Source organism: Peromyscus californicus, unplaced genomic scaffold (genome assembly GCF_007827085.1).
Source record: "Peromyscus californicus insignis strain IS unplaced genomic scaffold, ASM782708v3 Scaffold_9__1_contigs__length_137607984, whole genome shotgun sequence".
Taxonomy (NCBI): domain Eukaryota; kingdom Metazoa; phylum Chordata; class Mammalia; order Rodentia; family Cricetidae; genus Peromyscus; species Peromyscus californicus.
This window is the reverse complement of record NW_026294617.1, coordinates 115,937,772-116,180,521: the sequence shown is the minus strand read 5'-3', so window position 1 is coordinate 116,180,521 and position 242,750 is coordinate 115,937,772. Positions and strand designations below refer to the sequence as shown.

The 242,750-nt window shown below is 40.0% G+C and overlaps 1 protein-coding gene across 6 annotated transcripts; it reads left to right on the top strand.

Moving 5' to 3' along the window:
• Nucleotides 1-96,190: 96,190 nt before the first annotated feature.
• Rap1gds1 (Rap1 GTPase-GDP dissociation stimulator 1) lies at nt 96,191-238,861 on the top strand. 6 transcript variants are annotated; one of them, XM_052730562.1, is made up of 15 exons: nt 96,191-96,405; nt 120,835-120,942; nt 151,476-151,598; nt 158,423-158,548; nt 184,113-184,259; nt 206,506-206,634; nt 210,947-211,072; nt 215,619-215,762; nt 216,205-216,336; nt 217,409-217,543; nt 218,711-218,836; nt 219,430-219,566; nt 228,362-228,488; nt 232,137-232,265; nt 237,086-238,861. In XM_052730562.1, exons 1-15 carry the CDS (start codon nt 96,402-96,404, stop codon nt 237,211-237,213), a joined length of 1,821 nt encoding a protein of 606 aa, XP_052586522.1. In that variant the 5' UTR covers nt 96,191-96,401; the 3' UTR covers nt 237,214-238,861. The 6 variants fall into 6 exon arrangements, with proteins under 6 accessions (XP_052586522.1, XP_052586521.1, XP_052586524.1 ...); XM_052730561.1 differs by having other exon boundaries at nt 219,427-219,566; XM_052730565.1 differs by lacking the exon at nt 96,191-96,405 and adding an exon at nt 120,050-120,152 and having other exon boundaries at nt 219,427-219,566.
• Nucleotides 238,862-242,750: the final 3,889 nt, after the last annotated feature.

Sequence of the window (242,750 nt, the reverse complement as noted above, 5' to 3'; positions counted from 1 at the left end):
GTGTTCACTATCACTTCAGTTTTTGGAATTATTTGTAGTTCAGAAGGTTTAACCACCATTTTGGGACATGAAGCAATCCATCAACCAAATAAGGAGACCGTATACCTCACCTGAACCAACCCTGCCACTCCTCTAGCTCCTGACATGGTCCTTCCTAACGGTTATTTGTGAACACTGTCAGATGGGGCAGTCAACAGTGCTAGGTCCTTGCTTGTAAGGCTCTGCGAGGGAAAGTCCCCACTTAGATATTCTTGCCTCTTGATAAGCCCTCCTTGTTCTGAGGAAAGTCATCATCTTGCACAAAGAACACAGATTCTGAAAGGTCACCTATGAAGATGGGAATGGGAACAATTACAGTGCCTTATGAGCTAGATTTTTGAAGCCACACTAGATATCAATAAAAGGACAGACTGCCCTTAATCCCTGCCCACTAAACCGAGCATGATGGCAGACAGAGGGGGAGAGAAGGTGGGAGACTTCAGAGGAATCCTACAGTCGTGCTAGAGGCCATTGAAAGTTGATGAGTCTATGGTGACTGCTCAATAGCCATGCTAAGTAGACAGATTCCTTGTAGAAAGCTGTTCCCAAACACCTAAGATAACACCTACAACAGCTGCACCAAAATTCTCTCTGAAGCTGCCAGAATTCTCTAAGTTTTACACAAAGACCTGTGATGTAGTAGCCATTGTACTGCTGCTCCATCCATCAACTCAACACGATAACTACTTTTTTCTTTAAGATCATTTACCCCAATAGCGCGGGGAAATGGAACTTTGCTCTCAAAGGCAAGTTTAACATTAAAGTCTCTTTTTTATCCCTGTTGAAATAATGTTTATTTCAATATCCTAGACAATATGTACAATGTATTATGGAAACTGAGAAAGAACATAGAGTGCTCTTCAGAAGACAACCTTCTTTAAAGAAGTGTTGTGATGTGGGTACATAATGAACAGTGTGTCTTATTCCCCAGTGTTTCCATTTCGTCCCTGAAGATTATCTGAGAAAATTACAATAATCCATCCCCGTTGCCAGTGGTGACTTGTTCAGCAAAAGCTGACTGCAGCTGTGTTAGGCCTGCCTAAAATATCCACCACCCCAAGGATGCTCATTCTAATCCCTAAAAGCTATGAATATGATAATTGGGATCAGTTGTAGGAGACAGTTAGCCCCAAAGTAGAAGAAGAGCTGGCTGAGACTAATCCAATCACACAAGTATAAAATCCAATGTGAAACTCCACAGCTTCCATTCCAAATGGCTATCCTAACTGTACAGACATTCATTGAGTTATATAGACTTTGTGTCTGGTTAATTTTGGTATGTGGTAATTTGTTTTGGGTAAGAATAGAAGTTGCCAGGCGGGGGTGGCGCACGCCTTTAATCCCAGCACTCGGGAGGCAGAGCCAGGCGAATCTCTGTGAGTTCGAGGCCAGCCTGGGTTACCAAGTGAGTTCCAGGAAAGGCACAAAGCTACACAAAGAAACCCTGTCTCGAAAAACAAAACAAAACAAAAAAAGAATAGAAGCATGATATAGTGATCAAACAGCTGTAATATTCTGCTAGGATTTCTGGGGAAAATATAATTCTAAGGACAATGAAATTATATTATAATATCAAAAAATAAGAGAAGTAATAAAAAAGAGTATATATCTTAGGATAAAATTGTGTCTCCTTGTTCTTTGGATGTTGCTGTGTCTGCACTAAATGACTAGACCTGACTTGTGATGAAAAAGATTGTATTGATATAATCCCTGAACACTGAAGCACTCTCAAAGCCAAGAAAAAACTGCTTTTGGTCATAACACCTAGGGCAGAGATAAATTAGAAACGGAAGCAAACCTATAATCTACCTGCCACTGAAGAGATTAACCCTGAAGTTCACCATATAACCAGGATTATGATACAGAAGAAATTTACTGTTTAAGTCAGTTTTGAGTCAGGGTTGCTGTAACTTACAGATAAATGTTAATGCTGGACATAATGACTCACACCTGTAATCCCAGTTCTTGGAAATTTTAAGCAAGCAGCTTACCGGTAGGTAACACCCAGATTCAGAAAAAGCCATGAGCTGACCCTACTGCATCTAAGGGGAAATACATGACATTCCAAACATTCCCTATAACCCTAGACAAATGTCAGCCAATCAGGGTCCTGAACCCTGGAAATCCATCACCCCAACCTCTGCTATGATAATAAAAACCCCACCCTGCCTGGGCTCAGGGCTCTCTGCTCTCACTGCTGTGGGGGACTGAGAGTCTAGGCTCTGAGCTTGAAAATAAAGGCTCTTTGCTTTTATATATGGTATTTGGTCTCCGTGGTGGTCTTTTGGGGGTCTCCAAAATCTGGGCATAACATTGGGGATTATTGAGGATAGCTAACCCCAAGGATGCAGAGAGCCATCACATAAAAAAAAAAAACAAAACAAAAACAAAAAAACAAAAACAAAACTAACATTTAGGTTGCTGACAGAGCTGCCCATTGTAAAACAAAGAAAAGCTTAGTTAAAAATTAAACCCTATTTGCTGGCAGAACTGATGGCTGTCAGGTTCCATCTCTTAAGCTTATAACTTTTGATTCTTATATTCCTGTCTTACTCCTATATTCCTATACTCCTGGACCCTTCTTGAAGAAAACCAAGAGGATACAAGTTGGAAAGGAAGAAGTCAAAGTGTCTTTATTTGCAGATGACATGATAGCATACCTAAGTCCTATTCCAAAGTATTAGTTTTTGTTTCATCATTATATTATATTATATTATATTATATTATATTATATTATATTATATTATATTATATTATATTATATTATATTACATTATATTATATTTATTATATTAGATTCCCTTAGAAGCCTGTTCATTTTCTAATGATAATCAGAAAGGGGGTATATATGATGGGAGGGGAGGAAGGGAGAAGCTGGGAGGAGTAGAAAAAGAGGAAACTGTAATCAGGATATATTGTATGAGAAAAACTATTTTCAATAAAAGGAAGAAGAGGAAAGTAAATAATTTTCCTCCTTTTCAAATATTCATACCTAGTTGAACTGAACGAATTCAAAGATTATATAAATGATACCTCTGTGATAATATAAAGAATTTCTATTTAATATTAGTGCACATAGTTGTAAATTTGAAGTTCATTCAATAAAAGCAATGTTTTGTTTTTATAGGTAAAACCTTAAAACATTGCCAAATGTTTTGGAATTTGGGAATTTTCTAGACAGCTCTATCAATCAGAATACAAGTCATAATCTGTGTTTTAGTAGAACTCATGGCAGTTTGGAAGTGAGCATCAAGACTTATTAAAATCATGTTACTGAGCTGGGCGGTGGTGGCGCACTCCTTTAATCCCAGCACTCGGGAGGCAGAGCCAGGCAGATCTCTGTGAGTTCGAGGCCAGCCTGGGCTACCAAGTGAGTCCCAGGAAAGGCGCAAAGCTACACAGAGAAACCCTGTCTCGAAAAAAAAAAAAAAAAAAAAAAAAAAAAAATCATGTTACTGGTAACTCAAAATGAGTGAGTAGATGTGCTTACAGACAAAAACAAGATTAAAGATTTGCAGGCAAAACTTAAGGAGCTGATACTCACACCCATTGCAGCCCCAGTTGCAGGCCAGCAGGCAAGACTTCTGCAGGCAGACCTGACGACCACACACACACACACATTGGACCTTGTAACCTACAAACCTCACTCCATCACTACCACCCCCAAATCCACCCACTCACCAAGACCACAGCTGCTCCCTGAAACACAGACTCCACAGGCTCTGATTGGACCAAGAGATGAGTCATTGTTCTCCTAGCCGATCACCCCAGCCTCTAGGCTTTAAGCCCAGGGGCACAACCCTTGCCCCCATACCCCCACCTGTTGCAGCCCCAGTTGTAGGACAGCATCTTACACCTGTCAGAAGGGCAAAGATCAAAAACATTGATGACAGCTTATGTTGGAGAGGATGTAGAGCAAGGGGAACACTCTTCCACTGTTGGTGGGAGTGCAAATTTCCACAGCCACTTTGGAAATCAATATGGTGACTTCTCAGAAAAAGCGGGATTCAATCTACCTCAGGACCCAAGGATACCTGCTATGGGATGTCTTTCTGTACACTGTGAATATGTGTTGCTCTGATTGGTTGATAAATAAAGTTGCATTGGCCTATGGCAGATTGGTTGATAAACAAAGCTGCATTTGCCTATGGCAGGGCCAGATAAGGTTAGGTGGTACATCCAAACTGAAGACAAGATGAAGAAGGGTGGAGTCAAGAGAGATTCCAACCCACCACCCAAGGAGCAGCAAGATGCCCACAGACTGGTAACGCTACAGCCATGTGGCAACATATAGATTAATAGAAATGGGTAGAGTTAAGTTATAAGAGCTAGCTAGTAAGAAGGCTGATCCATAGCCCATGCAGTTTGTAAGTAATATGAGCCTCTGTGTGTTTACTTGGGACCAAGTGGCTGCAGGACACAGGTGGGATAAATTCATCCCAACTGCGAGCCAGGCAATACTGGAGAAATGTCTGGCTACAGATACCACTCTTGGTCATATGCCCAAGGGATGCTCAATCATACCACAAGGACACTTGCTAAACTATGTTCATAGCAGCATTATTCATAATAGCCAGAACCTGGAAACAACCTAGATGCCCCTCAACCAAAGAATAAAGAAAATGTGGTACATGTACACAATAGAGTATTACTCAGCTGTGAAAAACAATGACATCATGAAATTTGCAGGCAAATGGATGGAACTAGAAAATATCACCCTGAGTGAGGTAATGCAGACTCAGAAAGACAAACACTCATAAGTGGATACTAGATGTAAAGCAAAGGATACTCAGACTACAACCCACAGCTCCAGAGAAGCTAGCTAACAAGGAGGACCCTAAGAGGGATGCATGGAACACCTTGGGAAGGAGAAGCAGAACAGATCTCCATGAATAAACTGGGGATGAAGAGGGCAATAGAGGGAAGGGGATGGGGGGTGAGAACATGAGGGAAGGGAACGGGATGGTCAAGCTGGGGGAGGGACAGAGTGAGAGAGAGATGAAAGGGATATCTTGATAGAGAAAGACATTATGGGGTAAGTAAGAAACCTGGTACTAGGGAAATTCCCAGGAATCCACAAGGATGACCCCAGATTAGACTACTAGCAATAATAGCTTGAGCTGGCCTACCCTGGTAATCAGATTGGTGAATACCCTGTCATCATAGAGCCTTCATCCAGTAACTGATGGAAGCAGATGCAGAGATCCACAACCAAACACCAGGTTGAGCCCCAGGAGCCCAGTATAAGAGAGGGAAAAGGGACTATATGAGCAAGGGGAGTCAAGATCATGATGGGGAAATGTACAGAGACAACTGAACCAAGTTCATAGGAATTCACAATCTTTAGACCAACATCTGTGGAACATATATGGGACAGGTAGACCCTCTGCATAAGTGAGACAGTTGTGTAGCTGGGTCTGTTTGAGGGGCTCCTGGAAGTGAGATCAGGATCCATCCCAGGTGCATGAGCTGGCTTTCTGGAGCCCATTACCTATGGTAGTATACTTTGCTCAACCTTGATGTAGGGGGGAAAGGCTTGATCCTACCTCAACTGAATGTACCAGGCTTTGCTGTCCACCCCCTAGTGGGAGGACTTACCCTTTTGGAGAAGGGGATGCAGGGTGGGCCAGAAGGGAAGATGAGGAGCAGGGAGTGGGGAGTGAGAGGAGGGATGAGAGGGAGAGTCTGTGGTTGGTATGTAAAATGAATCAAAAAAATTTTTAAATAAAAAAAAAACTGGAGGAGCCTGTGAAACACAATAATAAATTTGGTTAGGTCTGTGGGCATATGTGATTAGAGTTAAAATAACTAAGCTAAGAACTGTAAGAAGAGAATTTTGAGACGTGCTTCTGTAGTGAGAGGAAGTACAGGAGAGATGAGTAGAAAGAGTATTTTAGAAGGCCCCAGTGCATTTGGAGAATTTAATGCATTGTTTTATCTCAGGAACAATCATTTCAGTCTGTAGGTGAAGAGGGTGGGACTGGCAGAAGCCAAACTGTGGAGGCTTGAACAGTAGGAGGGATACTTCATCTTCTGAGACAGGAAGGAGGAAGTAAGGATAAGTGCAGATGTTTATCACAAAGGAGATTTGCAAATGTAGGCACAGGGGAATAATAGAACAGCAGGGTGCCTAAACTCAAAAGAAGTAATTACAGAGCAGAACAATACTGAAGAGGTTTCCTAAAACGTGGTATTACAGAATCAAAATAGCTGTTGTGTCCAAGAAATGGCAGATCCACAGAACTCAAATGCAGCTGTAAGTAAAACAGCAATTTATCCAGTTGTCAGTGCAGAGTGCTAAAGTTTGTGATCTTGTTAATCCCACACATGTGAGGAGAAAGAACACCAACCCAAATCATCATGGCCAAATTAACGCAAGCTTTTTTATTCATATACATGGGCTGTCTCTTTCTAAGGTAGTGTTCAAGATATCAGCACTGGACAAGGGGAAGATAAGGGTTTTTTTATAGTTCAGGAGTAGAGCTTTCCAAATGGGAGACTTGGCAGGCAAGTAGGCAGGGTTACAGAAGCAGGATGTAAGCATAACAAAGTGGTCATAACAACTTGCCAAAACAAAGACATGGTTGTGTTAATCCCACTAGTCAGTTAAGAATAAGACCACTATGATAGTTTAAAGCCAAATTTGAATCAAGCTTTATTAAATACTGGCCAGGTAGATGGGCTCTGGCCAAGTCTACACCTGGGTTCCCAGGAAATGGCCTCAATCAAGTTTTTCAAGGGCTTAAGAAGGAAAATCCATAATTCTCTGCATTTCCCACCAGGTCCAATCAGGAGCAAAATGTATTTCCTGCCTATGTACCTTCCACCCACATGTGATCAAGCCTATTCAGTGCAGATGGGTCAATCAAACTTGTTTAGCAGAGTGAAAACATGTGGCTTGTTATTTCACATAAACAATAGCCTCCAACAATCCAAGAATTACCTGTCCTTGGGCAAGGTGCTTGCAGATCAGAGGAATTTTTGTTTCATGGATCTCTAAGGCATAGTAATTAAAACTTAAACTGCAACTTAGGCTCTCACCATTGCAAGGTGGTCATAACAACAAGGTAGTCACAACAAGGTACTCATAACAAGGTAATCACAACAAGGTGGTCATAGCAGCATGGCCATAGCAAATTGGTCATAAAAAGTTGGTCATAACAAAATAGTCATAATAACCATTTGAAATAACAGTATGGTTGCCATTTCCTGGAACAGGCAGTGTAGAACCATTTGTAGTTAAGGTTACAGGTGTAACATAGCTCAAGAAACAGATTAATCATAAATAGCAATGAATCTAGTTTGTTTTTACTATAAAATGGCTTTTGAATCTAAAATAGAGGTAGGCTGGATTATCAATCTCACAAAAGTTTAAATGTTGAGTAAATAAGATTGTACCCAAAGAGTTAAATTGTGTTTTTTCACAGAATCTATTTGTAGATGGACACATAAATAACAGAATTTCTGTTCAGTCAAGAGGTTTTCATTACACTCCATTGAATAGATTAACATAGCTAATGATAAAAAGAAGAAGAAGAAGGTGTTGATTGGTCAGCCAACCATTTGAGAGAATGGTACAGATAGACATCATTCCCCTGGATCAAACCCAAGACCTCAAACATGCTGCCTCCTTCATTCCCTCATCCATCAGTCCCTTTATGTACCTTCCATTGTTTTTTATTTATTTTAGTGTTGTTGTGGTTGTTGTTTTGCTTTGTTTTGGGAGTCTTATTGGGGTGACTGGTGGTAGTGATGGTTTTGTGGTTTTGGTTTTGGTTAATTTGTTTTGAGACAGGATCTTATGTAGCCCACACTGGCCCTGAATTCATAGTGCACTCAAGGCTGTCCTTGAATACCTGACCACCACCACCAACACCCCTGCCTCTATCTCCTTAATTTAATATGTTTGTTTGTTTGTTTTTGGTTTTTCGAGACAGGGTTTCTCTGTGTAGCTTTGGAGCCTGTCCTGGAACTCACTCTGTAGCCCAGGCTGGCCTCAGACTCGCTGAGATCTGCCTGACTCTGCCTCCCGAGTGCTGGAATTAAAGTCGTTCACCGCCTGGCAAAAATTTCTTTCTTTCTTTCTTTTTTTTTTTTTTTTTGGTTTTTTGAGACAGGGTTTCTCTGTGTAGCTTTGCGCCTTTCCTGGATCTCGCTCTATAGACCCGGCTGGCCTTGAACTCACAAAGATCTGCCTTTCTCTGCCTCCTAAGTGCTGGCATTAAAGGCGTGTGACACCACCGCCTGTAATATGTTTCTTAGCAAGGGAATTCACTTATGTAACCAAACTAAAATGACAAAAATGAGGAAGCTTAACTCTGGACATTATCACTTAATATTCTCTTTTATCAATTGTTCCAATTTTTTGTTTGTTTGTTTGTTTTATGACAAAAACAAACCATGGTCTGACTGTTAGGTCCTAAAGAAACCAGGAACAAATGGCTCCTCTCAGTACTTCACTCACACACTCGCACACATGCTCACACACACACACACACACACACACACACACACACACACACACACTCCAGTCCCTAAACCTTTCCATCCCCTGAGCTTTACTTCCTTTCCCCCAACTTCTGGTTCTTATATAATCCAGCCATTTTGGCCAGACGCTCTCTTCGTCCTCGTTCTGGGGGTTCTTTCCTCTCTCCTGGTCTCCTCTCTTGTCCCTCTCTCTTCTCTTCCTCTCTCACTCTCCCTTCTCTCTCTCCTTTCACGGCCCAGTTCAGTCTGCTGGCCATGTTCAGTCTGCTTCATTCTCTTTCTACTCTGGACTTTTCCAAATGCCTCTGGCTGTTCTCTCCCTCATATCTACAATAAAAACCTTCTCCTTAACCACACCTAGGAGTGGTCATGTCCTTATTTTCATTCACTGAGGATCAATCACTCTCTCTAGAGTGCTGGAGTTTGAACCAAGAGCCTTCCATGTGCTAGGAAATGTCTTAGCACTGAGCTACAGTGCTAAGGGTCACTCTATGATTTTTCATGTCTATTTTTTCTCCTTTGACCTGGAACAATACATTAGTCCTTCATAACACTGATATTTCTTAAACTATGCCCATAGCATTTTATATTAAGGTTCTCATTTTAGAGTCATCCTGTGTTTCTTTATGATACTAATACAGATTGTGCATTTGAGGGGAAAATGATGTGTAAAGTGCTCTTGTATTATTCATGTCTCTAGTTGGAAGTGCCTGGCATCTATTTGCCCCATTCTGGTGATAAGTTTGAACATTCAATGCAAGTAGTATCTGTCAGGTTTCCACATGGTAAAATTGCCCTGTTCTTTATCCGTAGAATAGTTTGTCTCCTAGCTGATTGCTGTGGGATGGTCTGTATGTCAAATGTGTTGCTGATTGGTCAATGAATAAATCGCTGATTGGCAGTGGCCAGGCAGGAAGTATAGGCGGGACTAACAGAGAGGAGAATGGAGAGAACAGGAAGCTGGGTGGGGGAGACACTGCCAGCAGCCATCAGGATAAGGAAGATGTAAAGTACCGGTAAGCCACAAGCCACGTGGCAAGGTATAGATTTATAGAAATGGATTAATTTAAGCTGTAAGAACAGTTAGCAAGAAGCCTGCCACGGCCATACAGTTTGTAACCAATATAAGTCTCTGTGTTTACTTGATCGGGTTTGAGCGGCTTGGGACTGGCGGGTGAGAGAGATTTGTCCTGACTGTGGGCCAGGCAGGAAAACTCTAGCACCAGCTGATTACATCAATGTCTGCTAATAGATTTTTCACATTTTCATTGCAGAAGGATGTCTCAATTTCTCAATAGTCAGAGACTTCCTTGGACTCCTGTCTCAGTGGCTTCTGATAGACAGCTGAGTCGAGTTCTTCAGGAACCCTGCAGACTAAAACTGAGAATTACGGTGGAGACCAAAGGAAGCAAACATTTCAACCCTGAAAGAACTAGCTGTAGGATATTAATGACATTAGTGAGAAGAAGCTGTTGAAATCAAGCTGTGTTGTGCTCTAAGCAGACACTTTGTTTCAGGCCGTGCCTTGTCCTATAGACTCCACCTTACAAGAAACATTTGACTCCATTTTGAGCGAAAATGCAAAAGCAAGATGACTTTGCATCCTAAGTATGAACGCAACTAACACCATCTGTACCACCCATGAGACCCAGAACAATAAATAACTTATTCCTAAAAGAAAAAAGGATGCCACCATACAGATTTGTCAAAGTAAATTAGGACCATATAAGCTTATTAAAAATCATACAAGGAAAACCAAAACTTGTCATCTACCTGGCATGCAAGCCAAGGGACAGACAGACAGAGAACTGTCAGCTGCCCAAGGGGCTTCAGCTGAGCTTGATGCCTACTGTTGATACAACCTATTTAAATGACTGTTCTGTCAACCCATTCATCCATATGAGTCTTGCCCTGCCTTTGCCTTTATAATCAGCACAGCCCTGCACCTTGCTTCTCATCTCTGCTTGGCCCTAGTCTTGATTCAACTCTAATGCTGTGGCTTGACTGCAACAGTGCCTTCAGCTGACCTCTTCCCAGATTCATTGTGCTACTTTCTCAAAGGTTTTCTTCGCGTCGCTCTCAGATTTCTGTTTGCCTCTAGTTGGGCCTCTTTAAAACTCCTTGAACTCTGTGTGGCCTCTCTAGTCCTCCATTTTGTAACCTACATATATTTAATATGTAATGTATGTTATATGTGATCTAAGAGTTAGTATTAGCAGTTAAGATAGTTTCCCTTGGCCATCTACTATGGGAAATCAGGAGTACTTGGCAAACTGTCAAGAAGACTAATGCACCTTTTGAATTTGTTATCCAATCAATTCTGACATTGGGGAAAGACACAAATATTGTGGAATAACCTTTTTGTACACTGTGAAGATGTGTCTTTGCCAAGGCAACTTCTGATTGGTTTAATAAAGAGCTGAATGGCCAATACCTAGGCAAGAAGAGGTTAGGTGGGACTTCCAGGCAGAGAGAGAGAGGAAGAGGAGATGAATTTAGATGCAGGAGAGACACCAAAAGGGGACATGGACACAGAGAGCAAACAGGAGGTCCAAGGTGGAAGACAGGTAAAAAGCCACGAGGCAAAGTATAGATTAATATAAATGGGTTAATTTAAGTTATATAAGCTAGCGGGACAAGCCTAGGTTATAGGCTGTGCTTTCATAGTTAATAATAAGTCTTTGTGTATGTTTTTTTTCTCTGTGTGTTTTTTTGTGAGCCGGCACCCCAAAGAAAAATCAGTTACACACAAACATGTCAGTCTGTGTTTCTAACATGGTGCACTCATGACAGTGGGTCAAGGTCTGGTCTGGTTGGCCACTGTGATCCTTCTGTTCTACAAGGTGGTCGACTCTGCTAAAGCTTTTTGTCACTGTCATCAATTGAGTGAATCAATCTAATTCCTACAAAGTGATCTCTTCTCCTCAGGGCACAGCCTTACCTCCAAAAATAATGATCCTTGTCCAGGATATGCTGTTCTCCATGGCTTGTTTTGTTGGGAATCCAAGCATAAGAGAGTTAGCAAATCAGATATTAGCTGGTTTAAAGTCATTATGAGTGAACTCCTTCATAGTCACCAGTTTGTAAACTGAAGAACTGAAACTATGGGACTTTATTCCTGGTCATGTGTTTGGCTTCACAATGGTCTCCCTGGCTATTGCCCACTCTGATCCCTTAACTGTCCCACTTTATAATAACCCCTTAGAGAGTGTCCCACCCTATAATCTACCGTACATTTTATGTGTCTCCTCTGACTTCTTCTTGACAGAGTTCACAAGGATTGGATAGCTGAGAGGAGGCCAGAGGGAGATGTCAGTAACACAAGGTGACTGCAGTTAGGACGATGACTGATCCCCGCGCCTTCAACCAAAGTAGAGGAGACTGAAAAGTGAAAGTGGAGATGCCAGGTTTTCATTCTGCTTTTTGTTCCTGTGCTGGCTTAGTTTTATGCCAACTTGACATATGCTAAAATCATCCGAGAGGAAGGAAACTCAATTAAGAAAGTGCCTCTATAAAATCTGGTTGTAGGGAATTTTCTTAATTACTGACTGATGTGGGAAAGCCCAGCACATTGGGGATGGCGCCATCCCTGGGTTGGTGGTCCTGGGTTCTATAAGAAAGCAGGCCAACCAAGGCAGGAGGAGCAAGCCAGTGATCAGCACCCCTCCACGGCCTCTGCATCAGCTCCTGCCTCCAGGTCCCTGCCATGTTTAAGTTTCTGTCCTGACTTCCTTGATGATGAACAGTGAAGAAGAAGCATAAGCGTAACAAACCTGTTCTTCCTCAGGTTGCTTTGGTTATGGTGTTTCATAACAGCGATAGTAACCCTAACTAAGACAGTTCCCTTATGGAGCCAAGAGTCAACACTTTTCAGCAAAGGCACCTGCTTCACTAGCAGCAATAAGAACCAAATCCACAGACTGCTGTAACCTTGTTTGCAAACAATATTGGATGTTCTTTCTCATCCCTCCAGGAATGAAAATTCCTGAAAAGAGGCTGTTGTCTGGCTGTGAACAACAACAACAAAACAACCCCTGGAAGGAGTTTCTGTGACTCCAGAGATGGATGGACCGATCAGAATTTCAGTACTGTGGGGAGATTGGACTTTTGTAGGTTTACAGGTTAATTACTTATCTTGGGCTAGTTTGAGCCTTTTGGAAGAGCCATTCCTTGCCCCACTCTGCATCTGAACTAACACTTCATGATAGTAAATATAAAGCCTCTTAGAAGCTGTTAACTTGTTGGGCAGTGGTGGCTCATGCCTTTAATCCCAGCACTCGGGAAGCAGAGCCAGGCGCATCTCTATGAGTTCGAGGCCAGCCTGGTCTACAGAGCAAGAACCAGGACAGGCACCAAACAACACAGAGAAACCCTATCTCGAAAACACAAGAAGAAGGAGAAGGAGAAGAAGAAGGAGAAGAAGAAGAAGCTGTTAACAAAACACTAGTTTTCGCCAACCAAGAGCTAACAATGTCAAATAACATTTGAGGCCTAAATAAAAGTTGCCCCTATCTTGATGTTTCTGCCTCTCTAAAGTACCCACCAATGTATTTTAAACTTGCTTTGATTTATGATTTTGTTGGTGTTGTTCTATAAAACTATAAAAACTTCATGAAACTGCTTCCACATTGGGACATGGAATTTAGGGTAACGTAAACCTCTGTTCCCAGGCCATGCTAACTCAAAACGGTTCCAGAACAAACTATCTCCTATTCCCTAGAAGGTGAGAGCTGTGGTTTTTATGAGATGGGCAATAATAAATATAGCTCCAGACTTCTTCGAGCTATATCCAATGTGGAGACATCACAGAGCTAGAAAGCAGCAACGCACACAAATGAGAAGACTAAGAAAGCTTAGAGATGATTAGTAATGCACTGATAGTTCTGAAGAATTTTTATAATTTTAAAAACTACTCTTTGCTTATTACAAAGCCTTTACACTCTCTCACTCTCTCTCTCTCTCTCTCTCTCTCTCTCTCTCTCTCTCTCTCTCTCTCTCTCTCTCTCACTTGTTTTTTCTTCTTTTATCTTCTGGTCTTTGCAGTTGGTCATGCAATCCCAGGAGATGGAGGCAGTACTAGAAAAATAAGAAGGTAAAAACATTTTGGATATTGATGATAGTCATTTCATAAGTGCTCAGGAAAGCTAAACTGTGTATGAATTTTTCTATATTAATCTTTTGGCATCCAAGGTCAATTCACAGGTCAATATCAAGAAACAATGGCCGGGCGGTGGTGGCGCACGCCTTTAATCCCAGCACTCGGGAGGCAGAGCCAGGCGGATCTCTGTGAGTTCGAGGCCAGCCTGGGCTACCAAGTGAGTTCCAGGAGAGGCGCAAAGCTACACAGAGAAACCCTGTCTCGAAAAACCAAAAAAAAAAAAAGAAACAATGTATTAAAAAACAACTCACAGATTAAAAAACTTAACATTTAGCCGGGCGGTGGTGGCGCACGCCTTTAATCGCAGCACTCGGGAGGCAGAGGCAGGCGGATCTCTGTGAGTTCGAGGCCAGCCTGGGCTACAGCGCGAGATCCAGGAAAGGTGCAAAGCTACACAGAGAAACCCTGTCTCGAAAAACCAAAAAAAAAAAAAAAAACAAAACAACATTTGCTGAACTCATAAAATGTGATTTGTCACTGTCTAATCCATAGAAAAAAACATATAACTTTTCTATTTGTAGAAGACAAAACTAGCCAGGTGATAGTGAAAGGACCGAGCAGACACCATAACAGACTGCTCAGTCTTCTCTGAGATCAGGCCTCAATTTCAGTTTCCTGAGACTTGAACAAGCAGTTTCTGGGAGGGCCATGAACAAAAGACATAGCCCTTGCAGTAGCTCCCTTTCTGCACGTACTCTGACTGCTCAAAGTTCAGCCAGTTGTTTACTGTCTAGGACCCCTCACCAATTTAGAGCTACATGCATGGGTCAATGTGACTGTGGTAGGCCAGCCAGCCTCCATAGCAGCTCAAAGACAGAGCCTGGGTCACTGAGTCAGCCTCCACAGTCAGTACATGTTAGGCCAGCCAGCCTCCATGGCAGCTCAAGGACAAAGCCTGGGACTTGTCCAGGTCAGCCCCAAAGTGGATAACTGTAACCCCAACTAACCTTAGTCAACTAAAAGTTACTAACATGATTGCCACTCACATAATCTAATCCTGAGTCTGTTCCTATGCAGTCTGTAGACCCCCAAGCCTCTTTGCTTTAAAAACCCTCCCCCATTGCTGAATCTGGGTCTCTCCTGCTCTGCTGCTGCATCAGATGGACGGAGAGTCCTGAGTTAACTCATAATAGAAAAAAGACTCTGCTTTTGCATCGGATTCCGTCTCTTGGTGGTCTTTGGAGGACTCTGGGTACAACAGTGGTGGCTCATGCCTTTAATCTCAGTACTTGGGAGGCAGAGGCAGGTGGATCTATGAGTTCAAGGCCAGCCTGGTCTACAGAGCAAGTTCCAAGACAGCTAGGGCTACATAGAGAAACCCTGTGTCAGATAAATCAATCAATTAATCAACCAACCAACCAATCAATCAATCAAAAAGAAGGCAAAACTAAAGTTCACCAGGATTGCTGTGAATGTGGGACTTAAAAGTTATGGGACTGAGATAAAAGCCCAGACCTGATTCTAGGCTCTTCCAAAATGTTACACTGGATACATCATTACTTTCATACTAATAAGTGTTTGAAAGCAATGGGAAAAAAGAAATTGCTAAGGGCAAAGTGATTTGTAATGTGATTAGAAGAGGTTATGTGTACATCTTTCAAATTTAAATTCGGGTGATAAAAATCTTTGGTCCGTGGAAAGAAACTGTTCATCATACCACTTTAGTGTTAATGGAATAGCAGCGATTACTGCTTCAGAAAATCCCACAGCTTCGAAGAAGTAGACACTTGAGAGAGAAGATATCCATTAAGTGGATTTCCAGATGTTATGCAGGTTATCAGGTATATGAACTACACAAGCACAAAGACCCAAGATTTTAAAAATTAAAATAAGGTGGATGGAATTATGGGCATTTTAATTTTCTTTTATTTTTTTTTAAGAAAAAGTCATTTATTGCTATTATCTTTGCTTATTATGCAATAAATAAACACAAGGAAGAAAAATATTGCAGTGGATTGATTATAGATGGTTTTCCTACTTTCATTTAATAGTTGTAAAAACATACAAACAAAAATCTTAAAACTGATTCAATTTGAGAGAATTTCAACTCCTTAGATTTTTAGTTTTTTTTTTTTTTTTTTTTACTCTGAGCGCACAAGTCCTTTGGTCTATGTTGAGTCAGTAAATTCTGTCTCCCAGGCAGCTTTCTGTAAATCAGAGCTGAAGGTCAAAGCAATGTTAATGCATTCCGTTAAAGTGAAATACGATTGCTTTGCATTTCAGTGGGTTCCCTTCAGCTTTGCAATGTTTAAATGCTCTCATCGCCACTACTGGTTATTCTCAATAGTTTGAATTTCTTTAAATTTAAGGGCCAAAAACATCTATGAAAAAAATAATTCAATTCAAAAAAATCAAACAAGGGACTAAGCTGCAGCTCATTGTGAAATACATTCTTTCCATGGGCAACATTATGTTAAACCCCCAGCACCACATAAAAATAAGTAGAAGAAGAAGATCAAATAAAATGTCAATCAATGATTAAACATAAGGACTAGCCAAACAATTCCCCAACTTCATCAGTAATAAGATGTGTTAAATCCTAAATAAAGAAATAATATTGCTCAGCTATAAAATTAGCAGGTTTCAAAAACAATACTTATTACTAACAAGAGTGCAGAGAAATATTCCTCTTCAAGTCCACGTTCTCATAGCTCTACACACTCCTAATTTAGGTCCTCCAGACTAGAAAATCTAATCTTATTTATCTTATTTGCCTGAGCACTGTCATGTGTTTATTTCTTAACTCCCATCTCCTCCCTAAAATCTGAGATATATTCCTGAAATATAATTTTGCCAAGTTACTGCTTTATTTTTCAGTCTCTGAGTTTCCAAGGTAGAATAGTTAATATCTGAAAAGAAATAGCTAACTGCATGGGTGCAGCTCAATTTTGTCATGGTTAGTACAGACAATACATTCTGGAGACATCCCAGATTTGTTTCCCTGACAGCCACAGGAAGCCAAATTAGAATTACAGTATTGCTTAATAAGCACTGAATTAGAATAGGAACATTAGTTATACAATTCACACGGTTAATGGCCTCGGGCTGAGGCTGGGAGCTCTCACCTTCCCAGGCCATTTTTATCAGTCTGCATTCTCTGCCTGACAATGCCTCAATGAATATTAGCAACTTTTCATTTAGCCTTTCCATTTTCTCTACTCCAAATAGAACTGATTTTTTTTCATTTATATAATCTCTCTAAGTGAAGAATAATAGTGCTGCTTAGAGTTTTACTTATTGAACAGCACACTCCAGACCAGCTTCATGAGATTGCACACAGGGCAGTCCAGCTGGAGTTTAGGGTGCTCACAAACTCTGCAGTTCTGCATCGCCCACACATTTATTCTCACAAAGTCAGCAAGTTAAGGAAATAGCCAGTTTTCTATTTAATGCTTTGAGAATAACCTCTAGCCTAAGTGGACACTGTTCCTTTGATATCTACTTGTTTGGGTGGTTGGTTTAGATTTAGAGTTCTTGTCTTGTTTTGCTTTAAGCCACTTAGAGTAGATTTCTCAGAAGGCAATCTTAGTTTTCTTATTGTTTTGATCTTGGTGGTGTGTCATTGTTAACACCAAAAATGTGTCATTGGATGGCCTCTTAAGAACTTTTAAGTTGGGTCTAGGGAGATGACTCAGTGGTTGAGAGCATTTGTTGCTTTATCTTCTTTCTTTTTACCTATAAACCTATAAATTCTTGTCTAAACTCATCTTACCACTGTCCATGAATTTCCTTCTTTGAGTCTGTGAGACAACGGAATCAGAAGACACTGGCCTCAGGGGGAGCCCCAGTAAACACTGATTCTTGTCCACCTTGGTTGTCACAGCTTGCATACCTGAAGCAGTGTATTTGTTCCTTTTCTACTGTTTGAGAAAACACCAACTTATAGAAGACAGAGTTTATTTGGGCTTACGGTTCCTGAGGGCTAAGAGTCTGTCATGGGAGGGAAGCGTAGCAGCTAGTAGCAGGAACAGGAAGCTTAGGCTCACACGTCTTTTACCTTAAAATCATGAAGCAGAGAGAGCAACTGGGAATGGCTTGAGGCAAAGCCCACCTCCAGGGACAAACTCCACCAGGGCCATACATCTGAAACCTCGCCAAACAGCACTTCCACCTGACCGAGATTTCAAACACATGAGCATGTGGGGGACATTCTCATTCAGATCACCACTGATGAGAATGCCACCATTGATATCATGAACCCACTTTTCCCACATCATGAGATGTCTCTATCCTTCTTCCTCCTCCTTTATTTATCTGCCATCATAAAACTGTAAGCTCCTTCCTGTTCTTCGAGGTGTCCTTGTTAACAAATGTTTTCCTTATTACTATTTGCTCAAATAAGATTTATCTCAATTGTCCAGTACATTTGGTCTTTCACACACCAAATCACACACACAGATTTGACAGTGTTTTGATGAGGATTATAGTTAATACACAGTTAACACATGTATAGACTTTGAATGGTGCTCAACATCTATTATGTACTCAATGGTGAAATTATCTGTAATATCTATGTTAATCTAGAGCAAGGCAACCAAGTACAGACCAAAGAAAGATGTGTCTTGGTTAGATTTTTTCCCCCAACTTGACACAAGACAGGGTTATCTGGGAAGAGGGAACTTCAATTGAGAAAATGCTTCTATTATACTATCCCATAGGTGAGTCCATGGGGTATTTTCTTGTTTAATATTAATGTGGGAGGGCCCAGTTCACTGAGGGTAATGCCGCCCCTGGGCAGGTGGTCCTGGGTTGTGTAAGAAGGCCGGCTAAGCAAGTCATAAGGAGTCAGACAGTAACAGCACTTCTCCATGGTCCCTGCTTCAGTCCCTGCCTCCAGGTTCCCACCCTGAGTTCCTGTCTTGGCTTCCCCGGATGAGGGACTCTAACCTGAAAGCCGAACAAGCCTTCCCCTCCTCAAGCTGCTTTCGTCCACATGTCTTATCCCAGCAGTAGAAAGCAAACTAATATAATTTGGGACTCATTAGATTGAAATCTAGGAAAACACAGATCCAGAAGTCTTGGTCCTTTCAGACTTCATAAAACTGTTACTGCAGCTATGATTTCCTGCACTGGACCAGTAAGTACCACACTGGGGTGTCAGTGTCCCAGCAGGGACTAGGGAAGAGCTTATGAGGCCCACTCCTCCCTAAGGAGCTAAAGGCAGGGAATGGTTGCTGGGGGCAGGAGGAGGAGAGTTATACTCATCAGTAGCTTGGCCCACTGGTAAATTGCCTTTGCTTAAGTACAAATAAACAGCCCCCCTACCCATGTCCATGAAGACTACTGTAATTAAACACAGTGACTTACAAAAAACAAAAACAAATAAACATGAAAGTAGGAGGGGACCCTTACTGGGAAGAAGATGGAGGGCTGGGTGGGAGCAAAAGGCGATAAGAGAATAACGTGATCAACGTTCTTTATATGTGTATATGAAATTTTGGATGAATCAATTAAAAATGGTGACTATAACAGATTAAATTGTAAGAGGGATCAGAAATTACGTTACTTATTAGTCAAGGATTATGATTGGTACTGGCAAAGGTTAAATTGTCTTACAAGAAAGATTGGATATGGTCTCAGTCTTTGGACAGTATGGGACTAGTATTCTATTGTACATCGAGATCAGCGGTGCCCAACCTGTGGCTGCAACCCCCATGGGAAGTCGCATATCAGATATTTACATTACAATTAATAACATTATCAAAATTACAGTTGTGAAGTAGCTATGAAATAATTTTATGGTTGGGGGTCACCATGACACTGTAGTAAAGGGTCGCAGCATCACAAAGGTTGAGAACCACTGTTCAAGATGATCAGCAGAGCCTAGTCTAAAGTTAGCTCCATCTGCAGGGCACATTTATCTGTAGCCCCGTTCAAAGGCTCAGCTGTGCATCTGAGATCTGAACTACAAAGGTCTCCTGACCCCATTTTAAATTGGCCTAACAACTATACTCCATTCTGACTTTTCTATGATACCTATATTACCTATGTATCATTTACCTAAATGTATTTATAACATATCTCTACTAGAATTAAGGTAATAATTATTTTTAATCGATATTAACTAACTCCCAAATAGGAAAGATAATACAGAGAAACACGCTCATCTATTTGTATTATTTGTAGTGCTACTATCTGACCTAAACTGGCCGCGGGAAGAAAAACACGAAAAATTCAAGGGCGAAGATTAGTGGTACATGGGCAAGAGAAGGTAAAAAAAAAAATGCGGCCCACTCCTTGGAACTAGTTTTCTCTAGATACCCAGTGCTACTTCCAGACTGTGTAGCCAGAACCCCCCACCCCCACCCCCTGTTTGCGGCATTTGACGTGTACCTCTTTAGTCTCAATCCCTCCTTCTTCGTCATAGACTCATAATTCTCCCCTAGCCGAAACCTCTTCCTTCTTCAGTGTCTGAGCCCACAGCAGCACATCTTCTGCGCACTCACAGCTCCTCGGCCATCCCGAGGGAGGGACACAGCTCGGGTTTCTGTGGTCCACACCATTTTCCTTCTTGCCTGTGTGTACTCTGCTCCCCATTTTCTTAGCCAGGTACCTGCAGAGCCTGTCCTTTGAAATTCTCTTCCTCCCAAAATCCAACCTTCAGATTATGGAAATCAGAAACCACTGACTTACAGAATTTCTTTCCTACCCCGTTGTTTCCAACAGTTACCGCATAAGGACTAACCTGCTTTTTGTGTTTACAGGACTTTCATACACCAAGCCCACTCCGCTTGCCCAGGTTACCTCCTTGTCTCCTAAGACGATCAAACGGCAATGTGTCCATGAAGGGCTCAGCCTCGGAGAGAAGAAGCTAAGACTGAAAACGGCTCCAACCACAAGACCGTGAATGCTGCAAACTGTGGAAACCCAGCTGAGAAAAGTGATCATTTTGTTGGATGTGGCCAGCTGAGGTCCAGGAGGGTGTCTTCAGTCCTGAGCCGCTTCATCTGTCCACACACAGGCGGTACAGGGTTGTGTGCTGAGGAAGGACCAGAGCATTGCTTTAAGGGAACAGGGGTTTAATGCTTGCCTGAGACAATCCCCAAAGAAAGCAGTTCTGAGCTGGTGTTTACAATACCATCGGCCCATACACACATTCTACAGTTTTGGTCCGCCATTCTCACCATGTTGTCATCTGTTTTCTTACCAGTTGCCTAGGTCACCAAACACCTTTAGGCTTCAAAGCCAGAGGTGACACTCAGGTTGTGGAGATCACCCAACAGCCCTGAAAACAGCCTAGCCTGTGATTTTTTTTTTTTTTGGGGGGGGGGGGGTTTGTCCATGGAACCTCTTTGGACAATGGTGCAACTAGATGTAACTCATTCCTGACACTGGGGGCTTTACTTATTTATGCCTGACTTTTTGTGAGGGTGCTGGAGATCCAAACTCAGGTACTCACAGCAGGCACATTACTGATTGAACCCAACATAATCTTAATTGTGGTATCATGGATCTACCTTTTAAATATCCGTTTATTTTCATCATAGAAAAAAAAAACTACTATTTAGACTGCTGTGAGACATATAGCATGTCACATAGTAATTCAAAGCCCATTTATGCTATTAATATCAAATCAAAAGTAGACACATCAGTAGGGCTGGTTCTGCAGCCAGACCAGACACAAGAGCAATCAAACTAAGTAAAGGGCTGTAATACGGACTGAAGGTGACAGAGGCCGAGAGAGACTGCAGCTGTTATTTGGCAAAGGTGTGAGGAGGTGGGGAAGAGGACAAGGACGAGCACCACCAGGCTTCTGGCATGGTCTCAAGAAAGCCCCAAACTGTCCTGCAAGACACAGTGTTCTGAAACCGCTACATAACAGATTAAGCCAACACTTGCCTCTGCTGGAGTTCCCTACATTTCTGGTTTTTCTTCCTTGGCATTTTACTATGTTTCAGTCTTAAATTTGCAACTTACAACCCCACTGGGTATTTATGATCTTCACAGGCACAGTGCACCATTCGCTGGATAAAACGGAACAGAAAGCCGAATGCTCTCCCATCCCTGCAGGCCCAGTTCCGGTTCATATGGCATAAACCTCAAAGAACTTCTGAAACGGAGCGACGCCAGCTCCCTTGAGCTGGAGCTTGGACTGAATCTTGGCACCCAGATTTTAGGAGAGGAAAAGCTGGGGGTGGGGAGGGCATGGGGGCTGTCATTTCAAACCTGCCAACTAATTTTTTTTTTCCTCTAGGAAGACATGGAAATAGATTTGGGACAAATGACTCCTTTGTTCTTGAAATTTTGTTATGCAAATATACAGCAAAGACTGTATGCACAATTAACAATGAAAGGGTTTGTTTAATTATATACATGATTGCTTACTTGGTAGACAGAAATTCTATACCCAAGGTTTTCCCCACCCCCAAGAGGAGGTGTCTCCCTAGAGATGAACTCCTCCACACCCTGGTGTGGCTACATTTCTCAGGAGCATAAGTTGAGGGCATTGCTGATGGAAGATGAAGACCTGGGGCCAGAGGTTGAGGAACTGTTTACATAAGGTACATTCTGAGCCCTGGGCGGGAGCAGTGCAGCTCTGAGCTCCAGATGGTGAAATGTCACATGGAGTTGAGGAGGCAGCTCCCCTGCCCAGAATCTTTCATCAACTACCACCCCTGAGGACTGTTGCCAGTGTTTAGAACCTCAGAACTAGAAGCAGCACTCACTACCTCTCTCTCTCTCTCTCTCTCTCTCTCTCTCTCTCTCTCTCTCTCTCTCTCTCTCTCTCTCTCTCTCTCTCTCCCTCTGCCCCTCCCTCCCTCTTTTTCTCCTACCCCCACCACATCTGGTGTTATTACTTCCTACTGAAAGAAAGCATGGAAGGCAGGACTATGAGCATCACTTTTCACAGACTTCGAACCCTGTTATTTTTAGTATTCAAAATCAGGTTCTTCCTTGCTAGCTCCTTCTGTGACAATCCTGCTGAGATGGTCTGAGGAGGGTCACAGGGCCTCTATTGCCTAGAAACAAGCATCCTTGGGGATCTGGTTAGAGCCACAGCCCAGGGGTTTGATGCTTGTCAGCAGAAAGCACTCAAGTCAGCCGATGGTCTGACCAAATGTACTTGGCAGCTAAAAACAACAGCGCTTGCATTATGTGAAAAGCTGAGTAAGATTTATATCCAGCTCTTCGAATGTAGCACAGCTTCAGAGCCCCACCTGGGCTGTGGCTCTCAGACAAGCCCTTAAGGAAGGGAAGACTCTAGCATCTGTTAGAACAGGAATATTGAGAAGGGCACAAGAACACTTGTGAGTGAAGAAATAGATGAAAATCTGGTTTTGTCTAGTGAGATATACTCTCACTACATAGTCCTGGCTGTGCTGGAACTTAATATGTAGCCCAGGCTGGCCATGAACTCACAGAGACCCACCTGCCTCTGCCTCCCAAGTGCTTCGTTAAAGGTGTGTGCCGCCACACTCAGTATGATAAACATGAACAGTGCTATGGCAGGAGAATGTCAAGTCTCAGGTTAAGGCCCAGCTTGGGCTACTGTGGAGGTTTGAGTGAGAAACGGCCCCCATTGGCTCATGTATATTAGTACCTTGTCCATGGTTAGTGGTGCTGTCTGGGGAGGTGTAGGTGGTGGTGTTGTCTGGGGAGGTGTAGGTGGTGGTGTTGTCTGGGGAGGTGTAGGTGGTGGTGTTGTCTGGGGAGGTGTAGGTGGTGTTGTCTGGGGAGGTGTAGGTGGTGTTGTCTGGGGAGGTGTAGGTGGTGGTGTTGTCTGGGGAGGTGTAAATGGTGGTGCTGTCTGGGGAGGTGTAGATGGTGTTGTCTGGGGAGGTGTAAATGGTGGTGTTGTCTGGGGAGGTGTAGGTGGTGATGTTGTCTGGGGAGGTGTAGGTGGTGGTGTTGTCTGGGGAGGTGTAGGTGGTGGTGTTGTCTGGGGAGGTGTAGGTGGTGGTGTTGTCTGGGGAGGTGTAGGTGGTGGTGTTGTCTGGGGAGGTGTAGGTGGTGGTGTTGTCTGGGGAGGTGTAGGTGGTGTTGGTGTCTGGGGAGGTGTAGATGGTGTTGGTGTCTGGGGAGGTGTAGGTGGTGGTGTTGTCTGGGGAGGTGTAAATGGTGATGCTGTCTGGGGAGGTGTAGATGGTGGAGACTTGCGGGAAGCAGTAATCACTGAAATGGGGCTTTGGGAGTTTATAGTCTTGACTCACTTCTAGTTCTGTCTACTTTGTGTTTACAGTTGAAATTACGATCACTCAGCAACCAGCTCCTGCCATTATTGCTGCCGTACCTCCTCACCATGATGGACTCTTATCCCTCTGGAACCATAAACACAAATGAAACCTTTCTTCCATAAATCGCTTTTGGTCAGTGTTTTAGTACAGCAGCTTAAAGTAACAAATACAACCTGACAAAGCAACTTTGGGGAGAAAGGGTTTATTTTAGTTTATAATTCCAGGTTAACAGTTTACTGTGTTTATCTAAGTTATTCTGTTATCAATAGAAACTCAGAAACCAGATACCGGGGTGAAAATCTGATAGATCAAAGAAGCGGTAGAGGAGGGACCAACTGACCCTCTCTCCTTACTTCCTAGACCAAAAAGGAAGGACCAAAAGCTGAGACTCTCCAAGTCCCTCTCCACTGCTTCCTGTGCCTCTCTATCCATATCCTGGGTCTTCCACAGTGTCTATGACTAATTCTTGTCAACCAGTCACTGGCTCCACCCCCTGATTCAAGGTTCCCTTTATGAACACAGTCTCGGGGTGTCACAGTACAGCCACATATGTTGAAACATTCCATGCAAGAGAAATCAAGGTTTCAGGCACCTGAATCAGCTAGTTGCATCCACAGTCAAGAAAGAGAAAATGAATTCAAGCTTACAAGCACTCAACCCACTTTCTCTGTTCCTATAGTCTAGGATCCAAATGCATTGAGTGGTGCTACCAACAATGCACAATGGGGAGATGTGGTGGTTCCTCCCACCTCAATTAAAGCATTCAAGACAATTTCCCATAGACATGCCCATAGGCCAACCTAACCTAGAAAATTCCTCACTGAGACCCCTTTCACTGGTGATTCTCCATTGTTGCCTGTTAGTAATGCCAACCATCACAAACACCCTTTTGTATTTGCTGACTCTTGTAGACTGAAGTTCCTCTGTCCTGCAGTTCTGCAGCTGCTTATAAAATAATCACTCAGAGGCTTAATATTAATTACAAACTGTTTGGTGTATGGCTCAGGCTTATTATTAACTAGCTCTTTCATCTTAAATTAACCTATTTTTATTCATCTATGTATCACCACCTGTCTCGTGGCTTTACCTGCGTTCCATTTCATCTTATTCCCCTGGTGGCTCTTGGATTTCCTGCCTGGCTATAACCTGTCTTAGCATAGGTCAAAGCAGCTTCTTTTTTAACCAGTGGTAGCAGCACATATTCACAGCATAGAGAAAGGCCATCCCACAGCAGACTCTAGTTCTTCTTCTATCCAAGTGAACACCTTTCCCAGGGACTTCTTAGTCATTCTCATTAGGAGCAAGCCCACCATGATGTGTTTTCTCTGGGAGGACCATTCCTCTACCAGTGTGTTGGTGTTGGTCTATCCACAGTGTAGAATAACCCACTATTGTGAGCCCTTTGGTACCAGTGGCTTTGTGTGAATGCTTTGTACATTAAGACTTATTGTCAGTTAGTTTGTTTTGTTTTGAGATAAGGTCTTATTCTGTAGCTCAGGCTGGCCTTGAATTCATAGCTGTCCTCCTGCCTCACCCTCCCACGTGCTGGGATTATAGTCATGAGCCACCACACCCAACTGCTGTGGAATATTCTTTACACTATGTGAATATATGTTGCTGTGATTGGTCTAATAGAGAAGGGCGGAGTCTGGGGAGATGCCAGCCAGCTTCCAAGGGAGCAGGACATGCTAGAGGACAGGTAAAGTCACAAGCCATGTGGCAATACATAGATTGATAAAAATGAGTTAATTTAAATGTAAGAGTTAGCTAGTAACAAGCCTGAGCTATTGGAAAAGCATTTACAATTAATATAAGCCACTGTGTGGTAATTTGAAAGTGGCTCCTGGGATGGGAAAACTCTGCCTACACCCAACAAGCTCTTTTTAAACCTGAATCAGAATGTCAGACCTTCAGCTTCCATGAGGTTTTGTTGGAAGTGTTTGTCGATAAAATTGTTTGAAGCTGAAGCCTGCCTGTCCTATAATTATGAATCTCCTTTGAGCATGTCTTGAATGGAATGTAGGAATCAACTGAGAGAGACATTTTTACCTAAGAGCTACATTTGAAAATCCCCCTAGTCTTATACCCCTGGTCTTGGTATCACAGTGTCTTCTACAGTTCTTAACCACCAGATCAACTAATCACGGACTGAATCTACCAAATCTGTGAGCCCAAATAAGCCTGTTTTCTCTATGAGCTGATTGAGATAATAGTTAAACCCACAGAAAGTTTATTAACCTGCCACTTAGTGGTCAAAGTGATATACATTCAGTGCCCTTTTTCATTGTTGGTGCTCTGAATGAGAAAATGATTTCAAGTTGGCTTCTCTTTTACTGGGTACAAGTGAATGTCTGACGTTAGATGTAAGAGATGGACTAAAGACTATTCTCTTCCTATATGAGGTTAAATGTATTTGGATGCGTTTGCTTAAAATCCTTTCTGTATAAACTGGTTTCCTGTTGGATACATGAGACTGCAATTTATTGCTTCTGCCAAGATCTTTCCTGCCTAGATAATTCTCCTCTGGAATACAAGTTTGGCAGGTGTGGGAGGTAGTGAATAGCTTTGCTAGTCAAATTTTCCAAGGGTTACTTCGATCTTTTGTAGACCATTATTGTCTAGAGGAAAAACTATACACATATGTGACATATCTAGAAGAAGAAAAACAGCACAGTAGTTCAGTTTCAATGTGTACACTTGATCTTAAAAAAAGTCACAAATCTGTATTGACTTTTGACTTCTCTGGTTTTATAGGATGGATGACAAACTATGTGATTTCCTGTACCTATGTGTCTCTTTTAAAAATTTTTGTATCATGATTAAAAAAAGAAGCGGGGAGGGAGAGTTTGACTTATCAACAGTAGTATAATTATAGTCATTAAAATTGCTTACCACAGATTCTTAATTATCATTCCAGGATAATAACATTATACATTATTATTAACTAAGTGTCAAATTTACTTTTTGCCAATTCAGTGTGATTATTTCTGAAGTCTTGGTTGTCAAGACTTTTTTTTTTCATGTTGCATAGTCATCTGCCCACAGTTATTTTAAAAAAGAAGGAAAGAATAGAGAGAGTGCTGGCCAGTACCTCACAACAATGAGAAATAGTTCTCTCCACTAGTGGTCATTAATTGTATCAGTTCCAACACCCTTTCTTTTGAAGCACAAGAAATACTTTAAATCAAGGCACTGTCATCTTGCGTTGTAACTCATTGCTGGCATGACCATAAATATATAATTTCACCCCAAAAGGCAACATAAGAGAAATAAAGGAAATTTAGTTCAAAATAAAACTATATATACATATATATTATATATACAATTTACATATATATGATATTACTTTTGTAAATGTATGAGCACAACTAACAAGAAGGCATATCAAGTCATGCTTACATGCTTACTTCCAAAGAATAGGTCACAATTAAAAAAAACACATGGAAATATTCAGCTGAATACTTTTGAAACTTTTCTATTTGCTTGACATTTGAAATCACCATGAAAAGAACAACAAATGCAAACTTATCAGAGTTATAGTAGCAATTTTAATGCCTTGAATAGTGTTGAATGTCAGTGGCATGATTTTCCACAATGAGAAACAACTCTTGGTACAGTTTAAAAGGAAAAATTATACAGTTTTCCCAAAATATGCCCAGTATTTGCATTCCTGAAAAAATTCCACATGTATTAAAAACCTCCTGGAAGTACTTTTGCTTATCCATAAAAGAGTGTCAGGTTCCAGGCTCAGAAAATTACAAACAGTCTTTACATCTCTTGAATATACGAGGAGCTGTCTAAGCACAGTGCAAGACAAAGCAGTTCTTTGTTGCGTTTAAAGTTGGAAACGCTAGGTTGGGCCTGGCCTCTACAAATGGCAAGTGGCACTGTGGTCACCGCTCAGGCCTTCTTCAAGACAGAGGAAAGCAGATCTGTGAGCTGTCTAAGCAGAAGCACCACAGAGCACTCACACTTCAGGGAAGCCTGAGGGTAGACCACCTGTCAGGGGCAGGTTTGACCTGAGGTGTTGCCCTGTGCTGCATCCCTGGCATGAATTTTTCCTAGGACCAGGTCCCGGTGGCGAAGGAAAATAGGGCTTACAGGGTAGATCTCAGAAGGGGTGAAAGAAAAGACTTTTGCTTTTAGAGTCAGGAGAGCTTAGGGGCCTGGGCTTTGGGAGGGCAGGGGATTGTTAAAGAGAAAAGCAAAGGGCCTCTGGAAGACAGGATCAGACAAGGGGGCAGAGAACAAAGGTCTGCCACAGTAAAGCAAGCCAGACCATGAAAAGCTCTGTGGGCAATCCCCATGAAAGGCCCTGAGCCGACTCACCCTTCATGTTTTCTGTGGTGCCACCGAAGTCCAGGGGCAGGTGTCACAGCTTAATCTTGGCAGATATTTTGGGAAGTGGTGGAGGGGCAAACATTTGGAGAGCTGAGGGTGTGTGGCGTGTCAAATGGAAGCCTGACGCTCATCATGAGCAGGCCTCAGAGCCTGGCACGGGTACTTCAGATCAGCTCCCATTTCAAAACTAATGAAGTAACAAACTTTCAGGAGAAATGATGAAGCTTTTTCATTGGCCCCTTTCACTTAGAACTCCTGAAGACCCCTTCCTTTTTCCCCCCAACATATTTTTATTATTTGGTACTTTCCTACAATGCACCTGACCACACTTGCTTTCCATTCCTCTCAGGTCTACCCACCCACCCTTGTGCCCCCCCACCCTTCAGAAAGAAAAGTACTCCAGGTCTAATTTGTGTTACCCATATACTCACTGAAGAATGGCCAGCTCCTTAAAGAAAAATGAGTCTTCCCCACCCACACTGTAAAGATGCTACACTTCAGCAACTTTATCAAAGTTTTCAAGGACTCTCTTCAATAGCTTCCTGTCTCCACTGTTCCTTTTTTTTGGGGGGGGTCAGGGGTGGGGGTGGTTGTCACAGAAGCTTTCAATCTCTCTTATATATTCTCAGTTATGAGTCCGAGGTCATTGATACCAACACCAAGCAAATGAAGCTTCCTTGCTCACAGCCACTGATGGCAGCATGGGTCTTGGACTTCTACATGTTTTCTGGTGGCAGTGTCGACCATGGTCATCCTGGTCAAGATGGTCTCATCCTGATCACAGAGGTCAATATGGCCTCAGGTGGCAGCACAGACCACAGATGTCAACATGGCCCCTGGAAGCAGCTGAAGACCCCTTTCAAGCCTATGTCCAACAGATAGCTTTCTTTTCAACCGAGCGTTAACAATTGGGAGATTTAAAACCCCTGCTCTTCGTGAGCCTCTATCATTTAGCCCTTTGATAATGAGAAGTAGAAGCAAGGAGGGGCAAAGTCACATTTAAGAGCAGCCAATAGCTTCTGACTTTGTTTCTAGACCATAAACAGCTTTGAGGGGGAAAAAGATGAGATTGTGGGATTAAAAACTTAGATGGGGTCTGGGAAGATGGCTCACTAAAATGCTTGCCAAATAAGCAATGAAGATTAGAATTCAATCCCCAAAAACCACAATAAAAAGCCAGACATGATGGCATACATATGTAACCCCAGAACTGGGAGGCAGAGATAGGAGGATCCCAGAGGTTCAGTGGCAAGCCAGACAAAGCAATGAGCGAGGAATTAAGGTGGGGGAAAACTGAGGAGAACACCTGTCATTGGCCTCTGACCTCCCTAAACACATGACACATGTGTACATCATATGCACACAGGTACATCAGTCTATGCACACACATGAATACATACATTCTCTTACACATATGCATACCTACCTGCACATGCACACAACCAAATGAACTTCTGAATAGAGTATAAAAAAGATAAAGTTTATTTCTTTGCTAAGAAATAAATGGTCAAAAATAAAAGAGGTTTTTGAACAGAAATAAAAATTAGAAATTAAAGCAACAAAGATACATCAATTTTTGTCATTATACTGGTGAGCATTTAAAAAGTTAGCAATGGCAATTTTGCTGGTAGTAGATTCATGTTAAAAACAGACAGAAAGAGGCATCATGTGTTGAATATAAACCATATGATTTGTACAAATAGTTTAAGCTCTGTGAGCCTCTGTTATTGACTGGAACCCACCCCAAATCTAAATTCCTAGATACCTTTAAAAACTTGAGGCTTTAAAGGAAGCGTTTTGGAAACTCCTGTGTACCCCAGACTGGCCTCAAACCTATGCTCCTCCCACCCCGGGTTCCTCAGTGTTGGGATTACAGGCACAAACTCCAAGCCTGGCTCATAAGCAGTCCTTTCTGAGAACAATCTGAGACTGTTATAGTAGCCCTTTGTCTTAGTTAGGGTTTTACTGCTGTGAAGAGACACCATGACCACAACAACTCTTGTAAAGAAAACATTTAATTAAAGGTGGTTCACTTACAGTTTCAGAGGTTCAGGCCACTATGATCATGAAGGGGAATATGGTAGTGTGCAGTCAGACCTGGTGCTGGACCTGAGAGAACCTCATCTTGCAGGCAACAGGAAGTCGACTGACTGTCACACTGAGGAAAGCTTGAGTAAATGAGACCTCAAAGCCCGCCCCCATAGTGACACCCTTCCTCCAACAAGGCCACACCTACTAATAGTGCACTCCCTTTGGGGGCCATTTTCTTTCAAACCACCACACCCTTCTTTGGCAGACACACAGAGATAGTGTCCAATAATATTAATTAGAGAACTGTTGATAATGGTTAAAAAAAAGAAAGCAAAGAGGGGACTACACTTTCATCAGTCAGTAAGTACTTATGAAATAAATTAAGTAATAAATAAAGAATGTAGCTCTTTTAAATGAATGGTATAAATATGTATTTCTTGACATAGAATACCTGACTTTCTACTTCTCATTTCCATTTATATACAAAATTGATAAACATTTATTAATTCTAAAAGTCATACCCCACCTCCTCCCTAAGTCAGCTCTGCCAACACCCTACCCTGTGTTAGTTTCAGTCAGTCTTCTTTTAGTTGCTCAGGCCAAAACAGTAGGCAAATTCCTGATTCCCTTTTTCATATACCACATCCAATTTATCAGCAAATCCTGTTATCCATACCTTTTAAGCACATTCAGAATCTAACTCCTGCCCACTATTCTTGTGGCCACTGCTGTCTGAGAACACCAGTGTATAACAGAGCACTACTGTCACGGAGTCCATTGTCCCTCCACTTCTACCCTCGTCCCACAAACTCTAGCCAGCTCTTCCACAGTTTTGTTTCTCTTTCTTTCACGGAATTTAAACTCTTCCCACAGGCCATTGCCAGCCCCACTTCTGACAGCAACTATGTATTTCTAATTTCAGCTGAAGCAAGATGTGGCTGGATGATTACGTTTGATGGAATACGAGCAGAGATGAAGTGTGCAATTTAGGGTTCTGCTCCAGTGCAAAACACTTGCCCTGGAAACTATTGCTCCCTGTTCTTTAAGATGCCGTGATCCTGTGAATACACAATGTCTAAAGGATGGAAGGAAACAGAGTAGATGGAATCCCATCTCTGACGTCATGACCAGAACTACACTACCAGAACTGAGGCAAACTCATACTTCACCACAGCTAATGGGCTTCATTCTCCTCATCTCTCCTCCAAATAGCAGCCTACAAAATTCTTTCTTTCATTTTCTTTTCTTTTTTTCTTTTTGGTCCTGGAGATTGAACAAAGGGCCTCACATGTACCAAGCATGCACTCTGGCACTAAACTCTACTTGCTGGCCTCTAAAAATCCAGCAAGATGTAAGTCATATTGTGTTATATGTATATTGTGGTTTATTCATCTCATTAGAGTCAAGGCCAAAGTCTTAGTAAGGCCAGACCTTGTCTTCTTCCATCACTTGGCATGACTTCTGTTCCCACTCACCCTGCTCTAGCCAAAGAAAGCTGTTTGGCATGCTTTGGACATGCCAAGTACTCCACCACCACAGGGCATCTCCTTTTGCCATTCTTTCTGCATGGAACTCTCTATATCCAGAGAGCCACAAAGCTAATTCCTTGCCAACTCATAGAGACTTTTTCGGCTGTGTCTTACTCAGTGGACTGTCCCCAGTTACCTTGCACTCTCATACTTCCTGGGAACTGTCCTTCTTTCCTCCATTGCCCCTTTTGCTTCTTAATATATAATGCCACTTGATTAATTAAACATATATTTATTTTTCATTTATTTGTTGGTGTTCATGTTGTGTGCTTGCACATGCTCACACATGCTCACACATGCATGTGGAGGTCAGAAAACAACTTTTGGGCATCAGTTCTCTCCTTCTACTGTGAGTTCTGGGGATCAAACAGGCTGTCAGTCTTTATTATTATTATTATTATTATTATTATTAAGAAATTTTCTATTGATTTTACATACCAACCACAGATTCCCCCCTCCTCCCTCTTCTCACCCCTCAGCCTTCCCCTTCCAACCCACCCCCTGTTCTCACCTCCTCCAAGTCAAGGTCTCCCATGAGGAGTCAACAGAGCCTGGTACACTCAGTTGAGGCAGGTCCAAGACTCTCCTCCCTGAACCAAGGCTGCACAAGATGTCACACCTTAGGAACTGGGCTCCAAAGAGCTGGCTCATGCACCAGGGACAGATCCCAATCCCCCTGCCTGGGGGCCCCCCAACAGTTCAAGCTAAACAACTGTCTCGCCTAGTATCCAAAGCAGACTGTCAGTCTTATATAGCAAGTGCTTCCACTCGCTGGGCCGGCTCACCAGCCTATAATGTACTTCTTTAACATAGTTCTCCCTTTGCAAGTAAGTTCTATGAGAGAAAAAAAAATCTGTTTTGTCTGCTGATATATTCCCAATGTATAATACAGTATCTGACATATAGAAGAAGGTCGTGATGTTTTTGCAGTAATGTTCTTTTGTCTCCAGATGAAAAGCAGTCAGGAGAAGCTCAAGAACTTCATCAATGGTTTGTGACAAGAAAAGCTGGTTAGCATCAGAGAGTCTGCATTGTTGCATGTGAATGTCAGGGTTAACGCCCCTTATTTTTGGAAGCGACCGTTTTAGTACCAAACACTGTATCTTCCTAAAGTCTCAAGCTGAAGAAAGGTCAAAGGGAGGAGGAAACGTTCTTGCCTACATGCTTTCAGGGTAGTAAGTCTTCTCCAAATGCCTTCAGTAGACTTCTTAGGTCTCATTGGCCAGAACAGTACCAGAATGTCATTTTCACATAAATTATTGACAAAAGAGAATAGATAAAATATATACTAATTAGGATGCATTCCAAGGGCTGGACAAAATGCCATTTAAACAAAATTGGAAATCTGTTAAAGAACTGGTGACAGGAAGGAGAGCCAACCATACTTACCTAAGTGAAATATAGTTAAATAAATATTTTTTACAAAATTATAATATGTAAATGTACAAATAAAATATATAAGAGTACCTTTGACTAATATGTGTGGAGGTCAGAAGACAAGTTGTAGGAATTCCACCATATGGGTCCCAGGAATTGAACTTGGGTCTTCAGGCTTGGTGGCAGGTATCTTTACTTACTGAGACATCTCACCCACCCCATTGTGGGCATTTTAGTTTGAGCCATATAACATTTTGGTTCTGTTAGCAAGAAATGCAGGAAAAAAATAGGTTTGTAGTAGATAGCTGGCGGTGTCCGGGCTTCGGCCTCCCAAAGGTATTAACGTTCACTACCTTTGATGGTAAAATTATGGGTGATTCTTGTGTGTTCTTGAATTGTTTTAACTTTTTTAACATGTGTTTTCTAACGTGAAAAGAGCATAATAAAGCTGTTTCTATTTTTCAAAAAGAAACAGAAAATTTAAAGATTTGCCTTTATAGGTTTCACCAAAATATCTTTGACATTAAAATGTCAGTTTTAAATGATTCTGTCAAAACATTCTAACTGAATACAGAACTTTGGGTATAAATTCTCTGAGCCTCCATTAACTTAGATGTACATCAAGGATATTTTCCCTAACTTCCAAGTTTATTCATAATGAGATACAATTCAGGCAACATGGTGTAAATAAAACAACACAATACTCACTAAACACTAAGGGTTTTCTTCTTCTTTGTTTTGGGGTATTTACTTTTATTTTGTTCTGCTTTTAATTCATTTCTTTGACAGGGTCTCATGTAGTCCAGGCTGGACTGGAAGTCCTGTATAGTTAAGGATGACCATGAACTTGTGATCCCTTGCCTCCACCTACTAAGTGCTAAGATTAAAGGTATGCACCACCATGCCCAATTTACAGAGTGCTCCTGATTGAACCAGGGCTCTGCTCATGCAAGGCAATCAATCACTCTGCCAATGGAGCTGAATCCCAGCCCTAACTGTTCAGATATATAGGACAAGTGAAATAATCCTTTTAATTAGTTATGTGATTTATTGATTTCACTGAGCTCTCTCTTCCACGATCACTCAACTTCACTGAGCATTTGCTATGTAATAGAAACCAAGGAAGTGTCCTTTAAGCCTCAAAATAACCTATGAGATAGGGAATAGTATTATCTAAATTTTACAGATAAAAAGAACAGACAACAAGAAAGGTAAGTGAATTACTCAAGACTTAGAGTAAGGATGTAGAAAACATAAATTAAGATTCAAGCAGTTTGACATGAAGTTCTCATCCTTAAGCCGGTCCACAACACAAATATGAAATGCTACTACTTAGAAAAACAGCATAAGTCAGGTTAAAAACCAATTCAAATTCAAAATTACTTTAACTATTTTAATTTGTAAGTCTAGCAAAAATAATTGAAGAATCAACCAAATACCTTTTGAAACATATCCAGAAATTCAAACCTCATCTAAACAGATTTTCTAAATGACAGTGCCCTGCATTAAGTAATTTCTGAAAATTCTACTCTAAATTCTCAAAATGTATGTGTTTATACTTTTTATAAGAATTCCCAGAATTGTAAATTTTCAATTGAATTCGTGTACTGACTACAATTTGGCTAAGTCGGCCTAGAAAACTAACAACATTATGAAAACAAAATAAGCAAGTGTGCTACCAAGACAGCTGTGTTGGTAAAGTGCTTGCTGTACATGTATGAGGATCCCAGACAGAGCACACCAGCACCCAAGTCAAAACGCTGTTCACAGGGATGTGTGCCTGTAATCGGGGTATGAGGATCCTGGGTGCTTGCTGATTAACCAGTCTAGACAACCATCAGCTCCAGGTTTGATGAGACCTTGTCTCAAAAATTAAGGGAGAATTATTTAAAGATGACATTTGACATGTATCTCTAGTCTAGACAAACACACACACACACACACACACACACACACACATTCATGCACAGTCACACTCACTCATACATGCTCATACACATTCACTCATACACACACAAATCATAGCAGAAGAGCAATATAAACAGATTCTTTTAGATGTTGTACTGGCATAGTATTAGTATTCACTATTTAACGACTCTATTCTCAGTATAAAATTAATAAAATAAAAAGTCATGAACTATTAGTTTTAAAATCTAACCAAAGTTATATAAACAATATGTGTTTACTGCCAAATTACACTAAGAAAAAAATTAAGCAATTTTATAACAAGTAATTCTGTAAGGATCAGCATTTACCAACATGTATAAATTAATTTCACTAAAATTTGCCCAGTACCTAATATCTTCCTCCTGCCTAGCTGAAAGGCAGAAATTATAACAAATTCAGTAAAGTAAATGGTTCTTTTCAAGTGCTTATGAAGTCAGTTCAGAGGTGTATGCTGAGTGAAGGACTGTGTGAGGGAAATCAGGTGAGTGTGGACAGGAGAGAGCAGGATACATTTTTTAAAATTATTTTTACATAATAGGATGGTGCCCCAACGAGTAAGAGCAGAAAGCACAGAGTATAAAAAGAGTAGATGATTTTGCAGTTGTACATTCTTCATCACCCTTAAAGATAAATTTTAAGGAAAAGAAGTGGTAAGTTATTAGAGGCAACTTGGGTGATGGATGGAGGATCATATCCACCACAATTGTAGCTAAGCTTTATCCAAGGTCAATGCAAAGATATTGGAAGAGATTACATGAGCAAAGTACTATCATCTGGTATTTCACGTCCACCATTCTGATGGAAGACCTTGTTTCAAATACAAAATATCTCCTTTGCTTGTAATAGTAGATCTTGCATTAAAATCTATTTTGATAGTAGAATAGCCATGCCACTTTTGTTGTGGATACAGTTTTGTATGGTCCAGACTGTTCAAGCACTTACCTTTAACTTCTCATCTCCTTGTATTCGAAATGTTTCCTTTGATTGGGTAGCTTGGCATTCTTGTGGGACTCCTAACAGTGCGGGTAGCTGTCTTTGACTCTTTTGCCTGTGCTTGGGACCCTTTTCCTCTTACTGGGTTGACTTTTCCAGCCTTGATAGGAGGGTTTGTGCCTAGTGTTATTGAAACTTGCTATGCTGTGTTTGGTTAATATTCCTAGAAGGCCTGCTCGTTTTTATTTTTAGGAAAATGGAGGAGGAGTGGATCTGGGGGAGAGGGGAAGTGGGGGAGGAACTGAGAGGAGTGGAGGGAGGGGAAACTACAGAAGGGCTGTAATATTCGAGAGAAGATGAAAAAATAAAAAATAATAAAATAAAGTGTTTCCTTTGGAGGCTGAAAAATGCAGCTGAGTGTTAAAGCTCTTGCCTGTAACATATGTGGCCAGGGTTTAGGCCAAGACACCGCAAATAAGTAGTAAATCAACTCCCTTTGTAACATATTGCTGGAGACTTACTCTCTCCCTAACATTGTTAGTCTTGAGTTGGAATACTTGTTCATTTTTATTAATGCAGTTTTCCTATTACTGTTTTTAACCCGCCTGTGCTATATTTTTTCTTTCAATTTTTCCACTCTTTTTGTATTAGTCAAGAAATCTTTACTCATCATTTCCCCCCTTTCCACCATTTGATCATTAGTTATACATTTTTAAATGTTATTTAGCTCATGGGTTATTGTGCAGCAGTTTCATAGCTATGTTGCAATTGACATTTTATTTTGTTAACTTTTCCAGCTCTTGAAATTGAAGTTCAGGTTTTGTACATGCTAGGCAAGTGCTCTACCACTGAGCTATATCCCCAGAATATTGACATTTTAGACCAAACAGCTATTTATTAGGATTAAGGAAGGGTGATATACATATACTGTAGGATTCTTAACAGCATATGTGGCTCCTGCTTATTAGACATCACTAGCATCATACTCAAGTTTCACTTTTTTGACAGTCTTTTGATATAGCCAGATGAATTTTTACTTATAAACACAATTGCAGTTTAGATCTGATGTGCCTCCTAACAGTTTGGGTACCACAGGCTTGGCACCACTGGTGGCACGGTTAGGAGCTGATGGAACATCATAGGAAGGAAATTGAGCCATTATAGACTTGCCCTAGAGGGACTTAGCTTGAAGTCCTGGCACCTCCTCTGTCTCAGCTTCCACAAGTTCCACAGCATGCCCTGCCTTGTTACAGGCCTCAAAGCAGCAGCCAAAGGTGAGTCAAGATGAACCTTTCTTCCTTAAAGGAATTATCTTGGGCATTTTGTTACAGGAGTGGAAAGCAGACTGATATAAATACTCTCATGTAAATGTGGCCCAAAAGGAGTGGAACATATCTGGCACTATGATAACAACAACAACAAAACAAACACCACCAACAATAACTCTCCATTTTGCCACTGCAAATCTGTCCTTATCTCTATTAACCATATATTAATTTTCCCTGCTTTTTCTCCTCATGTAACATAATTCATAAAATATTTTTTCATGTGCCTAGTTTCTCTGGACTTCCAGCAGCCTGCTGCTGTTCTCTGCTCACCAATGTTCCCTTTGTTGGCATTTCTTCCTTGGTTTCTCTCAATTTGGCTTCTCTCCTTTGCCTGCTACCTTGGATCATCTCCCCAATCCACTGTCAGCATCTAAATATTGAGTCTGCTGTTGAGGGAACCCAGTGAAGGCAGATCAGACTGAAGGAAACGTAGTCTTAAGGGAAAAATAAACCTTAATTTTGAACATTTCAGAGGCATTTAAAACTGCAATTCCAGAAGAATGTTGTAGCTGATGTAATGTGTCCACCCAGTTTCTGCAGCCACTCAGACCCAAGTAAGGACACAGAGACTTATATTACTTATAAACTGTATGGCCTAAGCAGGCTTCTTGCTATCTAGTTCTTCTATTTAAATTAAATTAACCCATTTCTATAAATCTATACCTTGCCATGTGGCTTGTGGCTTACCGGTATCTTTACATCTTACTTCTCATGGCGGTAGCGGTGGCGACTGGCCGTGTCTCCTGACTCAACCTTCCACTTCCCAGAATTCTCCTCTCTCTTTATCCCGTCTATGCTATACTTCCTGCCTGGCTACTGGCCAATCATCATTTTATTTATCCATCAATCAGAGCAACGCATTCACAGCATACAGAAAGACATCCCCAGCAGAATGTCTCAACCATTACTTTCTTCATGTCAAAGCACTAAACACCTAATTTTTTTTTAATTGTGGGACAATTCCTATGACTTAGCATTACATTAATGTAGTTATAGTGCATTATTTATTCCTCCAAGAAAGTAGCATATTGTGGTGGTTTTGACGAGGAATGTGCCCCATAGGCTTGTATATTTAAACTCTTGGCCTGCTGGTTCTGCCAGCAGTTTGGGTAGGTTATGGAGGTTTAGGACTTAGAGCCTTGTTGAAGGAAGTATGTTGCAGAATATTATTTTAAGATATGTTATATTTGTTTATGCTGTGGAATATTTGTTTAATGATGCAAAGATGTATTGCGTTCTTTTATGTTGCATTTGTTTAACTCTGTGAAGCTGTATTACTTTGCCTGTCTAAAACACCTGATTGGTCTAATAAATATCTGAATGGCCAATAGTGAGGCAGGAGAGAGATAGGAGGAGCTGGCAGGCAGAGAGAATAAATAGAAGAAGAAATCTGGGAGGAAAAGAGAAAAGAGCAAGAGAACAAGGGGAGGAAGATACTAGGGGCCAGCCACACAACCACACAGCCAGCCACAGAGTAAGAGTGAAAGTAAGATACACAGAAGTAAGAAAAGGAAAAAGCCCAGAGGCAAAGGTAGATGGGATAATTTAAGTTAAGGAAAGCTAACTAGAAACAAGCCAAGCTAAGGCTGGCATTCATAGGAAAGAATAAGTCTCTGTGTGTATATTTGGGAGCTGGGTGGTGGGCCGCCAAAAGAGGAAAGAATAAAAATAACCAACAACAGAAGTATGTCACTGGGGATAGGCTTTGAGGATTTATAGCCCCACCCCACCCCACTTCCTGTTGCTCTCTTTGTTTCCTGTGTATGCATGAAAATGTAACCACCAAGCTTTCTGCTCCTGCAGCCATACCATGCCTTCCTGGCCATTATGGACTCTCTTTCTTGAACAACAGCTAAAATAAACTCTTTGTTTTATAAGTTGTTTTTGGTCATGATATTTTATCATAGCAACAGTAAAGTAACTGATACACATGTCAAGTCATCCTTTTTGCTCATCATAGAGCTCAAAGTTCAATGTATATTGTTAATCCCAATGGTAAGAATGAGACCACTACCACAATTTGATCCAAATTTGAAGCAAGCTTGATTTTTATTAGGGTGCACCCAAAAGCTGGCCAGTGACTGCCTCCTAAGTCCGGTTAAAGAAAGCAGCCCCAGTACTCAGGAGGCAAAGGCAGGCAGATCTTTGTGAGTTCAAGGACAGCCTGCTCTACAGGGTGAGTCCCAGGGCAGGCTCCCAAACTACACAGAGAAACACTATCTGGAAAAACAAACAAACAAACAAACAACAAAAAACAAAAAACAAGAGAGCAGACCTGAAATCTATTTCTTGGGCCCCTTTTAAGGAGTAAAATCACTAGTAGTTTTACAGAAGAGAGACAGATAATGGGACAATAAGGAAATATAGAAAAAATTAAATAAAATAAAAAAACCAAGCACATCATTGTGGTCACCATGTGACTAGGGAGGGTTCAGGGAAAGTCAGGAAGGGCAAGAGTATTCTCAAAAACAAGTCAAAGTCATGGGTTGGGGAAGATCAGGTTCCAGGAAACAGAGAGCAATTCAGCTCTTACAATAAATAGTAACTTATTTTTAACAATACAGAATAATGGCTTCTGCCTTCAAAATGGAGTCAGGCAGTTTCCTCAATGTTACATGAAAATACTAATATTTAACAATGCATCTAAAGGAGTATTATTCAGTAGCATTCTTCTGCACTGAATGCAGTTTACAAGAAAAGCTAATTACTTTTCCACAGTAGGTGAAAACCTCATGCCTGGAATGTATGAATGATTTTCATTTGAGTAAATTAAGAGAATTGACTCATCTTTCTTGCAAAGTTATCCAGTTACATTTAGTCAGGGACTATTCACAACATTTGGGAAACCTAAAAAAAACAAAAACAAAAACAAAAACCAAAACTAGAGTACCTTTTCCCTGTAGACTCTTTACTTGAAAATTCAATTAAGATTTATTGATAAAAGACTGCTTCAGCTAAAATAGATTACTCTAATTTAGGAATCAATAAATATTTCTCTAAGTTTGATGCACTATAAAGTATTTAATTTATGTCTATCTGATGTCCAAGTGTGTTGGTAAATGAGAAGCCTAAAGCAACGTGTGGGATAGAGTGTAATTTGGTTAACGGGACAGAGAGGGCATCTGTATTCTAATCATAACATGGTCAGTTTTAGCAACCTGCATACTACCTTTGGATTTCTACAGTGTTCCTTCAGACTGCAATCTTTAACACCTGGCTGATCACCCACACACCAAGAGAACGTTTAGAAGCTGTAGACAAATGCTTCCGCACATTCCCATCTCTATGAACTCCTTTTGGGTTTTTGTTTGTATACACGTGGTGTCTATATGTCTTCATGTGTACACGTGTACATATGACTGGGAAGGAGGCCTGAGGGTAGCATCATCAGATACCTTTTTCAGTCACTCTCCACCTTTTTTTTGAGATAGGATCTCTCTCTCTCTAACTAAACCCAAAGCTCATCAATTAGCAAGTTTGGCTGACCAGTGTGAACCAGGGATCAGCTTGTCTCTATTTGTCTCTGAACCCCACACCCTCAAGCACTGGGGTCACCTCAGTGCCCAGCTTTTTGTGTGGGGACTGAGGATCTGAACTGGGGTCCTTATACTTGTATGGCAAGCACGTTACTGATTGGGTCATCTCCCCAGACTCCTTTGGTTTGTGTTGGCCTGTTTGTGTGACAGAGTTCCTGGTGAGGCTAAATTTAAACACTAGCAACACAGTGGAGGTACCTCTTGCTTTAGGTGCCGGTCGCCTGGCCTCCTTGGAGATCTTTGTTTTGTTTAGTTGTGTGAGATGCTCAGGGGCCTATTCTCTTGGGGGAAGTCTCATATCCTGATGTTTGCCCCAAGTCTTCTGGAATACAAAGCTTGCCTCTCGGGTACAGTGAGGGAAGTTTTTCATGCTAATGAAGGAGCCACTTGAGGAAAAAAAACAACTGACTCAGGAGCTGAGCAACTTCTTGCTGAGATTTAGCAGTTTACAGATTTCTAAGTCTGAGGTGACTTTGTCCAGGATTTTTAATTGGCAAATGGCGCTGCAGTGCTAGCCTTCCTCATTGCTCTGACTGAAAAAACACCTGGCAACAAGCACTCAAGAGAGGAAGCGTTTGTGCCGATTCGCAAAATAAATTTGAGAAGGTAGAATCTGTTATGCCAAAAACACCCCCAGAGAGACCACCAAAGACCAAGGATGTCCAGAATGCAAAAGCAAGGTTTGTTTTCATTTCAAGTCATGACAGGGAACTCATCTCAAGCACTAACTTGTCTTAGCGCAGCGAGGCAGGGAGGAGTTGCTCTTTCTCTGTGAGGCTGGCTTTTAAAAGGCAAAAACCACAAGTCCCTCCAGGTTGTCGGGGAGTTAGCACGGGTACAATTCTAATTGGCTAAATCTTCCTGGGCCTCCATGTTATCTTATTTTAGTTTGTCCTTTTGTTCTGTTAGAACTTTTACAGCCCATCTCCGGAATTGAGAAGTGCCATCTCCGGCGCTGGGACATCCCATGGTTAATCAGTCACCACCAAATGGCCTGTCTTTTGTCCGGCATTTGGGGCACTCTTTTGTTAATTAGCTGCTACCAGATGACCATACTTTTAAGTTCCTGTGGCTGGCACCATCATTTCTGGGAGCTTGAAACTGGCCTGGGTCTATCTATATTAAGATATCTTTGTCTAAGTCTCCTTCTTCGTCTTAGAGAATAGAGCAAGGGTCTCACAGAGTCCAAAATGGTGGGAATGGCATGGAGCAAGAGCTGAGCCTGTTGGTCACACTGGATCTGCAATCCAGAAACAGAGAGCAGACAGGAAACAGAGCCCAGCTATATAACCTCAAGACCTGCCCATAGCAGTCCACTTCCTCCAATGATGCATCACCTTCTGAAACTTCTATAACTAAATAGCACCACTAGTGGGGAACCAGGTGTTCAAACACGTGAGTCTATGGGGGACATTTACATTTAAACTATAGTTTTGAATACTAAAATTTTGAATACTAAAATTTTGAAACAGAAATTTGCTTTAGGGGTTTGATCTTGTGAACCAGGCAATTTAAAACTTCTGGCTATCCAGAATAAGCAAGTGCTACTTTGGTTTCTACCTACCAAGCATTCTGTCAGCTCAGGGACAAGGACAAAATGTACATAAGTATAAACCTGAAGCCTGACTATGATGTATCTACAGACCCACCACTGCAACAAGAGTAAGTAGACAGCCCTCAGACTGGTCTTCACCCTTATTTTTAAGTGAGATTCATTCTTCTAATCCTTATTGCCTGGTACCTGATAGAAAACAAGTCATTGGACAAAAATATGCTAGGAAATAAGAGAAAGACCCCATTTTCAAAATCAAATTCTGCAATCAACATAGGAGTAAACTTGAGGTTAAAAAAATATAGAACTGAGAAATCTTGGAAGGTTTATTTTTAAAAATGAAAGAAAATGTTTTGCTCTGCTCTGATCTAAGAAGGTGCAACCAGAACAAAATTTCTCTTAAAGTTTATTAAGTTATAGTCATTGTCATCCCTAATAAAATTCTGAAGTTTCTTCTTCTTTTTTTTTTTTTTGACATTGGAAAATAATGCTACATGTAGTTGGCATTTTCTTTGGGCCACCAGCCAGCTCCCAAATAAAGACACAGAGACTTATTGTATTATAAATGCTTGGCCCTAGCTTAGGCTTGCTCCACTAGCTCTTTTAACTTAATTTAACCTGTTTCCATTTATCTGCATTTTTGCCTTGGGGCTTTTTACCTTTCTTTCATTCTGTATGTCCTACTTTCCTGCTTCCTCGTGTATGACTGACTGACCTGCTGACCTGGTGTCTCCCTGTCTACTCCTTTTCTTTCTCCCCCAGCCTAAATTCTCCCTCCTCCTTACTCTCCCTGCCTGCAAGTTCCACCTCTACCTCCTCCCTCACTATTGGCTGTTCAGCTTTTTATTAGACCAATCAGGTGCCTTAGGCAGGCAAGGTAAAACAGCAACACATCTCTACACAGTTAAACAAATATTCTACAACATAAACAAATGCAGCACATCTTTACATAGTTAAACAAATGCAACAGCTACAGTTGACAAAATAAAAACAAAAACAAATACACACAACCAGCTTAACCTATAAAAACAAATGTATGAGTAGAGTTAGAAAACATCTATAAAACAGAGTTCAAAAATAAATCCACATATAGAAAACCAGCACATGATTAATGTAAGTCTTCATCTTATTTAATAAATGGATTAGCTAGTGAGGAACTTTGGATAATTGGGCTAACATTTTAGAATAATCTCAGAATAAATTCTAGATGTATGAATATTTAGTTGTAAAAAAAGAAATAAGAGAAATAAAGGAAGAACAAGGTAATGTCTCGTCTTTCTTATTTTTTTTCCCTTGGAGTAGGAGACATTTTTGTTCTGCTTAGCTTTTCATTTAATGAGATACTATCTCACTATGTAGCTGAGGCTGCCATAAATTCACAAACCTCCTGCCTCGGGCTCCTAAGTCCTGCAATTACAGACACGTGCTACCATGCCCTGCTGAGCACAAGATTTTTTTCAGAATGACTTGAAACATGGATGTCATTCAGAAACACATATTTCACTGCATTGAGGTCCCAAAAGACAAACAACAACAGTACATATCTATAACTAAAGACAAAATACAGTAATTCACTGAAAGAAAAAGTTTTTTAAAATAATTTCTTTAATATATGAATAACACAAATCAATTGGAAAAGAACAAATGAGACAAAAATGGCACAGACTAGCCTCTCTATTTTAAATATGTTTAATAAAGAATATTATGTTTAATAAAAAAATATGCTACATAGCTGGTGAGCATCTGAATAGCCACATATGATTTTTATGGCTTGTGCCCGATGCTTAGTGACAGATCCCTCCCAGTTATTTTTTTTTTTTTTTTGGTTTTTCGAGACAGGGTTTCTCTGTGTAGCTTTGCGCCTTTCCTGGGACTCACTTGGTAGCCCAGGCTGGCCTCGAACTCACAGAGATCCGCCTGGCTCTGCCTCCCGAGTGCTGGGATTAAAGGCGTGCACCACCACTGCCCGGCCCCTCCCAGTTATTTTAAGTAGAAGCTCTGCTAGTAGGTGAAGACAACAACCCATAAGAAAAAATGTGTATCAGAGTTTATGAACCTCTGCAGTACTGGCATTGTACAGCAGACGATTCTTTGTGTAGTGACTGTCCTGTGCATTGTAGAATACTTAACAGCATCCCTGGCCCCTACCCACTGGATTCTAGTAGAAGCAACTCTCAAACTCCAGTTGTAACATTCAAAAATGTTTCCAGACGCCATCAGCTGCTGCCGTGCAGCTAACAACAACTGATGTATTTATAACATTCCAGGTAGGGTGTTATGAAAAAAATAAATAAATAAGGCTGGATAAGGAAGGGTAGCGTGAAAGGAGGCATGCACTACTTTCCACTGGAATGCTGAGGTGAAAGCTCTCTGCCAGGACAGACTGTGTGAGCCCCCACTGCTGTACAGAAAGAAGGAGCTCCAGGCAGAAGGAACAGCAAGGGCAGAGACCCTGGAATGTGTATGTATGTGCATGTTTAAGGACTAGTGAGGACCCATGGATGTCAGCAAAGAGACAAAGAAAGAAATTTACAAACAGGGTCAGAGAGGAGAGCAGGGCCAGATCTTTTAGTCTTCTAGGGTCACAGGAAAACTCTGAACACTGGCTGGTTCTTTGTCAACTTCACACAATCTACAGTCATCAGAGAGGAAGGAGCCTCAGTTGAGGAAATGCCTCCATGAGATCTAGCTGTAAGACATTTTCCCAATTAGTGATCAATGGGGGAGGGCCCAGCCCATGGTGGGTGGTGCCATCCCTGGGCTGGTGGTCCTGGTTTCTGTAAGAAAGCAGGCTGAGCTAGCCAGTAAGCAGCTCCCCTCCATGGCTTCTGCATCAGCTCCTGCCGCCAGGATCCTGCCCTGTTTGAGTTCCTTTCCTGACTTCCTTCAGTGATGAACAGCAATGTGGAAGGGTAAGAAAATCCCTTTCCTCCTCAGCTTGCTTTCTAGTCATGGCATTTCGTCGCAGCAATAGAAACCCTAACTAAGACAATTGGGTTAAACAAAACTCCATAGGGGATTTGGGAGAAGACTGGGAGGATCTAGCTTATGCTAAGAGGGGGGAAAAGTGAATAAAAATAGCCAAGGATCTTATGAAAAAATAATCGACTTCAGTTTAATTAATTCAAAGGACTTTAAAAAATTGATGTAGCACTTTTCCCACTTGGGACATTAACAAAGATGAGAAAGCTAAAATATCAGTTTTTAGGGAAACAAGCGTCTTTTTCTGCTTTCCATAGAGGTAAGGGGACATTTGTGTGCAGGACAATCTGTCAATACCTATTAAAATTTAAAAATTGATGCAGTAATTGCATTTGCAAAGAACTTAATGCATAATTCTACCTGCACATGTGTGAAAACATATCATAAAACTGACTGTTAACATTACATTATTTAAGTAGCAAAACTGGCATTTTGTCAGTGTTGACTAACATTGGACTGACTGTAAAAATCATAACAAGACAATTAATAGAAACTGTTCTGTAGCTGGAGTTTTCCTGCCTGGCCCACAGTCAGGACAAATCTCTCTCACCCGCCAGTCCCACAGCTGCTCAGACCCAACCAAGTAAACACAGAGACTTATATTGCTTACAAACTGTATGGCCATGCCAGACTTCTTGCTAACTGTTCTTATATCTTAAACTAATCCATTTCTATAAATCTATACCTTGCCATGTGGCTCATGGCTTACCAGCGTCTTCACATGCTGCTTGTCATGGCGGTGGCTGGCAGTGTCTCTCTCTCAGCCTTCCACTTCCCAGAATTCTTCTCCTCCTTGCCCTGCCTATACTTCCTCCTGCCTGACTACTGGCCAATCAGTGTTTTATTTACTAACCAATCAGAGCAACACATTTGCCATACAAACCGTCCCACAGCACTGTTCAGTAATAAATCTATGTAAGTGATCTCCAAAAAAGTATTATAGTTTAAGAAAGATAAAGTTGGCTGGGTGGTGGTGGCACACACCTTTAATCCCAGCACTCAGGAGGCAGGGCCAGGTGGATCTCTGTGAGTTCGAGACCAGCCTGGTCTACAGAACAAGATCCAGGACAGGCACCAAAACTACACAGAGAAAGCTTCTCTCAAAAAAAAAAAAAACAAAAGAAAAAAAAAAGAATGATAAAGCTATGTCCAAAACCGGCTTATGGTATAGTCCCACTGTTATTTTAAATGCATGTGCTTGGTCTCAGTGTATTCATTTCTTCATAACTGATTCCAATTAAGTGGCCTATTTCCTATAATTTTCATTGAGCATAAGGAAAATGTTTACTAATGGATGCTTCCTTCTGTATGGAAGCTTAATTTTTCTGTCTTTGTTCAGTTTTTGTAGATGCACATTTGAGATGCACATTTCTAATTTTTTTTATTATATGTGTATGTGTGCATGCCTGCATGTAGGTATGTGTATCACATACATGCCTGGTGCTGAAGGAGAACGGAAAAGGGTGTCAGAACCCCTGAAACCAGAGTGGCAGGTGGTTCTGAATCCCCATGTGGGTGCTGTATACTCAACCCAGGTCCTTTGCAACAGCATTGAGTGTTGGCAACCACTGAGCCTTCTCTCCAGCTCCAATAACTCACCTTTTGAAAGACATTTTAAAAAACCCTTTGTTTGAGTATAATTTTCTAATTAAATCTGATAATTTTTCAAGTAAAATGTCAGTGTTTCTATATGACTGGGAAATTCCCAGAAGGCCAATGGTTGTCGCTGGACAGTGTATGTAGAAGTGGTGTTTGATGAGCAATTCTTCAATCAGTGGCTTAAGCCTGTCTCATGGGCTTTTCTCCCAGGATGACCTGGATCAAATACAAACACATTTGGCTGTCTTGGTTATTATAATTCTCTAAGGCTCTCTTTGCATTCACTCAGGCATCTACTCCTCCTAAAGCTGTGAGTGACTACTCTTAGGATCCAACCTGTGATCCATCTACCCACCTAGCCTTCTGTCAACATTTCAGAAAATTGTCAATTACGAGCAACAGCAGCCTGTAGGAAATGCTAATTTAATATTTAAAAAGAGGCAGAACCCATTAAGAGAGTTAGAGGACCAAGATACCTGCTGTGTGATAGTGTCTTCTAGACATGACTGGGAGATTGCACCCAAGAAATGTCAGTAACAAGGTTGCCTAAGTAAACCTGTGTAACAACAACACAAATGTCTGAAGAGCTATAGGCTCTTGGCTAATGACTGCTGAAGAAGAGAAAATTCATTTTCTCCAGGAATGAGGCCACTAATAAGTCATCCAATCCCAAGTGATCAGTCCTAAACCCATCTACATATAAGCAACATCAAATGAACTCAGGAGGATATGTGTGAAGAGGGAAGGGTGGAAATGTATGTACATCATGTATGAAATTCTTGATAAAATTTTATAGAAGGTTCTCAATAAAAACCAGGCACATTGGCACTTGCTAATAATTCCAGTGCTGGGCAGACAGAGATGGGCACATCCCTGAGACTTGTGAGACAGACAGCCTGACCTATCAGCAAGTTCCAGGCTCCTTGGAGAACATCAGAAACCAAGGTGGACAGTATCTGTGAAACGACACCTGTTCTCTGGTCTCTACCCTTACACAACACATACACACACATGCACGTGCACACAGGAACATACCCACAGATGCATACTTCAAGAAAAAATGTTTAATAATTGCATTGCATCCTATTTATAAATAAAATAAAAATTGGTAGCAGTTGTTATGCTCTTATTATGCAATTGTAAGGTAATTACAGATTTTCTGTGGCTTCAGGCTTTGTGAGCAGACCTGTGCATAAAGCTGGTTAGGCTTTGTTCCTGGCTTTCCGGGGCCCACTTTTATACAACCTAGGTCAGAGGAAGTGAAAATACTGTTTTAGATCAAGATGAGATAAACCATCTGTAGTTTGGGGTTTAGGGAGGTTGGTGCTTTTGTTTTTGAGGGAGCTTTGTGGGGTTTTGTTTGGCTGGTTTTATTTTGGTTTTGTTATTGTTGTTGTTGAGAAAGAGTCTCACTGTGTAGCCCTAGCTGGCTTGGAACTCACTATCTAGATGATCCTGCCCTAAAATCAGAGATCCACCTGCCTCTGTCCGCTGGGTGCTGGAATTAAAGGCAGCTGCTGCAATACCAGCTGTAGTTTATAGAGACTGCTGTCTGTGACCTTGTAACTGGTTTCTCCTCTCTGTTACTAAGCATCTCTTTCTTGACCAAGACTCCTACCTCAGTCTGTGTATTTCTTGTCTCTACAGTGAGAGGCTAAGTTGAGTTGTTAGCATTAGGGCATTTTCAAAAGGAATAATACAAGGCCTAGTGGTGTACCTGTAAGGTTTTTTGATGTCTAAATTCATTTCATGCTTTTTCTAACTTTTTTTCTGATTTTTATTTTTAACATCTATTTCTGAGCAATTTTCTAGCTAAAATATTTTCTGATTTGTTGACATCTTCCAGCTGAATAACTGTCAGATTCCTGTTTGGCCTTTCTACTTCCTTGAGTTGCAAGTGGATAAACACTTCAGAGGAAAAAACAGATGTTCACAACCAGCCTAAATAGCATATGGCTTTGGTGTGTGTGTGTGTGTGTGTGTGTGTGTGTGTGTGTGTGTGTGTTCTGACTCTGATGGTGTCAGTCATGGAACTGAAGTGCCAATTAATACATGTGACTATCTGCTGCCAAACACAACTATTCTTCCAGTAATTGTATCAAAATAGTATCAGAATTATCCAGGAAACCTGCTCTTTAAAGGCTGGTGGGATCCTATTGAAGGTTCTTAAAAGCTATTTGGTAAAATCCAATTAGCATAGAAAACAAATTCTTCAGTTGGTTAAATCCAAACCTTTCATGGAGGAAAAGGTTGCTGTTGTGAACATGATTGTGTCTTGGGGAACAGTGTCCATGTATTTAAGATCATCACTGTACCTAGCAATCATCAATTTTTTTCCTTTAAGTTTTGAACATTAGAGCAGACTTTAGCAATTCTTGCCCTCATGACCTAACTGTTCGTTATTCCCTTTTATTGCAGTCTTAGAGATCTCTGCTTTGCAGAGCATGTTCAGGCTCTACACAGAATTCTCCTTCAATCTCCTACACTTTTAAAACATGCTAATTGTACTAGCTACATTTCATTGCTACAACAGAGTAACTGACGAAAGCAGCCTAAGAAAAGGTTAGTTCTGGCTCCAAGTCCACCGGGGCAAGGAGGGCATGGCTACAGGGGTGTGATGCAGCCAGTCACTGCATCCAGTCAGGAACAGAGAGCAAGGAGTCAGTCAGGGGCCCCAGCTAATAGTATGGTTCCATTAACATTTAGGGTAGGGGCTCCTTTCTCAAGTGCTCCATTCTAGCACTTGAATGTATCTTGTATCTCCCTTACAGATACATTTGGAGGTTTATCTCCTGAGAGATTATAGACCCTGTCACATTGACAGTCATTATAAACCATCATATTAACAGGAACTGACGAGTGTAAACCTAGGGTACTGTTCAGGGAAACTTCTCAACTTCTTTTACCATGTTAACCCCCTACTTGAGTAAGGCTGTACTATACAAATGACATTTCTTAGTAGTTCACATTTCACATATGATAAACCACATTATGAGATATCTGCAAGAAAACTCCAAAGTAGCATTAAAATAGCCTTAGAAGGACTGCTACTATTGCTTTTTGTGGGAAGATCTATTTTTTTCTCCTAGCAAAAAGAAACACAAAATGCACTTCTTATCATAAAACTATTGGGAAATGGTAATAATGCTGTCATCTTTCTAAAACCTTGAAAGTCCATGATTACATGAGAATTATGCTTTTAGGGTTTAAAAAAAAATAGGTTCTGAAAGTTAAGACATGTACTTCCAAAATACATAGGAAGTTTCATGAAATCTAATTTTAATTCATTACTTTGTGATCAATTCTAATAACTGGTGGTTACTGATAAATATATAATTCACATTATCTGCTCCAACAAAACACAGTTCTGCACATTTGTATGTTTCTTCTCAAATAAGGCAGGCTCTCCAAAGTCTAAATGAATAAGCCATTTGGAGCCAGATCTTCATCTCTGTACTGTGTGCCTGTTCTCCTTCTAGAATTTCCTTTGAAGTGAACAGGATGAAAACTTGAAAAGGGAAGTGGCAGAGGGAAATCAGAGACTTGCTGTTGCTAGTTAACATGGTTGGGAAGTCAGATTGCCAGCTTCAAAGAATGGAGAGGGAGAGTGGAGGGAATGGAGAGGGAGAGTGGAGGGAATGGAGAGGGAGAGTGGAGGGAATGGAGAGGGAGAGTGGAGGGAATGGAGAGGGAGAGTGGAGGGAATGGAGAGGGAGAGTGGAGGGAATGGAGAGGGAGAGGGTGTAGAGAGCCATACATGGCCGTGCCTCAAAGATGGCGCCAGAGTCCGGCTTCTGCCTTCCCGATGGCAGGTGCTCCTTATTTGGCTAAGGCTAGGATCTGGCTTGCTTCCGCACACCTGGACCTAATCTGGCTTGCTTGCGTATGTCTGACCCTAGCGGCATTGTCCACGTGGCACCACGGGGTTGATTGCCCAGTGGCTATAAAGGGCGTGGGCTGGCTTTCCCGAGGGAGATTGGAGGAGATAGGAGATCAGAGTGAGAGTGAGAGTGAGAGTGAGAGTGAGAGTGAGAGTGAGTGAGAGTGAGAGTGAGAGTGAGAGTGAGAGTGAGAGTGAGAGTGAGAGTGAGAGTGAGTGAGAGTGAGAGTGAGAGTGAGAGTGAGAGTGAGAGTGAGAGTGAGAGTGAGAGTGAGAGTGAGAGTGAGAGTGAGTGAGAGTGAGAGTGAGAGTGAGAGTGAGAGTGAGTGAGAGTGAGAGTGAGAGTGAGAGTGAGAGTGAGAGTGAGAGTGAGAGTGAGAGTGAGAGTGAGTGAGAGTGAGAGTGAGAGTGAGAGTGAGAGTGAGAGTGAGAGTGAGAGTGAGAGTGAGAGTGAGAGAGAGAGAGAGAGAGAGAGAGGATGGCTTTCCCCGGGGTCAGAAGATTGTCTCAAGGTTCCTGAATAAACTGCTTGGAGAAGAGCCTGGTGTTGCATCTTCCTTGCTGGTCGAGGCGGACTCGACAAGAGGGGAGGGAACAGAGAGGGAGAGTGGGGGGAACGGAGAGGGAGAGTGGAAAGAAATAGCTCAGAGAGGATAAGTAACTTCTTTGTATGGTGATATTTTATTTGTACTGAATTGTGATTTTATTTGTATGTTAATAAATAAAGTTGCCTGGGGGTCAGAGCTAATAACAAGCCATAGCAGAGCTGGGCGTTCATGGCGCACACCTTTAATCCCAGCACTTGGTAGGCAGAGCTAGGTAGATCTCTGTGTGGTCAAGGATACAGCCAGCATTGGAGACACACACCTTTAATCTCAATACCAACCATAGAAGATCTGGAGGGCTGCACAGACGGGCAGTGACGAGGAGGTCATGTGGTTGCGTTTACATCCAATGAGAAGGCAGAACAGAAAGTCTATGTAAAGACAAACACTCAGGAAGTAGCTCTCTCTCTTGGCTGAAGAGGCTAGCTGCAGCAGACAGGTAAGGCTCTTAGCTCTGACCTCTTGGCTTTCTTCTTTGCATTGGTTCTGTGTTTCTTATTTAATAAGATGGTTGGTTACATCTACAGCTTTGAGTGGAAGATCAAGCAACTTAAGCACAAGTAAGAAGAAGCCAGTGGAAGGTCCTGAGCTGGGGACTGACATCACAATCTTTAGTGCTGTGAAGATGATTCTGCAAAGTCGGCCACAAATAAACAGTGGTCAAGAAAGAAGAAACTAGATGGCACAGGGATCTGGTCAGAGTCGCCATGCCAAACACCCGGAGACAGGGAGCCCTTACACAGAGGGCGAGTAGCACTCAAGAAACACTGCGAAGAAGACATAGGCAGCTTAGGGGCTGCTTTGCATGGGTGACAAAATGAAGAGCAAAGAAAATCCCAAACTCTGGGGTTATTAATGTGATGAAAATAGCTATTTTTGTGTAAGTACATTTTTTAAAAGAAAATCATAGCCAAGATAAAGTTGAAGGAAAGAATTATGTACTCTATCATAAAAGTTTTCTTGGGCCACTTATCACAAAATCTGGTGGCTTAAAACACTGGGAATTTATTTTCCCACAGTTCGGAGGGCTACAGTCTGAAATCAAGCTGTCAGCAGGGCCTGCCCTCTCTGGTGGCTCCAGAGAAAATTCACTGCCAACTTTTCTCAGCTTCTGATGACTTGCAGCGATCTAGTGTTCCCCCGCTGGTGGCTGTATCACCCCGTCCTCACACAACCTTTGTGTGTCTTTGCACATCTGCAATTCTCATTAAAAAAAAAAAATGTGTCATTGGATTTAGGGCTCACCTAATCCATGCTTATCTCCTTTCAAGATCATTACTGAATACTCTAGGCGAGGTTACATTTGGAAATCTGGGTGCACAAGAATATCAGGCAAACACCATTGAACCCACTTCCTATATCTATGCGAATAACTCTAGTATTTCACAGCTATGCTTCTATGTCTCTTAACGAGAATGCCACAGTTTTACAGTTTCTGGGGTTTGCAAAGATGCAGAAGGAGTCTATCTTGGTTCTGAGGCTCAAACAGGAAAATAACTGCCACAGTGCTGCAGTAGGGATGTAAAATCACAAAAAGAGTGCTTGGCTTGAACAAAGTGGCACAAAGCAAGGAGAAAGGTCAAGATCTCCAGTTTCTTCTGTCCTAACCTCTTCAGCATACGCCTTTCCTTGAGTAATGCTGTTTGCCACGCAGTCTTCTGGCATACTTTTCCTTACTTGTAATAGCCAAGTCCTGCTTTTCTTAGTAAAAAAAATTATTAATATGTAATTATATCATTCCCCCTGACCTCAAACCCCTCCCCATGTACTCACTCACTCCTTTTAAAATTAATATCACAATTTAAAGTTATTGTTGTTATACATAAATGCATAAATTATAGACACAACCTGCTGAGTCTGTTTAGTGTTGCTTATGTGTATATGATTTCAGGACTGACCACTTTGTATTGGACAATCAAGTAGAGGCCTCATCCCTGAGAGAGGCTAATTCTCTCTTAGTAGTCATAGTTTACCAAGGGGTGAGATGTAGCATGAATCTTAAAAGTTCTTATTAATAAAAACAAGCCTAGGGCAGGGTATTGGGGTAAATGCTGGAAGATCAGAGAAGCAGAACAAGCCACAGCTTCCTCACCTCACCAGTTCCTCAGCTGATCCTGTTTCCTCACACTGGAAGCCTCTAAGTCCTCACCCAAATGGATCTCAGCTGAACTGCTGCTAGAAGCCTAAAAGCTTAACCAACAATAGTTCCTGGTCCTCATGCCTTATATACCTTTCTGCTTCCTGCCATCACTTCCTGGGATTAAAGGCATGAGTCACCATGCCTGGCTTTTTCCAGTGTGGCTTTGAACTCACAGAGATCCAGATGATCTCTGCTTCTGGAATGCTAGGATTAAAGGCATGTGCTACCACTGCCTAACCTCTATGTTTAATATTATGGCTGTTTTGTTCTCTGACCCCCAGATAAGTTTATTAGGGTACACAATATATCAACCACAGTGAGACCTTATAAGATTTCCCCCTTCCCATTAGCATGTCTACTCATACAATCATTGTTCAGGATTTGTTTAGACAGCCATACTGTGGAGGTATCAGGAGTAAAGCTTCCCTGTCATTTCTAGAAGACACAGTCTCACAGTCGATTTCCTGGCCCTCTGGCTCATACAATCTTTCTGCCCTTCTTCCATGATGTTTCCTGAGCCTTAGGTTGTGTTGTTGACATATTGGCTGGGGCTGAGTCCACATGATCTGTTCATCTCTGCATGATGAACTGTTATGGTTTTCTGTAGGGCTCTCCATTTGCTGGAAAAAGAAGCTTCTTTGATGAGGGCTGAGAGCTATACTTCTCTGTAGGTATAAAGATAAGTTTTAGAATGTAGGTAGGAGTTATGGTAGTCCAGGAAAGTGATGCTGGCAGGTCCCCTTTTTAGATCCATGACCTCACTAACCCTGGGTAATTGGCTAAGTTTCTACTACCAGGCATGATTTCCCTCTTATTGAATGAGTCTTATGTCCAATCAGACAGCTGTTGGTTATTGTCAAGATATGAGTACCACTACTGCACCTTTAGGGTCATCTTGCCATGCTAGTCGTTAACAGTGCATTGACATCAGAGCTGGGTAAGACTGTTGACTGCTTCCCTCCCTTGGCTATTTACACAGTACTTCCTGGTACTATGATGGCTAGATGGCAGGAGGAGCTTTCAGATTAGATCCAGCTCAAGTCTTTCTGTGTCCTCAACAGTAGGGATTTACATTTAGTCTCTGAAAGGCAAGGAAGGACAAAAGCAATAGCCTAGACTGTGTTGGTAGTCACTTGGTCTACCATGACCAACCACTCAATTGGAGGTTTCTCATGCCTGATACTAGAGTTTTTGCTAGATAGTCTATGGCTTTTGTGCAGAGCATTGTCAACTCAAGTGGCATGATCTCATTTACATATGCACATTTATTGTGTATAATTTATGTAAATATAAAACAATATGATTCCTTGAGGCATTATGAAACATTCTTGGTGTCATTCATCATGAAAGAAAAAATATGACAGAAGATAGGTTATAATTCCACCGATATGTTATCTTTTAATAAAATAAAAGCCTTTTTTCTTAATTGGTGTTTAAAATGTACAAATAGTTATTATCTCTAGTTTTCCTTTATTTTTCTAGTTTGCATATCCATGCATATCTAGAATATTTTATCTAAGGCATTCTAATTGTTTATTAATGTACAATAGAATCTGGAGGACTTTTAAGATTTTAGTTTATAATTCTTTTAGAAGTTTGCATAAAATGGTGGGTTTTTAAAAATTCATCACAATTTTTGCGTGACATGTATTCTTTATTCTTGCATAAAAGGGGGAGTTATGAGAAGGGATTTTAGACTACCTTCCTAGTCTTTATTGCTTCCACATTGCCATGTAGCAAACTCAGAAAAACAATTACATCACTGTAAAAACCAAGTAACCTTTTTAAATGTAAGGTCGAATTTGTTCTGCTGTCTTAGTTAAACAAGAAGAGAGGACACAGAATACCTGGGGCTGACGGTGCCGAGATGAGCTCAACCCTGGCCCTGCTGCCGAGGTGCTGAAGATGCTAGCAGTAAACAAGGTGCACAGTGCGACGCTCGCCAGTGTGGGCATTTACATATCGCTGTTACGATAGCTGCGTATTGCTCTTACAGGTAAGGTGGCTGAGGAAGGCATCACTGGAATGTGACATTTCAGCTAAATCTGAAAGGGTAAGAAAAACTATGCCAATCAGAGGGTAAGTTGGCAGAGCATAGTCTAGACAAAATAGTCTTCTGTGTTAACTCATTATCTAGGCTGTGTTCAGAGAAATGGCAAGAATTGTATTGTTCCCAAAGAGCAGGCTTGTGCAGACAGAATCTAAGAAGAAAGGGGGATAAGATGGCAAAGCAGATTTCTCTACACCCCACCCCCCACTTCCAAAAAGTCAAGCCATAGGCCTATTAAACCAGGATTTCAGAAATACAACCAAAAATGTCTTTGGTTATCTTTGAGTCTCAAAGCAGACTTTTTTAAAACAACTTTTGGAAGATAATATTTGAGAGAGCCCTGTTTTGTAAGAGATATAAAAGGGGTGTGCTAAATTCTTTGATCTCTCCCCTTAACTTCAAAAGATTACTGTGTATAGTTTGTGTGTGAAAGATCTCATTTAAGCACGAAGCTTCAAATAAAAGAGTCTCTGCCTTTTTCATCTCTGTGGGCTACAGCAGAGAGAACAGAGACAGGAAGCGTGAGGAGGGCAGTGCGCACAGCACATCTCCTCTCCCCACCTACACAAGCTCTGATACAATAGAAGGACTGGAGGGGAGTGTGGGGGTAAAAACACTTGGAAAAGGGGGACAAGGACGTTGAAGGCAGGGATGCCTGAGGAACAGTGGGGAGGAAGTCGTGAGGCCTGGAAGAAACTCACTCATGTCTTCAACGCAATGACAACATGGCATGAGATCAATGGAAACTCCACTGAGAACTAGTGATGACAGTTTCCACTTCATAAGAAAGGATCAATAACAGAGAGGTAGTCCACATCTCAGTGCTTTGGAAGATCCTACCAATTGCATCAAATATATCAAAATGGGTAGGATGTAGGGAATCTCAGATGAGCATTGTCTAAGGTCACCACAGAGAGAACACTTTGTGGGGGGACTCTAAGGTCTTGGGCAAATGCCAAAACTTGAGCCAATGTCACCCCAGTGCCACCCAAACCTCCTGTTTGATGGTCACCAGTAATGAAGGAATCTCTACAACAGATTAGCCAGTCAGCCGAGGTACTGGTGTGAGGGTACAGAGATGAACAAGATGAAGCAGATTTGGCATGGGGCCCCAGATGATAAAAAGTCAGCAGTGCATGAAGATATGAAAAGGGATCTGAAGTGGAGTAGATGGCTGCCTATGGGGAGCATGGTGGCAGGAGCTGAAGCCAAAGTGGACAGAAGCCAGAAGACATAGCAGCCTGTAGGCCATGGTAACAGGTCATGTTTTATTCTTATTACAATTGGGAGTCAATGAAGAGGCGGCGCACACAGGGGTGCATTTTACCCAAGAGGATAGTTTAGGATATGATGTGAAGGATGGCCCATAAGAAGCACAATGGAAAACAGGGAGACCATATACAAGAAAATGAAGAAAAAAGTCATCTGTAATAAAATAATAGGCATTTCAATATATCAATACTTGAATTCCAATTATGCTTGGAAGACATATTTGTGAATCTGTACACATCACCAGCCAGGCATGTATTTCTCTAAATTTTTATTATATATGACACAGTTAATTCTTTGTAACTCACAGTTGGAAAACTCGACATTCACATGAACTTCTGAACTTTTTCCCCAAATCCAAACCATAGCTAACAGCCACATGCCTTTCCTTCATTGAACAGAACGAATATAATTCAGGCTAAAGTAGAAATGAAAAGTGTAACATTTAATTATAGTTTAAAAACACCTCAGAGCTAAAAGTTCACAGAGTTCCCGGGCATCTTTCAAATACATGCAGCTCTGTGAAGAAAAGCTAAACATTGACCACTCAGTATTGGATAGCCAGCTGGGGGCTTGTGCCAGGCTTTTCCTCTTAGGCTACCAACCGGCTCCCAAATCATGACATGGAGACTCATTAGTTTTGAATGCTCAGCCCAGCTTAGGCTCGTTTCTGGCTAGCTCTTTTCATATAAATTAACCTGTTTCTCTTTACCTTCTGCCTTGGGCTGTTGACCTTTCTTTCCATCTTACTCTCACTGATTCTCCTGTCTGGCTACCTGGTGGCTGCCTGGCTTCTGGCCCCAGGCGTCTCCTTCATTCTCTCCTCCTCCTCCTCCTCCTCCTCCTCCTCCTCCTCCTCCTCCTCCCCCTCCTCCTCCTCCTCCTCCTCCTCTCATTTCTCTCTCAAGCCTAGATTTATTCTCTCTGCCTGCCAGCCCCATCTATCTTTCTCTGCCAACCTATTGTCACTCAGCTTTTTATTAGACCAATCAGATGCCTTAGGCAGGCAAGGTGAAACAAATGCAACACATCTTTACATAATTAAACAAATGCTGCATAAACAAAAGCAACACATCTTTACATTGTTAAAGTAATATTCCGGAGCACGACAAAATGTAACACATTTTTGCCCAGTTAAAATAATATTTCATAACTGGGGCTCTTCTCTGGGGAAGACTCTTAGCATTCCTTAGTTGCCTGACGTTCAATGGTCAGCTCTAAAATCATATGCATGCAATAACATTATACCAACTGAGCAGGTTGTATTTATATATTTAGGAATACATACATATATATATGTGGGGGGGTATATATATGTATACATATATATATCAACAATTAAAGAAAATGAGATTTGAGAGAGAGCAAGGGGGTACCTGGAAGGGGCTTGAGGGAGGAAAGGGGAAAATGATATAACTATATTTTAATTTCAAAGTATAAAAAAAATCTTTAATTTAAAAAATAAGAAAAAGAAAATCTAAGTGATTGAAATACTTTGGGGGTTTTAATAAATAGAGGTGCTACTATAGGGCAAGAGGACAGCCTGCATCTGTTCCACTGTGTCCCATCTGCACGGCAGTTGGATACCTGCATGTTTGGGTAGAATCGAGAGTCTGTTGGACCTCTCAAGAATAATTTATTTATTCTGATTGATGTCTAACTAGAAAATTATTTAAAGTTAAGGCCTAATATACTTCAAGTGTTTTAGTTGAATCGATAAACATAAGTCATCTTTCTCTACTTTAATTACAACAGAGTTATATTTAGGTACCTTTTTGATAAGATAGATGTGTTTTTTAATTTTTATACTATCTTTCTCTTACCAAAAATGATGACTAGATAAGATTGAGTTACTTTAATAATTGGGATCAGAAAAGGAATGACAATAATGGATTCAAATCTACTGTGTATATTCAAACGCAAAATATTTAGGTAATGAGATCTCATTGGGAGATTTTATTCCATTTCTCAGATACAGGCACCTAGGAAACAAAGCTGATGCAATATTCAGAAAACCCACCAGGGAAAACAACATCTACAAAACAAAGGAACAAATGAATTGGGCCCGATAACTGAAACCCCAGTCTCAACTCTAAAAGCAATGCTGGGTCGCAAAGGTGAAATAACCTCATGTTATCCATGTTAGGTCAGTCTGTGTGGACTCTGCTGTGGTTACAAGAACATATCCTTTATCTGAAAACTGAGAGCAGTAGTCATTTGTCTCTCCTGGCTCAACACAATAGTATCGCTTTTCTGATAGCATGTGGGTCACAGAGTGATAAAAAGGAAAGAGTTTGCAAAGGGTATGTAGAGAACGCTCCTACCTTGGCTGTTTCCACCTAAACATTTTAATTCAAGAGTAATGTTCACAATAGATCCCACAGGATTTGAGAAGGTGTTTATGAGTTTGAATAGTAATATTCTTCTAAGAAACAGTCACATTTTTCTCCTGCCTTTTAAAAGAGCAAAAAAAAAAAAAATGTGAACAAGGTAGAGAAAATTTAATTAAAAACCTTTCACTAAATTGTATTCTTGAACATCTACCAAACCATTATGATGAAGTGATCATTGACTAGATATCACAGAAAAAAAAATGTTTTAATTTGAAGTAACTTTCTAGAAGCATAAAGAGTTCTCAATCTAATTTTGACTTACAGTTTAAAATGTTAATATATGATAATGAGTCCACTTTCTGAATCACTAACAGAAAATAACCACTCTGGTATTTGTCTCTGTGAATTTGGCAAGATCTAACAATCTTGTGAGACTTTCTGTATGTACAATTTGTATGCATAATTTAGTGCGTATATACTGGCACCTCACATGGGTAGGGATAGCAACTGCACACAGTACTAACAAACGTGGAAGCCTTACTAGAACATGGAGAATTCTGTCATTTACTAGGAAACCTACATAAAACTGGCTTCTGAAGTGTAAAATAAGCTGTGCTAAAAATAAGAGAAAAATTATAGATGGTATCTGTTCATCTCTCACTAGCCAGGAGCTGTAGAGACCCAATGAGACCAGTTCCCCAGGGATCCCTAGGAGAGTCCTAGCTCTGGCATGTGATACCATACCATGTTTTTTAGATGGGTGCTAAGGAATCTGAACGCAGATAGTTGTGCTTGTGTCCACTGTACCAACCGAGCTATCTCCTCAGCCCCGACAACCTACGTTTACCTGCATTCTGGTACCTGTTGTTCAGTCGTTCTTTCCCTTGCTCCTCTCTTCTTTCATAGCTGCTATAAAATTACTATTTATTGAGATCAACTCTTCTTCAGCATTCACAAATAAAAGGGAACACACACTGTCTCCTATGTCTGACTTATTCCAATAAATACGAGCCTCCAGCTTCATTCAATTTACTATAAAACATAAGATATTTTCTATAGGTGAATATTGTTACACTGGGTATATACCCCACATTTTCTTTTTCCATTCATTTATTACAGAGCATTTAAGTTTATTCTGTATCTTAGCATTTGTGAATTTTGCCATAAGAAACGTGTGTATGAAAGTTTCTTTTTTATATGCTTGTCTTATTTACTTTGGATGTGTGTGTGTGTGTGTATGTGTGTGTGTGTATGCAATATATGTGTGCTATAATCTAATATTATATATTATAATATATACACTGCTACTGCAGTACTTGATGAATTTGTATACAGACTCACTAAAAATATGGCAGCCATAAATGTAGGCATATATTTCTTTTCATTTTCATTTATATATGACTAAGTTATTCCTTTCTAACTATTTATAATGGCATTTCCCTCACTGGCTTAAACCACTAAGACCTATTCTGGTATATAAACATTTCTTTACTCTTTGGTTTTCCCCAGGTCCTAATTCCCAGGAATTGTAAGTCTGTTTAGTCACATGCAAGATGAGAATTAAAGATTGGTCTTAGTTTGGGTTACTATTTCTGTGATAAAACACGATGACCAAAAGTAAGTTGGGAGGAAGGGCTTTATTTGAATTATGCTCCACGTCCATAATTCATCACTGAAGAAGTTAGAACAGAAACTCAAACAGGGCATGGACCTGGAGGCAGAGCTGATGCAGAGGCCATGGAGGAGTTCTGCTTACTGACTTGCTCTCCATGTCTTGCTCAACCTAATCTCTTATAGAACTCAGGACCACTTGCCCAGAGGTGGACCCACCTACAATGTGCTGGGCCCTCCACATCAATCCCTAATTAAGAAAATGCTCTACAGGTTTGCTGATACAGCCGGATCTCATGAAGGCACTTTCTGAATTGGGCTTTTCTCCTGTCTGATGACTCTAGCCTGTGTCAAGTTGACATAAAATTAGTCAGCATAGGATTTAAAAGGAATGAAGATTCTGATCTCATGAACCTGTAGTGCACAGAATATTCTGGATTAACCAGGTGAGTCCAACTTATCTCAGGATGCTTATAATGGAAGAGGGAGTCAAATGAATAAGAGAAGAATTTGAAGATGCTCTGCTGCTGATTTTGATGATGGAGGAGGGAGTTATTAGAAATATAAGCCAGGAACCTTCTAAGGTTGGAAAAGGCAAAAAAAAAAAAAAATTCTCCTATAGATTCTCCAAAAGGAGTGATTGCCCACATCCTGATTTTAGTCCATGATATCTATTTTGGATTTCTGATCCCCAGAAACTTTTCATATAATAAAATAAGCAATAGAAAAATAACCAAGACATTGAGGCAACTACTGTAAAGTCCAACATTGCTACAAGAGTTACAGCAGAAAACCCTAAGACACAGACAGTCCTGTACATATTTTGCAAATAATTACAAGCCAAGCATTCAAGAGTGAAGTGGCCACATCATGCCCAGAAAACAGCATTCCATAGCATGCCACCCCTCCCTCCAGCTTATACATTCTCTCCTTCCCCACTTGCAAGATGTTCCCTGACCACGAAATATCCCCTGAGGAATGAGCTTTTAACAGTCACGTGTTCTCTGCAATCTGACCAGTGCAGGGATCTCCACAGTAATTGCTGCCTACCACAAAAAGAAGCTTCTTCAGCCAAAGCTGACAGAAGTGATAATTCATGGGCGTTAAACATGAATATTTAGAAGTTTTCCAGCACACCATGTCTGTATAGCAAAACAATAGCAGTACCTTTCCTATCAGGACCTATGACCACCCCAGCCATAGGGTTTTTTTGGAGGGTGGGGAGTGGCTTACATTACAAGACATGGATTCCCTCCTATGGAGCAGACCTCAAGTCCAATTAGAAAGTGGTTAGCTGCCCCGTAACAGTCATATCATTATTGCACACTCGGACCCAGCTTGCCTAGCAGGTCAATAGCAGAGCGCACAGAACCCACAGCTGAGAAGACTCTCGATGACAATTCCCCAGCAGTGCGCATGGCATCTTCTAGCACTACACAAGAAAGCTAAGAGGAAGTTTTCATCCCTGCTTGATTTCTCTATGCCTCCAACTATAGTGTGTATATGCCATTATTTTAAACAAGTATATATAATTTCCTTTCCACATGAAGGTTAGACAGACTAACTCTTCATTCCAGTGAAACTGTAGTCTAAGAGGGTTCTCTCTAAATGTGCTAACCTTTCTGGTGCAGGCAAAATGTTAATATTAGGCTTGAACAGAGACTTGAGACATAGTCAAAACGACACTGAAAGTATTGACTTTCATGTCCCAAAGCAGCATCAAAAATGGATCAGCAATAAATGAAGCATGAAGAGAGAAAGCCAAAAAGATCTAGTCAGACTGAAATGTAAGATAAATATCCATGGATTTAGTAGCTGAAGTTCCACAAGTTCCCATGGACTAGAAATAAAAAAAATAAACACTGATGGTTGAAATTTGGCTTCTGAAGGTTGACAAGGATAGTAACTACCCCCTGAAACATGGACTTGGTGTTCAAAGATCAGGTAGAACTCAAAAAAATTTTTTTTTCAAGTTGTGTCTGCTACTCTGCCCATAATACACATGAAGCTTCAAGTTTAGGCAAAGAGAAAATTATTGTAGATGCCTGGCTATAAAGTAAGCAAACCACCAGAGGGCTTGGTGATCACATCAGCAACATTGCCAAGTCAGCATGTAGCAAGGATTCCAAGTGAATGTGATAAAAACTTAATGTGTGTTCTTGAAGCCAAGGAATGTGGGTAGAGATAACCAGAAAGCTGACAGGTGAGCAAGGATGAGCACAGACATGAAAATGTCAGCACAGCCCAAAACCAGACCAGCATGGCTGCCAGAATCCTGGGAGAATCCCCCTCGAGGAACTCCACTCAAATAAAGCCAGACCTCGACCAAGGTGCAAAATTTTAGAAATCAGAGCAAAGTTATGAGTTTATTAAGTAGAGATAAGAAAATAGGACAAATTTGAGATTTAAGCACAGGGGTGGGGTGGGAGAGAGGGAGAGAGACTGAGACACTTGTGCTACGTAAAAGCTGATTTTTTTTTTTAAAGAGAGAATAAAATTGTCAATTCATCTGTTAACTCACCCATAATATGAGTGCTTTGAAATGCTGCCTTCTGGGTATGACATGACTGTTGCCATCATGAACACAGAGCCACTGTGGTGGCCTGCAGGAGACCTGCACCAAAACAGACATGAAAGCAGGAGGAAAAGGAGCTTAGTGGAGGTGGAGAGGTGAGAGAGGGCACTGGGGGTTCCTGCCGGGTTTGAGTTTCTGTCCTGATTTCCTTCAATGACAGATAATGATGTGGAAGTATAAGCCAAATAAAGCCTTTCCTCCCCAACTTGCTTTTGGTCACGGTGTTTCATCACAAAAATAGTAACTATAACTAACACACCTATCATTGTGGGAACATCATAGTGTATTCACACAAATCCAGATGGTACAGTCCACCACACACCCAGGCTAGGTCACTGCTGCTAGGCTACCAACCTGCCCAGCATGTTATTGTGCTAAATAATGTGGTCAGTTATAACATGTAAATATACTATATAAATATATATGCTATATAAATAAATATATAGTGTTGGTATATCTAAACATATCAAGACAAAAAGGAAAATATGGTATGAAGTATTTTTTTTAAAATGTACATCTGTCATGGAGATCTGGAATCTGAGACCTGTTGCTCATCTTGTTACTGAGAGAAAACCACGAGGCAGGGACTGGCAAAGGAAATATGTTCATTTATGGTTTGGTCAGAACCAGGGAGAGAAAAGTTCTTAGTTTTTCTCTGCCTTTCCTGTGGTAATTTATAGAAAAGATGCAACACAAGCCAAAACATATGCGTATGTAGAGTGAGCTGTGAAAGAAGGAAGTCTTCCAGGAGATAACTTCCTTCTCTAGGCTCAGGACATCAGCCTATTCTCTCCCCAGTATAGGTCTCTTGGGGAGATGTTAATTCTATAGAGCCCATGGTTGCAGGGTCCCTGTACTCTGTGACATTCTCTCCCTAGTGTAGATCTCTTGGGGAGATGTTAATTCTATAGAGCCCATGTTTGCAGGGTCCCTGTAATCTGTGACATATCCATTTATGTGAGTGAAGCTTGCAGGACTAGAAGCTGCTCTGGGCAAGTTAGGGTGAGCGAATAAGGAAGGCTGAGGATGTTACTGAATATCACTATAGAATATGTAAGAGCTGTACCTTTATATACTAAATTTATGTTTAAAAAAATTGTCCCCAACAATAGATCTAATTTAACTTACTTTAAAACTTTTAATTATTAAATTTTGTTTTGTTTTATTTGTTTGTTTGTTGTTTTTGTGTTTTGAGACAGAGGTTCTCTGTGCCACTGGCTGTCCTGGAACTCACTCTATAGACCAGGCTGTCTTGAAACTCACGAAGATCCACCTGTCTTTGCCTCAAGTGCTGGGATTAAAGGTTTGTGACATCACAGTCTGGCTAGTTTGTTAAATTTCAAACTTCTTTTTATCTTGTAATAATAGCTTAAAACATAGCACGTTGCATAACTTGACAAAAATATTTCTTTCACTTCATATAATTAAAATATTCATTTTATATTTTATATGTATATTAAGATATACATGTAGTTAAATGTGCATTTTAATTATCCTTTGGTTAGAATTCAGACACATACCTTAGCAGAGTCAGCATCATCAGCATCACTGTCTTCCCCCTCCACATTACGTCCCACAGGAAGTGCTGTGGGCAATCACACACAGCGCTGTCTTCTAGGGCAGCGACATCCTCTTCTGGGCACTTCTTGAAAGACCAGCCTGAGCGCTCCCCAAGCAGAAGTCTGTCCTTAGTGGCTTTCCTGCTTTGTTTTACTTCCCACCATGGATTTGCTTGTGAGAGGATTGCACCCTGTGGATACCCACTCCCTACTAATGGAGACCTTTTGCTTGCTTCAGTCAAAGTTTCCAGACTTTTAAAGGACTTTGTTAGGAGTCAGAAAAAACTTCTGAATTCTTTCTGTAAATTTTCCAAAAATTTGTCTTCTCTTATTTTTCTCTTGGCATTTCATTGGCTACACATCACTAGGCAAGAAGAAACTCTCAGCACTATTATCTTCTTACGGGACTACTGTTGTATACACGATGTGATCCACTGTTGACCAAATACTATTATACAGCTAATGGCTATGCAATATAAATCCATAGAGACCTATCGCTTCAGAGATATATGAACATTCTATAAAGAGACCAAGGATTATTTCTGTGTCCACAGCATTCCAGGGCAGGCAGATTTATTTTTTCCATGAGGTTATCCAAGAATGGTTGTTTGGGTTACATCTCCAGACAGTTGGAACAGGAAGAACTGCAGTGCAAGCATCTTCTGAAAGGTTACATCATGGCAACTTAATGCAATTGTCCCAGCTTTAGTCATGCCCCAGTCATCCCCCTTGCTGCAGGGGAAGCTGAGAAATGTGACTAATTCATGTGGTTACATGCTTAGGAAGAATGAACTGACTGGCACATTAAGGTTCCGGGGCCCCACTGGCTATCTCTGTGTTGCTAAAATGTCTTCCCCTGGGGAGGGACATAGAAAATATCTGCTCCTCCCCCAAGGTCTCAGTGACAAACTGAGGTATGATTCCACCAAAATCCACACCACCGAACTTTACCTGGGGGAACCAATGAGTTTATTAGGCTTACTTAAAGGACAATGGGTGGTGGGCAGGATGGTAAGTGACCTTAAAGTAGCCACTCTGGAAAGTCTCCACTCCACAGAGACAATGGCTTTCCCATGGTGGCATAGATGGAACCCACTTCCTCTCATCCTTCCCTATCTATATACTCCAGCTCCTCCCGGGGACCCTGAGGCCATGTGCAAGGACGTTAAATTGAATGTAACTAGTTGGGAAGTGTGGCTGGATACTTAGGTGAGGGTCTTATGACAATCCCCACCCTGTCCTTCCAAGAGGGAATGTCGGCAGTCAACAAATCCAGCTGAGATGATCTTTGGTGAGCAGGCCCCCATGGACTCCTGAAGATGGTGGCAGTTTGGCTCAGAGGATAGTCCTGTACTGCTCTCTGCCACAAGAGTAAAACTATAAAACCAGAAAAGAAAAGGAAAAGAGACAAGGAAGGATACATGGAAAGCTTCAGTTATGATGTTTAAAAAATGAACACAAATTTATCAAAATGTTAGAATTTCATAAATCTGGGTGATGAGTCTGAGGGTTTTCATTATATCATTCTTTGTATTTTTGTGACTTTGAAGTGTGTCATAAAATAAATGAACAAATGTCCTTTAAACACCTTTAATAAATGAATAATAATATGCAAAAATTTAAGTAAATAGATGAAAATGTTTACAGGATTGGTAACTATAGTCATCTAGATTCACTGATTACCAAATTGTAACAAATCACCAAAGCAGGCATTGCACTTTCCAGATAAAGGTTTATACTTACTTAAACATAATACTAAAACTCATCTAAAGTCTAGATTTTCTTTAAGGCCCTCAATGAACTCCTGAAGCTTGCCTTTTCAGTGAACTGAAAAAGTTGAACCTGCACAAAAGCCACTACCCAGACTGCACTTGGCTTTATGTCTTTTTGAGACCCAGTTGTTTAAAAAGTCTAAATGCAAGGAGGCTTAGATGAGGAGGAGAGTGCTGGGGAGTTTTTCATCAACATGACACAAGTGGTGGTCATTTGGGAAGAGGGAACTTCAACTGAGAAAATGCCTCCATCAGATTATCCTGTAGGCAAGTCTGTCAAGCATTTTCTTGATCAATGAGTAATGTGGTAGGGCCCAGCATAGCGTGGGCAATGCCAGCCCTGAGCAGGTGGTCATGGGTTATATAAGAAGGCAGGCTGAGCAAGCCATGAGGAGCAAGCCAGGAAACAGCTTTGCTCCATGGTCTCCAGGTTCCCTCCTTGAATTCCTGCCTTGGTTCCCGTCAGTGGTGGATTATAACCAATAAGCTAACATAAACCCTGTAGATGTAATTCTGAAAGGTTTTACTAAATAAGAAACCCAGAGCCAAATGCAGAGTTAAAAGCCCAGAGATCAGAGCAGTAGCCAAAAGCTGAGACCACCTTCTTACCACCCACTGCCGCTGCCGTCCTTCCCCTGAGAAAGAGACCTACTTCCTGTGTGTCTGTCTTTTATTGACTTTCTGTTCTGCCTTCTCATTGGTTGTAAACCCAACCACATGACCTCCTCATCACTGCCTGTCTATACAGAACTCCAGGTCTCTATGGTTGGTATTGAGATTAAAGGCATGTGTCTCCATGCTGGCTGTATCCTTGAACACACAGAGATCTGCCTGTCATGTGATTGGGATTAAGGGCGTGTGCTACCACTGCCAGACTTCTGCTGTGGCTTGCTATTAGCTCTGATGCCCAGGCACTTTTATTTATGAACATACAAATAAAATTACATTTCAGCACAAATAAAATATCACCATAAAACCCTTTCTCTCCATGCTGTTTTTGGTCATGTTATCTTATTCAGTAATAGAAACAAAACAGAAACAAGGAGCTAACAGAATATATCTAGTCCTGTGCCTTACTAAGAAAAACTCAGCCAAACCCATGCATCATTTTCTCTGACTGGATCCAAGTCATAAAGTTTGATTAAAAAGCAAGATTTACATAGTTTTATCATCAGTGCTGAGTTTTGAACAAGAAATCAATAAGCTGGGAGGAAGGTACATGTGCTTATTTTACTATATTGTAATCAGAGAAAATGTAAGCTTTTCTAGCATCTACAAATTTTAATCATGAAGGTACTTATTTACATTTAGGAAAATATAAAACTCAGAAGCTGGGATTTTATACCAACAGAAGCTATGTTGAGTGCTTTTGTGCAAGCAATTGTCTCAACTCATTAACACAGTTTACTAAAATCTGTGTAAACAACACATTACTGGATATCATGTGATTATGTGTTTAAAATGGACAATACAGAGGTAGGCTTCTCTAATGTCTATATTTTCCACAGTTCTATTGATTTCCCAGTTCTTCATTTTTTTAATAGGGCTATGTATTCTCTACTTCAATGACAAGTTCTACACAAATCATTACGATTCTATCATCCTGGGGAGTGGGGAAGATATTGTTCTGTGCTACAGCTTTTCCCTAATATGCATAAGGTTCTGGATTCAATCTCCAGAATTGGGGGGAAGAATTCTGGGCTCATATGGGTTTTATTCTTGCCATCACCAAAATAGAAAGCAAAAATGTATGTGAGAAAAAGACAGAGTGAGAGAGAGAGAGAGAAAATATGAACTTGAGGCTCAGTAAGAAAATTATTTTTAAAGAAATAAAAATATCAATTCATCTATAATTCTTTCATTTATTCTGGATAAATAATGTGATAGCTTAAATATAATGGATGAGTTGGTGTCAATATTATGAAACATGTTCTTAACTATGCCATCTTGTAGCTTACAATGGTGCTGCTCACAGTATGTTCTAGGGATGAGGAATAATCTTGTTAGTGGTCTGTGGGTTCAGGAGACATTTTCAGCAACATGACAAAAAAATCTTATTCATGCTAAATCTAAAAAATACCTTTTTGTTATTTTTCTAATACTTCATGTTTATTTGGATTTGTCTAAAATTACTTGAAATTTTAAAAACTTGTTTGTTCCCACAGTTGACTTGAGAAAATAGCAAATAAAATCCAAAAGTCATGAACTAAAACCCTTACAGTGAGAATCATTTGTTTAATGTAACTAGAAAGGTGATGGTGTGTATTTATTCAATACTTAATATTTTGAGATGCTTTTAACTCAAATGGAACAGAGATTATTATCCCCATGCTCTGGATAAGGAAACTTGAGACCCAGATAAGAGAGGAATCTAGCCAAAGCCACACAACTGAATGGGTGAGGTGCAAAATCTTCTAAGGCTACCTGGTGTTCTTTCCACCGCTTCCTGCACCGGACTGAGATGTATGCTGGTTTGAAACAAAAATGAAAACCATGATTGTACCACTCGATTTTGAAATGAGGTTATTCATGCTTTTCAATTCAATTGAAGCTGAACGTTCCTGGGAATACAGAGAAACAAAAGAATCATTCAGACCTGAACTTTGTCTTTTACACTAGCATTTTTAATCTCCACTACTCCCATACTGTCACTTTCACTCCCTCCACAGGCTGGGGGTGGGGGAGTGAAAGGTTAATATTTTGTTGCTACATCATTTAAATGTGAAAGAAGAAATGGAAGGCATAAAGTAAAATACTAATTCAGAAAGTGTGTTCTACCGCCCAATAAGCTACTAGTTCTGCATGACTATTTAAATTTATTTTCATTTACATTTTTAGTTGTGTTTATTGTATCTGTGTGTGTGTGTGTGTGTGTGTGTGTGTGTGTGTGTGTGTGTGTGTGTGTGGAGGGTAATGTGTACCACAGCACAATGCATGTGGAAATCTAAGGTTCTCCACTATGTAGGTGACAGGAGTTGAACTCAGGTCACCAGACTGGACAGCAAGTGCCTGTATCCATTGAGCTACCTCTTGTACCCCTAAGGAGTAGTTCAAGCTGGCCTTGAACTCATGATCCCCCTGCCTCCATCTCTTCAGTATCTCCCACCAGTATGGTCACACACAACCAATTTAATTTAAATGAGAAGTTTGCTTCTTTGATTTCACTGGTCACCATCCAAATTCTCAATCACCACTACAGCTAGTGCTAATGGTATTGGGCAGCACAATTATAAAACATTTCTATTATTGTAGGAAATTCAGTAGATAGTACTGTTACAGTTTGCTTTTGCTTTTCTTTATCTCCTGAAGGGCTTCTAACTTTTTAGAATTAAAAGTGGAAAAAATAAAATTATGAATCTTCTACAATAAGAAAAATCTAGTATATGTATATTGAATAATTATCTTGAAGAACAAATAATTTCACAAATAATAGCTGGTCAAGTAAGGGATCAGAGAGGGACCTATCTTAAATTTAGGGGAGATAGACTGAAGGCACACTGCAAAAAAGGTTAAAGTCTAATTTTGAGACAGAAATTTAGCATGAAGGTAAAAATTTAAAATAGTTACATTCTACCTTTGTATTTAAAGGAAGAAAAGAAAGTGGGGAGTGATGACTAAGGAAAATATTTTTTTTAAAAAGTCAGTCTTTGTTGTTCTGCGGGCGTACAGCAAGGACAGCATAACAGATCAGAAAATCATTCTCAGCAGCACAAGCAGGACACTACTGGAATTGGGGCAAGTTTGCCTTAGCATTTTATAATAGAAATTAGACACTCAGAATAGAAAGTATAAAATTATAGAACAGAATGAGTCTTTTATAGCAAGCAAATCAACCATGACTAAAAGTCCAGGAAATGGAATGTGTTTTTAGCCTGTCTCTGAAGACATATGGCTCGCATCCTAAGCCCTGTTTCCCAGCCAGCTGCCATGCTCAAATCCCATCGAGCATTTCAGGCAAAAGCTCTCTTGATTGTGTGTTGGTTGTTTCTCACTCTGATAAAATACACCTAAGCTCCGTAAAAGCCTCAAGGACTCTTTTGGGCTCTTTATCATGAGGTCACATCAAAGGTGGGCCATCACCTCCTCTAGGTAACCTTCCAAAGCAAGCAGTGCTTGACAACTCATCCAGCCTTCATTTCATTATTTCAGTGACAGGAAGAAAAGCGTGAATGAGGTGCCAAGGGAGTAGAGAGGCAGAAGAGAGTTGGAGAACATGGCTCCAATCCAGTGTGCCATTTATATCCTTGACCGAGATGCAGGCTCCTCTCCAACCAGGGCAGAGGAAAAGAGGAGAAAAGGGTTTGGTTTTATATTTATTTATTTATTTTTGGTCATTAGGAAAGACAGACAAAATATATTTATTTCCAAAACACCTCTGAAGTCAAATGTGATAGCCATAGATGATCCAGATTTTTAGAAGTTTGTGAACGGCTTATCTGAATCTTGCCAGCAGGAAGGAGTCTGCTGCAGATCTAAAGATAGGTGGCAAGCTGGCAGATGTGACTCGAAGTGTTCATAAGACACGGCAGGAAGTGAAGAGGTGGGGGACGGGAGGAAGAGCACAGACTCCGGGAGCAGGCAAGCCTGAAATCCCATGGAGCCTGGGTCTCCCAAAGGCTCTGCAGAGGGACTGATGATTCTAATCAAATGCATCACATTATCTGCAGCTTATCTAGAGATAAAGATATCTATCTTGTTGGAAAACAGAGAAAATAAAGATAAATAAAAAGAATTTTTAGAAAATTCCAAGTTACCACTGTTGGGATCCAAAGGAAAGATTATCGCAACTACTGTGAAGTAATCAACTCTTATTAAAATAATGGTTTTTCCACGGATGGAGTGGGAAAGCAACGAAAGAGACACCATGATAGAGGGAGACTTTATGGGGATGGGAGAAACCGCGTGCTAGGGAAGTTCCCAGGAATCCACAAGAATGACCCCAGCTTAGACTATTAGCAATAGTATCTGAACTGGCTTACTCCAGTAATAGGGTATCTGAACTGGCTTACTCCAGTATTCCGATCAGTGAATACCCTAACTGTCATCATAGAGCCTTTCTCCGGTAACTGATGGAAGCAGATACAGAGATTCACAGTCAAACACCAGGCCGAGCTCCAGGAGTCCAGTCGAAGAGAGAGAAGAGGGATTCTATAAGCAAGGGGTATCAAGATCATGATGGGGAAACCTACAGAAACAACCAAACCAAACTAGTGGGAACTCATGAAATTTAGATCAACAGCTGTGGAGCCTCCATGGGACTGGACCAGGCCCTCTGCATAGCAAGACAGTTGTGTAGCTTGATCTGCTTAAGAGGCCTTCTGGAAGTAGGATCAGGATCCATTCCTGGTGCATGAGCAGGGCTTTTGGAGCCCACTACCTATGATGGGACACCTGGCACAGCCTTGAGGCAGGGGGAGGGGCTTGGACGTGCCTCTACCAAATGTACCAGGCTCTGCTGACTTCCCCATGGGAGGCCTTACCTTCTTGTAGGGAGAAATGGGGAGTGGGTTGGAGTGGGGAGGCTCGAGGGTTGGGAAGAGGAAAGAGGGGGATCTTTGATTGGTATGTAAAATGAATAAAAAATTTTTCTTAATTAACAAAGAGAAGCATTAAATAAAAACAATAGTTTTCCATACTCGTTGACAAATTGCTGCAAGGATGAGAAGGATAAGTTAAAGAATCACATTGACTACAGCCTAACATCTACAGACAATTGACTCCAACTGCAATAATGTTCGAAAGTCTGATCATTGATCATGCTCATGGCCATCTAGTCTAACACATGATGTACATGGGGGATGAGGCTGTGGGAAAACAAGAACTACCAACTTGTTTCTGAAATTGGTTGTGCTGGCTACTTTTATGTCAACTTGACACAGCTTCTGAGAGAGGTGAGCCTCAGTTGAGAAAATGTCTCCATTAAATCTGGCTGCAGCCAAGCACATAGGGCATTTTCTTAACTAGTGATTGATGGAGTAAGGCCCAGCCCATTGTGGGTGGGGCTACCCCTGGCCTGGTGGTGCTAGGTTCTATAAGAAAGCAGATTGAGCAAGCCATGGGGAACAAGCCAGTGAGCAGCATGACTCCATGGCCTCTGCATCAGCTCCTGCCTCCAGGTTCCTGCCATGTTTGAGTTGCTGTCCTGATTTTCTTCAAAGATGAACAGTGATGTGGCAGTGTAAGCCAAATAAACCCTTTCCTCCCCAAGTTGTGTTGGTTACGGTATTTCATCACAGTAATAGAAACATTGGTATTACTAAGAATCATGCTCACTATCCATCCCACATCTGCCCCACTTATATTAACCTCAGAGAAAGATAAAGAGACAACATAAGAAATACAAAGACAAAGTTATAGACTAAGAAATGAAGAGCCATCCTTCATAAAATATCCCAACTCCAGGTTTAGCACTAAGGCCTTTAGAAAATGGGACAAATTGATGGAACTTTTTTCGCTTTGGACAGTCTGCTATAACAAACTACCTGAAGCAATCTATTTGAAAGGAGGAATGGCTTTTTTTTTTTTTTTAAAGGATCACAGTTTGAGATGTTTCAGTTCATCATTGCCTCATGCTGTTGCTGTGGGCCAATGGTAGTTCGGTACCTCATGGTAAGCAGCATGTGGTGGGAGAAGCTTGTTTGTGGCACGATAGATAAGAACAAAACTAGAGAGCCTAGAAGGAACCAGGATTCCCAGATCCCCCCATCAAGGTTACAACCCCACTGACCTAACTTCCTTCCATTAAACTCTACCTCCTGAAGGTTTTAGCATCTCCCTATGGTGTCAAAGGCTAGGGCTAAGCCTTCAAAACATGGTAACTTTAAGAGACATTCAAGATCCTGCTATAATATTTCATAGACAAAGACAAACCAAGGCAGCCACAGATTTTTGGTCTTTTTACTTTTGTGGCCTTAGGTTTTATCTTTGGGGCAAAGGAATTTTACAGGGGGTCTTTTGAGGACATTTGGATTTGGGACAGTTTTGAACCTTCTGTTCTGGAGAATGCTATGTTCTTTTATTTCTTGGCATGGGGTGCTGGTGGGAGCTTTCTTCATAGAATTAGGCAAGCACTCTACCAACTAAACTACATCCTCAGCCCAAGAAAGCTATTTTCTTAAAGATGTGAGTGTAGAAAAAGTAGAGCACAAATTGTTCAGGATTGATTCTAGATTTGAGGCAAGGAAGGAAAGGACACCTGTGCACATCTTTCTAAATTCTCATAGCAGGTACTTGTTGAATGTTTTGGCTGCTTGGCCTTTGACCTCTTTTCTGGACTCATGTGTTCTAGCCTCTGAATCTTGATGGGGGACAAAATGTTACTTTCCAATCCAAAGCTATATGCTCTCTTTTTCAGTCTTTCTTGCAGGTAGAATAAAATGTACCCAAGCTCTCTACTTTGACTCAAGAGTTAGTAAAAAAAAAAAGCAGAAACCATGCCATCCAAGCCAAAAGTCACTTAGATTGCAGGACTAGCAACAGTGCCTCTTTCTTTTTTTTTTTTTTTTTTTTTGGTTTTTCGAGACAGGGTTTCTCTGTGTAGCTTTGTGCCTGTCCTGGAACTCACTTGGTAGCCCAGGCTGGCCTCGAACTCACAGAGATCCGCCTGGCTCTGCCTCCCGAGTGCTGGGATTAAAGGCGTGCGCCACCACCGCCCGGCTCAGTGCCTCTTTCTTACTGGTGCTGACCAATATTCAAGGTGCTACTTCTGGACAATGGGCCTTTATGAGATTGGCTTGGCTCTAGATGTTAGATGCTGTTGCTATCTATCTGTCTATCTATCTATCTATCTATCTATCTATCTATCTATCTATCATCTACCCTCTATCACCTGTCTATTCTGTATCTATCATTTATCTATCATCTATCTATCTCTATATATCATCTATCTCTATATTTATATCTATTTACCTATCATTTATTTATCTACCTATATCTGTCTATCATCTACCTATCTATCTATCTATCCTCTATCTCGATCTCTAACTCTGTTTTTTGTTTTTTGTTTTTTAGGACAGGGCTTCTCTGTGTTGCTTTGGCTGTTCTAGAACTCAGTCTGTAAACCAGGCTGACCTCTAACTCACAGATATCTGCCTGCCACTGCCTCCTGAGTGCTAGGATTAAAGGCATGCACCACCACCATCTAGCTATTTATGTATCTCTAAGTTTAATTCTCTTGTCTTTCTAGGGACTCTAAGAGGTATCCCATATTCTTTATTGTATTAGTTTGGTGCTATGCTTAGCAAAGCCGATTTCTATTGGTTGTAACTGAGAATCCCAATCTACCAGGAAAGTAAATTATCCAGCATGCCTGCCCTATTGAAAATCAAATGCTAGTGCTGAGTCATTGGTGACCACATCATAGTAGTGTAGAGTGTGAAAAATAAAGAACTGTGCCCACTTGTACTAAAACCCCTCCCTCTCTGACATCACCTGCTAAAATTAACTATTTCTCTGAATTAATCTTTCTGCCATATTTGAGACTTTGGACTACTTTCCTAGTGGTGGTTGGCTTAACTTTTGTTTCAAGCGAATTGAGAAATTCCTGGAGATAAGTAAAACATACCTAGGCAGGTCTCTGTGATTAGACTATTAGACTATGAGAACTGTGTCCTGCCAAGTGGATTATTAGTTTGAGGGTTTCATAAGATGATGGCATTACTGAGAAATAGTGAATATAGGAAGTGGGTCCTAGTTGGAGGAAGTAGGTCATTGGGGAGGAGTGTCCTTCCTTAGGGTCTTATCTGGCCCCTTCCTGTGTTCCCTTTCTCTATTTTCTGTCTTTTCTGATGTCAACTGCTCTACTTCCTGGCCACCATGATGGACTAAACCCAGAAGCAAAAATCCAACCTTTCTTCCTTGCATTCTTCTCTCGGGTATTTTGATCACAGTAAGGCAAAGACTTCCATCCATGGAGAACCTCTACTCTCCTTTGACATCTAGGAGGTTAAAGACTGAACAGAATTGTTGTTGTATTCTCAGGGCATTTCATTCTGCCTGACACGTGTTACTCAATTAGATTTCAATGAATAAATGAATGAGTACATATTACCAGCTGAGGATTAAAGCACATAGGAAATATTAGTTAAAATAATAAAGAGTTGTAGTAATCCATTTTATGAAGCCTGATTTAATGATAATGATTAATAGTGTATAAGCAAATTATATCAGTTAAGGCAAATATTATAGCATAACTTCAACATATCATCAGTGAGCTTGGTCTGTTTCTTACCATGTTGATTAATCCAGTAAAATCAAGACTACAAAAGAATATAAAGGAGCTGCAATTCATGTGGCTGCCAGATCCCAAGGAACTTCAAGAGTCCTGTGGCTACACAGTTATCTACACTGACCTTTACATCAAAAACTCAAAAGTTTAACAATACCATCATTCTTTCTTTGGTCTTCAAAGGTCACCAGATTGATTTTTATCACATAGAAAGCAAAATCTGAAATTACAAATGTGAGTTTTACCTAGACAAATATACCCAAGCTCTGTTAATTTATAATTTGTAAATTTAAAAAAATACAACTCTGTTAATTTATAATTAAATAATATTTATTTCAGGACTGGAGAGATGGCTCAGAAGTTCAAAGCATTGGCTGCTGTTCCAGAGAACCAGGGTTCAATTCACAGTACCCACATGGCCACTCACAACTGTCTGTGACTCTAGTTCCAGGGGCCCAACAGCCCCTCTGGCCCCCTTCTGGCCCCCTTGAAGCACTGCATGCACATAGTGAACAGACATTCATGCAAACTCGCATACACACATTAAAAAAAAATTAAAACCTCAATTCTAGCACAACAACTAATTGTCGTGCTAGAAACCCCATCCAATGACTGAGGGAACCGGATGCAGAGATCCACGGTCAGGCCCCAGGTGGAGCTCCAGGAGTCCAATTGGCGAAAAAGAGGAGGGTTTGTATGAGCGAGAATTGTTGAGACCAAGGACAAATAGCCAAACGAATGGAAACACATGAACTATGAACCAATGGCTGAGGGGCCCCCAACTGGATCAGGCCCTCTGGATAAGTGAGACAGTTGATTAGCTTGATCTGTTTGGGAGGCATCCAGGCAGTGGCCTGTCCTCAGTGCATGAGCTGGCTGTTTGGAACCTGGGGCATATACAGGGACACTTGGCTCGGCCTGCAAGGAGGGGACTGGACCTGCCTGGACTGAATCTACCAGGTTGAACTCAATCCTCAGGGGAGTCTTTGCCCTGAAGGAGATGGGAATGGGGGGTGAGTTGGGGGGAAGGGGGACGGGAGGGGGGGAGAACAAGGGAATCCGTGGCTGATATGTAAAATAAAATTAAATTATAAAATAAAAAAATTTAAAACCTCAAAAAAAAAAAAAGCTCATATCAAGATCAAACTTATCCCAATATAACCAGATAGGAATCTCATGGGCATCAGTTTGTCAGAAATGGATGCTGAAGAACTTTAGCCAATGAACCAAAAACAGCTCATCATCTGTTTTTACAACTCTAATTTTATTGAATAAAACTGTCCATCTGTTTAGGTACTGTCCGTGTGTGACTGCTTTTGCAGCGTAGCTGTGAGTTAAGTAGTTGGGGAGTATAGCTCACAATGAAACTAAAAGAGGCACCATTTGTTCTTCTGCAGACGGTTGCAGATGCTTGCACTGGAGACGAAAAGAGAAGGCAGAGCGGTCTGACTTCTGGCACTGGACAGGGAGGCCCTGAGAGCTGGGGTCCTCTTGCCCCTTATCTACCTCAGAGCAAAAGCTTCCTGGCCCTTCTGCTTTCCCAGCGACATCACTGCAAGGACTTACGACCATGAACTTTTGCATGAATTCTACGCATGGGATGCCACGGTTCCCTGTCTCCTTGTCATTCAACCCAATTCTTCTGTCCCTGAAGTTTCGTTGTTCTCACTGTCTCACAACATAGTCTTCTTTTTATTGACAGTCCTCCTTCTCCCAACTCATTATCAACCCATTTCTCCATTCCTCTTCCCCCACCATCTTCTAAAGTACAGTACCACACACCAAAGCTCTTCCAGTACATTTTCTTCCAGCTCCCCCGCTTGCTCAGGCCTCATTTATCTGCTTCCACGGCTTTCAGTATAACTAATTTCCTCTCACTGAACCTTCCCTTAAAACCTCACAGCGGCATTTCCAAAGACTGCACGTCTTCACGTGGGTGTATGGGGTTTCTGCTCACACTCGTCTGGTTTGACATCTAAAACATAATCTCTGCCCACAAAAACAAATCACAAAAAAACACACGAAACTAGACAACTATTCATTGTTCATGGTCCTGACTTAATTGTATCATTCTCCCACAGGTTGCTAAAACCAGAAATGGGAACTTCTCACCATCTACCTCCCATCAAACTTGAAATTATAAATGTTCTCCAGTTTGAAATATATTTAGAAATTGTCTCCTCCATGTCATTTACAATCTTCTTTTATGCCCTCACCATTGAATACCTTTAAAAGAGTTTTGCCTTGTGTTCCTGTCCTAGGTTGTTATTTCTCAACTTTATTTCTCCCAGTGTTTCCAGAGTAATCTTTCTGTAATATAAATTTGATCCTTAAACCTATCTCTTTGGAAATCAAGATTTCCCAGTGACCTACAAAACAAAAACTGTTTGAAGTGGCATTAGAGAATAATTTTGTCCTCAACTACCTTTTCAGATTTATTTCCAACTAAACCCCACTGTGAAACTTAAGCCCAAGAAGAATCTGATCCTTTCCTCCCCCCCGCCCCCCACCATGTAGGATGGTCATCAGACATGCATTCGAAAGACAATAACTAGTCATAGTTTGGTTGACACATTTTGTGGTGTGTGTGTGTGTGTGTGTGTGTGTGTGTGTGTGTGTGTGTGTATGTGTGTGTTGTTTGGAAAGTTTTATGGAGAAACTCATGAAAGCTAGTTGCACTTTGAAAAAGCAGCCTGAGCAATGTTGTTAGAAAGGCTTTTGATGGTATTCTGAGCCCTAACCAGAAGGAATAAAACCATTTCAAGAGATGAATTTCACAGGAAGAACTGCATTTTACCCTGTTTTTCTGATTATATATTTAGTAAGTCTATATTTCTAAGCACTACTCTCATAGCTGAAACTATTTAAGGACTAAAAATGAACAATAGCTTGACTAGAAGGTGTGAGTAAAATGAATTCAAGAACTTGGATTCCTTTTAACTAAGAATATGATTGCTCCATCTTCACACTGTAAATTCCCAGGAAGGCATTAATCATATTGTGCAGGAACTGATCTCTAGTTGTTCAATTGGTTTGTATTCTACCTTGCTTTATCCTGTATTTCTCTTATAATAGCTACATTAATGCTACCTGTCTGCTCTATCCTCCCAATCCTTCATCACACAATCAGCAGAAAAGATGAGTTAGCCCCTTCCACAGTCTTATCTCTACACAAGCCTATCACAGTCAGCAGCATAGCACTTGCTCACAAGCACTCCCAAGCCTATTCATTCAGTCCCTGATCACAAGTCTAAAGCTATTAAGATTCTTTCAAAAACAGTTGTTCCATTAGACATTGTTCCTGTTACCAAACAGCTGATGCTGGATATGACCCTTTCTCCCATTAAATAGAAATAGATATGAGAGACTTTTAATGAGGGTTCTAATAGTCTGTCTTTAAGGCTCCCTCTTCCACTGCAGTCAATTAGGCATGCAATTGGTGTTTGAAAGGAAATCATTGTCCTGACATTGCTAGTCAACAGGAAGCACAAAATCTTCATTCTCAGTGTTGCTATATTCTAGGGCAGGGAGAGAGCAAACAAATAAACAAAATAAAACATCAAACAACTAGGCAATGAAGAAATTGCCTAGTTGAACAATGAAACAGAGTGATACAGTCGCTATTTTAGATTTATTTGTCTGTGCATATTATCTTTGATAAAAGTGAAACAACTAAATTATTCTCTGAGATGCTTGATCTGTGACCTGAATAATGAGACAGTTATGGAAAAATAGGAGTACCCCATAAGGGGGTAAACAAGGCAGAACATCCAGAAAGCTCTTGAGGTCTAAGGATGAGAAGATAGTGGCTTGTACAAGATAGCATCGTGGCAGACATAGATGTTGTGAAAATATTTTGGAAGGTGGTAGATAGGAGGGGGCCAAAGACAACAAAGAACAGCAGCTTCCAGGTCATTGTCTGAACAAAATGAGATCATAAAAACGAAGACAAGAGCCGACTGGGAGCTGGGAAACAATCAGACTTCCTGTTTGAATCATACACATTTTGAATTTTTGACATCTATAAGACATAGTACTATGGCAGCTGATAGGCACACTTGGAACTATGTTTGGATGGAAGATGCCTGTGGCCTTGAAACAAAGTAGATATATTCAAAGGAGATTTACAGAGAAAAGAAGAGGGAAGGGGCCCACCAATATCAGAGGTCAACAGAGAAGGCACCTCAGGGTTCTGAGGAAGAAAGAGTGCTTCTCTAATCAGCTCAGACATCTATATCCATTGCCAGTTTCCTATCTTCTTGCTGGTAGAAATTTTAGGATTTGACCGGGAGCCACTGGTCCAATGTGCTTATTTCTTCCAAGACAAATGTTGCTGACAACTTCCTTCATTTAAATGATACAGTGTGTGCTGCAAACCACCCACCCATCCTTTCTGAACTCAGCATACTGCTATCTGACTTTGGCATCTAGATGTTCAGGCTTTCCCCTCATGGCATAAATCTTGTTGTGCCTTGTTTGAGGAGGATATATGTGCTTTCTTTTTGTTTCTAGCATTTCATGCCTGGTTAAATTCCATCGCAGGGATTTGAAGTGCTTTTTAAGATGGGTGTTGGGATAGAAAACTGGTGTGCTTTTCTTAGTGGCACCACAGACGCAGTAAAACTTGATAAGTGCTTGATGCTCCTTTGTCTCACTTCCAAAATGGATAGATGCAAAGTCCGGGGGGTGGGAGGGGAACTAGGTGAATAAGTGGTTTGGGTATGTGTTTTTTCACATAGAGTCTTGTCAGCAAGACATGAACATTGTGCGTGCGTGTGTGTGTGTGTGTGTGTGTGTGTGTGTGTGTGTGTTTGAAGGTTACCTTTTTTATTAATTGGGAATTTCATACATGTATATAATGAGTTCTGATCAAATGAGTTCTGATCAAAATCACTCTCCATTCCCTCCTCTCCAGTTCTTTCCCCCACTCCCATTTTTGCCTCCCTCCCAAGTTCATGTGCTCTTTTTAAAAATTTTTCTTGATCCTTCTGAGTTCCCTTTGTGTCCCTGTATGTACATGGGTGTAAGACCATCCACTGGAGCATGGGTAGCCTCTCAGGAGCCACACCCCTAAAGAAAACTGATTCTCCCCTGACCCCAACAGTCATCAGTTGCCAACAGCTCCTCAGCTAAGGGTGGAAGTTCAGGAGATTCTCCCCTACAAATGCCCAGACTTTGGCTGGCTCGATCTTGTGCATGCCTTATGCATGCAGTAACAGCCGCTGTGAACACTGTCATTTTTGGAAAACACTGTTTCACTGCAGATGTAAGAGTTAATTTAGCTCCTACAATCTTTTTGCCCCCTCTTCCCCAAGGATCCCTGATCATTGAGGAGAGGAGGTATAGTATAGATGTCCCATTTAGATCTGATCACTCCACATCCTTTTATTTTCTGCATGTTGACCATTGGGAGCCTCTGGATTAACTGCTATCTACTGTGCATAGAAGCTTCTTTGAGGACGGTTGAGATATACACTCATCTATGGGCATAAGAATGAGAACTTAGGGGCCAGTTTATTAGTGTCCACAAAGCCAAATCATAGTTTTAGATTTTCACTTGGGGACTATGATCTAGCCACCCATGAGTTCTTGGCTCTATCTTGTAAAGTAGGCTTTAAATTTAATTGGAAAGTACTTGGTTACTCCCATGACATCCATGCCACCACTATACAAATGGGCCGATCTTGCCAGGTCGGTCACCATTGTAGCTTGCAGGGCTCACAGCTGGGTGAGACTACTGGTTTTTACCCCCTGCATGTGTAGCACCTTCTAGCACTATGAAAGCTGGTCAGTAGGGATGAAACTTTTAGGACTGTACCAGCATGATTTCTCCATGTCCTATGACTCGAGTATATGGTGTCTTCAGCAATAGGGTCTTAACATTAAGTTTGCACAGATAACCAAAAGCAGTAGCAATATCCTGTAATGCTTGCAGAGGTCTATGGAACCCTGCTGATCAATAACTTGAGAAAAGACAATCCCTACCTGTCATTGGGCCTTTTATTTGATAGTCTATGGTGTTTGGGGAGGCATTGTCCTCCTGTTATAGGACATTGTCCTTTAAACTCCTTTTATATATGTTCATGTATATATTTTAGGAAGCTTCTAGAAGAAAAGGTTTCCACATGGCGTTTTCAAAGGTCTTTAATGTTAGTTATCCCTCTCCAGATTCAATGTTCTGGCCTCCTCTCCTAGCCTCTCACCCCATGTAACACTCCCTGTTCCATTATTCCTCTTTCTCCATTCACACTACCTGCATCCCATCCCTTTCTCTTGAGATGCCCTCCCCATGCTCCCTTCCTAGTATCCTGTCTTCTGTGGGTAGTCTAATTTAAACACACATATCTAAACATTCAAAGCTAGCACCCACACATGAGAGAGAACATGCAGCATTTTTCTTTTTATGTCTTGGTTACCTCACTCAGAATAATTATTTCCACCTCCATCTATTTACCTAAAAATTTCATAATTTCCTTTTTCTTTTCATAATTTACATGTTTCTTTATAGCCCATTGTTTAAATATACCACATTTTTATTATCTGTTCACTGGTTGACAGACATCTAGGTTGTTTGCATTTTCTGTGTGTTGTGAATAGATCAGCAGGGAACATGGATGAGCAAGTGTCTCTATAGAGGACGTAGAGTCCTTTGGGAAGATGCCCAAGAATGGTATAGCTGGATCAGATGGCAGATCTATGCCTAGCTTTTGAAGATGTCCCACATTGATTTCCAGAGTACCTGTGCCAGTTTGAAGTCCCACAAAAAGTGTTTCTCTTTTCCTACATCCACATCAGCACTTTCTTTCTCTCTTTTAATCTTAGCCATTTTTGACTAGAGTAAGTTGAAATACCAAAGTAGTTTTAATTTGTATGTCTCCCATGGCTAGGGATGTTTTCAAAAAATATTTCTCAGCTATTCATACTTCTTCCTTTGAGAATTTTCTGTTCAGTTCCTTGCCTCATTTTTTTTTTTTTTTTTTTTTTCGAGACAGGGTTTCTCTGTGTAGCTTTGCGCCTTTCCTGGATCTCGCGCTGTAGACCAGGCTGGCCTCGAACTCACAGAGATCCGCCTGCCTCTGCCTCCCGGGTGCTGGGATTAAAGGCGTGCGCCACCACCGCCCGGCAACCTTGCCTCATTTTTAATTAGGTTATTTTCTTGGTATTTAGTTTTTTGGAGTCTTTGTATATTGCAGACACCAGCCCTCTGTCACATGTATAGCTGGCAAAGATATTTCCCTATTCTGTAGGCTGCCTCTTCCTTCAAATGATGGCATCCTTTGCTGTACAGACACTTTTTAGTTTCATGGGATTCTAATTGTCAATTGTTCATCTTAGTGCCTACTCTACCAAAGTCCTGTTGAGGAAGTCCTTTCCTGTGCCTGAGTTGAAGCATATTCTGTACTTTCTCCTATACCAGATTCAGAGAATCTGTCTTATTATTATTTTTTGTTTGTTTGTTTTAGGCAAGATCTGTCTTCGAACCCAAAGCTCTTAGGTTCAGCTAGAATGACTGGCCAGTGAACTCCCAGGATCTGCTTATCTCTGCCCTGAAGTTCCCAATGCTGGGGTGATAGACACAGCCACTACATTTGTGGGCGCTGCTGACTCAAACAGGCCATCTTGCTTTCACAGCAGTCACTGAGATGTCTTCCCATAACTTAATATTAATAATTTCCATTCTCTCTCATTTGGTAGTTAAGGATTTTGTGTGAGAAAAATACACCACTGATATCAATCTCTTCATCCTCCTCCCCAATTTCTGTCACTCAGTGTAAAAGTCTTAGTTAAAACCATTGTTTGCATGTAGTTGGTACCAAATTATTGTGCTGCACTGAAGCTCTTTGGTATGAAGCCCTCACCACTCTAGATGTCTCTAGAAGAATAGTCACCTTGAAGCCATTGTTCAGCCATTGTACACAGAGCCACATCCATCACTAGTGCAGTGGATCCACGCTCTTTGCTCATCCTCCTCAAAGAATGTAGTTTACAAAACACAGTATCTAAAATTAGCAATGGGGGCAAAAGGAAAAATTATGCTTTACAGTGATATTTGCTTGCGTCTGTAAGAATGGACTTACACTTTACTAATGCCACTAACTATATTAAAAGCACTGCTCTTCTCGCTTGCTCAGAGTGAGTATGTAAAATAGCCCCAGGAAAGCTTGGCAGCGCCCTCTTCGTGAGTCTATCATCCTCTCATAGATTATATGTGCCGTATGTGCTGCAGGATGTTGCCAGTGAAGCAAATGTTTAAAATAAGAGACTTTGTAAAATGATATGCGCTGACCATGAAAGTCACATGGAAGCTCACTGACATCCTATAGAAAGGATTCCCAAGCTAAAGGCTAAGAAATGCTTATATTTCCCAAGAGCTGACATATTCCCAATATCCTGACGTTTGCTATGAACACAAGTGACTGCCATATTTTTAAAACAATAATATTCTTAATCAGTTCCTTCAGGCAAGGGTAACACTTCTGACAAAGATGGAGGAAACAATTGCTCTTCAGGACACTTATGCTACAAAAACAATATTTTAAAAATAGGAACTTTCCAGCCGGGCGGTGGTGGTACATGCCTTTAATCTCAGCACTCGGGAGGCAGAGGCAGGCGGATCTTTGTGAATTCGAGGCCAGCCTGGTCTACAGAGCGAGATCCAGGAAAGGCACAAAGCTACACAGAGAAACCCTGTCTCGAAAAACCAAAAAAAAAAAAAAAAAGGAACTTTCCATCATTATGTAATTTTGTTGTTGAAGACAACTTAAATATAAAAAACTTTTAATACCTGCATAATTAAAGTCTTAGAATGGCATTTTTTAAAACTTAAAAAAAATCTTCTAAATGAATACTTTCAGTAGGTTTGGAACCCACTTCTTCAAAATTTTTCTTAAAACATAGCAATTTCTGATGAGCTGCAAGAACTGGCATTAAGATTATTATAGACTTACTAGTTGAATTTCAACATTTGCATTGTTGGTAGATGAATTTCTCCCACGGGATGGTACTAAAAAGTGATAGAATTCAGCAATGGTGCCTTCCTTATTCTAACCATCCTTGTTTTGTGAAATTACTCTTTCAACTAAAGTGCTCATCAAAAATGACATGGCCAAAATACCGAGCTTTAAACCAAGACCCTCTGATCCACTAGAACTCGAGGTACTTAATTGATGAAGCCTTTTTAACCAAATTGCTCTTTTCTAGACAGGTCAAAAATGATTTGTCATGCCATTGACACGAATGATTTCTATTTCCCCACTCGTTTTACAAAGTGCATTTTACAGTAGAACGTTATTGAACACACAATTAAGATTATAATTATTAAACTGGAGGAGTGTTCAAAATGCTTTCCTTAGGAGTACATGATTGAAATGGGATTTGGAGGTTGCTGCTTTAGTGGAATTAGTCTCATCTTGCTTCAGGTCCCTGTGGTCCCTTTTCCATCTGCTCTCCCACTGTTAGACTCCTTTATAGTCTCCTAAACCCCTGAATCTCTTCTGCCACCTCAATCTTTCCACTCTACTCTCAGACATTCTGTCAGAACGAATAACCAACTTCCATCTGTAGCTAATACCCTTAGCTATGTCCCATGGTCCCTCTCCTATTGTCTTTGTGAGTCCCTCTCCTTGACGCTGTCCAGACCCTTGACTCACTTTAGAAAGAGAGTGGCACAGCTGCCCTGTCCCAACTCTAGATCAAAATTTCAGGAAGGCCTAGTGGCTTCTGCTTCTGTACTTACAGAAATATATATATATATGCGTATGTATGTATGTATGTATGCATGTATGTATGTATGTAAAATCTGGGGAGGGAGAGACCTCCAGGAGGAAGAGAGCAGAAAACTGAGTCATCTCCACAGTCACCGGATACACAAATGACTCTTGCCCTAGCCCATTCAAAGAGCCATAAGATCTCAGCCACATCTGAGAACTGCAAATCAGAACTCTTTCAGTTGGACTCAGTCAGCCACAGTATTTTGAGAAATAATAGTTGTTTGTTTTGGTATCTTAAACCTCAACAATAGATAACAAACTCCTCGTGTATATACAATCTTCCGGGAATCTCCTCTCCTCTCGTGAGTATAAAGTAACTTTTCACTGAAGAGCATTTTATCCCATACCCCATGGGGTGACATGTGCTTAGTTCCTCACCGCCCACAAGACCAATGGAGAGAGCAGCTGGTCTCCTCACTCCCCATTGTCATCTGTACAGACCTCTGATCTCTTGAAGTTCATGCCATCTGGCTACCTGGACTTCTAAATCTTGTGGCTGCCCTCTGCTAATCTCAGTGCCATTCTTCTTTACTCACAGAGATCCTCACTCCTGCCACACGCTCGACTCCTACTTTCTCCATCACACCCAGAGCTCTCAGCAATCACATGGATGACCCCAGTGCTCTCGGCAATCACATGGATGACCCCAGCGTTCCCGGCAATCACATGGATGACCCCAGTGCTCTCGGCAATCACATGGATGACCCCAGCGTTCCCGGCAATCACATGGATGACCCCAGTGCTCTCGGCAATCACATGGATGACCCCAGCGCTCTAGGCAATCACATGGATGACCCCCGTGCTCTAGACAATCACATGGATGACCCCAGCATTCCCGGCAATCACATGGATGACCCCCGTGCTCTAGACAATCACATGGATGACCCCAGTGCTCTCGGCAATCACATGGATGACAGCCTACATTCTTTCTCTCCGTTTCCCTATTTCCTAGCCATCCTTCCTCTCATCTTCAGCCACCTCTCCCATTTTCATACATTAGGATCTATAAACTAAACCACTTCTGCCATACAAGGTTAAATTTTGATGCTTCCTGCTTACATGAGTTATTACCTGCTCTGTAACTATTCTTGGGCACATTGTGCTCTAGGATAAGCAATGAATGTCACTGAAGAAAATGACATGGCCAGGCAAGCTTTATTTGTTAGAGCACAAACAAAATATCACCACACAGACCCGTCTGCCTATGGGTGGCACCACCCACAGTAGGCTGGACCCTCCTACTTTAATTAGCAATTAAGAGACTGCCTCATAGACGTGGCCATGGGACACTCTGACCAGAACAATTCTCTGATTTCCTCTTCCCAGGTTACTCTAGGTTTGGGTCAAGTTGACAAAAGAAGTTCGCCATGACATCATCCATCTGCCTCCTCATCTGTCTGTTTGTCTAGAACTGGTCCTACATTTTGCCTCTGTGGCCTCCACAGTCCTACACTTTGCTTCTGATGCTCAACTAAACCGTACAGCTCTGCGGACTTAAACTTCTGACCCCCCTCTCCAGCAGGATTAGTTATCTAACACCTGCAGAGATTTTTTTCTTTCCATCTCTATCTGCTCTTTGGCAGTGCCTACAATAAGATGTCATTGAACTCTCTAAATTCTGCAGCGGACTCTTTAACCTTTTCGCAACCATTCTGTAACACACACACACACACACAGAGAGAGAGAGAGAGAGAGAGAGAGAGAGAGAGAGAGAGAGAGAGAGAGAGAGAGAGAAGAGAGAGAGAGAGAGAAAGAGAGAGAGAGATTTGTAGTGGATAATTTGGATCTGAGTTGATATTATTAATTAAAATTGGAATTAAATAACTTATATTAGCAACAGCCAGCAATCAAGGGATATTCAGGGCTACTTGACAAATGGCAGCTAATAAAACTAATGTAGCTTGCAAATTTATTGTTATTCAATAAATTCTCATGTTTTGGAGAGAAACCAAGATGTTCATCTATATTTTGGACATAGCATGCTTACAGCATCCCCCTAAGATGCCCATATCCTAGTCCTTGGAACCTGGGACTATGATGCCTTACAAAACAAAGGAATTCTTGCAGATCCTTCAAATGAAGGGTCATAAAATGGGAAGATTACCCTGGGTTGGGCAGAGCAGGTCCAGTGTGGCTACTAGAGTCTGTATGAGGAAAAGAGGGAAAGAGAAGAAAGAGAGAGGTTTGGTAACAGAAGCAAGGCTTGAGTGAGCTGGCTGGAAAACATGGAGGAACGCCAGGAGCCTCCAGAAACTGCAAGAGATAAGGACACAGTCTCTCTCTCTCTCTCTCTCTCTCTCTCTCTCTCTCTCTCTCTCTCTCTCTCTCTCTCTCTCAGCTTGGCCTCTAATGGCTGAGCCATCTCTCCAGCCCCAGATATCTCCTTAAACCTCCCAAATGAATGAAGTACTTTCCAACGTTTGAGATTACCCCAGTAAGATCCATTTTGGACATCTTCCTTCCAGAGCTGTAAGACAATAAATCTATGTCATTTGAAGCCATTACATTTGGGGTCATTTGTTACAGCAGTCATAGGAAACTACTACAGAGGCATTAAGCAAATTTTATATAGTCTTTAGTACTTCAGATGTGTGTAGCCCCTCAGGGTCATCATTATGGGAATCAATTATCAGTGAACTGTAAGTAAATAGACATGCTGGTTAATGAGGCTTTTCGGTTCAGAAGGCTGAATGAGCCAGTGTTTATTACAGAATCTTCATAGGTAGTATGGATTATTTCAGAAGGACTGGATGAGATTAAATTAGGAACTATCTGTAAATTGCCCAATTTATATAATTAGTTTTTAATTACTTCCCAGTTTTGCTTTAGGTCAATCCAGGGTCAAAGGAATGGAACCGTTTAAGACTGGAAGAAATGCTTGGGGTGAGTCTGTATGCACATTTGTGATGGAGGGGCAGAGTGGCGATCATTTTAAGTGGGAGCGCTAAATGCCTCAACCAGATCAAGCTCCATGGGACGGACATTCCTTACATTAAGTGACAGTTCATGTTTTTCCCCCTGGCCATAAATCACAGTTCTTTCTTTCTTCCCCCTTTCTCCGTCTCGTCCCTCCTGTCCCCCTTCCTCTTCTCTGCCTGACAGCCTTCCCTATGTAGTCCAAGGTGGCCTGCTACTTGCGGTACAACCTGATTAGTTTCAAATTCAAGATCTTCCTGTTTCTGCTTCCTAAGTGTTGAAGTTACATCAGCATCCTTGGCCCCTTCACAGTTTTTGTAGGGAAGGTATCAGAAATTCAGAGGTGAAGTCATTGGCTCAGGAAGAGAACATAAGCTCCGGGAAGGAAGCAGTGGAATGGTACTTGATACTATCTCCTGAATTCCTCCCTCCTTCTCTCCCTCCCTCCTTCTCTCCCTTCCTCCCTCCCTCCCTCCCTCCCTCCCTCCCTCCCTCCCTCCCTCCCTCCCTCCCTCCCTGTGGTAATGTTCTGAACAATCAAATCTCTTGGTGTTCTCAAGCCACATGCTTACTCTGGCACAACTTTATCATCACTACAAAATGCAATATATAAAATGAAGTAAGAAATTTTGTACATTTTTCTTGGTTATTTCAAGAATAAATGACCTACATCCTAAGGAAAAGGTGCTTTGTAAATAGCTATATATAAAATATTATAGTAATGCAGATTCTTTCATACTTGTAAATTTCAGAGAAACAGGACACAGATATATTTTAAAGACTCGAAACTCTTCCTTCAAATAAGGCTACTTTATAATGGTAGTCTTTATTTAGTTAAGGCCACAGGAAGTGTAAGGCAGTTTTCTCACGGTGTCTATCTACATTTTATCACAATGCTAATTTGAGATAGAATCATGTTTTACTTCTGCCGCTTCCATTTCCTATTGTAGACACTAAGTTAAATGGTGGAGCTTCTGAGCATGTTCTGTTATGTGTAAAACGGAAGTACTGCCTTATATATGGTATTTTATTATTTAAGATGATTATTACATACCGCTGGAAAGATGGTTCAAAGGCAAAGACACTAGCTGCCAAGGTTCGTGGCTTGAATTCCACCCCAAGAACCCACATGGTGGAGAGACTCCAAGTTGTCCTCAGACCTCCAGACACACACTGGAGCATTCGTGTGCACACATGTACATGCACACAGACATGTACATACACAGCAAATAAATGCATGCATGTAAAAAAGACATTTTATTTAAAAAGACTGTTATTCAATCTTTAATAAACCACCACATCCTTCTTAATATTTTCCAAGGTGGTCCGTTATTCTTCAACCTTACTGCTTTTTAACTCTGCTCACACCTGGACTATATTTTTCTAACATATACACATATATTGTATTTTTCGTTAAGCCTCACTATGTAATGTGTAGTTCTACCCTTGTGAGCTTGTTCTATTCTGAACCATTTGATGAGCTATAGTGGCTTTTAAGTGGTGGCTGCAAAGAATGCTGCATAACTTCTAAACTAGCCTGGCAATTACATTGCTTTTCTTCTTTTTTATGCTTAATTTCCTTGTTATTTCCTAGCAAGTGGAGTGGTACATGTTTTACAGCCATCTTCTTGAGACTTCTTTTTAAATATATTTTGAATTCTTTGAGAACTTAATACAATGTATTTTGTGGATATTCATTCCCTACCGCCCAACTCCTTCTAGGTCCGCTCACTAACTTTGTGTTCTTTTTTAAAAGCCCATCAGTCTCAGTTTGTATTGGCCAATACTCTTGAGTATGGGGCCTCCCCTCAAGTGTGGTCCACACGGCAAAGGTTGCATTAGAGAAAACAGACTCTGCCTTTCCCAGCAGCTTTCGTGTGCCAATAACTCTTCAGATAGCAGTGGACTACTTGCCCATCTCCCTACCTCTGCGGGGACTTGGTCTGGCTTGAGATTGTACACACGGTAACAGTCACAGTGAGTTCATATAAGCATCTATCGGTGGTGTCCAGAAAACACTGCTCCTTGAAGCCATTTATCACCTCCGGCTTTTACAATCCTTCTGCCCCCTCTCCCTCGAAGATTCTTGAGTCTTGAGGGGAGGAGTCTCACCTAGAACATTTTAGAGTTTCTCAACAGTCTCCCAGCTTCCTGTATGGATTTCCTTCTTAGTTATTTTCTTCTGGCAATGACTTAACTATATATTTAACATTTTCAAACTTAAAAACTCTCTAGTATGTTGGTAGTGGTGGCACATGCCTTTAATCCCAGCACTCAGGAGGCAGAGGCAGGCAGATTTTTGTGAGTTTGGGCCAGCCTGGTCTACAGGGTGAGTTCCAGAACTGCCAGGGCTACAGAGAGAAACCCTGCCTCAAAGGACCAAAACAAACAAACAAACTCTGCTGAGCATGGCTCGCTGCTGCATTCGAATCATGTCCACGACCTTAGCCACTACCGAGGCCCTACAAGACTGGTGTCCTCTTGTCCACTTCTGTCGCACAAACTCCACTCTCTTCCAGCTCTGCTTGCTTCCCTGAAGCCACAGGAACTTCTTGCAGATTTCTCAGATCCTTCTGTCTAGGCCTGTGCACTACAGACCTTGTATAGTTAATAGTATCCCCTTCCAGATTTTCCCTGATAAGTTCAATATTCCACCTATTGGTAATTCTTCCATGTTACCCTGATGTAGTAGTCATCTATTTGCCTTTATTTTCCTGTACATTCAAGGACCAAGACTTGGTTGTGTGCATCCTGTGCACTAATTCCTAACTAGGACCTGTATTCTCAGTATAACATAAATGACACGACTCATCCTTTTCCTCACTACTTTTAACCACGTCATTGCATTTCCGTGAAACGTTCAGAGGTTCCTTATTTCCACCTTTATCAAATTTCAATTCTTATGTCTGGTTTTCTTCAGTCCTTCGCCTTTTGTCTATCACAATGAATTTCAAATCTTACTTCTCAACAGATGGTCTTTTAATGGTCTAATTCACATGATAGATGTGTTGGGGGTCACCATGTAGCCTTCTCGTAGGATGGAATTATTCCCCCCCCAACCCCGCTTAATTTCCCCAAGAACAATTCTACCCCTCCTCTCGGTACCTTCCTATGAAGTCACCTCTGGCGGCTTCTCTGTCTGTTTTGCATTCACAGACTTAGGAGGTTTTTTCGAACAGGAATAGACTGTTAAAACAGACTGGTTTCACCCTCACCTTGCATAATATATACGGACAGTTAGATCTAGCCTGTGATGCTGCATCTCCATTGTTAACTTGATGGGTTTTCGACTCACCGTGGAAACAAACCTCTGGACCTGTCTGTGAGAGCTTCTAGATTAGGTTAAGTGAGTCGGGGAGAGCCACCCTAATTCTGGGCAGCACTATTCCACAGCCCAGGGGCCTGGACTGAAGAAAAAGAAGTCCTTCAGCACCAGCATCCATCACCCTCTTCCTAATTGTGGAGGCATATTACTAGCTGCCTCAGCTCCTGCCAACATGCCTTCCATGCTGTGATGGACTGTATCTTCTTAAGCCAAAAAAACCTCCCTTCAGTTTCTCTTGTCGGCTAGCTGATCACAGCAATGAGAAAAGTAATGGACACATTAGCATAGCACAGCGCTCAGAGGAGATGCTCATTAACCAGGCTAACGGATGTTTAACTCTTACGTCCTGTCTCAAAATGTCCAGAAATGTAGGTCTATACTTCTTTGAAATCTATAGACATTAGTTTGAGTTGACAAAATATGAAAAAGTAAATTTAGGTTTCAATGGATTTAGGGAATTGTCGATACTTAATTAAATGGTATAGGGGATAACAATCAGGGATGAAAATAAGGTTAAAACAGTTCAGTAGTTCAATCCAGATGAGCATGATTTCACTAATGAGGTCTTTTAAAAAGAGAGGGTTCAGGTAGAAAAATTCACTGTGAAATCATTCATCTCGTTGTTGTAAAGTTCAGCTAACTATTCCAGTGAGATCCCTTCAAATGATATTCAGAGGATCATGGCAAAGAAGAGGCAATCAACTCCCTATTATTCTTGGAACGACAGCCTCTCTCTTCTATTTTTTCTTTTTCTTTTTCTTTCTTTCTTTTTTTTTGCACAGCCCTTCCCAGCATGCTTTCTTTAAAGGATTTTGATCACCCTCTAACAGGCTTTAATTAGTTAAGTGCTCTTTCTCAGAGACATTTTCCTTGATGCTTTCCCCCTCAAATAAAAACCATTTATTGAATCATGTCAACTTTCAAAAGAACTTGTTATCCAAATGAACAGGATGTTTATGAACATATTTCATGGAGGGGATTTGTAAACCTCTACATTTCACTTTGTAACAGGCCTGCTCTTGACCACTTCCTAACTTGCAGCACCGGGAGAGTGAATTGATTTCTGGGAGGACTTCTTATATAAGGAGTATTTTCTTGGTTGTTTGTGACTAGAAAGAAAAAAAAAAAAGAATAGGAAGACTTGTATTCATGCAGTAACTTTCACTTAACATTTGTTGTGTTATCTGTGTTCTGAGCACTGGGGATGGAATGGCAAGTAAGGAAAGGCAATTTTTCTAGTCTATCACCTTGTTTGAAAAAAGCAACCTTTATGATCTCAAAGAGTGAACACAGTATAACACTCAACTCAGTAAAGGATTCATTGTTTAAAACCGAATAATACAGTGTGGTTGTTATATCAAAGTTATTGAATAATTATTTTTACTGTGAGATGCCAAGTTTATTTTCTTTATTTTAAAATTTCTTTTATTCTTGTAAGAAAAATCTCAACACCATTCTTTTTTAATGCATATGAGTGTTTTGCTGGAATATATGCTTGTGTGTACATGAGTGCACAGTGCCCTCGGAGTCCAGAAGAGGGCATTAGATTCTCTGGAACCGGAGTTACAGCTGGTTGTGAGACACGATGAGGGTGCTGGGAATGGGACCCAAGTCCTGGTGAGAGCAGCCCGTGCCCTTAGCACCATTCTTGTTCTCTTTTGGGATAAAATCACTGGGGTGGGGGTGCGGAGGTGGGAGGGGTGCGGAGGTGGGAGGGGCGGGGATAGAAAGACTTTTATTCATACAGCAACTTTCACTAAACATTTGCTGTGTTAGCTCTGTTCTCAGTAATGGCAAATAAGGAAGGCAACAATTACTAACTTATATTTAAATGTGATAGCCAAAAAGCAAAATACATACCAGTCTAGTGACATCATTAAAGAGAAAATAAAGTATGGAACTGAGGATATAAAGTGGTACACAGAAAGTCTAGATGAGACAGCTATGGGAAGTCTCATAAAGGTAACTTTTAAATAAAAAAAGTAAGAAAAATTATATTCCTATAAAAGGAGAAGAAAGAGTTGTGTGGGAAAAAATATGAGTCTGTGTGGGGGCACATCCTTTAATCCCATCACTTGAAAGGCCACAGAAGAACTGATGTTTGTGAGGTCACTTGGAGTACACAGTCATTAGGCAAGCCAGGACTATATAGCAAGATCATCTCTCAAAATAAAACAGAGTACAATAGGTGTTATTTATGAAACTAGTCACTTGTAGGTGTAGTGCACAGAGTCTCACTGCAGTTACATGCCAGGGTGGTATTGGAGTTGAACATAAACATTATGCTTGAGCTGCCTGGGATTTTAATTGGTAAGAAAGTTAAAGGGAAGGCTTGAGGATGCAAGGGGAGCAAAAATCAAAAATCATGCTTCAACTAATGCCAGGTGGGAAGACAAAAAGAAAAAAAAAAAACCAGCTGCTTTTCTAATTTCAACTCATCTATGCAAATGAAGCTAGAAGATACCCTGAAATGACTATGATATATAATTAGCAATGGAAGTAACAGAAAAATTAAAACGAGTTGAAACGGAGAATCTAGAAGACATTTGTGAGTATTAAGGAAGTAGGGACACACGTCAAGCGACACAAAGGTCTAGGGTGGTCTTTTGGAAATATTTGAAAAAGAAAAAAGGAAGTGGCAAATGGCATGTTACGTTTGTAAGACGGATTCCTGGCTGAACCGTGCCCTAGACGTCGTGCGGAAATCCCTAACACATCAGAACAGGACCTTGTTTAGAAATGAGGTCACTGCCGACACCAGAGTCATAGAGCCATCTTCCCAGTCCACATGACCAGTGTCCTTATAAATAAGGTAAAATTGGACTCATAAGCACACAGGGAGAATAAGTGAAAGCTGGAGTCACGCTGTCACAAGCCAAAAGAATTACCGGAAGTTAAGAGGAGCCCTCAGAAGATGCATGGCCCTGCCCTGATTTGTCTTCTGTTCTCCATAATTTCAGTAATTTCCTTGTTCGAATCCCGCTTGAAGTGATTATTACGACAGCCCTAGGGAACTTTTGCAAGATGATTTTTGAGGCAAACAGGAAGAGTATTTTTCTTCAAGAACGGGGTGCTTAACTTCTACATCAGTCTATCGATCACACCTGTCTTTAATTATGTTGCATTTTTATTTCAGAAAATTACATAAAAACCCAGTGCCTAACACATCCAGAGGTTCTTCTGAGCTGTGCATGTGATATTAGAGACCGGTCTGTGAGAGTCACAGACCCCGCTGAGGAAAGAGACCTGGGGTTCAGCTATCTCCTTCCTACAGATGGCCAGAATCCAGGTCCTAATCAACCACACAGGGGTCAGGACAAAAAAGCCTCCTCTCGGCGCAGAGAGCGCAGCGAGGGGCCAAGCCCCACGCGCATGCCCGGTGGCGAGGGTGCCAGCGATGGGGGCACCTCAGTCCCGGGGGTTGCTCATCCTCCACCGGGTCACCCCGGCTCGCAGGTGGACTTGTAATTTTTCTGACTTGAGCACGGCTTTCTCCCTCCCCGGCTCAGCGCGAGAGCGGCGGGCACACCCCGGAGGGCCCGGCCCGACGGCTGCCCGGTTAAAGGTCTTTAGGCGAGCGCTCGCCCAGGGAAGGCCGTGACCTTGCGGCCGCGGTCCAGCTCGACCCGCTCTCCCCGCCAGCCTTGCAGGACAGCCTGCCGCGGCCCGGCGACACGCCCGCGGGCATCCGCATCCTCCGGCTCCTCCGCCCCGCACGTGCTCGACAGGGGCGTCCGCTGCACTGCCCTCTGCACGCTCCTTCCTGGGGGTAGGAGGGTGGGGAGGAGCTCTGTCCCCACAGCCTGGCGACTTCGGTCCGGCCGCCGCCCTTTAGGCGACAGCCGTCAGGCTCCTCGGCGCCGGCCCGCAGACCCACGCCCCCAGCCCAGCGAGCTCAGGCTCGCACGGCCGTGGGCCGGAGGCGAAGCTGGCCTCACTGAGCATGCTCGGCGGGGAGGGCGGGGCGCTCGGCCGCGCGTCGGGAGGGCGCTTCTCGAGAAGGCTCGGCGCCTCGGCGCCCGCCCGCTTGCCCGCTCGCTCGCCCGCCCGACCGCACGCTCGCTCGCTCGCTGCCGCGCCCGCCGCAGGCTGCGCCCGGCCGCCCCGCCCCGCCCCGCCCCGCCCCCCGCCGCTCGTCCCCGCCGCCGCCGCCGCCGCCGGCCCGCAGCCGCAGCCGCTGCTCCTCCCCGGCGGCCGCCCCCCGCGGGTCCCTCCCTGGCTGCGGGAGACGCGGAGGTAGAGGGAGGACGCCGCTGCGCCGCGCCGCCCGCCCGCCCGCCCGCCCGCCGGTTCGTCCGTCCGCCTGCACCCGAACCCTTCGCCTCGCCCTGCCGGTCCTCACTCTGTAGGAGGAACATGGGTAAGTCCTCCCCGCCGTCATCGCCTGACATTTTTTTTTTTTTTCCCCTCCTCAGCGTGCTGCAAGGGTGGCAAAGCATTTTCTCGTGCAAAGTTGCCGGGTTCCCCCTCTCCCCCGTCCTCGGGGTGCCGGGCGGCGGCCCTCCCCGGGGACCGCGGGCGCACGCGGGGAGCCGGGCCGGCGGGGTCGCGCGCGGGGTGGGGTCGGCGGGCGGCCGGCCTCCCTTCCTCCATGCCTGCCGCCGGCGCCGGGCCGCGCGGGGCGTCCCCGGGGCTGGGAGGCCGCCGTGCTGCCGCTGCTCTGCTGCTGCTGCTGCTGCTGCGGCGGCGGCGGCGGCTGCAGGCTCGGTCCCCACCGCGAGCCCGGGCACTTGGCGGAACTTCCTGCCCGTGGGCGCGACCTCTCCCCAGCTAGCCTGCCTGCAGCCGGCGCCGGCGCGGGGAGAGCCGGCAAGTTGTTCGGGGCAGAGGGCGACTCGCAGCCGAACGCGAGAGGGGGACAGCCTCCGAGCCGGAGGGGGACGACCGTGGGCCACGCGAGGCTGGCGGGAGCCGCTAGCTGTTGAATTAGTGCGGGGTGGACAGCGGTGTGTGCACGGCTCCCGTGCTCAAGCGGTTTTCTGGATTTCCTCCTTCTGGCTACAGTAGCAGGAAACTGTAACACGTTGTTACCCATTGTAGCACGTTACGGAATTGACACGCTGGTTATTCTCTCCCAGCTCCCCCTGCCTAAATCTGCATAATCTGATTCTAGTTCCATTCTATTTACTTAATCCCAAGCGATGGCAAATTCATATTTCAAAGCAAATGCTTGGTAAAACGGTATATATTTGAACCTGAAATCTTCATCAGATACTTTTGTTTACCTGTGTAGCATTCCAAAACACCTGATCCTTCTGTCCTGTAATTAAGAGCGAAAAGTTTCCTTGGATAGTAACAACTCAGATCATCTTCCCAGCACACGTTCCCGTTTGCTTCCACTCTAAGTGATTTCCTCTTCTTTAAATGGGCTTTCTTGGCGTCCCTCCACTTGGACTTTCCCCACTCCGCTGTGCAAGTTATGTGTGAGTGTGGTCGTTTCATCTGTCAGGACCGTGCTCAACGCATGTTCAGGGTTAGGCCGTGGCAATTCTGAATCCGCAAGGAAGTATCTGATTTAGAAGTGATGTGGTAGGAGTTTCCCGGAAGAGCAAATGCCAGGAGCTTCGAGGCAGACCTTTGACGGTTCAGTAGGATAAAGACAGTTGGAGGAGGAGGAGGTGGTTTGAAGAAAAAAAAAAAACAAAACAACCATGACCCTGAATTTTACGTTCACTTGTTTTTCTTCTAATTGAATACTACTGACACTTGAAACAATTTTTTTTTTATAAAAAACAGCGTAATCCCATTTATATGTCCCTTTCTCTAGGAATAGAATTTTTAAGAATACTAATCCAGATTACAGGTTAAAATCTGCATTTCAAAGGATTTTTAATTACAGGTTTTGTGTAGAAAAAAGTCTTTTTTTTTTCAAGCTGAGATTTAGTTAAAATTCAATTTTAACTAAGCACTCAAAATATTGAATCAGTATTTTTTCAGTGGGGGAAATATCCGAAGTCAGTCCTAAACTGGGGAATAAAAATACCCAAGACAGATAAAGTTATTTAATAATCCTGCAAATCTTGAATGCTTGATTAAAATTAAAGACACGAGAAGAAGCCAAGTAGAACCCCATCATCTTTTGGAGCTTCTCAGAAACGTATGCCCCCTCCTTCTAGCATTTGGGGTGCCTTGTTAGAAAATTTTTTTAGCATTTACATAATCTCTAATGGGGTTATTTTTATGTTTTATACACTTAATCTTGAGTTTAAGAAGATGAATTTTATGTCTTAATTTTTTGTATCTCTTTTAGTGCTTTTCACATAGTAGGTGTTTAGTAAAATTTGGTCAAATTATTCTTAATTCTATTATTTTCTTCCAGTTCTTGAATTGAAAATGTAAGTCCTGAACAAATACATCGATTGGTAGACACGGAGGTATAGATGAACCAGGAGCAGAACAGTCTAGTTGTAAGGCCTCTGATTTAAAAAAAGAAAGAAAAGTTGCATTGTCTCAGGGGTATGAGTTTTGAAGTCAACCCTACTTCTCTAATGCTATTTCCAGTGGTTAAGATGTTTGTGTATGATCAGGAGGTATATAAAATAATACATTGAAACCTTGGAAGATAATTTTATATCTGAGCCAGTGAAGTTATTAACAGCTCTTAAGATATACTAATTAATGGTAGGGGAATTACTTTTTACTCTCTTTTAAAGAAATAAATAAGGTGTATTTAACTTATTTTAAAGATAGTCTGTTTTGGTTTTGTGGTACTAGGGATTGAACCAGGGCCTTGTGCATGTTTGAGCCCCAGGTGGAACCCTTAAAGGATACTTTTATGGCACTGACTTTTCTCCCTAAGAAACAAAGGTAGTTTTCTATGTAGCCTTTCAGACAGCTATTACTTTATGTGTATATGTTATTAAAATCCAATATTGGTTGAAAATCGATCCAATGGAGTATACTATGGGAAGGAGAAAAATGAGTAAGACAGCCATACTTCATATTTCTTACACTCTTAGGAACTTTATGACCCACAAATAACTGTAATAGGAGTAAATGTATAAGTAGCGGGTATAATGACACACATATATAATCCCACTACATTGGAGGAAAGGCTGAGGCAGGAGGGTCAAGAGGACTGATGAGTTCGAGGCCAGCCTGGACTGCCTGGCAGGACTAAAAGGAAAAGTTACCCTGTCTCAAACAGCAACATAAAATCTTCTTTTAAGGTGAAGAAAGCTGCAAATGATACAAAATGTCTTTGCATGTGTTACAAAGGTGCTGGGATGTAGAGGTTTTAGAGGAGTGTTAGGTGAGCCAAAGGTTAGTCAGTTACTCTTCTAAAAGGTAGAGCTCAGACTGAGGACTAGGAAGGGGGGGGGGGGGGCGTGACAGAAGTGAAAATAGGGAATTTTGAAGAAGTTTCTAGGGTGTGATTAAAAAGCCCCATTTAGCTAGAGAAACATTTCAGAAACGGTGGGTGACAGAAGTGAAAAAAATATTAGCAATTGCCAAATAGATGTGAAATGCTGAGCTGGCGAGTTTGGACTTGTTGAGGGAACCTTTAAATGTCTTTATGCAGTGGACTGCTGCTGTTCTCTTACTTGGCCATAATGGTCATTTCACGGGAGTGTCTCACACTTCTTTGACATTCTCTTTTATGTCTCTCTGTCTTAGAGACATACATTTTGGTTTAATGTGAGCTTTGGAGAGAGCAAAATCATTCAAGCCAGAGCAGTAAAGTCTGTTTTGATTACAAAATTTTATGATACTTGAAATTTAAGTTTGAAATGTACCCACTATCTCAGATGTCTTACATTCATTCCTATCTATGTCCGATGGTTTTTCTTAGTTTTAAAATGTCAATTTCTCCTTAACAAAGTAACTCAAGTGTCTGAACCAGTTTGTTAGCTCTGTCTAAATAAATGGCCTACAGAGTTTTTCTAATGTGGCCTGTGTTCAAACCGCAGCGGGATAGAATTCTTTCAGTGCATGTGTTTGTACAGTATTGGTACTCAAAGAATTCCTGGAATCCAGTCAGGGATGGGGACAGCGATGGTGGGAATGGTTAAGTTGGGCTACTAGCTGTGACTAGCAGTATTTGCAAATTCCAGAGTTCCAAAATTCCAGATGTTTTTCCCGTCTGTTTTCCCAGAATGACTTTAGGTACACCTCTTGGTATACTCTCTTCTCTCTCCAACTTTGTATCTACTAGATTATTTAACATCAGTATATGAAAAATTAATTGAAACTCATTTGAGTTCAATATATAATTGGATTTATTTTTAGTGATTATTGATTTCCTTACATGATTATATCGTATACTCACCCTATAGAAGTAATAATTTCATGGACACAAATAATATAATAAAAAGTAATGATGATTTGTATAATATAAATACCTATTTTAATATGTCTCACCTACATGCCTATTGATTAATTTTCAATAGTGATTTTAGTAACTCAGAATTTCTAAAAATTAATAAACCTGTCTCATGGGCCAGTACAGGAGTCTTCAGAAGACCATTGAGATGGTAATTACCAACGGTTGATATCAGTTACCATGCTACACTTTATATAATTTAAAAATCTTTTCAACAGTTCAACAATTGGGTGACAGGCCATATTTTACTGAGTCAAAGAAATAATTTATCCAAGAGGATAGAACATTCTAAAAATTTTGATTTTTAAAGTAGTAGTTTTCAAATTTTAGCTTGCATAAGAATCATCTGGAGAGCTTGTTAAAAAAAATGACTGGGGCAACTCACGATTCTGATTCAGTGGGTGTGCATTAAGACAGTCTCAGGTGATGCTGTATTGGGAATAACAGCACCACATAGCAGAGGCTGGCAGCTCACGATTCTGATTCGGTGGGTTTGCGTTAAGACAGTCTCAGGTGGTGCTGTATTGGGAATATCACCACCACATAGCAGAGGCTGGCAGACTTTTTTCTGTAAAGGGCCATATGGTAAGTATTTTAGACTTTTCCGGCCAGGAGGCAAAGTAAAGAGTACTTAACAGATAAAAGAAATACACAGTGAAAGGAAATAAACAACTGCAATCTTTTGCTTGAGTTAAAAACACAGCTTGTGTAGTACTAAGTGAAAAGATTGAATTGTTTTGAAGGATTACATTTCACTTAATTATGGTTCTAACTTATACTATCAGAATTGATTGTACATCTTCACCTGTTAATGAAGGTCTTGAAAGTAATTTTATGACTTTTGTCTTTGAAGTTTTTTTACATAGATATTTCCAGATACATACAGTTTTCTTTCTTTCTCGTTTTGGATGTGTTGAGGGTTAAACACAGGGTTCTGTGCTCTAATACGTTCTTTTTTTTTTTTTTTTTTTTTTTTTTTTTTTTGGTTTTTCGAGACAGGGTTTCTCTGTGTAGCTTTGCGCCTTTCCTGGTACTCGCTTTGGAGACCAGGCTGGCCTCGAACTCACAGAGATCCACCTGGCTCTGCCTCCCGAGTGCTGGGATTAAAGGCGTGCGCCACCACCGCCCGGCTCTAATACGTTCTTAATGAACATATTGCATTTTGAGAATTCTTCCCTGTTCTCTTGATATTTCCCAGTTTGCATTCAGATTAACTACTTCCAATTGAAAACTCAGTGGGAGCTCCTGGTGAGTTTGTGAAAAGCTGCAACTGTAGTTTGAGCTTGAAAAATATACCTGTTAAGTTTTGTATATACGTGGAGGTCTTGTTTAACGGTTGACAACCCAGGAACTGCCCAGAACAGATCAGTTGTTACTTCTGATTTGAGCATGTTGTCCAGATGGCTTTACTGTAATATAAATTTCTCATATAAGTTTCACATTGACTTTGAGATGAGATGCATTAGGAAACATCAAATTGGCAGGCAAATCTAATTTTCAAAGACACAGGTTTGGGTTAGTTCTCTGTCTTTCTGTCTGTCTTGTCTTCCTTTGCTATTTGTAGCAAGCATTTCTTTTTGTTTAGAGCATCTCATGTGTCCTGATTTTGTTTGTAATTATCTACAACGCTACAAATGCTGATTCACGAGGCTTTCTTATGGTAAGGCAAGTTGAGAGTTTTCAGTGTCCTCCCTGATAGAGGTAGACAGAACCAGTAGTGCGGTGGTTAAGTCTGTGAGTGCAAACGACATTCCCTACTTGTGGTACAGTCACATGATACACGATGGATTAAATGTTTTTCTCCCTAAAAACCGGTTAGTGCAGAACAGTAAGCTTCAAAGATGGTATGTTTTTTAAAACATAGTTTGTAAGTTGACTAACTGGCCTCTTTGTAATCCTCGTATATTTTTGCCACCTGGTTGTAACACATCTTAGTGGATTCCACTTCAGGTTATACAGGATTAGCTTTTTCTTAGCTTTGAAAATACTCTCTCATATCATTGTTCTATGTAAAAGCTTTATTGAACTAAATTCTTCATTAGTTTGGGATTGACTTCTTGGAAAACAAAACAAAAACAACAAACAAACAAAAAAAGACAACTGCTAACAGGTAGCTTACCGGAGCCAGGGGAAGTTCCTCAAAGCTCTTTTGGTTCAGTTTTCAGTTAGGCTCTGCTGTTACTCCCAGTTGCCTGTAGGTAGTGTTGCAAGCACTCGCCCGCCCGACAACCTGCTGTTTAGTGGACGCTGGTGGTCAAAGTCAGGCCTCCAGTTTTGCAAAGCAAGCACTTTGCCTGCTGAGCTGGTTCCTGTTGCATTGACTTTCCTCGGGAAGGCACAAAGGAACATCCAATCACCCAGAGGTATCCAAGGTAGACCAGAGTCTGACCTGGTCAGACCAATGAGTTTGTAGGGCTTGCAGGTTGAGGGCTTGCTTACAGGTGCATGCATGATTCCTCCCCCCTCCCCCAACAGCTGCATCACTGCCAAGTCCACCCCATCATAATGGCTACAACATGGAAGTGTCATCATAGAGTCCTGCTTTCATTGAAACCTCTAATTCCTTACACTCTTGGCATCTCCCAAGATCACTTGCAGTTGGGGGTGGGGTGGTGAATCTCAGGTGAGGTTCTGACTCTTGCTTCCACTCCCTAGGGAGTCCCAATAACTCTAGTACCATTACTAGTACCATAGACCTGGCTAGCACTGTATTCTTCTGCTCTAGTTACCATAGCTACCAGGGCAAAGCCCAGGGTGGAATCCTGTTATGCCTAGGGAAAAAGCTGCCGTAAAGCACCTCCCCAGACCCTAAAAGGCTATTTATTCTTCAGTAAGCATGTTGAGATTTGGTTGTTGCAGTCAAATATCATTAACTCACCATGGGTAAGTAATTTTTTTTCTTGCCTGAGTAAGAAATGTGCCACTTGGAAATTAACTTGGTTTGCACCATAATTTTCATGAAGAAATAATGCTGTGACAAGATATTTTGTTATCATCTCTTTGATGATTGCTATCCTGTGAGTTGGGAATGTGATGAATGTTTAGTCTGGTGATATTTATGTATTCTGTATTTTTCTAGTATAGCTACAGTGTTAGTATATAATACCATGATTTGCTATCCACTTGATGACAAAATAATCTACGTAACACTTTAAATTTCTTGAAAGCATAGTATTTGAAGGTAAGGTGGTCCTCAATTTACAGTGTGATTATATTGGTTTGCTGAAAGAGAACTCTGTTGTAAGTAGAAAATACAGTAAGTTAATACTTGTAGTATAACTTACCTACAGAATACTATGGTAACCCAGTAAACTATAAACTATCTCCTGTTTAGCTTTAGATCCATGGTACTGAGAATAAGGATTGTACTAATGTTCACTGGCGTGGGAACAGTTCAAAGTGTGATTTATCCCCAATATGTATTTCTTTTGCACCATCCTAATGCTAAAAAATATAAATTGAGGCCTATCTATAAACTTCTTGACTTGACATGCTGGTGGAAATGAAATGTTGACTTCTTAAATAGTCCAAAAATGTGGCTTCATTAGACCTGCATTCCTACATGACACAACTGATTAGTACTGAGTGGAGAATCCTTCATTAAGGCTGGACACACATGAGTGCCATGAAAGTCTGATACCATGGATTCATTTAAGGAATTGAATTAATGTAAAACTCTATGGACTTTCTAACATATTTTATATCCTGCAAAGTTGATATCTGGTTGATAAAGCTGCATTGGCCTGTGGCAAGGCAGCTTAGAGGCAGGTGGGCAATCCAGGCAGATACACGGAGAGAAGAAGGGAGAGGAGAGGGAGACGCCCCTTTAAGAGTCGAACAGCACTCGAGTACCTAATGAGAACGTCATTATTTCAGACCAGGTGCCGCTGTAGTCTTCCTTTACTTTCGGCCTTTGAACATTGACTTTATTTTCTAGGGAAAATCATGGGATCATCAGCATATAACAGGGCTATTAGATTGTTTCTAAAGAGTATTGTTTTATTTTGTCTAATAAAGACTTCACTAACACAGAAGACTTGACATAAAATTGTTACCTGTAAGAGAACGACAAAACAATAATATGGCTAAGTTACTTACTCTGTTATTTTTAAGTTATTGAAAAAGACTATACAAGTTATTTGCAATAATCTAAAACAATAAGTTCTCTTCATTCGTGCTGGGATTTTTTTTAATAGAACAGACAAGGCAGAATTCATTGTACTTCTCCACACTGCTGCTTTGAAGGCTGGAGACATGCACACTGTCTTAGATAGTGTGAAAATAAGAGCTGTGTCAGGTTGAAGAAAACTATTTTCTGTAAGTCTTGGAAAATATTCTTGTTTCAAAGTTCATTAAGTAGTTGGTGCTGATTGTTATAAACAAAGCAGAAAATTGATGAATGTATGCCTCATAGACATGTGAATGCCAACTGACTTTCATAAAATTGGAAAATAGGTTTGGTTTAAAATATAATCAAAACAAATATAAAGTTTCATGTGAACTGATTAATTTCCTTTTATCTGCAAAAATCCAGTTTTGGAAAGGTTATGATGTTAAGCTGCAGGAGGGAATTAACACCTGTCCATTAAGACATGCTTCTGGCTTTGACACTGTTTGTACAAGCACTGTCCGTGAAATCAGAAACAGGACAACATTACCATAGTCGGTGTTAATAGAAAGTGACAAAACAAGTTGTGTAAATGGTCCTTTTCCACTCTTGGAAAAGCTCAAACTCTTAACTGTAGACAAAGAATAATGTAAAGAAATGAATAATAGAAACGGATAAGGCCGTAGCCTTGAATCCTCGGAGGAAACACAGACTCCAAAACTTGAAAGAATGATAGAGCCCAGATTTCTCTGGCACGTATATGTGTTTATTACTTGTAAAGATCTAGACTGTTTTCTTAGAATTTATTTCCTTTATGAGTTAAACACCTATAGAAAGCTGAATATCTATTAGACATCCCCTTTGGTACTATGGCAGAGACTGTCCCCTGCCATATTTCAGTTTTTGTTTTTAATTACAAATTAGACATATAGACAGTTGTTACCTAGGACAACTGGTTAATTTGGCTGGAAATTTTCATTCTTGGAGAACTTCCGTCTACATAGAGCAGCCTTCAGAAAGTCCTTATTTTTGCACAGTTCTGGTCTGCACAGAGTGAGTTTCACTTACCTGTACAAAGTGCTAACTGCCGGGACAGAAGAAGGGCCAGAACTTTGATTCATCCCAGTGTTGGGGTGAATTCTGGCCAAGTTATTCAGCTTCTGTATTCAACTTGGTTGACAATACTTCACAAGAAAGTTGCAGGTATTTTATAAGATATGTGAATGTGAACATCTGTTTCCAAAGCTGAAAATATAATAATGTTTGGAAAACTTGATCTTACATTCAGAAGTTAAACCAACAAAGAGAGTCATGTTTATTGTACTTAAATAGCCATGCAGTGAACATTATTATTACAGCAGATTACATTTTTCAAAGATGATCATAACAAGCTCTTGCCCCGCATAATTGTCTATAACTTGCTATCCCCTTTGAGAGTTAGGATCTACTTCTGTAGAATCTGAGTATACCTATGACTTGGTTTTGATCAGTTGAATGCAGAATTCAGCAGGAATGATTCTGAGTGACTTTCTTGTCCCAGTCATAGAAGTTAATGATGCTTCTTTGCAGCAACACTGGTTTGTCTACAGCCCTGAGAAGTCTGTGTACCTCAAAGCTGCTGTGGGAAGTAAATGAAGCCTTGTGGAGAAGTGTTAGCGTCAAGCCTTAGGAAAGCAGTCCTGTGCTCAAGCCCTTCTGGGCCAGTCATCAGACCTGTGAGTGAATGAACCCATTGCGTGGTTGAGATGATGTTCGAGATCCAGCCATTGGGGCACTTCAGAGTCACCCCAAGTCTCTAAGACTCAGCATAGAAAGTATGAACTTTGTGGGAAGATAAGCAATCCACAGCGTGAATGAGCGTATTCCTAGCTTATGGAATCTGTGCACATAATATAATATAGCTCTTAGTTCATACCAGTAAGTTTGGTATGATTTGTTGAATGATGATAATTGGAACATTTCCTTAGTAAGAAATAGATTGATACTAAAATTCATCATAGAATGCTTCCTGTGTTTTTCTGGGGTTTTGCATATGAAGATTTTTGCCTATAAACGCTGGTTACTGTATGGCAGAGTATTATTTCATTCAGTAGTAATCACCATCTTCCAAAAAAGTGAGTCAACAAGTCATTTTTAGCGTTTGGGTTGCTTATGTTTTGAAGGGGTGTATGTGTACTGTGTACATGGGCACAGAGTGTTTCTGGAAGGACACATGAGAAGTGCTAAAACAAGTTGCCTCTGGGAATTAACTGGAATATGCAAAGGCAATGCTCACAGAAATAAAAAGTATTTTCTATATTGTGAAAACTGGGGAGAGTTATGTTGTGTTCATCTTTGTGTCTTTAGCCTTGAGTGTGATGTTTAGTGATTGGTGTGCATCTAGATCATATTGGAATAAATAGAAAATTGATGTTATCATCTTAATTTTTGATCACTTTATACATAACATGTTTAGTCCTTCCTCACATAGCTCCTCAGTTCTCAAGAAGGCTATTTATGGATCTGTATCTGTCCATGTCCAGTCAGGAGACAAACCACAGAATTCGTTAGAGATAGATACTACTACAGGCAACATGAAATATATATGTTTGAAGACCTAGCTTATTGTTCAGAGCATTTTAAAAATACTTTATTTGGGTGTTTGCATGTATGTCTGTGTACCACTTGTGTGCCTGGTGCCCAAGTAGGTCAAGGGTGTCAGATCCTCTGGAACTGGAGTTACAGATGGTTGTTAGCCACTATGTGGATACTGGAAATTGAACCAGAGTCCACTGGAAGAGCAGCCAGTGCTCTTAACTGCTGAGCTATCTCTCCAGGCCCCACTCAGAGCATATTAATGCTTGCTCTTTAAGCCCAAATCTCAGTTGGGTGATGTGATTAAGAACCTGGTGCTATCTACACATAGAAGAGTGTACTGCAGAAGAAGAACGCTAACCCTAAGACACCAAAGGCTTATGTAGGGTGCCAGCCAATAAATACACACACATACCTTATCTGTTACATAAATCTTCCCTTGCGAAGAGGAAAGCATCGCTCTGTGTATTGCATTAAAAATGAGTTAAAAACAAATCTCCAGAAAGAAGAGGGTATTATGCAGTTGTGGAGTATCTCCAGAGAGGGAGCCTTATTTTTATTGTACCTTACATTGTTTCCCCTTCAGATAATTATGATGGCACAGAAATGCCAAGAAGTCTAGGGGAAAGGAGCTCTTCCATACAGTAAATATTTTAGGTAGAGTGTGTGTGTGTGTGTGTGTGTGTGTGTGTGTGTGTGTGTGTGTGCGCGCGCGCGTGCGCGTGCTGCATATATGTCTATATGCTTCTGTCTTCCTCCTTTGAGACAGGGTCTCCCATTGGTCCAGAGTTCACTAAATAGGCCAGACTGTCTAGCCAGCAACCCTGAGATCCTACAGGCTCTGCCTCACAGCTCTAGGATTAGAAGCACAAACAGCCCAACATTTTTCTGTCAACTCTGAGGACTGAACTCATGTTCTCACATGCTGAGCTATTTTCCCAGCTCAGCACACAGTAAATTAAACAGAATATTTACTGTTAAATTATTGAGCAGTGATAGACTTGGGAACTCTGAAGGGTAGGATACACCCAGGAAAGGGTATCCAAGGGAGGAGAAAGTAGATTTTCATTGAAATATGCAGTTTCGTTATTCTAACCTTTCTTTCTGGTCAAACCCAGAGCCCTGCATATACTAAACCTGTACATGCTTCCACTAAGCTACAGTCCCAGTTGCCAGCCTCCTCCTGAGTAACAGTTCACTTGAGTTTACACAGGCCAAAACTCATCCATGGTCACCTGACCTGGAAGAACAGCTCTGAAGAAAAAAGGCTCACCGTGCTGCGGTGAGAATTACACAGAGAATTGTAAAAGAAAGTGAGAACTGTACAAGGTAGGCTAGAACCCGGAGCTGGAGAAGCATTCTGCAGGAACCGGAAGCGCTTCTGTGTATGACCCAGGCCCCAGAGTACCTACTTAAAGGAGCGCAGAGGCAGTGCCGTAAACTCTCCGGGACGGAGGTGGAGCTGAGCTGGTGTGGACTCCACTGTGCAGCACTGCACGAGTTACAGGAGAAGAAGGCAGGGTGAGAGAGAGTCTCATGGAATTTGTGATTCACCTGTTCAGCTAACCTGCCTAGCCAGAGCGCTCCAGGGATCAGCTCCTGTGTGTGCCCCCATCCCCAACACTGGAGTTCCAGAAGCACAGCCAGGTTCCTATGCTCCTGTCTGCATAGCTTGAGCCCTCTCCTCAGACCTACCTCTCTCTAGCTCGGTGTTTACAGGCCAGGCCTTAAGGTGAACTTGCATATGAAGTGCCAATAAGTTAGTTGATGCCTGATGTAATCTTTTGTTCAGATTTTATTCTTTTAAGTATGTGATGTATTAGTGTTTTAATAGTCATGCCTTCTGCTTCCATTATAAGCTTAAGAGTTTGTCTGAATCCGTTCTGTGGTTTTCCTCTGCTGTCAGACATAGCCTCGGATCTGGGACAGAACTTGAACCTTAAGTGCCAGGAATCAACAATGCATCATAAGCAGGTACTTGAGTTGGTGCTGAAGGAGTTGATGCTTGCAGCCTCAGTATTAAGTCTAAACCTGTGTACTAACTGGAGGAGCTAAGTGGAATGTGAGAGTTAAGAAAAAAATAAAATGGAGCCATAGGTGGGAAGCACAGGATAATAAACTACTGAGACACTATTCTGGAAGAATCTTTGTGAAAGAGTGCTGGTATTATGAGGTCTTCGGTGGTCTTGCAGGCACCGTAGGTGTAAGGAACTGTAACAGGGTGGATCTGTTTTAAGTGGTTATTTTATTTTTGTGTTTACACAGCTCCTTGTTGTGAACGCTAGCTCACCAGTGTGTTGAAGTGAGGTTCCAAAGTCTACTCCTCCCATTTGGTTCCTTCCAGAGCTTTCCCTCTGTAGTCATTTCAGCAGTCCACAGCAGCTAGGTAGTGGCAGGTTACATTTCACCAGCATTGTGCCAGTATGGTTCTTGGCTTTCTTTTAAAAATGTGAACATGCTATCAAGCTTTGTTAATTTATCTGTGTTGATTTTTCTTCATTGTCTTATAACATCTTGGTTATTGACCACTATTTGGTATGGAACTATAGTAAATCTTTCCATTTAGGAACATGTGGAGAATACATTACCCCCAATATTTTTCTTGCTCAATTCTTAAAGAATTAAGCCTGGATCTTACTGTGACTTGCTCTGTGACTAAATACAAAAGAGATAATGTATTGATTTGTAATTTCTATCATGTTGTATGCTAAAGCTGTATTGACAGTGTAAAACAGGAAATAGAACTCTTTGGTGTATGTGAAATAAAATTTAAGTGTGCTCTGCTCTTAAGCATTAAAGTTTAGTATTGAAATCATGAAGATTGGCTGACTCTCTTGGCTCTCTACTTAAACGCGACTATAGTAAGGCAGTGGTATCTCTCTTAACTGAAATAATCTTCATTCCATTTCAGAATGCATGAGGCCTGGGTTGTAGCTCATTGTTGGAACATTTACTTAGGGTAGATTGAACTCAAAGCCCTCAGCTACAGGGTTTCACTGTGTAGCTCTGACTGTTCTAGAACTCACAGAGATTCGCCTGCCTCTGCCTCCCAAGTGCTGAGATTAAAGGCATATGTCACCACCGCCTGGCCTACTTACTCACAATGTTTTTTATAAGAAAGAAGGTTGCTCAAAAAGTTTTGTACCAGCTTTCTGAAATAACAAGAGAAGCAACCCCAGAGTCATATGAAGTCATTACTTTTGTCATAATAAAAATATTTCTTAGTCAAGGCAATTTATATCATAATTTGTAACAAGATGTAAGTACAGGAAATGGAAAATGAATGTTCAGTTGTCAGGATCTATTTCATTTTCACTCAGGAGAATAATGTGAAAATGTTCGAATTTCCCATCTAATAAAAATATACTAATTGGGGGGCGGCTGGAGAGATGGCTCAGAGGTTAAGAGCACTGGCTGCTCTTCCAGAGGTCCTGAGTTCAATTCCCAGCAACCACATGGTGGCTCACAACCGTACGTAATGAGATCTGATACCCTCTCTGGCATGCAGGCATACATGCAGATAGAGTACTCATACATAAATTATTTAAATAAATAAATCTTTTAAAAAATATACTAATAGAGTTTTATATACACAAAAATATAAAACTAAAGAAATGAAAAAAGCCGGGCGGTGGTGGCGCATGCCTTTAATCCCAGCACTCGGGAGGCAGAGCCAGGCGGATCTCTGTGAGTTCGAGGCCAGCCTGGACTACCAATTGAGTTCCAGAAAGGCGCAAAGCTACACAGAGAAACGGTGTCTTGAAAAACCAAAAAAAAAAAAAAAAAAAGAAAAGAAAGAAATTAAACCCCACAAAATTGGAACTGTATGAATTTCTACAAAAATAATTTTCTGAATCAATTTGCATTCAGTCTGAATCAGTCAATTTACAAAGTTACTTAAGTTGCGGAATTGAGTCACTTTTTAGAAGTTGACTAAATTCATCTGGTCTTATTTTGTGTGAAGGCTTAGCTTTGTCTGCAGTGGAAGAGGTAAGTGATGGGCCATGTGCAGTTACAGTTAGTTTGTAGGCTGAAGAAAGAGCTCCACCCCATAGGTACATAACAGATGCATTAGTCCCCTTTCTCATCACTGCCATCGAACACCTGACAGAGCAACGGAAGGAAAGAGGGCTTCTTTTTGCCACAGTTTGAGAGCACAGCCAGTCACTGCAGGGAAGTCACGGTGGCAGGGACTGGAGGCAGCTGATCAGTCACACCTGCAGTTAGAAAGCAGAGTGGGATGCAAATGCTCAGCGCGCGCGCGCGCACACACACACACACACACACACACACACACACACACACACACACACACCCCGCCACCTTTTTTTTTTTTTTTTGAGACAGGTCTCTCTACATAACCTGGCTGGCCTGGAACTCACAGCCTTATGTCTGACTGCCTTTTCTTGATTTCCTCTGGTCCTAGCCCCCAGCCCATGAGATCATGCTGCTCACGTTCATATTGAGTCTTCTCTCCTCAGTTCAACATTACTAGAAATACACTCTAGACATATCTTTGCATTCAGATGATTTTAAATCCTGTCCAGTTGACAATCAAGGTTAACATTAGAGTTGATACATGCTGAGTAGATGCAGGGTCTCAGTGTTATTGCCACTTGTAGCCCGTATTGGGAACAAACTCATGCATATGAATAGTTATAGTATATGCTACAGCTATACATAAACCAAAACTAAGGAGTGTATAATTTATGAAGTTTAGCGTTTTCATTAAATGGAAATGCTTATTAATTTTGTTTTTCTTCAAACATTATTAATATTCCTACTTCTTAAATGCTAACTAAATTGTCCTCTAAGTACTGCACATATGCACTTGGCATAGTAATTTTTGTTAAGATAAACCTTTACCACATCATGTGTATGTATATGTACTTATAAAGCATATTTAATATTTGTATTGCTGCTAGACCATGCTTCTGTAGGACAGTGTCATGAGAACTTATTTTAAGAAATTGGTTCACTCATATTACCTTCTTTACTATTCAAGGTTTTTCCCTGCCATCCCTGGGCAGATGTTCCTGGGTTCTATAAGAAAGCAGGCTGAGCAAACCATTTAGGAGCAACCCAATAAACAGCCCTCCTCCATGGCCTCTGCATCGGCTCCTGCCTCCAGGTTCCTGCCCTGTTTGAGTTCCTCTCCTGACTTCCTTGATGATGAACAGTGCTGTGGAAGTGAAAGCACTTTCCTCCCCAACTTGCTTTTGGTCATGGTGTTTCATCACAGCAATAGAAACCCTAAGACAGAGCACAAGGGGAAATTTTCCGTATTAAACTTACCTAACAACAGTTTACTTAGTAGATCATTGAAATGATTGTTGGGACTATTTTCTCACTTGTTATAAACATCAGATAAAAAGGGAAACCATGATTTGCTGATGTAATTGTATGCATAGACAACTTAGGAAACTTAAAGACAAACCACTTACTAATAATAGAATGTGCTTGATGGCTGAATATTTGATCTTTTTTTATGGAATCATTTTGCACAGTAACTTGTTTTTACTCCAGACATGTTTACCCATAGAAATGAGAACATTGCATAATTGTCATTGATGATAGTTTTAAAATTTGTCAGGAGGACTAGAGATGTCACTCTGTTGTAGAGCACCCACCTAGCATGCATGAGGCTCAGGGTTTGATCCACCTCTGCAGAGGAGGAAACAATATGGCTAGAATATGTCACAGGATCTGAATTAAAGAAGTCAGTTTCACTGAGAGACTCAAAATAAGATCTGGATAAAATCAGGTAAGTTCATGCTGTAGAAAGGCAGACTTAATAACTAACGCATGAGAGTTCCTAAAATAAAAGTATAGAGTTCATGTGTTCTAATCATAGACCCTAAGGGATTTTAATTCATGTTTGTTTGCTCATTCAGTCCTTCAGGCCTTCACTGTGGAAAGATGCTTATAATGATAAGTGGATTTAAAAATCTGACTCAGAAAGCTGAAAAGTGAGCAGTGACTTAGGAGATACTGCAGGATGGGACCATCATTGTCATTGTGTCAAGATTGTTAAAAACAAGGGACTTAGAAATAGTTGTATGTGTGACAAGGTGCTTATTTAATTCATTAAGGAAAGGATAAAATAGTAAAACTGTCAACATATAGGGAAAATAAGAATAAACATCAATCTTAGAGCATATGAAAATGAATACCATTGAATTAAAGACCTAAGTAAAGGGGCTAATGAAATGGCTTAGCAGTTAAGAGTACTGGCTGCTCTTCTTGAGGATCTGAGTTTGATTCCCGGCACCTCCGTGGTGGCTCACAGACTTCTATAACTCCAGTCCCAAGGAATCCAATGAACCTCTTCTGGCCTCCATGAGCACTGCATACACATGGTGCACAGACACATAAAATAAAAGTAAATAAAATCTCAAAAAAAAATGAAAAAAGAGACCTACGTTAAAACTGAAAGGTCGTATATGAAAAGATAATCAAAACATTTGCTCAGAGTCCAGGGCTCTGATCCAGGGCGTGCATTCTCTTTAATTTTTTTTAAATAAAATTTTAAGTAAGATCACAAATAAAAGCATTATAGGGTTATGCATGAAAACCCAGTTCTTCAATCTCAGTACTCAGGAGTTTGAGGCCAGCCTGGTCTACATAGGAAATCCAAGCCAGCCAGTGTTTTGTAGTCAGATCCTGTTGTTTTTAAACATGACATGGCGTTTTAAAGGAAGCTGCTCAGAATCTTGCCCAGTTCCACAGTCTGTGCATCTCCATGAATGTCTGTGCCAGCAGAGTGGACGTTCTGATGCAGTGAACTTTTACTTAGGGTTATCTGCTTTGATTATCAGGTATGTGTTTTCTTTTTATAACAAACTAAGTCATGCATTATCTTAGATGAAAGAGGTATTTTGGAGGAAGTATTTTGCTGTTAATATTATTTGTGTTGAAATGTGATGATATTTTATTTGTATGTTAATAAGTAAAGTTTGCCTGGAGATCAGAGGAAATAGCAAAATAGTGATAGCACACACCCTTAATCTAATCACTTAGCAGGCAGGGTCTCTGTGTATTCAAGGTCACACTAGGGAACAGAGACAAGCGTGATGAGACATGCCTTTAATCCCAGTGCCAGCCATAGAGACCTGGAGGTCTGTACAGACAGGCAGTGACAAGGAAGTGAGGTAGCTGGGCTAAGAGCCAATGAGAGGGCAGAAAAGCACGACAGTAAAGGCACAGGTTAGACAGGAAGTAGCTCACATTTTGGAAGCTATAGAGCTAGTGAGGTAAGATGGTTGGTAGCTCTCACTATTTCCCTGATCTCTAAGACTTTTCACTCTTATATTTGGCTCCGTGTTCTTTATTTAATAAGACTACTTAGAAATTCATCTACAAATACTTTTTCAGGCTGGAGTATAACTCAGTGTTTGAACATTTACCTAGTATGTACAAGGCCTTTGGTTTGAGTCCCTAGCACTCCAGAAACAAAAAATTTGAGATAATACTTCTTTTTATTGAAGGGGATTATCCACTTCTTTCTTAGTATAATACTTAACAGCAGTGGGAAGTTGAGAGATTTTCACTGCACAATTTCATTGTGTTAAATTATCAGTAAATACAAAGTACAGAAATGGAATTTACATGAATGGTAATTTGTATGGTAAGGATTCACACTGAGATTTCTTATCATAGTGTATATGAAAGAGTCTAAAAATACTGCCCTGTGTTTCCTACTCAGATTTAGAACCTCTGGAGACATATGCCATGGAATCATACAGATTTTAAAATTGATAGAGGTTATTGACTCCTACTGTCACATGAAATTGCTGGTAACTGCACTGCTGAATTTCCTATTTCCTAAATTTGTCACTGGTGCAGGTGGCTAACCAAAGCTTTAGAGAAGTAAAATTGTTACCTTTTCCAAAAGATTAACACAAAAGGGTAAGACCACAAAAGGGATAAGCCAGGTGGTAGTGGCGCATGCTTTTTAGTCCCAGCACTTCAGAGGGCAGAGGCAAGTGGATCTCTATGAGTTTGAGGTCAGCCTGGTCTACAGAGTTCGAGGACAGCCAGAGCTGTTACATAGAGAAACCCTGTCTTGAAAAACAAAACAAACAAGACCACAAAAGAGGCTGAAGTGTCCATATCCACTCCTCTAGCTAGCTAACCAGCTTTAGAACTGGACTCTCACTGTGTCATTGAGGCTGACTTTGAGGCTGACGTCTTGAACTCCTGGGCTCACAGGACCCTTTTGTCTTCACCTCCCAGTTAGCTGGGCCTACAGACACACTGCACTGCCCTGGCTCTTCTCGGGCGGGTGTGTAAATCTCATCAGTTATTCCCGCCGAGGGAATGAAGCCGATGAAGGTAGCTGCCAAGGGAGGCAGAGAGGGCCAGAGGTGTCACTGTGATAGATAATGTTCCATTACAAAGCTTGAGGCCAGTAGGAAAAAAGTTGTTAGCCTAATCATTTTATTTTCCAATATATGCCTTCAAAATTGAGAGATAATTCACATGTACAGATTTTAAATGACTGTTAGGTGAGTTTTGATAAATGTGTTCATGTAATCACTACTTAAATCATGATGTGAAACATTTTACACTGTTTTATAAGTAGATTCACAGTAAGATTTCTTTAAGTATTGATCTTAATTTATTTAAGATGCTGGCATCTAGCATAGCTTCAGCTGCCTCTGGATCGGTGGTTCTCAGTCTTCCTAATGCTTCGACCTTTTAATATAGTTCCTCATGTTGTGGTGACCCCCAACCATAAAATTATTTTCATTGCTACTTCATAACTGTAATTTTGCCACTGTACTAATCATAATGTAAATGTCTGATTTACATCTGCTGTGCAAATCCCATGGGGGTCACAACACACAGGTTGAGAACTGCTCTGGATGAAGCATTTAATGAGCTTTTCCTAAAATGTTTTCACATTACTATAGGGCAATAATTATTTCTATAGAAAGAATAAGTTTTTTTATTTTGAACCAATTAAGGTTTTTATTTTTTGTTTTTGAGATGGAGTCTCTCTGTAGACTATGCTGGCCTAGAACTCACAGAGCTCCAACTGCCTAAATCTCCCAAGTGCTGGGATTAGAGGTGTGCACCACCACACCTGGCCTTAATTAAGAGTTCTTAAGCAAATGGATTGTTCTGTGTTGGGTTTAGTTAAATACTTTATATCTTCAAATGTATAAATTGGGCTGGAAGTGGTGATGCATACCTCTAACCAGCATTTGGGTGGCTGAGGCAGGAGGATTGAGTTCCATACCAACCTGTAATACATAGTGAGACCCCTCTCCAAAAAGCAAAATAAGAAGCTGGAGAAAACCTGAGTTCAGTGACCAGCACCCATGTCTAGTGGCTCACACCACCTGTAATTCCAGCTCCAAGAGCTCTGACACCCTTTTCTGGCCTCTAGGGGCACCCCAGCCCAGGCATGCATGCATGTATGCACATATAATCAAAAATAAAATAAATCTTAAAACAAAAAGCTCAAAACCCGAGATTCTTAAATTGGCCTTGTTGCTCTCATTTTAAAATGTAAAAGGCCATATTAATATTTCTGAGACTATGGAGTACATAGCAAGTACTTCCAGGCATCATTTGCCTTTCCTTTTCTGTTGGCACGCCATAACTTGTAAGTATGTGAGACAAAAGTCAGTAATAGATAGCTTTCTGGAAATAAAGAATGAGTGTTGAGTATGCACCTCCTTTATGCTAATCACAAGTATAGTGCGTTAGCTACAACCGTCAAGGTGCCCATACAGTGTACTGGAGAGTGTATACCAACAGTATAGAAAATGAGCCGTCAGACCCGGGGTGTTTATAAAGAATGACCCTGGAGGATTAAGGAAGAGGAGGCTTTGGTAGGATGGGCAGGGATGACCCCTGAGGTGATGATGACATGACATGGGAAAGGAGCTTGATCAGAGGGGTGTCAAGCGTGGTACTGAAGATGTGATGATGGGAAGCCCTCAGAAGGACATCAGTGTCAGTGGTAGGTGTGTGTGGAGATACAGTGAGAGACCTTTACAAAGCAGGTTGGGAGAATACATTTAGAGGGAAGGCTGTGTAGTTAGTTTTGGACTACTTAATTTGTTATGTTTGCAAAATATATAGGAGATTGGATTGGAGGCATGGATATTAATATTTGTAGTCATGATCAGTTAGGTCAGCAAATTAGTGTTTATTGAGTTACTCTTACAGTGTACTGCATTGCTTTGTTTTGTAATTTTGAACTATTTCTTTAAAACTGTTTTTACTGGGTAAGCACCCTGGTGCATACCTTTAATCCTAGCACTTGGGAGACTGAGGCGAGGGCATCTTTGATCTCAAGGCCAGCCTGGTCTTTATAGCATGGTCAAGGCTAGCTAGGGCTACACAGTGAGACTCCAAACAAAAGAAAAAAAAAAAAGCCCTGTTTCACTTAGTTTAGAAATGTTATATTTAGAGACTTATTTTTAAATTATTCTCCAGTACAATCTAATAGAACAATCTTTAGCTAAGTACTTGCTAAGTATTAGGTGAACAGTAGGACTTACAGGTTAAAAGAAAATTTGGGAGTTAAGAAGAGCAGCAGTTCTCGGCCTGTGGGTCACGACCCCTTTGGGGGTCGCATAAAAGATACTCTACATGTCAGATATTTATATTACCATTTGTAACAGTAGCAAAATTACAGTTATGGAAGTAGCAATGAAATAATTTTGTGGTTGGGAGTTAACAACATGAAGAACTGTATTAAAGGGTTGCTACTTCACAAGGTTGAAAAACCACTGAACTAGAGCATGTTCTTTATTTTTAAACTTCTTGATACAAGTTTTTAAATTTAATCTTTCCCAAAAAGTACATCATTCTTCTCTTTAAAGTGGGGATACCATATTTCTAGAATTACCAAAAACTTGCCATGTACAAAACTTGATTAAAATATATGCTGTTGGGATGGAGATTTAGCTGAGTGATGGAAGACTTGTATAGGCCTTGTGTTGGATCACTAGTGCGCGTGAGCACACACACACACACACACACACACAGAGAGAGAGAGAGGGAGAGGGAGAGGGAGAGAGAGTGTGTGTGTGTTATTTGGAAGTAAGATCTTATTATTGGTCCCACTATTTTCAGTTTTTACTGTGTTGATTTTCTTCACTGAAAATGGTACAGTTGTGTAGTATTTATGAGTTAAAAAAGACTGCTGATGTTTTAGTGTACATCTGTCAGATTGTATTAGTATTAAGTCTATACTAACCTGTTTTATAAGCCTTAAAAAAGCTTTAAGAATGTTCACGATAGACTTTTATTATTTTATGTGTATGGATGTTTTGTCTACCTGTATGTCTGTGCCCCGCATGCATTCCTGGAGCCCTTGGAGGCCAGAAGAGGGATTTAGATCCCTTGGGTCTGGAGTTACAGACAGTTGTGAAGAGCTGTGTGGGTGCTAGGAACCAAGCCTGGGTCCTCTGAAAAAGCAGCCAGTAGTCTTAACTGCTGTGCCATCTCTCCTACCCCAGGAAAAATATTTTTGAAAACACCATTAAGGCTACATTTAAAAAGTTCTACAATAGGAAACTGGAAGTGTGTGTAAGACACATTTGTTGGCTGTGAAGAAGACTTGTGCAGCTGCAGATTGTTGGAAGTACTTGTCATTCTGTGGAGAACCTGTCTAAATTAGAAAGAACGAACTGTGTCTTTAATGTGTTTACTTTCTCACTGATAGTTTGTCGATTAAAGGAGAAAAAAAAAACTAGCTATATTTATTGTTGGTGATAAAACTAGATTTTCAAAATAAAATTAAAAATTTGGGAAACTTAAATCACATTTGTTACATTGATAGCTTTCCAATATTTAATATGCTGCTTTAAAAATAAGATTGGTGATGATATAATCAATTTAGTAATTTGAAAAAGCTTATTGAGGTATGTCAGCACTTGGAGATAAACATAATTCAGTGGCTAAAGTTTTTTAAGTGACGAATGCAAAAATATAAACAGCATGTGTACATGAAAGATTTAATGTGCTAGAGACCCGCAGATTTTAATGTAATAGTTGATCAAGTGTTGGTTCTGATTTCACATGGCAGCTAACTGTTGAAGAAATACAACTTTGCTGTACTATCACAGCATATCCACAGTTACCTGAGAGGGGCATAAAATACTACCTTTCCAGCTGTCTGTAGAAGACATAGTTGTCTTTTTCTACATCTATTCAATTATAAATTACAACACATTATAAAAGACTGAATATAGGAGAAAAGATGACTCTGCCATCTTCTGCTGAGCCACACATTGAGCCTATAATGACAAGCCACTTTTGTTGTTTTGTTTTTATACTACTACTTTTCATGTTTAACACGTGTTTAGATGACTTACAAAATAAAACTTTAAAAGTCTTAGTTTTTACTTTTGCATTTTAAATAGAAATAATGTAAACAAAAGTTCTCTGGTAAATCCCAATAAGATTTAAAATTCTGAGATTCCATGGTCTAGGATAGTCAACTTAGAATTCAGGAGCAGAGCATGAACATCATAACCCAGAATGTGTTGCTTTTTAAAGTGATACTCTGTGAAGTGCTTTTCAAATGGTAGTATAAAAATAGGCTTTGTATCACATTTAATATTAATTGAAATCATTGCAACTTTTTTTTCATTCATTTTACACACCAATCAAAGATCCCCCCTCTTCCCCCCCCCCCCCCCCCCGACAAGAAGGCAAGGCCTCCCATGGGGAGGCACATCCAGTAGAGGCAAGTCCAAGCCCTTCCCCCTGCCTCAAGGCTTCACAGGGTATCCCATCATAGGTAGTGAGTGGGCTCCAAAAAGCCTGCTCATGCACCAGGGATGAATTCTGATCCTACCACCAGGGGGCCCCCCAAGAAGATCAGGCTATACAACTGTCTCCCATGCAGAGGGCCTAGTCCAGTCCCATGCGGACTCCACAGCCATTGATCCAGCTTTCATGAGTTCCTGCTAGTTTGCTAAACCTTCATTTTTATTTTCTATCTTTACAAAGGTACAGAGCTGATGAGTTGGTTCAGCAGTGAAATGGTGCTTGTCACCCAACCTGACATCTTGAGTTCAGTTCCTGGGAGACCCATAGCGTAGAAGGAGAAAACTTGCCCTTCAAGTCCACAAAGGTGCCTTGAACATACTTGTGTATACACACACACACACACACACACACACACACACACACACACACACACACAATTAATAAATAAATGTAAAATAAGAGAATAGAAGCAAACTATGAAACTAAATATAATTTACAAAACTATGCTTTCATTACTAATTTTTCTCAAGTGTACCTGGTTTCTTCTATAAGGCATTAGCAATTGGAAAACAGTCATTGATAATCTGTGATATTCATGATGTCTTAATTACATATGGAGTTACTAGCTCATAATTGAGTTAAATGGACAGTTTTTTTTTAAATTTACAGTAGATTATTACATGCAGAGTTCAGGGCCATTTGGAATATACATGGAGGCTGATTCTATCTTGTGCAATGGTTTTCAATCTGTGGTTAATGACCTTCTTGGGAGGTGTTGAGCAACCCTTTCATAGGCGGCGCATATCAGATATTTGCATTATGATTCTTAACAGTAGAAAAATTATAGTTATGAGGTAGCAATAAAATAATTTTATGGTTGGGGGGAGTCACCACGCATGAGGAACTGTATTAAAGGGTCCCAGCGTTAGGAAGGTTGAGAACCACTGGTATAGTGGGAACTTTTGTATACCAGTAGCTACTGGTTTTCCTTTCACCGTGTGATGGTTAGGATATTGAAGTTTCTGGTTTTTTCTTTCTGTAAACAGATAATCTCAGTGACACCTTAAAGAAACTGAAGATAACAGCTGTTGACAGGACAGAGGACTGTTTAGAAGGATGCTTGGATTGTCTGCTTCAAGCCTTGGCTCAAAATAGTAAGTTTCATTGTTTATTCAAATTCCAGACTGAAAAAGGATCAAATCAGCATTGTCTAGAAATTGGTATATAGTTAGGCACATAACTCGTATTCACATATTTTGAATTCTTTTGAATCTTATTCTTGAATGCTGAAATTGTTTCCAATGTTCTGTCCGCCTACCCACCCTTCACCAAAAACTACTCAAAACTCAACTGATAGGCAAAGAAAAGAGAAATTGATTGGGGGTGATGACATTTATACCAGCTCCAGAGAGGAGCCATTATGGCTTTTTCCCAACACCTACATTTGTGCTTTTATAACAAAACAAAAAACAAAAGACTAAACAGTTATGTGTAAGGAAGAGACAGCAGAAACCAAAGGGGGTTTAAAATACTTAGCATTGTTTTTCTGAGTGCTTCCCTTTGCTTTTAAGAGAATTTTATTTTAAGATCATATATTTATACATAAAATAAATTGGAAAGACCTATCAGCAGTCACACAAATTTCTGAAAATCTAGGACCAAGTTTGGTGTTCAGTGTCTGATAAATAATTCCAAAGAGAGAAATCACATAATTCTTCATTGACTATCACAATGTATTATTGCATTTGGTAGAACATGTTTCTATTCACTAATTTTTGTGTTAACATAGTGAGTGGGTATGTATAAAATGATCTTCATTTGTTTCCATAATCCTTCTTAGTTGTACCATATTTGTATTTGATGATGCTATTCTCCTCATGGACTAATTATGTAGCCCTGTCCAAGAATTTAGGGGAGAGTATATTGTTATGGTTTTAATTTCAAGTACTCAGAGGTGAGTGTATTTCTTTAGTTTTTCTTAAACTGCCTAGAAAATACAAAATAATCGATTACGGTTCTCTTCGTGGAAAGGAAGCTAACCTGGATTTGCTTTTCTTGTCATTGTGACAAGAACAACTTGAAGTAAGATTTCTTTTGGCTCACGATTTCAGTACATAATGGCAGGTCATGGTAGGATAGAGTTATTCAGCTACCAACAACCAGGAAGTAGAGAAAGGAGGGCATTGGGACTTTTAAAGGAAAACTCTTCCTCATTGATCTCCTTTAGCTAGTGCTAACTCCAGAAGTTTCCACCATCTCCCCGAATAGCATTGCCAGCTGGTGACCAGACTTCAACACGTACATGAGGCTGACGCTCGTGGCATTTCAGATTCATAACGTACATAACATAGCCTTTAAATCTGAGTCTTGGTAACCTTTCCTTTTGAGATTGTAACTCTATCTAGCCATTTAATGCAGAGATGACAGATGAGTTGAGACAAGAAGTTCAATGAGAACATTTGCATAGTGTTCAAGATGGTAGAGAAAAGAGAAATGTCTAATCCTGTGCTGCCCATCGCAGTAGGAGCTTGACTGGTCATGCTTCATGACATCCACTAAAACTTGGGATGAACTTTGTTTTTCAGTGGCTGCCAGGCGATGACTTATGCAGATCACAGATGTAAAACATTCCCACAACCATAGGAAGTTTTTTGAGTAGCGTTGGTCTGGAAACCAGACGGAACCTGGTGATCTGATTTTACACGTGCTTATGTCGGTGGTTTTGCACAACAACACACTTCCTTAAGTGCACCGAGGGTCGGCGTCGTTTTTTTAAGAGTTGTGATGTTATAACCTTCCTCTGTTTTCCACTGTCAGCTCACTTTTTTACTCTATGTTTATTTGAGGGGAAAAAAGACTTTTTAAAGGAAACCATCAGCTTTAGAAACCGGACGACATAAGGATGGTTTCCTTAGTAACATGTGGAAAGGCCAGAGTTGAGGGAGGAAAGTGACGAAGGGAAGCAAAGGTTCGAGCCCTTTAAATGACAGGTTCAAGAAATGTTGCCTGGTGTGAGTGTGGGATTAATTCAAAACCTGCATGTAGGCTTGTTGAACTTACCTATTGAAAATGGTCCTAGAATTGTGTAAAAGAGAATCTTAAACCCATAAGGTGTTTAACAGAACCAACAGAATATGAACTAAAGATAATGAAAAAGTGTTTCCTTAGCAGTCTCATAAAGTTTATAAATGTTCTCATTTCTAAGACTACTAAAAGAATTTGACACAGGAAGAAGTTCTTGCAGTTGTTCAGTATTTGACTTAAAAAGTCATTGAAAAGCATATTACTGAACAAAATATAATTCTGAAGTATCTACAACTGTGACTTTGGAATATTTGAACTGTATATTATGAATGATTACAATCTGAAGTTAGAATTGTAAGATATTTTTAGATTTTTTTAGTTTTTGAAATTAAAATATAATTACGTCATTTACCCTCTTTCCCTTTCCTCCCTCCAGCCCCTCCCATCCCCCTCTTACTCTGTCAAGTTCATTCCTAAATATATAGATAAAGCCTGCTCAGTCTGCATAGCGTTGCTTGTCTGTGTATGATCGTAGGGCTGATCACCTGGTGTTGGTTTATCAATATGGGGGCCTACCCTGGGGAAGACTGTTTCTCTTGCTCTCAGAATTCCTTGGTTGCCTGTAGTTCTTTGCCTGTGTTTAGGGCCCTGTAAGATTTCCCTTTTCCATGTCAGCATGTCTCTTGGCGTTGTCCTTGTTCAGGTCTTTTTTAGGCAGCCGTGTTGTTGAGACATCATGGGTGCGGTTTCTCTGACATTTCTAGGACACAGTCTTCCTGTGTTTCGGGAGCCCCACTCGTAAGGGGGTTTCTCGTTCCTGGTGTTGTGAGTTTTGTTCAATAGTCTATAGCTTTTGGAGCAGGGACTGAGTATTGCCAGCCCAGGTGGGAAATTTTCATTTAAATTATATATGTACACACATAGATGTATATGTACTATCTGTAATTTTAGGTAAGTAAATAATAGTATGATTCCTTATGGCCTTTTCAGACACCTTTGCTGTTAGTTTTGCTTTCCTTTGGCTTCTTGTGTGTTGAGCCAGGGTCACACTAGGTAGTAGTAGCTGGCCTGGAACTCACAGAGATCTGTCTGCCTCTGCCTCCCAAGTGCCAGGATTAAAGGCATACACCACCTTGCCAGGCTCCCTTTTACTAATTCTTTGAGAATTTTGTACATGCATACAGTGTATTTTGATCATTTTCACTCCTGCCCCTCTAACTGCTCTAGGATCTAGCCTTACCCAATTTCATGTCTTTTTTTTTTTTAGTTAATGATTGGATCTAATTTGTAGTATCTATATACGTATGGGGGTGGGGCCATCCACTGGAATGTGATCTACCTATCAGGAAATACACCCGTAAAGAAAACTGACTCTCCTCCCCCTAGTAACCGTGAATTTCCAATGGCTTCTCCACTAGGGGTTGGAGCTTGTGAGCCCTTCCTCTTCCATTCTAGAATGGTGACTGGCGTGGTCTTGTGCAGGTGACCAGAGCACTGAGTTGTGACTACATCCGTCACGTCATGTCCTTACCCTCCCCAACTTGTGCCACTTAAAAATTTCTGCCCCTTCTTCCTCAGAGTTCCCTAAGGTGTGGTTGTGTGTGTGTGTGTGTGTGTGTGTGTGTGTGTGTGTGTGTGTGTGAGTGAGAGAGAGAGAGGAGGGAAGGGTGATGCACATATCCCATTCGTCTCTGAGTGTTCCACAGTCACTACGGTTAGTTTCTCCATTAACACTACTCACTGCACAGAGAAACTGCTTTGATGAGGACTGAAAGCTTCATCAATCTGTGGTAGTTTGATTCTATGTCAATTTAGCAAAATAAAGGTAGGTTCACCCGTGGAGCCTATGAGCTCCCCAATCTTGGGTTCTAGGTCAGCTTACAGTACCCGGCGTATGTTTTCTCCTGTGTAGCAGGCCTTAAGTCGAAGCAAAAGGCAGTTGTTTACCCTGATAACTGTTGTGCCATTCTGCCCGCCTTGGACATCTCTGGCCAGACCAGTCTTCATTGTAGCTCACAGGGTCACTAGCTGGGGAAGACTCCTGGCTGGAACGCTTCCTCCATACTGCCTATTTCATGGCACTGAAATCAGAATTTTATTTTCTTTTTTTAACCTTGATATATGGCTTTAATGTGGATTTCTTGTTCCTTTATTCCCTTTCTTCCTGAGTTTAATGACTATGTCAAATTTTAAAGAAAAATTAGAAGATTTGACTAACTCACTGTATTTTATAGAATACATTTTGCAAGTATTCTGTATAAATCTCTGATCTAAATTAATAACATTCACTCATATAAACACTTTGATCTCACTTTTTAAATATTTTTAGTAAATATATGAAGGCCACCAGCCAAGAAATCAGCCTGTTTGTTCTGGTTTCATTTGATTCTGCTTATAGCTACATGACTTTTAGTAAATGCTTGTCGGATTCTAGTATGATTATTTCATTTTCATTTGAGAATTTAAAACAATGAGCTACCTGTGGTTGCCTAAACATTTTGGAGTTTCAGTCACCTTACAAGCTACTAGTTTCAAGGTCGAAAGGCAAAAAAAAAATTAGTCTTTTGTTCATATTAAAAATCTTGTTAATTTTATTCCATTTTAAAGCATGAGAACTGTACTTCTCAGCTGGGGGTTGGGGGTGCAGAGTCATCTGTGAAGCAATCCCAGTGTGGCCATTACCTTAAACTCTTATTCCTGAAGAGTTAGGTCTTCTTCATCTGCTTCAGTGTGTGTGTGTGTGTGTGTGTGTGACTTCCCAGCCACTTGCTTGATGATAAATAACTCATAAAAATCACAAAGTTGTTTGTTTAATATATGACTTTGCTAGACAACTCAGATTTGTCTTTGTGAGTAAACAGTGTTAATTCCTTCCCTCTTGCTAATCTTGTTGACTTGGTAAGTTCTTAGTTTATTTCTTAGCCCTATTCTTTAGCTCATCCTATTGTGTCATTGTTGTTGTTTGTTTGTTTGTTTTTGTTTTTTTGGCTTCCACCCAGGCTATATTTCTAAGCACACTATTAATTTGTGTGAGTTGTTCATGTAACTTCTCTAAAAGGAAGTCTTTTGTGTCTCATTTGGTTTTAGTCTATGATATGTACACCTTTAGTAGTAGCAAAACTAGCTTCTGTGTAAGGGACTGAAACACCAGATGTCTATCAAAAACCCCACTAAATTTACTCTTAATGAATGTAGATTTGCTGCTGTTTGGAGAAATGAAAAAAAAAAGTATTGTTTTACTTTTTCATAGTATTTTCTAGAATAGATTTTATTTTTTCATCACATTAACAAATGCAAGGGAAAACGCTGTGCAAGCTAAATTCAGTGGTGTACTTTTATTTATATTGCATTTCTTAGTTGTTGTTTCCATGGCTCATGAATGTTTACAACTGATACTGATGATATACTATAGTTTTTACCAAAGAAACAGACCATTTAAGAATATGTGGAAGAGGGTTGGAGAGATGACCCCACAAGCAAGAGCACTTGTTGCTCCTGCTGAGGAACCAGATTCAGTTTCCAGCATCCACATGGGCTTCACAGCTGCTCAAAATGAGTTCCAGGGGATCCAATACCTTTTTCTGACCTCCGTGGGCACCAGGCATGCACATGGTACACATACATAAATGCAGGCAAAAAAGAAAAGAAAAAAAGAAAGATGATACAGAACATCTCAACTAAACTAATAGTCAAGTGAGACGACATTGGTATTCCTGATGAATTAGACTTCAACAGAGTAATAGTCATTAAAACTCCATATCGCTAGCTCAGTTAGGAAATAAGGTAAACCAACTAGTCCTGTCTGTGCCTTCATCACAACTAGGAGATAGATTTCAGATTATTAAGAAAAGATGTAAACCTCTAAATGTAGTTCCTCAGACACTCCGCTAGGGAGATTTCTGCCAAGACTGCACACACTACACAAGAGGAGAAAAGGGCAGGGAAGCAGATGCCCAAGGGCGAAAGCACACTGTTACATTTTTCTTTAGAAAGGAAAAGTCCTAACTTGGTAGGGAAATTTTACGCTTTGACTAAGGCTAGATTGGAGTATTGGCTATTTGAAAGTACGTAGGAAACTAAGCATAGTGGCTCTTGTTTGGGGTTCCAGTTAAAGGCTTGAGGTGGAAGAATCGCTTGACCCAGGAGCCCAGAAGCTCAAGACTAGCCCAGAAAGCATAGCAAGTCCCCATGACACCCCTCCAGCACAAAAAGAAAAGAAGTGCATAGGATCCCATGTGCCAATCAAGAGGACTCTTTTGGGGAATGAAGGAGTTACTCCTCTTGGATACCTGGTGAAAACTGAGAAGTTAAGTGTCTGTAGAAATAAGAATAGCACGAAATTAGAAGACGTGCTGTATTAATTAATTTTGTGTTGCCATGACCATAATACCTAACCAGAAACAAGAGAGGAAAAAATGATTTTTGACTCGGGTTTCCAAAGGTTCAGTCTGTCGTGATGAGGAGGAGTACAGTGAAGTAAAGCAGCTTACATCATGAGAAGCAGGGAAGGGAGTATGTGGCTAGCATTTCCCTTTCCTCTGCTGTTCTGACTCCTGTTTAGTCCAGGGGGAATGCTGCCCAGTGTCTTCTCACACCGGCTTACTGTCCCTTGAAACAACACCCTCTCAGACACTGAGGAGTGTCCCCCCAGCCTCCTTCCTACTGTCCCTTGAAACAACACCCTCTCAGACACCGAGGGGTGTCCCCCCAGCCTCCTTCCTACTGTCCCTTGAAACAACACCCTCTCAGACACCGAGGGGTGTCCCCCAGTCTCCTTGATCATTGCAAATTCAGTCTAGTTGTCAATGAAGATTAACTACCACGTACACTAAATACTGCTTTGGGTTTTGGTTAGACATGAGAGCTTTTGAAATAAAAATCTAGCTATTCATCTCAAGTAAGTCTTTACCCTTACTGTATAAACTTGTATTAAAATAATCATTGAATAGAGATTTCAGGTGAAGTGTATAAGGAAGAAAGCAGAAAAAATAAATAAACCAAATGTTTTAGCTACTGGAAACATTCTTTTTCCCAATGAAGAAGTTTTATGAAGCAGTTGTCAAAAACAACCCACTGTAACTCGTACTAGTATCCTTAAGTAAGCTTTTGGAATGTGGAAAGGAGAAACCGAGTTAGAAACTTGAGAACAACAGGAAGATGGAAAGTTCAGATTACCAGAAGACATGAAAGGACATGACAAGCACTTTGGAAATTCACAAATTAAAAGGGACTGAAAATATGGGAAAGAAAAGGTTGAAAATATAGTGAAGGGTGAAAAGAATGAATTGAGAAGAGATGATTAATATCAAAGCTAGATCTGTATTGTGTCTGTAAAGATACATGTGATTAGAGTCCTAAAGACACAACAGTGAAAGGAAACAATACACACAATGATAACCTTCCTTCAGGTAAAGGAAGACTGGACTCTGTTGTAAAAGGACCCAGCAGGTACTTGTGAAAATTGACCTATGGTGTCATAGTGACCCATGGTGAAATTCTTAGTATTTTTAGATTTTATTTTATTTTTAATATTGATTGTTCCAGCCTGAGTTGCTGTTGATAAAGACTACATGTAGCTTTAGTATTCTATGGTTGAAGTTAACTGACATCATTAATGACATGCAAGAGTCTTTATTATTAGAAGATCTAGTTACTCTTGGTTATGGTACACAAATATGAATTCTTTACTTCTAGAACTTTCATAACTTGTAGAATGCTAACAATTTATTTAGCATTATGAAGTTCCGCACCGTTCCTCCTGGCACATGAGTCATTCATGTGGTATGTGTGCTACTTGCCTGTTTGTCTCTTCGGAGCCGTCTCAGTTCTCAGTACTGTGTATTAGATCAGCTTGTCTGTCTGTAAGGTTGACACTGGAAGTATCTTATTATTTGTGCTCAGATGACCCTTACATTACTTAATAATAGCCCCCAATTCAGAAGTGATAATGCTTGCTACCTGATTATGCTAAAGAAAACCCACAAAGTACCTCATTTAGGTGAAAAGGAAGGTTCTCGCTAAAAAAGGAAAGAAAACATTGTATGTTGTTGTTGCAAAGGTCTGTGGTAAGAACAAACCTTTTTCATCCATAAAATTGTGGAGAAAGAAAAACTCATACTAATTCTGCTGTTGTACCTCAAACTAAGCTAGAGAACAATATATGATAGAAAATAGAAATGACATTAAATTTGTGGGTGGAAACATGAACAGAAACTGTGTTCTAATGGATGGGTGGCAGTGTATTATGCCAGAAAGTGTTAAGCCTCACTTTATCTTGCCATGTAGGCAGTGTATCATCTCACGTCATCACAAGAAAAAAATGAGTATAGAACAGCAAGATACTGTGAAAGAACAAGAACACATTTACATAGCTTTTGGTTTAATTATTGTGTTATTTTTATTGCTAATCTTTCATTTATAAGCTAAACTTCACCGTAGATATATGTATTTAGGGGAAATATATATTACATATTAATTACATGCATTTTTTTATAAGTGTGTATACTGTATCAGATTATCTGTTGTGGTATTTTGGGGTATACCACGGGGAAGACACAAACGTGTGTGTGTGTGTGTGTGTGTGTGTGTGTGTGTGTGTGTGTGTGTGTGTCTGTGTGTAATTCGGTACTGTCTACAATTTCAGACGTCTTAGAGGTCTTAGGACTTACACTTTGCACATAAGGAGAAACTCCTGTAGGCACTAACTCAATGTGTCAGTTTGTTCTGCTCTAAGAGAATATGATAGATTGGGTAATCAGAGGGCTCTAATTCTCGATAAGGGCATTTGTTTAGGAGTTGGTCACTGTTAAGCAATTTTAAGAATTAAATTCCAGGTCTGGAGAGATGGCCAAGGGTTAAATGACCTGCTGTTCTTGGGGTTCCTGGTTAGGTTTTCAGCACCCATATCAGACGACTTAACAACCATCTGTAATTTCCAAGTCCAGAGGAACTGATACCCTTTTCTGGACTCTGTAGACACCTACACATATATATATATGTTCAGGCACACATAAAATAAAATGAATAAATTTAAAATGTTAATACCATTGTGGTGATTTGAATGAGAATGGCCCCCATAGGCTCATATATTTGAATGCTTGCTCCCTAGTTGATGGAACTGTTTGGAAAGAATGAGGAAGTGTGGCCTTGTCGGAAGAGGTCTGTTGCTAAGGGGTGAGCTTTGAGTTTTCAGAAACTCACACCCAGGTTCAGTCTTTATCTCTGCCTGCTGCTTGTGGATAAGATACAAGCTCTCAGGTACTACTCCAGTGCCATGACTGCCTGTCTTCTGTCATGATCCCCACCATGATGGTATAGACTCACCCTGTGAATCCGTAAGCTCTAAATAAACCTTTCTGTAAGTTGACTTGGTCATTGTGTCTTCATAGCAATAGAAAAGTGACTAAGACAATCATGATATATCTTTATTATAAACACTGAAGAATTTTGAAGAATATATTTCATCTCATAAACTAAGATGCTAGAGATTACCACTTTGATTCTTTGATGGGTAGCTACTCAACCTTTTCCTTGTATCCCTTGAATTGAGGGGAAAGAAATCTCAACCAAGCAGCCTCCTGTTTAACAAATAGAATGCTTTGAGTACTTACTCCCAGGAAACTTTACTGTAGCTGTCAAAATCAATGCTCAGTGGCTATAAATGAAGCTGTGACTTGTGCTTTAAGAGGTGTTGGTCCAGTCACAACTGCTCCAGACAGCTGCAGCACAGGCCACAATAACAAGGTTTCTACCAAATGGTCTTTTATTGCCTACTTGTAATCCTTAATGTAAGTCAAGCAGGCTGAGCTGTTAAAGCTGGTATCCCTAAAAGCTGATGGAATCCTGTGACTCCAGACACAGGTACCCAGCAGCAGTAGCCACAAAGCAATGACTTCTGGGGCTGAAACCCTTGCTCACTCAGTAGCTAGGAGCCGACTGAAGAGTTCTTGAAAGGGACTGGAAGTATAGACTGATGGACTGTTGAAGTACTAATATGGGAAGAGGCCACAGAACTGAAACTGTATGTGGATACAAAGAGTCAAGACTTACCACCAACAACCTGTCTTCAAGATACTCTGGGGCACTAGTGGCACACATGTTCTGGGAGTAAGTAGTCACTTTTTAGTTGGAATTAAGGCCCACTCCATGAGATGGAACCCAGAAATGACACTCTAAAGTGGCCAAGAATCATAGATGAGGTAGGTCATGGGCTTAGGGGAAAGCTTACAACTGTTATTCTGCTAAAGGAACGTAGTGATGAAATGTCTTACTGCTGTATCCATAGACCATTGTATGGCCCAACCCTCGTCAGAGAAGCTGCTTCTTGAAGTAGATGGGAATTAACACAAGCCCACAATTGGACAATAAGCAGAGAATGACAGACTTTGGAGCACTCATTCCTAAGTGAGATTTCTTCGTCACATTCCTCTCAAGGCTCAAAGATCTTTTCCAGAGAGGAAGCAAAAAGATTATAAGAGGTATAGATGGTGTATGACTCCAAAGAACAGTATCTTTCAGATATGACAGGGCCAGTGCACATATAAACTCACAGAGTGTGGCAGCATGCACAGGACGTGCATAGGGTCAAGCCAGATGGGGTTCCAGCACTGCGAGGGGAAAGTTGACAGAGTATCCCACCCGTAACCAAGGAACTATTTGTAATTGATACTCACTGGCAAAGGGAAATCAGTTTACTCCAATGGATTGTCAGTAGGTTTTGTTTGGTTTTGGCATTTCTTTTGTCTTACTGGTTTGTTTGATTTTTGATTTTTCCTTTTTGGTTTTAGCAAGTGAGAAAGAACATGAAGTTAGGTGGGTAGCGAGGTGGGGAGGACCTAGGAGGAGTTGGGGGAGAGGGAAAACATGATCAAAATATATTGCATGAGGAAAACTTTTTTTTTTTTCTCCTGGAGCTGAGGACCGAACCCAGGGCCTTGCACTTGCTAGGCAAGTGCTCTACCACTGAGCTAAATCCCCAACCCCGGAAAACTTTTATGTAGTTTTTTTTTAACTCTTTGTTTTTTTGACTCTTTGGTGGTCTGCCACCCAGCTCCCACATAAATCACACACAGAGACATATTCTTTCTTATGAATACCCAGACTTAGCTTGGCTTGTTTCTAGCAGCTTTGCTTAAATTATTCTGTCTATCTTTTGTCTCTGGACTTTTATATCTCTATTTCTGTATACCTTTCTTTGCTTCTTTCTCCATGGCTTGCTGTGTAGCTGGGTGGCTGGCCCCTGGAGTCTTCCTCTCCTCTCTCTTGCTCCTCTGTCTTCTCTTCCCAGATTTTCCCTCCTATTTATTCTCTTTGCCTGCCAGCCCTGCCTATCCTTTCTTTTGTCTTGCTATTGACCATTCAGTTCTTTATTAGACTGATCAAGTGTTTTAGACAGGCAAAGTAACACAGCTTCACAGAGTTAAACAAATGGAACATAAAAGAATGTAACGCATCTTTGCATCATTAAAACAAATATCCACAGCATAAACAAATGTAACAGATCTTAATACAATATTCCACAACACTTTTAATAGAGTCAGGACTTCGTTTTAGTCTCTGGAAGAGTTCTAGAGAACTGCTTAGAATTAAGAGCTTAGGGTACCAACACCTGAGGCTTGGAAGTTGCAGTACCAACTGCCTGGTGCAAGTTAAGTGCTTTGAAAGCCTAGAACTTGTTCTGACTTGAACAGCTAGAGCAGTAAGCTTATGGCTTTGAAAGCTTGGAGCCATAAATCTCTAGCTTTCACAGCTTGGGGTTACAAGATGCTGAAGTATGAAAGCCTGGCCTTCAAGCCTTTGGTGCCAAGGAGTTCAGGAAGCCAACACTGAGGAATCTCCAACCCTTGCCTGTTAATGATTTCCATCCAGGTAGAACAGATGTCTCTCCTCCCAGCTGTAGTGGTGACTTGGTTGTGGAGGCAGGGTCAAGTAAACCCAGAACCAAGGTACCAGCAGGTGTGAAGACTGCTGAACTACCATGTATTCTTGTTAGTACCCTGGCACTCACGTGATGGCAGACAAGGGGCAGAGAGTAAGAGGGTATGCAGCTCCCTGAAGATGGCATCAATCCCCTCAAGAGACCTACGCCTTGTGGCTTTGTCCTTTTCTCAAGTTTTCTTTTCTTCTGAGTTTGAGACAGGGTGTTACATTGTATCCTAGACTTTTCTTCTGAGTTTGAGACAGGGTGTTACATTGTATCCTAGACTTTCCTTCTGAGTTTGAGACAGGGTGTTACATTGTATCCTAGACGGGCCTAGGACCCACTGTGTGACTCATGCTGGCCTCAACTGCAAGAGGTGCCTTCTTGCCTCAGCCTCCTGTGTCCTGAGATTGCAGGGAGATTACAGTTATGAGCCAGTAGTCTCCTTGATCTTTGTCGTTTAATAGCTTCTCCCAAAGCAGTACTATTATGTAACAGATTAAATTTCAAAATATGAAAATTTGAGCAAAATACAATGCTTTATTTTTTTTAATTACCACAGTGGGATACCTGAGACAGGCTGCTTTATAGCAAAGGCATTTATTTTGGCTCATAGCTTAGGGGTCAAAAGTCAAGGTGCTTCATCTGGTGGTGACTTCTGCTGTCAAAGGCCTGAGGTGGGGCAAAGTATCACACGGCTACAGACAGGGAACATGAGCATATTTGTGTGTCTCGATTGGTTTATTGCTGTGCTGGTTAGTTTGGTGTCAACGTGACACAAGATGGAGTCGTTTTTGAACTTCAGTTGAGGAAATGCTCCACTGGATTAGCCTGTGGGCAAGCTTGTGGTACATTTTCTCGATTGTTGATTAGAATAAGAGGGCCCAACTCTCAGTGGCAGTGCACACAGAACTGGGCTAGTAGTCCTGGGTGCTGTAACAAAGGCTGCTGAGCGGGCCATGGGAGCAGTCCTGTGAACAGCACTCCTCATGGCCTCTGTTTTCTACTCCGGCCTCGAGTTTCTACTCTGACTTCCTTTGATGCTGAACTGATGGTGGAACTGTTTTCCTCCGCAGAGAGTTGGGCCCTCTTATTCTGATCAACAATCAAGAAAATGTACCACAAGCTTGCCCACAGGCTAATCCAGTGGGGCATTTGCCTTTGCTCATTCATGGTCTTTTAATCAGTAGAGCAATAGAAATGGTAACTAAGATGATCTCTGTCAAAGTACCAGGAGTTTTTCTTCTACTCTCTGAACTTATATTTTCTTTGGAATTTTCAGCCAGGATACAACAAAGCAATATTCCTGCTTCTTTCCCATTAAACTAAAGTTGGCTTGAACTTTCAACTTGGTAATAAACAGGGAGATGCCTAGTTCTGTATTTTGGTTTCTAATATTAATAGCAGTCTTTACTACATTAAATGTAACACCTTAATTTTATATGAAACTCCATTTTCTTTAAAAATAAAAAAATCATTGTGAATAGAGTGGCTAAAAAAACAAAAACAAAAACAACAAAAAAAAAAGCCCCAAACTTTTAAACAGTAAGCCCTTACCAAATCAGTTACTATTAAAAATAGTAAACTCTGCTGTGTCTACTATTTTAAGCCAATAAAATTATTTTTGGCTAACACTAACAATAGGGGTACTTTTTCTTAAGGGAAAAAAATAGAACATTTATACTAAATGTATAGTGAGGTTCAGATAATTTGCATGTCCTTTATTCAAAATAAATGCTGACCTAAATTAGTAAAGAATAATTAAGATTTATATCATGAGTTTAATGTAATAAAAGAAATGTTTACTAAGTGGCCTGGCAAGCATCGGAAATTTCTCCAAATAGTAATATGTACCTACCAAAGTCTTCATAATTACATTCCATAAAGGATTAATTTTACTTCCAGAAAATTCTGTATAAGGCTGGTGAGGTGACCCAGCTGGTAAGGGCACTTGCTGCCGAACCCTGTGTCTAGAATTTCATCTCCAGGGCTGCCTGGTGGAAGGAGACGATCACCTCCAGCAAGTTGTTCTCTGACTTTACATTCATGTTCGACTATGCACACACGCAAATAATGTCATCAGATATTTCAAATTCTCCAGCATTTCAATGGCCAAGGTAAAAATATTTTCATAACTGTAGTCATGCAGCCTTTAAACCTCTGACTATGAATTAAGTATATGTTTGTTTATATTATTCCACCCTGAAAATGTAAACTTGATTGCTTATAATTTTTTCTTTTAAAAATGTCATTTTACCTAGATTTTCATAATATATTTGTAATGTCATGTGAGTTTTTGTATTTTAAGATTTAATAAGCCGGGCGGTGGTGGTGCACGCCTTTAATCCCAGCACTCGGGAGGCAGAGGCAGGCGGATCTCTGTGAGTTCGAGGCCAGCCTGGGCTACCAAGTGAGTCCCAGGAAAGGTGCAAAGCTACACAGAGAAACCCTGTCTCGAAAAAACCAAAAAAAAAAAAAAAAAAAAAAGATTTAATAAATATGAGTAGAAATTATAGATTAATACAAAATTAAAGTTTCTAATGTTTGTCTTTAAAAAGACTTTACTCAGGGCTGGAGAGATGGCTCAGAGGTTAAGAGCACTGACTGCTCTTCCAAAGGTCCTGAGTTCAATTCCCAGCAACCACATGGTGGCTCACAACCATCTGTAATTGGATCTGGCGCCCTCTTCTGTATACATAATAAATAAATAAATCTTTGCCGGGCGGTGGTGGTGCACGCCTTTAATCCCAGCACTCAGGAGGCAGAGGCAGGCGGATCTCTGTGAGTTCGAGGCCAGCCTGGGCTACCAAGTGAGTCCCAGGAAAGGCACAAAGCTACACAGAGAAACCCTGTCTCGAAACCCCCCCCCCCCAAAAAAAAAGACTTTACTCTAGCTAGAAAAATAAGTAATTAAAATAAATTATTTTCCTTTGGAAAAAATTTGGTATGGGCCTCAACATAAAACTCTAGATTTTTCATTAAATAAAACATAAGGAAATGTCTCATGATAATTGTATGTTTCATGTGAAGTCAGTAAAAGCAAAGCTACTCCCTTTTCCTTGTTTCTTATTTGATTTTAATTTTCTTGAGTTATGAATGTCTGTGAGTATTATCACCAATTATAAAGTGGTTGAAATGGGAAAAATAGTGGAAACATTGACGATGGGGTAGAGTAAGAAATGAGCTTTTGGAGCTGGGAATGGTAGCACATAACTAATCCTAGCGATCAGGAATCAGGCAGGGAAACTGAGTTGGAAGCGAGACTGGACTATCTGCCCAGACCCTTTCTCAGAAGAAAAAGAAAGGAAGTAGTCAAAGTAAAGGATTGAAAACCAAGAATGGGAAAGATCCAGAATGGAGATCGCAGGAACACACTTTGGGTGATTTTTATCTCATAGGTACACAGGTCAGGTACACAGTTTCTAACTGAATGTAAGATATAATTATTTTGCTGGCTATAAAATAAGATCTCAATGAAAACTGACAAGTCCAAAGCATTATTATGCCCTACTCTTTTCCCCTCCTTTGTTTTGAGATGAGATTCATGTATTCAGGATTGGCCTTGAACTTGCCATGTAGCCAAGGATAACCCTTTGACTTCTGTCTCCCCCATGCCAGATCACAGGCCTGGCTGTCTTGCTTAGCTTACAAAGTGGAGGGATTGAATCCAGGCTGTTGTGCATGCTAAGCAAGCGCAGTACTAACTAAACTACATCCTTATGTGGATATGGTCATTTTACTCCGTCATAAATCAACCAAAACTGAAGAAAGATAAATATCTCATATTTTTCCTTTTATTGAAAGTAGATTTTTTTTTTCTCACATAACGTATCCTCATTAAGGTTTCCCCTTCCTGTCCTTCTCCCAGCTCTTCCCATCTCCCCCCGCCCCACCTGGATCTGCTCCTTCTCTCATTAGAAAATGAACAGGCTTCTATGGGATAATAAAATCAACACTAACACATCAGAATTGGACAGAACAAACAGGAGGAAAAGAGCCTGAGAGAAGGCACAGGAAACACAGACTCACTCGTTTGCACACTCAGGAATCCCATAAAAATACTAAACTGGAAGCCATAATATGTATACACAAAGGACCTGTAGGGTAAAAGAGAGAAAAAAAATGAAAATAAAAAAATAAAATAAAATAAAATAAAATAAAAAGCCCTGACATGACATTATGAAAAAAGGAGCCTCCAAAGATCCCATTGAATATCTCATATTTTTAGTAATCTAAGGGTCGAGTGCAAATCTCTAAGCTAATATTTCTGTGTTGGGCCATTTAATATGGAAGATCTTTAGTTAGATTTATTTTTTGAAATAGAATAGTATTTAATCTTATTCATTGCCACTTGAAAAACAGTGTGTAATTCTCTTAAGATTTAAGAAGGCTAACTTATTCAGATAGAGTGAAAGTCTATTTCCTTTTTCTTATTCCATTTATTATAGGCTGTTAGGGCAGCGAGAGACGTCCTGCACATCAATTATTCATGTCGAGAATAAAAAGCAGTCCACTCACTGAATGTAGGTGAACCCATGATAATATCTGGAAACAGTTCAAATGCAGATGAGTTCATTTTGTGTTGCAGTGCTATGGTCAGACGTTAAATACATGAAGTTATTGTGCTTTTATGAAGCACATACATAGCCCCCCATTTTCAAGTCACTTAGCACAGTGTTTGAGGCAGCCTAAATAAATACTCTTTCCATAAGAGGATCGGAGCTGATTATTTGGTAATGGAAACTGATAGGTAAATGTAAAATTATAATTTGTCATCAGAAATGCTACAGTTGAAATATGTTTAATATCTGATGAGGGTATGCTGATTTGCTACTGTTAAAGGAAAATCAACTGTCAGGTCAGAAGGACCTTTCATTCATGAAAGAATGGAAGGCAAATCGGAAATAAACCGACTTTTGTAATTAGTTCGATTTATTAAAAATGTCAACTCTTCAGCCTTTGAGTAGTTTTAATCATGTTATACAACACTAGATGTAGTTGCTTTGTGTAACACAGAATGAACTAATTTTTACTGTCTTCTTATATTCTAAATAACTCTTAAAATATACATACTAACCATAGATTCTTTCCTCATACAATATAATCTGAATTCAGTTTCCTCTTCCTCTACTCCTCCCAGATCCTCCTCACCGACTCTCACATCTGGATCCACTCCCTTTCTGTCTTCTAAGAGATAACAAAAAAAATAACAAAATAAAATATAAGAAGATAAAAAAAATCATATCAAAGTTGGTCAAGTCAGGCCAACAGAAAAAGAAAAGCCCCAAGAGAAGGCACAAGAATCAGAGATCCACTTGTTCACACATTCAGGAGTCCCATAAAGGTACTAACTGGAAGCTACAGTATATGTGCAGAGGACCTGGTGCACACCTGTGTAGGCCCTGTGCCTGCTGCTTTAGTCTCTGTGAGCTCATATGCACTTTGCTCAGTTGTTTTAGGGGCCCTTTTTCTCTCCTGATGGACTGCCTTTTTAATAATGTGGTTCAACATCTTTGCTTTATAATCTAATAGATATTAAGCCACATGTGGTCATTGGACATTTAAAAGGGCAGCTAACTAAGAAGTTATAAGCTCTTATTTCAAGTACTTAGTTATAAAACAAATTCAGTTACTTAATCTTGTTTTGACTTCATAATGAAGCAGTTTACATAAATATTAAACGTACTTGCCTGCTTGAAAATTTAAGTTACACACGTGACTTACATTATATTTTCATTGGAAAGTGTGGTGGTTTACATGAGCGTGTCACTCATAGGCACAGACTTTGATCAGTTGGTCCCCAGTTGGTGGTAGAGGAGGTGGTAGGATCTTGCTGGAGGCAATACATCCCTAGGGTAGGCTTTGAGAGTTCATCACTTTGCCCCTGTTCCAGGTCCCACACTATGCTTATGCTTGTGATTGAAGATGTGATCTCTTAGTTTCTTGCCCCTGCCACCATGCTTGCCCCTTGCTGTCATGCCTCATTGTCACATCCCTCTGGAACCATAAGCCCAGATAAACTTTATTCCGTAAGTACCTTTGGCCTTGGTATTTATCACAGCAACAGAGGAGTAAACAATACAGAAATTGGCGTCCTAGACAGATAGGTGCTGCTTGAAGTTTTTCAAGCATGTAATTATTCGGAGATCTTGTTAATACACAACCCCAGGACCTCTGGATAAAAAGATTCTGATTTAGTAATTCTCAGGTTAGAGCCTAGAATTTGCATTTTTAGTAAGTGTTAGGAGAATGCTGATGTGCTAATCTGTGGATCACACTTACAGTCACAAGATTCAAATGTAGTTATCTTTTCAGTAGATAGAAAAGAAGGTCGCCTCAGATGAGTCAAAGGAGATACTAAATGTTCTCACAATCTGTTATCTATGAATAAGATGCTGACATACTGTCTAAAGGAATAGGGAAGTATGGAAATGGGCTTTTGAAGAAAAAATTGTGAAATTTCATCGTAGACCATAAAAATCTTAATATATATTTGTTACTGTTTCATATACAAATGAAAATAAAAATATTTCCATATGGGGGAAGACATAACTCATTATTTTTAATTATGGGAATTTAGTGATATAATCTAAAGAAGAAAATCATAGGAAAACATACCCGTGAAGGTCCAATTACATAGAGACCTTTTATGTAAAACACTTTTTTTCTAGACTATTTCCCTCATTTGAGTATTGACAAACAAAATGTCAGAGGTAGCATGTGCCTGTAATCCTGGCGCTGAGAGGTGGAGACTGGCCAGTTCCTCCTGGGCCTGCTGGCTGACCAGTGTAGACTATTTGGCTAGCTCCAGGCCTGTACGAGACCCTTTTACAAACAAATGTAAAGCTGTGGATAGCCCCCAGTGAATGACCCCAGAGATTGTTCTGTGGTGTCTGTATGTGTAACTGCACATACGAATGCACACAAAGCCAGGAATCTTGGAAATTGGAATGGAGAGAAAAATAAATCAGTTAGAAATCAGAGTGACAGAGGGAAGGGTATGTAATGGTAAATAACAAAAAGAAAAAAACACTTAGGAGAAACACGATTTACTAAAGTTTGGGGAATAGGGTCATGGATTCCACTGTGGTAGAATGCTTGCCTACGTGTGTAAAGCCCTGGGATTAGTCCCCAGCACGGCAAGTATGGAAACAAAGCCTTTAGTGTCCCCTAAAATACTTTCTTCTTTATTTGGGCACTGTCCTCAATGAGTGAAGGTATTTTCACCACCTTATTATCTAATTTTACTGTTTTAAAATAGCTTCCTAACCTAGTCTCTTGTTAATAATCCCCCTCAGAAGTCTTGTCATTAGCAAATAGCCTTCATGAAAAACCTCATTTAAAATGTTTGATTACATTTAATTTATTATTCACACAAGTGCCACAACACACGTGTGGAGGGGAGGGAACAGCTCATAGGAGTCACTTTGCTCCTTCCACTACCTGAGTCCCAGCTGTTAAACTCAGGCTGCCAGGGTTAGTAGCTGTACTGGCTGGTTTTGTACATCAGCTTGACACAAGCCAGAGTCATCAGAGAGGAAGGACCCTCCTTTGAAGGACTTTCTCCATGAGATCCAGCTGTAAGGCATTTTCTCATTTAGTGATCAATGGGGAGGGCCCAGCCCATGGTGGTTGGTGCCATCTCTGGGCTGATGGTCCTGGCTTCTATAAGAAGGTGGGCTGAGTGGCCAAGGGAAACAAGCCAGTAAGCAGCAGCCCTCCATGGACAGGTATCAGCTCCTGCTTCTAGGATCCTGCCCTGTTTGAGTTCCTGTCCAGACTTCTTCCTTCATTGATGGACAGCAATGCTGAAGTGTAAGCCTAATAAACCCCTTCCTCCCCAGCTTGCTTTCTGGTCATGGTGTTCCATCACAGCAATAGGAACCCTAACCTTCACCTGAGCCGTCTTGCTAGCTCCCTTACCACCACCAAGCTTCGTTTTTATGAGGGGTTCTATTTGTTTTCAGCAACCCTGATCCTAAAAACCGCTTTTTTGTTGTTGTTGTTGTTGTTGTTTGTTTTTGAAACATGGTCTCTTGTTTGTACTGAGGCTGGCCTCGAATCCCTGATCATCCAGCTTTCACCATTTTGTGCCACTGTGCTTGGTTTTTAAAACATTTTTATTGACCCCCTAATCTTTTTCCGTGCAGTTTCTAATTATTTGTCCCATTTCTAGCTCTTGGTTAAATGTATAAATATTCTTTTTTTTTCTAGCCAAACTTCTGTGTTGGGGAATCACTGCTCATCCCTTGTTTCCTCTGTTGGAACCCTAGGGTATTATAAAAAGAAAGGTGGTGCCATGTTTTCCTAGTGTATCTGTGGACATTTGCATTCTTACTTGAAGATACGTGTTGGAAGGACAAAGGTGTTCTCTTCTCCAGGAGCCTTAGCTTCACAAGGGAAAAGGAATTGACGTGTACAGTTACGAAGGCTGGCAAATCTCAGTTGGCAGAGTGGGCCAGGGTTAGAGACTCAAGGAGCTCATGTTACAGTCCAGGTTTGAAAGCAACTAACAGACATCCCTCTTGCTAGGGCAGTTGTCTTTTTCTCTCTTTACGTCTTCAGTTGATAATATGGAAGCATACCTACATTGTAGAGGCAAATGTGTTTTACTCAAGACCCATTGATTTCAGTTATCTAAGAGCACCATCGTGGAAACATCCAGAATAATGTTTGACTAAATACCTGGAAACTGCCATTAAACCAAATTGACAAAAAAAAATTAACTATGACAAGTAGAATATGCATTTCTATTGAAATACAAAAATGGATTATATGGTACAATAGATGTGTTTGGAACAATTGCGAGGGAAGAATGCCATTAGAGTGACAGCTTTATATAAAAAAAAATGTATAATTGATTTTTTACTGAGAATTATCCTGACCTACTTTTCAATACCTACTGTTAAATCCCAAAATGAGGTTCCAAAAGGCAGGGTAATTTTTTAAAGTAGGGACATATGGACTCAGAGTCTAGATTTTAGCACACAGTGTTCTTTGAGGTGAATTTATTTTAGATGCTTGTAATTTTCTCTTCCCATAGTTGAATGTTCCATATCTTTTCATTATACTAAAGGAGCAAACAGAATGTTTTCCTTTGACTCATAATAACTTAGTCATGGAGTGATTATCTTTTCTTTGTGATGTGTGTATGTGGGAAGGATAGTATAAAAGCAAGGCAGTTTTCTAAAGTGATTTCTGAAGGTTTTAAGAATATTTTTGCATATGTTTGCATTTGAAAAATATGATCTAAGACCTGATTACTCTAATGCAAACTAAAAAAATTAGTCCCTGTATGAGCTAATGACTAGTAATTCTATGAAACTTCTGTTTTTGACTTCAGAATCCTTAATAAGCTTGCTAGTATATACAAGGCCTTAGGCACTGGGAGAACAAATGTTGAGAGAATTTTTAAAATATAAGATAATTTCTTTATGAGCTCAGGGAGAAGTAATTACATAATTATAATGACATCAATAAGGTAGCTCATTTATTGATCTTTATTACTCCCTCCGGTAACAATTCATCCATCACTTTATTCAAGTTTATATCAGGGTATAGTCATTATTTTGTATGCCTTTTCACTTCTTTGATTGTAAGTACTTAAGGGCATGAATACAGTTCTTATTTACCATTAATTATAAACCATAATACAGTAGTTGGTAATTACCTTAGAGAAGTTGGTAGTCTAAATGAATAAGTAACATGATTATTTATTGAAACAATTCTCACTATATAGCCTAGCCTTTGCTGACCTGGAATTCTGCTGTGTAGCCCAGGCTGGACTTAGATTCTCTGTCTTCCTGTCTCAACCTCTAGTTTGCTGAGATCACAGTTGTGTGTCACTATGCTCTGCTCTAGATAATTTGTTTCGTTTTGTTTTTTAGATAAGGTCTCCTGTATCCCAGGCTGGCCTCGAACTTGTTATGTAGCCAAAGATGACCTTGAACTTCCAGTTCCTGTGCCTCCACTTCCAGAGGGATGAGATTACAGGCATGGTGCTACCATGCCCAGTTTCTGCAGTGCTGAGAATCAGACCCAGGCCCTCCCGCATGTTAGGCAAGCTCTCTGCCGGCTGGGATACATTCCCAGCCCCTAGTTGGGGGTTTTTGTTGTTTGCTTGGTTTTGAGATAGGGTGTTTACTATGTAACTCTGGCTGACCTGCAACTCACTACATAGACCATGCTCGCCCTGAACTCACAGAAATCTGCCTTCCTCTGCCTCCCCCGTGTGTTGAGATTAAATACGTGAGCTGCCTGTATTGCTAATAGCACTGATTACAAAACGCTGTACAAAGAGTTGGATTCAACTCAACAGTTTTAAGAATTTTAAAATTCACAAATTTAAGAGTCACTATCATAGAAGGAATGACATGTTACCTGTGTCAGTAATAGGTATTGTGTGGGTAAATGCTTGTCCTTTTCATTCTGCTTAATTTTTCTTCATAGCTTGGACAATGCCAGCCATTGCCCTTTGAACACTTTGATGCAGTCATAGCACTGGCCAGCTGCTGGGGAAGAAATCACCCAGTACGGAATACTGCCATTCCTAATTGAAGTTCTCTAGCTGTGTCTCAGTCTGTCTTTGTGTCCCTTGGACAACATTCGTGGCCTAAACAGCTGAAGGGAGGAAGGGAACATTTTGGCTTCCAGTGTGTCTGTACATAGGTTTTGGTTCTTAGTTCTGGATCCATAGTAAGAGTAAGCTCACGGTGGCAGGAATGTGTGGGGAAAGCAGCTCACCTTATGGAAGCCAAGAAGCAGGGACTTTGCCTGTGCTGGCAGCCCCCACCCCTTTTCTCTTTAGCCTCCAACTTGTCAGGTGGTACCTGAATGGTCAGTTCCGGTCTTCTCTGGAAATGCCCCCCAGATACACAGAGAGTTGCCCTTTTCTAGTCTCATTGACAGTTCTTCATCCAGTCAAATGATGAATTGCCCATTTCAGCTTTTCACGTATTCCCTGTAAAATATATCTTTCTTGTCTGCTTAGAATGTGTGCTATCATCCTCACAAACTCACCTGACGGCTGGTCAGATGGCCAAGAGGGTAAAGGACTTGCTGGGTAAACTGAGGACCTGAGGTCAGCCTGCCAACAACCATGGGAAAAACTAGGAATTGTGGTGCATGGCTGCTAGTTCCAGGGTCAGGGAGAGACCCTGTCTCAAAAATTAATGTGCAGGTATGACAGGGTAGCTCAGTGGATGAGGGACTTACAGCTAAAGCCTAATGACAGTGGTTTTTAGGTTTCTTATCAAGGTCTTTGATCCTGTTAGAGTTGGGTTTTGTGGAGGGTGAGAGTTGCCAAAGTCTCAATGGGGGTTGGAACTTCCAGATCAAAGCTGGAATGGCTACCCACTACACACACATCTATACACACACCCCTCAGCTCAGAAATTAACTCATTTGGGAATTTTCCATGTTTATGAAGTTCTGATAGCCTCCCTCTGTCCTTTATACATAAACCTCCAAGGTAGTATGAATCACATTGAATAATTTTAAAAATTATATCTCTTTCCAGCTCAATACTTAGCTTTCTGATGGTAGTTTATAGCCTCTTTATCTTACATTTTCACTGTAAGAGGGACTTTGTAAAAGTATATTTTCCCACTCCTGTATCTGACAGCTGGAAAACAATTACAGGGGTCTGTGTATTAGTGCTGGGAATAAGCAAGAAGAAGGAATAATGAATTTAAAATGTAGTGCACTTCATCTAGATGGAAAGAACATCTCAAACAACAGAAGGAAGATATAGAAAGCCACAGTGGTGGGAAAACCTCGTCCAGTAAGAAACTTAGGAGATGGGCGTGGCCAGCAAATAGAGTCCATGCAGGGTGGTCGAGAAATGGAAGCTAGGAGTTGTCTAAGAGACCAAGTTCTGAAGGGACTTGGAGGCCATGCTAAGACTGTTGTAAAAATGTCTTAGACAGATGTCAGACATGCAAGGAAAAATAAGTAGACACTGTGGTGACAGTTTGATGGCAGATCGGATGATGGCCACAAAGAAGAGAAAGGTCTCCTCTAAGAGGTCCTGGGCATAATTTTGTGATGGATTGTCAAAATAACAGTCACAATTGGACCATTAAAGTTAGGAAATGTGATGCCATGTTTTAAACCATTCATGTAGATTCAAAGTGGTCCAGGAATAGTAGCAGATTGCTCTTTTTTTCACCATATGGTTCTTGGGGGATGGAACTCAGGTTGTCAGGTATGGCAGCAAGTGTCTTTACCCACTGAGCCATCTCGCCAGCCCATCCCAGGTGCTTTTAAGTTATGAAAATGCAGCTCAATTTCTACCTGGTGAGCCCTGGATTAATTAATAAGGAAGAAAATAGAATTTAGGATGTCTTCATGGGAGTACTTGGAGGGAAGAAAGTCTAGAGCAGAATCAGGCTAAAAGTAAAGAGGAGATGGTTGGCTTTGGGAATATCTAGGTGGTTCTTACAATCTTGAAGACTCCAAGGGGGTACAATTAATAAGTGTTCTTGAAGGCTAACCTAAGCCAGCACATGCACTCCCATGTGTTGCTAGTGTGGTGGTCTGAAGCAGGTTTCTCTATTTAGTTTAATGGAGCAGGTTTGATACTGTAACCACAATCTTAACAGCACATTTAGACTATATGATCTTGTCTCTTCTCAGAGTGGTGAGGCTCACTTGTCCTGTTAGATATATACAAATGTCCGCATTATACCGAGTGATTCTTTGGCCACACTACAATTATTTTTTTCAATATTCAGATGGCTATATTGTACATGATTGCTTCTTTCCCACCCTCTCCTCCCTATTTCATTGGTTCCCTTAGACCATTTTTGCTTTGTATGTATAACATGCATTACTATAAAAATCTAGGAACCACAAATGAGAGAAAACATGGTATTTGTCTTTCTGAGTATGGCTTAATTCACATAATATGATCATCCCCAGTTGCATCCATTTTTCCTGCAAGTACATAATGGTGTATATATGCCACATTTTCTTAACCTGTTCTTTCGGAGTTAGACATCTAGGTTGGTTCTCTAATAGCTGCTGTGAATGGTACCATGGTAAGCATTATTGTGCAAGTATTCCATGACAGGCTGGATTGAAGTCTTTCCAGTAAACACCCAGGGATTACCGATAGCTGGACTGAATGAACATCTGTTTTGAGATTTTTGAGAAACATCCATACTGACTTCCACAGAGGCATTCCTACCAGCTGTGTATGAATGTTCCTTTTTGCTGATGTCCATTCCAGCATTTTGTTGTTGTTGTTATTGTTGTCTTTTTAAATAACGTATGACCTTCTGAATGGGCTGAGACAGAATCTTAGTGTAGTTTTGATTTCTATTTCTCTTCGAACTAGGTAGATTGAATTTTTTTTATATTTATTGCCCATTGTCTCTGCTTTTCTCTTTTTTGTGTATGTGTGTGGGTGCACATGTGTGTTTGGGTGTATGCACACACATGTTGTGTTTGCATGTGGAGGCTGGAGGCTGACATTGGTTGTTTGGCTTGATCACTCATCACTTCATATTAAGGCAGACCTTGCTGATCCTGTAGCTCACCAGTTCTGTCCGCCATCCCTGGCCCTCTTAGACGAGGGTTCTGGAGACCTGAACTCCAGTCTCATGCTCAGCAGCAAGTGTTTAATCTACTGAGCATCTCGCTAGCCCTTTACTGAGTGTTTTTATTTCATCTTTTGAGAACTGTTGTTCATTTCATTAGTTCACTTATTATTGATTTGGTTGTTCCATTTCTTGGTTAGTTTTGTGAGTTCTTTGTATATTTTACATAATAGCAGTCTGGCTTATGTGTAGCTAGCAAAGATTTTCTCTCATTCTTTAGGCTATTGTTTCACTTGATTTTCCCTCTTCTGTACAAAAGCTTTTTAATTTCATAAGGTCCCATCGGTGATTGTTGGAATTATTTTCTGAGGGACCAGAGGCCAATTGAGAAATTCTGACCTGGGCCAGTCCATTGAAGTGTTTCCTTTGCGTTTCCTCCAGTGGTTTTAGGTTTCTTATCAAGGTCTTTGATCCTGTTAGAGTTGGGTTTTGTGGAGGGTGAGAGTTGCTCATTCTTCTACATGTGAATTGTTTGTTTATTGAGAAAAAAATGAGTCCTTAGCTCACATAATTCACAGTTCATAGTTTAGGAACACAGGTCAGTGAAAAGCTTTTATGGAGCTCAATCCAAAGAAATTCTTCAGATTCAAACTACTCTACCAGCTTCCCTCGCATCTTCAGAATCTTTTCGTGGAATCATAAATTCTGTAGAAATCAGCCATGTCAGACTTACAGGAAGCTGCAGCTGCCAGCACCACAGTGAATGCACCAGTAGTATGAAACTGCGGAGTCATTCAAGGTTTCTCCAACGCCCTAGCTGCCATAGCACTTAAGGTCCCTTACCCTTAGACGCTTAGTCTGCGGGACCAGAACCAAGCAGGTCCCTCAAGGACTCAAGCTCCCAGGGATGCCCAAGGCTGTGCACCTTAATGATTAACATGGATGGGCATTGCAGGTACCATGGGGACAGCAGATCAAGGACCCTCCTCCCAGCTCAACCCTCAAACTGGGCCAACCAACATGTTCTTCTCTTAGTCTGTCTCACCGCCTACCCACCCCATCCCCAACCCTGCTTGCCTAAACTACACCATGGCTGAGGAGCCAGGCACCACCACCCCTTACTTAGCATTCTTGTTTACATCTTAAGTGATAAAAAGTGATTTATCTCCTTTTTAACTTTTCCCAAAATGTTAGTGTTATCAGTATTCAGTGATTTACCTTAAAAAACAAAGTTTTCCGCATCCCATATTACTTTTTTCCCCCTTGAAACTGGAGTAAATATCGTCTCATCGTTGACTTAACAGTAGTGTGAAATACTACTCCTTTCAGTGTTTTCCTTGAATTACTCATTTTTAGATCCTTTGTTAAGTGACTTGAGAAGCAGAATATAATCTTTTAAGCTCGCTATAAATATTACTAAATTCAGAACGTTCAAGTCCTGCAGATGGCAGACTTCTGTATCTTTGTTTACTTCCTGTTTCCCTCCAGGGTATCTGACAGTAGAATGCAGATGGAGCTTTATCGGAAAATGCTCCTTTGCTGTTAATATATCCAAATTCTGTGAGCCTGGAATGAGGAAATCCACTTTTTTTTATCGGGACCTTTTCTTCAGTAATTACTTTTACCTTTGAGATAAACAGTGCATTATGTAGTCTGCTTTCCCACGGTTGTTAACACAGTTTCTTGTGGTGTTTACTTATGGATAAATGCCTTTTGTCATTTTATTGTACACCTTTCAATTTTTAGCAATCTCTTTATGACCTAGTTAGTGATCATTTTAAAGAGGCAAAGCTAGCACACACCCCCTGCTTATTCTGGTGATGATTTCCAACCACAGCTTTAACCACAGTTTATGTTATCCTTAGGATGGAAATAATGATAAGATTATCAAAATCATCTGCTGTCATTTTATAAATGAGTCTCACAGCTTAATCACTTAGGAAGACCTGCTTCTAATGGTTTTTTGTTCTAGTATTTCTTTATACTTTTTCCATTAGACTGAGTGTGTGTGTGTGTGTGTGTGTGTGTGTGTGTGTATTCACTCTACATAGTACTTGGTTACATGAAGGGATTTTTTTGTACAAGTATATAATATACTTTGAGTGTTATTCCCTTTCCTTTGATTGTGCATACCCCTTTCTTTCTTGAATCTCTGCTCTTTTATTTAAGACCCATTGGGAAAGGTTCTCATGAAGAGAATGTCATTTTTATTGTTAATGCCCTTTAAAAGCCATTTTTAAGGATGCTCACAGATACCTGAGAACATATAGATAATTGTATGCTTTGGGGAGAGGGGGGAGGAAGAAAAGGAGGGAGGGGGAAGACAGAGAGAGAGAGAGATTGATTCATTGAAACTGTTTAATTGGGTGTGGTAGCACATGGCTCATATCCCAGTACCTGGGAGGCAGAGGCAGACAAAATGTCTGAGTTCAAAGCTAGCCTGGTCTACATAGTGAGTTTCAGGCCAGCTAGGACTACATAGAGAGACCCTGTGTGAAAAAACAACATCAACTTCATGTTTATTAGACACTGGCATTTTAGTGACATAGCACATTTTGTTATAGTTTTATGGCAAAAGAAAATTATAACTCTAAAGTATTTAAATTCTAGACCTGTGTAGAAATCTGTTACATAATAGTATAAATACTGTTCCCAAATTCTTGATTTCTTTTTCATCCAACTATTCTGCCAGTTACTTGGATCATGGCTGTGGGAAGTTGTGTCACAGTGAGAGGCTTGCACTGTTGTGTCTTTCTCTTGCCCTGACACTCAGCTGTGACACTCAAACAATCCTTAAGTTATAGTTAAAATGAACTATGCATGGATAACGTGCAGTTAACATTTGCATCCATGCACATGCGCCTGAGCCTCACATTCAGTCTGGATGCGGCTTGTGCCAGATCCTGCTGTCAGCGGGCTTGAGCAGATGGTGGGCTGGGCCCCGCGGGCTCTCTGACCCAGTGATTTCAGCTATAGCTCCTCTGGGGCAGTTGTCAGAAAACAAAGCATTGTAACATGGGAAATGACTTTACCGATTCCTGGCATGGTGGAGGGTGTGTGTGTCTGTCTGCCTGCCTGTCTGTCTGTCTGTGTGCACATGCACATACATGCACACACACACAATAGATTTTAAGTGTCAGATTTCCTGATGGTACCTTAAAACTTACACTTTTGTTAAAGATGCAAAATGAAAGCATATCCTGGAAGAATTACGATCCTTTAACTGTAGCTAGAGTTTTCCTGCGTGACCCACAGTCAGGACAAATCTCTGTCACCCGCCAATCCCACAGCCGCTCAGACCCAACCAAGTAAACACAGAGACTTATATTGGTTACAAACTGTATGGCCGTGCCAGGCTTCTTGCTAACTGTTCTTATATCTTAAATTAATTCATTTCTATAAATCTATACCTTGCCACGTGGCTCGTGGCTTACCGGCATCTTCACATGCTGCTTGTCATGGTGGCGGCTGGCAGTGTCTCTCTGACTCAGCCTTCCACTTCCCAGAATTCTTCTCCTCCTTGTCCCGCCTATACTTCCTCCTGCCTGACTACTGGCCAATCAGTGTTTTATTTACTAACCAATCAGAGCAACACATTTGCCATACAGAACATCCCACAGCATTTAACTTAGAATCCTGGGTAGATAAGGAGCACATGAAATAGCAGTTTCTAATTTTTTAACCCAAACCTTTTATTAAAAGTATTTTACAGGAACTGGAGGTGTAGCTTAGTAGTAGAGTCATTGCATGTGAGAAGCTCTGGGTTTGGGTCCTAGTATACCAAAACAACACGTGTGTGTGTGTGTGTGTGTGTGTGTGTGTGTGTGTACACGTGTACATACAATCATATTTACATATATAATTTAACCCAAAACATAAAAAATAAAAATTTTAGCTTAACATGTGGATTTTTAATTCTTTTGTTGTTGTAGGTGATACTTCTTATTTCTCTTTCCAGAAAAAAATTTTAGAGCTCACTGGCAGATCGGAACCTACAGTTTGAAAAACACTAGTTAGGGGCTGTTCAGATGGCTCTGTGGGTAAAGGTGCTTGCCAACAAGCCTGATAACCTAGGCCTGATCCCTGGAACTCTCATGGGGGAACAAGAACTGACCTCCCATAAGTTCTCCTCTGACCTCCACAAACACACTGATGTAAAAGCATGCCTATGCACATGCACACACATGTAAGTAAGTAAATATGAAAGTGTCTTCAAGACAAAAAAACACTAACGTTAAGCATTAACTATAGAGACATTTTTGTATACTTTCTTGAATTATTTGAGTAAGAATGAGTTTCCTACTTCATCATTTATGTCACGTGTCTTTTAAGAAACTCTTAGTATTTTCTATTACTTACGTATTCAAAGATCTACAGCAAAAAAGCATATTATACAGTCTAATTTTAATTGAACATTTTAATAGGCCGTATAATCTTCTCATTAAATACATATCATTTCTCATTGCCTATAATCAAATATAATATTCAGGGGATTTTCTTTATTTCTGTCATATAAATAACCGTATTGCCTTTGGTTTAATAGGTCATTTCAGTAATAGATACATGAAGGAGCTGGCTTTTGTTTTAAGACTCTTTAGGGAAAGCAGTAAGGAGCTCTTGAATTTTTGTATCACCAAGCAGAGCTTTGAATATCATGGAGATTATTTCCTATTTCTTTATATTAATAGTGATTCTAATGAGTGATATTAAAAATGTGGTCATCATATGGAAGTGTGTAATCTTAGCTATCATTCAGTACATAAAAAATTATATGAGGTATAGGTTTTACTCATAATCGCTATTTTCAAGTTACTATACCTTTATTGGGAACCATAAAAAATACATAAAATTATATTGGTATAGCTCTAGGAATTTACAAAGGATGTAGAAAAAAGCATCCCTGTTCCAAACTGATACTGTTGAAACTAACACTAACACTAAGTTGTCCTGTAGTTGACAGATTAAGAAAACCCCCTTTGTAGTGTGACGAGAGAGACAAAATGGTACTATAGTGTATTGTGAAAATTAAAACACGGTAAAAGCAGCTTATATAGCAAGGTAATTTATATAAATGGTTCAGTGTATATGAAACTAACTTTTATTCAGGATAGAGAAAGTTCTTGAATAACTTATTGTCATTTAAGTAGTTCATGTCTGCATTACAGAATTTCATAGAAGCCCCCCTCCCTTTTTTTTCTTTCAGACACAGAAACAAGTGAAAAAATACAAGGAAGTGGAATACTTCAGTTGTTTGCAAATCTGTTGATGCCACAGTCCTCCTGCACAGCCAAAGTAGCCAACATCATAGCCGAAGTAGCCAAAAATGGTGAGGTTTTCATCCAGAATTTTCTGCTCGGAACATCTTCAGTTTTACACCTTACTTGTCAGTATGTTTTATTAATTTATGTTTTGATTTAATAGATTAGACTCTTTCTACTTCTTTTCTTTGACTTTGTGTTACTATTTTAGATGACTCTAGTTAACAGTTATTTCCTTCATATATTTCCACTTACTCAGAATAGAATTAAGGAAAACTACTGTTTGTCTCCGTTGTCCTTTTATTGTTCCTTAGTTGAGGGCTAAGAGTTTTTGGTGTTGCTTCCTCGTCCATCTTGTATCACAGGCAGCGTATGTTGGTGTCTATCTGCGGTGTGTTGGTGTCTGCGGTGTGTCGGTGTCTATCTGTGGTGTGTTGGTGTCTATCTGCGGTGTGTTGGTGTCTATCTGCGGTGTGTTGGTGTCTATCTGCGGTGTGTTGGTGTCTATCTGCCGTGTGTTGGTGTCTATCTGCGGTGTGTTGGTGTCTATCTGTGGTGTGTTGGTGTCTATCTGTGGTGTGTTGGTGTCTGTCTGCGGTGTGTTGGTGTCTATCTGCGGTGTGTTGGTGTCTATCTGTGGTGTGTTGGTGTCTGTCTGCGGTGTGTTGGTGTCTGCAGTGTGTTGGTGTCTATCTGCGGTGTGTTGGTGTCTATCTGTGGTGTGTTGGTGTCTGTCTGCGGTGTGTGGGTGTCTATCTGCGGTGTGTTGGTGTCTATCTGTGGTGTGTTGGTGTCTGTCTGCGGTGTGTTGGTGTCTATCTGCGGTGTGTTGGTGTCTATCTGTGGTGTGTTGGTGTCTGTCTGCGGTGTGTTGGTGTCTATCTGCGGTGTGTTGGTGTCTATCTGTGGTGTGTTGGTGTCTGCGGTGTGTCGGTGTCTATCTGTGGTGTGTTGGTGTCTATCTGCCGTGTGTTGGTGTCTATCTGCGGTGTGTTGGTGTCTGTCTGCGGTGTGTTGGTGTCTGTCTGCCGTGTGTTGGTGTCTATCTGCAGTGTGTTGGTGTCTGTCTGTGGTGTGTTGGTGGGTGTTGTGCCGACAGAGCCTGGCTGATTGTCTTCTCCCCCTCAGTTTAGCGTGTTTCGTCTGACAGTTGATAGCAATGCTGCAGTTGGAATGTATGTTCTGTTTCCCACTCTTGCTTTCGTAGAAAACAGCTATGTCTGAAATTCTCTACTGAAAGCACTTTGGGGAACAAAAGTGATAATATAAATTATCTAATACTTAATTCATCCCACTATGTGTTATTTATATCCAGTGACCCTTGGAAGAATTAAGCCAGAACTGCATTTACATAATTTCAATTTAATCGGTTTTAGCAAACACCAAATAAGTAAAGCATCCTTTAAGCATGAGGGAAACTCTAGTAATTATAATACTTAGTATGTTTCAGCTGGACAGAATTTGGTATTGTGCCTTTTACTCTAATATGTTTCATAGACCAATGCTTTTCACAGGAAATTTAAAAATTTCTGATTTCATTTGAGTAATTACCATGCTAATTGATTTTTCAAAGAACTGTTTGGGCTGGTAAGGCACTGTCCATTTATGTAAATTACCAAAAATGAAACTGGCACACGACACTTTGCTTATTTTAAAGCTCATCAGAGCCTTTCACGTGTCAGTGACCTTCTGTATTGGCAGATCATGTTTGTTCACTGAAAACTGGCTCTCTATGATTTATACGCCAGAGCCTCCCGAGGTACTATGTTAACTTAAACCAACCTCTTTTTATACAAAGCAGCTTGGGTTTTTAAGATAAGTGATTTATTTTTAACCTCATCCGAGTCACAGTATAGATTTGGGGAATTCAGAAGACAGGATTCGTTTTTATTATAGTATATTATATATATAGTTTATTATAAATAGTATATTATATTATTATATATATTATATATATTGTTATATATAGTATATTATATATAGTATAGTATGTATATAGTTTTATTATAGTATATTATATTTATGTATTATAGCATTCAATGTACTCACGACAGTTCTACTAGCAGAGGTTTCTTCTAGAGGTGCCCTGGAGAGTGGTGTCTGTGTCCTAAAGACAGAATAGAATGTTTAGCATTAGCACCCTCAATCAGGCTAATAAAAAGCATATTACTCTACTAGTGAAAATAAATGGACATACTTAGATGTTTATTGCTTAATTAACCTCATTGTTTTTTAAAAAAATGAGTGGCTGATAAAATGGAATAAACTCTTACTGAAAGATTTTTTTAAATATTTTTTTTAGAACACAACAACATATTCATTGACCATAAGAAAAGATTATCATTTGAACCATAAGAAAATGAGGCTGGAGGTGATTTTTTTTTTTATCGCTAATGCACATTATGTAACTACAAGGAAGAAATATTAGCATATAACTCCTAGATTCAGATTCAGCATAAAATGTGCTTAAATTTTATTTGCATATAAAAGAATATGAATATTGATATACCCAACTGTGTTCAAAATTCCATGAGACATTCAGGCTCGATGTGGAGTATAGCTATAATTTGAGGAGTAGACATTTAGACCTGTTGTCCTTTTAATTGTTGCTGCCTTTTAAGCCACAGCTGTCCGAATCAGCAACTCAACTCTGCCGCTACCAGCAGTGGTTAGGCGGCAAGGGCGGTAGCCTAGCTGGAGAGAATTCTGTTTCCTCAGGTTCAGACTCTTGCAAAGCTACAAAGGAAGCTTAACTAAACCACTGTCCCTCTAAAGAACTCAAGATTCAGAGGTTACGGTGGAATTAATTCTGCCCCTCAGAGAGGCTGAATAGCAAGAAGCTCACCTCCTGCTTCTCCTTGCCCCTCCTTACAAACCCTTCTCCCCGGCTCCTCCCTACCACTTCCTGTCAGCTAGTTGCTGACTCAGCCTCCTGACCACAGGTGAATTTTATTTCATCAAACATATCTTTGCATCACTAAAGAAATGTTCCAGAGAATAAACAAAAGTAACACACCTTGAAATAACATTCTTCAATGTAGACCGTTTAAATAAATTATTCCAGTGTATGATAGACTTAACAGCTGACTTGAGGCAGTAGAGAAATAAGCAAGACAGAGGTAATCTGTGAGTATTTCCTGGTGGGTAGATGACTCACCAGGTGAAGCACACGCTGCACAAGTGTGAGGACCAGAGTTCAGGTCCCTAGAACCTCGTGAGAACCGGGCTAATGTGTTGGTTGCCTGCAGTCCCAGTACTCCAGGGGCAGAGATGAGATTCCCAGAGCAACCTGGCTCACTAGACTAGCCAGAATCAATGAAGTCCAGGTTCTAGGAGAGACCCCTCCATTGGAAAATAAACTGGAAAGCTGTTAGAAGACACCCAGTGTCAACTCAGGCCTCTGCACATGTGCGTGAACACTCTTTTGTACACATGTACACATGGTCCTGTGCAAGTATGAATATGCATACACATGCAGTAATAATAAAAACTTGTATTGGTGCTTATCCGTAATAGTACTGGTAATTGTCGACATTAGCCACTATTGTGTGCTTACATATAATAGTGTTGTGTTGTGTGTTATACATTATCCCAAATTCTTGTTGTGGTTTATCTGCTTTAAGTACTCCAGGTGATTCTGATGAGTGTAAGGTTAAGAACCAAGTCTTGGTCCAAAACAATACAGAATCCGCAGCATGAATCAGCATTATGCTTTTTCTTCCTGTATCAAACTTTCTACCAGAATGCTCATACATTAATAATGAAACAGGGATTGGCCACTAGGAACATGGGAGTTTCTCATTCAGTGTTGTAGTTTAATGTATTTTAATTCTGTCCTTCATTCCATATCAAGTAGTTGTTTGTTTTAATGTGAAAAAAGCGCCTTAGAAGCAGCACTTTGAAACACAGGGTGGAGGGGGGGAATGTATCATGTTGTCGAGTAGCTAAAGTTTACCTTGTCACTTCAAGTGTTGGAACCTTAGCCCATGACTGTGGAAGAATAGCCATCAGCGTTATCTTTCGAGATATGAGCATTAAAGAGAGTGTGCATCAAAACAGAAGGATGTCGGTTGGAAGAAAGTTGTGTAAAGCTAGGAGTTAAGGAAGGAAGGTTACTAGAAAATGCACACTCTGATGATGGAGCAGTATCCAGAGTCTAGGCATTAAGGCACACTCCAGCACTCCTCCTTGTATTTGGTTGTGAGCTTTGGCTTTCTACTTGCTTCCTTCAGGTAGTTGAAAGTGAGAAATGTACACACAAATCTCATTTTCAAATAGTTGATGTAAAATTTATGAATCTGTGTATATACAAAGAAAATTATTTTGTGGTTTTCATCTCAGCCTATACCTTATAATAATATTGAATGAATATGTAGCTGAAGTAAGTTTGGCAAAGGAAAAGTTAAAAAATAAGAAATTATTAATGTTTTTACTAAATCAAAGGTGCAAAGAGGTGGGAATCCACTTTGTTTTTGAATTTTATTAGCACTGAGCTAAATCAATGCCTCTGAATTGAATTACTGTTTTGAAGTCCACATTTAATGCAAAAAAAAAACAAAGTAAAATCTAGGTTTATAGACAAGCAGGCATATTTACAAATGTGTAGTAGTTTCTGCTTTCTGTGGCTCCCACCAACTTGTGCCCAGTCATACTGCCCTTTCTTTCCTCCCCGTACAGTGCTCCACAGCCTCCATTTCCTGGAGTTCAAATTATCTTATTTCCTCACCATTGCTCTGACTAGCAGATCTCACAAAGTAGGCTCTTTACTAGTGCTGTCCAGGCTGGATGTGTTTTAGAACCCAGCCTGACGTGTTTGGGTACCGGTTCATGTAGTATTGACATAGCTCTGTGTGTGCTGGGACCGCTTTGAACTTAGATGACCATCGTAGCCATTCTGAAGCCTTTCCAATATCATATACACGTATTGAAAACATTCTTGCTAAGTTCTGGAGGTGTTTATTTGCACATGCGCGTGTACACTCACACTTTCTCACACACATGCGCGCACGCACACACACACACACACACACACACACACACACACACACGGAGGGAGGGAGGGAGGGAGGGAGGGAAGGTAGGAAGAATGGGCCAGGTTGGTTATTTAAAATTATGTAAGGATTGCTGCCCATCCTCAATCAAAAAGATTTTTAGGAGCTTGCTTTCTTCAAAGGCTGGCAAAGTTGTCTTTATAGTAACTGAAAATTGGCATTGCTAGCATCTTTGTTCTGGCTGTATGCTTCCTAGTTATAGTGACCAGAACATTTTACAATTTCCTCTACTTATTTTCCCTCATTTTACAAATACATATTGATTATAGAGTCCAAGTTTTGAAAAATTGGGATCAGATAAACAATTAGCACACAAAAACAAAGAAAATCATAGTTCCTTGATGTTTGCATTCTTTGAAGACAGTATCAAAACAGCAATATAACAACAGGTACCATTTTTGAAATAAAAATCTAAATTATACCATTTTTAAATTTTATATTTAAATGATATTCAATGAAATTATCTCAGCTATGGTAAGCTAGGTATAGCTTAGTGAAAAAGAAATGAATACCTTTCTTTAGTTGATTGCATTTTAATTTAACAGTTGAGATCTATAGATATTTCTGAAATATGCATTAATGTGAAAGGAAGCCCATAAGTAGATGGATGGTGTTGTCTCCATAGTTCGTGGGTGTGTATAACATAATTTCCTTTTTCTCAACATATCGTAGGATACTCTACATTATTAAAACTGCCCATGATAAATTTAGAGGTTAGCTTTTGAAGTTGAAAGAAAATCTGAACCGTGGGAGTTGAAATTGTAAGAAGCTTTCAGGAATGTAGCAGTAAGAGATACAGGAGGAATGGAATCCTTCAGGTCCCTCACAGTGACCTAAAAAGGTCGTTCCTTGAGAATTTTTAAATTAAGGAAAAGATAAAGATTGCTTCCGAGGACAGAAACAGACTGAGGAATGCACCCTCTTGACAGTGGGAGTGAAAGTTGGTTATTGTTTAGTGAGATCAATTTTACCATGAAGCATAGCTCTTTGTTTATTCATCAGAACATTCTGATAGTAAGCGTGAAGTCTAAAAGGATAATTTGAATAGTGACTTTTGGAAAATTTTCATTAACTCCCTTTCTTTATTACCTTTTTGATTTTTTTTTGGTAAGACACTGCAAGAATGAAGTTTATTTCTAACGGTTACTGTGGTGGTATCACTGAGAGTCAGTGAGCGGAAAATAGTAAACTATAAAGATGAGAGAAAAACAGATTTGGATGACAAGAAAGCATAATATTTGCAGGTGAGACCTGCAAATGCTTGCATGAAGATGAGGAATTCAAGATTCTTCTAGGCCCTAACAATTGAAAAAGACCCATTAAAATGATTCATTGGGAGATCTTTCCATTTTCTGACATCTTCTTCAATTTCTTTTTTCAGGGACTTAAAGATTGGAACATTTAAAATTTGACTTTGAGCTTTTAGAGACCATATAGGAATAAATTGGACTGTTTTTGATAGCTTAGTTTCTAGCGTATCCTTTAATTATCACACTTTGAAAGAATTCTGCCACCCTCATGTACTGTTTCTAAAACACGTCAGTCATTCTCAGAAGGTAGTGACAGCTCAGCTGTAATGAAAGTTAATTAAAAGTACTGTTGGTGTGATGTGGAGACTACCAACAGTGGATAATACAATCCTACTCGTTTTTGAACATTTACTTATTTCTTTCATCAGGTATATAATAGGATTGTAGCAGGGTGCTTTTGAACAGAAATGTGTTCTTCAAATAGTGAGCACTTTGGACATTTCAATAGTATGTGTTTATTTTATTAGGGGAGATGATGTATGTAAAATATGTATCTTTTAAGTTCTAATTAAAGATGTCTCTCCTTTTCAGAATTTATGCGAATTCCATGTGTAGATGCCGGATTGATTTCACCACTGGTACAGCTGTTAAATAGCAAAGACCAGGAAGTGCTGCTTCAGACGGGCAGGGCGCTAGGAAACATATGCTACGATAGCCGTAAGTGTGAAGAATGCGCTAATACTTCCATATTTTTTTTAAAATTTAAACCTTTTAATTTTCAAATTAGTTTCACTTTGGTGTTGGGACTGACTTTTCTAGATGGGCCAGTAAGCTTTAGCTCTGCTTATGTAGCAGAATTGGTGGAAAGTTGGGTCATCATATTCTTAACTAAGAAGTTATAGGGAGTAAATTACCCTGTTTTCACAAGTTATTTCCTAAGTTAAGTACATTGCTAAAACTGAGACCTGTAAGCTTCACAAAAATCCATTTACAGATCTTTAAATTAGGTCTTATGAAGTATTATTATCTAAATGAAAATACTTATGGGAAGTTTTTGATTTCTAAGTCTGTCCAAATAAAGTTTTAATTAATTACCATTCAATAAAACCATTCATAAAACCCATCATCTCCAAAGCTAGATTGGCCCACTGCATTTGCATTGGCTCCATTCCAGTTTCTTACTACATCATTGCCATCCTTATCACCTTGTGGAACGCAGTTCTAGACAGGAAGCAAGAATTTGTGTGCGGGTTTATTGCAAACATACTGTAATTTCTGCTTCCCATCTCACATATACACAGAAAACTTCTGAGTATAAAGCTGGACGTGGTGACATGCACTTTTAATCCCAGCACTCCAGAGGCAGAGGCAGGAGGTTCATGAGTTCAAGGCCAGCCTAGGCTATATAGCAAGAACTTACCTCAACAGACAGAACCCGAGACTTTTAGTGTTTTCAAATTAAGTAGGCATAGTTTGGTTTTCCCTAGATTTTTATTTTCTGAGACAGAAACCACATACTTATTCAAATTTATACTATCTACAAATTCATTTACATTTGTATGACCGGGATAATTTTACCACGTTTTCTCTATTGAGTCCATACCTCAAGTGAGTTGTATTTTTCTGTGAACACTAAATATTTGGCTCTTTTTTATAACAGATGATGTTTTAAAATGTGATTTCCTTCTGTGAACCAGATAGTGAAAGTATATGCATATTTACTGTAGAGCAAAAAGACACTCTAGTTATTAGCTGTAGTTGTTCTATAGCCTTAGACTATCTTATTCTCGTTTATTTCTCTTTGCTGTGTGTAATGATGTCCAGGACATCTTACTGTAAAATTTAGCTTCCTTTTTCCAATCCCTGATAATGCATATAAAGTATCATATGTTCTGCTCTGTTCTTATTCTGTGCATCTTAAGGTATTAGCTTCCTTTACAAAATGATAGTTCTTCATATTTGTAATTTTTGTATCCTCTGTGTGTGTGTGTGTGTGTGGTGTGTGTGTGTGTGTCTGTGTGTGTATGGTTTTTATTCAGCATCATAGATTGTAATCTCAGCTCTCAAAAATTATTCACTTAAATAAAATTACTTTTATCAATACTTAGAAAATGGGCACAGTGGTAGTTACAGAGTGGTTGTATGCACTTGCAGATTCTGTGTGTTACGTTTTGCAGTCTTGCTCTTTTGTGTTTGCTGAAGAGTTTAAAGCTGCCAGGAGTATTTCGATATTATTCAGCTTCATTATTCTTAAATTGTTTTCTCTAACCATGGGAATTATTTCCTCTTGTGAGTCTTTTGTCCTGGAGTTTCACTTTGTTGTGACAAAATAGAAAACACACAGGAATCTCTCGCCTGATTCTCCAGTGGTTCTAATGGACACACAGTCATTTATTTCCTATGTAAAGAACCTTGAAGTCGGGGTGGTAGATGTCAAGATAATACGGCTATACTGTGATGGAACTGAAGTTCACTGTTACAGTTTTTACAGCCTGTTCCTTTGTCTTATGAAATACACAGTACAAAGTTTTACTGGCATGCTTCAGGCTGTGACATTAATGTTTTTCATTTATGTAGAAACATTTGTAACTACTTCATCCTTTAATGACTTGAGTGGAAATTATCCTTAAATCGATAAGTCAACATAGTGACTCTAAGCCGTAATTTTCACTTCTCAGCTTTGGCTCCGGAAAGTGAAGCTAACAGTCTTAAAAAATAAACATAAGTGATTTAGTACTGTCAATCATGTGACAAAAGTGTATTCACTGTACTGTGTTGTCATAAGTATATAACTTCTTAAGACTACTTTCTTAGTCTTTTATTTTAAATTAAATTTGTGGCAACTTCTTAATGTTTTCTCCAAAATTACTCTAGAAAAACTAGAGTTTGTACTTAAATTCCAAGATATAAAAGTATGAATTCAATACTATTTAGTTACTAGTGAATTTACTTGAAATGCATTTATCAGTTATTTTGTGATAATTGGAATTTTTAAGAAACCTGAAAGACTGTAATGGCTTCTATTTTACCTAATCAACCATTCCCCCCTTTCAAGAAAATGATGCTTGTTTTTTTGGAGAGAAAGAACAGAAAATATTATCAATTAGTAAATTTAAGAGATATGCTTCTTCAAAATACAACATATTTTAAGTTCATACTTGTCCTATCAAACTTAACTTGTCGGCCCAATGGGATAGTTACGTTAGTGTGCTCTCGATGAGTCCTTTTCAGTGTGGTTTTATTCGGGGTGGTAGTAGGTGTGCCATAGATAGCAAAGCAGCATTTACAGGGGTTCCTGTAAGCAACTCACCATCGGAGAAAAAATTGGGAATCTGTGTATGTGTGGTAGACGTCTACTAACATGTCTTTAGCTAACAGTTCATTTGAAAGAAGTAACCATAAAATTCATGGAACTCTACCAAAGAAGTAGGTCAGACTTGAGGTTTAGTAACAGCCTTGTCAGTTCCCATCATAGGTGTTCTTCCTAACGGAAGAAAACGTTCTTATATAATCCCCACACCAAGAACTGACTGACACATCTACCAAGCGAAGGAAGCGGGGCTTTGGTGACGATGAACTCTTTGAATCCATCTCCCTTTTGTATGTGGAGATGGAAAACAGTCACTGCCTGGGAACAGTACTCATTTAAAATTGTCAGTTTGTTTTCTTCATGTAACCTCCAGGCATTCAGTATGGATTCCTCTTTCAAACCATCCAAATAGAGCTTTGATGCAAGCAGCATGTTAAAATTTGTGTGCCTCCGGGTTGGGGATTTGGCTCAGTGGTAGAGTGCTTGCCTAGCAAGCTCAAGGCCCTGGGTTCGATCCTCAGCTCAAAAAAAAAAAAAAATTCGTGTGCCAGATTAACTATTAACTTTGCTAGAGTAACCATTTTTGAGAAGTTTGACATCTTTCAGAGAAGACAGAAAAAATTGTATTTCAGTTTGGAAAGAAATGAGCAAAGCTGTGTGTATAGTAGAACCTGCTCAGGAATGTTGTTTTAAACAGAAAAATGATGTTATATTTCAGAAATGCTTGTCCTGTGTGGACATCCCCTTCAAGGCCAGTATTTAAGACTAAGAGTATGATTGCTTTACTTGGAATTTTTTGTAGCATTCCCTATTTTCATTGATTTTTAAAATTTATATAGATGTACAAACATTTAAAATTTCTAATATGATTGAGTGTTCCTAAAGCTCTAAAAAGCCCATGGTAATGTCTCATCTGCATTTGTCATTTCCAGGGATACATTGGTTATTGGAGACTTGAGTTTCTGCTTGTTGATATTACTGCTTTAGTTTAGGAGATAGAATTTGATATGCTAGTTAAAAGATAAGAGTAGGGGCTAGCAGGAAATGATTATATAAAATTAAATATTTAACCTTTTTATATAAAGAGCAAGATTAACACATTAGTCAAAATTTAAAAGTAAACAAATATGCTACTTATAGTAATAAAGCAATACTTACTATTATATAATTCTATTAGAACGGTATGCATATTTAAGAGTCTTACATGATGTACTGTCTTACACAGAAAATTATAGTCCTACTTCTTGAATGAATAAAATAATCAAAATGAGTTCATAATCAGATTTGCCGAAGTCAGTGTTTGTGAAGTGAAACAAAAACTGTTTATTTAATTGACTTCAGTATACAAAAGAATAGTCAAATACACACATGTACCCATCTGTATGTTAGTGATTCTTAATGTGTTACATGACTGATTGTTGATGGGTGGATGGATGGACCGGGATCCTGATTGCCTGAGACAGGTTCCCTTCCTGAACCAAAAACTTGCTGTTTGGACCAGGCTTGTTAGGCAATGAGCTGCCAGGATCTAGCTGTCTCCACCCCACAATGCCAGGGTCACAGGCACCTATAGCCATGCCCAACTTTTTACACAGGTTACCCCTGGGGATTGGAACTCAGGTTCTCATGCTTGCAGACAAGCGCTCTTGCTCACTAAGCCATCTCCCTGGCCCCACTATTGTATTATTTTTATATAAGGGCCAAATCTAGTTTTAACTGCAAATGCCAAGAAATAATAATAATAATAATAGCTAAAAATGTTTTATAATGAAAGTTGGTTAGATTAATATAGGATAGAAATGCTTTGAAGTGGTGCAGGTAATCAATACTTGCAGCAGCTTTACTAAATAGAATTGTTTATACTGGCACTTAGAACTAATTATTTCAGTGATCAATTAGATTATTTGGTTATGCAGTCAGAGGGTTTTGTTTCCTTTTGTCCTTCAGTGTTTAGTTTCAGAAGAAATTGAATTATCAGCTAGTAGCATACAAGTAAGATTCTTGAACTTTAATCAGTCTGTTTTATCTTAAAACTTGACTTACTCTCAAAGTGTGCCATTTATAGAAGAATGAATAACTTTTGCAATGAAACGTAGATTTTATTAATGACTGTTACCATGTGACAATACTAAATAAAAATGTCCTGTGTGGACTGAAGTAGATGCTGTTTTATAGTTCTTGTAAGCTCTAAAAAACATGGATGAAAAAGGATCATGTTGTAAACATAATAGAGAAAATAACATGGACAAAAGCAGACACCTTGAGGGTGATTAGAGTTAAGTACGTGACTTCACCACAGTGGTGGTGAGAGTATGATTTCCAACTGGTTTCCATAGATCCAATAGTGCATTCTAGATAAGGAAAGGAATAGCTTGTTTAAAAATGATCTATAAATACATACACGTTTAATATGCCCCCTGGAAGGCAGGTAATGTAAAGAGATATCATTTCAGCTGTGTCATTTACTAAATTATCATTTAATATATCTGATTTTACTTGTTTCATGAATTAAATAGGACTTATAGCTGAGTGTGGTGGGACATACCTTTAATCTCAACACTTGGCAAACAGATCTGTGAGTTCAAGGCCAGCCTGGTCTATAGAGCAAGTTCTAGGACAGCCAGGGCTACACAGTGAGACCCTGTCTCGCTCTCCACCTCCAAATAGGATTTATATATGAGAGTAGAACATAGATTATAAACTATAATGCAAAGCTAATAAATACTGTGATAATCATTTCTAAACAATAATGCAACCTAATGTATATACATTAACATATACTGTATATTTACAATGAAGACATAAAAGACAGGAAGCTTATAAAGGAGGGCAAAGGAAAACTCTGTAGGAAGGAGGAATACACTTGACCATATGTGAGCATTAATAAAACCGGAGCTTCTCGGCAGCCCACAGAGAACAAAAATTTGGCTTATATGATTCTTACCCAAAAGAAGAATGGTATAGTTCTTAAACAGACCCTTGAGACAAAATGCTAGCAGGGAATTATTAGGATAACCCTATATACACTTAGGAAAACTATGTAAAAATGCAGGCTAGCAGTAAGTGTGGTTCTTTGATGGTGGTTCTGCAGACTCTGCTCATGTGCTCCATCTAATGACTTCTGTGTTACTCTTTAACAGGATCCAGGAAATAATACTGTGTACTTAGTGAGGCTAGTGTAATTTGCAAGACATAGCCCTAATACGTTGAGTTCTGGTGGTTACCTCAAGTATGAAACTTAAAACTTCCAACAAATTTTGACTTAATTTTCCACTAGTTTAACTTTAACCCCAGGTACTTTGTATGATATGTCCAGGTTGAAGTCTCTATAAAGAAAAAAGTAAGTTTGTGTATTAGTTTGTGTATGTAGCCAGTTTGCTAAGAATCTTAATTTGCTTTAAAAGTGAGTACTGAAAACACTGTACTAGTGTTATTGCACAAATCTAGGCATAGATAAATTGCTTAGATCTGTACATGTACACACCCAAAATAAAATGTAATGAAGTCTGAATATAGAGTCCTTAGACATTTACCAGTGTTGATTTCCTGATGGAGATATTGTACCTGAATCATGTGATATTCCCCTGGGACACAGGAAGAAGTAGTCAACAAGAGCATGCTTGTGGTTTGGGAGCCTTGGAGGGGTTGGGATGTTTGTTTTTTGTTTGTGTGAGTGCATACATACATGCGTGTCTGCACGTGTATATGCCCATGCCTGTGTGCGTCTGTATCTCTGATAGCTTGCTGTGAGTCTCTACATACTTATATAAAAAGCTTAAAACATTCACATGTCCAAAAGGTATACATAATCTCTGTTCTATGACAAATACTTGTTTCTTTTAGCTCTTCATGGGATGGGAGCACTCTCTCCTCCCCCGCCCTCCTGTCACCCCCCCCTTGTATATTTTAAGGTATAACAACAACAACAACAAATCTCCCAGTGTAGCTGTGATTGATATTTTCACCTTCATAGCAGCATACAGTGTGGATGTGGGAAAAGATGTGAGACAGAGGTTTAGGAAGCTGTTTTAACGGGCCAGCTGTGATGCAGTCTGTAAGTTTAAATGTGAAGGGGGAGACTGGGGCATTACACATTTGGTTGGTTCTTGGTTAGCATTGTACCAAGTTTAAATAATATTGAATACTTCAGTAACTGATTGTTTACACTTTGAAATCTCTTATTATTAAAATGATTTAAGAAACACCAAGTAAATTTTTACTGTTAACAAAAATATCAGAGAAGAATAAACAAGTGTTTGTCCATGCTTGATTAGTTTCTAAGTAGCACCACATTATAAAAAGCGACACATTAGCAAAGACATGGAATAGTGGTTTTTTGAGTAATTGTTTGTAGTTTCACAGATACGATGGTGGAGCTGACCTGTTGAGGGTACTGCATATGACAAAAGTAGATGATTTTGGGGTCGGGGGAGCCAATAAGAAAGTGTACACATTTTTCACACTTGCTGTTTTTGTGTCTTGGATGCCAGATTGCTTTCTTGTGCCAGAGTCAAAAAGTCTGATGGCCATTGGCTTGACTTTTCCTTGTAGCTAGAGTTTTCCTGCCTGGCCCACAGTCAGGACAAATCTCTCTCACCTGCCAGTCCCACAGCCGCTCAGACCCGACCAAGTAAACACAGAGACTTATATTGGTTAAAAACTGTATGGCCGTGGCAGGCTTCTTGCTAACTGTTCTTACAGCTTAAATTAATCTATTTCTATAAATCTATACCTTGCCACCTGGCTCATGGCTTACTGGCATCTTTACATGCTGTTTGTCATCATGGCGGCTGGCAGTGTCTCTGACTCAGCCTTTCTTTCACTTCCCAGCTTTATTTTCCTCCTTGTCCCGCCTATACTTCCTGTCTGGCCACTGGCCAATCAGTGATTTATTTATTGACCAATCAGCAACATATTTGACATACAGACCATCCCATAGCACTTTTCCTTTTTTTCAAAAAGGAAGGTTTTAACCTTATTTAGGTGGAAACTCTTGCCCCACATTGGGCGTCATTTATAGCTAGAGTTTTCCTGCCTGGCCCACAGTCAGGACAAATCTCTCTCATATCCTGATTATTAAGATTTAGGTGACATAGAGAAGGTCACTTTATCAAGCCCTGGAAAAAGGAGTTTGTGTATTTTAACTCTTTTTTACTCTTATTTTTACCACGTTCATTTTATCTGTTAAAGCTGAAGTTTCAGCTTAGACATAAATTTCTACTGCTTGTTGAAACCAGTTAATCCATACTAGTCTGTTGTATTTAAATAATGTCATTTTTTAAGTCATCTACTTATAGGAAGGATTTTTTAGGAATCATCATCAAATAGTTGTAACTGATATGAGACATGTAGTAGTGTTCAGAGTTAATATTAATTGCAGCAGGCAAATCTTTGATGTACCCATCAGATGCCATGCTGTGACCTCATTTCAAACTGCATCTGCGGTACCAGATCTTGGGGACCAGAGTTTACCTCTTCTTTTCCTGATTTGGTATTACATGTATCAATACATTAAAACTTTGATATATCCCTACACAAAGGCATCATTTAAATCTGAATATAATATATATCACAGAATGCAAGTTTATGCCTCTGATATGAATATTTAATGATTATCATGATTCTTATCCTCATGACTCATTTTTATAATTCCACTAATGGAATATTTATAACTTTTGTTTTTCGATCTGGTTTTTAATGGATGCTACCTGCACCTGGACCATGAAAAAAATGATTTTTGAATTTGAAAAATGATGTTTGTGTGTTTGGCAATTTTTCTTTATTTGAAAGCTTAAATAAAAATTTGGACATACCTTTAGGCACATAAATCTTCAGTGTTTGGCAATTTTCTTCCCTGGTAGAATTCATAAATATCTTTGACTTTGTCTTTAAAAACAATATAGATATGCCTATTATTAATCCAGGAAAATAGTTTCTTTTGTACTTAGTAAAATTAAATAGTGGTGTATGTAAAGGGAAGAGAGAAAAATCCTTCAGATCATGCAGCTCACAATGGCAGATTTATGCTGTTCACAAAACAGTGACCCCACTATGAGTGATTTAGATCATTGGATGCCCTCTTCTTCAAGTATGAAGGCCTCCTTTTTAACACCAGCAATGTTTTCCCACTCTTCTTTTGAGGATATTAATCACATAATAAAGATTATACTTGTAAAATTTAAGGATTGAGAAAATACATTAGTACTATGGAAGCATGAAATCTAGAAGTTGGTGGAGGGGTGAGAAGGGCTGTCTCTATAAGGTAGCCCAGGCTGACTTCAAACTCAACGTCTTCTTGCCTCAGCCCCTTCCGAACTGGGACTCCAGATGTACTTTATGGGAGGATGCTTCTTTGTAATTGATAGGACGTGTATCTCAAGTCCAGCGGAGGGTTAGTCATTCGGACAGTCATGAGAAGAGAAGCATACCACGGAAGGTAGACCGCTAAACCAAAGAAAACAGAACCTGTCGAAGCTTCCTGTTTTAAGCAGCCTTCTGTAAACACAGAGAAAAATGAATCTCTAATGAGTCAGCTTGAAATTAGAAACACCTTTGTCACCAAAGACATTTGTACAGTGGCCTGTGTGGGGCTTAAGTGTCTCATAGAGGGTGGAGCAGTTGCCGATGCAGAAAGGGCAGAGGTTGCTTTCTTCCTCTGGGTTTTATTGTTACTCCTACATGGTCTTGTTTTTCTCTGTTGAGAATCATGAGTCTAAGGCTCTTAATTGACACACGGAGGAGGAAATAGGTGTTCTTAGATCTCTGTTGCTATAATTTTTCAGCACTGACTGCAAGCAGCTGGGGTAGGAAAGGATTTATTTACACTCCCAGGTCTCAGTCCCTCATTGCGGGGAGTCAGGGCTGGAACTCAGGCAAGAGGGTGAAGCATAAAGCATGGAGGAATGTTGATGCAGACTCACTCTAGGCCCGTGCTTAGCTAGCTTTCCACACAGCCCAGGACTACCTGCCCATTGAGTGGAATAGTACATAAGGAGCTGGGCCTCCTGCGTTAGTCCAGAAAACCAACTCACCCCCGCCCCTGTGCCAAGACATGCCCACAGGCCAGCTGATCTGTGTGGGCCCTTTGAGGTTTCCCTGAGATGACTCCAGGCTGTGTCAAGTTGACAGTTAAGGCTGACCAGGACATAGGTCAACAGTAGCTTATTTGTACATTTGAGAATGAATATTCAAAAAGTTAAATAAACTTCTCATTTAGCAAAAGGTTCAGATACTTTTAATCAGATGGGATACATAGAATGAAGGGAACAGGGAGGAACTAGTAATGGGAGTAAAGCTACCTAGAATTCATAATTTTAAAGTGGGGACTTGGGGAGAGATGGTTCAGCTGGTGAGAGCTCTTGCTGCTCTTGCTGCAGAGGGTAAGGATTCAGTCACGGGCACCCACACGGCAGCTTACGGTAGTCTGACTCCAGTTCCAGGGCATCTGGCACCCTCATTTGGCCTGCACAGGCACTGGACATGTACCTGGTGAGTATTCTGCTGACAAAACACACATACATACAAAGTTACAATACATCTTTATAATTTCATGTGTCAACTTACTGCACCACAGACCAAACTGATATTTGGTTAAACGCTGTACTATAAGGTAGTTAGGAGTTAGTGCATAGAATAAAGCACCTTACCCCATTCTTTCATGCTGTTGAAGCCCCCATAGAAAAACAAAAATACTGGCCCTCCCAGGGAATTGTCTCCTGCAGACTATAGAGCTTAGAAATCAGTCTTTCAGAAGTTACTTGTTTTTAATAACATTTTATTTAAAGCATCTAAACCAGATACACTGAACCTGATAGAAGAGAAAGTGGAGAATAACCTTGAACTCATTGGCACAGGAAAATACTTTTCTGAACAGAACACCATTGGTGCAGGCACTACAAAAAATAGCTAATGTACCAGGCTTTTTCTTTTGAGCCACCAACCAGCTCCCAAATCGTGACTTAATATTAGGTATGAATGCTTGGCCTTATCTTAATGTTCATTTCTCCCTAGCTCTTATAACTTAACCTGTTTCTCTTCATCTGTATTTTGCCTCAGGGCTTCTTACCTTTGTGTGTGTGTGTGTGTGTGTGTGTGTGTGTGTGTGTGTGTGTGTGTGTGTGTGTGCGCGCGTGTATACATATACATACACACACACACATATATATACCTTATATATCCAAAATATATAAAGAACTTAAGAATAAAGATATCAAGAAAACTACCCAATTAAAAAGGGATACAGATCTAAACAAAGAATTCTCAGCAGAGGAGTCTGAGAAACACTTAAAGAAATGTTCAACATCCTTAGCCATCAGGGAAATGCAAGTCTAAACTACTTTGAGATTTCCTTTTACACCAGTTAGAGTGGCTAAGATCACTGAAAAAAGTGACAGTTCCTGCTGGTGTGGATGTGGAGTAAAGGAACACACATCGATTGCTTATGGGATTACAGACTTGTACAGCCAGGGTAGAAGTCAGTGTGGTCTCAGGAAGAATGGAATTGATCTACCTCAAGATCCAGCTATACCACTCTCTGCCATATACCCAAAGGATGCTTCATACTACTCTGGAGACACTTGTTCAACAATGTTCATTGCTGCTCTAGTCATGTTAGCTAGAAATTTGAAGCAACCTAGATGTCTCTCAACCAAAGAATGGGTAAAGAAAATGATGGTTACACATGGAGTATTACCCGTTTAAAAAAAAAAATCATGAAATTTGCAGATAAATGAATGGATGTAGAAAAACATCCTGAGTGAAGTGATCCAGACCCAGAAAGAGAAATGTGATATGTATTCACTTACATGAGAATATTAGCTGTTAAGGCAATCATAACCAAGCTGCAATCTGCAGAACTACAAAGGTTAGGTATATAGGAAGGTCCTGGGGAGGACAGATAGGCTAGATCTCATTAGGAAAGGGAAATAGAATATATAGGAATGGAGGGGCTAGATTGGGAGGATCAAATTGAGAGGGAGAGAGTAGAGGAGAATGATGGAGAAAATGAGGGAGAGACAGCTATAACTATGAGCCATTTGAGGGATTGTATTGAAACCTAATAGTGTAGAAGCTTCCTAAAATATATGCATCTATAAGGGTGATGTAAATGAAATCACCAAATAATGGAGGGGATAGAGCCCCCAACTGGACATCTCTTGTCCCCAGTGAAGTTTCCAGTCCCTGTATTGGATTACATCTAATTGAGTCATTGGCCAAAGGGATCCCATGGGAATCCCCAAACAATCCAGACTGTTGCCAAGACAGTAGGTTGCTCTACACAAAGTGACAGCAAGGCCCCATTTACTGAAGACAACACTTAAACATCTCATTGAACATGGAGAAGTCAAGCTAGTGCCTACCTAGAGCCTTCACCCCTGTGTTCCGGCATCTTTGGTACAGGAAGGTACTCTGCAGGGTAGTAAAAGAGAAAGGCAAGCACCAATCTAGCCACAAACTGTTTGTGTCCTGTCTGGAAGGTTTGCTAGTGCAATGGTGGCACAAAGCCTGTCTGTGGAAGTAACCAACCAGTATCTGATTTGACTCAAGACCCACGCCTCCAGATGGAACTCCTATGCTTGGGTGATAAGAGCTTGAGACTAGGTAGCCTAGGGACCTAGGATAAAGCTTAATATTACTGTTCTAAAAACAAGCCAAAAACTGTAGCAATAACATGACTCCTAATGACATTCTGCTGTAGTCATAGATCAGTGCCTTGCCAGCCATCATCAGAGAAACTTCCTCCTGCAGCAGGTGAGAACACATAGAGACCCACAAGCAGGCATAATGCAGAGAGTGAGAGACCTTGAAACACTCAACCCTAAATGGCATGTCTCCATCAAATCCTCCCACAGGATCAGGGAGCCCTGCGGAAGAAGAAGAGAAAGAAAGGGTGTGAGCCAGAGGGCATGGAGGACACCAAGAAAGCAAGACAGTCTAGTTCAAGATGAACTAGTTCAAGTTCATACGAACTCACAGAGACGAAGGCGTTGTGCACAGGGCCTGTACGTGTCTGCACCAGGTCCTCTGAGTATATATTAAGGGCTCCACTTCAGTGTTTCGGTGGGATTTCTGAGAGTGTAAATGAGTGGGTCTGATTTTTGCACCTTCTCTCGGGCTCTTCTCCATCTGTTTGTCTGTCTGTCCATTCCAGTGTGTTAGTTTTTGTTTTCTCTTGCACTTTACTTTATTCTGTTTCATTTCATTATTATCCTTTAAAAACCCCTTTGTTTTCTAATGAGAGTCAGTAAGGGGGTTGATCTGGATGAGAGGGAAGATTGAGAGGATATGGGAGAAGTAGAGGGAGAGGAAACCATAATCAGCATATATACTATGTGAGAAAAAAATATTTTCACTAAAAGGAGGGAAAAATAAATGTATCAGTATAATTTCATCTTATTTAGATATAATGTTATGTAATTCTTTGTGATAAGGAAAAGAATGGTGATGATAAGCCAAGATTTGTTTTCTGATTGCTATATGTTTCTTGAATTCATAAGTAAATGAGAATCATTACTGATTGTAGCTGTGTGGTCGCTACACGAGTGTGTGGGTTCACACGGATCCATGGAATGAAGACACAGAGGCATTTTAAGAATGAATCTAGCCTTTCATGGCTGCAGGGGGGTCCAGCCTCGAAGGACTGAAGCACTAACTCTTTGCCTAGGGCATATTTCTTTACTCCATTTTACAGTTTAGATAGTTAATCTCCGTACCTTTAAAGCAACCCAAAAGGAGCTCCCAGAGACCAAATGCCAGGTGCAAATTACTTGATTTATCAGGTACCATGGTTTTCCGGGTTTCCTGGACCAAGTTTTACATAGGCCTTTGATCCTTAGGGGACTCTCAGATCCTTGACTCTCTAACAAGATTCACGTAGGGTGATAAGGGAAACAAAAGGTAAGAGAAACAAAAGGTGTGCTTAAGCAAAGGAAGGATTAGGGCTAGGTGCTGCTCTCTGGAGCAAGCCAGGAGCTCAGCAGGAATGTCACTACAACTGATTTTTTTTAAAAACTCGCTTTTGATGTTAAAATTGATTGATGCTCAAACTTCTGGGTAAAAATAATGAATTTTAAAGTGAGGGCAGTTGCATCGTTCTTGTATAGTGTTCCTGTTGTCTTATTATTTCTAAGTAATAAAATATTTCCTCCATAACTATTTCTAGTATCTTAATTCTAAAGTCTTATTTTTTCTGACCATGAATTTTAAAATCAAATCATAATTTGTACAATTGGGCTATTTTTAAAATAGTTATATAATGTATACTACATTTGCAGTGTAATAGGGCTGATACTTTTTAAAATGTGTATGGTCCGGGAATAAATCAGGTGAAGCATCAGGGAATTTAGATGCATTTGCTTCATACACAGGCCTGTAATTCTCCCTGTTTGCAGTGCCTAGGATCTTTTCACTTGGTTCTTTTAAATGTTCTAATGTGCAATAAGCATATATTATACTTGTAAATAAACATGAAGATTAGTTATTTCAGGAGTAAGCTGTTAGAGTGTCTCATCTCTCTGTGGTGGTATTGTGTTCCCCAAAATATTGTGCACCCTAATAAACTTACCTGGGGTCAGACAACAGGACAGCCACAATATTAAACATAGAGGATAGGCAGTGGTAGCACACGCCTTTAATCCTAGCATTCCAGAGGCAGAAATCCATCTGTTCAAGGATACAGCCAAGCATGGTGACTCTCGCATTTTTTAGTGATGGTGTAGGTGTGATGAATAGCATTTAATCTCTGGAAGTGAACACACTTTCTTATATATTGGATTGTTAGTGTGGAATACAGGTCAAGTTAATATAGTCAAGAGTTGAACTGGGTTTCTTCTGTTCTTCCCTTTCATCTTCACTTCTCAACCTATGGGTCATGACCCCTTTGGGGATGAATGACCCATTCATGGGGTCTCATATCAGATACCCTGCAGGTCATATCAGATATCTACATTATGATTCATAACAGAGGCAAAATTACAGTTAGGAAGTAACTAGGGGGTGGGGTCACCACAGCATGAGGAACTGTATTAATGGGCCACAGTATTAGAAAGGTGGGGAACCACTGCCTTCCCGTCAGCTAAGCCCCAGTTCACACCCTCTTAATGGTGTGCTGTGTCTCCTGGGTTTAGACTGCCTGTGCCCGAGGACTTTCCTAAGGGTTCCTGCTTTCCCTGCAGCCCTTAGCAATTAGTGCCGTGCTGTGTCAGGGGTTTTCTTCATGTTCTTGCTGCTCTCCCAGCAGTAGACAGGCCAAACCAATATGACTAAACTAAGGCTGAAGTTGACATCAAGCATTTATTCTGTTTTCTGAGAAAGTGCACACAAAAATAATTTATAGTTGCTATAATTTTTCCTGAATCAGCATAAAAAGTCACTCCTTGTTTTTCTTGGGGAAAAAAAAAAGAATTTCTGACCAATTTACCATGATTTTGTCTAGGAAGAATTACTTTAAAAAATAAACAGAATTTGAATTATAATGATTAGTGATTAGAAAGCTAAAAGTAGCAAGATTTGAGGGTGTGTTTCCCATTACCAGACACAACACACAGTAGGTTCTTTCTGTACATAGACCATAGTAGACACAGTATGGAAAGAAAGGAGCAAGAAGTATCGTAGCTAATGGCAACTCAGTGTAACCTCCTCCTGCTTCCCACCTAGACCAGGAAACTGACAGATGTTGAAATCCTGCTCACAGGCAAGCTTATCAACTCATGGAGACTGCATTTTAATTATTTTATAAATCATTACCTTAGTGATAACAATTTTTCTAATGTTAAATTCTTTTTGGAATTCTTAACATTTTGAGTCTCAGCAAAGGAAAAAAAAATGCCCTTTCTGACAATGAGGAGTAATCTTAGGATTTCCAGTGTTTTCTTCGGTTCTTCAGAGACCTTAGTTTATGACATACCTACAATTTCCCTTGACTGAAATGTCTTTCCTTCTGTTTAAAGTAAACCAGCTCACTTTCTTTTATTTACTATTAACTATTACTGAACTTGAAATAGTTAACCCCATGTTTACTAGTAGATGGTAGTAGAAAGTAGAGAAGACTGTTCTCCTCATGACTTTGTTTCCTCTGTGAAGGAGGAAGTATTTGTGTTGTGGCTTGCATAGCCCTCCCTCTGTCTCCTCTGTAACCTGAACTGTGCATGCCTTCCACTGCACCCAACTGGATTTGCATATGAATCTAAAAACTGTGTTATTGCGCTTTGTTACTTTAAGCTCTGAACTAATTATTTGTGAAATAATGTGTTGATCAACTTGGTACTTTTGTGCATTTTAGACTGCTGTTGGATGACTTAATATTGCATGTCCTAAAAAGATTTCTTGAGAAAGGGAAGAGATAACACTGCAGAAATGACTCTTAAAATGTCTTCTTAAGCCGGGCGGTGGTGGCGCACACCTTTAATCCCAGCACTCGGGAGGCAGAGGCAGGCGGATCTTTGTGAGTTCAAGGCCAGCCTGGTCTACAGAGCGAGATCCAGGAAAGGCGCAAAGCTACACAGAGAAAACCTGTCTCGAAAAACCAAAAAAAAAAAAAAAAAAAAAAGTCTTCTTAATTGATGCTGAAAATTAAGCAGTACTGTTACACTGTGACCACTGGGCTTGGTGGCACATGCCTGTAGTTCTGGGATTGAGAACGCTGAGACAAGAGGCTTGCTGCCTGTGCTACCTCAAAATCACTAACAATAAAGTGCTTTCAACTTTTCTAAATTAAATGGGCAAGGAAAATACTTCTTCAAAAAGATACTTAATAAGAGAACATTGAATTAGTGTTCAGACTTTTCCAAATTCCATTTGGTGATATTTAATCATGGTAACTTCTTTAAGCCAAGTACGAGTTAAAATAAAAGCAAAAATTACGATTTCTTAATTTACTAATCACCATGTTCTTAGCTCTGAAAAATACTCAGGCTCAGAGGTATTTACATGCAGCTTCTCTGTGCTTAGCTTTTATTCTGGCTTGGTGACTTCAGGGACTTGTGTCCCCGGTCACCTTTGGTTTGTGGAAATATATACACACAGCATATACAGAGTTAGTGTCATCACCCCTTGCAGAGTGAATAAGGCAGTGCATTTACAAACACAACACACTGAATGTGTAAAAGAAAATCTCTGGAGCTAGGGAGATAGTTCTGTTTATAAAGCATTACCGTACAAGCACACATGTAAAAAGCCTGATGGTAGTGTTGTCCTGTAATCCCAACACTGGGGAGATGCACACAGGACATCCCTGAGGCTTGTTGGCTATCTGGCTGTGGTGGTTTGAATGAGATGCTCACCTTGTCCTGGGCATTTGAATACTTGGTCCCCAGATGGTGGAGTAGTTTGGATAGGTGTTGGAGGTTAGGAGGTGTGGCCTTGCTGGAGGAAGTATGTTGCTAGGGGCAGGTTTTGAGGCTTCAAAAGTCATGTGCCATACCCTGCTTCTCTGCAATCTCAATTTCCTGCTGGAGATGGGAGCTCTCAGCAGCTCCAGTCACCAGGCCTGCCTGCTGCCATACTAACCTGCTGTCATGACAACGGACTCTTTTCCCTCTAGAAATGGAAACTCATATAAACTCTTCTTTCTATACATTCATTCTCTTTTGTTGCGACTATGGGAAAGTAACTAATAAACCAGCCTAGTGTAGTTGGTGAGCACCAGATCCGAATGAGAGCCTCTCAAGAGAACAAGGTGCATACTCCAAGACTGATCCTGGTCTCTATATTCAAGGGTATATGATTCCACATACATATGGGCACAGGCATGCTTTTTGTTTTGTTTTGTTTTTGTTTTTGAGACAGGGTTTCTCTGTGTAGCTTTGTGCCTTTCCTGGATCTCGCTCTGTAGACCAGGCTGGCCTCGAACTCACAAAGATCCACCTGCCTCTGCCTCCCAAGTGCTGGGATTAAAGGCGTGCACCGCCACCACCCAGCTCAGACATGCTTTTTATTTGCTAAAACTTCATTGAGAACTAAGTAATAGGATCAATATGACCTTGTACACACACTTTCTCAATAATTTTATTTTTTCTGAGTAATTTAAAACAAAATTTAGATGAAAGTTTTTTAGACTGAATTGTACTGTTTATTTCTCTTATAGACTTAGAATTTTCTGTTCTGCTTTATTATAATCATCACTGCAGTTACAGTGTTCACTTGATCATAAGCCTACAGTTTTTTAATTTGGTGCCTCTAATTCTCATATGTTTAGCTGGCATAGTCAAAAACAAATAGTCACAGATAATTCAGATGTTTGGTTTGATAACTGGATGACCCAAATAGCATAAGGTCAAAGACTGACTGATGCCATTAGGCACCAGCCATGATCTTTAATACAGTGTATATCCCAGAGTAGGTATAGTGTAATATTTAATTCTTTGTGCAGGGTACATAGACAGTAGATCCATATTTTATCCACAAGAATACTAACTAGTCATGAAGATTTGTGAGTCACTGCCCATATCAGCTGCCCTGTCAGTGAACCCTGAAGACCATGGGAAACCACATTACTCATGAAAAATAGCCACATTCTATAACTATTGGAATAAAGATGTAAGTATCCTCAGTCTGTTATAGTAGGGGACAAGAGAGGTGACATGGAGAATGGAAAACAAAGGGAACCATTTCTAATAAATAAATAACCTGAATGTGAACAAAGAAAAACTGTGGTTTGGTGAGTCCCAGGCAGCATGTAGAAAACTAGTGGGATCACCTGATAGCTCATTAATTACATTTCTTTTTCTGTTTGTAAAATGAAAGAATGAAATATGTGGTAGTAAGAGCATAAAGAAAATCAGCTTTCAGAAGTTTTTCTTTCCTCCTCATCTTTCTCTGTCTTCTCATCCTCCTTCTGCAAAGTAAATGATAATTTGGCAGCTCTTGGCCAGTGGTCCCATTTGTTTAAACATACTGAAAGCCAAGGATGCATTCAGCATTTACTGCCCACAAGCAGCAGCATGTTGGAAAAAACAGAAGTAAATGTGTGTAATAACGCCACAGTAGTTAGACTCCGTGCTTGCTTTTTATATTATTTTCTTGAATTTAATTGTATTACTCATACTTGAAAATAAAGTGCCAACTTGGTAGCTTTCCCCAACATCTGTGAGACATAATCATGACATTCAGGTTTCATTGTTTCTTGCTGTGGGCTACAGAAAGGTATTGGAAGTATATTTTGCTCTTAGACAGTATTAGTATGAAAAAAAATGATAACTTGGGGACTGGAAACTGTTCTATGGCACGCCATCACTAAAGAATGAGGTAAGCCTTAGGAGTGTTGGTAGGTTCCTCCTGTGGCTATATGTCTTATAATTATTAAAAATTAAGATGTAAATTACATTTCTATAGTTAACACCTCAAACTGCTGCACAAGTTAGATGTTACTAATGATAAAATAGCAACTCTTGTATTATGTGTTTTATATTTTCCTCTCAGACTGATAGCAAAACTTTTAATGCACAAATCAATTTGGTATTCTGAGTAGTTTCTGAGAAAAGAGCTATGTGTACATAATTTAAACACAAGAACAAGACAGGAATGGAGAAGAAAGGAAAGAAAGCAGCTTTATGCTGAGACTTAAGTAATGGCCTTCTGATTGTACTCAGAATCTTAGTTATTGTATTACAAAAATGGTTGAGTAAATTTAAAAAATTGTACACTATATTTTGATCATATTTTCCATCCCCAACTTTTCCCAGATCCTCCCCAGCTTTGTAGCCACCAAACTCCATTCTCTCTCCCTTTCTCTCTCACTCAGTACACACACACAGACTTTCTATGTATATATAAATATATATTTCTTTCCTATATCCATATATGTGTATACATTCATCCATATATGTGTATACACACACACATACACACACACACACACACACACACACACACACACACACACACACACACACACACACACCAAAACAAAATAAAGCAAAAATCTCATAAAAAATGCGGAATTCATTTTGTGTTGATCAGCTGCTCCTGGACATGGGGCCTGCCCTGGGGTGTGGTTGATATACCCAGTGACACTCCATTAGAGCACACTGATTTTCCATTTCCCCAGGGATATGAGTTGCAAATAGCTTCTTGGTTAAATATGGGACCTCATCTAACTTGAATTTGTGCAGGTCATATGCCTGCTGCTACAGTCTCTGAGTTCATATATACTGTTGTGTCTGGAAGACACTGTTTCCTTGGAGTCAACCATTACTTCTGCCTCTTACAATCTTTCCACATCCTCTTCTGCATGGATCTTTGAGCCTAGAGGAAAGGATAAAGGACTGAGTGCTTCCAAGTTTCTCACTCTTGGCATGTCTAGCTGTGGGTCCCTTTGTTAATTCCTAGCAACTTCAAGAAGCTTTTCTGGTGAGGGTTGAGTAAGGCACTGATATATGGCAGTGGGAGTCATTTTATTACTCCTTTAGCAGAATAATAATATTGGGTTTTCCCCTAGGTACATGATTTATCTAGTCTAGGGTCTTGGCCACTCTGGCATTATCAGGTGTGGGTTCCATCTCATGAAGTGGCCTTAAATCCTATCCAAAAGTTGTTGGCTCATCACATAACATTTGTGCCACCATTGTGCCAGTGTGTCCTGCAGAGAGGTGGCTGTTGTAGGTAGCAGGGATTGTAGCTGGGTGATAGTGATGATAACCTTTCTCCTTCCATTGTGTGGAGTCCTTTCCAGCACCATGAGTGCTAGTCAACAGGTGTGAAGCTTCTAGTCAGTCACCAGCTTGCCTTCTCCATGTTCAAAGACATAAGTAAGTTAAGTGTTGTCTTTGGCAACCGTGCCTACCATAGGTTGTAGAGAGCAATAAATAGACTTGGCAATAGCTTGTGATATCTGGGGTGTTCCATGGGATCCCTTTGGCCAACAGATCCACTAGATATAATCCATTCCTGGTACTGGAGGTTTAACTGTTGGCATAAGACATCTGGTTGGGGCATTGTGTTTCCCCATTACATGGTGACTTCTCTTTCACCATAAATAAAGTATATATTTTATTATAGGAAGCTTTTTCAATAGACTTCTATGTCTTTTTTTAAGTCCTTTGGTATTAGTTATCTCTCCCCATATGCCCTCCTTTAACCTGCTTTCTCATTCCTCTCCCCTTTTAATCCTGCGATTCTGATTTCCCCTTACCTTTTTATAACACTATATTCTTTTTCTCCATCTTTGGAAGATCCTCTCCTACCTGCTAATCTGTTACTTGATACCTAACCTCTGTGGTTATTCAGATTGTAACACATATATGGAAAGCTTAAAACTTACCATCCACATATTAGAGAAAACATACAGTATTTGTTGTTGTTGGGGGGGACTCAGGGCGGGCGGGCAGGCAGTATCTGGTTTACTCATTCGGGATGATTTTTTTTTTCTAGATCCATCCATGTATCTGTGAATTTCGCTTTTTAAATGGCTTAGTAAAACTTCATTGTGTAAATGTACCACATTTTCTTCATCCATTCATCAGTTGATGGACATCTATGTTGTTTCCACTTTGGAGCTATTAAAAAATAGGCTGTAACCAGGCAGGGCTTCTAGTGGAGGCACTGGGATACCAACCCAGCCACAAAATCTTGGACCTACTATCTGTCCTGTGTGCAAGATGTGCTGGGGCAGTGGTGGCTCTGAGCTTGTGGGAGTGGACAACCACACCACAAATTAGAGGGAGCCCATGCCCAACACTGCCTAGATGACCAGGAACTGGAGGCTGGATAACCTAGAAACCTAGGGTCTAACCAAACACGACTGCCTGCCCCCTCAGAAAAGTCAATGAAATGATTCCTAATGATGTTCTGCTCCACTTATAGGTCAGTGACTGGTCCAGTTGTGGTCAGAGGGGCTTCCTCTAGCAGCAGGTGGGAGCAGCTGCAGAGACCCATGGCCAGACATGAAGCGGAGAGAGCCCAGGGTGGAGGTCTCCATCAGGTCCCTCCCCTTGGAGCTTGGGGAACCCTGTAGAAGAGGGGGAAGAGGAACTGTGGGAGCTAGAGGGGTTGAGGATACTGGAAGAGCACTACCTGTGGAATCCACTAAGCAGGACTTATGAACAGTCACAGAGCTTGACAGTCTGAGCTCGGTCCTCTGCATACATGCTGTGATGTTTAGCTTTGTGTTCTGGGGGGACTCCTGACAGTGGGAGTCGGGCTGTCTCTGACTCTTATCTGCTTTTTGGTTGGACCCTTTTCCTCCTACTGGACTGCTTCTCCCAGTCTTAGTGTGAGGGTTTGCCCAGTCTTACTGCATCTTCTTGCGCCATGTTGAGTTGATGTCCCTGGGAGGTCTGCCGTTTTCTGGAGGAAGAGTGGGGGGAGGGGAAGCTGGGGTCGGGATATATTGTATAAAAGAAAAATAAGTAAAAATTAAAAAGGTAGGCCAGGCATGAATGTGGATGAGCAAGTATCTCAGTTCCTCCCTCCCCCGACGCCAGCCCCATCCACCACTCCTCCTCTATTTCTCTTCAGATACAAGCAGGCACAAGAGTTCTTTCATTATTCAGGAGTGTTTTAGCTAGCCTGAGTTTTTTGTGTTTCCGTATAAAATTGAGTTTTTTGGTTTTGGTTTTTTGGTTTTGTTTTTTTTTTTTAAATTCTGTGAAGAATTTTGTTAGGGGTTGCATTGAACCTATTGATTGGTTTTGGTAGGATGGATATTTCTCACAGTAGTGATCCTTCCAATTCCTAAGTATGGGAGGAGGCCTTTGCATTTTCTGGTGTCTTCAGTTTCTTTATTCAGTGTCTTAAAATTTTTTATTATACACGTCCTTCACTTGCTTGGTTAGCACTATCTAAAGATACATTTTTGAGGCTCTTGTGAAAGGTACTGTAGTTTCCCTGGTTTCTTCCTCCATGACTGTCATTTGTGTATAGGGAAGTTACTGATTTCTGTGTCAATTTTGTATCCTGCTACATTGCTGAAAATGTTGATCAGCTGTAGGAGTTTACTAATAGAATCTTTAGGGTCTTTTATATATAGACTTTTATTGTCTGCAAATAAAGATATATTGACTTCTTCCTTTCCTATTTATATCCCCTTGGTCTCCTTCAGTTGTCTTATTGCTCTAGCTAAGACTTCAAGTACTATATTGGATAGGTATGGAGAGAGTGGACAGCCTTGTCCTGTTCCTGATTTTAGTGGAAATTCTTTGAGTTTCTCTCCATTTAAGATGATGTTATGGGCTTGCTGTAGGTTGTCTTTATGATGTTGAGGTATGTCCCTTGTACCCAGGACTTTTGTCAGGCTGCAGCAGGATTCAGAGTGAGTCTGGAGAGACTGATGGAGGACAGGAGTGATGGTAAAGGCTGTCTACCCAAGTCCCAGCCTAGAGTGACCGCAGGGGTCTCTGGTAGAGAATGTATCTAATGCTGTAGAAGTCACAGAGGCATGGAAATGGGCTATAAGGAAAGGTTGTAAGTGCCACCCCAAAAGAGCTTTTGAGTAAGTTTTTAACCCTGATGGGTTTTGTTGATAGGGAGCTGACTTAACAGACTACAATTGAGCTTGGTAACTCACATGGAATACCAGCAGCTAGGTAGCTGATAAAAGAATATTGATAGGATTTCAAGGCCAAAATTGGATATAGAGTGAGCTTCCAGCTGAGCTACAGAGTGAGACCCTGTCTCAAGATTAATTAAATGGGCTCAACAAAGCTTTGTGTACTAGGAAACTGAGGCTTATTCTAGGTATTTTTTAAGATTTCTTTGGCATTCACAATTTATATTTTGAAAGCTCACATTTACTCAGCAACTGACATCAAATTCTGTTTGAGTCATGTAAACTTTACGTTGGGATATGCATGTTGTATATTCATATAGTGAATATTTAGATTGTTAACTGTAAGTATTCATTTTCTAAAATACCATCACATGCATATTGACTCGTTCTTGCGTATTTTTTTGTTACTGGAAATTATATTGGCTTTTTGTTTTAAGATAGGGTCTTGATCTGTGGGGCAGGCTGGCTAGAACTTGCAGTAGCCTCAACCTCCTAAGTGCTAGATTACAGGTGTGTGCCATACCTGGCTGGAAAGTAAAGGGATGTGTGTGTGTATGTTTGTCTGAGTGTCTGTGTACAGGTATGTGATGTGTTCATGGGGAGGCCTGAGGTTGATATTGGGTATCTTCTCCTATTGCTCTCTACCTTATTCATTGAGGCGGGATCTCTCACTTGTACCCAGAGCTGACCTATATGGCTAGTGTAGGTAGCCAGCTGGTCCTGGGGAATCCCCTGTCCCTACCTTCTGAGTGCTGGAATTACAGGTAGGCTGCTATGCCCATCCAACATTTATGTGGGTTCTGGGGAATCTAAATCCAGGCCTCAAACTGCATGGTGAATATTTTATCCACTGAGCAATCTCCTAGCCCTGGAACTTAAATTTCTAAGAGTACAACATCTCAGCCAGTTTCTCTGACTGGTTACCCTAGAAGTATATAATTTTTTGTAGTCTTAGCTGTTTAGCATAGGGCATAGGGCATTGTTGTGCATCTGTATAACAGTATAGCTATTAGGGCATGTTATGAAGCTAAATAAATGAACTTATTTTCATTTTAACCTATTTCCTTAATTTTTTTTAATTAAGAAGTTAGTGTGTTATAAGTGCACATAGGGCTATGCCAAAAGAAATGATGTATAAAGTTCCATGTCATAAGATGATTGAGCATCACATAGAAATAAATGGCCTTAGTCCAGTGCTTTTATTAGTAGAAAACTAAACGTTTTGCGTTTAGGAGAGTCTTAGCAATAACTCCTTTGTGAGGTGTTTCTTGTACTTACCTTTTGTTCCCATAGCTGAGTTATCCATTATGGCATCCGCTCACCAGTTTAGCTCTTGGAATTATTGAAGTGTGGTTAGTTTGAATTGAGAGGTATCTCCAGGGTAAAATACTATTGGATTTGGAAGATTTATTATGGAGAACATAAATATTTCACTAATAACACTGATTGCTTGTTACAGTAGTAATAGTTTAGACATTTGGTTGAATAAAATCATATTGAAATGTATTCCTCGCCTTATTTTAATCTTCAGTGTGGCTTCTGGTAAATTACACATGTGGCTTTTATATGTTACCATCATGATTCTGTTGGAGAGAACTATCCTATAGACTGTCTTTTTATATGAAGAGGTCAGATTTTAAAAGGTATATACCCCTTTTAACTCTTTCCATTCCTGTATTCAAGGGTTGGAAAGTATTCTAACGCTGTTCACACGTTCCAGCAGCTGAATGGCATTTGTGTATTGTAGGTTCACAAGTATTTTTGACCATCACTTGACAACCACTTAAAAGTTGAAATATAATGGTGTAAGCTAGGAGAGGAGATAAGGAAAAATAGAGCACAAGTCAAGAGTGAAAAGAATGTTTGTGGATGACAGAAAATGCTGCTAGACCCTAGCACTAGTATTTAGTAACTGTATAGTGTAACCTAGAATTATACTGTGTTCCATTCACTTTTCTTTGACAACAGACTTTGAAAAGCACTCATAGAAAGATATATTTATTTATTGTTTTTCAAGTTAAGGAACAAACACGTTCACCAATTAATAGTACTTGGGAGGCTGTCACATGCCTCATATGTGTGAGGCCCTGGGTTCTCTTCCTCAGGAGACCTGTCCCTTCAGAAGAGAATCATTTTATTCCTGCTTTTTAAAAAATCTTAACAATTTCATTGTGAAAGAGGGCCGTGAATTTTCTCACCATCAAATGGACACTCAGAAGTTCTTTAAGCTCCCGTTTTTATACCAGTGAGGAGACTCTTTATTTTCCTCTTAAAAAGTGATTGTCTCGGCCCCATCCCACTCCCATGTTCATGGTTCTTTGTTTTGTTTTCCTTTTGTCTGGTTTTCAACAAGACATTCAGTCACCCTGCTTAGGTTTATTTTCGAATTATTAAATAAAGACTAACAGAGTGTTGTGTTTTGTATTTGAAATTGTAAGGTACATTTCTTTTCTTTTCTTTTCTTTTTAATTTAACTCTTTGTTTTACAGATGAGGGCAGAGGTGCAGTTGGCCAAGCAGGTGGTGCACAGATTGTAGTTGCCCATTTAAGGTCACTGTGCAGTAGGACAGATCCCGCCAATGAGAAGCTCTTGACTGTCTTTTGTGGCATGCTGATGAACTATAGCAATGAGAATGGTAAACAAAACTGAAAACTTGCTTTATCTGTGGGGGAAACTTTAAAATAATTTTTACTATACTATATGACAGATATTTGAAAACTGAACAGATTCGTAAGTGGCGCATAAAATTAAGAATTGACTTTACAGTGTTTGAAAATTACAAAATGGCTTGAGGTACAGATTGGAACTAGGCTTTGAAGGTTGCCCATGTTAATACTTAAACCTAAAAATCAAATGGACAGAATAGTTTAAAATTTCTTGCTGTGGACATTTTAAAAAGAAGCAGTGTTAAGGTAGGCTCATGTTTATGACTTTAAATACCAGGAGTAGTTCTAAATAAACATTGCTTTTAGATGGAAATTAGTTTATTCTAGTTACCATATTTATTTGGAATTAAAACCCTTCAGTAAAACAGCTTTACAATAACAGTTCAGAGTAACTGGAAATAGCTCATTTTAAACATTAGTCTGTAAAACAATTTGTTTTCCCGATATGGCATTTTTAGGACCTAGCAACAGATGACACACTTTCACATAGCCTGTAGTTGTTTGTTATAGGAACATCCATCCATGCAATAATAATCAGTTCTCATAGTACTTCTGTGTTGAAGCATGGCTCATTTCTCTTTATCTATGTAAAATATTATGTGAATGGAATGCTCCAATTTCATTGAAATGTCCTTGCATTAACAGAGGTCCTTCTGTGATTTGTTTTGTGGGTTATTTTAAGTTTTACAGTTGTACATTGAATATGTAGGGGTTTTTTTTATATACTGAATTTACAGAAGAACAGTTGGCAGCTTTCAAATGGTCAGTAATTTCTATTTTCTTTCACCTTCGCTGAATCCCTTTGAAGGATCCTAAACATGAACAGAAACAGAACAGAGTCTGGGTAAAATCCAGTTTTTAGTTTCTAACTGGAGTTTAGCTAGAGTACACAGGTATCTGAATTATAGTAGAACATCATTGGTCAACTGTTCATGTTCCCTTTTAAACTTCAACTGGGAAGCAACTCAAGAAAATGGAAGAATCCAAGTGGGAGAGCATTTCGTGACGCAGCTTTAGATACAGTAGACACGTTTCTGCATCTAAACTAGGAATTGTCGTATTCTGAGGAAGCTGCTTGAAAATGTATGTAAAAAATACGAACGTGGAGAAGTGGCTTAGCTGGTAGCTAAAGTGCTGGTAATGCAAGCATGGTGAGCGGAGTTTGGATCCCCAGCACCCAAGTTAAAAGGAGAGACAGACAGACAGACCTGGAGGCTCAATGGCCAGTCAGTCAACTGAAAAGGGGAGCTCCTGGTTTAGTGAGGGACCTTGTCTCCAAAGGTAAGGTGGAGAGTGATTGAGGAAGACATCCTGGTGTCAGCCTGTGACCTCCACACAGGACAGACAAAATGACTGAAAGAACCTCCAAAGCATGCCAACTCCTGTAGTATCGCAGTCTATGGCAAAGTGTATTGAGGTGACATTAATATGCCAAGTGCTCATGCTTTTGTGTTTTCTAAGACTAGGCCTTCCTCTGCTGGTGAATATGCTTGAGAAATAATACAAATACTTTGGGAAGCTATATAACTTTTTTCATAATGTTGTTGGATAAATGCTGTATTCTAAACCTGATGAGAAATGCCTCATTTAAAACTTAGTAGATAAAACAAACGGTATTTTTAGACCATTAAAGAAACATGGCAAAGGTTACTCTTCACCCTGTTTCCATGCCCTGTCTTGAGCCCCCTTTGAAGAGACTTTCTTGTTGCTAATGTTTTAACTTACTGATCCAAATGTTTTTGCATTACTTACTATAAAGCATTTCTAGTGTTGTGCTCATATTAGTTACTATTTACTTAAATTTTCTGTTTAAAGACTTAAAAATTAGAACTTCTTTGCTAACATATAATGACTTAGGATTGATCCTGTGTACCCAGGAGTTGCTAAGACCCCGAAAAACTCAGGAGGTACTTTATATCAGCACTTAATGGGAAGTTTCCTTTTAGATGTGTTACCTTTGAATCTTTGTGCATACTCTTGTGCTAATTTGTGAGTAGAATATGAGTGATAAATATCTCACTTCTCCTGTGGAAGAAAAAAAGAATTAATTGTTTCTTTGAGCCTAATAACTTAAGCTTTATCCATAGTTAAGATATTTTTAGCTGCATAATTTTTTTAAATACTAAGATAAGATAGTATTGAAACTGATCACAAAGAACTCAACATAGGCTCTGATGATAACATTTTTGAATTATGTATCAGTTTTAAAATGCAATGACGCTATGCAGTGTATTCATTCAAATACTTGTTTTTATCATGAAACTGTCAGTACATCAAGGTTTCAGTTTTAAAAATAAAGAACAAAACCATTTCCTAAACATAAGGAAGATGTCTGTGCTATGAGTGTATTTGCTCAGTGGAAGCATCCTTATACCATTTGACAAATTGTTTATTAGTTTATTAGCTTAAAAGTTTAGACTAGCTTAGGACTACATTTTTAAGCTATGGACTATTCTTATTTTTACCTAAAATTGAAGCAATTAGAACTTTTTATATCCATACTGGTAAGCATAGAGTGTCTGGGTTATAAAATGTATATTATTACTGAGCTAGAAATGTTTGAGTGATAATGTATAGAACCTTATTTGAATATGACAGAAAAACTTTATTTACTAAAAGTCACTTAACATTTTTAAAAATCATAACCATTTTTTATGTGGCAAACAAACAAAAATACTCAAATTGTATAGTTCTCCAAAATAATCTAAATATTAATTTGATAGTTCTGCCTATAGAAAGCTTGTTAAGTATTTGGCATTCAGCTTGAGGGAATGTGGTGGTATCTCCTTTTTCTGGATATGACTCGAGTTTTAAATGAGGAACTCAGATCTTTAATTATTGATATTTTATTTTACTAATTTTTTCCTGTTTTTTTTTTTTTAACACTTGCGAGAACACTAAATATTTTTGCTCAGTTGTCCAGCTGTTAACACAGATGCTTTCTGACTGGCAATGGAAGTACATCCCAATCAGTCCATCATAAAACTGACAATAGCCTATATGAGCATTACACTTGATACACTTAACCCACACTACACATCACACCAAGCACTGTGAAGTACCACTTGTTTAACCCATGGCCACATAGCTGATGAAGAACTGTGGCTCAGTGCTTGCTGTGGCCAGCATCACAAAAGAGTCAGGCTGCACATCACTGGCTTGGGCAAGAACCAAATGTCAAGTTCTGCTAGATCCTCCTGACTCCATACTGCTTCCATCCCATCATAGAGTTAAAAACCTTAAATCGACCATTTTAAGTCAAAGACTATCGGTAGTATAGTGTTTGAGTATATCGTTCCTCTGGTTATGTAGTGTCCAGGCACTGGATACTTCAATGTTACCTAAAATTTTCATTAATAAAATCAGTAGTTGGAGGAAAACTGTGCTGTCCAAAAGCAATCCTTCATTATATAAGCTAGAAACACTATAAATTCTTTATTCTTGTATTAGTTAAAAGGAGGCAGTAGCAGGGAGGGACACTGAAAACAAGTACTATTTCCCATTTTATCCACAAACTTGGTAAGCCTGTATATGCACATCTGGAAACTACAAACAAACGTAATCTTAAGTGAACCATTTAGAAATCAGAGTAACACCTTGTGTAGGAATCTGTCAATTCATGGTCACCATTGTTAAAATTATAAGTAGCTATGACAAATCAGTAAGTAATAGATACTCTACTTAAAGGTTTAATAATTTTCTGTTGGTAGGTTGGTTGATTTTGATACCTGGTTTCACTATGTATGGCTGGCCTAGAACTTTCTATATAAACCAAGCTGTCTTCAAACTCATAGAGATCCAGTGCCTCTTCCTCAGTAGTACTAGAATTAACAGTGGCCACCACCATGCCCAGCTTAATATATTTCTTAATACAAGTGTATTAAAGACACAAAATAGAGGGGAAAGATTGTTACAACTTTAAAACAAAGTTCTAAATGGTAATAAACAAGAAAGACTGATTTTTTTTTTTAAACACAAACATATAAAGTAAAGGTAATAAACATGCCACCAGGAATAGTTCCTTCTCAGTGTATTAGTATACAACCTATGGCTTCTTCATGTGACCTTATGTACACATATGGTAGCTATATATTTGAATATATGCGTTTAATAAGCAGTAGCACCAACATCCTCAATCAACAATTCTCCAGTATCCCCAACATCTCCTTAAAAGAGGCTATCTTATGAGGTAGGGAATGCTATTCCTTGGGTACTTTTGTTAAGGGTTAATAACTGCGTTTAAGTGAAACTTGGTACTTCTATCAGTTGGCTGAAATAGGTTTCTAGGGTATTTTCTGTCTCTGGTCTAGATTTGTTGCTGGTCTGGCTAGAATGCTCAGCAGAAAGGTGTGAGCAGGCCTGACAACTTGATTTGCTCTCTGGATCCCAAAAGGTGGCAGAAGAGAGCCAGCTCCCAGGAATGTCCTCTGATCCCCCACACATGCACAGTGGGCACTTGCGTGCACACACGCACACACACACACACACTGTTTTTTTTATGTAAAGATCATTACATGTGTAATTAATTTTACCTAATTACCTGTGTTTCTGTAGGTTTCATTTTCATGTTTTGAGAGGAGAAGAACATAAAAGTTGGGTGGATAGGGAGGTGGGGGGAATGTAGGAGGAGTTTAGGGAGGTGAAAGAACATGCTCAAAATATAGTGTATGGAAAAAATTTAATTAAAAGAAAATTCCAGAAACAAAGAATTTTTAAGTTCTAAATAATTTTAATCATGGTGGCTATACTTGTTTTATATTTTTAAAAGAAGAAAATGTTTATCATACTTGTTATAGCCCATTTTACTATATATGATAAATGGTTATATACAGTATCTGTTACAGTCTAAGGGTGTAGAGTAGTGAGCTAAGCAATTCCCTTAGAGTGTGCTTGGTAGGTTTTGTCAGCGTGACTCAAGCTAGAGTCATTAGAAGAAAGAACTCCATTGAGAAAATACTTACATCAGATTTGTTTGTTGGTAGGCAAATCTGTGGGTCATTTCTATGATTAATGATTGATGTGGGTGGTCCAGGCCACTGTGGGTGGTGCCATCCCTGGGCAGATGGCCTGGGTTTTATGAAAAAGTAAAGTGAGCAAGCCAGTAAGCAGCATTCCTCCATGGGCCCTCCCTGCTTGAGTTCTGACCTCGGCTTCTGTCAGTGATGAATGTGATCAGGGCATGTAATAAAATTTTCCTACCACTCCCCTTCCCCCCCAAAAAAAAAACCACCATTTCTTTTTATCATGAAGTTCATTTCCTTAGTGAATCTAATCCAGTAACTTGGATTAACTTTTTTTTTTCAGTAACTTGGATTAGCTTCTTCACATTTAAAATAGAGATAAAAATAAATAAGGAACGATACTGATTAAAACACATTCTGTCCTAAGCTGTGCTTATCCTGTGTTTTGGTGTTATTTGATGACAACACACAGGAACATTTCCTAAATGTTAGATGTTTAGAAGGATTCTTGCTCCACTTGGTGCATTACTACCAAAGTTTAATTAATTGGCATGTCTATATATTTTCTACATACTAGATTTATATATATATATATATATATATATATATATATATATATATATATATATATATATATATATAAAACTATAGGACAAAAAATAGCCCCAAACATAATATTGGATCTTCCAGTGTTACTACATTAAGTGTATTCTCTAAATTTTGTCTGTTTATAAAGACATGGGCCTTATACTTTTAAGTTCACATCTTTTAAATCCAGTTTGTCACATTGAAACGTTGTAGTGTGGTCAGTGAAGGTATCTTCGGGATTTCTAGTGTGCAGCTGAGTTCTTGGGATTCTTATTCTTGTTGCTCTGCTGGTTGATGTGCTTTATTAACTACCTTCTGGCTGATGTGCTTTATTAACTACCTACTGGCTGTTGTTTTTGTCGCTAAAAAAATCCTGAGTTTTCTTCCTGTGCAACAGAGCTTTTGAATCCCTTTGCTGAATCGGGTAGAATTAATGAAATTCTGCCACAAATATCTTTTTATTTACAAATGCTTTGTTCTTAATCCCATGTGGTCAAGTGTTGACACAAATACTCAGCTTAACCCATTATAGCATCAACTTTTGAGTGTAAAAATCTTAAATTTTATCTTAGTAAAACGAAGTGGTTGAGCCACTTTGACTTCATCCGTGTTTCTAATAGCTCACAAAGTTTGGCGCTGTGTCACAGGACCAGCGCTCTGCTGTCCTCACTAGAGTCCAGGTTGCTCTTGCTGTGATGACTGGACATTTAGCACTGTAATGCTGCAAAATGTGTCCAGTGTGAACTCAGGACAGTGGAGGAGCAAGGGCTGTGTGGGTGTGTAGTCTCTAAGCTGGTCTTCTTTTCTGTATTCCCCTAAAGTTTGGATTTCAGACAATCAAGGCCACTGGATATTATTTTCAAGATTTTCATCATTGTGTAAAGTGTATGTGGCACGATTGGTTCTCTGATTTCTTTTTTCCCCTCATCTTCACAAAACCTCAGAATTCCCAAGGTGGACTTTTAATTAGAAGACTGGTGGCATAAATGTGATTAAGTAACTAAAAGTAGAAAAACAAAAACAGCAGACCACCTGCCTCAGTTTCCCCTTTCTCTGCACCCCATCTCCAGTGAACCACCCAGATGTTTCTCTCTAAAGTTCCATCACCGCACTCATTGCTTCGTCGAAGTCCATACTCCCAACAGGCACTCTCTGCGGACCTGCAGGCATTTGCTCAGAAAAGCAGATAGGCCGACTGCAGGGCTTCACCTCTCCTTCCATTCCTCCAACTCCAGTCACCCCTTCTCACATCTAGTTCTGTAGCAGACTTTCTGCTCTCCTCCCCTTTCTCTCCCCCATTTCCAGGGGACTAAGCAGATCCTTTCCTTCCTCCTATCCTATCCCAATTCCTAAGTGTCACCACCCAATGCCCAGAAACACATTTCACCAGGAACCCCCAGTGGACACACCTCTCAGGATCCCATAAGAACTCTCTACCAAGCACCACACAGCCACCACACTCTAAGAACCAGGAGAGCAACAGAAACCAAGGAGCAAAACACTTGTAGATGTAATTCTAAATGGTTTTATTAAATAAGAAACACAGAGCCAAATGCAGAGTTAAAAGCCCAAGAGGTCAGAGCAGTAGCTAAGAGCTGAGACTAAAACCGCCTTCTTACCACCCACTGCTGCTGCTGTACTTCCCCTGAGAAAGAGACTTACTTCCTGTGTGTCTGTCTTTTATTGACTTTCTGTTCTGCCTTCTCATTGGTTGTAAACTCAACCACATGACCTCCTCGTCACTGCCTGTCTATACAGAGCTCCAGGTCTCTGTGGTTGGTATTGAGATTAAAGGTGTGTGTCTCCAAGCTGGCTATGTCCTTGAACACATAGACTCTGCCTACCATGTGATCACACCACCACCTCCCGGCTTCTGCTATGGCTTGCTATTAGCTCTGACCCCCAGGCAACTTTATTAACATACAAATAAAATCACATTTCAGCACAAATAAAATATCACCATAAACACTGACTCAAAAAAGATAAGACCAAATATCAGTGCCTAGAATTACAGTGTTCCCAAACCTAGATGCTTAGATGCCAGCATAAAAACATGATCAATCAGTTCAAGCCAAGACAATATGTCTCTACTAGAGCCCAGCAACCCTACCACAGCAGGCCCTGAGTATTCCAATGTAGCTGAAGCATAAGAAAAAGACCTTAAAACAGCCTTTATCAATATGATAGAGGTCCTTAAAGAGGAAATGAAAAAAAAATCCTTAAAGTCTATATAAACACAAATAATGAAAGTGAAAACAGAGTCAATAAAGAAAATCCAAACTAAGGGAAATCTGAAGAGGGAAAATTTAGGGACTCAAACAGAAGTCTGAGAGGTAAACCTCAACAACAGAATGCGGGGTGGAAGAGAGACTCTCAGGCCTTGACGATGCAATTAAAAAAAAAAATGGATTACCTCCGTCAAAGAAAATGTTCAATCTAAAAAAACACCTGGTACAAAACATCCAGGAAATCTGGGACACTATGGAAACCCAAATCTAAAAATAACAGGAATAGAGGAAGGAAAAACACCCAAGTCAGAAGTACAGAAAATATTTTTAACAAAATCATAAAAGAAAATTTCCCTAACCTAATAAAAGAGATGCCTATCACGGTACAAGAAGCATAGAGAAAGCAAAATAGAGTGTACCAGAAAAAAAGTCATCTTACCATGTAATAGTTGAAACACTAAATGTACAGAACAAAGAAAGAATATTAAAACTACAAGGGAAAAATGCCACGTAACATATAAAAGCAGACTTATTACAGTTACACCTGAGTTGCCAGTGGAGACTCTGAAAGCTAGAACGGCCTGTATAGATGTGCCACAATCTCTAAGAAACCACAGTCAGCAGCCCCGACTACTATACCCAGTAAAACTTTCAATCACTGTAGATGGAGAAATTCATGAAATATCATGAAGATATTCCATGATAAAGCCATTTAAACCATATCTATCTACAAATTGAGCCCTACAGAAGGCACTAGAAGGAAAACTCCAACCTAAAGAGGCTAACCACACCCAAGAAAACACAGGGAATAAAGAATCCCCAAGAAGTAAATCAAAAGAGAGGAGATGTGAATGCATGCACAAGCACTCAACACACACGCAACAACAAAATAACAGGGATTGACAAACCTTGCTCATTGATGTCTCTCAACATCAGTGGTTTCAAGACACAGACTAACAGAATGAGTGTAGAAACAGGATTGATCCACCTTTCTGCTACATTCAAGAAACACACCTTAACATCAAGGATAGACATCACCTTGGTAAAGGATTAGAAAAAGATACTCCACACAAATAGACCTAAGAAGTAAGCTGATGTGGCCATTTTAATTACCTGATAAAATAGACTTCAAACCAAAACTAACCATATACTCCATACTCATCAAATTATCTATGCATCAAACACAAGGGCACCCAGTTCATAAAAGAAAAACTGCTACAACTTTAGTCATATATTCATGCTTACATGCTGATATTGGGAGACTTCAATATCCCATTCTCACCAATAAACAGATCATCCAGACAAAAACTGAACAGAAATGCTGGAGCTAACTAATGTTATAAACCAATTGGAACTAACAGATATTTACAGAACATTTCATCCAAACACAAAAGAGAACACCTTCTTTAGTGCACTTCATGGAACTTTCTCCAAATTTGACTGAATACTCAGACACAAAGCAATTCTCAAAAGATACAAGAAGATTGAAATAACATCCTGCATCCTATCAACAACAACAGAAAGCTTACACACTCATGGAAAGTGAGCAACTCACTACCAAATGAAAAATGAGTTGAAAAAGAAATTAAAAGCTTTCTAGACTTGAATGAAATTAAATACACAACATAATCCAAACTTATGAGGGCAGGTCTAAGGGCAAGTTCATAGCGCTAAATTCTTACATTAAAAAAATAAATGAAGTATCATACTAGTAACTTAATAGCACATCTGAAAACTATGGAATAAAAAAGATATCACACCCAAAAGGATTAGACAGCAATCACCAAACTCATGTCTGAAATCAATAGAAATAAACAAAAAAGAATCAATTAAACAAAGAGTTGGTTCTTTGAGAAAATCAGTAAAATCTACAAACTCTTATCTCAATTAAATAAAAGGTGGAAAAAGACTATCCAAATTAACACATTTAGAAATGAAAAGGGGGACATAACAGACACCAAAGAAATCCAGAGAATCATAAAAACATACTTCAAAAAAAAAACAAATTGGAAAATATAAAACAAATGGATAATTTTCTCTTATATATACCACTTACCCAAATTAAATAAGCAGGTTAAACAGACCTATAACTGTTAGTGAAATAGAAGCAGTAATTAAATGTCTTCAACCAAAAAAGCCCAGAATCTGATCGTTTAAATGCAGAGTTCTATCAGACTTTCGAAGAAAAGTTAATGCCAATATTCCTCAAACTATTGCACAATATAGAATCATAAGGAACATTGCCTAATTTGTTTTACTCTGATACCCAAGTCACAGACCCAACAAAGAATGAGAATAACAGACTAATTTCTTTTATGAACATAGATGCAAAAATTCTTAATAAAATGCCTACAAACTGAATCCAAGAATATATCAAAATGATCATCTACCATGATTAAGTAGCCTTCATCCCAGAGATGAACATAGGTAAATCAATAAATGTAATCCACTATATAAGCAAACTGAAAGACAAAAGTCACATGATCATCTCATTGAATGCAGAGAGGGCCTTTGATAAAATCCTTCATGACAAAAGTCCTGGAGAGACTAGGGATACAAGAGACATATCTCAACATAATAAAAGCAGTTTACAGCAAGCACATAGCTATAACAAATGTCAAGTTAAGTGGAAAGAAACTCAATGCAATTCCAATAAAATTGGGAACAAGACAAGGTTTCCACTCTCTCCATATCTATTCAATACAGTACTTGAGGTCATAGCGAGAGCAATAAAACATCTGAAGGAGTTAAAGGGAATACAGATTGGGAAGGAAGAAGTCAAAGTATCTTTATTGGCAATGATATGATAATATACATAAGTGACCCTAAAAATTCTACTGGGGAACTCCTACAGCTGATGAACACATTCAGCAAAGTATCTGGATACAAAATTAACTCACAAAAATCAGCCTTTCTGTAGACAAATGAAAGACTGAGAAAGAAGTCAGGGGAACAATACCTTTCTTAGTAGCCTGACATAATATAAAATATATATAAAATCTTGGGGTAACTCTAACCACACAAGTGAAAGACTTGTATGATACAAACTTTAAGATATTGAAGATGCAAAGATCTCTCATGCTTATGGATCTTAGGGTTGGTAGGATTAATATAGTAAAAATGCAATCATCAAAGAGTCAGTGCAGTCCCATCAAAATTCCAACACAATTCTTCACAGATCTTAAAAGGATAGTTTTCAGCTTCATATAGAAACACACACACACACAAAAAAACCCAAGTTAGCCAAAACAATCCTGAATAATAAATGAAATACTGGAGGTATCACTATCTCCAGTTTCAGGTTGTACTACAGAGCTATAGTAATTAAAACAGAGTGGTATTGGCATAAAAACAGACTTGTTGATCAATGGAATCAAATTGAAGACCCAGACATAAATCCACCTGCATATGGACACCTGATTTTTGATAAGGAAGCCAGAAATGCACACTGAAAAAGATAGCTGTACCAGGCTTTTTTCTTTTGGGGTCACCAGCGCCCTCCCAAATCATGACAAGGAGACTTATTTTTGGTTTTGAATGCTTGGTCTAGCTTAGGCTTGTTTCTGGATAGCTCTTTTAACCTAAATTATCTTGTTTCTCTTTATCTATCTTTTGCCATGGGGCTTTTTACCTTCCTTCTCTTTATCTTACCTTCACTGCCTCTCTCTGTGTCTGGCTGGCTGATGACTACCTGGTTAGCCCCAAATGTGTCGCTCTGTTCCTCCTCGTTCTCTCCTCCTTCCTTCTCTTGTTCTTTCTCTCCTTCTATTTATTCTCTCTGCCTGCCAGCCCCGTCTGTCTTTGTCTAGCTAGTGGCCATTTAGCTCTTTATTAGACCAGTCAGGTACCTTGGGCAGGCAAGGTAAAACAAATGCAATACATCTTTGCATAATTAAACACACATCCTTAAATCATTAAACAAATGCAGCATAAACAAATGTAATACACCTTTACATAGTTTAATATTTCACAACAGACAGCATCTTCAACAAATGGTGCTGGTCAGACTGGATGCCAGCAGGAAGAATCCAAATAGATCCATATCTGTCACCTTGCAAACTCAAGTCCAAATTGATCAGAGACCTCAACATAAAAGCAGATATGCTGAACCTGATAGAAGAGAAAATGGGGGATAGCCTTGAACTCACTGGCACAGGAAAAGACTTTCTGAACAAAACAGCATTAGCACAGGAACCAAGGACCACAATTAATAAATGGAACCTCTTCAGACTGAGAAGCTCCTGCACAACAATGGACATTATCATACCAGCAAACCAGTAGCCTGCAGAATGAGAAGAGATCGTCACCAAACACATCCGGTACAGGGCTAATATCCAAAACATATAAAGAACTAAAAAAAAAAAAAAATGAGAATATCAAGATACCAAATAACCCAATTAAAAAGTGGAGTACATACTTAAATAGAATCTTCAAAATAAGAAACCCAATTAGCTGAGAAATACTTAAATGTTGAACGTCCTTAACCATCAGGAAATGTAAGTCAGTACTACTCTGAGTCCACCTGTACCACTCCTGGGCATATAGCAAAAGGAGTGTCACAGAGACACTTTCTCAACCATGTTCATTGCCACTCTACTCATAATAGCCAGAAATTGGAAACCACCTAGATGTCACTCAACAAAAAACGAGAAAAAGAAAATGTGATGCATTTACATAATGGAGTATTACTCTACCATTAAAAAAATAAAATTTACTTGTAAATGGATGGAAAAATCATCCTGAGTAAGGTGTCCTAGACCCAGAAAGACAAATGTATGCATTCACTTGTAAGTCAGTGATAAGCAGCAAGCTACAACCTATTGAACCACAGAGATTAGAGATAGAGTAAAGGACTGGAGGTGGGGGGGTGGTGACAACAGATAGTTCTCATTAGGAAAGAGAAATAGAATAGTTATTGATAGCTGGGTGAGGTCTAGAATGGGAGACTCAAGGGGGAAGTGGAGAGAGGGGTGAGGAAATATGGGGAGAGACATAAAATTCCGGGCCATTTGAGGGATAGTATGGAAACAATACAGCAGAAGCTTCCTGAAGTATATACACATAAGAAGGCAGTTTAAATGAAATCATCAAATGATGAAGGAGACTGCACATGTCCTGTCACCACATGATACTTCCAGTCCTGAGATTGGGTTACATCTAATTGAGTTGTTGGCTAAAGAGACTCCACTGGAATCCCCACACAGCATAGGCTGTTGCCAAGAGTGTAGTTCCCTCTCCACAAACTGACAGCATGGCCCCACTGCTGAAGGCAGCACCTGCACAGCTCACTGAGCGTGGAGAAGTCGAGCTGGTGCCCACACGTGTAGAGCCTTCACCCTTACATTCTGGTGGCTTTGGTGTAGGAAGGTACTCCGCAGGCTGATACAGGTAAATACCAGTACTGCCACAAATCGTTTGATCTGCAGTGGTGGCACAAAACTTCTGGGAGTAACCGACCAATATCTGATTTAATGCTCATTCTACAAGATGCAGCCCATACCTGACCCTCTTAGAGTGACCAAGAACCTGAAACTAGATGGCCCAAGGACCTAGGGTAAAACTAAATATTTAAAGCAAACAAAGAAAAATGTAGCAGTAAAATTACTCCTAATGACATATTGCTGTACTCATAGATCAGTACTTTGCTCAGCCATCATCAGAGAAACTTCCTCCTGCAGCAGATGGGAACACATACAGAGACCCACAGCCAGACAATATGCAGAAAGTGAGAGACCTTGGAACACTCAGCCCTAAATGGGGTATTACCATCAAATCCCTCTCCTTAGGTTCAGGGGACCCTTCAGAATGAGAAGCTGAAAGGGTACAAGAGCCAGAGGTGATGGAGGACACCCAGAAAACAAGGTCCTCTAAATCAACATGAGCAAAGCTCATATGAATTCATGGAAACTGAAACAGCAATCGCAGGGCCTGCACAGATCTTCATCAGGTCCTCTTCGTGTATAGTATAGCTTTCAATTCAGTATTTTTATGGGACTCCTGAGTATGTGCATGAGTGGGTCTCTGATTCTTGTGTCTTCTCTTGGGGCTCTCTTTTTTGTCTGTTGGTTTGCCTTGTCCAACTTTGATGAGATGGTTTTCACTTTGTCTTATTGTATTTTACTATTACCCCTTAGAATCATGTTTGTTTTCTAATGAGAGACAGAAAGGGAGTGGATCTGGATGGTAGGGGAGGTGGGAAAGAACTGGGAGGGGTAGAGGGAGGGGAAATAGTAGTCAGGACGTATTATGTGAGGGGAAAATCTATTATCAAAATGGCTCAGCAGTTCAGAGCGCTTCCTGATCTTGTAGTGGGCAGGGGTTTGGTTGTCAGTACTAACTTCCAGCTCATTACTATCTGTATTTCCTGTTTGAAGGAATCCAATGCCCTCTTCAGTTAGGCCTTTGTTGGTTAGAGGCACGCATGTAGTGTACAGACATACATGCAGCCAAAATACCCATACCATGAAATAATAATAGTTTTGTTGTTGTTGTTGTTGTTGTTGTTTGGCTTTTCGAGACAGGGTTTCTCTGTGTAGCTTTGCGCCTTTCCTGGATCTCACTCTGTAGACCAGGCTGGCCTCGAACTCACAAAGATCCCCCTGCCTTTGCCTCCCGAGTGCTGGGATTTAAGGCGTGCACCACCACTGCCCGGCTATAATAGTTATTTTTTAAGTTCTTTATACTCCATTTTGTGTTCTAATTTCTAAAGGAAACAGTGTACCTTGATATGGTGATATTGTGTTCCCCAAAATATTGTGCACCCTAATAAACTTATCTGGGGTCAGAGAACAGAACAGCCACTAGATACAGAGGCTAGAAAATGGTGGCACTCACACCTTTAATCCTAGCATTCCAGAGGCAGAGATCTACCTGGATCTCTGTGTGTTCAAGGATACAGCCAAGCATGGTGACTCACGCCTTTAATCCCAGAAAGTGAGCTTTTAATCCCAGGGAGTGATGGCAGAAAGCAGAAAGGTATATAAGACGTGAAGACCAGAAAGTGAGCTTTTAATCCCAGGGAGTGATGGCAGAAAGCAGAAAGGTATATAAGACATGAAGACCAGAAACTAGAAGTATTTGGCTGGTTAAGCTTTTAAGCTTCTGAGCAGCAGTTCAGCTGAGGACTCAGAGGCTTCCAGTTTGAGGAAACAGGATCAGCTGAGGAATTGACAAGGCGAGGTAGCTGTGGCTTGTTCTGCTTCTCTGATCTTCCAGCATTCACCCCAATACCCAGCTCCAGATTTGTTTCTATTAATAAGACCTTCTTGCTACACCTTGATCCTTTTTTTTTTTTTTGCTTTGTTTTGGTTTGGGTTTTGGCCTTTTTTTGCAGGGGGGTGGGCGGGTGGAGACTAGTTTTTTGAGACAATTCACTATGTAGTGCTAGCTATCCTGGAACTTGCTATGTAGACCAGGCTAGCCTCGAACTCAGGTATCCGCCTGTTTCTGCCTCCAGAGTGCTAGCACTAAAGGTGTGTGCCACCACCCAGCTTCAATTCTGTTTTAATAGTTCAATAGTGAACATTTATATTTCTCTTGACATAACAAATTTACAGCATCTGAAGCACAGTGGGAGATTTTTCTGGTGTGCGGAGTGTTTACCTTTTCTGAAAACAGTTATTAGGTAAAGGGCAAGCCCTGCTGATGTTGGCACACTAGTTGAACTACGTTTGGATCAAGCATGGGGTTCCACTGGAGATGTCTCTGCAGCAAACCTTCAGCTTCTTGGCCTTGCAAGTGCTGAGACTGGAGCTAGAGGGAGAGAAGATGTCAGCTAAATAGCCCTGTCTCCAAGCCACTCCACAGCCTTTCTAAAATAGAGAGGGTGGCTTAAAGTACTGTGATGATTACATTTTGTAAAAAAAAAAAAAAAAAAAAAAAATGTAGCAGGTGTGGCGGCACACACCTTTAATCCCAGCACTTGGGAGACCGAACAGTGTCTTGAGTTTGAGGCCAACCTGGTCTATAGAAAGTTTTAGGCCAGCCAGGGCTACATAGACCTTGTCTCAAAATAAAAGAAGAAATGAAAAGGCATTTGAAAACTAGGATTACTAGCTAGAAATTCAAAGGCTTTAGATAGGGTTGGTGTCTTGTTAACATAAGTTAAACATTAGAAATAATCCTGTGTAACTTTGAAGTGTAAAACTACATTATTCTAGGATAATTTATACCCCTGCTTGTAAAGTATTCATGCTAAGGTGTAAGCTAGCTTGCCTTTTAGCTTAGTTTGCTAAACAAAAAACTGAGATGATTTCAGCAGTGTCATATGAGGGTAGAGCTGTTGATTGGTTTTTCTTCATAAGAGGCTTTTCAGTCACACCTGCTAACATTGCTCTGAAAAAGAGTTTTAAAGAAAAGTAAATCTCGTTGTGGAAGCTGTACTGTGACACAGTGAGTCACTCAGTAAACCCTTTAGTCCATATATGATTACTACAAGTGTTCATTGCAAAGGGTCATTGGTCTGGTTCAAGGCCTCTGGATTTTGCTACATCATCAGTACTGGGCCCTCACTGGGGCTCCTCTTGGATATCCTGTTGTTGTTCTGTGTCCAGGAAACCCTGCAACTTTGGGTCTGCAGGACCAGCCCCTTCACGTGCTCCAGCAGATTATGGATGGGGTGGATGATGGGACGGACCAACACATAGCCCTGGTCCTGGGTTGAGTGGTTGCTGTATTCATCAGCCCGCCAGCTCTCCTTCATCCTCAACACCAGGGTGAGCTCTCCAGCACTGCCCCAGCTAGCTCACCCTGTGTAGGAAACAGCAAGGGGAGGGCAGGTTCTCTTGCTCATGCCCTCTGGTTCACACCTAAGCCACCAGGGCAGGTATTTTGTTTTATCCTTGAAGGAGGGGTTGCAAGGGTACAGGGTGGATGGAAAGGGACGGGGAGATGAGTGGGATTGAGATGCATGATATGAAATCCATTAAATAAGTTCTAGTCTTAAAAGCCAATTTCTGAGATGAGAACATAAAATCAAAGTAGGCATACTTGTAAAAATAAATATCATTTGCTGCAGCATTCACTTAAACTAGAGTTCATCTGCACTAAATAATTTAACCTAAAGATGGTATTGAGAAAAGTTGTCTACTCAATAAAGATGTAATCACCGCATATCATTGGGTTGGGAACACGTGCTAGGCTTGGGAATAATAGAATGCTGTCCAGTTCCTCTTGCAAGTCTTTTTGGGTCTGTGGCTGCTGTTTCCAATCCTGCCTATGTGCTTAACCTTAGAGCTCCCATGGAAGACCAGGCGTGCTATTTTGAGACTGCTTTATTTTCAAAACCCCGAAAGAACTTACTTGAATTCCTTTACTAATTATTAACTTGGAGTATGAGTATATTGGTTAAAGCTTCCAGTATTCTCATGACTAATGCATCTTGATTTGCTTTTTCTTTTCTTTTTGAAATGACTATATGTCATTGAAATATCTAACCTTAGAATTAATGGGGCATTCTGGATATGAAACACATATGCATGTTTTGTTTTTTAAAGCCTCTTAAAATAATAGATTTGAAGTTTATTTTTTAAATATTTAGTTGTGGTTTTATACCTTCACCACTGGGTTTAGAATAAAACTCTGTGTTCCTGGTAATCAACAGAAGGGTACTGTTGGTAAAGTAGAGGGACATCTTCACTTGCACAGGTGCATTGGTGTAGCCAGTTAACACTACTCACCCTCTTAGTGTATTTACATCAGCTTTCATCTCAGTGTTAATGAGCTAAAACCAGCTTACAGTCTGAAATGCCACATTACTGAAATCATTTCTAATTTTTAATATTCATGTCCTGGTTTGGGGAATGCAGGTGTTTCATTAGGTCACAGGTGGGTTTTCGGTTTTTGTTTCAGTCTCTATTATGCTCAAATGGTTTTTAACCAATTTGTAATAGAACATTTATTTCATCAAGACGTCTGCCTTTTGGTTTTCACTGTACCAGTTGTGTGCTGCTCACTTTAGCTTGGGGTTTTAATGAAAGCCTCTAGGTAGCAATAACCTACCTTTATTCTGTAACTAATAGAAATACCATACATACATACTAATATGTAGGCTGTATTTCTAATTGGGCATTTCCTTTTGATAAAGTTTCATCTTTAAGTCTTACCAATAGGGTTAATAATCTTTTAGCACTGTCTGTAGAAGCCTTAGGAATTAGCTAAACATGTTATAAACTGAAACTTATTTTTAGTAATTAATTAATAATTGAGTTATTAGCATTTCTGCATACTTTGTGCACCTGTAGTCTATACCAATGTTTTAAACATTAAACTTAAAACTCAGGGGGAAAAAGGTTCCTCAACTTGAGATCTTCTCTCCAGATCTCCATTCTTTGGAGTTTCCATGAGTGTGACCTGAAGAACTTGGAACCATTGAAATTCAAATGTAGGTAGGTAAGTGTTCACACCAGCGCATGCGTTGATTGCCTTTTATCTCTTTGTACATGCATCTGTATTGCACCCCCTCAGTGCCTTCTTCCTCTTCCTCCCCATAGATCGATCATGCAGGGCCTGTGTCATCTTGATATAACGTAGTTTTGTAACTGTACTTTGGTTGGTATTTGTCTGTGATGTGTATCAGGAGCAGTTGTAGAAAGTCTTCAGACATGGACGGCATTGTGTTGTCTAAAGACTGTCTCACACATACGTGTTTGCTGTGTCTTGGCCTGGGTTGCACTGTTTTGAGTTCTGTGTTTGTAGAACCTCTGATACAAATTCACCTAGAGTTGCTGGTGTTGGTTGAGGGATGCAAACGTCTTAGTCTTGCTCTTGTTTCATGTACTCTTCAGTGTGTCCAAAAAACATGAATTATCTGTGGTTCCACGAATTTCTTCCTGTTGCTCTTTAATTTAAAAGTTTTGCTTCTCGTCAGATTCATGATAGCATGAATGTCAACTGTTATCTGTTGAAGAACATCCACAAGCTTTCTTTGGACAATTAAAAAATATCAGTTATATACTGGTTTGCTTCCATGACTAAGAATACCCCACACAAATAATATTCCCACATACGTAGTTAGTTACAACTGAAATAAACTAGATCTGGAGTAGTCTCCTAGGCCCAAGTAGAGCCTGTTTAGATAAAAGAGATGAGAAATTAAGATGCTTTATTAAAGTAATTTCTTTCAAAAATATCTGAAACCAAAACCTAAATTATAACATGCTTTCTGCTGTTGCTGGGCTTCCCCTCTCTCCCATATTTATTATATCTGCCAAGTCTTCCATTAAAATTCAGAACATTTTCCCCTGATTTCTTCCCCCATACCCCCAACTCATAAAAATTGGGCAATTCTTTGATAGTGATTCTTAAACGTTTGTCCTCTGAGCCCTTTTAAACACCTAAAAAGATGAAAATTTTTTATTGTGTGTCTAGGGTATTACTAGCGGTGCTTATAGTGATAGAAATTAAAATTTTAAGTGTTTCTTATAACATTTTAAAGTGATAAGTGATATGTTATCATGATGAAGTGATATGTTAACATGAACAATCTATGAAAAGTATTTTCAAAAATAAAGTTGCTGAGAAAAACAGCATTTTTACTGTGAATATTGTTACCATAAAGAATACAGCCGGGTGGTGGTGGCACATGCCTTTAATCCCGGCACTTGGGAGGCAGACCAGGCAGATCTCTGTGAGTTTGAGGCCAGCCTGGTCTACAGAGCATGGCCCAGGATAGGCTCCAAAGCTATACCAAGAAACCCTGTCTCAAAAACAAACAAACCAAAAAAGAATATAGTAGTTATTTTTTGATGTCACTTGGTTCAAATAGAGTGCCAGCATTTTTACCAACCATTCTTTTTACATCATCAGCACACATGTCAATATATTGAAAAGGACAAATAAAACTTCTGGTATTTTTATAAAACAGATTTTCCTTTGGTAGTTTTTCTAGAAGGGTTTCAACAATCCCACTTAGAAAACAGTATTGTAGAACGCCTTTATCCACAATGTGAAAGTTTGTGCCTGCATATTTTAGTTCATTTTTTTCTTTTCTGGGTCTTCAGTATCCAAGGAAAACTTACATACATTGTGAACAAATTTTAGAGTTATTTGAGTATGATTATTGCTTTTAGTTAGCATCAGAAAAATAGATATAAAAGAACGCACCCAGATGGTCCAAAATGAGTCTGTTCAATCGGATGACTGTACATTTTCTCTTGTGTGTGGTATGTGTGTTCTATGTGAGCATATAGTTAATTTGGCTCCTGAGTAGTTTTTAAACGTGCTTTCAGAAAGAAGCAGTTTTCACAAACGTGGTGAATCACACCATTGGCTGTTTGGCTATGCTACTCTTCCTGATGATTTGCTATAATTCAGATGTTATTGGTGCAATTTGTGTTCCAAAGATTTTATTAAGTTCTGCATTTCTTAACTTTTTGTTCTTCTTTACCCTGGCACCTAAATTTATGACATTTTTTTAAGTAGTCCAAGGAAGTTATAGTGATGCCAAGTTAGAACGTGAAGATCATCTTCTAAGCGGCATCATTCTGTTGAGTTACCTGACGTCCTTGCATTGTCGGGTATTTGTAAAGCTCATACTGACAGTACTGAGGGGGTGTGTGATGCTTCCGTAAGCAGACGTAGAACAGAGTTTGACTCACACTCAATGCATGCGCTAGTGCCCACGCTTACATACCTGAGATTTATTTAGTATACGGCAGTTCTGCAGTATGTGACGAGATAGTCAAAATGAGTAAATATTACTGCTAAAGAGCAATGATATGCTGGCTTGATCTACCTGTGCAGAATGCTGCTGGTAAGTAACCAGAACAATTTTTAACTTGGAGAGGGTTTTGGTGCATGATCAGTATAAGTAATATACTTACAATGGAAGTATTCAGGCCATGTAACATACTGCACTGTATAGTCTAACCTAAGTGTTTTGCCTGTATTGAGAATCATTCATTTAAATGCTTCATTGTATATTCAGGAAAGTTTTTGCATTAAAAGTATAAAAGCAAATCATTTCATTGAATATATTTTTTCCTTCATTTAGAATAAGCTTCATAATTCCACTGCCGATTTTGAAATGTATTATTAGGTTGTTTGAACTGTAAGTGTGGCCCTGCCTTTTTCTCAAGTTTATTTTCTGTTCTTGTTTTGATAATAGGCCCCTTTCTAATACAGACAGGCTCCAGTAATCAAACCAGATAATTAGCCGTAATTACTTACTCAGTTTTCAGGGGCAGTTAGTAGTCTTTGACCATCTCTTCATAGTTCATTCTGAAAGCCACCAGGCAAGTCATGCTCTGGCACGTGAGAGAGCCCAGCCCTCCTGTTGTGTTCTCTTCTGATCCCCACCCACTCCCATCCAGAGCTCAGGAACTGTGGGGAGTAATAAAGAAGGGATGGGCAGCTGTCGAGGGATCTGTGCTGTGAAGAAAAAAAAAATGTATTTTGTAAGAAACAATTTTATCTTTACATCCCAGATAGATAACTTTTAAAATTTTGGAGAGAATAATTAGCTTTTAAATAGCATTTCATTTTAAAGTAGAAAAACAAACAAACAAAAAACCAGTTTGGGAAGACCGTTCCTGTCTTCGATGAACCCATTATTGACAGTAATGTTTTGTGTAAACGCATGAAGTTTGTCTCTCTTCTTAGCTCATTCTAAGAGGGACAACTTCTGGTTTTCACTGGGTTGATTTACCTTCAACCTCGCTACAGGTGTTTTATTAACAGCGTCCATGAGGAAATCCTGTGGAGACACAAGGCATGTTTAGCGCCTTAACACTAATTAGTTACTTAGAAAACGAAAGTGAACAATGACAGTGTTCTCAAGTCATCCTTCCGACTGAGATGACCTGTCACTGTAATTAAGGAAAACTGATAGAAAGACACTTTAGGTGACCCTTTTCCCTGTTAGAACTGCATCGCCTCCTAGCAGTCATCACAGAACCACTCTGCTGCAAATCCTCAGAACCAGTTGCTTTACTTGTTACAGACTTGTGATGGTTTTTTCTGATTATGAAGGAACTGTGTTTTTTAAATTCTAAGATTCTTCTCTTCTCTCTTGGTCTCACTTCCTGTTTTTCTTAGCCTTGTATTGTGAGTTGCTGTTACACAGATACTTCTAACCTTTCCTTTTAAAACCAATGGTGTGTTTATTCATATGTCTTAAAAGCTTCATTATTAAGCATATTTAAAGGTATATGAAGACCCCATTTGGAAGAAAAAGAATAATATAATGGTTTGATATATTTTTTAAATTATTAATAAATTTTTGCTAATCATTGAAAAGACTAAAATCTGAGTATACATGGGCTGGAGAGAGAATTCAGCAAGTTATGGCTAGGCTCACAACCAAAACAAAACGAGTGGACTTCATTTGCCTTTGCTGTAATTCAAAGAGGATTGAGTTACAAAAAGTAACAGATGTTTTCTGTTTGATAATATTTGATAATATAAACACTTCTTCCCTTTTTCTTTTTCTGTTTTAACAGATTCTCTTCAAGCTCAGCTAATCAATATGGGTGTTATCCCAACCTTAGTGAAATTACTGGGCATCCACTGCCACAATGCTGCTCTTACAGAAATGTGTCTTGTTGCATTTGGGAATTTAGCAGAACTTGGTAAGTCTAATTGTCATTAACTTATTAATGCTCGTACAGTGGCTCTTTCTTTATGAACTTAGGATCCACTTAAATTATTTCAGTTTTTCTTTTATGTATTCAAGGTACTTTGTTCAATTTTTTTTTAATAGTTTACTTAGTTATTCAATTTCCTTTTTTTAATTTTATAATTTAATTTAATTCTACATATCAGCCATGGATTCCCTTGTTCTCCCCCCTCCCGCCTTCCCCGCAGCGCCCCCCCCCCCCCCCATTCCCATCTCCTCCAGGGCAAAGACTCCCCTGAGGATTGAGTTCAACCTGGTAGATTTAGTCCAGGCAGGTCCAGTCCCCTCCTCCCAGGCTGAGCCAAGTGTCCCTGTATAAGCCCCAGGTTTCAAACAGCCAACTCATGCACTGAGTACAGGACCCGGTCCCACTGCCTGGATGCCTCCCAAACAGATCAAGCTAATCAACTGTCTCACTTATCCAGAGGGCCTGATCCAGCTGGGGGCCCCTCAGCCATTGGTTCATAGTTCATGTGTTTCCATTCGTTTGGCTATTTGTCCCTGTGCTTTATCCAACCTTGGTCTCAAACCCTCCTCTTTCTCGCCAATTGGACTCCTGGAGCTCCACCTGGGGCCTGGCTATGGATCTCTGCATCCGGTTCCCTCAGTCATTGGATGGGGTTTCTAGCACGACAATTAGGGTGTTTGGCCCTCCTATCACCAGAGTAGGTCAGTTCGGGCTTTCTCTCGACCATTGCCAGCATTCTGTTGTGGAGGTATCTTTGTGGATTTCTGTGGGCCTCTCCAGCACTTTGCTTCTTCCTATTCTCATGTGGTCTTCATTTACCATGGTCTTTTATTCCTTGTTCTCCCTCTCTGTTCTTGATCCAGCTGGAATCTCCCGCTCCCCTAAGCTCTCTTTCTCTCGATCCTTGCCCTTCATTACCCCCAATCACGTCCATGTTGTTCATGTAGATCTCATCCATTTCTCTGTCATTGGGCGATCCCTGTGTCTTTCTTGGGGTCCTGTTTTCTAGGTAGCCTCCCTGGAGTTGTGAGTAGCAGTCTAGTCCTCTTTGTTTTACATCTAGTATCCTCCTATGAGTGAGTACATACCATGTTTGTCTTTCTGAGTCTGGGTTACCTCACTCAGGATGATTTTTTCTAGATCCATCCATTTGCCTACAAACCTCATGATGTCATTGTTTTTCTCTGCTGAATAGTATTCCATTGTGTATATGTACCACATTTTGTTTATCCATTCTTCAGTTGAAGGGCATCTAGGTCGTTTCCAGGTTCTGGCTACTACAAACAATGTTAAAGAAATAAATCCAATTAGATTTTTTATTACATTGTTTTCAATTGCAACTATTTTGCTTCTCTAGTTATTTTATATATTAGGATTTAAATTTTAAGAGCTTTGAATGTATAGCCCAAAAGTAGTGTGTTTGTAAAAACCTCCAAGAGGCTCATGGTTTTACTTACACCAGTACACACACAAAATAAACATTATAATTTCTTTTTTAATATACATTATTTGATTATAGAACCTTAAAAGCATAGCAAACTAAAGTGTTTCCACATCTTTTCATAAAATCCCTAAAAGTGTGGGGGGGGTTCCTATAAGTATATATATTATATATTTTTCATATAAATATATATTTATATCTATAATATTTTACATTTAGAGAGTATGTATATGCCTGTACACACACCACAGCATGAGTGTGGAAGTCAGAGGGTCGGTCACTTGCAAGAGCTGCCTTGATCCTTCTACCATGTGGTTCCCTGGGATTGAACTCAGTTGCCAGGCTTGGCAGCAAGTGTTCTTACCTGCTGAGCCACCTTGCAGGTTCCTGTGTGTTTGTAAGAGTATTATAGAGCAAAATTCGAGAAACCTTTGAAAATCAGAAGACAGGTAGAACAATGCCAGTGCTGCAGACATTTCTTTGTCATAACAAAAAGGCTGACTGCCTCTGCCCTTCATCTCTGTTTCTGTTTCTTCTCCTCCCCACCCTGTTTTCTACATTAATTCCTTCTTCTCTATCCCTCGCTTCCCTTCCAACCTTTGGGACGAATCATCCCCACAGCCATGTTTATAATTCTTTATTATATTTATAGGGATGTCACTGGTGTTTTGTCCTAGATAATGCACTAGTTAAAGCATAAATATATTTATTAATCTTACACTCTATAATGAAATATAAGGTACCAGGACTTTGCTATTTATCTTTCTAAAAGTTTATGTTCTTTGCACACTAATTTTTCAGTACTTCAGTTTGACTTGAAGCTTGAAATAATAAGGGATATGTGTCTGTCTGGAGATCTGATGGCAGCTTTGGCAAGTCTTTTCTCTCCACTGTGGGTTCCAGGTATTAAACGCAGGTCATCAGGTTTGGGTGGCAATTGCTTTTACCTGCTGAGCTATCTCACCTGCCCTGGAAATATTTTTTAGTCTTTCTCCTTTTCTTTTTTCAGACTGAATCTTACTTTATAGCTTGGCTGGCCTAGAACTCACTAAGTCGCCCAGGCTGATCTCATTGACTGGAGATCCCCTTGCATCTCTCCAAGAGCAGGGATTAAAGGCGTGCACTGCACCTAGCTCAAAGCCATTATTATGTAGTGGGTCATAGCCTAGTATGCATCTCCCTCTACTTTCCTTTTTCATGCTAGTGCGGCTAAGAAGGAAAAAACATTCAGTTAGTATTTGGAAGTATTCTTTTCCTTTGATAAAACAAAGTGGGTCATGGGAGTTTATGTCCAGTAGAGTTGCAGAAGTCACTTTAGAATCTCATACTGATGTCCTTCTTCGTATCCAAACATAACAGAACGGTTCAGATCTCATGTCACTCCCCTTCAATTCCGTGCTTTACTTCACATTACTAGGACTACTACATGGTAACAGAGTAGCCACCAGCCACACGTGGTTGTTGAACGTTGAAATATGGCGAGTCTAAATTGAGAATGTGCTGAAGAATAAAATACACAATGAGTTTTAATGATGGCATGAAAAATACATGTTTTGCCAATATTTTACGTTCATTTCATGATGGATGGATAATAATTTGAAGCTAATGGGTAAAATAAAAAGATGAGCTTTGCTTGTTTGTGTAGGACAGTGGTGCTGTAGAGAGCAAGCTCTACGGCGGGTGTCCTTCACCTGTGGAAGTCCCTTCCTTTGAAAGTTTAAGAGAGAACAGTAAGAAATCAGAGGCTGGTGAGCTCTTTGTCACCTGTCATGAAGGGACAGTGACAGTCAGCCTTGATAGGCTGGAGTGTACAAGCACATACAATTGCAGTTGCTTGCTGAGGACCAATTTCAATCCTTTCATGGTTATATTTCTACATCTTGTAAATGCATCAACTTGAGAAACGTGCAGAACTACATGACTTCATGGTAAGGAAGTTAAGCGGCCATCTTGACCTTCTTGCCACTGTTGTGAATTTCAAGGATTGAAAAGTTGAACAGGAGAGTGTGTCTGCATTGACTCCATTTTACCTTTTCAGGAGAGGGGAAGGAAGGCATTACCAAAAGCATGCTCATGCATAGGTGACCTCCTGACAGAAAGTAACAAGCATTTAGGGATGCATCTGATTTGTGTTTGTCAAAAAAGTGGAGGCATGTAAATAGAGGATGTGTTTAAGGAGCTAGTTTGTAAAAATGAAATTGAATGACAGTTGAAGAGAGGGAGTGTTTTATGTGAGAAATGTAGACATTTCAGTGCTGACTGAGAGTGAATTTCTGGAGAGGGTGAGATTAGACACGCTGAAGAGGACAGGGGATAAGGCTTCAGGAACACTGATGAATTGACTTTGAAATAATATCTGTGAGCTTGTGTCTCAGTGATGGAGTACATGCACAAAGCCTTACATTTAATTTCTGATACTGCAAAAACAAATAACAAAAATACAGTAGTCATGTCAGAACCAGCACAAAAGCATTAAGTTATACTAAAGATACAGTGGTGTCATCTTTTATTCAGCAATGTAAAATATAATTGGTTATGAACAATTTTCCACTTTGCATGAAAGCCCTGAAAGTATGAATTTATGACTCAGTAATTTTATCATTGCTATAGCTACCTATATATTATTCCAGTGAACATTTTTTATGGCCTCAAATGTAACTGGGTCAGAACATTTTCTCTAAAGCTTTAGACACTTTCTTTTTCAGGGGCATTAGAAATCAGTTTGATTGTTTCCTGGGTCTGAAGAGCATTTGTGTTCATGAATAGTACAAAATGCCTGAATATTAAAAGTAATAGGAAACAAATTTCTGGGTTTAATTTTGTTTGCTTACTCTAAATTTTTCTCTTATTTTTCAGAGTCGAGTAAAGAACAGTTTGCTAGTACAAACATTGCTGAAGAGCTGGTAAAACTATTCAAGAAACAAATAGAACATGATAAAAGAGAGATGATTTTTGAAGTTCTAGCTCCATTGGCAGAAAATGGTAAGGAAAACCCACCTTTTGTTGTTTGATCATGTAGGGCTTTTCAGGTTCTTTAATGCCAATTCTTAACTCAAAGCCCTTCTTTGTGCTATTAATTTTGTTATATTTTATTTTTGTATCCTTACCTTCAGCTTTATTATCCATGACTGTCTATTCCATGACTCTGTCTAAATTTAGAGAAGCTACTTTCCAAGTTTGATTTTAAAGTCTTAGCAAAGATGCTTCTGCAGTTCTTTCTGCTCTAATGTAGAAGAAAGAGGAGGCCTGGGGAGATGGTTCAAAGGTCTCCGCCACTCAAGCATCAGGTCCTGGAACCCATGTAAAAGTCAAGTGTGGCAGCGGGGCGGTACGGAAACAGGATGCTGATGACCAGACAGACAGACCAGTTAAGTGAGCCTCAGGTTCAGTGAGCAATCCTGTCTCAAGAAACAGAGTGGGGAATGTTGGAGGAAAGCATGCAGGGTTGACATCTGCCCTCCACACGCATTCTCACAGACACAGTTGTAAGAAGACAAATGGAATAAGAGACTGAACTCTACTTCTGAGCCCTATAAAGGCACAAGAGGAAAACAGCTGGAGTTCTAGGCCTGTCAACAATGGGGATGTTGGTGAATCACACCTTCTTTAGCAAAAACAGCTTAAGTGATGGACCCAGAAAGATAGGAGCAAGTCAGCAAACCCACTGTAAAGTGATTGTTCAAATATAACATCTACTACATGTTCAGGGGAGCCAGACACTGACAAGGAGCCACACTAAGAGCAAAACAGCAGCAAACCTCCTGGTACTACAGTTATTATCCATCGACTTAAAGTAGGGACAGTGGAAGCCAGACAGAGTGTATGTGCTAGGTAAAGTGCTTGCCGGACAAGTGTGAGGACTGAAGTTCAAATCCCACATGCATCTGTAACCCCAGTACTGCTGGAGTGGAATAGGAGGCAGTAGCCTGGTGTGCCCAGCAGGTAACAAGAGAGACTCGGCAACGTAAGGCAAAGGGTGAGTGTAGCTGGAGAATTTTTCTCCAGCTCCCACCACCAAGTCCCGCCAGTCCCAGAGCCCACTTATAAAATAAACACACAGACTCTTACATTATTTAAACTGCTTGGCCATTAGCTCAGACCTATCATTGTCTAGCTCTCACTCTTATATTCAGCCCATTTCTATTAATCTTTACTTTGCCACGTGGCTCGTGGCTTACCAGTACTTTACATCTTCCTTGTCTTGGCAGTGGCTCCAACTGCTCTCCCTTTCCTTCCTCCTTCCTCAATTCTCCTCCCTCCTTGTCCCACCTATACTTCCTGCCTGATCACTGGCCAATCAGTGCTTTATTTATATCAAGCGATATCCACAGCAGGTGAGGACCAGCACTTGAGGCTGTCCTGACCGCCACGTGCGCACCATGAACACCCACACTCAGAGACACAGCGCACACACAGAAGATCAAAACAGGTCACTTACTGTGTTCAGAGAGATGAAAAGCAAGCATTAAAAAATTCAGAATGAAAATTATAAATAATAAAAATTTAACACCGCAGATTTAAAAGTCAACAAATAGAAATTCCCAAATTGAAATTTCCAACCAAAATTAAGTACTTGATGGCAGCTTTAAAGCAGGTTAGATATAGTTGAATTATGGAACCCATGAACTGAAACACAAGGAGAAAAGAAACCCTGAAGGAAGTCTAAAGAAAAGGAGAAGCAGTCACAAAAAGGAAGGTAACTCACTATGTTCCTTTGCTGTTCTTGTTTTTAGTCCCAAAAGAGAGGAGATGTTTGGGGAAGGGACAGTGCAGAGTGCTGGCGGAAAAGATCTGAAATTGCAAAAGATACCACGTTCTTGTAGGCAGCCAGGGCCACCACAGAGAGGCTCTGTCTCAAAAGGCTTCTAAAAAGAAAGGAAAATGCACATAATTTAAAATACACCACAGAAGGAAAAGACAGACTTTTCGCTAAACAGTACTGAGAACACAGGGAAAAATACAGTTGGAGGCATTCCCATTGCCCTTTTTTCTGGGAGTGGGGGTGGGGGGAAGGGACAGAGTCTCTCTGTTATGTAGCTCTGGATATCCTGGAATTTACTATGTAGACCAGGCTGGACTCAGACTCACAGAGATCCACCTGCCTTTGCCTATCAAGTGCTAGCATTAAAGACATACATGTACCACTATACCCGGTTCTGCATATATTTTTAATTGATTTTAGATAAGGTACTGGCTTCAATTTGAAATCTAAAGCTAAAAACATTTATAGTAAAATATAGGAGGCAGTCCTGATATCAATCCTGAAAACCTTAGTTCAGTCCGCAAAGCCACATAGCATAAGTAGATGACCAGTTTCTACAAGTTGTCCTCTGACTCTCCATGGGCATTCATTCCCTCTCCATTCCACATCTCCCCACCCACACATACACAAAATCAATATCTCTTTCTTCAAAAAATTCAAGAAAGTGCAAACAAACACTAAGAAATACACATTTCAGTTATATAAAGTTAAATGAAAAGTGGGTCAGGACTGATCTCTCAGTAGCCTGGAAGGCATGCAGTCCTGTGCTCAATCCCCAACACACACACACACATAAATAGTAATGAGAAAAGAACGCTAAACTAGCTTTTAAGAATGCTTATTTATTTGGTGAGGCAATAAAGTATGGAGGTATGGAGGTGATTTATCGTAACAGCCAGGGTATTGGCATGAGAGATAAAAAGGGAGGAGCTTGTGAGGAGAATGAGAAATGTATAAAGGGACTTCTTAGATTGTGGGCAATTTCTTGGTCTGAGCAATTGTCTTTTTCGCAATTGCTTATGTTTATATGTGTATTTTCTGCATGGATGACTTTTCCCTGGCTTTTAAATAAAGGTTGTATGATAGAAAATCTTGATTGCTAGGTTGGCTGGCCTGGGTTGAGAAGCTCCTACGATTAAAACGTACTGAGTGTGTGTGTCAGGGTCCAGAGGAGACTAACTAAGGGGGCAGAGACCTGCCCTAACTGTGCAAAGGCCTCCTGGTGACGGTACCCCACCACAGTGTGGCTAACTGAAGCATGAGCCCAAAGAAACTGCCTGCCTCCGTTTATTTGCTGGACTGCAGGGTATTTAATGTGTATGTATATGCATATGTGATACACCTTCTGTGAATATACATTCTTGCTTATCATACAAACAAGTGATAAGGATAGTCCTTAGGTAAAATGGTGTTGATAAACGTGCTAGAAAGTCTGCTTTGCCAAAATGTCTGGCTGATCTTAACAAAGGCAACTTGAGGTCTCTAAATCCATGGTTACAGTCAGACTGTCAGAAAGATCTGTAACCTTTATCCTGCACATTTTACATGTTCTAAGTACCTAAATCTCATTCTTCAGAGAGAAACTTCTTTTTCATCTCATTAGGTAGCTCTACAGAGGGAAAATGTTACCCTGATCTCCAAGTCTTAGGCCAAAGAATCACTGTACCCACCTTCCAGAGTTCCCATAGAGTAGAGTTTTTATTTATTACGTGCTTTCTCATTTACCTAAATTCTGTTAAATAATTGTACAGGGGACCAAGTGACAGACCTTTGAAAACTTGTTTCTGTATTATCTGTATCCTATTTATGATTTTTTTCTTTTGCTATACAAGAAGCATAATTGTAAGTTTGTATCTGTGTAGTTCAAGGCTTTAACATTTCTAAGACTTTTTTAAAGCACAGTTTTCAATTCTGGTTTCTGCACTTTTCTAGCCCTAGTGGCCTGTAACCAAGGAAACACCCTACTTTAGGAATGGCCCAATACAGGTGCATGGTTAAAAAACAACAACAGTATATTTTCTGTACTTAAAGATATTCAAAGGAAAATTAATAACCCTGGTAAAGATAAAAAGTTAAAATTTCCCATGCTGAAGTTACCTAAAAGAATAAACATTAAATATATGTGTATTTTAAATTCTTTCTTCCACATGACAAACTGAAACAGCCATTGCTGTATGTGACACACATACAGCTTAGGAAACCAATAAATGCAACCAAGTAAAATCCAACTAAAACAGTACAATGTACACTTGAATGTTTTACAAAGAGGAGATAAATACGCCTACAAATATAAAATCCTCAACACCACAAGTGGTGTACTAATAGGATATTAGCACTATAAAACAATAGACTCAGTATGGGGGCGAAGTTACTATTGCAGTCAGGTTTTTAAAATGAATATATACAATATATTTGTATATCTATAATCTATACATTTGCCTTTTAACATAATCATCATATCTAAAAGAATAGTGATATTGGTTATTGTCAGAGCTGAAAAAGACCTGGTGTACTTGGATGCTATAAGACATTTGAGAGGTACAGAATTTCAAATAGAAAAATGAAGTAAGTTTTATGTAATCAAGCTGGACCATCAGGTACTTCATCTTGAAACTCAAGTGTTCAAAGGTGTTTTGTTGTTTTTTTAATCTAAGTTGTGCATTAACTAAGCTTAAAATACACTAGTTCAAATTCTGTATGACAGGTCATTTATACCGGAGGCCCCATGTCATCAAAACTTACGATTTTGTTCCCATTGTTCTTCAGATGCTATTAAACTACAGCTGGTTGAAGCAGGTTTGGTCGAGTGTCTGCTGGAGATTGTTCAACAGAAGGTGGACAGTGACAAAGAGGACGATATTGCTGAGCTTAAAACTGCTTCAGATCTCATGGTTTTGTTACTTCTGGGAGGTGAGTTTGAATTTCTGCCAGTCATCAGGACCTCTTGTGCCTTTCGGAAACACTACACTAAGCATCTTATTTTCTTATCTCGCTTACTATTGCTGTGGTGGTTTTGAAACCTTATACACCCTGTGAAAAGAACAAGCGATAAACTCTTTGCTTTCTTCCAGTGTTTGGAGACCTGTCATATGGAATAGACAATTATGACACCAGGGTCCTAAAAGCCGGGTGGTACTTGGAAATTGAGCTACACAGTTTATAAACTTTAGTGTCTAATCTCTACTAATTACCTGTTTGTTGTTATTATTATTATTATTATTATTATTATTATTATTATTATTATTAACCTACTATTGTGAGGTGTCTAGTTTCCTAGCTGGATATCCACTTTGGAACATGGGTTTGTTACTCCTAATTATCTTATTTAACTCTTTGTTTCATTTCCCTCCAGATGAATCCATGCAGAAACTTTTTGAAGGAGGAAAGGGAAGTGTATTCCAAAGGGTGCTTTCTTGGATTCCATCAAATAACCACCAGCTGCAGCTTGCTGGGGCATTAGCAATTGCAAATTTTGCCAGGAATGGTATGCGTATTAGTTATTCCTTGTGAATAAAGTGTTCTGCATTTTTTAAGTTTCTGCTTTTCTATCACACATTCCAAAAGTGTACAGTCCAGAAATGCTTAGTGTGTTGTTTCCTTAATCTTTTAGAGGTCTGAAATATTTGTAGTGACTTTACTAACAAATGACACATTTTATATAGTCATGTGAATTTTGAAATTTAAAGATCAGTGATCATGCATTGGATTTGAATACTTTGTACTTCAAATTTAGTGAACTTGAGCATATACATCTGATGGGGGATATGCTCCTTTTCCAGTCATGTGATTTTGGCTTTAATAACCTGAATTCTTGGGTTCTTGGGTTATGCCCTTATATCCATGAAATTTATATATGAATAATCCTATGGGTGTACAGTATTTAGTTTAATAATATTTCAACGGTCAACGGTACTAGACCGGCTTGTAAATCTGATACCCTTGATAGTTAATCTAAGAACTCTTACATCTAAGAAATGTGGACTGTTTTTATAATTCAATTTTACTCCAATGTGAACTATTCATATATAGCACAGATTTAATGTCCCTTAATCCAATATACTTTAGACCTGAAGCATTGTAGATTTTGGATTTTCTCAGATTTTAGAATGTTTATATAGACGTTAGGTAATATCTTGGTCAGAAGACCCAAGCCTAAACATGAAATTTATCTATTTCCTATACACCTTGTGCACATTGTCTGAAAATAGTTTTAGATGATATCTTTAGTGTATCCTTATTGTGGCTAATTGATCCCATCAATTCAATTATAGGTTTCTACTTACAGATTCCTATCTCTACCACAAATTTTCAGAATTTAGAACATTTCAGACTTTGAGGTTTTGCTTCAAAAAAGTTCAACCTATAGACTATCATGGGTGACTTATTTCCTCCTCCCTTCTCTTTAGAACTATTTAATAATGTAAGACTGGCAGGATATTAAGCTTGTGATATAGATCAGTATAGTTTAAAAGATTTAGTACTTAATTAAGATTTAGTGCTCTAAGATACTTAAACACATTTTTATAAAGAGGGAAATTTGCCTTTGTTTCGTGTAGATGGAAATTGTATTCATATGGTGGACAATGGAATTGTAGAAAAACTCATGGATTTGCTGGACAGACACGTAGAAGATGGGAACGTGACTGTACAGCACGCAGCACTAAGTGCCCTCAGGAATTTAGCCATTCCAGGTAAGATGAAGCAGCTACATGGTTTGTGGACCTCCCTGTCAGCAAAAGCGGGGGAACCAGCTGTTATGGTACATGCCTTTAATCCCAGCACTGGGGAGGCAAAGATATTGTTAGTGGTCAATCTCGTATAAGTAGTGAGTTCCAGGCCTGCCAGGCCTACATAGTGAGAAGCTATCTCAAAAGAGGGGCGGGGCAAGGAAGAGTCTTCAGATTCTCCACCTTTTTCCTAACTAAGAAATGGAGACCATATGTTAAATGTGTTTTCTGAGACAGTACAAAACTGATCTCTTGAGATGACTAAATGAATTGATCAACTTCTGTGAGCTCTTTGCTTTCATTATATTACATGCCTACACTTTCTTAGGCATCTTCAGTTGAAGTAAGATGTGACATCAATGAACAGGGTCCCCTAAAGACTAGTTTTATAAGGTAGTGGAGTCCCTTTTGTTTCATCCTGTGGGCATATATATATATATTTGAAAATAGCCTTGATATATCTTTGCATTAACAGTTTGAGCCATAGAATGATATTTTTAGAGAAAATGACATAGATGATTTTTAAGGCTAATTCTTTTATTCTACTTACTAATTTAAATTTCTGACAGAGTAAAATAGTATAGTAACATGAAGTAAATCCATATATATTTGATTTGTATAGCATATTGATAATATTTAATAGTGTCTATCACATATTAGTATAATTGAGTCAAATACAGTGATAAAGAAAAACACTGAAGAGTACATGTGTATTTCATAAGATACCAGCATTTTCAGATTTTCTTTACCAAATGCTTTAAAATTGTGTTTTTAAAAACTAGTATGAGTTTTGTGTGTTATGTTCCTGTAAGCAGGATACTTACATAAACCAAATCATATTGTTTGTCCACCTGCCTTGGGCAGGGGGCACTGAGACATATTTTATCCCAGACTAGTCTCAATTTTGTTACGTAGTTTATGAGGATCTTGAACTCTTGATCCTCCTGCCTCACCATTTCATACTCTTACTGCTAGCATACACCAGCATGCCCAACAGCCTCACTCTTAACATTTCTACATAGAAAAATATAGAACAGGGTCTTAAAGATAGTAGGTACTGGATGTGTGTTGAATAGAATGTTTATTGAGAATGTTAGCAGCATTTTAACTATAGTCTTTTTTTCTTTCTAGTTGTAAATAAAGCAAAGATGTTATCAGCTGGGGTCACAGAGACAGTTTTGAAATTCCTTAAATCTGAAATGCCACCGGTTCAGTTCAAACTCCTGGGAACACTAAGAATGTTAATAGATGCACAAGGTAAAAGAAATAGTTTCCAAGTCACAGTCTTGGTATAGTGTTCTATGTGCTTAAAAGGGACTTTAGTTTCTAGTTGTCAGAATTATGGAATTGAAAAAGTAAATCGAAAACAAAAGTTAAAGAGAGATTGATTTTAGACTTAATTCTTATGCTAAATGATTTTGAGTAAAAATTATGTTGTATATTATTAATACCTAAGTTTTCTGTAGGTTGATGTCTTCTTATTGGTTCCTGGGGTTTTGTGCTTAGACATTTTCATACCCATATTTACCTTGTCTTGAAAACCATGTTTTAGTATAGTGACAGTCACCATTTTTAAAGATTTATTTTGTATTTTTCTATTTGAAGACTGACTGACTGCTCAGCTTAACCAAGACTATGAAGTTATTTGTTTTTATGTTTGTGTGAAAGCCTGTGACAATATAGAATAAGCTAAATAGGCCATCAGGCAAGAAGCATTTGTAGTGCTTGCTTTTATAAAATTGTTGCAGTTTTGTAGACCTGTAATTTCCCTTTCTGCACCTGTTTTCCTGTCCGCTGATTGCCTACCAGTGATTCCGTCTGGTTTTGGCTTGCCTTGTTTCCTACAGCAGAAGCTGCTGAACAACTGGGAAAGAATGCTAAACTGGTGGAGCGTTTGGTTGAGTGGTGTGAAGCCAAAGACCATGCTGGTGTGATGGGAGAGTCCAACAGACTGCTCTCTGCCCTCATCCGACACAGTAAATCAAAAGTAAGTTCCCCAGGAAGCAGGCGTTCACTGACAAGCATTGGAGTGTTGGTGTGGATTCTGCACCATGTGCCTACAGACTCATGTCTCTTCTATGAATAGCTAATCTCCAGTGCCAGCAGGAAGTAAAGACTGAGGGTCTGTCTCAGTTTTAGTACACCATGCTTAAAGGTAAGGCTTTGGTAGAGGGGGCTGAGAGAGAAAGTGGAGAAGGGCTTTCCCTCAGAGACATGGATATCTGGACACCCAGAGGTCAAAAGGCACAGTTTGAACTGAAAACAGCAAATGCAGATCTGTTGGAGAGAGTGGACGGGGGATTGATTATCCGAATTAAGAAGAATTATATGCCAAGGAAAGTATGTGTGTTAGATTCTCCAGAAAAGTAAGTCTGCCACCCGCTTCCCTCCGATATTACTGGGGATTAAATCAGGCTTGGATACACTAGGACACACTCCATCACTGAGCTACATCCCCAGCCTTTCTGCCTTTCTGTGTTTTTCTTTTTTTTTTAGACAGAGTTTCATTGTCTCGCTCAGACCAGCCTTGAAAGGCTGGGATTTGAGGCACGGGACACCATAACCAGAATAAGTATAAATAAACTTCTTGAAGGATTTTAACCAGCAGAGTGTCATTATTTCATTTCTATTTAGAAAAATCACTTTAGCGTTTAATGGGAGCAGAAAAAAAAGCTGAAGTCAAAGCAAAATGTACGTAAGGGATGATGCCACCTATGGCTGAGCTTTGAGACTGCCGATCGTCATTTTGACACACTCATCTCATTGTTCCAACAAGAGTCTGTTTCAGCTCACGGTCCAGCTGGGTGGTAGCATCGGAGATGGGAAATGGACGTGACAAGATGTAGGCATACAATCGGCTGGCCCTGTACTAGGTACAGGAGGAAGCAGTTCTTTAAATGAGTTAGTTAGGGCTTGGTGCCAGATAGGGCATGCCAGGCATCCAAACAAGGCACAGAGGAGCGGCTCAGGCTCCCCCACTTCTGTACTCTAACCCACCTCCCCAGACTTTTTAGAGTGTTTCCCCTTAGACTTTCTTTGCCCCATGAGATTTCCCACCAACAGTTTAGAGTTTAGGGAAAGCAAAATTCTGTTTACTGTATTACATATAACAGCAAAATAGTTCTTCCATCTGAACATGGAACTCTTGGATAAATTCCTGTTCCGTGTGGTAGTAAGGCTAAATAAATAAATAAATAATAAAGTGTGGCTAAGCCACAAGCTTCAGTTGTACATGGAAAAATTCATACCAACTTTCAAAACAACCATATTTAGGAACCAAAACTTTTCTAATACTGAGTAGAAATATAAATATTAAGATGTTTTATGTATTTTATTTGTCATAGGTACCCCTTTACTTCACCTAACTTCTGCTTCCTCCTCCACCCACCCACCCCCACCCACCCCCAAACATTTTTAAGTGCCCATTCAGTATCCAACACCATGTAGGTTCTTAGAAAGATGAAAAATGTGGCCTGCATCTTTGAAGATGTGTATGTATAGGTGCATGTACATATAACAGAAAACAACTGGGAACTATATAGGAATTGCAGCCTATGGTCACATAATTTTAGGTTTAGGTTTACAATTTAGTGCACATGGCTGTATTTCTTTGTGTCTTTCCCACATTCGAGAATAAGCTGTTCAACAGCAATAAGAACATTAGTTTACATATGTCTGTGATCAGCCTTTAGGGTGTGGTCATTACATGAGGTCTAAATCAGGATTGTTCGTTTAAATTATTTTTAATATAACAAACATCGAAATAGAGAACAGATTATAAAATGTATTCTATTAAATAATTACCCAAGAAATGTTACCAAAATATCAAGGTTGTATAAGGCTGGGTGTGGAAGTACATGGTGGGCAAAGGCATGCGGTTCTCTCTCCGAATTTGATGCCAGCTAGGCTTACATAGCACAGGTCAGCCCAGGTCAGCCTGGGCTACATAGTGAGATCATGTCTCAAAAAAGAACAGATGGGCAGACAGACACAGGGTTATATGGTAGGCTTAATTACAGAAATAGTGTAATTTTGTTAATCCCTGTTGTTACTTTGGGATGAAAAGCATAGATTCAAACATTTCAGTGAACCCCCTGTAATCCACTAATAAACTGATTTGACCAAGAGTTTCTTTTACAAGTTGAGTCTCTAAACTATATTCTGAACATACTTTGGGAAAGGCTTTGGAATAAAGCTTTGAAATAATTAAATTTTGGATACATCCCTACAGAGTTTTCTCAGTTGTTATCTTTCTCCTTGTTTGTTTGTTTTGTTAATAGAATTACTGCTTTTTTTGTCAATTGGCAACATTATTACTGCTTTGAGAATTGAGAGATTACAAAATTCCATTAACAACTATTTTACTAAAACCTCACACTTCTGTAAATCCTTCTCAGTTTGGGGTAATTGGTGCTTTGGGTCATTAACCAACCACAATAAAGCAAAATTTAACCATCTTTAATTACTGTACTGGGTAGGAATAGATCTAAAGTCAAGAAAGAAATATTAAAGTTTCCATCTAGCCAGGCATGGTCATACACCACTGTCATCCAAGGACTCATGAGGCTGAGGCAGAAGGATCTCAAATTCAAGCCCAGCCTGGGCTACTTGAAATTTCAAAAACCCTCACCAAATTATTACATACACAGAACCCACAAAAGGTGAATGTCCTACAGTTCTGAATACCAGGTGTCAAGCTAGTGACAGCTGCTACCTTATAAGCCTGCGACTTGGCAGATGTTTAATATACATTATGAATAAGACAGTGCACTACCACTTAATAGTGTGAACATGTATGTTCTGAACCTGTGAAGTTATTAATTGTTCAAATTTATAAAGGGTACAGTATGATAGTTTGATGCATACACATTGGATAATGATAGGGCAGTTAACATTTCCTTTAAACATTTTCAAATATTAACATAATCATACATATTTATGGGCTAGAAGGTGGAATTTCAATGTGTATATAGTAGATACTGATTAATTGGTATAATGTATATGTCCATTTCTTTATCATTATTTTGTATCTAAAGCTTTGGGGCTTCTCACTAGTAGTTATTCATTAAATATATACAGTAATTGTAAATTCCAGTTGTGAACTGGCACTACTGCCGCCATACTATGGAAAACCATAACTTATACCTGTGTAGAGGTACCCAGTGATTTGACTTTCCAGTAAGCCCTGTAAGAGCCTCCCTACTTTTCTAGCCTACAGTTAATCACAGTTACACATTCTGGTTGCTTTGTTAGTTTTTATATCTACATATAAAAGAGAACCTGAAGCTCTCTTGAGATCTCTGTGTCTGAGGTATTTCACTTAACATATGACTCCTCAGTTTCATCCTTTTTTTTTTTTTTTTTGTATAAATGACAACATTGTTCCAACTGATTTCATTGTGTGTATACCTAGGAATAAGAAAACCAAATTATTTATTTCCAATCTGAAGTTCTTTGGAAACCTCTCTAGTGTTGTCCTTGATTGCTGTCCTTATTTACAGTCCCATGGATGGTGGATGAATATAAATGAAAATTTGCTTTCCTTTTCTCCACATTGTTTGATAATCATTAGTGAGATGGGTGGTATCTGTGATATTGACATGAATTTCCTTCAGAGCTAATGAAATCATGCCCCCCTTTTCTGTAAATTTATTGGCTGTTTGATTTTTTAGAAGTATCAATTTACTATTTTTAAATGGGTGATTTGGGGTGAGCGTTTTCAAATCTTTATATATTCTTGAGTGTTAATCTTGTCTTAATGTGCAGAATCTTTTTCCACTGTCGTTGATCAGCTTTGCTGTGCAGAGGTGTTTGATAGTTTCGTTTCTCTGATTTTGCTTTAGTTTCTGTGCTTTTGGAGTTGTACAACAACCACCTGTTCCCTATCTCAGTGTTTTGAACTTTTGCCCTGTATTTTCTTCTAGTATTTCCACAGTTTTTGTGTTATATTTAGGTTTCTGACCGCCCCCTTTAATTTTTATATAGCAAGAATAACTAGCCTTTTACCTGTGAATATTATTTTCCTGGTACATTTGTCTGTAAATGCAGAGGTTGTTTCTGGGTGTTAGGTTTTTTTCTGTATCTACTTTATGCCATTCGTGACATTTGAGTTACTATAGCTTTGAAGTGTGTACTTTGAAGGTGAGGGATAATTGTTACACTTCAAGCTTTGTTTAAAGATTCCTTTTTCAGATCTTTTTGCTTCCATATGGATTTTATGATTTGTTCAGCTGTGTGAAGAAATCAGTCTGTGACCAAAGGCTGCACACATACTAATAGAACTTCCTTCCTTACTCTTGTTCCCAGGTTGCAAGTGTCTGGAGGTTGAGCATTTGTCTAATTCCATGAGGTTTTCAAATGTGGCTCACAGTTGTTGGTTCATGTTGGATTTAATTTCCCTCTAGACAGAATTTGTAGAGAGACAATTCAGTAAATGCTTCAATCACAGATTACTTAGAGAACAGTAGATTCCACTCATGAATCCTTTCCTCTTCTGGTGGTTTCAACTCCATATCCATATTCATTGGCGAAGACTCGTATTTGATATCTAGTTCATACAGCATTCCACTCAACTGTCAGTAGATGCTGTTGGAAACAAAAGAGTATTCTCTCTCCTTTCTCCCAAAGCCCTTTGATGGTCTTGTCTATTTGAGAGCTCAACCAAGCCATCAGAACAACTGTGGTTTCCCAAACCATTCACTTTTTTTTTTTCCTTTTTGGCATGGCTCTAAATGCTGGTGCCCATTTCTTAAGGATGGGTAGCCTGTCTGTTGACCATAGGCATTGGTGGTGAATAAGCAAAACTCAGAATGAGCACCTTGTTTCTCATGTTAGACTGTGGTCTTCAAAGAATTGGATGAGTAGGAGATGTGGAGCTGCCAGTCAGCAGTGTTGTTAATCCTTCATCCTATGCTTCTCTCTCACCCCGTGATAATGTCTGTAAGTGGTATTTAAGCTGCTGCCTGTCGTAGTGCAGCTGTATTGTGGATGTTGCATGAAGCAGCAGTCCTTTGTAATCCATCTCATTCCATTTCTTTAATTGCTACTAAAAGACTCTGTGCCAAACCAGTGTAGTGTTTGTGAGCGGCTTTGTCAAAGGCCAGCTCACCCAGGAGCTTCGTGCTACCCCTCTTTTGTTTGGAAGTATGCCTGTGAGGGAACCATCCACCAGTCATGCACTTGAATTTCAAATATCCAGTAATTACATAAAGCTGAATTTGGGGTATTCAGTAATTGAATAATAAGTCGGGCTCAGGAACCAAGAGATCTCTGTCCAAGATGATGATTAGGAAGGAGCCATGAACTTCTCTGAGGATTTCAGATTCGCAGGTTTAGCAGCATTATTCTATTTTCAAATTTGTCTTGTCTAGTTGAGCGTGAAGTTTTATACTTTGAACATATAGAGCTGTTCCTGTCCACTAATGCTATACCTAATAGACAGTTCCATGACTGTCAGGCCCCTGATCAACCAGCACACAGCGGAGTACATGCATGTTTGCGCTGACCTGTGTAGTCATACATGTTGAATGTTGTAGTCCTTTGAGAGCCGTCTTGAATGCTGTCTTAAGATTTAGCCCTCCAGAAGTCTTCACTGACTCACCAGGTTTCACATGCTTAGTCATCTCGGCCATGTGCAGTAGCTTCCTGTGCTTATACCATTCGGTGAGTGCATGTATATACTTCCCAGCTGCAGAGGGCGGACACAGGAGGAGAAGTCTAGGCTGCCTTTACCAAGTCAGCCACCTACCGGAGTTGGCTATCACTTAGAAAAGTTTAATGTCCCTGGTTAGTAAGCTTTTAAAAGCCTGTCCAGACTAACATGTTTAGTCATTGGCTCACTCATCCGACATTTATTCAGATTTCTGAGCAAGCATTGATACAATGTAAAGATGAAAATTGTTGTTACATGATTCATTGGCCACACCATACTACAGTCCGTAAATTGGTGGTCTGAACCCAAGCCTGTCACAGAACATCTAATGTGCACATAAAGTAATTAAGGGGAAAGCAACTGTAAATGCTAGAGGTGAGCCTGTCAGTGGGGATTGTTTGCCTTTGTTTTCTGTGTTCCAAAACTTGGTTTTTGATTTAATTTTAAAAAAAGCCTCATTGAGAAATAAAATATAAGATAAAACAGTTTTAAACTTGGTAAAATATACCTAAAATTTCTAGAGATTTTGCAGACATCTGAGGTTTAGATAAGACTCCTTATGGGCTAGAGAGACGACTCGGCTGTTAAGAGCACTGTCTGCTCTTCCAGAGGACCCTGGTTCAATTCTCAGCACCCGCATGGCAACTCACAGCTCTCTCTAACTCCAGCTACAGGAGATTTGACACCTCACACAAATACAGATACAGGCAAAACACCAATGACAATAAAATAAAAATATAGTTTTTTAAAAAGACTCCTTACAAAGTCATGTTATTTAGTTTATTCATTGTGATTGAAATGATCTCAGAGAAGCTAACTGAATAGCTGGATTTATTTTTTGAAGAATATTATTTAAGTTGTAATACTCCAGGTGAACCTTGTTGGTTTCTGAAATGGTACTAACTAGCCTTTAGTTCTGGGGGAAAAAAAAAACCTTGCAGTTAAAATATAACTATAAATGCATTTGTGGAGCCTCTTTGGATCATGTGAAGCAGCTGAGTGCAGTTTTGCTTTGAACATAATTGGTTTAAAACAGGGATCTGGAGATCTGGATTTGAACCTTGGCCCCAGTCTGATTTAGGCAGATGCCACTCTTCATTTACAAACTGGAGATAATACCTTGCTCACAGAATCCTCTAGGGGATAAAAATGAGCTATGTCTATAAACTTTTATCATATTCTATCAGGAAAATCAGCCATGTGGAGAAGCAGTTTAATAATCATTTGTTGAAATAGTTGGAGAGACAGTAGACATTTTTAAAAGGAAATACTCAGATACCTGTTCTAGTAAGAGCGGTGACATGCTTGGACTTGGAGACTGTTCTCATTACAAACTTCCTCCCTTCCCTGCTATTATATAGCCACAGTGAACTAGCCATTGAAAAAGGAAAAAGGAAAAATGACAGTCCTCAGGCCTTCCTTAGGGAACTACATGCATCTATTAATGTTTTCTGGTCTTTACTCAGTAAGCTCCTCTGAAAGTTCTAATCAACTGTTACTTTTTACCAAGTTGGCCACACTTAGAAAGGCTTTAAAGTATCGTTTCTCTGGCACAGGTGAGGTGCCTTAGTGGGAAGTGGGGCTTATGGACAGGCCTGATTCCCCCAGTTTGATCTCAGGATCCCACAAGGTGGCAGGAGAGAATTCCCAAGAGTTGTTCTCTGATTCCTCTGTAAGCCCACTTGGCACTCACATGCACAAACACAATAAATAATAAATACAGTTTTAAAAGAGGTCAAAGGGAAAAGGCTTGAGAGCTGTCAGAGCACAGCTGCCCATAAAAATGCAATTCTTAGGTGACACTGATTTGGAATGTTATCACAGGGCTCAAAGCCATATTTTCTATAAATAATTGATTTAAAATTTTATGTAAGATAGAAACATAAAGGAAGGCATGTTTTAAATAATTCAGAAAATTAGAAAAGCAGTCATAATTAGATTTGTACGCCTTTGAAGCTAACAAAGTAAATTATTCTGAAATTGTGATTTTCCACAAAATTAGTTAGCTTAAGAGCTGTAAGAAAACAAAATTTGTAGCAGAATGAAGACAAAATAGTTGCTAAGAAGAATTGTGACTACTTACTGCATGTGACTTTTTGCCACATTCTTATATGTCCTTTTTATATAGCCTTATAGTTATTACAGAAACATATGAAAGGTAAATCATGTCACAGATGAAGTCACTTGTCAAAGACAGGCTCAGTAGTTTGCTTTGTCAAGTCAGTGTTGGTACCAGGACTTCTCCACTCCAGAGTTCTCTGGCACCCCTCCCTTAAAGTCAGAGTGAGAAAGGGGACCGAGAATAATTGTGACTAAAGTTGTGTGTGTGTGTGTGTGTGTGTGTGTGTGTGTGTGTGTGTGTGTGTATTCATGTGCTATTGTTTTGTGGGGTTTTGGGGGGTTTTTGTTTGTTTTTGGTTTTTTTTGCAATTACAGTCTCTCTATTCCCTTTCTTCCCTTCAGACCCATATGTACCCTTCGTCCCTCCCTCCCTCAAATTCATGGCCTCATTTCTCACTAGTGTGTGTGTGTGTGTGTGTGTGTGTGTGTGTGTGTGTGTGTGTGTGTGTGTGTGTTTTCAGGACTGTTTGGTGTTGGACAGGCAGTTGGTGTGCTCTTCTCTGGGGAAGGCTATTTCTCCTGTTCTCAGTCTTTTTGACATTTAATCTCAAATTTGTCAAATTAAATGAAGGGGTAAAATATATATATAATATCCATCCATATCCAGAGTATCTAGAGAATAGCTGCCTGGCACTATCACAAACATTTTTAAAGCAAAGCTTTTTTCATTCCAAATTTCCTTTTCCCCTGTTGATCCTGATACACGTACATATGGGGAAGTGACACTTTTACTTCTTCAGTTTCAGTAGCTTCTAGGCCTCTCTGTTCCTTGACAGGAAATGCAATGGTCTTTTTCACTTAGGCAATTTAAGTTGTCACTTTTTGATGAGTTTATTTAAAGCTAAAAGCTTTTCCTTTTCTGTGAAGAAAAAACAAATGTATGGTTAAAATGTAATGATTCATACAGGATACTGTCCGATAACTACTCAACAATGAGCTGACTGATTGTTATGCCATCTCTTTATGTGTAGAATTAAAGTTTATAATTCTGTGATATTTATTTATTGTAGGATGTAATTAAAACCATTGTACAGAGTGGTGGCATCAAGCATCTAGTTACCATGGCAACCAGTGAACATGTAATAATGCAGAATGAAGCTCTTGTTGCTTTGGCACTAATAGCAGCTTTGGAATTGGGTAAGTACCTCGCTGACAAACTTATTTTTTACTATTTTTATCTTGGATGAAAGGAAGCACAGGAGTGGAATGGAAATGAAATAGAACCTTGGCTGTGGAAGTATTTTGCTAGTGTCTACTTAAATCCAAATATATGGAAAATCATATGTAAGCTGCTGTCACAGGTGTTTTCCTGTGGCTATGCTTTGTGTAACATTTTTAGATCAACACTTTAGGACTTAACTTTTAAGTATTATTTTACTTGGAAGATACATAAAACATTTTCAATAAACTTTATAATCATTGAAATGAAACCTGGAATATCACAGGAAGAAGAATCTGGAACTGGGGTTATAGCTCAGTTGGCAGAGTACTTGGCCTAGCATGCACAAGGTCCTGAGTTTCAATCCCCATGTGCCTGGTGGTACATATCTGTAAATCCCAACATTCCCAAGGTATTAGATAGGGAGATCAGAACTTCAGCATCGTCTTTGCTACATAGTGAGTTTAAGGCCCCCTGTGTATATTATGTAAGCCTTGCAACTCAGATGGAAAGGTATCCTGGCAGTTGGGAGCCAAGGACTAACACAGTCACTGAAGCGTAGCCGCTTACAGCTCTGCTCCAAGGAAAGTTTTTCCCAGTACAAGTATAACAGCTCTGCTCCAGCACTGGAGGGTTCCCCAGCAAGGTTGTTACAGCTCTCTCAGGTCCTATGGAGTGCAACAACTCTGCTCCTCTAAGGGATAGTTCCCCAGCCGGTGTCACAGCTCTGCTCCAATCAGGCTCTGGTGAAAGTTGTTAAAGCTTGGCTCCGCTAGGTTGTCACACAGCCCAACAAATTGGAAAGGAAAAATCCAGGAGGGTGGCTGCTTCTGCTAGGGTGGGAACTGTTAGTTTCTGTGTGTGATTGGTGGCTGTCTAGTATACAGCATCCATGTGGTCAGAATTCTCCATGAGAAGCCAAGACACAAATAGAACCAGACCCTGATAACTGTCAGCCAGGGATGGTGTATCAGAGCCATATAACTTTTGGCTAAGACCCAAAAATGCTTTACAGCACACCCAACCCATAGGGTCTTTTAAATGGAGAATCGTGTTCTTTGCAAACAGGGATAATGTGGTTTCCTCCTTCCCTATTTGTGGCACTTTTTCTATCTTTCTCTTACTGCACCAGCTAGGACAAGCGCCTCCAGTGATCTTCCAGATTTTGGTGGCATGTGTTGTAACAACCCCCTTTTCATCGATAAGCCTATTCATTTGAGTCTTCTCCTAGTTTGGCTAAGGATTTCTTGAACATTTGGGGGTGTTGTTTGTTTTATTTAGGGAGCCAGCTCTTTGATTATGTGCATTTTTTTTTTGTCTTTTTCATTAGCTTCCTCCCCAATATTTGTTATATCTTGCTGTGTTAGGTTTGGTGACTTCTTTGGTTTGCTAGAACTGTGAGATCCCAATATCGTGTGTGTGTGTGTGTGTGTGTGTGTGTGTGTGTGTGTGTGTGTGTTTATATTTATAACCTTTTCATTTTAATACATCTTTACTGTATTCCAGATGTTGTGATAAGAGATAGTACTTTTTTCATGAGATTTTAGGAATTTCATGTCTTTCTTGTTTCTTCAATGACTGTTGTTCATTTAATAGTATAATTTTTTAGCATACAAGTATTTGTATAGTTTCTGATGTTTCTCTTGCTATTGAGTTCTCATTTTGCTTACTGTGGTCTGCTAAGATAGAAGGAATTATTTCAGGCTTTGTTTGTTTTTTGGTGTTGTTGCTTTTGGGGTATCTGTTAAGGCTTGTTTTGTGGCCTATAACATCATCAGATTTAGAAGATTCCATATGCCACTAAGGAAAATGTGTGCATATTCCTTATTGGTTGGGTGGAATATCCAGTTGGTCTGTGATATAATCTAGCTTTGAAGCTTCTTTGCTGGTTTGTTTGGCAAATCTGTCAAGAGCATGGAATATTGGAATCCGCTGCTATGACTGTGTGAGGACCTGTGTGGTCTTTTGTGCCTTTGTGTGCGTGTTTAAATTCAAAGCCCCAAAATTTGGTTTCCGGATTGTACCTGTCTTGATGAACTGTAGTCCACATTTCCTCCTGACCGGTCAGAGCTGGAGTCTACTGAACTAGAGTGCAGAGACAGATTTGTTTTTTCTGCCAAAGGATTAAAAAGCAGGAAAGAAAGTTTGCAGAGCCAGATTTGATTTCAAGTGGAAGCAGGAGAGGAAGCAGACTCCTCCTTCGAGGAAGAGAGAACTGGAACGCACATTTCGCCAGGGGAGGCAAGAGTCTAGTTGGTTGAGTATCTCTGTCAGAGAAGGTAAGTTTTTCCTGTGTAGGAGCCTTCCAGTTGGTTTACTCAAAGACAGAAGGGCTGGTTGGTATACAGCCTGTCTCCAACTGCACATGCCTGGGGCAAGCAAGCCTGCACATTCTAGCTTCAGGGAAAAAGAAAGAGGAAGTAGGCACCATCTCCACTATTTTAGGACATGCCAAGAGAAACTCTCCACCCCAGGGCACCCTTTCCCTAGCTATCTTACCTCCCAAAGGACTAATCCTAACCTGTCAGTTTTACCAGCTTCTTTACAGCTCTTTGCTTGGGAGATATACAGCCTTTGACTCTCAGTGTTTGTACATCTTACTTGTGTTCCTTGGAGACAACAGATAGATCACCTTTTTCAATCCACTCAGTCTGCATCTTTTAATTGGCAAATTCGGTCATTTGCATTTAGAGGTATCATTTAGAAGGGTCTGCTGTTTCCTGTGATAGTGTTATCTTCCTTCTGTTAGTATTAGCAATTTGCTGTGTTGGGTGTGATCGATCCTCCACCTCGGCTCTCTGTTCATCTCTGCGTTCGTCTCATGAAATGTTTGCTTTCCTGTGTGTTCATGGATGATGCTGTCTTCTTTCTCTATACACACTCCTTTAAGAATCTTCTACAGTGTTGGCCTGCTTGGCATGAATTGCCATAATCTGAGTTTGTCTTGAACTGTCCTTATTTATCCGTGAGTTTTAAGAAATAATTTCATTGGATGTAGTAATTTTGGTGTTAGTCATTTACTTTCAGGGCTTGACCTGTGTTGTTCCATGCTTTCCTGGTTTTTAAGGGTGCTAATGAAAGACGATATTTTTGTATTTTTTCCCTTACAGGTTTTAATGTTGTTTCTTTATATTCTTGGCAGCTTGCCTATGATAAGTCATGCAGAGGTTCTTCGCTGGTTGAGTTGTTTCATTGAATAAATTGCTTGTCTCTGCTCCTCCTGCCCCATGGATTCTTAGGTTTCATTTCTTGAATGTATCCTAGACTTCTTGGGAGTTTTAGTCATGTTTCTTTTTGTATATGTCTGCATGTATTGTCTTATTTTTCTGCTTTGTCTTGTCCTTTTTGGTGGTTTTTCTTATGAGAGTAATGTTAAAGCACAGAATATTAAGTAACAACTAATGTTTTTTAATATAGAAAAATAGGTAAAAGTTTTTGGTTGTTTTGTTTTTTGTATGTTTTGTTTAAGCAGCTTTCTTCTTCCCCATACCCTGGTCTTTTCATAGAAATTCTCACTGCTCCTTTTTGGGAAGTTCTTTGTAAATAGTGTGTAGAAGGGGAAACAATGTTTAACCTGATGGCACTACCACCATCCACAGTGGCTGACACTCTATTTCGTATTGTAGGTCCTGCTGAGAAAGATCTTGAAAGTGCTAAGCTTGTACAGATTCTACACCGACTGCTAGCAGATGAGAGAAGTGCCCCGGAAATCAAATATAACTCCATGGTCCTGATCTGTGCTCTCATGGGATCTGGTATGTATTCCTTCTTTCACTTGATATCAGTCTATGGCTTCCATCAGATAGTAAATAAAAGTCATAGGAAATGGTTGACTGTGTTTCAAAAGCAGTAGACATTAATTTTTAAGATGATACAGGAACTTGCCCTCAGAGGACAGAATAGTGTGTCAGATCCCCTGAAGCTGTAATTACAGGCAGTTGTGAGCTGCCAGATGTAGGTGCTCAAAACCAAACTCAGTCTTCTCTCTGCAAGAGCATGTGTGCTCCTGACAGCTGAGCCATCTCTCCAGCTCCCAAGACTACTTCTAAACTGAAACTGTCCCCAAAGGATTCTTCTAAAATAGTGTCATACAGTAAATACAGCAAAAAATCAACTTGTGTGTGTGTTTTTTTTTTGGGGGGGGGGGTTGGTTTTTGGTTTTTTTCAAGACAAGGTTTCTGTGTGTAGTTTTGGTGCCTGTCCTGGAACTCACTCTGTAGACCAGGCTGGCCTCGAACTCACAGAGATCCGCCTGGCTCTGCCTCCTGAGTGCTAGGATTAAAGGCATGCACTGCCACCACCCGGCATCAACTTGTGTTTATTAATACCCAAATACGTTTTTATGTAAAGAATAAGTTCTGGATTCACATGTTGTCGTATTAACTAAAGACTTTATTCGAGAAATCATTGATGTGTATCAGTATATGTACCATTGATACTTGGATGTATGTTCATTCTGCTGTTACTGAATGGAACGATTTAGAAATATCGATTGATTCTATGGGGTGATGTGGTGGTGTTTCCTGTACTCTTGCTGACTTCCTGAGTGTTGTCAGTTGTTGAGAGAAGAGTACTGAAGCCCTCCTCCCCATAATAATACATTTGTATGTTTGTCCTCCAGCTCCATCAGTTTTTTCTTAGAATGTTATAAACAGTATTGGTAGGCACATACGATGTTAGGGCTCTTGCAGTTTCTTGGTAGAGTAACGCTTCTGTGACATGTAATGTCCCTCTCAGTCTCTACTAACGTTCTTGCTCTGAAGTCTCATTTATGTGGTGTTAACATAGCTACTCCTGCTTATTTTTAAGTAGCATTTTCATTTTCTTTCTTTTCTTAGTGTCGTCTAGTGTTAATAAGTTTGAAGTATCTGGTAGACAGTCTTTACTTACAGTCTGCTCTGCTGGTGCTTTTTGAGATAACTACCCCCAGCCATTCTAAGTTACCGCCTAGCAACAAATTCAATTTTCCCTCATTTAAGAATGTTTTATCAACCCCTTCATTTATAATTGTCTATAGTCAACTGATTCTTTGTTCATTCCATCTATACATGACAGTTTCTCATGAGAAATCCACTGTGTTCTGTTTCCTCTATCCATGTTTTTAGCTTTCATTTTTCTCAATTGTAAAATGTGTCTTGAAGCACAGATTTGGGTTTATCCTGTTTGAAGTTTGTTCGGATTTTAGAATCTATATGAGTTCATGTCTCTTACTAAATTGGGAGAGTCTTTAACCATTATTTCCTGAGACTCTCTTTAAAGCTCTGTCCTGTTTTCCTTCTTGTTCAAGGTCTCTGATGGAGCAGATGTGAGATCTTCAGTCATTTCTATAGGCTCCTGGCACTTTATCTATTGTTCAAACAGTAATTTATGATGTCTCATCTTAAAGTTTAGCACTTATTTCCACAGATCCTTTTATTCCAGTATTAAATGTATTAAGTTTTATTTTGGTTAGTTTTCTGAAAGTTACCTTAGTGCTGAAATCCCACTGGCTGCTTTTGTCTTCTGCTTTCTTCCTGGGGTGTTTTGTCCAGTTGTTTGAAGCACATTCATAGCTTTCTGTTGAGACAGTTTAATTGTAATAGAATATGTAAACATAGCTTTACCATACTAGCCATTTTTCAGTGTTCAGTGGCAGGAAGTGTGGTCACTTTGCTTCCTGACCACCACCATCTGTCTCCAGGCTGTTTGCCATCCTCCGAAACTGATCCTATATCCACTAAGCAGTAACTCCCAGTTGTTCCTATCTCTCTACCTCTTCCTGCTGCAGTTCTGTATTCTTTTTATTAGTATTATTATTAATTCTAGGCATGTCATGTAAGTTGAATAATAACGTATTTGTTCTAAATGCTAAGTGATGTTCTGTTGTGTGTGTATATGACATTTATTCCCTCAGTAGTTGGAAGTTTTCCTGTTGCCACCTGGTCCCACAGCTGCTCAGTCCCAAGTAAACACACAGAGGTTTATATTACTTACAAACTGTATGGCCTATGGGTCAGGCTTCTTGGTAGCTAGCTCTTATAACTTAACCCATTTCTATTAATCTATATGTTGCCACGTGGCCGTGGCATCACCGGTCTGCTGACCTCTTATTGCTCCTTCAGCGGCAGCTGGAGTCTCCTTCACTCCACCTTTCATCTTGTCTTCAGTTTGAATGTGTTCCCTAACATTGTCCTGCCCTGCCATAGGCCAGTGCAGCTTTATTTATTATCCAGTGGGACCCACACATATTCACAGCATACAGAAAGACATCCCCCAGCATTCCCTCCTTGATGGGCATTTGTCTTATTTATACCTTGCCTTTTTGGGATAAAGCCACTTAACACTGGTATAAAAATCACTCTTCAGGCCCCGCTTTCAGTTCTTTGGGGAATATACAAAGAGATGGAAACTGGGATCTTATGATAAATCTGCTCCTGTGTTTGAGGAGCAGCTGCAGTGCTGTTTTCCAAAGGGTTTGACTGTGTAACATTTCTGCCAGTAATGCATATGGGTTCCAGTTCTCAGCATCCCAACTAACCCTGCTTTTCTGTAATCACCACTCAGTGAATGTGAGGTGATTGTTTTGATCTGCCTTCTGTAGTCATCAGTGATGCTGGGAATCTTTTCCTGTGTACATTGAAAGTTGTTTGGCATGTTGATTTGGCATATGTTCCTTCCATGTGTTCTGACATTAATCCTTTATCAGATGTGATTTATAAATATTCCCTGTTCCGGGAGCTGGAGAGATGGCTCAGTGGTTAAGAGCACTGGCTGCTCTTCCAGAGGTCCTGAGTTCAATTCCCAGCAACCACATAGTGGCTCAAAACCATCCATAATGAGATCTGGTGGCCTCTTCTAGCCTGCAGGAATATATGCAGGCAGAACACTGTATGCGTAATAAATAAATCTTTTAAATAAATATTCCCCTTCTGTTGGTTATCTTTTAGTTCTGTTGATAATGCTCTTTGATGTATAAAAGCTTCTTATTTTGATGAAATACCATTAGTTCATTTCTCTTTGTGTTGCTGTATCCGAGAATAAAATCTAAGTTTGAGATTATTGCTCCATTGTGAGTTTGTGTGTAGGACAGGCATCAACTTCATTCTTTTATATATGACAATCCAGTTTTCTCACCACCATTTGTTGAAAAGCCTTGCCCTTTCCTAGCCAATCTTGGGCCCCTTATCAAATCAAATGTGAGGATTTATTTCTGGTCTCTTTCTATTCTGTTGCTCTGTGTCTGAGGATTTATTTCTGGTCTCTTTCTATTCTGTTGCTCTGTGTCTGAGGATTTATTTCTGGTCTCTTTCTATTCTGTTGCTCTGTGTCTGCCTCTGTAACAGAACTGCATTAAAGTCAAGAAATGGGAGACACTTCTACTTTGTTCCTTTTCAAGATTATTTTGTAAACTTGAAGTCTATTTAAGATTCTTTTTTTTAATATTTATTTATTATGCATACAGTGTTCTGCCTGCATATATCCCTGCAGGCCAGAAGAGGGCACCAGATTTCATTACAGATGGTTATAAACCATCATGTGGTTGCTGGGAATTGAACTCAGGACCTCTGGAAGAACAGCCAGTGCTCTTAACCTCTAAGCCATTTCTCCAGCCCCCTATTTAAGATTCTATGTGACTTTCCAGGTATGGTGGCCCATGCCTTTAATCCCAGCCCTCAGGAGGCTGAGACAGGTGGATTTCTGTGAGTTGAGGCCAGCCTGGTCTGCATAGTGAGTTCCAGGACATCCAGGGCTATGTAGAGAGACCTGTCTCAAAACAAGAAAGAGAAAAAAATATTCTATGTGACTTTAAGATGGATTTCTCCTGTTTCTACTAAAAGATTAGTTGTGGTGTGTGAACATACCAAAATTAATACACCAGGAATCAAGGAGATGCCCCCTCAGTTAAAGGTACTTGCCTGCCACCGAAGCCTGAGCATAGTTCTTGGGATCCACATGGTTGAGGGGGAATCCACTCCCACACACTGTCCTCCGAACACAATTCATGCCCTGCGGTATAAGCTTGTAGTTTAAATGAAAATTAAAAATAAATAATAACAATTTCAGTTGCAGAGTATTGATTATATTGAACATATTTAGACCCCATTCTTCCCAATAGCAGGTCCTTAATAACCCTGGGAGTCCTAAACTTCCTTACAGTTAAGGGTAAATGAGCAAAAAAGGTCGGAAAAGGCTAGGAACAAAAGTCTAACAAGGAGGTGAGTTTTGCAGATTTTATCCAAAGTATATAAAGTAAAAACTTCACTTATCACAAAATTTAACAGGTTTTTAAATAAACTATTTAGCTTTTTGTTTGAATTGCTGGTGGGATTACTAGATGTTGAGATTATACAGTGAGCTATATTAATTACACCTTATTACCCTGAACAGCTTCAGACTGCAGAACCTAATATAAATCTTTATAAATGACAGTGCACTCCTAAAAAAGACCTTGCTAGATCCTGTTGGACTCTTTCCTGATTTATTCCTGGCTTTATAGCTCTGTCTAGTCCAATCATCAGGTGTATGTTTAGAGAAGGTTACTCAGTGCGATTAGAACAATGTAGCGGAAACGTGAGCGGTTTCTTCTCTCTTCCAGAATCTCTATACAAGGAAGTGCAGGATTTGGCCTTTCTAGACGTTGTATCCAAACTTCGAAGTCACGAGAACAAAAGTGTTGCCCAACAGGCCTCTCTCACGGAGCAGAGACTTACAGTGGAAAGCTAAGGACGGCCCCTCCTGGCACAAGGCATCACCCCAGCTGACTACCCCACTGTTCTCCATCCAGCTGCTTCTTCCGCTCCATCCTCTACATCACTTGTGCATGCGTGTAATGTTCCAGTACCAACTGAAGAACTCTATAGGTACCTGCCTAATAAGATTTCTCAACCCATAGTTAATGTGAACACGACTGTCCAAACAAGTCTCCACCCATAACTGTTATCCCTGATGCTTGAGCTACATTAAGTAGAATGTGCATGTTGTAGCCCTATGATGATGTAAACTTGGTACTACATGCTGACTTGCTCTTCACATGCAGTAAGCTACATAATAATGTACTGGTAAATTAGAAACAAAGAATGCAGCAGGATCTGTCTAGCTTATTTAAAGATGAGACTGAACAGTAAAAGTACCACCATAGGTTTTGGTGCTTGGGAAGCACAGTGATCAAAAACTGTATGGCTGCTCATTCATTAGTCTTCTGCTGATGTCAGGCCCCTTGTGCCTGGAGTTGAATAGATTCAGTACTCTCTCTTTCTCTACGGTTTCTCCTTTTTCTGAACTGTATGGGCAGTTTGCCAAACAACGTGGCAAAGCTTCCTTAGGCATCTCCCTCCGACTTTAACAGACAGTGGTACCAAGGCCCAGTGCTGAAACATGATTTTCAGTGTGATCGGGACAGAGGGGATAAAGAAACCCTAGCATACTGGACCACTTTGGGTCTTGCCTGTATTTTACATTCTGATTTGTGTGTAGTTACATCTAGACCTTCCATCAGTGAGCTAGCGTCGTCCCACACATGTCTCTAATAAAACTTACTTGCCATTCGTTTCAACTGAGGAAAACTGAGTACAGCTTGTTCGGTGGAGGACCCCACACACACCCCTGTTTTTCATCTTTCAGGCTGAAAGCAAGGAGTTCCATCTTTCATACTCCTTTTAACTATTGTGCTAATTCTAGGTGGATAGAAGAGGAAACATGAAGATGTAAGCTTGTCTACGCTAAAGGAAGGAAGGAAGGCCAGTTTTAAAAGCCATAGTAGCCAGTCCGGTACACTGCAGATGGCCTCATAGCAGTCATTGTTAAAAGAGTTCCTCACTTGCATTTTCCCGCTGAGAACCATGGTAATCTCACAGGCTGCAAGCTGGGACTCGGTGTAAGGAACCTTGGCAAAGTGTAGTGTGCTCGTCACTGCCACTAACCACCACCAAGTGAGTCTTTAGAGCTTTGACACACAGTCTTTATAAATTAATCAGGACTCCCTGTGACCTGCCTTCTTGCACCCGTTTGACCCCTGCTGATATACAAGGGAGGGTGGGGGCTCCTTCACAGGACTGGAGGGCAGTGAGAGGGGCTGCTGGAGAGGGGACAGCTCCTTCCTCCCCAACAGGAGATACACGTATCTCTGCATTATCTAAATCGGACTTTGGTTTTCACACTTTTAAATTCAAGGAAGATTTACTTCATGTAAGTAAAAACTTGACTGACAATTCCCTCTGATGTCCCAATAAGGGAACTGTTGTGAGCGCTTGTGCTATACTTCTTATAGGAATGAGCTCTTTAACGTCTTTCTCCTGGGCTGGATACGTGGACTAATGTTGCAGAATTCTGTCCATATTAATAACTTAATAAATAAATAGTATATGAAACTACAGTGGTATTACTTGGTTTCTTTGTGTATGTTGTCTATACTTTCACATCCAAGAACAGGGTTTACTCATAATTGGTACTAAGTGTGTTGCTGGCAAAAAATAATTCCAGATAGATGATGAGACTTGGAGAGTGCTACTTCCAGAGCTTTAAAAAGAAAACACTTATAGATTGCATTCTTATTGAAAGGAATTATAGGGAAAAAAAAAAACAAAAAACTCAGAAACATCCCAAGGTCATAGACTTGAGAAATGGAACCATGTGGCTCAGCTGCCAGCAGTCAATTCAAACTCATAGAGCCCCTAGCGCCAGCAAAACCAAGTGCAGTCCACTTCTCCAGGAGGACTGTGCACTTAACTACAGAGGCCAACTAATTAGGAAATTCACTGCTAAGCTCAGGCAGTTGGGAGAATGAAGACCAGATAATAATCCTTCATCTCCAGCTAATGAAGCTCAGCTTCAGGGGCTAACATTAAATTACTTTGCTACCCCAGAGTGCATTTTAAAGGAGCAGTAGGGGGAATAGCACCACAAAGCCAAGAATGTCCCTTCTTCCCCTTGACCCCACCAGAAGCTTGGAGTCCTCTGACCACCTTTCCATTCTGTAACCTTGCATTCAAAGCAAATCTGATAAACACTATTCCAGAATCCAGTGTTTTCCTTGGAACTATATTTTGTGTATACTATGATGTGAATAGAGATGTGTAACAAAATTTTAAAGTTCTAAAATGATTACCTGTTGGGAATGGACTATAGCTACCTGCAGGCATTAGTGTAAAGGCCTGAGAAAACCTGTATATAAAGAATTCAAAGGAAATTAGGCTATTCAAATTCTGCTGAACATAGGGGCTGAAGATGTGTAGGTGGTTAAGACACTTATATAGGTGAGCATCACTGTTTGTATCTAGCTTGTATCCAGTTTGTAAAATCAATAAGATAGACCGCCACTCAACTCAAGGTAACCATAACATTGCAGTGATGTTTGGGATGAAGCCTCTTAAATGCAACTAGGAATGTAAATCATTTTTTTATACAATCATGTGATCTCATAAATTTACATATACACATAGAGACAGAAACATTCCATGTAGTGTATATAAGTGTATGTTGTCTAGGCATATCTAACTGGAATGTTGTGGTTGCTATACTTTAAAAGTGTGATATAGAGCTGGCAAAGTGTCTCAGTGGGTAGAACCTCTTGCCACACAAGCTTAACAGCCTGAGTTTGATCCCTGAAACTCACAGGAGAAGAGAACCAACTTCGAAAAGTTGCCCTCTGTCCTTCACATGCATGCTATACACCCCTGCACACACATCAAGCATACACAATAATACAAATTTTAAAGTGTAATAATGTAAACTACTTGGTCTTTGGATACTTCGTCACATACTGACTATAGGACCATGGCCAAATTACTTAAAACTCACCTTATTTTCTCTTCAGCATGGAAAACTTAATGGTCCTCAGAATTTTGAGACAGAACTTTAGAGATTCAAGATAAAGGTGGATAAAATATACTATGGACTAAACTACTCTTAGGCTTCTGCATGTTACCCAGCTAAAATAATTTTAAAACAAAGCTGAGAGCTGAGCATGGTGGTACATACCTTTAATCCCAACACTAAGAGGCATGTAGTCTCTGTGAATTTGAGACCAGCCTGGTCTACATAATGAGTTCCAAGCCATACAGGACTACATAGTAAAACTGTCCTAAAAATAAGTAAATAAAATTTTAAAAAGCTTTTTATAAAGCCATGTTTTTGTTCTATCCAGAGCACAGAGATTTTAATCCAACACTCCTAACATAGACAATATACATCGTGCTGTTCACGATTCCAGAGAAGAACATTTATGTTGACAATTTATTTTGTATTCCAGATCAAGTCTTCAGTAGACCAAATGTATACCAAGCAGTTCTGGTCCCTGCAGTCTCTGGCCCTTACTCCCTCAATCCCTACCTTTCCTCCTGACTGGTGTTGCCACACTTGCCTAAGAAGCATGCAGAGCCTCCCACTTTGTAAGCAAACCAGAGAATCAAGCTGGTACACCCATCAGATCTACCCCACACTCCAGGCTTGGACTGGTGCAAACATCCTATACACCATACCAGTCTTCTCTGTCCATCTAATTTCATCCCACCTTCCAACCTGTAGGCCCAACTCACCTGCACATCCTTTCTTCTGCCCCAACCTGCTCTGTCAATGTTAGCATAAAAAAGTCCACATGCCCAGATATCATTGCAAATAATACAAACAATATGAAACCTGGTATCTCCTCTCTAAAAACTACCTATCCTGTAGAAATGTTTGCCAGTGAGAAATACCTGGATGAACCCAGGAAACAATTTAAAAGAATAATCATAAACTAACTTCAAAGAATTCAAGGAATTTTAAGAAGACACAAACAACTCAATGAAATTAAGGAGAATAAATACTTGAGTGATGCCCAGGAAGATACAGGCTGATGGAAATAACAAGGACATTCTAGGACTTGAGAACAGAATTCAGTCAGGAGATGGAAACACTGAAGAGGATTCAACTGAAATGAAGACAAAATTGAATAACCTGACTAGAAAACCCAAAGCCTTCTGAGTAGAATGGATCAAGAGAAAATAGAATATCAGGAGTTGAAGTGAAGGATAAAAACCAAAGAATATGATTTTTAAAACACAGGAACATACAGGAAGTGTGGGACATCATGAAAAGACCAAACCTTTGAGTTATAAGCATAACTGAGAGAGAAGAACCCCAAATCAAATGACATAGACCTGATCTTCAACAAGAAGAAAACTTTCCCAAACTATGGAAAGTCATTCCCAAGGAAATTTTAAAAAGCACACTGAGCACTAAATAGACAAGACCAGAAAAGAAATTTCCCAGAGCATATCATAGTTAAAACATTAAGTATGCAGAACAAAGAAAGTGTACTGAAAACTGCAATAGAAAAAAATTCAAGTCCCATAGAAAGGAAAACTTAGCAGAACAGCAAAATGATTTCCCAGGGGAAACTTTGAAAGCCAGAAGAAGAGCCTCGAATAGTGCATTCCAAGTCCTAAAAGATCAAGATGGCCATCCTAGGACAATATACCCAGAACAACTATCAACTGCCATATTTGAAGGAGAAAGGAAAACTTTCCACAATATAAACAGCCTAAAAAATTTTATATACAACAAACCAAACCTGAAGAAAATACAGGGAGGAATATTTTCTGTTGAAGAGAGGGATGAATATAGCCAACAGACTGTGAAAAGAAATATGAAGCCATAATTAAAATACAAGTATCAATGATAACAAAAATCAACATGACCACAATTAATGCACATATTTCAATAATATCTTTAAGTGTCAATGGCTTCAATTCTCCGATCAAAAGATACACGCTAGCTGAATGGATCAAGAAACAAAATTCATCTGTTGTCTACAAGAAACATACTTTAGCTTCAAAAATAAGTAAAGCCTTAAAAGGACAGACAAAGCACTCCAATCAAATAGGACCAGGAAGCAAGCGGGCATCACTATCCTAATATCTGACAAAAAAAAGACAAGCAAGCAGGCATCACTATCCTAATATCTGACAAAAAAAAGACAAGCAAGCAGGCATCACTATCCTAATATCTGACAAAAAAAAAAGACAAGCAAGCAGGCATCACTATCCTAATATCTGACAAAAAAAAGACAAGCAAGCAGGCATCACTATCCTAATATCTGACAAAAAAAAAGACAAGCAAGCAGGCATCACTATCCTAATATCTGACAAAAAAAAAAGACGTCAAACTAAAACTAATCAGAAAGATAAACAGGGATACTTCATTCTAAATGAGGAAATAATTAATCAAGAATACTTTACTATTCTAAACATACATGTACCAAACTCTGGGGTGTGAAGTTTCAT

What these genes read in the sequence shown, in the direction of transcription:
- Rap1gds1 (XM_052730561.1), top strand. An exon ending in GAACTATAGCAATGAGAATG is followed by an intron (nt 184,260 to 206,505) that starts GTAAACAAAACT and finishes CTGTTTTAACAG; the next exon opens with ATTCTCTTCAAGCTCAGCTA. An exon ending in TCCGACACAGTAAATCAAAA is followed by an intron (nt 219,567 to 228,361) that starts GTAAGTTCCCCA and finishes TATTTATTGTAG; the next exon opens with GATGTAATTAAAACCATTGT.